The sequence below is a fragment of the Equus przewalskii genome, chromosome 13 (assembly GCF_037783145.1).
Source record: "Equus przewalskii isolate Varuska chromosome 13, EquPr2, whole genome shotgun sequence".
Classification (NCBI taxonomy): Eukaryota; Metazoa; Chordata; class Mammalia; order Perissodactyla; family Equidae; genus Equus; species Equus przewalskii.
This window is the reverse complement of record NC_091843.1, coordinates 78,808,465-79,085,272: the sequence shown is the minus strand read 5'-3', so window position 1 is coordinate 79,085,272 and position 276,808 is coordinate 78,808,465. Positions and strand designations below refer to the sequence as shown.

The following is a 276,808-nucleotide window of genomic DNA, read 5'->3' as shown; positions in this document are numbered from 1 at the left end:
TGATGGCTTCAAAGTGGAAGGCCTAAAGAAATGAATTCTGATACAATAGATAACACAAGATGTAAACATTTGTTGAAATTTCAAGCAAGAAGAGGAGCTCCTGTCCCTTGTCCTCTTTAAGAAACAAAGAAAAAGAAAAGGAAAGATTCTCAATGCCTTGAGTTTCAGGAAAAATGGTCTATTAGTGAGTCAGACTTTCAAAATAATGTTAGCAAAGGAAGTGACTGCCAATGCGTGGGCGAGACTTTTTTTAGAAGTCACATAAAAAAATAGCTCTATGTGCACAGTTCTGAAACATTCTTCCTGCACTCTTCACGGCTTCCTCATATGTCCAGGCTGCCATGGATTAATTTAGATTTATTTTGCTTTCTCACCTCTTGCTTCATGTAACCCAAGATTCAGCCCAAGAACACTATTATTTTCTTCCAATAGTCCATGTACCTTAACACTTACGTGATTTTGCTGTCGCTCATTTCCCTCCTTCTTCTCTACTTGTCAAAATCTTAATCGTCCTTCAACATCTGTTTAATACCACCTCCTTGAAGCCTTTGCCAATTTGCAAATTTCCGATTAGTGACTATTTCCCATCGCACTTTTGTTGCACCTCTTAGAGAAACCCAGTCTACCTCGTTCTGTGAAGTACATGGCTGTCTCCCCTGCTAGATTCAGCTCTACTTGAGACCTAGGAAAATATCTCCTTTTGATATGTGCCAGGGACATGTAAAGTAAGTATCAGGGATTCCGCAGTAAACACAAAAAAGCTCTTAGCTTCAAGAAACTATCTAAAATGTAGCATGCAAATATAGCGTAGGTTCCAGTCCCCTGACAGAAAGCAGACCTGCCACAGGATCTGGATGCAAGTAATTTATTTGAGAAGTGAGGGGTGAAGAAATGAGATAGTAAAGGAAAGGAAGCCAAAAGGGGGCATATTAATAATAAGCAGGTTTCCATGGAAACAAAGAGTCGAGTGGTGATTGCCAAGGGCTGGGGTTGGGAAAATGGAGAGATGTTGGTCAAAGGGTACCAACTTTCAATTACAAGGTGAATAAGGTCTGAGGATCTAATGTACAGCATGCTAACTATAGTAAATAATATCGTATTGTACACTTGAAAACTTTTAAGAGAGTAATATTAAGCATTCTCACCACACGCACAAAAAATGGTACCTATGTGAGGTGAAGAATCTGTTAATTAACCATTGTGGTAATCATTTCACAATGTATACGTATATCAAATCATCATGTTACATACTTGAAATATACACAATTTTATATGTCAATTATAATTTTATATATATATTGAAATATATACAATTTTATATGTCAATAAACCCGGAAAAAAATAATAAGTAGGTTTCTACTGTGGGGCCCAGTCCTGCCAAGGACTCTCTGAGAAACCACGCAGAATGCGCCTCAGAGTGTCCTAAAGGGAGACATAGGCGTATAAATGCCTCCATTCTGCCCTCCTTGTTTGAGCGCCGCTCCTGGGGGATTGACTCAGTCACTGCTGGCCAGCCCTATTCTGAGGCCGAGCCCTCCTCAGAGTAGCCGGAGGAGGCCCTGAGGCAGAGACGCCAGTGCCCGAGGCAGGAAGCTGTTGGCAGGTCCTGCAGCTGTCCACCACAGCTGCAGGTGACCTTCAGAGCAGACCAGGAAGACACAGGAGAGCAGCAACAGTATCGGCTACAGGGCCTTCAACAGCAACTGCTGAGTTTACCTAAACTGTCGAGATTAAATAAATCTAGTTGCTACCCTTAATGAAATGTAAATAATGAGAAAGTACTGACTTTACTCTTTTCTAAAGAAACTAGGGGGACTTTTTAAGTATAATTTCCCTACCAACCAAAATACATATCATATTTGATTTTCTGTGAATTACTGAGTTACACAAAAATTTTACTTTCATGAATAAATTCGATCGTTCCTGATAGAGGCTACTCTCCAAGAGTACGTTTGGAAAGGGCTTCTTGTCAGAGGTATACGCTTTATTTTCCTTGAGATTTCATCTTCCTCGTTTTTAAGAGTAATACATACTAATTATAGAAATGTTATAAAATACAAAGAAAAAAGGAGAAAAAGAAAATAATTCATTGGTGCCACCAAATACTTGCACAGAAAAATAAGATGAAATTATCCTGACTGCAGGGCCCAAGCACTTCCCATAATGAGATTGTCCACTAAACATGGCGTCGCCTATGCTAGATTATTGATAAACTTATTGTATTGTCAAAAGATACACTTATTACCATTTTTTGAAGAGTTAAATTCCTTAAGCAGAATCAGCAGCCTAGAGAGAATATTGCTGCTTATATTACAGACACGTAGAAGTTTTAAAGCTATTCATTTATTATTGATTTCTAATTATCCCACACTTTGGTAAGAAAGTATAGTCAGGCCGATGTTAATATTTGGAATGTGTAGAAGTTTCATCCCCAGCCTAGCACGTGACAATTTTTGTGACTATTCTGTGGATTCTCAAAAAGGTTTTGTAGGGCCTGGCCCAGTGGCATAATGGTTAATTTTGCACACTTTGCCCAGGGTTTGCTGGTTTGGACCCTGGGCACGGACCTATGCACCACTTATCAAGCCACGCTGTGGCAGCATCCTGCATATAAAGTAGAGGAAGATGAGCACCTGAGTTAGCTCAGGGCCAATCTTCCTCAGCAAAAAGAGGAGGATGGCAGCAGATGTTAGCTCAGGGCTAATCTTCCTCAATAAATAAATAAATAAATAAAATAAGTAAATAAACAAAAAGGTTTTGCAGTCTCGGCTTTTTGAAGGATATGCTTGCTCTCCCTGCTTCACACTGAAATCCTGAGGATTCCTTAGGTGGCAGTATTGCTTATCATCAACTGCATTCTTCCTGAGAGAGGAAGTGTTAAATTGAACACTTTAAAATTACTTATATTTTATTATCTTTCTGAAGAAAATTCATGCTGTTATAATGTATTTCAGGTAGATAAAGTCATATTTTAAGAATATTCACTTTCTATCACAAAGGTACATTCTTATTCAATGACTTTTAGGAGGTAGTATCAAATTCACATATTATGTTGGTATGGCTTTTAAGACACACAAGATAAATACAAAACGTAAGAGAATGGCCTGTGAACATCATAATAAGTCTAAGCTCAGTTATTCAACAAATTTTTATTCAATGCTCATTCTGTTCCTGGAATTGTTTTAAGCTCTAGGAAAACAGGAGTTAACAAAACAGAGTTCCCTGGCCTCATGGAGCTTAGATGGCACTGCCATGCAATGCAGAGGAATCCGTCTTGCAGTTTTCCTATTATCTTTGTCATAAGCTCTTAGAACTTTGATTATCACATCTTGCAATCAGACCATACCCCATCCTCCATGGGCTGTTAATAAATATTAATCAAAGAGACTAATAAGTCCTAAATAGAGAAAGCCTTCAATTCTGTTTTTGGTTAACTTTACGCAGTAATGCAGATTGACAACTGTGAGTCAGATGCGCTATTAGAAGTTGTTAGTTGGTTTTTACAGAAATGAAATTACATTATGAACCTCAAAAGTAGAAGAATCAAGCACCAGTGTAAGAAAATGGGTATCAAAGGTATTTCTATATGGTCGATTTATTTTATTTATTTTACAAATAGATTTGTAATCTTTATAAACCCATTACTAATCGTTCCACTTGCGTAACATAGAATGAAAAGGAAGGTTTAAGGCTCCAACACTATTACAGTAGCAGAAAAGAATGTCCAGCCATAGGGCTAGGAACTGGGAATTGGCTTTGATTGAAGCAATGATAATCATGCTACCAACATCTAGAAATAATACGGACCAAACGTGGCCTATTCTTACTTAAAACGAATCATTATAACTAATAACATTTTTTAAACACTAATGTAATCATGCACTGTGCATTTCATTTACATCATATTTAATCTTCCCAGTAAGTCTCCCTACAATGAGGGATTCTCCCACTTTACTGATGAGGGAATTGAGGCTGAGGGAGGCGAAGTGACCTGTCCAAGAGTAAAGTCGGCGTTCATGATGCACATTTGAATCACTGTATCGTTTGACCCCAAAAGTACCAAACTCACTGGTCCCCAGTTAGCCTTCCTGGGCTTATCAAATCAGGCACAGAGGTCAAAGTAGAAAGTCTCTAGTTTAGCATTTAATTCAGCGAACTGGAGCAATGCAAATAATTTGAAAAAGAAATGTAAGTATGTCAGGGTCAGACCTTTAGATAGAGTCTAGCTATTTCCTTGGATTCTACTTTATGTAACTCTTCTTCACATTCATCCAAAAAAGGAGTGAAACTGAAAATACAGATAATCACAACTAATCTTTAGTCGTGTTCATTTTATGACGAATGTACTTGGAGAAAACCTTCTCTTGAATTCTCTGAGTTAGCTAAAAAGTCCCAGAAAATCCTATACTGTGACCAAAGGGCTGAAATTTTAAAATAATAATAATAATAAAATAATAATAATAACCATAAACCAAACTTTTAGTATCTTAAACTACAACTGAGTGTAACTGAATAATTGGGTGTAACAACTGTTTCCCAAATTGCCCCTCTGCCCTCCCCTACAGTATCACACTTGCTGCCCTAGTCAGCTGTACATGGAGAATAATTTACCCATGACGAAGTCAAAGTTTAGCATGACAGGATACATAAAAGGGAAATAGGCTACTTTTTCCATTGCCAGTGACTTTTGGAGGTGATCCTAATACAAAACGTATATTTGGGGTGGTTTATATTGCAATGTTTTTCTTAATTATGAACAAAAATACTCATATGGACAAATAGAGTATGCAGAAGTAGTTCCCACTGAAGTCTCATATTCTAGATTTTGGTAATTAAATGGTGAGAAAGAGCTGGAATTTAGACTTGACAAATAGTCAGACACTTAAGGCTATGAAAAATTTGGCAGTAGACTTTGCCATGGTATACATTCAAGACAGCCATTTCTAAATCCATCTGCCATATTTTGTAAGCAGCCTTCGATAGAGCTGTTTCAAAATGGGTGAGATCTATTTAAATCATTTCCTCCACCCAAAGAATCTGAACTTGACAGACACGGACTAAACGAATCTAACCTGTTTTTCAATATCAGGATCTACTGGGAAGCCAGCCAACCAAGAAGAAATAACAACTGTCTAGTGTAGGAGAAACAAAATCACATACAGCAGAGCCAAGTGAAAACTGAGTTAGGGGAGACCACACTGATTTCAGACAAAAGCCGGCTGCGTTTGGAGGAAGACTCAGTCCCAAAACCAACCTTTGACTAAAGGTGCCGTGGAGAAGATGACAGCGAAATGTTTATCCAGAAAGAAAAGAAAATTGTTCTTTCTTTACACTGTTTAGTGAGTCCTTCAGAGGTGTGGTCTGGCTGAATGCCCAAAGCAACAAGGAGAATTTCCGGCAAATGTTTTGCCATCCCATACCTGAAGGCTGGTATACCTGTGTGATGGGACTGTGTTGGTATTAGCCTCGGGGCAGAGGGGGTACCTTTAAAAAAAAATAGGTTTGAGGCAGAAGTAGCGCCAGTACTGGAAATTCTGGACTAAAATTAAGGCAAGAGGAGAAGTAATACTTTATTTCCATTTTCTGATAAATACTAACATATGGATCTTGACAATATACTTAGATGGAATCTTTCAATAAGATTGCAAGGAAACTGAGTCACTGGAAAAATGAAGATATCTTTATATAAACTCTAAAACCATAAGAATGTAAGAGTTAACAAAACATATTCTCTGTCTTCATTTAGGAAAAGAACAGGCATTGTCTGAAAGAAGGGAGGGTATATATTCTAACTACTCAGAACTCAAAATCTTTCTTCTATTTGGACCCCAAGATCTTTTTAACTCTAGAATTCGTTTTCTCTTTGCCTTGCAGTAAGATGCATTTGGATTTGTTATGTGTAAATGACATGGAGAGTTGTGTAAATGATGTTATTTAAGGAACATTAGAAAAGCCTCTCAAAATTTCTCCCACAGTCCTGATATTCCGTCATTACACAGTCATCTCTTGGTCCATTGGATTGTCATTCCTAAGAGTACACAGTTAAAATACTAATATTTCTGAGTGGGATAACACATTAAGCTGTTGTGTAGCATAACCTTTCATTGACCATGTGTACACCAGTTTGCATTCCATAGTAGCAGCTATCTGAGAGGAAATCCAGTTGGTGACAAGGTACAGGTAAACTTTGATTAGAAGGAAATGAAGACAGAAGATGGACTTCAGTGACTTGATCCCTGGAGAGGCTCACTCCACAATCAGGAATGAAAATATATATGCACAAAGTCTAATAGGCCTGAAAATGTATTTCCAGCCAACAGAATTTATCTTAACCTCACCCTGAGCTTTGCTAATATTTTAATTATATTCCAGATTTTATTGCTAAAAAAAGACTTCAGAGATTATCTAGCTCAAACTGTTCAATTAGAGAATATGGAAATTGAGATCCAGAAATGTTAAGTGATGTGCTCAAGGTTACCAGCAGAATCCCCTCCAGATACCTAGGTCAGCTTTCTTCCAATTATTCTATGCCAGTGTTTGCCAATCGTCAGTCATTTCTATTTCCTCTTCACTTTTTTTAATATTTTTTTCTGAAAGTTATTCACTGTTTTTTACTTAATACACTTATATAAAGAAGAAACTTTATATCATGACCACAAATAGAAAACCAGGACCATTTGCCGTAAATAGAAAGTAACAGTGAATATTAATACAATAGAGTAAAAATGATTAAACATGGTAATATATTTTAGCCAGTATCTTACTTGCTGAAAAATCTTAGAGGCCTGTGCTGCCTAGTTAAAATAGGCGATCTGAGAAATTTAGACACAGATTAACACCAAATTATGACTTCCTCCTGAATGCAATCACAGGGATTGAAAGGCGGTTGCAGAGAAAGTAGCATAGTCTTTATGAGATTCAATGCTAAATAATGCCGTATCAATGAACCGCGTGTCTCATCTGCTGCCTCAACATATCATCTTGGATATTATCAGTGGTAAGTGTCCCACACTTCCAGAAAACACCGTTTAGTGGTATTTTGGATTGATAAACTGAGTTATATAATACTTAAATTTCATAGGATAATGCTAATTGAATTTTAGGTCCAAAAAACAGATTAACTGCCTGATTTGAATGATTTGGTGCTGACTTAAAAGCTTCTTAATTACCACCTGAGAAGGATTTACGAATCACAGCACCCAGTATGAGGGGGTCTGGTCCAGGGGCCTCATCCTGGTGGGGTCACGGCTACTGACCAGGCCACGGTCTGGTACAGAAACATGTCCACACACCCTGCTCTCAGGACTGGACTCTCCTGGGCTCCATTTTCCACACCTGGGAGCAGCACAAGCTGCTAGATGATGAGATAGAGTAAAAGTACCCAAGAAGGATTTCATTGGAAAATAATCATTTAATATACAGGACATTTTATTCAGTGACTTGCATGAGACCAAACTGCTTGAGATTATGGACTAACCCCCATTATGCTAATTCTCGACTGATTACTTCATTCTGGAAATCAGCTCTTGGTTCAGCATCATCACCTGCCAACTCCAGGGTAAACCCTGGCCAGTCTTTCCCCACTCAGAGTCCGCCTTCTACCCTTGTGGATTAGTAGTACTCACTCAGTTAAAAATAAAGTGAAGCTTTGTCTCCCCACCAAATAACAATAATCACAATAATTAGCATAGTAAAAAAAGTAAATAGAGTTTGATTATACTCTTAAGAGCATTTACCTCGGAATTAGAGACCCATATTTGAACAGTTACTTAGCTCTACCACTCAGTAGCTATGAGAGCGAGGGGAAAACACCCAACACAGCATGTTTCCTCATTAAGAAGTGATAAATAATTATACTTTACTCATGGATTATGATGAGAATAAACTGAGTTAACATTTCAGGTTAGTTGGATTTGACTAAATATTAGTTTAATTAATTTGTATATTCATTTATTAAAACAATAGTTCTCTAAGGTTCTTCTCCATTCTCCCACAATAATACTGTGAATAGCCTTTCCAGGCTTCAGCTCTAAAAAGTACTTTACTTTAGAAAAATTGAGCATATAAGTAGATTTAAATATTTTGTATTTTGAAGAACAGGACAACTAGACTGATGAAACCCACTCTTCAAAAATATTATGCTTATTATTAACATTCCTCTCTTACTAAATCTCATGACTGCTTCTCCAAACAGAGTTTTTTAACGTAATTTTTCTCGAGCTTTGATAGAATGTGACTTGTGGGCAATAGGCCAATAGACAGGCTATGTAAAAGTAGATGATGATTCAAAATACTATTAAACTAGAATAAACTATACAATGAAACAGCTGGATTCGTCCTTATAAATAATATAACTCTCAGCAAACTCAATCTTTTCAATAATGTATATTAAGGGATTAGAAACTATTCCTAGCATAGTTACAGGTTTGAAGAGATAGAAAAGAGTACTTCAGTATGTCCTGTGAATGCCATACATATCTGGGGCGGGTGGAGTATAAATGATATATATATGGAAATAATACTGACCAAAGAATAAAGAACATTTAGCCAAGTGCAGTATTACGACTGAGTAAAGATTTTATGTTCACATCTTACATTATATTCTAGTTGTCTTTCCTGATGTTTGGTATTTAGGCTGTAAAATATTTCTTAAATTTAATTGTAAAACTATATTTCCACCCTGTATCACCTTGGAAATAAATCCCTACAAAAATCAAGAAATCTACCAATACCTCTTTTTCCTGAATGAGTAGCTCTTTCTAGATAACTTTGCTTATTGGAGTCTGAATTTAATTTTCTCTTTGCATCAACTCTGCTAATTTAAACGAACTCTATTGCATTCATTTGAATTCCAAAGTTGAACAAATATCTCTGTTATACTTAAATATCTAGAAGAGTCTTTCTCAAAATGTTGCCTTGACTGTTTTTATTAGAATCAGCTGGAATAATTGTTAAAAGGCCAGTCTCAAGGGCTCCACCACCCCAATCCCACTGTGGTAGGCAGAATAATAACCTCCTAAAGACGTCTACATCCTAACCCCAGAATCAGTGACTATGTTATGTTACATGGCAAAGGAGAATTAAACTTGTGGATGGAATTAAGCTTGTCAACTGACCTTAAAATAGGGAGATTATCCCAGATTTTCCACAGGGGTCCAATGTAATCACAGGGCCCTTAAAAGGGGATTAGAAGGGGGCTGGCCCCGTGGCCGAGTGGTTAAGTTCGCGTGCTCCGCTGCAGGTGGCCCAGTGTTTCGTTGGTTCGAATCCTGGGCGCGGACATGGCACTGCTCATCAGACCACGCTGAGGCAGCGTCCCACATGCCACAACTAGAAGGACCCACAACGAAGAATATATAACTATGTACCGGGGGGCTTTGGGGAGAAAAAGGAAAAAAATAAAATCTTTAAAAAAAAAAAAAAGGGGGATTAGGAGGCAGAAGAGGAGAATTGATGTGAGGAAAATGTGACTACAAAAGAAAGAGAGGTGTAATGTTGCCAGCTTTGAAGATGGAGGGTGGGGCCACGAGCCAAAGAATCTAGGCAGCCCTTAGAAGCTGGAAAGGGCAAGAAAATGGATTCTCCTCCAGAGACTCCAGAAGGAACATAACCCTCAGACACCTTGACTTTAAGCTAGTGAGACCGGAGTTGGACTTCTAACCTACAGAATTATAAGATACATGTGTGTCGTTTAAGCCACTAAGTTTGTGGTAATTTATTACAATAGTGATAGGAAAGTAATATACATACCAAATCAAGATCTCTGGATATGAGGTCCAGGAATTTGCCTTTTTATCAGCCTGCCAGGTGATTCTTTTTTACTCTAACATTTGAAAACTTAACACTAGTTTTGAGTTCTAACACTAGTCTTGGCTTCCTTTTTTAAAATCTGAAGATATTTTTTTAAAAAGGCTAATTTTCTACCTTAATCTAATAGGCAAAAAAGAAGGGAAAGAGTAATCAGACTTTTATTTGAAAGACATATAAACTTGAAGAAGTTAAGAAATAACAAGTTAACGTTCAGTGATATAGACTGAACATTTTTTTAAGAGGATAGGACATTACAGATTCTCTATTCAAGTGCTATAGGATTTAAAGAACAGAAAGATTAATGTTGGTTGGATTACATGGGAAAGATTAAATGGGTTTTCAATGATAAGGGAATTGAATATTTATGAAGTGTTAGGGATGAAAGTATTTAGAAAAGCAAGGATATGTTAAGAACTGAGGTGGTGCTTTTTTTTATTGCAGTAACACTGGATTATAACGTTATACAGCTTTCAGGTGTACATCGTAATATATTTCGAATTCTGTGTAGATTACATCCTGCTCACCACTCAAAAACTAATTATAGTCCATTACCACACACATGTACCTAATCCCCACTTTTCCTTTCTCCCCTCCCCCCTTCCTCTACGGTAACCACCAATCCAATCTCTGTTGCTATGTGTTTATTTTTCATTGTTTGTGTCTTCTACTTATGAGTAACATCATACGGTCTTTGACTTTCTCCCTCTGACTTATTTCACTTAGCGTAATACCCTCAAGGTCCATCCATATTTTCACAAATGGCTGGATTTAATCATTTCTTATGGCCCAGTAGTATTCCATTATGTATATATACCACATCTCCTCTATCCATTCGTCCCTTGATGGGCACCTAGGTTGCTTCCAAGTCTTGGCTATTGTGAACAATGCTGCAATGAACATAGGGATACATGTATCTTTATGCATTTGTGTTTTCCAGTTCCTTGGATAAATACCCAGCTGTGGAATGGCTGGACAACATGGTAGATCTATTCTTAATTTTTTGAGGAGTCTCCATACTGCTTTCCATAGCGGCTGCACGAGCTTGCACTCCCACCAGCAGTGTACAAGTGTTCTTTTCTCTCCACATCCTCTCCAACATTTGTTGTTACCTGTCTTGTTAATTATAGCCATTCTGACTGGAGTGAGGTGATAGCTTGTTGTAGTTTTGATTTGCATTTCCCTGATAGCTAATGATGTTGAACATCTTTTCATGTGCCTGTTGCCATCCTTATATCTTCTTTGGAGAAATCTCTGTTCAGATCTTTCGCCCATTTTTTAATTGGGTTGTTGGTTTTTTGTTGTTGAGATGCATGAGTTCTTTGTATATTTCGTGAGGTGGTACATTTTGAGGGACCATGAAACTAATGTGACTAACATGTGGGAGGGAAGCTGGTGGAGCTATGAGAAGACAGTGGCTATAGTAGGGAATTCTGGGAAATTAAGTCAGAGGGTTAGTGTGGATGCTCATTATACACAGTTCTGTAAGTCAAAGATTTTTGACTAAACTGTGGACAAATTGTTGTTGAATGGAATACTCTTGAGCGTTTCTAAGCATGGTTACCTGATAAAAGTGGTCTTTGAGGGAAATTGATCTGCTAGTGCTATATACAATAAGTAAGGGAAAGAGCTAAGGCCACCACTCAGTCAGGAGGCTTTTAAGTATCTTATGTTTACAGTGCCCAAGGTTGGGTTTAAAAAAGAATGGCAGATACTAGACTAGAGTTGGAGACATTAGTATGAACTCATGTTTAGCTTTATGTAGATGCAGATGGATGCATACAGAAATGTATAGGTATGTGAATATACACGTCCTAATATACATACATATATTTCCTTGCTCTGTCAGTTGAAAGGGCTAAAAGCAACATACCCCAGCAGCAATGGGCATATCAAGTGCCCAAATCTTGGTTTCTAGTACCATTCTCCAATAAAAGGAACAAGGAATCATTGGAGAAATGGTTGATTCTATGGCTGTGACAGTATAATAGGAAGAATAATGGCTCCCCAAAGATGTCCACATCTTAATTCCTGGAACCTGTGAATATATTATATGGTCATAAGAGAGTAAATGAGGAACATGAAAAGGAGAGTGGTAAGAAGAAAACCAAGATAAGGTAGCCAAAGAAAAAGAAGACTTCATTTATTTCTTCACAAATATTTATTGAGAATTTATCTTGTGCCAGACACAGTATTAGACCCCAAGGATACACAATAAACAAGACACAACTCCTATCTACATAAAAATTACATTCTGTAACAAATCACAGGCAAGAAATAAAAGACCAACAAGCCAGATAGAGATCGTGATAAGAACTACGAAGGGAGATGCAATAAAGAGTAACTACGTACAGTGAAGTCAAGAAAGAACTCTCTAGGACTATGTCTTTTAAGCTGAGACTTAAAAATGAAAACGAGCTAGCTGTGCAAAATGCTGAACTTGGTAGGCAAAGAGAACAGGAAATGCAAAGGCCATGGTGTCAGGAAGCACTTGGGGAATTTGAGAAACAGGAGAGAGGGCAATGAGATTGATGGAGGTGACTTTGTAGAGGTAGGTAGAAGCCATGTCCTGCAGAGTCTTGTAGGGCAGCCTAAGAAGTATGGATCCACTCCCAAGACAGTGAGAAGCCATTGAATGAGTCTAAGGAACAAGTGACATGGCCAGATTCCTGTTTTTAAATAATTCCAATTGCTACGTGAAAAACTATTTTTGAATAAGAACAAGAAAGGAAGCAAAGAGACCAGTTGGAGAACTATTTCAAACAGTACAGAAAAGAGATTACGGTGGCTTAATTTGGGATGGTGGTGTACAGAAGGGGGAAAGTGACAAAATCAGATATTTTTTGTTGGTAGAAACAAAAGAACTGAATGAGTGATTGGATGTAGGGAATTGCAGAAAGAGAAAATTTCAAGCTGATATCTAAGTTTTATTTCAGGAAAAGGATGAATGGTCGTGCCAAATATTGAGATGAAGAAGAGTAGTGGAAGACTAGATTTGTGAAGAAAATCTAAAGCTTGGCTTTGGACAATGAGCTAGAAATTTAATTTTGAAATCCACTAGTATGTACAAGGTACTTAAATCTATGAGACCAAATGAGATGACCTGAGGAGAAAGTTCTGATAGAATTGAAAAGAGGGCTAGCTCTGAGCCTTGGCAAAGAGAAGGGGAAAGAGTGAGGTAAGAGGAAAACCAGGAGACCGTGGTATTACAGTGGCAAGGGAAGATGTTCCAAGGAGGGGGTATTTGGCTGTGTCAAACGCTGTCAAGGCACCCAGTGAGAGAGGGACAGAGTTAGGTGTAGCAATGCAGAAACTGTGGGAGACCTTGACAAAAGGCGTTTCAATGAAGAGGTGGAAATGGAAGCTAGATTAGAATGAGGGGAAGAATTAATCGGAAGTAGTAAAGAGGTGACAGTGAGCATTAATAACGTGCTCAACCTGTTTAACAGAAAGATGCAGAGAAATTGGGCAATAGCTGCAAAAGAATGTAGGATTATCAGAAGTGTGTTTACTACTTTTTTAACACAGAACACATTAGCTATGTTAATTGATATGATCCAGTAGAAAGGGTGAGAGGAGAGGAGACACAGAGGCCAGTCCATGAGGAAGCCCAAGGGTATTAAATCCAGAGAAGAGTAGAAGGATTTGCATTTGATAGGGGCAGGGCTAATTCCTTCACTGTGACCAACCGGACACAGGTTCTGTTTGGGTAGATTTAGGGTGGGAAGATGAGGCACTTTACCTTTGGCGCCTTCTCTTTTCTCAGTTAAGCTCAGGGAAGAGGTGTTAAGGGTGAAGAGAAAGTTTGAAATAGTCATCTGAGAAAGTGAAAAGCAAATTAACTAGGAAAACATACAGGAGTCCTAGGCAGTACTGAATGGACATTTGAAGTTTTACTCATGAATGTCAAGCATTATCAGTCAGCCTAGTTTGCCCCACCAGTGTTCAGCTACTGAAGTGCAGACAAGGAGAGGAGATGTGGACTGGAGTTACAGTGCATGTGGATAAAGAGCTGCGGCAATGGGAGACCAGAGTGAATAAAATAGAATAGGAGGCGATAGTCCTAAAGAAGGATGCCTTAAATAAAGACTTAGAAGGGAGTTTCTTTACTGCTGATGACAGATTTCAGTGTAGGTGGCAAAGGTAGAGTTGAGGAAGAGAGTGAAGGAGGAGAGGTCAAGGAACAGAGAAGCTAAAGTTTAGGGTATTTCATTCACACAGTTCATGCAATCACTAAGAACAATGATAGGAATTAGGATGTACAGGAAGGCAGTGAATCAGGAATTGAAGTTTTAAGCGAAGAAGGAGAAATGATTAGGAAGGTAGCTAGGAATTACCACCAAGAAGATGTCATAGATGTTAAAACTAGATAGGAACGCACAGAGTACCTGTTCAGCTAAGTTTATAAGGATATTGTCCTAAAGACATTGCAGCATATAAAGGAAAATATATGTACTGCTACTTAACTAACAATGCTTTCTAAAATAAATGTCTTCATTTTTTAATCACACACTCCTACCAATCAAGAATTTTCAGCATATACTGTTGAGGGGCACTGGTATTGGCCACGCCAAGATATATCTCTCTGGCATAAGGATTATTTGGGGCTTGTTGCTTTTGATAAAGTGAGACAGCAAAGGAGGCTCTGAGGAGTGGAGCTTGCTTGCCTTTTGTTAAGAGACATTTACATTGTAAAGGAAATCTTCATCTGTAAAGATACCTCCCTCTCTGTACCGGGAAGAAGAGGGGGATGACTTTATCTCCAGAAACTCTTAATCAATACCAAAGGCAAGGACTTAAATCTGCATAATAATCTTACTCCCATTTCTGGTAACCTCCTGTAACTGACTCCCCCCCACCCCCAACATCCGCCTTTGTCGTCAGCTGAGATGATACTTAAGGTGGGGGCTTCAGCCATTTTGGCAAGTTGCTCAGCTTGCCTGGGCCTCCCACATATACATGTTATAAAGCTTTGTTTAATTTTCTCCTGCTATTCTGTCTCATGTGAATTTAATTCGTTTTCCGGCCAGACGATCCCAGAGAGGGTAGAGGCAATGTCTTCCTCCCCTACACTACAATATTTATTTACTTATGAATTACATATACGCTACTCTAAAAATATTTATGGAAGAAATTTTAAAGGATGAAAATTTATGTGAAATAAACTATATTTAAACCTATTATTTCATTTTATTATGGTAACACCTTTTTGCCCTCACTAGAAAATTATTTATCACTTTACAATGAAAAATATTTCATTTTTTTAAATCCTGATTTAGACTTTTTAAATACATGTTTTAAAGTTCTGGGACTAAGTTTAGTTTATATCACTACTTGATTTTAATGACTTTCCTAACTGACAAAGAAACCTCATAAAAGCATTCATACCCAAACGAAAGAAGTGTATCATTGACTATGGTTGCCAAATTCTGATACTCATTTTCCAATCCCATCTACCAAATATACAAAGGTTTTTGATAACTTTTATATAGTAAATTTCAATTTAACCTGGTCTCAATCAGCTTTCCTATAAGCCAATCTAAAGGTATAACATTTTTATGTTTGTAACAAATGAATTTAAAACTCACTGAAATTTATTATTTGGATGGTTTAAAAAAGTTGGAAAATTCTCTTTTAAGCGTACAGATAAGGGATTTTTATAGGTGCTTACTTAATCATTTTCAGCTATGAGATCACATAAAGACAGAAAATTTGCAAAGGTTTATATTCAAAATGTTTTCCCCGTAACACAAATATCTCTCAAAAACAACTCACTTTCTCACCAATTGCTAAAATACTATTTTTAACTTCAAGCAACAGATTAAATATAAGAATTTTTTTTTTTCTAAAAAGCTGTTAGGTAAAATACGTATTTGGAACAATTGTTTTCACAATGGAAAATGATTTACTCTCTTGGCCTCACCAGTCTCTGGGGCCTCTGCACACTTACTCCAGCAGCCATTGCAGCGACATACTCTGTGGATGTCAACCAAATCCATGCGAGTACAACCCAAGAGTGCCTCTCCTCCAGCCCCTGGGTTCTCTTTTGATGCTGAGACATAAAGATGCCATGAGACTGCTTTGTAGTCACACATGCACAAGCCAGAAGGGCAGGGAAATTAAAGCCCCACAGGGTGAACTTTCGTATTAGTCAGGGGTCTCCAGAGAAACAGAATCAGTAGGGTATATATATATATATGTATATATATGTATAATGAGATTTACTCTGAGTATTGGCTTATGTACTGGTGGAGGCTAGAAAGTCCCATAATCTGCCATCTGCAAGCTGGAGACCCAGGAAAGCCTATGGTGCGGTTTGAAAGTCTGAGAGCTGGAGAGACAATGTTACAGATTCCGGGCCAGGTCTGAAGGCCTGAGAGCCAGGAGCTCCGAGAGCAGTAGAAGGTCAATGTCCCACCATTCAGTTGGGCAGACAGTTCAACTTGTTCTATTCAGGCCCTCCATGGATTGAATAATGCCCACTCACACTGGGGAGGACAGTCTGTTTTAATCAGTCCGCTAATTCAAATGCTAATCTCTTCCAGAAACACCTTCACAGACACACCTAGAAATAATGTTTAACCAGATAACCGGGCATCCGTTGCCCATTCAAGTTACTAGATAAAATTAACCACGATAATCTTAGATTAGTAGAAGGGAGCCAGAAGATTATTACTTCCCCATTTCTCCTCCTAAGGGACAATGAAGGGAAGATGAAGTCACTTCTACATTCTCGTGGAAGATGATCACATGAGACTGCGCTGTGGCATTTGATACTGACAGTGGGAAACTCGATAATGCAACTTTGTATTACCTGTCTCTCATTCGCTGCCTCACTCCCCTTTTCTACCATTCCTGGGCACAAAGGCTTGCATTGCTAGGTGGGGATGTAGCACATAAGACTTCCCTTCAGGCTCTGGACCCAAGCTAATATAAATACTTATCCCTGAGATAAGGTATGAACCTCTTATTGTAGAAAATATGTTCGGGGTAACACCTCCTCTAATTATACAATACTTCAGATAATATGGGAAATATGATCATCTGATCTATTTAACCAAGAACATATAAACTGCATCATGTGGTAATATGATTTTACACAAATGTGAGTGCCAGTGTAAAATCGTCCACACTGTGGGACTTTTTTCTCGGTCATACCTCATGTACTGTATGTGAAGTGTGATTATCGTCAGACCCATATGGAACTCCAGTCAATCAGTATATTAAATGTAAGTAAAGTTTAATATCTCTAGCTAGCTAGCTATCTACCTATCTATCTATAGATTTGACTATGCATCCCTTAGGAGCATACATCTCGCTATGGAGCCAAGCCTTCTAGAAGTTACCGTTAATGTCTATTTTGCAACAATTCCCTCCGTGGTGGTAGTGAAGTCATCAGACATCTATGTTCCACAAAAAAGGAGAGAATTATAGCCCAGGAGATGGGAAAATAATATTCATAAATTGTGAAAGTTAAATTTAATCACCTCCTAAAAGATAAAAGGCAATACTTTTTATTGTGGGGAATCCTTTTCTCAAACAATATTTGCTCATTTCTTATTCTGTATTTAATTATAAATTAATTTTCATTTTAAGATAAATTGCTGTATAGAATATTTTGTGTATCATCGATCACTAATTTCATCTTTTAAGTATAGTATTAATTCTGAGCCTCAATTCAAAATATTTGTCATTACATGTGTATATATCAGCGATTTATTTACATTATATTTCCTCTAACAGATATGAGGCATCTCCTGTCCAACGTCATGTACATTTTAACATTTAAACTGATATTTTTCTATTCTATAAAAAGTAGTATTTTATCCCACAAATTTTAACTTTCAGAATTATATATACAAATATATTATTTTGTAAAACAGTAGAATTAATATGTATTTAATTCATAATAAGTCCTACAAACATTTGGGGAACGTTTAGCTCAGAAAACAGCAAAATTCTAACAGCTGCATTCTGGTTCAAGGTCAAAAATCACAGATTAAGTAAATACTGTTGTTTGAAATTATAATTTAAATACCAGTTATAATTAAGTGTATTAAAAAGTTCAGTGTCTAACTTGAAAATAATTGTATATTGACAGATGACATTTTAATCATAGCATCCAATTAGAAGGAATATGTGTAGTTCGTTAAAAAATCTCATTTGTTCACTTTACATCCTTCCAGTCTAATATGACTCCCCTTTGCAGCCAGTTATAGTATTGTTTTTACTAGTAATATACTATTAACTATAGTGTTTATAAAACAAAGTTTTTTCAGATTAACTCTTCAGAGAAGATGGGTCATAGTTAGGCCACTCTCTTAGCTTGGGTTCCCCAGAAAGCATGGCCTGGCAACATCTTACATGCTATTACTTTATCATAGATTCCCATCCCAGGGAAGCAAGAGCGAGAAAAAAGGGCTGTGAGGCAGAGGGCATTCAGAAGAGCGCGTTACCCAGTCACCGCTGTTTGGTATCGCGAACAACTGATTGTCATAGGACTGTCTTCCAAGTGGCCTTATAAATTACTGCTTCACCAGACATTCCATAAGAAAAGAAGAGAGAAGAATTTACATTCCAGCTCTTATTTCCCACTGGAAAAAGTTCTCTGTGCAGGAAATTACTCTCTTGCACCTCCAAGTTGGGCATGCCCAGGTTAGGAGCAGGTCCTACACCATCTTATGACTCAGAGGCAACAGGGAAGTCCTGGAGTGGAAGGTGAGAGGCAAGAGACACCGGCAGGAGAATAGTGCTGCTGCCTTGCAGCCCTGAGAAACTGGTTAGGTAGACGCAGCGGAACACAGCCTATCCAGGGTTAGTTCCAACAGGGGTGGCTGGGGTAAAACAGGAAGGTCTGAGGAAGTACCTATGTTGTCTGATATAGGCACCAACTGTATATTTTTTCCCCTCACTTAAAAAAATTAATTACAAAATTAACACAGTCATCATAGAAAAGTTTAATATTTTACAACGAGAAATACAACCAAAAAATTACTATTTACATTTTGTTTAATTCTCTTCCAAAATTGTAGTTTCTTTTTATTACCGACATAATGGATATTTGACTTTTTCTAAAATTGTTTACTTAAGTAAATAAACAATCACATTGTAAAATTTCAAAAATGCAGTAATATATAGAGTTACAAGTGAAAAAGTTGCTTTCATACCTCAAGCCTTCCTGCCCCAAACTCTCACCCCTGTCAGAAGGAATCGTTTGGTAGAAGATTCTGCCAGACCGTTTTCTGTACACATTACACTTACATACATGTACATATATCTGTATAAATATCCACATACACAGCATATAAATTATGTATTTTTATTTTTATGTAAGTAGGATTGTGTGTATAAATATTGTTCTGTGACCCATATTATTCACTTAATTACATCTTGGATATATTTCCATGTTAGAATATATTAAAATGCCAATCTTTTTAATATTCATTCAAAGAGAGAAAGAGAGATTCAGAGCCTCATCTATGTCCTTCAAAAGAGCTTTATAATTTTCTTCTTGGAAATTACTGACATTCTCTTCTTTACCCTTTTCATTTTCAAATCATAAATATTTCAAACATATAGTGAAGTACACAGGTTAAAATAAATTTGTACTTGAATTCATACATAAACAATATAAATGGATATTTTTATTTAAATAAAACATTCAAATACACTTGATACTCTTTTGGAATTCTCCCCGAATTCCATTTCTTTTGCAATTCATCTAACATAACCATTAGCCTGAAGTTCGTATTTCTTCTTGCCCATATTTTTATGCTTTCTAGATAAATATGGGACCCTAAACAATATAAAAATTAGCCTATGTGTACTAAAATTTATATAAATGATATATTATCCTTGCATAACTTGTTTTTAATTCAAAAATACATTTTTGAGAAATATCTGTGTAGATACATGTAGATCTAATTCACTCATTTAACCTGATCCAGCTCATTCTACTATACAAACGTACAAAAATTTATTATTCATTTACCCACTAAGGGACTTAGATTGTTTTCAGTGTTTTACTCTTACGATCAATGTTGTAGTGTGGGCTTGCACATATCTCCTTGTGTACATGTGCAATATTTCCTATAGGATATACAAATAGACACGGAATTCCCAGTTTTTAGGATAAGACATGTTCGACTTTACTACATATTGACAAATTGCTTACCAATGTAGTTTTGTTAAGTAGGATTCCATTTGGCTGCAAGTGTAAAAGAACTAACTACAGCAACTGCTATGTTTGCAATTCTCTTTGTCTTTTGCTCATGGTGACAGGCTAGTTGCCATGGCTCCAGCCATCATTTTGAGTATAAATCAGAAGGGTGAACAGGGATAGAGACAACAGAAGTTTTCACAGAAACACCCCCAGAATATTTCTCCTTATATCTCATTGGCCAGAAACGTTTCATATGGAGCCCTTATCTTCAAGGATGACTGAGAGACAGGAGACAAGATTGATATGACTGGGTTAGACTCATCATGAGTCATCATTCGGAACTCACCTCTTTTCGTCCTGGACAAAATTGTTCTTCTGTTCTTTACGAAGAAAGGGGAATGGATATCGGATAGGCAGCTATCCATGTAGTGTCTGCTACGGTGGTTGTACAAATTCATGCTGCTATTAGGTGTCTTTTTGCTTTTGTTTTGAGGCTTTTTATTTTTTCAGTCATTTCAATTTTTAGGTGTCTGTTGTGTGTTATATGTAAACTCAATAGTTCACATTGGCATTTTCCTGATGCTAAAGTAGTTCAGCTCTTGTTCACATGTTAACTAGCCATCTGGATCTCCTCTTCTGTGAATGGCGTTTGTATTTTTGTCCTCTTTTGCTCTTGTTCTTCATCTATTTGAGGAGCTCGTTATATATTCTACATGTGAAGTATTTTATAAGTTGCATACATTGTAAATATTTTCTCCCAATCTGTAACTTGTCTTTTAATTTTATTTTCATGTCTATTATGAAACATAGATTGTTCATTTTAATGTTGTCAAATTATCAATATTTTCCTTTTTGTGTCTGTTTTAAGAAAGCCTTTCCTATCCTGAAGTCACAAATTCTCCTATATTGTTCTAAAAGTTTTAAAGTTTTGTTCTTTATATTTAAATTTCATTCATCTGGAATACATTCTTATAGATAGTGTGAGGCAGAGATTTTATTTTTTTCCCATGTGGCTAACAGTTGTCCCAGCATCATTTATTGAGTAATCTTTTCTTTTAGCCCTGAATTGTAATGCCCTGGCTGACATACACCAAATTCTCACGTGTGTCGGTTCCTGTCTCCAGGTTTTATTTTTGTTGGTCAATTTATTTCTGAAACAATAACACAGTTTTATTAATATAATTTTAGGATAGCAACATCTAGTACAGAAATATCACTGACATTGATTTATTCATTGCATGCAAAAATGTTAAGTTGCCCTGTATGTCATTAGCAGCTGCCATACAGATTTCCTATTGATTTTGGTACCTTGCTCTTGTATGCAGAAAATTTGCTTAACTTTCCTATTAGTTCTAGTTGTTTGGCTGTAGATACTATTGGATTTTCTATGCAAATAATCTTTAAATAGTAAATATTTGATTCTTCCTAACCCATACAACTGTTATTTCTTTCTGATTTTATTTCATTGTGTAGAAACTTCAGAGCAATGATAATTACTTGTGAGATAATAAGCATTATTTGCTCATTCCTAATATTAACAGGAATTTTATAATGCTCAAACATTCTTCCTGGGATAAACCATATCTGAACATAATGTATTTTTTAAAATATTTGTTTGATCCAGTTTGTCAATACTGTAAAATATTGCATGTGTACTCATTAGGGAGGTTAACCTACAATTTCCTTTCCTTTATTTGTTTTTCTAGTTTTGGTATCTCAAGTACATTCAACTCATAAAAGCTGCTGGAGAATTTCTCTCTTTTTCTATGTTTTTGTAATGTTTTTACAAAAGAGGAATTTTTTTGTGCTTTGAAGTATTGGTAAAACTTGCCTATAAAACTGTCTGGACTTGATGCCTTTATTTTGGTTAGATTTTTGCCTGTTGATTCCATTTTTCTGATGGCTGTCTCCTCAGCCACAGATTTAGGTAATTTAAATTTTTATAGAAATTTTCCCATTTGCGATATGTTCAAGATTTATTTTTGTAAAGTTTTAGTATATAATTTTCTTACGATTTTTGGTATTTTAATTTGTACTGTATCTGTAATTACTTTATCTTTATTCCTAATATTATTTATTTGTGCCCTCTCTTTGCATCATTGATCAATATTTCTGAGGATTATCTATTTTATTACTCTTTGGGAAGAACCAGCTTTTGGTTTAGTGATCAATGCAGTTAATCAAGGACCCAGTCATCTTTCTTCTTGTGGCACACAGTCTTCATTGTGCAGTAACCAAGGTCATCCCAGAATGGGAATAGAAAATGGAGGATGGGCATGTAAATGATTTTTGTGTACCAGGAGACTCGAAGTGGCATAGATCACTTCTGTCCACATGATCCCAACCCAACTGTAAGAGATCTGAGAAATATATTTGAACTATATTGTCCAGGAAGAAAAGGAGGAAAGGAATATTCTGTGTTCATTTCACTCTTACTTCTACATGAAGAATATATTCATCTCCTCCCCAGAGAAGACGACCCAAAGTCCCTTCCAGTCAGTGCATTCAGCTCTAAGTCCAAAATATCTGAGGAATGTGCAGTCTTCTCCCATATGTGAATATTTGGTTTCTCCTGAAATGGATGGTATGAACTAAAGACACAATGGGTCTTCACCACCACTCCCAAACATACATACATACAAATCTACTATCACGGATGGAATAATTATAACAACTCTTATCGGTGATGGGAAAAATGGAAAGCACACAGCAGAACCTAGTGCATATCCATCTCAACAGATCTCCAAAGTCGCTGCAGAATTGGAAGACAGTCTGAAAGGTCACACATCAAGAGTTAATGTGCCAGTCCTAGAAGTGACTAAAAATCAGCTACATGGTCCCAATAAAATTCTAAGAAGCTTATGAAAGTATTTTAGTTAGATGCCCCCCAAAAAGAGGAGAAAATGGATGTCAATGAACTCCAGCAGTCCTTGTCATCATGGTGAATTGATCCTTTTATCATTAAGTAATCAACTTCTTTAACCCTAACAATGATGTTGCTGTAAAGATTTTTTTCTAGAATCAATGCCAGATTTATTTTGGTTCGATTCTTTGTATGACTTTTTTTTATCCCATTTCTTTCAATCCCTTGAGATCGTTATATTTTAAGTGTGATTCTTGAATAAAAAACATAGCTTAAACTTAGATGTTTTTTAACCCAATGTGAGAATCTCTATTTTTCAGGTGAACTTAATCCATTTTTGTTTTCACAAGTTTGATGCTAGGGAACAAATATTTTCAAAGGATAAAACTTTCATTCAACATTTATTGAATAAATCTTGTTTATTCAATGGAAGCAAAATAAAGAAGAAAAGAGTTTACCACTTGCAGACCCTCCAAGTACTTGGATCTGGGGGTAAGTGAATAGAAACATTCGTGGAAGGTATGGACTACAGGAATATGTCTGGGAACTACTGATAAAGAAAGAAGAAAATCACAGGACTGTTTTCGGATGAAGCACTTTTTCTAGTAGCGCACTGAATCTACCTAATTCCAGGTAATATAACAAGGTAGGCTAATAGCTCTAATGAAAGGACTCAAAGTGTCCTTGGGCTCACTTTGGCTCAAACACAATAAAAACTCATTTTCCTCACACATAAACAGACCAAGACAGCTGCAAGTTAGTGGGAGGAGCTGGAAAGGATTCCGTCCCATGCAATCTTTTAGGGACCCAGGCTGAAGAAGGTTTTTCCATATCTTCCCCAAATAACATCCATGGTCACCCGGAGCACCAACATCTAGCCAGTGAAGAGGAAAGGAGCTTGTTTGAGCATGTGCCCATCTCTGTGCATCAGAGCAGGAGGCAACATGATGCTGATAGGTCTCAGAGTTAACATCATCAGTAAGGAGACATATCAACATCATATGCCTCCTGCTCTGATCACTGAGAAGGGCACAACATCACTTCTGTGGTAATCTTGCCAAAATGCCTAACCCAGATGCAATCATGAGGAAACATCAGACAAACACAAAATGAGGCACATTCTTCAAAATACCTCACCAGCACTCTTCAAAAGTGCCAAGGTCATGAAAGACAAAGAAAGACTGAGGAACTCACAGATTGGAGCAGACCAAGGAGATATGACAATGTGTGATCTCTATGCAATTGAATAACATCTATAGATTAGTTAATAGTATTTTCTCAATATTAATTTCCTGCTCTGTAATTGTCCTGTGGTAAGTTGTTAACGTTTGAGCTAACTAGGTGAAATAAATACAGAAATTCTCTGTAATATTTAATAACTTTTTGTAATCCTAAATTTTTTCAAAATTAAAAATTAAAAAAAGAAATGAATAAGCAACTTCCCATCACGCTCCCACACAGATGGACAGTTGTTGCCAGAGAGAAAAAGGATCATAGACACCACTCAGGTGCCACTGCCCTTTCTGTTTTTCATCCTTTACCTAAAGTATCATTAGATTAGCTACATCTGTGTAAATGTATTTATAATTAGGGTGCCCACCACCCTTTTTGGAGCCTAGCTAACACACACAGTTATCTCAGAGTGTAAATGTTTAATCCCCCACCTTCCTGCACAAATCTAACTCCTTTGGAAGTTTCCACACTTTCCCAGTTATGCCTCCAGTGTTCCCCTTAGGCTCACTAGTGTCTGGAGAGACAGGGATGTCCAGTCCGGCTCTAAGCATTAACCGTAACCGAGTGGCAGCATGGAAGGTGGGTGATACCTGGGGTCTCTAACGCCTCGGATACCAATGTGATGTTGTCTCCAACAGTCTTGGCTGCTCCTAATCCAGGATTATTATATTCAGTAGACAGAAATTTTAACTGAATTGACCAGGGCCCTTTGAGTTAAAGGACATGAAACAGTTGAGATTAGGGCTAGAAAGGGCCAGTGCTGTTGAGCACAAGATGCACAGGAACACATTGTTTTCTCTGGAAATGATACAAGAAGCTCAAAGATGAGGCAACAGTGAAGAGTCCCAGGTGGAGAGAGTGGGCCACCGGGAAAGAGTTGGCAACTGTTCTGGTTTATAAAGAGAGAAGAAAACCATGAGTATATTCGCTAGTGGATCACTTTGTCCAGGGCACTGGATTAGTTAAGGTGGGCTAACTGACTCAGAGCGATGAAAGGTGACCCAAAATGTATAATGGTTCAAACAAAATGGAAATTTATTTCTCTCATACATAAACAGCTCAAGGCAGCTGAATATTTTCAGGTGGCGCTGGGGTCTTTTTGCCCCACCACAGTCATTCAGTGGTTCAGACTAAAGGAGACTTTACAAGCTTCCCTACATGCTTTCAACATCATCCCGGACGTTGACATTCAGCAAGAGAAAGGGGAAGGAGCATGTAGGATTACGTAGACCTAGTATAAAAGTGACACGCCACACTTTCTCTTAGAATCCACTGGCTACATAGAATTTAGTCCTATAGATATGCTTGACTGCAAAGAATGCTGGGTAATGTTTAGTAGTTCGTCCAAATGGCGTGGGGAACAGTAGTTAGCCTGTGCCAAAGACCTCCATATACACATGCTTTGTAAACAATTAAATTTTTAGCATTTCTATCTAGGGTAAAGGAGAACTTTTAAAATATATATACATCAGAGTCTTTGTTCTCTAGAAAACTATAGGGATTATAGATGTTGGGTTATTGGAAGTATTCTATTTACTCCTACTCTTCCTAAGGTATGACCTTTCTTTTGTGATAGATGGAGGAGGAGGTCAGATGCAAAGTACAAACAACTGGGCTCCTTAAGAGAGTTGTTCTCTCTTAAGAGAAGAGCAGACCGCCAGAGGGTATCGGTGAGGGCATCAGATTGCGGGTCCCCCAAAAGTTGTTTCCTCTTCACCACCTTTTTCACATTCATATCCCTCTCCAATTAACTTGGATGTTTGTAGGAAGTATCTTAAGCATCATGAAATCACTGAAGGATTCACCAGGCCCATCAGATTCCCTCTGTTCTGTGGTTGCTTCTGATTTCTTTCAGTTGATGCTAAGAGATAAAGCAAAGAGATTCACACAAGGAGATTTCCATGAAACAATGCAAACCCGTCACACCTTTCGGAAAGAAACTGAGGAAACTTTTTTTTTTTTTTTAATAATGTTAACCTCAAGGCATTATTTTTATAAACTAAACACAGCATACTATAGTAAGAATCAGCCAAACTGTGGGCTGCTTATATATTAAAAGGCTAAATGGAAACAAATTCATTTCTTATGCTGATAGCTATTCTCTCTCCTGACTCTTCCACTTTTCAATCCAAAGGTGGTGGATTCAGAATTAGAAGACTCAGTCCTAGTTCCTGCTCTGCCACTTAGTAACTATGAATTTTGGCAAACTAATTTCTCTATCCGTATTTATTCATCTATAAAACAGGGATAACAAGAACTGCTTTGCCTCGCCAGGGTGGTATGAGGCAGGAAGGAGATGCAACAGATGACAACTTTATAAATCACTGTACAGATTACATTTGTACATGATCACTAACAGCCTTGGGATCAGAGTGACAAGGATCTGACCCAGGGTATTTTCTTTTTCTTTTTTTTTTTTTTTTTTTGAGGAAGATTAGCCCTGAGCTAACTACTGCTAGTCCTCCTCTTTTTTGCTGAGGAAGCCTGGCCCTGAGCTAACATCCATGCCCATCTTCCTCTACTTTATATGTGGGATGCCTACCACAGCATGGTGTGCCAAGCAGTGCCATGTCCGCACCTGGGATCCGAACCAGCGAACCCCGGGCCATGGAGAAACGGAACGTGTGCACTTAACCGCTGCACCACCGGGCCGGCCCCCCAGGGTATTTTCTTAGTGCTGACATTACCTCACACTCTTGGCTATATTTGTTGACCTTCGGGGCACTGTGCCAGAGATACCTTTCTGTGTTTTTATTCCGTTTCTGGTTTCCTGATAGGATATGTGTTTTACTTCTGCTTTTCATGCAAAATTTCATTCTTCAGCAAATGCTTTTCAGTTGATTGCAATTTTTATTTTTTACAGAACCAGAGTTTGGTCCCATATAAATCTGTTTTATTAAATTTAAAATCAATTCATTTAAAAACAATGAAATAATTTTAAAAACAAACAAATGTTCAAAAGGTTTTGCAAAAAAAAGGAAATCTATTGCTAAATGAATTATTAAAATGTTATTTTTGACAAAATTTTGTTCATATGAAGAGAAAACATTACAGCGAAGGAAAAAATTAAATTTCATCATATGATCAATGGTAACAAAAAGTGTGTTTGTAAATCTAATGATTTATTACAATGTAATGAAAAAACATTGTTTTCTATGCCCACAAATGTTCCTTTATTTTCAGATCGCTGCTGCAGAGTTACTGCTTTACTCAGACTTTCCCTCGGAAATGGTCACCATCTGCCTGATTAGTCTGTTTCCTTGGTATCCTGCCCATTCTAGCTATTTAAGTTTCTGCTCTATTTCAAGAAATGCACTCATTAGGAATGGTCACATCTGCTATCACTTGAAAAGAAGTACACATATTCAAAAATCATATAACAGAACCTTGATATTTTATTAACTATAAACAGGAAAAGTCTCCTTTCAACTTCTTTACCCTTAAATGCTAACAAAGGATGGCAAGATCTTTAAGGTCCCTCCTCAAAATTCCAGGAATCTGAAATAAAAAAGGAGTGCTCAAATAGTAAAATTACAACTGACATTTTGCTTACGTACACATTTATCAGCACATACAGAAAAAACATGCCATCTGTTTAAGATAGTTAACTGAATACCAACAGAGAATAACAATTATAAAAACAGGTATATTAGCCTATTCTGATGACTGTTTATATCTGGCCATCTCCTAAAGCTCCTAAAATAATAAGATACTACATCTTATATATAGGTGTGTGTGTGTGTGTATATATATATATATGTAATTTTTCCCCTAAACTTTCTAGAATGTATGCTCCACATGGACTGGTATTTTTATATTTCTTCTCACTAATGTGTTCCAAGTAATGGAATACATAGTACATATCTGACTCTTAGGTAGAATTCTAAGATGGTCTTCCAAGATTCCTGGTCTCTGATGTACATATATCTTCTTCCACTTATTCAATCAAACACCAATCTATGTATTGCTGTGAAGGGATTTTACAGGTGTAATTAACGTCTCGAGTCAGTTGACCTTAAGATAGGGGGACCATCCTGGTGGGCCCGACCTGATCACAAGAGTCGTTTTTAAAATGGAGAGTTTTCTCTGCTGATCACAGAAGAGGAAGATAGAGAGACACATTCTGACTGGTCTAGAAAAACACAACAGCAGGTTGCAGATAAGGCCAGGTGGTAGGGAATAGTGGCAGCCTCTAGGAGCTAAGAGCAGACTCCAGCTCAAGGCCAGCAAGAAAGCAGGGATCTAAGTCCTGCAACCACAAGGAATTGAATTCCGCCCACTCGAATGAGCTTGAATTAGAACCTGAAGCCAGATGAGAAGTGCAGTCCCAGCCAACACCTTGATTTAAGCTCGATGGGACTTGAGCAGAGAATCCAGTCACGTTGTGCCTGGACTTCTGACCTACAGAACTGTGAGTCAACAACTTTGTGTTGCTTTAAGCTGCCAAGTTTGTGATAATTTATGACACAGCAATAGAAAACTAATACACTGCCCTGTAGTAGGCATTCATTAAATATTTGTGGAATGAATGAATGAAATTTTGCTATGCTACATGGTAAAGGTTAGATAGTTTTATGAAAAGAGCAAAGTGTGAGATTATATAGATAAATAAAGTAGTGAGTAAAGCCATCTGGGGACTATGGAACAGTTTAGGAGCCCTATCAGCTTTCACACTGCATCCTCTCTATGCTACCCTTACCCCTCCAGGTCAATGTGCTGTGACAGATATTAACTCCAACTAGTAACCATGCTGGAGTCTGGGGAGATTATAAGTGGAGCCGCAGCCAGGCAAGGCAGAATACTCTCTACAAAGTTCTTGCAATTTTATAACTAAGTTTCTGATTTTTTTTTTTTTTTTTGAGAAAGATTAGCCCTGAGCTAACTACTGCCAGTCCTCCTCTTTTTTACTGAAGAAGCGTGGCCCTGAGCTAATATCCGTGCCCATCTTCCTCTACTTTATATGTGGGATGCCTACCACAGCATGGCGTGCCAAGCGGTGTCATGTCCGAACCTGAGATCCAAACTGGCCAACCCCAGGCCGCCGAGAAGCAGAACGTGCGAACTTAACCGCTGAGCCACCAGGCGGGCCCCAGTTCCTGATATTTTTAATAACCACACACCTGCATTATTCATTACATTTATGTGACATTAATATGTCATCTTGAAATAGAAAACAGATACTAAAACATTAATTACAATGCAAGGAAAAGGTACATGTAAAAATAAGTATATCTCCATTCATGTTTTACACTTAAATGAAAGTAAGTCCATAAACTCATCTCAAATCTATGTTGAGTATAGGTGAGCTATAATTTATATATACATTTTTAGTACATGAAATAGAATTTATCTCATTTAGAATAACTGTACTATTAAATTTAAGGTTGAATTTGCCACCAACATTTTGAAATTTTACCCTATCTTCTTTTCAAATATGGCATATATAATTAGAAAAGATTCAAATAAATATACAATCCATGCTCTCAGAAATCAATACTGTAAAGTTTCAGAAAGCCATCAAGGAAAGTTTGACCATAAATGGTTAGAAAGAAACTAAGTTGGTGTTGGGTGTCTTGACGTTACATAGAAAGCAAGGTTATAGGATTCAGGGAGAAATTGTAAAAGATGATGCAGGGGCTAGCCCGGTGGCGCAGCGGTTAGGTGTGCACGTTCTTCTTCTCCGCGGGCCGGGGTTCGCTGGTTCAGATCCTGGGTGCGGACATGGTGCTGTGGCAGGCGTCCCACATATAACGTGGAGGAAGATGGGCATGGATGTTAGCTCAGGGCCAGTCTTCCTCAGTAAAAAGAGGAGGATTGGCAGTAGTCAGCTCAGGTCTAATCTTCCTAAAAAAAATAAATACATAAAATAAATAAAAAGATGATGCATATTATTCACAATAGCCAAAACTTGGAAGCAGCCCAAGTGTCCATCAATAGATAATGGATAAAGAACATGTGGTATATACATACAATGGAATACTACTCGGCCATAGAAAAAGACAAAATCACGCCATTTGCAACAACATGGATGGACCTTGAAGGTATTATGCCAAGTGAAATAAGCCAGAGAAAGACAAACACCATATGATTTCACTCATATATGGAAGATAAATAAATACATAGATAAAGAGAACAGATTAGTGGTTAGCAAAGGGGAAGGGGTGAGTGGAGGGTGAAACGGTAAAGGGGCACATATCTATGGTGACAGATGAAAACTAGACTATTGGTGGTGAACACAATGCATTCTATACAGAAACTGACATATAATAATATACACCTGAAATTACACAATGTTGTAAGCCAATCTGACCTCACTAAAATAATTACATATAAAAAAAGATGATGCATAGCACTTTTTAAATGCATTGGCTTCTGTAGTATTATAGAAAATTGATACCTGTTGGTCTTAAAGGTATTTATTTATACACCACTACTTTTCAACAAGGATTTGAGGGGAAAAGATAAGTCATTCATAAAGTCTAATAAACATAAATGAAAAAATTGAAATGATGAAAAGGAGAAGCCAAAGTGTTCATTTCAAGGTCTAATATAGTTGTTATAACTGAGCATTAAATTTGGCTGTGGCTACATCTGTTGTAAGAAAGGAGATATACTATTAAAACAATATTAAAGGAAAAAATATAAAAGTGATCTTACAAGTTTCCCTTGATCTGGCCACTCTCATGATTTCTTTTCTTTTAACCAAGAAAGAGGTTGATATATTGCCCTTGGCAAATATATTTTGGACAACTTTATACATAGCCATTAGGAAAAGAAGTCAAAGAACATGTTATGAAAGTGACAAAATGGTACAATAAAAAGTGTTAACAAAAAACCAAGGCAGAGGCCAGCCCCTTGGTGTAGTGATTGAGTTTGGCACGCTCTGTTTCAGTGGCCTAGGTTCACAGGTTTGGATCCCGGGTGTAGAACTACACCACTCATCATGCTATGGCAGCAATCCACATACAAAATAGAGGAAGATTGGCACACTTGTTAGCTCAGGGTTAATCTTCCTCAAGAAAAAAAAAAACAAGGCAGAAAGAAGAATTGTTAAACAACATTCTCATGGGAGTATGGTTCACCTAGTCTTGCCCACTCTGAGCACAATTATCTTAAATGAATTATTTAACTATAACAATACATGGCTGAGTTATTTAACTGTAATTTTTATAAAGGCAAAAGGATTTTGTAAGGATTTTGAAGCTATATAGAACAACAATTATATTCCATTAAGTAGTTAATATAAGTATATATATATTTAACATATGATATATTTATGTGTGTGTGTGTGTATATATATATATATATATATATATATATATATATAAGGACTATAAAGGCTAGTCACAGGAATCCTCTTTAATAAAAAATACTGAAAACCCCCCATCAAGGAGGTGAAGAATAACTTCTGTTCTAGTCTTCTCTGAATTTTTCTTTTTATACCATCAAACTTCCATTGATTCACTTTTAGTTAATTCCCTATCTTGATCTTATCTTTCAGTATGCAGATATTCAAACTACTCTGATTTTATTAGAATAAGCTTGATAACTGTAGAAAGAGGGCTTTGGGTGTAACCTGAGTTATTCATTCTCTATCTACCATTATGCCCTATTTAACAATATCTGTTCTGCTTGGTTGTTACTGACGCATCATTAGTAGTAAAATATATTGACTATAGGCACTTGTGTATTAATATCTTCAAATAAGCCTGGCCTAGAAAGGTAGGTTATGAAAATAATATGACATATATGAAACTACTTTGAAAAAAGTTAAAAGCATCATGTAAAACAAGATTATTAGCATTTCATTTAAATGTATTATGTTGTCCGATAATACCAGAAACCCTTCTTACCTTTCACATTGAGATAATCCAGGATTAAAACAGCCTAGATCTGGAGCTGGCCTGGAGGTGTAGTGGTTAAGTTCATGCACTCTGCTTCGGCAACCCAGGGTTCATGGGTTTGGATCCTGGGCACAGACCTACACTCCAGTCATCAAGCCATGCTGTGGTAGAATCCCACAAACAAAAAGTATGGGGCAGGCCTGGTTGTGCAGTGGTTAAGTGCACATGTTCCCCTTTGGTGGTCCAGGGTCCACCAGTTCGGATCCTGGGTGTCGACATGGCACCACTTGGCAAACCATGCTGTGGTAGGAGTCCCACATATAAAGTAGAGGAAGACGGGCATGGATGTTAGCTCAGGGCCAGTCTTCCTCAGCAAAAAGAGGAAGATTTGCACAAGTGTTAGCTCAGGGTGAATCTTGCTCAAGCAAAAAAAGGGAGATTGGCAACAGATGTTAGCTCAGGACCAATATTCCTCACCAAAAAAACAAAAGTAAAAACAAAAAACAGCCTAGATCAAAGAGATCTTGGAATGAAACTAAAACACCCTTATAATAACAAGAGAACAAAGTAGACATAAAGGCAAGAAGCATTGCTAGAGAAAAAGAGGGAAATTTTGTAACACTGAAGGGATTAATCCACTAGGAAAATATCATAATTCTAAATCTGTATGCACCTAATAACATAGCTTTAAAATACATAAAGCAAAGTTTGACAAATCTCAAAGGACAAATATATAAACCCACAAGCTTTACAAGACACTTAAACCTCTCTCAAGAGTCAATAAAAAGAGCAGACAAAATATCACTATGGGTATAGAAAATTTAAACAACACAATTAGCAAACTTGAATTAGCCAGCAAAAATAGAACACTGCATCCAACAACATCAGAATACAAATTCTTTCCAAGTGCTTGTGCAATAAAAAATAAATAAAAGATGCATTTTAGAACTAAATGTAAAAGGTAAATTATAAAGCTTCTGGGAGAAGATATGGAAGAATATCTTCATGTCTTTGAAGTAGGCAAATGTTTCTCAAATGGGACACAAAAGATGATAAACTAAAAGGGAAAGAAAACATTGGCTTAGCTTAAAGTTTAAAATTTGTATTTGTCGGGGCTGGCCCTGTGGCTGAGTGGTTAAGTTCATGCACTCCGCTGCAGGCAGCCCAGTGTTTCATTGGTTCGAATCCTGGGCGCAGACACGGCACTGCTCATCAGACCATGCTGAGGCAGCGTCCCACATGCCACAACTAGAAGGACCCACCACGAAGAATATACAACTATGTACTGGGGGCTTTGGGGAGAAAAAGGAAAAAAATAAAATCTTTAAAAAAAAATTTGTATTTATCAAAAGACACCCTTAAGAAAGTAAAAAGCCAAGCTATAGGGTGGAAAACTATATTTTATTTTGATATATTTAACAAATAACTCATGTCCAGAATGATTTAACATGAAGAACTCATACAGGGGCTGGCTTGGTGGCGCAGTGGTTAAGGTCCGCATCGCTTCGGCAGCCCAAGGTTCACCAGTTCAGATCCCCTTTGCACCACTTATCAAGCCATGCTGTGGCAGGTGTCCCACATATAAAGTAGAGGAAGATGGGCACAGATGTTAGCTCAGGGCCAATCTTCCTCAAAAAAAAGAAAAAAAGAATTCACACAAATAAAAAAGAAAATGATAATAATCCAATAGATAAATGAACAAAAGACTTCATAGAACACTTTCCAAATAGCCAATAAAATATGAAGGTGAGCATCTTATTTATCAGGCTAATCAAATTAAAAACATAAAGAGACACCACTTTATATCACCAACATTATTAAAATTACAAAGTGGCAATATCAAGTGCTGGTGAAGAGGTAGAACAAGCGGACCACATATATGCCTCTGCGAGTGTAAATTAGGACAACTACTTTAGAAACTGTTTGGCAGCATCTCCTAAAGCTGGATATACGCATATCACATGTTCAAGGAATTTTACCCCTAGGCATAAACCCAACAGAAACGTATACATGTGTTCAACAAAGACATGGGTAAAAATATTTATAGCAGGACTATTTGTAATAGCCAGAAACTGGAAACAAGGCAACTGTCCATCTACAGCGGAACAAATTATTGTGTATTCATACCATGAAATACTACTATATGGCAATAAAAACGAACGGACTACAACCACAACAACACAAATGAATCTCACAAACACCTACACATAGTGCTGAGTGAAGGAATCCAGGTACAAAAGAGAAGATGCTGTGTGAGTCCACTGATGCGAGTTCAAAACAGGCAAAGCGAAGCTGTAGTGTTGGACGTCAGATCAGGGGTTTCTGTTGGGCAAGGGAGTTAGGAAGTGGAAACGGGTTTCTGAGATTCTGTTATTGTTCTGGTTGCTGATTACTTGGGAGTGAAAATCAACTGAGTTACGATTTGTACGTTGCTGTGCATGTTACATGTCAGTAATATCTTATTAAGAAGCAGAACTAATGCACCATCCACCTCATCATCCCAAAACCTCAGTGGAATAGCGCTTCACTGACATGTCCCTATGTACCTGAGTATGTTGACTGACTAAAAGTTAACACTTGAAAGATTGTTAAGCCTATTGCTAAAACTTCAGATAAAACTATATGAGCACTAAATATTTATTTGAAATCAAAAAGCTTGCTAATAACCTATGGATATTCCACCTACACGTGGTTTATTTCTTTGTCTGTAGTGCCACAGATGACTATGTATAATTAACTAAAACCTGAACATCAATTTGTATTTTAAACCTGACTAGGGGCCGGCCCAGCAGCGCAGTGCTTAAATTCGCACGTTCTGCTTCGGCGGCCCGGGGTTTGCCGGTTCGGATCCCAGGTGCAGACATGGCACTGCTTCGTAAGCCATGCTGTGGCAGGCGTCCCACATATGAAGTAGAGGAAGATGGGCACGGATGTTAGCTTAGGGCCAGTCTTCCTCAGCAAAAAGAGAGGATTGGCAGCAGTTAGCTCAGGGCTAATCTTCCTCAAAAAACAAACAAACAATAAACATGACTAAAAATATTATCAATTGAATTATATGATTAACAAAGATTGAGAAGAAGGTTATGGTTTGTCAGTAATAATTAGTCTTCTAAGCTGTCCTAAAAAATTAAAATGATAATAATCTAGAAGCAATTTAGCTACTAATCCATGACAGAGGCCATTAAAGTTTAAGATTTCAATAATTAAGGACAAAGAAATGTATAAACTAGGGTCATTGGTGTCTAAAAACTAAAAAAAAGAATATGATACAAACATTTAATATGTAAGATAAAGAAGCCCAGTGGATTATAATAAAGTTATAGGTGCCATGTTAGTTTTCTATGGCTGCATAACAAATTATCACAAATTTAGCAGCTTGAAGACAGCACAAATTTATTAGGTCATAATAAATTTGGGTCAGGAGTCCAGGTACAAGTTAACTGAGTCCTCAACTCAGGCTCTCATCAGGCTGAAACCAAGGTGTCGACTGGAGCTACAATCGCATCTGAAGCTCTGGGGTCCTCTTCCTGGCTCACTGGTTGTTGGCAAAATTCATTTTCTTGCCACTGCAGGCCTGAGTTCCCTGTTTTCTTGCTGGCTATCAGCTGAGGGCTTTTCTCAGCTTCTAGATGCTGCCTACCATTCCCTGCCACGTGGTCTTTTCCTCAAAATGGCAAGTCTTTAAGGCCAGAAGGAAAATCTGTCCCTTCAGTCTGCTTAAATGGAGTCTAATATAAACTAATCTAGGAAGCGACTGTTCCATCATATTCATAGGCCCTACCCCGTCTCAGGGGGAGGGGATTCTCTGCGGTCTGTATACCGAGGAGTGGGGATTTGGGGGTCATCATAGAATCCTGCTTACCACAGGTTCATATTAGTCGTATATAAATTCCCAGCATAAGAAGCATATTTGATGAATTTAAAAATCCACTTTATTGTGACATGAAGATTAGAAAGAAATGTGATAGATATATTTAAAGGAGGAGGAGAAACTGTGATGACTCAGTGTTAAAAATTACAGAGATAATACATAAATATATTATAAAACTATATAAATTTAACATTATCATGCTAAAGTGCAGTACACAATTTAAAAATAGAAACCCATTTGGATTGCCAGTATTTTTGCTTTTTATCCTAAAATAGTTAATTTTAAGAGAAATACCCCATGCAAGGATGTTATTGAGTTTTTCTAGTATTTTACAAAAAGAATAACTCTAGAAATCATTTGCAACAAGATATAAAAAATTATTTTGTAGCTAATCTACCTGTGAAATATAAGCTGTCATTGAATTTGTTTAATGACTGCAGGCATTTACATATATCATAGAGCTTAAATTGTTTTCAACATTTCTAAAATAAAATGCAGCACTTTCTTCCCTGAAACTACTGTTCTTTCCTAATTTGTCACTTTCTATTCATGGCATCACCATCCTCCCAGTCACTAAAATTAGAAACTTGAAAGTCATCTTCCATGACTTTCCCCACCTTATCCCCATCACAAATAGAGTCACTAGGTTATATCATTCCCCTCCTTCATTAAGAAAACATTTACCGAGGGTCTGCTGCCTTTAGGCACCATGCCAGGCTCCCAAACTGGCACAGTGAGTTAAGTCATGACTCCTGCTTCAAGGACCTCAGCATCCAGTGTGGTCGTTTTACAATGTTTCCCTCAATTTCCATTCTCACTGCGCCTGTTTTGTGTTGAAAGCCCCCCGCCTAGTTGTCTTCCCTCTAAACAATCCTTACGTCTAGTTCATTCTGTGTACTGCTGCCAGATGAATTATTGATTCATTCACTCATTCATTCTTTGACACCTCTGTTAGGCACTTGTCTAAATGCTAAGACTACAGCACTGAACAAGACAGCCGAAAGCCCCTGCCCTCAGGAAGTATATGTTCTAGAGCAAGAAGGAAGATACATTTATAAAGAATATTTCATATAACATCTGGGAGTGACAATTATCCTATAGAGCCTCTTTCACTATGTCACTCCGTCTCAATCTTCATTTGCTCTTCGATGTTGAAAATATAAGTTCTTGACATTCAGGACCTTCCTCAGTGTGCTCTTTCTTCCTTTTCACTGCTCCTTTTTACACATTGTCTCCCTTCTAAAGGCTAGCCTTCTCAGTTCTTCATTCTACTGCTTCCATGCCCATGCTTACCTTTTTTTCCTCTCTTCTGGCTACCTTCTTCCCCTACCCAATTCTACCTAATCATCCTCAAATTTGCTGTAGTCTTTCCTGACTATTTCAACCCAAAATGCTTTCTCTCTTCCGACCTTCCTGTAGTATTATTATCTATAACTATTTTTTTTAAAGCCCATATTTTCTGGTAATATAATCCGTTGCTTTTTTGCAAGTATGTATGCATTTCATATTTCCACCAGATCCCCAGCTCCTTTAGGACAAAAACTATATCTGTCTCAGTATCTTTTTTTTTTTTTTTTTGCTGGGAAAGATTTGCCCTGTACTAATATCTGTTGCTAATCTTCCCCTTTCTCTGTTTTTTTTTCCTCTCCCCAAAGCCCCAGCACATAGTTGTATATTGTAGTTATAAGTCCTTCTAGTTCTTCAGTGTGAGCCACTGCCACAGCATGGCTACTGACAGATGAGTGGAGTGGTTCCATGCCTGGGAATGGAACTCACGCTGCTAAAGCAGAATGTGTGGAACTTCATCCGCTAGGCCATCAGGGCTGGCTCTCAGTATCTTTAATACTAATTTTCACGAAGATACAGATGAATTTTTCCTTCTTTCAGAATTAGATTAGTCTTCTATCCGATAAATAGTCCCTTTACACAGTAGTCATTCTCAGATAATTAAACCATTTTGTATACAATTTTTCCTCACAAAAACAGAAGAGTACTCACATAAAGAAAAAAATTACTATCACTAATACAAAAACAGGAAGTTTTTGAAAAAATGTCTTGATAAATTCCTATAGAAAGTCTACAAAAATAGCAAGACCTCTATGTCCAACCTGTTTTTGTCTTCTCCAGTGTACATTCTTCCCAGGATTTTGTAACCTCCAGAGCATCATGGCTTTGACACTGTAGTCACTCACCTCACAATAATGATCTATACTGAGCACTGATTGTGCTCCCAGCACTGTGCTGAGCACTTTATGAATGTTATCTTCAAGTCTTTAGCCTCATCCTACAGTAGATACTATTACTCTCATTTCACTTAGAGGAAGACAGACTTCCATGACCAGCAATATGGCAATCTATATCTGAAAAACCTCCAAAAAACACACAAAACAATGCTGGATAAAATATAACAAATATCTTTGTAAATGGATAGCTGAGTTTGCAAGAAAGTAAAGGAAATCCTCAGAGGTTAAACATGAAGAGAAAACTAAAAACTAGAGCTAAAAGTGTGAAGTGATGGTGGGTTGTCTTGGGGCAGGCACGGGAGTCATTCTCATTCACTCTAAGTGTAGATATATGAGGAGGTAAGCCTTGGATCAGGCAAGGTGTGGCATTAGAACTGAGACCTTCTGCAAAAAGATGGGCTCATTGGGATCCAATGAAAGGATGAAGTAGAAAAAAGTAACACAGCGACACTGGGAGACACAATAGCTTGTCATCTCATTGCATTCTGGGTCAGAAAACAAAGTTTCCTCTTAGAATTTGCCTCAGAACAGCATTCAGATTTGATTTTAGAATTTATACTCTCTGTAGGGCCTGGAAACCTTTAAGCCAAGAAATTCCCAGCCTCAGTGCCAACTCCTTGCCTCTGATTTGTCTAAGGCCTACTCTCCTCTCCCTGTCTGTCCATTAATATGAAAGCTGATAATACTCACGGGGAGACTTACAGAAGCAAAGACCAAATCAGTCTCTGAAAAGATTCTCTTTATCCTTGGTAGTATTCTTTGCTTTGGAATCTATCTTGTCTGTTATTGATATAGCCACCCCAACTTTCCTTTGAGTAGTGTTGGCATGGTCTATCTTTTTCTATCCTTTTACCTTTAAACTGTATCTTATTATTTAAAGCAGATTTCTTGCAGATAGTGCATAGTTAGGACTTGGGTTTTCATCTAATCTGTCAATATCTGCCTTTTAATTAGACTTGAGGAGACCCTCTACAGATCTCGGGAACTCTCTCTCTCTCTGTACTTCTCTCCTCCTTGATATTCTGATTTGTAGACCCTAACCTCCTTGGCCTTTCCACATTCCCAGTTCTATCTCCTCACCTCAGAAAATCTGCCAGGCTCCTCCTGTGCATACTTTCCCTGGAAACCCTCTTTTTTTAATTGAAGTATGTTGAAACCCTTTTAATCATGGAGCTCATCTCATTTGTTTCTTGTCTCTTTGGGATCATTGTCTTTGTTGCTTAATGTTTGTTGTCTTTAAAAACTGTTGTTTCATATATTTTGCCTGGATTTTTAAGTGTTTCAGGCATAAAAGTAAATACAGTCCTTGTTACTCCATCTTGCCTAGATGTGGAAGTACAAACCACTCTAGAAGGACATTCCATACAGGATTCCCACAAATAAAGCTCTGATTAAAATGCACCACCCATCTAAATTACAAAACACATGAGGAAATAATCCATCATGAGTTAAAGTCAATAAACACAAAAAACAGCATGCTTAGACCCCAAGAACTTTAGAAAGTAGAATTATTAGATATTGATCATAGCATAGTCAATCATGTTTCAAATGATTCAAGCTATTTTAAAAAAATAGAAACGAAATGACTTTCTCCAAGAGTACCAGGCACTTTTGAAAAAATACCAAAGAGAACTTCTAGAACTGAAAAATATAGTCATTGAAATTACATATATAGAAACAGAAGTTCATTAAGTTTGATTTGCCTAAAATTACCCAACTTGTATGTGGTAGATCTGGAACACAAGCTGTTCTATGTAAAACCAATGCTTGTGATCTTTTTATTACACTGTATCCTGAATTTAGTGGAAAAATGAATGAGCAATGAGGCCTTTCCACATATAATGTCTCCTCCCAGTCTTTTCATTTAACATTAACTAATATTTGAGTCATTGATGATGAAATTAACACAACATGCATATAATAGTGACCTTAAGGATCATCATTAACACACATGCTTTAGGTCAACATAAATGAAGGTCATTTTATTGAACCCAAACTTGAATAAAACTGGGCGTACTTTGTTTCAGCTTCAGATCCATGTCGCTTTGGAAATACATCCAAAATTAATACATATATGACTCTAAAAGCAAATTATGCATATTCCAATCACTCTTCAAAACTTCATGAAAACCTTCTTTGCACATCTTGTTTTACCCAAAGTTCCTTTCTGCCTACCAAAATAAAACAAACAATAACAAAACATAACTCCCCTCTTCAGTTTCGTATTGTTTTTTTTCTCCTATCTCTTCCTTCCTTCTGTTGCCACTTCTTTATTATATAAAAAAGTCAGTCTTATTCCAGTTCCTCTCTTATACATCTCTGTGATGTACTTGAAAACAATTTTGATTCTTGATTTTTCTTGGTCCCTTCCATCCCATTGTCTCCTTTATTTTTTTGGAGATGGAGATCAGAATAAACGTGATTTAACTTTTGGCTTGAATCACCCACAAGAGGGATCTGGATTGGGAACAAACCACACCACATTCACCAACCCTTTCCTCTTGTTGTTTTAATTAACATTTTTGCAGAAGTGAATCCTGATAAAAATGAAGTTGTATGATTAGAAAAATTTGAGTGAGAATTCAGTACAAATGTGGCTTTAATGAACATCAAGCTATTTAAGTCTTAGCTCATTTTAAATCAAAGAATATTTGAATCTTAGCACTGAAATGGAAATCGGAGGTCTCATATATACATATACATATGTATACAGACACACATATATACATATATTTTTGTTAATTTAATTTATTTATTTTGGTCCTTACTAATCTAACTGCAATATTGTTTTTATTTTAGATTCTAAATTTGCCTTAACAGTTTAAAACTATAGTAAACAGAAAGACCCTTTGTTCACAAAAGAAGTAATAGCTACAAAACTCTGACATAATGTCCTAAAAGGTGAGGTGTGATTGACTCATAACAACTAGTCAGCTACATGAGTGGAGTGTTGTAATGCAACTTCAGTGTAATGGAAAAACAATGAGTTTTCAAGAATGTTTGGTAGGGCCAGCCCAGTGGCTCAGCGGTTAAGTTCACACGTTCCACTTTGGCGGCCAAGGGTTCACTGGTTCGGATCCTGGGTGTGGACCTATGCACTGCTTGTCAAGCCATGCTGTGACAGGTGTCCCACATAAAATAGAGGAAGATGGGCATGGATGTTAGCTCAGGGCCAGTCTTCTCCAGTAAAAAGAGGAGGATGGGTGGCAGATGTTAGCTCAGGGCTAATCTTCCTCAAAAAAAAAAAAAAAAAAAAGAACAAAGAATGCTTGGTGGATAGCTTCAGAACCATTTTGTACAATTCTCCTTTCAAGTTTTTCCTTCCTTTTGGTTGGACAAAGGTATTGCCAAATACTTGGGAAATGATAACTTTTTATTCCCAGTGATTGGTTGATATGAACGCACCTCTCTGAGGTAAGCCCTCATCTCTTGCTGGAAACTCCTCCCCCATTGTTCTAAGGATCTTTATACAAAGTAAGGTATAAATGACTAACAGAAGTTTAAAATATCACTCTTTTCATTATGGAACTTTTCAAACATATATAAAATAGAATGAATAGGATGGTAAACTTCCAAGTACCATTATCACCCAGCTTCAAAAGTATTCATGTTTTGCCAGTTCTATAAAAAATTACCTTTTCTTGTCTATTAATAAGGATGGATATTATTTTAAAGGAGATCTTCCTGTAAATCTTTGTTCCTAACCTAGATCATAACTGTAAATGGTTATTCTGTTTCTATCTGTAAAGAGAATCAGGATCAATTCAGAGGAGAAAGATACATGAAGCTTATCTCCACTGCAGAAAGCAGGAAGTGATTCCTTCCTTTGGTAAAAATACAGTGTTTGACTACAAAAGGCCTCTGTTCAACTTTTGAAAAGTGTGGTGCCGGAAATCTCTTTGACTCTCAAAAGGATTTTCCACACAATTTTGGATAAATCATCATATTTCACTATATTTATAGAGGTTTCTCTTTTCCTTCTTGGTGTTTTCATTCTAGAGTGGATGTTTGTATGAGGTGGAAGAAGAGGATTTCAAGCAGGTTTTTCTTGATCTCCCATTATCCAAACTTTTGAATATAATAGAAGCTTGCCCTGAATACCACAGATAATTAAAATATGAGAGTCCTAATGTTACTTCCTCCTTTAATGATACTTCAGGGACTGGACTGGTGGTGTAGCGGTTAAGTTTGCACACTCTGCTTCAGTGGCCCAGGGTTCACAGGTTCGGATCCTGGGCACAGAGCTACACACTCTTCATCAAGTCACACTGTGGTGGTGTGCCACATATAAAATAGAGGAAAATGGGCACAGGTGTTAGCTCAGCAACAACCTTCCTCACAAAAAAAAGAGAGAGAAAAAATAATATTTCACTCTGACAGTCAAAGACTATTTTTTTTTTTTAAGATTTTATTTTTTCCTTTTTCTCCCCAAAGCCCCCGGGTACATAGTTGTATATTCTTCATTGTGGGTCCTTCTAGTTGTGGCATGTGGGACGCTGCCTCAGCGTTGTTTGACGAGCAGTGCCATGTCCGCGCCCAGGATTCGAACCAACAAAACACTGGGCCGCCTGCAGCGGAGCACGGGAACTTAACCACTCGGCCATGGGGTCAGCCCCTCAAAGGCTATTTTAAAGCAGGGCAAGTGTGTAATGGTAGAAAAAACAAAGTAAAGACAATAACTAAGTCCATGAAAGACAGATGTTATATTTAGAGAGAGGAAAAAAAGGCAGATGACTACTTCATTTCTTATACCAAAATAAATTTCAGGTGAATTAAAGATTTAAACAACATAAAAATTGAAACCACAAAAGTACCAGAAGATAACTTGGGAGAATTCCTAAACACAGTCTTATAATGGAGAAGGTCTTTTACACTATGACACAAATCCAGAAGCCATGAAGGAACCCAACTGGATCAATGGGCCATGTTTAGTTGCAAGGGTGGCTGGGAAGTTAAGTGTCTGCCAAAGGGACCAGGACTGTTAAAAATTGACTTGGAGCAGTTAGTATTCATTGCTCAGGCTGGACACATTGCCACCCTGAACAAAATCAAGATTCAGTCAGGAGGTAAGGAGGTGGGAGGACATTTATAGATAAACAACTAACAGGATCTGCCATAATTACTGTGTCCTTTCCTTGCAGAATCCTTAAATCTTGTCATAGCATTGCCTGATCTTTATCTTTTCCTAACATTTTACTTTAATTACATTGGCCAAATAAGTGCTATGTCAAAAAATTATCAAAAATATAAATTATAAAATATTTGCTACTATAGAAAATAACTAGTATGTTTTAGAAATAAATACTATTATTATAACATGGAACAATAGATAGTCTCAGTTAAAGAAAACATATTTACCTAGTCTACATAAAAAGAAAGAAAATGTTAATACTTTATCGACTTATCAAAAAAGAAAATTTCAAATCAATTTAAAAATAAAAATAATCACTATAAGGGAGAGCAAATTATTTTAGATGAAAATGAATCACAGATTTTTCTTCATTTAAAACATCTTAGAACTGTTATTCACATCAGATTAACAATATAATATGCAGCCTTTATAGTTGCAAAATACAGAAAAGAAAATAATAAGTAGAAGTACATAATCTTGGGCCAGACCAGTGGCGCAGCAGTTAAGTTCACACATTCTGCTTTGGCGGCCCAGGGTTTGCCAGTTTGGATCCCGGGTGTGGACATGGCACTGCTCAGTAAGCCATGCTGTGGCAGGTGTCCCACATATAAAGTAGAGGAAGATGGGCATGGATGTTAGCTCAGGGCCGGTCTTCCTCAGCAAAAAGAAGAGGATTGGCAGCAGATGTTAGCTCAGGGCTGATCTTCCTCAAAAAAAAAAAAAGAAGTACACAATCTTCCAATAATTATTTAGTTAGGTGAATTTAGTCCTGGGATGTTATGATGACTGGTTTAGTAGAATGGTTTAAAAAGGAAACATACTTATACCATCTAAGAACGAAGATTATATAAGCGGCATATTGCCCATGACCTCAGCCAGAAAGCTCAGGAAATAAGAACATCAATACATAATGCATTTAAGAAACTTCAGGCCAAAATCATCTCATGCTTTGGTTAATGCCTAGTCTTAAAAGACTGATTATTTTACCTGATGAAAGCACAATTTTGAACAAGCCAGGCTGTGTGCTTAATTGATAAATTTTTAGCTGACTGGGAAAATAATATGGCACTATATTTTTCAACCTACTGTATTTGTTTTGATTTTTCAAACAAAAAAATCCTTGACATGCTTTTCTAGCTGGTCAAGAATCCCCAAAAGTATGGAAATTTAATGGATATCCTTTTTATTAGCTAAGACATAAAAAATATTTATATCAAATAGCAAAATACAAATTCAGAAATCCTCATCAACTTTAGGATTTATTAATAAACAAAGCCTATGGAGAAATGGCAAAACTGAAAATATAAAATCTATTTCTATATCTCAGTCCAAAAGAACAAAGAATCTCTATTCCAAACAAAAACGTAATTATCTATGCTACCTATCATGATTACTCAAACACTGCAGCTAAATCAATGCATTTTGACCTAGCTATGGCTGTGTAGACAGGTATCTAGATAACTCAGATTTTAAAGCCTTTTCATTCAGCAATACTCTTCATAATCTTATGGAAGATATTTTTGGTTATTTCCAAATGGTAGCAAAAGCTTATTTATAATTTAGATTTTAGGTTATATAAACTTTCAGCATTCTCCAATCTATTAGCATAATTCTAAATCACCACTACTTTTCATTACATTTCATTCTATTTGTTATAGACCCATTGCCTTTATTAGTCAACTTTGCTTCGGTTACAAATGGTCCCAGAAATCTGTTACTTAAAATAACATGGCTTATTCCTTGCTCACATTACATGCTGGCCGACAAGTTTGCCTGTGGTTTTGCTCCATCGATCTTTTCCTGGGACCCTACTGAAGGAATAGTTTCTGTGTAGAACATCCTATTCTTATGGCAATGAGAAAGAAAAAGATTGTTGGCAGAAAAATCCAATGGCCTATGTCACTTTTGTTTACGTATCATTGACCAAAGCAAATCACATGGCCAAATTTGACATTGAGGCAGGAAAGTACACTCCATTGACCGGGAGGCACTGCTAGCCACGTGGCAACGGATGGGGACATATAATCCTCTTACAGATAAGCAGGGAGCAATTTGTGAGGAATACAATCTACCAGTCCTATATTCTTAGGTTAAATATATTGGAGTCATTAAAAAACAAAACAAAAACCTGTCTTCTTTCCTCCTCCCATCCAATCAGTTACAAACTCCCTTCAATTCTTTCCCCCAATGTACTCTGAGTATTGCTTGATTGGAGATTGTCCTAAGAAGGAACTGCCATCCAAGAGAAGTTAGAGAATACAGAATGGGATCATGGTTGTTTTAAAGGGGCTCTAACAATCAGCTTCATAAAAACTACATCCCAGTCTGCTGAAAGAACTTACAGATGTGATGAGGGATTCCCTGATAAGTTAGATGAGTTGTAATGATTATAAGAGAAACCAGAAGATAGATGTTGGATACATATTCTGATTACAAAAGTGCTACGGTATAGCGTGACTTTGGCAAGTAGTTTAAACTTGAGAGCTTTGGTTTTCTTATTTACTCAATGGGAATAGTAATATCTAGTCCGTAATGTCATTGAGAAGCTTAAATGAAATGAGATGACAATAACACAGGGTTGAATTTTAAAATATTAGCTCTTTTCTCTATTAAAAAAAGTTTCCAGAGGGGCTGGCCCCATGGCCGAGTGGTTTAGTTTGCGCGCTCCGCTGCAGGTGGCCCAGTGTTTCATCAGTTCGAATCCTGGGCACGGACATGGCACTGCTCATCAAGCCACGCTGAGGCAGCCTCCCACATGCCACAACTAGAAGGACCCACAACTAAGGATATACAACTATGTTCCGGGGGCGGTTTGGGGAGAAAAAGGAAAAAAATTTTTAAAAAAAGTATTAAAAAAATAAATAAATAAATAAACAAAAAATAATAAAAACAGTTTCCAGAAATGCATAACAAATACACCAGTGCCTAACAAAACTTTAGAAAAGATTATTAACCAATTATTTTGAGTGTAGAATGGGAAACAATGATTAGCTATGTTCACCATGAAGCAATTCAGAACAAGACATACCAAGCTTTCTTTTATTTTATTTTGTTTTGTCCTTGGATAAGGTTGTTAAATTGATAGGTGGAAAAATGCTGCAGGCATTCTTTTTGAAATAGCAAGGTATTTTTCAAAATCACTTATAATACAGATGAAAATAAGATAAAGAAAGGGTAAGAGGATTTATTGCTTGTTGAACAAATACACCTAAACAGTATCTAATAATGGATTTTTGTCCACACAGAGATTGGTGGCTTTGTACTTGTTCTTCATTGTATTATTGATTTGGATTTGAGTATACTATACATGATTTGCTTTTCACATAATTGGACACTGTTTAGTCAGGGTTCTCCAGCAAAACAGAACCAAGAGGTGATAGATACATGGAGATAGTAATCTATCTACCTATAATCTATATCTCTCTCTCTAAAGAGATCTCTCTCTATATATATCTATACGTATCTCTCTATATATATCTAAGAGAGAGACGGAGAGATTTTATTTAATGAACTCACTTACACAATTGTGGAGTGGGCAAGTTTGAAATCTGCAGGGCAGGCCAGCAAGCTGGAAACTTTGTAGGAGTTGACACTGCAGTCTTGAGGCAGAATTTCTTCTTCTGTGGGAACTCTCAGTTCTTGCTCTTAGGGCCTTCAACTAATTGGATGAGGCCCACTCACGTTATTGAAGGTAATCTCCTTTACTTATAGTGAACTGTTACCCACATTTTCAAAATACCTTCAAAGTAATATCTAGATAGTATTTAATTAAATAACCAGGTAGCAGAGCCTAGCCAAATTGACACATAAAACTAACCATCACAGATACCCAAAAGGTGGAAGAAATAGTCAATATACTGTATTACACAATGTGGAATTAAAAAAAAATCCTTAAGCCTGAAATATTAAATTCAAACTAAAATAATGCACTAGATTAAATACTATGAGTTGCACAAATACAGCACCGGGGAAACTTGACTTGATGAACATTCACAGGGAAAATGTTTCAATAGTAATTGCTGTAAACAATGTTTTTCAACAGCAGGATGTGACCTGCCAAGAATTCCAATTTCTTCTTTCCCTCCTTTTTCTTTCATTTTTTTCTCTTCTTCTTTCCTTCCACAGAGATTTACTGAGCACTTACTATGTGGCAGACACTGTCCTAGGCAAATGGAATATAGCAGTTAATAATATAGGCAGAAGTCCTGCACTCATGAATCTTAGAATCTATTTGTGGAGGTAGAGAATAAACAAGTAAACAAATAAAAATATGCCATAACTTCAGGCACTGAAAAGAAAGAAGAAAAATCGAACAGTGTTAAGTGGAGGCTCTTTGTGGTTAGAGCAGCTGGTGAAGAACTTTATGAGGATATGACATTTGAGCAGACTTCAGTGAAGGAAGGAAGGAAGGCATGCACAGCTCTGTTGAAGAGTATTTCATGCAGAGTACGGTAAATCTAAAGGCTCGGAGACAGTACAATTCTTGATATATTCAGGAAACAACAAGACACTCAGTGTGATAGGATTATAGTAGAGGGATAGAAGTGTGTGGGAGGGGCTGAGATTTATGAGAGAGGCAGAGGCCGTGTCATGTATGGCCTTACAGAGGGCGGGAAGAAGTTTGCCTTTTATTATGTGTGATGGGAGGATTTTAAAAAGGGATGTGAGGTCATTTGATTTACATTTTAAAAAGGTCATTCTAGCTAATGTCTGTAGAATAAACAAGAGGAGTAAAAGTGGAAGCAGGAAGACTGCTAGAATAGTCTATTGTAGAAGTCGAAGCAAGAGCTGATGATGGCTTAGCTTGGAGTGCTAGCAATTAAGATTGAAATGCAATCAAATATAGGATGCATTTTGAAGACAGAGCTACAGAATGTACTATGAATTAAACGTGGAATACCAGAGAAAGAGGGGAATCAATGTTATCTAAGTTTTCGGCCACTAGGGGAGTGGTGATACCATTTACTACATGCGGATTCTGTGGGAGGGGTTTTTATGTGTGGTAAATTCAAGAGTTCTATTTTGGACATGAGATATTCAAATGGAGATGCCATGGGACAGTTTGGGCTAAGACGGGAGGTTGGGGTTGGAGGTATTAATTTGGGAGTCATCTGCTTATCTATGATATTTAAAGTCATGGATTTTGATTAAATTATTTAGGAAGAACAGTGGATGGTGAAGAAAGCCAAGGGTACTCCCAACATTTAGAACTTAAGAGGGAAACCATCTGCAAAGGGGTTGAGGCCAGTGACTTAAGATAGAGTGATGTTTTGGAAGCCAGGTAAAGAAAATGTTTCAAGGAGGAGGAAGGGACCAACTTTTAGATGCTGCTGAACAGTTAAGATGAGGATACATGCCATCTTAAGCTGTATTAATAGAAGCTTAGAATAAGGGATATAAAATTTATATTCCATACTAGATTGGCCAAAATATATCTTTACCTGCCATGTAGGGTACCATGATCAAGTGATAGTGACAATGGGAGTGTATCCAGATTAGGAGCAAGATGGTGAGGGGTCAATATCTGGCCATTTGAAATATCACAAAAGCAACTGAATTTTTTTATGTGAGGAAGAGACATCTTTCAGGACTTATTAGTTATCTTCGAGTATTTTAAAGGCTCTATGTTTAATATAAATTTAGAAACATGAACTAGGACCAATTTGAGGAAGTCACCAGGAGCACATTTCTGCTCAATAAAGGGAACTATTTTCTAACACTTACAGCTAATGCCACATCTTAAGAACATCGAATCACTGAAAATTTCACATTTTCACCAAGTCACAGACTTTCTAGAAAGGCCTTTTGTGTTGAGTAGGACTAATATTAGCTGAACTCCAATATCCTTTTCAAGCCCTAAGTCTCGTTGTTCATCCTCAGATTTTTGTTTCCACGATAGTCTTCCTCATTCAACAATCTTCAGCAGCTGCCTATTTGCCTCAAGACAAAATTCAAACGCCTCTGCCTAGCTTTAAAAAACTTCCATAACTTTGCCCTAACTTACAACTTCCTCTTCATCTTCCTTTCTGATTATGAACTCTCTGCTCTAGTATGGCTTGCTTCTTCCTTCTCTACCACAGAATTTGCTCCTCATGTCATCTCACCTTTTCTTATCTCCTTACCTGGGACGTCTAGTTCCTCTTCTTTCACTTCTTTTTTTTTTTTTTTCATTAAAAGAATTAGTGAAAGTTAATAGAAGCTCAAGGAAAACTTTGCCCTTTTGCTTCAGGACACAAACCATCTGATTCTTCTCAACTGCCATTGCAGTAATCTAACACTTTACCTCATGTAAACAATTATACATTGGATTTTACATTGTAGTGTAGTATTATGTCACCATTTCAAAAGTGCAAATCTCATCCTCTCGACAAGATTTTTATCCACTACAATAGATACAATTCATTGAGCTCCTACTTTGTTCCATTATCTCGTTATATTAAATTCTCATGCAAACCTCCTAAAGGTAGGTGTAGAAGCTGTCAGCAGCCCCCTCATATTCCCTGGTCACCATTCTAGCGCCTGTCCATGCAGTCTACCTGGTGACTGTCTGGGAGCTTTCTCTTGCCTGTGAACATGGGACATCTCAGAAGCGCAGGGAGTTAAGGAATCGAAGAGGATTCTTCACCAAAGATAGAAGGGAGTTGGAGGATAAGTACCTCGAGCTTCCTCACTCCTCTAAGACATGTTTAACATGGTTTCCCATAGTTCCCCAATGGAATCAAGCCCTCATCCCTTGCCCACAGTGATTACCTATCTGATGACACACCCTTCATTGGCTTCCTTTCCGTCCCTGTCTCACTTCCCCTGTGCAATGAGGCTTCCTGGGATCAGCTCCCAAATAATTTACAACCCAGTTCTAGTCTCGGGGTCTGCTTCTGGGGGAACCCAACCTACGCCAACAGGTATTGCTATCCACACATATAACAGATGTGAAAATTGAGACTCAGAGAGGTTAAGTAACTTGGCCAGAGTTATAGAGCTCTGCCACAGAGTGGCAGAGGAGGGATTCAAACAGTCTGTCTGCCCCAGCATCCCAGGTTTGGGACTGGTTTACTGTCTGCATCATTACACTGTAACACTCTGTGAACACTCACCAAAGACTTCGTCAAGTGACTATAAAAACCATAAAGATTTCAAGTCAGTTTAGTTTTTCTCTTCCTAATACAATTTATCTTAGTGTTAAATGCTGGACTTATTTACGTGGCTAGTTGATTAAATGTCTACCTCTCTCTCTAAACTGTATGCTCCATGAGAGCAAAGACCATGTCTATTTTGGCTCCCCATTGTTTCCCTGGTACTTAATAAAGATTTATAAGTGGGAGCAAAGAAGTACTGGAAGCCACGGGTAAGCAGGAATCATGAGGTGGAGCGGGGTGGTTGGTACTGAGGGTGGAGTCCGAACCAGCGGTGGCTATGTTAGGCGGAGAAACAGAATGAAGTAGTGACAGCACTTGAGTCATGGGGATGGTGTCGCCCCTGAAAGAGATAATAACACAGTCCCCATTCTTCAGACATGACCACAAGCATGCCTGTTAGTTCCCTAGAGCTGCTTCTGGATCCTGAACAACACAAGACATTATAGTTCCCTATGAGACTAGACATTTTACTGTGGGACAGTTTTCTTGTCCTACCTGACTTCCACAGGAATCTTTATAATAAACTTTCATCACCTGCGGTGAACTGATCACACTTTTGAACTCAACAGCTTACATATCTGTCAATTAAGGATAATAACATTGTCATACTTTTCCAGACTTGTGAAAGAGACACTGCACAAGAAAGCATGTTGACAAATTTAAAATTTTCTTTGAATACAAGACATGAATTTTGGACCACTTTTAATAAAATAAACATGCTATCAAATTATTTCTTCAAAAACGCTGTTGTAATATTCATGATAGTTTTTCTTGAATCTTTCCCATTTGGCTATCAATAAGCTATTTTATGTCCAATGCATAATCACCGTTGCTCCTATTATATTATCTAGCTCAAAATACATGTTAAAAAAAGAAGACAGGAAATATGTTTGGAATCCAGCAATACATAGATAGTCTTAGAAAATCACTCCCTCTGGTCAGCATTGCTCCAGGGATATTTGCATTGCTGGGAAATGATGAGTTCTCATCCCAGTGACATTATGATTAATGCTGAATAACTTAGCCATTCGTGCTAAATAGCCTTAGTAGGTCATAGAGTAGGATAAATTAAATATTAAAATAGTCAAGCATAACAAAAATAACATTCCAAAGTACCTATAATTAATTGAACTAAGTTCTTCATCACGTTCTCAAACCCTGGTGTAGAAGGTGGTGTCAGTGTGAAGCCCATACCTCCTTAGCACTCACCTGTTCTGGGCATGCAACGGCCTCTCACTGCAAATATTAGTAACTCTCTACCTGAGGGCTTTCTCTAGCCAGGGGAGACCCTCAGCCTGCACACAAGGCAATCTGGAGCCGTTGGAGAGGAGATGCTTCCAGGAGCAGCCCTCAACCAACGACAAATGGGAACTGATGAATACAAACCACAGTTTCTTTGTCCCTCAGGTGTGACAACCCTCGGGCTGGGGCTGTGTTGTCTCCCAGAGCTGTGCAGTGGCAGTGAGCCCCAATGCTCTTAGCAGTATCCTGCTCATTAAGACATCCTGAATGGCTTCCTTCCCATCCCTACTCGCCTACTGAAATTTCCTGGGATCACCTCCCAAATAAGCAACTTCATAGTCAAGTCCTAGTTTCAGAATCTGCTTCTGGGGAAACCCAAACTAAGCTACCTGGTCTGCAAACCAATGCCAACTTTTAATAAATTCATGAAAAAGTGAAAAAGAAAGACGTACTATACGATGCACATTTCATGAAGCTAAATTTATGTAACTCAAAAGACTTCTTTTTTTCTGGAATTCTTTCCTTCTCTTTTCTTGTCTTTTTTCTCCCTTCCTTCCTCTCTCTCCCTCCCCCTCCCCCTCCTCCTCTTCCTTCTTCCTCTCTCTTTCTGCCTTGAAGCGTCCTTTTCTTTCATGAAATAGAGTGGTTGAAAATGATAGTTAATAACAACAAAATATTTCTCACTTCACAAAATTTAAAGTTGGCAAACTCGTAACAATTCAATAGTTTCTCAATTTTTGTGGAAGCTTTACTAGTCTGTAAAGTCCAGAAATCTGGAAATTACTGCTGAGCTACATGTTATATTTCATTGTTATTTTAATGATTAGATAAAGAATGAGTAGAAAGTTAAAAAATGAAAAAGTTGTGTTAAGATAACAGGTGAAGTTGAAAAGTTCTGCAAAGGAACATGCGAATTGAGAAATAAGTATAGTTAGAAATACCTTAGAAAGGTAGTTACCAGGAAACTCCCAGGTAGACCAAAGAACACAGCCTGAATTAGAGATTTTGCAGGACTCCTAAGGTGAAGAGGTCAAAGGTTAGCTGGATTCCGTGACCGTGCTTCAGGTGGCCTTTAAATTGTTGCTGACATACACAAAGAACAGGAGTGTAATTATGAGGGAAATATGGACTCCCCTATTTTCTATCCCCTGAAACCATTCCACTTCCTTTTTTCTTTCATTTTTACCATGGAGCACTGTCATGGAAAGGAACCAAGGCACAGAAAGGAAATATATAAATGTTCCTGGTCAGAGGAAAATAATAGGCAAAGAAAAACACACTAGACATAATGGAGGGGAAATTTCTGATAAAGAATAATGAAAAATCAGTAAATAAAGACAGACGAATAAGGACAAACTAAATAAAAAGTAGAGACATTTTTCTCCCCTTCTTTCAAGAAAAGAGGTATTTAGATCCAACTGCTCTAGGCTCTTTTAACCATATATAAGTTTAAATGTTTCAAGAGGGCTCCTGATAATTTCCTTTGAAGTTTCATAGCCTCAGAGATGATAATATCCTTTAATTTCTCCAAGGTGTTTATACTTTTCATAAATCTCATTTAGTTATTATACCACATACTGTAATCGCTGCAGAGCTATTTATTTTATCATCAAAATAATCTCCTTTAACCTGTAACTGCTCAACATTACTTTCTCAAAATATCTCCCTAATGAGGAAATTTGTGCTCTTGAGGATTTTTGAGATGAGGTCAGCAAATGCAGTAGGGCTATTAGAGGTTAGGAGTAAAGGCTTCCTTTCAAAATTTTTGGGTCATTGAAATCTTCTGATGCTATTTAGATAAATCTGGAAGCCTACTTGTATGGCTGAGCATCTACTGGGGCTTGAAACACAATTTGGGATTCTTCAAACACAGCTGTAAGCTTTTCATCACTTCTTATCTAGTCTTCCTCTCAGTAACTCCTAATATATTTGCTCTGAACCCCTTGAGGCTCTCTAAAATTGTATTAACTCAGAATTACCTTTTCACTTACTGGGGTATCAACACTGCAAAATATTTCAGAATGTATTACACGCATATTTGAGTGGCCAATAAAATCAGAATGAGCCAAATTCATTTTTTTAATTAAACATTCATATTCTTCTCACTCACAAGTCTTTGTCCAGCATTTTTGATTGTTTATTCTTCATTAAATACTATATTTAATTCAATATCTGGAGTAACTTTCCTAAAGTTATAGGTTGTTTTACTAAAAGTAAAAGCTACTTTGAATTTTCCTCTTTTCTTTTGTATATTGTTCTGTTTTTCAGTACCTCCCTGTTTAGTATTATCTGTGAATTTAATTAACAGACTGTTTACTTCCCTTTGTTAACTGATGTTACGTAACACCACACCTAACACCAATTCTGTGCTGCAATGTCTCTCTCCAAATAGATTTTTCATAGTTTTTGTTTTAAAAATAGTTCTTGGTTTTTGACTCATGAAACTTTAAGGAGTATATTTATGTCAGAAAATTCAAGGGCTTGGAAGAAAAGAACAGGAAGACCTAGAAGCAGAAATTGAGGGAGAAATCAGCAGAAAAAAAGAGAACATGAGACTCTAAATGAGAGCAGGGCAGAAGATCAAGGTGAGTAGAAAAAGAAAAAAGGAAACACAAAAATAAAGAAAGTAGAAACATTTAACCCTTTTGGAAAAAATAAAGTCACTGAAGATAGAAGATGGATTTGAGATGAAGGAAATACACAAGGAATAGTAAAGATCAAAGCCTAGATCTGTCCAATAAAAGGAGTATACAAAATATTTGAAAATAACTCATCTAAAATATGTGGTAATTTCTTTGGATGAACAGGACAGCACCACTCTAAGATTGAATATAAGGTAAGATATCACTATTAGGTTGATAAACTAATAGACATAGTATGTCTTTCCTACTAGTTGAGCAATTGATGTCCAAAGATGTGAACTGACCTAATCCAGGGTTTGTTAAAAGCATGGAGATCTGTTAAAGCATTTGGCCAGGATACCTAGTACCGGGCTAGGCAGTAGGATAGACCACAGGTACTAATTGCAGTATAGTTTTGTGGATACACACACCTAAAAGTAACTAGAAAACAGTATAACAGTATATAATTGGCGTTGGACTGCATTAAATATTGGCCTTTAAGTGCTATAGAATTTTCAACAAAGGGGAAGGAGATAATTCTGCAAATTAGAGTGGTGAGCCTGACCTGGAATCTCACGCAGCATATAGATGGTGTGTGGGCACTGAGGGAAGATCAGTGATAACCAAGAGCTGGGGTAACCTGTCAGAATAATGTCCTATAGTCAGAGGCTGACGGTAGTAACTGGGGTGGGAGTGTTGGAGGACTGGGATGCTAACATACCGTAGGCTCTCAAGCACAGGCTACATGAAAATTTGCTGGCAGTGAGTGGAACAGGTACTTTGATGGTCTAACTCTGAGAGTCTAAGTTTAAAAGAAAAACTGATTTCAGCGAGGTGACTGTAAGAAGCAGTACTTCATTATTGTCTTAAGGATTACGGCTTTACTTCATTATGCACTTTCTCATTTTCTAACCTCCTTTCTAGAATAGCACAGAGTTTAGCAATCCAATACCAACATCTCTTATCCATCTACCTAATGAATGACATTGAGCCGGCTTTCTCATCTACTCTTCTTTCTTTCATTCAGGACCACTGCACACCTCCTTCTTGATTAGCATATTATACTCTAGCATAGTGGTTCTTAAACTTAAATGTGTAAACTTGGAGGGCTCATTAAAACATAGATTGCTGCACAGTTTCTGATTCAGAAGGTCTGGGCTGGGGTTCCCAAATTTGTATTTTTGCCAGTTCCTAGGATAATACTGGTCAGAGACTACTCTTGTGACTAGTCCATCTTACTCTCCCAAGTGGTACAATGCATAACAGCACCATGAAGGAGTCCTCAAGATTACTGTTTAATCAAGTTTGTCATGGATTTGGCAAATAGACTCATGCAAACTTCTAAAGGAAAGGAAAATGTCTTGTGTGCACCTTGCCCCCTTTCAGTGGTCGATTCCTTTTCTCCTGGGCCTCTATTACAACCCTTTCCCAACCCCCATGTGGTCCTATATTGATTTGATCATCTTTAGCAGAGAAAATATTGATCTCAAAGATCAATATTTAATGGTATTTAATGTGGGATTCCTCCTGGGAGAATTTAAACGATAAGAAAAATATATATGAATCCAAAAGGGCAAATTACTAGTACTGTAATTTCAAACAATGGGAATGATTCCTCCACCTACATGAACGCACAGAATAGTTTATTATAGAAGACAAAACAAAACCAACCAACCTTTAGCCATATTAAGGGTGAGACTTCAGTTTACTGCTAATTTTTGAAACTATACATAATTATAACTGGCACTTGGGGCCTTCTTGACATTTGCGTTGTTGAAGGTGCTCCGTACGTTCGCATGTGCATCGTGGAGCATGCCCTGCCGTCTTTTGCACACAAACAAGGACAAAGTGCGTTGACGAGTGTTGTCTATGGCATCGCTCCTCTCCACACCTCGTTAGTACTCAACAGACTTGCACTGGCACAGGTAAATGTGTGTGTGTGAGACAGGGAGAGAGAGGGATGGTCGGTGGAGAAAATAAAACGTGTACGGTCTTGCTTCACAACCACTATCTCCACCAAAATTCTTAGCCCTTCCCACATGGACCTCTTTAGCCATTTCGTTTTCTTGTCTTGAATTTCAGAACCTAATTTTTTATTGCATTTTAGTTTTCAGTTTGTAGTAGTCGTATAGTGATTTAAATTATGCAACGAAAATGAAAACATAAATATCACTGCCTCGACCTTCGAAGCAATACCCACCCTCCCCCGGGGCCTCGGCTGTCTGGTTTCTGCGCCGCCGGCTAAGGGTGTTTTTTCCACCGGCCCGGAAGCGAAGCAGTGGCTCCGAGGCATCTTCCTTTCCCTTTCCCCATCCTTCCTCCCACCGCCTCCCTGCCCCTCCCGCCTCGCCTAGTCTTCAGCGCGCAGGGCGGCCGCGTGCTCAGGTACTCACTCCTCCCCTCCTCCGCCCCACCGGCCCATCAAACAAAGCCCAGGCAGACAGGCGCGCGCCGCCGGCAACACCGACGGGAGAAGCCGCCCCGCAGCCACGCGCTCGCACCGGAGCGGGACGGGGAGCGCGTCCGCGCCCCGCGCGTGCCCGCCGCTTCCTTCCCTCCCGACTCTTCCTTTTCCTCTCTCCAGGCCTGGCCCCCCCACCCCCGCGCCGGGAACGCGCCTGCGCAGAAGCGCCGTCGCCCTCCTCCCCCGCCCTTCCTTCCCTCCGCTCCTCCTCCTGTGCCCCGCCTTCCTTTCTCTCTTGTCGATTTCACTGAGAGCTCCAGGTTAGGAGCAGTTCAGTCCATTTCCCCACTACCCCGCCCCCCTTCCTCTTTTCTCCCCACCCCTCCCATCCCCAGCCCGGTGGAGGATGAAGCGGCTGCAGCGGCCCCAGCCCCAGCAGCGGCACCGGCGGTGGCTGCGGTGGGGGTGGCCGGAACTGGGGTGGTGAAGAAGCGGTGGCGGCGGCGGCGGTGGCTGAGGGAGCGGCAGCCGCCCCAGCCGCTTCCCCTGTGCTTCCCTTCCTCTTTAGGGCAGCCAGGAAGTTTTTCGCTTCTGTGTATGTGTGTGTGCGTGAGTGTGGGTGTGTAAGGTGAAGGTTTGGGCGGCGTTTGTGCCGGCGTTGGGTTTTTTGCCCACTTCGCTTCCCGTAACCCGGGCAGCTCCGGAGCCTGGGCTGTGGCCCGAGGAGGGGGCGCGGCGGCGGGCTCTCTCCTTTTGTTGTTGTTTCCTCCGCCCGGGGAGCTGAAGGGGGGACGCGCCTGGGTGGGGCGGCTCGGAGCCCGGGCCTGGTGGCCCCCGGGGCTCCCGGGCGGGCAGGGTAGGGCAGAGGAGAGCGGGCTTCAACATGATGGCGGCCGAGGGCGGCAGTGAGGAGGGCGGCCCGGTGACCGCCGGGGCAGCAGGCGGCGGCGCGGCCGCAGGCTCCAGCGCCTATCCGGCAGTGTGTCGGGTGAAGATCCCCGCGGCTCTGCCTGTGGCAGCCGCCCCCTATCCTGGGCTGGCGGAGCCCGGAGTGGCCGGGACTCTGGGTGGCGGAGCCGCTGTGGGGTCAGGGTTCTTAGGGACCGGGTCTGTGGCGGGGACACTGGGGGGAGCCGGACTGTCAGGGGGAGGTGCTGCTGCTGGCGTGGCTGGTGCCGCCGCCGCCGCCGGCCCTGGCGGGGAGATGGCTCTCACCAAGGGGACCACTTCGTTGCCTGCCGAGACCTTCGGGGCGGGCGGCGGATTCCCTCCTCTGCCGCCCCCTCCCCTGCTGCCCCCTTTGGGCGCGGGCCTGGGAACAGTGGACGAAGGTGATTCTCTGGATGGACCAGAATACGAGGAGGAAGAGGTGGCCATCCCGCTGACCGCTCCTCCAACTAACCAGTAAGTCAAGACCGCTGTTCTGGGACTGGGGAAGCTAGCTCCTGGAAAGGAGTCGGGGAACATACCTCCTTCTTTCAGCTATGATTTGTTCTGAAAAGTTTTGAAGCTTCAGGTTCCCTGCGTAGGGATTTAAGATGATCTCTCATCTTCCCTACAGGCATACTCCCTGGCGTCTTTGTATATTTATTGCTCCTCTGGGAAGACGTAAAGTTTTTAAGATGGGAAGCATGGGAAAATGTGTCTCCAGTGAGAACCGGATATGGTTCTGCCCCTTCCAAATTGAGGTGGCGGTCTGGGATTCAGCTGAGCTTGCAGCTCCCGAGGCAGGCAGAGTCTGTATCAACGTGTGTGTGTTCCCTGTTGAAGCTAGACGATTAGTGGGAAGCTTTGAATATTTGAATGAGTATTGTACTGATAGCATTTGAAACATGCGTTGGTCAGAATGCTTTGTTTTTGTTGCACTGCAAATCCCAACTTCTGCCTATTGAAAGCATAGAGATGCAGAAAAGTCTGGATGACTGACGAAACTGTGGGTCAGTGAGAAACGAAAGGAGTTCCGCGAATTACAGGTGTGATTAAGGGCCCATGCTCCAGCAATCTCTAACTTGTGCCATAGAATTCCCATTTATTAATATTAGTGTAATTCTTTTTATAGCTGCGACTTTGTAAATAGAATATTGAAGTAAAACATAATAGTGTGCTTCCCTTCACCACTTTTTGTTGGTGGCCAATACAATATTTTATTTGAAAATTTGACAGTCTACTGCACAATATATAGAGCAAATGACTTTTCTGTATGAAGTTAACACCTCCCCCTTACTTCTTCTCTTCCTAAGTGAACTTAGGTATGCGTTTATAAAGGTGGACCTTGAGGAGAGGGAAATGATGATGGGAAGTGGTAATAGGCAAAACTTGTTTTACAGATCCCTCACCTCTGTCTTCATTGACCTTTAGAATTTCGACAACCTTTAATGAGTATCAGAGGAAAAAAGATTTGGTTCATATGTTGACAGTCACTCCGGACAATTGAAAGGTTTTTTTTTTGGATAAGCTGTTTTGGAGGATTTAGAAAGGACTCATAAAAAGACTTAGGAAAAGATTCTGTAATAATCCATTTTTGACTTAAGGCTGCATCTTCTGATATTTAAGGTGGAAAATGAAAGCTAGTCGTATTTATGTCAGCCATGGTATAGGAGTGTTGTATTCCTTTTATATTCAACATGAGTTCAATTTTTTTGTGTAATTTTACTCCAACTTACTATGTTAAGTCTATGTATTGCAGACTTTTCTGAAGGTGTTCTGAGAGTGTTAAACATTCGAATTTTCAGCACTGTTTGCACACTTTCAAGCCATTTTGAAAAATTCAGTCAGGTTTGAATTTTAAGTGCCCACTACCTTTTCAGCACTGTCCTTATAGTAAACAAAGTGCAGCTTTTCATACTGAAAGAATGCTGTCTTATTCCAGTTCATCCCTGGATTGAGTTAGGCATATTTAGTGTATTGTAGTTCTAAGTATTTTTAAGTAGAATTTATTTTGTAGAGCAATTTTAGGTTCACAGCAAAATTGAGCAGAAAATACAGAGCATTGCCATTAAATTTTTAATAATAAACATGAGTGGGTACATAGGAAAAATTGTGTTTGTGAGAAGTCCATTGTGTAAGATTTTCATCATTACCTCATCTGTATTTGGGAATAAAAATAATATCTGTATGACTATGTGTATGAGAATTGTTCATGTTCTAAAAAGTATCCTCCGTTTCTGGTGTGTTTTTTAAATTTGCCACTGAGAAGTACAAATTTCCCTCTTTTCTTTATCTTAGATATCAACCCAGTCACTGGAGGCAATACAGTGTAGTGGTTAAGCGTGCAAATTCTGAAGTTAGACAAGATTTGGGTTGGAATCCTGACTCTGCCACTTACTAGCTGTGTGATCTTGGAAAGGTCAGTTTCCCCATCTGTAAAATGGGGATAATAATGGTACCTCCCTCATATGGTCATTTTTAAAGTTTAATGAAAACCCTGAACATATTCAGCACAGTGCCTGACACATAGTAGGTGTTCAATAAGTAAATAATCTCCCCAAATAACAATAATATAATTTTATTGTGATTAAATTGCCTACTAATTCTATTGGTATAGGCACTCCCTTACTAATATCTATTTTAAAGAGTGTTTTGAGCTCCAAAGGCCTGCCTACCATGATTAATTGTATTAAAAATTTTACTTTTACTTCATAAAGTCTTCCAGCAAATTAAGCAGGTTTAGAGATGAAATTCAAGTACTTTCTATAGATTCCTATTTTTAAATGAAAGGAGGAAAAAGCCTTAGTGACTTGGTTGAATAATGTCAAATCTGTCATAAAAGTATTGAAGAAACGTTTTTGGCCTAAATTAATATTTGAGTACTAGTGACTGTTCACCTTAGTTCTTGATAGGATGGTATTAGGGAGGTTGGGGTCACAGGATTGAATCCACAGTGGTTTGTTACACTAGGGTTCCCTGGTCACAGACTTCAACCTTGTATCCAGCTAGTGCGGTGTGTTGGTCACAAGAGAGTCAAGTGACAATATGTAGATAGACCAGTGCAAATATATTAATGCTGTTAGTATTTCGTACATTGTTTTTTTGTGTGCATGGTGAATCATTAGTCTCATGTTTATTAGTGAGCATTTTCATCAGATTCGTTAAGGCTGGAAAAGTTTGTATAATTTTAACTGTTACACTTATTTGAGTATTTTCTTCTGGGGGAATTTTAGATCTAGTTGGAAATCAAGTAAACCAATTAGTATGATTCAGCCTGGCTTAAGATAAATATCATGAGTGAAGTATGTGCAAAGGGTCATGAAGGTTAAAAGAATAAGAAGTTTATATAGTTAGGATCAATAAAGTCTTTGAGGAAAAGTAGCAGGTATGTTTTCCCTGCTGCTTCATTTATTTTCTGAACGAGAAGTTATTGGGTCCCATGCCCTTTGCCTAATGATTCTATCAGAAGAGAAAGAGTTATGAGTTAAATGAGTATAAACTTTTGACCCTTAGTGGAGTCTGTCCTACTGAACTCTTAATTATTTACCTGTGGTCTGGAGGGAGGTTGAAGGGGGCGCCTGTAGTTACTGAAAAGACAGATCCCCAGCTAAAGGCTAGACTTGGTCTGGATCATTCATTAGCCACTCTGGGGAAACCAGGCAAACATTATTGACAGAGACAAAAAGAAAAAGGACAGCCTTAAATTAGGAAGAAGAAAGAGAAGATGCAGAGTAGGCCTTGCTTTGCTCCTGTCTCTTTACTGGCCATTAGGAGAGTGAGAGAATGCCTTTAAGAGCAGCTCGAAGACCCAAAACAGTGGTACCTTGGAGGGGGGTGCTTATAATGATTATTAACAATAACAATTATTACTGCTGACATTTCTTGGTTGCTTACTACCTAACAGGAATGTTCTAATTGGTTTACATGTGTTGTTTTAGTTAGGTATTGCTTTACTCCAAAACTTAATTGCTAAAACGTTTATTTGCTCTTGATTCTGAAACTTGGGCAGGACCTGATGGGGACTGCTCCATGTGTCATTTCTTGGCCAAAATGTTCCAGGTGACTTCTTAGCTCATAAGTGTGGCGCATCAGCTGGGATGGCTAGAACAGCTGGTGGATAGCTAGGCATCTCTCCCTCTCCCCACCCCCCCTCCCTGTCCCTCCCTCTATCTCCCCTCCCCCCCCCCACCCACTCCTGTAGTCTCTACTTCATTAGCTTGAGCTTCTTCACAGCATGGGCGGCTGGGTTTAGCGAGGGAGCTATCCCAGAGGACAAGCCTCACTGTGCCAACACTTAGCAAGACTGTGTGTTCTTCATGTTAATGTTCTGCTGGCCAGTGCTAATCACATGACCCGCTCCAGATTTAATATGGGAAGGGACTGTACAAAGGCATCACTGCTGGGAGGTGAGATTTCTTGGGGGCACCAAAGTACAGCCGGACTGCGTGTATTTACGTGTAGTATCAGATAATACTGGAAGACTAGAGGTGAGGGAGGAGGTGGGAGAAAGGGCAAGTACTGAAGAGTCCTTCCCTTAGGCTCAATGTGGTAGATTGTCTTTTATTAAATGATTCAGATATCCCTACAATATTTTGCTTCTGACCACCATTATATTAATTTTAAACCAAAGATACTGAGTGTAGATGTTGGTTATGGGTAATTATTGGAATATGCATATATATATATATATATGGTAGGTGTGTTATCTTGAAATTACCTGCAGTACATTTCAGTTGTGGGCTAAGTTAAAAGTAGTTGTTATCAGATATAATTTACTGATAACTTCTTCATATGTCTAATCATTATCTCAGCAGGATTTGGGGTATAATTTTAGGTGTTTCAATGATTACATGAATAAAACAATGAACGTTATGGGGGACAAAAAGAAATATAAAAGAATATACAATTAGTGGAAGATGAGGCATTAGTGATAGAAAAATAAGATGATTAAATTGGAGACACATTATATGGATACGTTTTTCAAATTAGAGGATACTTATGGAAAAGTTGGAAGAATGGAAGTGTATGAAAGAATGATTGAAATTTCGTACTGTAATCCTCTTTCACTGAAGTTTTCTAGAAAGTTTGACTAACTTTTGTAGCATTGGTGTTTGATATTATATTAGTAAGAGTGATATGTAAAGATACATAGTATTTTAGTGATAGAGGAAACTCTCAGTGCCCAGGCGCAGAAGCAGACTTAGGTAGAGTGGTTGCTTAGGGTCACATAGCTAGATAGTGGGAGAACTGAGACAGAATCCAGTCCCCATAATTTTTCAGTTAGGTTTAGATTTGAGTAATATTTATAATTAATTTTGGGGTGGAGGGGATGGAAAGGCAGATGCCCAGTATTGACTGAACATTTACCATATTCTGGGCACTTTACATAGATTATCTCATTTAAGTCTCACAACTATACAGTGAGAATAGCTATTCACACTTTTATTGTTAAGAAGACTGAATGATAGAACTGGAATTCTAATGCACATACTTTACTTTTTCCTTTGTCTTGCCCTCTTCTAATACATATAATACACATGTATGTCCATGTACCCATACAAAACTTAGTATGCTTCAGGGCTGGCCAGTCACTGGGTGTTAGGACTGAATTGTGCCCCCTAGATTCATAATTTGAAGCCTTAACCCCTGATGTGGCTGTTTATGGAGATAGGACCTTTAAGGAGGTAATTAAGGTTAAATGAGGTCATAAGGGTGACCATAATCCAATAGGACTGGTCTTATAAGAAGAGAAAGAGGCACCAGGAGTACATGTGCGCAGAGAAGAGGCTGTGTGAGTTCGTGGCCATCTGCAAGCCAAGAGGAGAGGCCTCACTAGAAACCAGCTCTGCTAGTACCTTAATTTTGGACTCGGCCTCCAGAACCGTGAGGAAATAATTTCTGCTGTTTGAGCCATCCAGTCTGTGATATTTTGTTATAGTAGCCTGAGGTGACTGATATACTGGTAACCCTGCGTCTTTAAAAATGGCTTTGGATGATTTTGGAGCAGATTAAATACACATCTACTACTTGAGAAACAGGATCCTCATTCTTTTATTTCCTGTCGTTCATTGTAGGAAAGAACAACTTTGTGCTTTACTTTCTTTCTTTGTGAGTTAGTGTCTTCTATCTCCTCTTTTGGCTCTCTACCTGTGTTGAAAGATGGAAAACATGTTTAAATGCATGTCTGGTTATTATAGTGTGAAAAGATCCTACATATGACCATGGATGGTAGCCATGGAAAATCCTATAGGTGAGACATTACTCCAGCAAATTTTCTGTATTCACTCTGTATTCATTGTTGTGATGTTCAATATAGCTTTTAAAATTCCTTTTATATATCTGTCTCAAGCTAAGGGAAAGACCTAGAGATCCCCCTCGACTCTTTTTTTTTTTTCAGATTTTTTTATTCTTTTCCTTTTTCTCCCCAAAGCCCCCTGGTACATAGTTGTATATTCTTCGTTGTGGGTCCCTCTAGTTGCGGCTTGTGGGACGCTGCCTCAGTGTGGTTTGATGAGCAGTGCCATGTCCACGCCCAGGATTCCAACCAACGAAACACTGGGCTGCCTGCAGCGAAGCTCACGAACTTAACCACTCGGCCACGGGGCCAGCCCCTTTCCCCCCCTCCCCCCCCGACTCTTTTAAGCCTTCTTTGTAGGTGTAATCCATTAGACTGGGTTCACAGTTAAGATGCTTATATAATAGAACCATCTCTGTCTCTCTCTTGCATCCATGTCTGTCTACCTAAATATTGATTCGTCTCTCAGATTTTTAAGTTAAACTTATTTTGAGGTTATTGTAGATTCGCATTCAGTTGTAAGAAATAATATAGAGATGTGTTCTTCATTGAATTTTCCTCAGTGGCAACATCTGGTATCACAACCAGGAAATTGACATTGATATATTTCACCCGTTGTACATACACTTGTGTGTGTGTGTGTGAAGCATTTAGTTCTATATAGTTTTATCATGTGTAGATTTGTGTAATCATCACCATAGTAAAGATAAAGAACAGTTTCATCACCACCAGGATCCCTTGTGCTGCCCTTTTTATAACAAAACTCACCTCCTTTCTCCCCTCCTTCCATTTGTAACCCCTGGCAAGCACTAATCTCTCTTCATTTGGTTATTTCAAAAAGCTTATGACAATTCCCTCAAGATTCATCCAAGTTGTTGCATGTATAATATTTTGTTCCTTTTCATTGCTGAGTAGTATTCCATGGTATGGATGTACTACAGTTTGTTCAACTGTTAGAAAACACCCATTAGAGAAGACTCATTAGGAAACGTTTGGTTTGTTTCCAGTTTTGTCTCTTATAAGAAAAACTGCTGTGAACATTTGTGTTTATATTTTTGTGTGAACATGTGATTTTATTTCTGTCAGATAATGCCAAAGAGTGCAATTGCTGAATTATAAGGTAGTTGCATGTTCAGTCTTACAAGAAGCTGCCAATCTGTTTTCTAAAGTGGTTGTATCCTTTTACATTCTCCCCAGCAATGTATGAGTGATCTTGATTCTCTGTGTCCTAACCAGCATTTGATGTCGTCATTTTTATTTTAGCTATTCTCATAGATATCTAGTGATATCTCACTGTGGTTTTGATTTGCATTTCCCTAATGGCTGTTGACATTGATATGTGCTAATTTGCTCTCTGTATATCCTCTTTGGTGAAGTGTCTGTTCATCTCGTTTGCCCATTTTCCTATAGGATTGTTTGGGTCTTTTTATTGCTGGATTTTGAGAGCTCTTTAAGTATTCTGTTGGTCCTTTGTCTAATATGTGGTTTGCAAATATTTTCTCCCATTTTGTAGCTTGTCTTTTTCTCCTTTTAATGGTCTGCTTTTGCAGAGCAAAAGTTTTTAATTTTGACGAGACTTAATTTATTGATGTTTCCTTTTGTAGGCTGTGCTTTTGAAGGCAAGTCTAAGAACTCTTTGCCTAGCCTAGGTCTCAGAGATTTTCTCCTAATTTTCCCTAAAAGTTTAATAATTTTATGTTTTAGAGTTAAGTCCATGATCCATTTTTAAAATTTCATTTTAATAAAAGATATGAAGTTCAAGTTGAGGTTCAGATTTTTCCTGTGGATATTTAATTGCTTCAGCGCCATTTGTTGGAAAGGCAAATATCCTTCTTCCATTGAATTGCTTTTGTGCTTTTGTCGTAAATCAGTTGGGCACATATGTATGGGTTTACTCCTGAGTTTTCTGTTGTGTTCCATTGATCTGTATGTCTCTATCTGCTAATGTCATACTCTTGATTACTGTAGGTATGTAGTAATCCTTAATATTGGGTAGAGTGATTTGTTTCACTTTTCAATATGGTTTTAGCTATTCTGAGGCTTGTGTCGTACAAATTTTAGAATAAGCTTGTCCATGTCTACAAAAACTTTTCTGAGATTTTCATAGGAATTGCATTAAGTCTGTAGATCAGTTTGGGGAGAATTGACATCTTAACTATGTTGACATAGTATGTACCTTCATTTATTTAGGTCTTCTTTGATTTCTTTAATTAGCATTTTGTAATTTTAAGAGTATCAGTTCTGTATACTTGTTGTTAAATTTATACTTAAGTTTCCCTTCTTTGGAGCAATTTTGTAAATGTTATTATGTTTTCAATTTCAGTTTTCACATGTTCATTGTTAGTAGATAGAAATGTGATTCATTTTTGTATGTTGGTCTTGTGTCCTGCAACCTTGCTAAACTTACCTTTCAGTTCTAAGAGGTTCTTACAGATTCCTTGGGATTTTCTACATAGATAATCATGTCAAGTGCAAATAGGGGCAGTTTTTACTTCTTTATTTGCAATCTGTATCCTTTTATTTCTTTTTCTTGTCTTGTTACAGTGGCTAGTACTATATTGAATGAGGATAGTGAGAGCAGACATTCTTGCTTTTTGTTCCTTGTCTTAGGTTGAAAGCATTTAGCATTAAGCATGATAGTAACTAGAGGCTTTTTTTGTTGGGGTAGGATAGATACTCTTTATCAAGTCGAGGTGGATCACCTCTCCTCCTAGTTTACTCAGAGTTTTTGTTATGAATGGTTGCTGGATTTTGTCAAATGCTTTTTCTGGGTTCGTTTATATGATTGTATGATTTTTTTCTTTAGCTTGTGATATGGTAGATTATACTGATTTTTTTAAATGTTGAACCAGCCTTGCATACCTGGAATAAATCCCACTTGGTTATGGTGTATAATGCATTACAAACATTGCTGAATTTGGGTTGTTGATATTTTCAGGATTTTTGTGTCTAAGTTCATGAGAGATATTGGTCTGTAGCTTTCCTGTGACATTTTTGTTTCATTTCAGTATTTGGGTAGTACTGGCCTCATGGTATGAGGTAGGACATGTTCCCTCCTCTTCCATTCTTTGAAAGGGTTTGTGACATATTGGTATTAATTCTTCTTTAAATATTTGGTAGAATTCTTTTGTTAAAACATCTCAGATTGGGATTTCCTTTTTTGGAGATTTTAAATTATGAATTCATTTCTTTTTTTTTTTGGAAGATTAGCCCTGAGCTAACATCTATTGCCAATCCTCCTCTTTTTGCTGAGGAAGACTGGCCCTGAGCTAACATCCATGCGCATCTTCCTATACTTTATATGTGGGACGCCTACCACAGCATAGCTTGCCAAGCAGTGTCATGTCTGCACCCAGGATCTGAACTGGCGAACCCCAGGCCGCTGAAGCAGAACACGTGCACTTAACCGCTGTGCCACTGGGCTGGCCCCTGCATTCATTTTTTTAATGGTTATTGGATTATGTTTATTAGTTTATTTTGGTAGCATGTAGTTTTGAGGAATTAATTAATTTCTTTTAATTTGTCTTATTTATGAGCATAAACTTATTTGTATTGTTCCTAATTATCCTTTTAATGGCTGTAGGATATTATTCTTGATATTGGTAGATTGTATCTTCTTTTTGTTTTCTTAGTCTTGCTAAAGACTTACCAGTTTTATTAACTTTTTCAAAGAATTAGCTTTATGTGTCGTTGATTTTCCTCTATGATTTTCTTGTTTTCACTTTGATTGATTTTTGCCCTTATTTTTATTGTACCCCTTCTTCTGATTGCTTTGGGTTTATTTTGCTCCTATTTTCCTAGTTTCTTGAGGTAGGAATTTTAGATTATTGACTTGAGACCATTCCTGTTTCCTAATGTAAGCATTTAATGCTGTACCTCTTCCTCTTAGCACTGCTGTAGCTATATCCCACATCTTTTGACGTGTCTTTTCATTTTCATTCAATTCCATGTTTCTTTTTTTAATTTTTACTAACCCATGGATTATTTAGAAGTATGTTGTTTAATTTCCAGGTGTTTTGAGATTTACCAGTTGTCTTTCTGTGACTGATTTCTAGTTAGAATCCATTATTGGTCAGAGAACATACTGTTATGATTTCAGTACTTAAAAATTTTTCAGGTTTGTTTTATGGACCAGGATATGGTCTGTTTTGGTGAATGTTCCATGGACACTTGAAAAAAATGTGCGTTTGTCCTTTTTTTGGTGGAGTGTTCTATATATGTCAGATTCTCTTGGTTGATTGTGTTGTTTAGAACTTTTAAATCTTTGCTGATTTTCTGTTTAATATTTCTGTGAGTTTTGGAGAGGGGAGTCTTGAAGCACCCAACTCTAATCATGAATTTGTCTATTTCTCCTTTCAGCTCTATCAGTTTTTGCGTGATGCATTTTGAAGCTCTGTTGTTTGGTGTGTACATATTTAGGACTGCCACATATTCCTGGTGGATTGACATTTTTATCATTATATAATGTCCTTCTTTTGTCTCTAGCAATTGTCTTTGCTTTAAAGTCTATCTAATATTAATATAGCCACTCTTGCTTTTCTTTTGTTTACATGCATCTTTTTCCATACTTTGCTTTTCACACGCCTTATTTTAAGTAAGTTAATTGTAGACAGCCTATAGTTGGGTCATTTTTTTTTAAGTCCACACTGCCAATCTCTGCCTTTATTTGGTGTACAGTAGTCCCCTCTTATCACAAGAGATACGTTCCAAAACCCCCAGTGCTTGCCTGAAACTGCAGATAAACCAAACCCTATATATACTATGTTTTTTCCTATATATCTGTACCTATGGTAAAGTTTGTTTTATAAGTTAGGCACAGTGAGAGATTAACAACAAAAATAGACCAGTTGTAACAATATGCTGTAATAAAAGTTTTGTGAATGTGGTCTCTCACTCTCAAAATATGTTATTGTACTGTATTCACTCTTCTTGTGATGATGTGAGATGATAACAGTGCCTAAGTGATGACATAGGTGAATGACGTAGTGTTAGGCTACTGTTAAGCTTGATACCTCAGAAGAAGGAGGATCAAGCCATGACAATGGCAGTGGTTGGATGTCAGGAGCAGATGATGTTGATAGTTGGTTGACCACAAGCACTGTGGTACTCTGACAGTTGATCTGATAATCAAGATGGCTACTAAGTGACTAACGGGTGTGTAGTGTATACTGCGTGGATTTGCTGGACAAAAGGATGCTTCATGTCTTGAGTGGGATGGAGCAGAGGATACAAGATTTCATCACACTACTCAGAGTGGCATGCAATTGAAAACTTATGAGTTTATTTCTGGAAGTTTCCATTTAATATTTTTGGGCTGAGATTGACCAGGGGTACCTGACACCACCGAACGTGAAACCTTGGATAAGGGAGGACTACTATGTTTTAACTATTTACATTTACAGTAATTATTGATAAGTTAGTACTTAAGTCTGGCATTTTACTTTTTTGTTTTCTGTTTGTCCTCTCTGTTTCTCATTTCTGTTTCTCTTTTCTTCCCTTCCTATGGGTTATTGAACATTTGTTAGGATTTTATCCTGATTTATTCGTAATGTTTTTTGAATTTATCACTTTGTAGAATTTTCTTAGTGATTGTCTTGGATATTAAAGTATACATATGTAATTTGCTGCAGTCTGTTGGTCTAAACATTTTATCAGTTTGAACGAAGTGTGGAAACTGTTCTTCCATTTAGATGCTTTTACCCTCCCACTTTGTAAATATCATTGTCTTGAATATTTCTTCTGCATACATTGAGTAACCTCATCAGATGGTATTAATATTTTTTTATTGGGGTAAAATATTCATGACATAAAATTTTACCATTTTAACCATTTTTCAGTGTACAGCTCTGTGATGTAAAGTACATTCACATTGTTGTTGCACATTACCACCATCTGTTTCCAGAACTTTTCTGTCTTCTTCAACTGAAACTATGCACCCATTAAACACTAACTCCCCATTCCCCTCTCCGCTAGCCCATGGCAACCATCATTTTACTTTCTGTTTCGATGAATTTGATACTGCAGGTACCTCATATAAGTGGAATTGTATAATTTGTCCTTTTGTGACTGACTTATTTCACCTTAGCATAGTGTCTTCAAGGCTCATCTGTGTTGTAGCATTTATTGGAGTTTTCTTTTTAAGGCTAAGTGCTGTTCTAGCCTTATCCCACGTTTTGTTTATCCACTTATCCAGCAATGGATACTTGTGTTGCTTCCACCTTTTGGCTATTGTGAATAATGCTGCTTGAACATGATGTACAAATGTCTGTTCAAGTCACTGCTTTCATTTTGGAAATATACTGGGAATTGAAATTGCTGGACCACATGGTAATTCTGTGTTTAAGTTTTTGAGGGATTGCCATGCTATTTTCTGTAATGGCTATACCATTTGACATTTCCATTAGCAGTGCACAAGGGTTCCAATTGCTCCACATCCTTACCACCACTTGTTGTTTTCTGTTTTGTTTTGATAATAGCTATCCTAATGGGTGTGAAATGGTATTTCATTGTTGTTTGACTTGTATTTCCCTAATAAATAGTGATATTGAGCATCTTTTCATGTGTTTATTGGTCATTTGTTTATCTTCTTTGGAGAAATGTCTGTTCAAGTCCTTTGCCCATTTTTAATCAGGTTGTTTGTTCTTTTGTTGAGTTTTAGGAGTTCTTTGTATATTCTGGGTATCTCTCCCTTTTCAGATAAATGGTTTGCAAATATTTCTCCCATTCCATGGATTGCCTTTTAACTCTGTGTCAGAGGTTTTTAATTTTGATGAACTCTAACTTACCTATTTTTTTTGCCTGTATAATTTTTATTTCATCCATTAACTATGATTTTAAAACCTCTTGAGTAGAAGAGTAGTGTACTGAGTCTATTGTTTTTATTCGTATTTCTGCTTTTCCCATTGTTCTTTCTTCTTTCCTGATGTTCCAGGATTCCTTCTTATCATTTGAAGAACTTTCTTAGCCATTCTTGAAGGATATATCTACTAGTGACAAATTCTTTTAGTTTTCCTTTTCCTATTTATGTCTTTATTCCCCCTCATTCCTGAAAGATAATTTTGTCAGATATAGAATTCATGGTTGGCAATTCTTTTCTTTCAGCACTTGAAAAATTTTTTGTCACTTTTTTCTGAACTTTGTGGTTTCAGATGAGAAACGTACTGTTGTTCGAATTGGTGTTCCCCTATACATAATTCATTCTTTGTTTGCGGTTGCTTTCAAGATTTTTCCTTTGTCATTGTTTTCAGACGCTTAGTGATGATATGTCAAGGTATGGTTTCTGGTGGGTTTACCTTTCTGTGGTCTGCTTACTTGAATCTATGGGTTCATGTCTTTCTCTGAATTTGGAAGTTTTCAGCCATTATTTTTTTGAATACTCTTTCAACTCCGCCATCTTTCTCTTCTCTTTATGGGACTCCAGTGGTAGGGACTTAGATCTTCTGTTATTGTCCCATGGATCTTTGAGACTTTGTTAGTTTCTTTTCAGTAATTTTTCTCTCTTTTGTTCAGACTGGGTAAATTCTATTGCTCTGTCCTCAAGTTCACTGATTCTGTCCTGTGTAGTGCCTATTATTGAGCTCATCCAATAAGTTTTTCTTTTCTTATTGCAGTTTTCAGTTCTATAATTTCCATTTGATTTTTTCTAATTTCTTTTTCTTGGCTTGGATTTGTATTTTTTTGTCTGTTTCAAGAGAATTTGTAATTGATTGATGATGAATTTTTATGATGGCTGCTTTGAAATCTTTGTTGGATAACTCCAATATCTAATGTCATATCAGTGTTGGTGTCTGTTGATTGTCTTTGTCTCATTCAAGTAGTGATTTTGTTGGTTCTTGGTATGATGAGTGATGTTTTTGTTGGGTGTTTTGTTTTCTATATAATTTTTTTCTTTTAGTTTTTAAATTTTTATTTATTTATTTTTGAGGAAGATTAGCCCTGAGCTAACATCTGCTGCCAATTCTTCTCTTTTTGCTGAGGAAGACTGGTCCTGAGCTAACATCTATGCCCATCTTCCTCTACTTTATATGTGGGACGCCTGCCACAGCATGGCCTGAGAAGTGGTGCGTAGGTCTGCACCTGGGATCCGAACTGGCAAACCCCAGGCTGCCGAAGGGGAACATGTGAACTTAACCTCTGTGCCACCAGGCTGGCCCCTATATAATTTTTCAAAACTACTTTTTCTTTTAAGTATGGTTAATAGATGTTGACTGTAGAAAATTTGGAGACTGTTGGAAAATACAAACAAAAAAATTGCTCTTACACTACCAAATATAGCTACTGTTAAATTTTTTGCATATTATTTATATATGAAAGAAAATATGTATATAGTCCCATCCATCCAAATATAATTATAGCTAATGTTTTTACACATGAGGAAACTGAGATAAGGAGAATTTAGGTAACTTTGCTAGGTCACAAAACTACCAAATTATTTAAACCCAAGCTTTTGACTCCTCGGTTCTATACTTTTTTTTTTTTTTTTTTAAATATTTTATTTTTCTCCTTTTTCTCCCCAAAGCCCCCCGGTACATAGTTGTATATTTCGTTGTGGGTCCTTCTAGTTGTGGCATGTGGGACGCTGCCTCAGCGTGGTCTGATGAGCAGTGCCATGTCCGCGCCCAGGATTCGAAACAACGAAACACTGGGCCGCCTGCAGCGGAGCGCGCGAACTTAACCACTCTCCCACCGGGCCAGCCCCTCGGTTCTATACTTTTAACCACTGTGGTACACTTTCTCTTGTTCTGTTTTTTTTCCTTACCACTTCAGAAAAACTGTTTCAATAGGAGAAAGAACTTTTTTGAGGAGGAATAATCAATAGCTTAATAACCCTCTTCAGGCATTTTGCATAGTGTTTAAGTAGTTCAATATGTGTTTATAGATATTTGAATATGTTTAGATACATAAACAGTCATCTTTTGGTATCCAAGGGTATTGGTTCCAGGACCCCTCCCTCCCCAGGATAGCAAAATCTGCAGATGCTCAAATCTCTTAGTCAGGCCCTCCATATCCACAGGTTCCCCATCCACAGATACAGAGGGCCAACTGTATATACATGCATTTTGGAAGATTATCTTAGGTAGCAGAGAAAGGAGCTTTGATACCTCTTGTTAACGTATTCACTAAGGGATATTTAAATAAATACAGTCATGTCTCGCTTAATGACGGGGGTATATTCTGAGAAATGCATCGTGAGGCAATTTTGTCATTGTATGAACATCACAGAGTGTAATTACACAGACCTGGATGGTGTAGCCTACTACACACCTAGGCTACATGGTAGTAATCGTAGGTGACCATCTTTGTTTGTATACATGGTCTATTGTTGACCAAACATTGTTATGCTGCGCATGACTGCAAATACTTCCTTAAATTTGAATGGGAAGTGGTAATAGGTCTTTTTTTCTTTTACAAGTTTTTGTCTCCTATCAAGAGAATAGTCTTGTTTTTTTTTAAGCTAATCATTGCTAGCTTCTTTACTTATTTATTGAGCAATGAATGTGTGGAAATTCCGCACGTTATCTCACTTAAGTGACTGTAACGTTGCTCATCATATCTGTGTAGTAAGCTTGGTTGTTGACCCCCATCAAGTGAATTTTAGTGTAGCTGCCTGAGCATGGATTTAGGGGAAATTCCTAATCACTGGGTTAAATGGTGACTATATGAGGACTTAGGGATATTTTACTGCCTTTTAGTTCCTACTTGACTAAGAAAACTAATCCAGGCGCTGGCCTGGTGGCGCAGTGGTTAAGTTCACACGCTCTGCTACTCAGCGGCCCGGGGTTCGCCGGTTCGGATCTCGGGTGTGGACATGGCACTGCTTGGCATGCCATGCTGTGTGGTAGGCGTCCCACATAGAAAGTAGAGAAAGATGGGCACGGATGTTAGCTCAGGGCCAGGCTTCCTCAGCAAAAAGAGGAGGACTGGCAGTAGTTAGCTCAGGGCTAATCTTCCTCAAAAAAAAAAAAAAAGGAAAGAAAACTAATCCAGGTATCTAGAGTGGAATTGCTGCTGCACTTATTTACTTATCAGACACAGCACTGCTTATGGCTGGTGATAAGAGAAATAAAACTTAAATTAGTTTTCAGTACTTCCTTGGAACCCTCTAAGAATTTCTCTACATTTGTCATTGCTGGCAATTAAAGATGAGTTAACTTTGTGGTTTGATGTTTGCTTTTAGTCATTGCATAAATTTAATTTTTCGTGGAATTCAGAAGAAAGGAATGTACATCTCACACTGACAGGAGATTACATCCTGTAATTAATACTAGAATTCCTGAATATCATCCTCAGAATGTTTTCATCGTGAATTCATTTTTGAAATAACTATAGAAGTGAATAAAAAATACCTAATATTTTTTTATTTTGACACTTTTTTTAGGGACCTGTTCTATGTAATGTGATAAAAGAACATTAAACACTAAAGTAGTGTCAGAAATCCTACAAAGTCTTAGAGTGCTGTGGAGAAACAGTGTCTTTTAATAAATTAGTGTTAATTTTTATGGAAATGGTCTTCTTTGCCTCGTGCACAGAGCCTCTGAGTGAGTACAACAAAAGAACAGTTGAAATATAATAGCTAGCAGCCATATGGTGGTATGCTTTAAATGCCACAGAAAGGAGCTGGTGCGTTGTAGTGTAAGTATGTGGAATCCATAGAATGTGATCCTCTGCTACTTAACTTTTCAAAACAGTTTTTTTCTTAAAGTTTTCAGTCAATCTGTCTTTTTCTCCTCCCCCCACTCCAATCTAATCATTTATTAGGATTGTTCTTTTCTATCTCCTAAATTGCCCTAGAATCTTTTTTTTTAATCTCCCCCTATGGCTTCAAACTCTTGTTTTCTCTTTCCTCCTGTTGGAGTGGTCTGTTAATTTTCTCTCTGTCACTGATCTCTTTCCCTGACAATTACTACCTCTCTTTGTCAATGGCTTTCAAAATTTTTTTATTTTATGTAAGTAAAAATTAAGAAATTCATTGTGCATTGTGACACACTTTATGTGTCTGTAAATACAAAAAAATGAAACTAAAATTGCATGAAACATACCCTTTTTAAAGATTATTACTGGTGATGCATACTATTTTCTTTTTACCTTTGTTCTAGTCTACTTAAAAAAAATACTGGTGGAGAGGCACTAAATTGAATTTGAGACTCCCAGCAGTTTGAAAAACTGCTTGATATTACTGCCAGCATGATTTTGTAAAGACAAATCTTATCATACTCTTTCTTGAAACCTTTCCACAAGTCTGCATTGTCTAGAGTAGTGGCTTTCAAATCTCATTTTGACCACGACTCACCAAAAGAAGTAGATTTTACATCTGTGACCCAGCAGACATATATAAACAGCTATATATAACAGAAACAAAAGTTTCATGAAACAGTACTTACCCTGGCTACTGTGATGCACTCTATTTACAGTTTTGTTCTTTTCTATTTCACTTCATTAAAAAGAATGCTGACTGTGAGTTATTAAATTGATTTCTTGACCCAGTGGCTTGAGACCTGCAAGTTGAGACCAAAAAATTAAAGCGTACTTAATGCTGTTTATTCCTTAAACTTTCCATGCTATTTTCTGTCATTTACTATTTCTTCTGTCTGGGGTACCCTTCTCCCTACCTTGATTGTGTGGCAACCTCTCATTCATTCTTGTAAACATAGCTGAGACGTTACTGAAGGTGATGTATAATGACAAAAATAAAGGTTTCTTCTCAAACGGTGGCAACAGAGCTCTCATTAAACAGACTCGGAAACAAGTGTTTCCTCAGAGCATTAAACCACAATATCTCAATTAAATTAACAATAGCAATGAAATTAAATGCCTTCTAGTTAGAAAGACCTGACAGTAACCTGGTTGGTAGTATTGACGTATTCAGATAATGGGGATTGTAGCAGTGACCTGGGCATAGTGGACTCACAGAAGATGGAGACTTCGGCGGGGCTTGGCAGTGATCATCTAAGCTCCAGGGAGTGGGCTTTTTTATCTGGTGCAGTTATTTTTTTTATTACATAATTGTTTTCATTAAATATATAAATTACCTATGTCCTTTGGTCCAGATTTCAAGCTCAATAAGCAACCTTTCTCAAGTTTTTATGTTGAAAAATCTGCAGAAAAGTTGTAAGAATAGGGTACTGAGAAACCATATATCCTTTACCTTTTGCCACACTTTGTTTATCCTTTTGTCTTTATGTGTATGTATCTATTACTTTTACTGAACTGTTCGTGAGTTACTTACAGAGATTCTGTCCCTTCCCCCTTCAATACTTCATCATGTATTTCCTGGGAATAAGGACAATAGCCTACATAGCCAAATAGAATGAATTAAACAGTAATATAATTCATATTCACACATCCTCAGTTGCTCCTATAATGTCCTTTATATCTGTTTATTTTTTTAATGAATTGCATTTAATTGTTATGTGTCTAGTTTCCTGTAATCTAGAACTGTTCCCTTAACTTCCTTTTTTCTTTTAGGATACTGACATTTTTGAAGAGTGCAGGACAGTTGTTTTGTAGTATGTATCTCAGTTTGTATTTGTCTGATTGTTTCCCCTTCATTAGATTTAGGTTAACCGTTCTTGGCAGAAATACTCCGCAGGTCATGAGTTTTTGGTACATCGCAACCAGGGTCACATGATGTCAGTTGTCCTATTGATGACATACATAAGTTTGAACTTGGTTTAGGTGGATTCCACCAGATTTTGCCATTAACAAAAGGTAATAAGCAATAAGTACCCAGTGGTTTAAGTATTTATTGATTTTTACCTGAATTGATTACTCTGTTGTAATGGTATTGTAAAATGGTCATTTTTTTTTTCCTATTTATCATTCCTTTGAAATTTATTAGTTGGCATTCTTCATCACACAACCTTCTCTTTATAGTTTGGCTTCCCACTTAACAGGCCTGCAGGGGGAGAGTAAGCTAGGAAGAGATGTATGCAGGCATTTATTTTTTGTCGTTAATAGAAGCATTGTGGCGGTTTCTTTATTAGCCACTTGTAAGCTTTGTTAGAGTGGACCAGCGGTCTTGAGTCCAGTCACACCTTCAACTTGACTGACTTGAATTTGAGTTACAGACCCTGGAGAAGTCACCTTGGTTATTGATTCTTTATGAAGTCTCTTGGCAGCCAGCGAGTTAATTCTGCCTGGCACCTTACCCTTTTGTTTCACATGTTTTTACAGTGACCTTTTCAAAATAATTAGGGCTAGGAGGATGCTTATCAGAAAAGGCATTGGATTTTGGTTAAATGTGGTTAAAAGTGATGGATAATTAACAGCAATGCTGTTTGAGTAAAATAGTGAATGCTTGTAGGTAGGCTTAAAGGAGTGTTGCATTTTTCCAATTCAATTTCTTTTTTTCTGAGGAAGAGGAGCCCTGAGCTAACATCTGTTGCCAATCTTCCTCTTTTTTTGCATGAGAAAGATTAGCCCTGAGTTAAAATCTGTGCCAGTCTTCCTCCAGTTTATATGTAGGTAACTACCACAGCGTGGCTGACACGTGATGTAGGTCCGCACCCCAGATCTGGATGTAGATTAAGTTGGGGAGAAATGACATCTTGACAGTATTGAGTCCTGTTATCCACAGTCGTGTAATATTTCTCATTTTATTTAGTTCTTCTTTGATTTTGTTCACCAGAGTTTTATAGTTTTCCTCATATAGCTCTTGTACATGTTTTGTTAGATTTATACCTGAGTCTTTAAGTTTTTGGGATGCTGATAAAAATGGTAATGTGTTTTAAATTTCACATGCCACTAGTTCATAGCTGGTATGTAGGAAAGCTATTGGCTTTTGTATGTTAACCTTGTATCCTGCAGCCTTGCTATAATCTATTATTAGTTCCAGGAGTTTTTTTATTGATGCTTTTAGATTTTGTATGTAGACAATCTTGTCATCTGCAAAGAAAAACAGGTTTATTTTTTCCTTCCCAAGTTTTTTGTCTTGTATTTCTTTTTCTTGTCTAACATGTTAGTTAAAACTTCTAGTGTGATGATGAAAAGGACTGGTGGGAGAGGACATTCTTGCCTTGTTCCCAATCTTAGTGGGGAAACTTCAAGTTTCTCACTGTTAAGTGTAATGTCAGTTGTAGGTTTTTCGTCAAGTTCTTTAAAGTTGTAAGATTTTTCTGAAGTTAAGGAAGTTCCCTTGTGTTTCTAGATTTGAGAGGTTTTGTCTTATCTTTTTTTCCTGCTGAGGAGGGTTCACCTTGAGCTAACATCAGCTGCCAATCTTCCTCTTTTTGTATGGGAGCTGCTGCCACAGCATGGCCACTGATAGATGAGTGTTATAGGTCCATGCCCAGGAACCGAACCTGGGCTGGCTGCTGAAGTGGAGTGTGCTGAACTTAACCACCAGGCCACCGGGGCTGGCCCTGTCTTATTTAATGAGTGTTGAATTTTTGTCAAATGTTTTTTCTGCATCTGTTTTACGATCGTGAGATATTTCCTTAACTTGTTGATGTGATGAATTACAATAATTGATTTTCAGATATTGAACCAGCCTTGCATACCTGGGAATCTCACTTGGTCATGGTGTATAATTATTTTTGTACATTGTTGGATTTGATTTGCTAATATTTTGTTGAGGATTTTGCATCTATGTTGATGAGAGATACTGTTCTGCAGTTTTCTTTTCTTATAATTTCTTTGTCTGGTTTTGGTGTTAGGATATTGCTGACCTTATAGAATCAGTTAGGAAGTATTCCTTCTACTTCTGTCTTCTGGAAGAGATTGTGGAGAATTGGTATAATTTCTTCCTAAAGTGTTTGGTGGAATTCACAGTGAACCCATCTGGGCCTGGTGCTTTCTATTTTGGAAGGTTATTACTTATTGATTCAATTTCTTTAATAGACATAGGCCACTCAGATCATCAGTTTTTTCTTGTGTGAGTTTTGACAAATTGTTTTATTCAAGGAGTTGGTCTCTTTCATCTAGGTTATCAAATTTGTGGGCATAGAGTTGTTCGTAGCATATGCTTTGTTTTGGTGAGGAAAACTGACCCTGAGCTAACATCTGTTGCCAATCTTCCTCTTTTTTTTTCTCCCTAAAACCCCAGTACATAGTGGTATATCTGCGTTGTAGGTCATCCTAGGTCTTCTATGTGGGGTGCTGCCACAGCATGGCCTGATGAGCGGTACTAGGTCTGCACCCAGGATCTGAACCAGTCAACCCCGGGCCGCTGAAGTGGAGCACATGAACTTAACCACTTGGCTATGGGGCCGGCCCCTTTAATTTCTGATATTAGTAATTTGTGTCTTCTTTTTCGTCTTAGCCTAGCTAGAGGCTTATTGAGTTTATTGATCTTTTCAAAGGCCACCTTTGGTTTCATTGATTTTTTTTCTCTATTGATTTCCTGTTTTCAATTTCAATTTTAATTTCAAAATACTGAGCTTTGCTCTAGTTTTTATTTCTTTTCTTCTGCTTACTTTGGGTTTAATTTGCTCTTCTTTTTCTAGTTTCCTAAGGTAGATACTTAAATTATTGATTTTAGATCTTTTTTTCTAATTTATGTGTTCAGTACTATGAATTTCTCACTAAGGACTATTTTTGCTACATCTCACAGATTTTAATGTTATGTTTTCATTTTCATTTAGTTCAAAATGTTTTTAAATTTCTCTTGAGATTTCTTTGCTGCATGTGTCATTTAGAAGTTTGTTGTTTAGTTTCCTAGTATTTTGGGATTTTCAAGCTATCTTTCTGTTATTGATGTCTATTTTAATTCCATTGTTGTCCGAGACCAGACATTGTATGATGTCTGTCTCAAATTTGTTAAGGTGTTTTTTATGGCTCATAATGTGGTCTGTCCTGGTGAATGTTCCATGTGAGCTTTTAAGAGAATGTGTTATGTCCTGTTGTTGCATGAACTAGTCTACAGATGTCAATTATATCCGGATGATTGATGGTGCTGTTGAGTTCAGCTGTGTCCTTGCTGATTTTCTGCCTGCTGGGTCTGTCCATTTGTGAGAGAAGATTGTTAAAGTCTCCAACTATAATTGTGAATTCATATATTTCATCTTGCATTTCTATCAGTTTTTGCCACACATATTCTGACCTCTGTCGTTAGACATATGCACACTAAGGACGGTTACGTCTTCCTGGAGTATTGACCTCTATATCATCATGTAATGACCCTCTTTATCCCTGATAACTTTCCTTGCTTTGAAGTCTGCTCTGTCTGAAATTAATATAGCTACTCCAGCTTTATCTTTTTGATTGGTGTTAGCATGATATATCTTTCTCTGTCTCTTTACTTTTATTTTTCACAGTTAAAAAATTTTTTTTTCTTGTGATGAGAACTTTTAAGATCTCTGTCTTTTTACTTTTAATCTTTATGTGTCTTTATATTTAAAGTTGATTTCTTGTAGACAACATATAGTTGGGTCTTGTTTTTTGATCCATTCTGACAATTCTGCCTTTTAATTGGTACATTAGACCATAGCCCTTTATGGGCCCGGCACACTTCTGCTGTGCCACTCTGCTATTTTAGACCATTGCCCTTTAAAATGATTATTGATATAATTGGATTAATATCATATTAATGTCTTCTATTTGTTCCCCTTGTTCTTTGCTCTTATTTTTGTCGAACACACTTTTTCTGCCTTTTGTGGTTTTAATGGAGCATTTTATATAATTCCATATTCTCTCTTTTCTGAGCATATCAATTGTACTTCTTGTTTTACTTTTTCTCAGTTTTTGCCCTAGAATTTACAATATACATTTATATCTAAGTCCACTTTCAAATAATACTATATTGCTTCACAGGTAGTGCGTTTATTTTATAATGAAATATTCCTAATTTCTCCCTCCCATCCCTTGTATCATTACTGTCATTCATTTCACTTATATATGAGCATATGTATATGATATATATATAATCAAATATATTGTTGCTATTATTATTTGGTTAATTTTCTTTTTTTGAAGGTAGATTAACCCTGAGCTAACATCTGCTACTAATCCTCCTCTTTTTTGCTGATGAAGACTGGCCCTGAGCTAACATCCGTGCCTGTCTTCCTCCACTTTATATGTGGGATGCCTACCACAGCACGGCTTGCCAAGCGGTGCCATGTCTGCACCTGGGATCTGAACTGGTGAACCCCGGGTTGCCGAAGCGGAATGTGGGAACCTAACCGCTGTGCCACCGGGCTGGTCCCTATTTGGTTCATTTTTAACTGTTAGATCAATTAAGGATAAAAAAAAATAAAACTTTACTTTCACTTATTTATTCTTTGGTGCTCTTCCTTTCTTTATGTAGATCTGAGTTTTTGACCTATATAATTTTTCTTCTTTGAAAAACTTCTTTTAACATTTTTTGCAGAGCATGTGTACTGCCAACAAATTCCCTCAATTTCTCCGTCTGAGAAAGTATTTTTCCTGCACTTTTGAAGGATAATTCTGCAGGGTACAGAGTTCTAGGTTGGTGACATCTCTCAACATTCCAAATATTTCAGTCCACTCTCTTATTGCTTGCATGGTTTCTGGGGCGAAGTTGGATTTAATTTTTATTGTTGCTCCTGTATGGGTAAGATGTTTTTTCCCTTGCGGCTTCTTTTAGACTTTATCTTTGATGTTCTGAAGTTTGAATAGGATGTGCCTAGGTGTAGTTGTTTTGGCATTTATTTTGCTTGGTGTTCTCTGAGTTTCCTGGATCGGTGGTTTGTTGTCTGACGTTAATTTGGGGATATTCTCGGTCATTATTGCTTAAATAGTTTTCTTCCCCTCCTGGCATTCCTTCCCGTTACATATATATCTTTTGTAGTTGTCCTGCAGTTCTTGGATATTCTGTTCTTTTTCAGTCTCTTTTCTCTCTTTGCTTTTCAGTTTTCTACTGTCATATCTTCAAGTTCAGAGATTCTTTCCTCAGTTGTTTCCAGTCTGCTAATGAGCCCATAAAAAGCAGTCTTCATTTCTGTTACAGAATTTTTGATCTCATAAAATTTCTTTTTGATTCTTTTTTAGAATTTGCATTTCTCTGCTTACATTATCCTTCTGTTCTTTCATGTTGTCTTCTTTTTCCATTAAAAGATTCCTGGTCTGATAACTCCAACATTCCTGCCATCTCTGACTCTGGTTCTGATTCTAGTTCTATCTCTCCAATTTGTTTTTTTTTGCCTTTTGGTATGCCTTGTAATTTTTTTTTGAAAAGTGGGCACGTGTACTGGGTAGAAGTAACTGCACTAGGTAGGCCTTTAGTAATGTCATGCTAAGGTGTAAGGGAAGGAAGTGTTCTATAGTGCTATCATTAGGACTTGGTCTTTTGGCGGGCCTCTGCCCCTGGACTGTGAACTTAAGTGCTTCTGTTGTTTTCTCTACCCGCTTAGGTGGGAGAGGATGTCTGTAGAGGCCTGGTGTTGAGTATTTCCCTTCGCCTACATGGAAGGCTAGAGCTGGCTGGAGTTGGGCATTTCCTTTCCCTCAGGTGGATTGGACTCTTGATGAAACCCTAGCAGGTTAGGCTCTGGTAAATTAATTTCCCCTGGGGACAGGTCTTGTTACGAACAGAATGGTTTATTTCTGGTTTATTTCAGAATGGTTTCTTTCCTTCCCCCTGTTAGAAGCATGAGGTGATTTTTCTCAGATGTTCACTCCAAGGACCTCGTAGAACTCCTGAAAATAAAACTCACAAAAGCGTTGGGGGTCCACTCTGTGACTGGGTCACCCTGGAGTTGTTAACTCTCAGAGTTGTCTACACTGAGCCTCCAATAATTCATCAGTTACAGTTCAGGTTTCCCTACTCTGGTGCTGGTTCCTAGGGAGGTTTCTGCTCAGATAAGTTATGATTCTCTTCATCTGCCTGTCTCTCTCTCAGTTTTGGGGGCAGCAGTTTGCCCTGTGACCTCACTTCTCTCATGGATCTAAGAAGAATTGTTGATTTTTCAGTTTCTTCAGCTTTTTACTTGTTAAGACAGAGTAGCAACTTCTAAGTTCCTTATACACCTAACTGGAACCTGGAAGTGGCTTAAAGGAATTTTAAGTTAAAAGTTTTAAAGAGGTTAAAAAGAATTTTGTGTGTGGGAATTTGGAGGCTAAATCCTTCAGGAGAATGGTAGCCAGAGGGGATGGCAGAGTAAGGGGAGCAGCTTTTTCAAAATAGCATAGAGAAGTAATTTGAATGAAAATATTTTTACTCCTAATAGTAAATATTTAGGTGTCTTTTTTTTTTTTAAGATTTTATTTTTCATTTTTCTTCCCAAAGCCCCCTGGTACATAGTTGTGTATTTTTAGTTGTAGGTCCTTCTAGTTGTGGCATGTGGGATGCCGCCTCAGCATGGCTTGTTGAGCAGTGCCATGCTCATGCCCAGGATTCAAACTGGTGAAACCCTGGGCTGCTGAAGCAGTGTGCGCGAACTTAACCACTGGGTCACGGGGCCAGCCCCCTAGGTGTCTTTTTAAACAATCATTTAGCTTGGATTTCTTATTTTTACTCCGGCATATTCAAAAGCAAGTTATGCTTTATTTTTCAACATATGTTAATGTATTTAGTCAAAATCTAAAGAATTAAGGTAGAGATTTTATCATTAGAAGAAAGCAATTTTGAACAAAAAGAAGGAATTATTAGCCAGTCAGCAGGTGTCCACTGTTTCTTAAGTGATTCATAGCATTTTGTAAATTGTGCACTGCATTGTTCAGTTATAGGATTGGTATTCTGTGACTTTTTTGACAGTCCGTGTTCTTAGAAATCTAGAATGCACATAATACAAGATTCCTGGCTCTTTAATGTACTAAACAAACTTTTTTGTTAACTCGGCTTTTCCTCAACTTAATTATATGCTTGATGAACTTTGAGAAACGTGGTAATAGCAAGTAGCTAGGTTTCTATCCACCTGGTGCTGACAGGGTTAGTAGTATAGAGGAAGGAACCCATAGTTTAGGCTTTGGAAAACCTGCGTTTCTGTTTTTAATGCTTTTACTGAATCACTGTATTGGAAAATTTATTTAATTTCCTCATGATTCAGTTTTCCTTTTGTGAAACACAGTGACTTTTCTCCATTTCTTATTCATAGTGATGTTGATGTTTTATAATTATCAAAAAGCTTTAGCAGAGCACTTATATACAAAATTTACATATGATTCTTTTAGAAGAAGGTGGACTTTTGATTCCTACACTTTCTAGGGGCAGGTGACATTGATGTGAATTGTCACAGAAATCTCTATAAATATTGAAATAGTAACTGAATCAAGAAAAAAGTCAATAGCTTGTTAACTTTAGAGGCAGCAGTGCTAAGAACTTAGGTTTTCATGTAATCTTTTTCTTTGCACACACTATAATATGTGGCCAGGACAAGATGACAATAAAGCAAGAATAAATACACATTTTAGTGTTACTTATTAAGATTTACAGAGATAAGAGGAAGTATCCCTAGCAGGGAAGCTTATCCTGCTTATTAATGACAGAAATGTAATAGAAAACATGATGGAAAATGTTGGCATAAAATCATATGCAGTTGTTTTTGAGATAACACCTACATTTCTAATTGCTTTATTCTAGGGAAGTTAAAACTGTATGAGTTTTAGACTAATGCCTACAATAATTGGGGATAGAAGAGCTTTTTGTATGAAGAGAGACTAAAGTATTCAGATTTTTTATTATTGAAAAAGATTAAAAATGATGGATATGATTAAAGTTTGCATAACTACTTAATGAGTAGAGAAAGTGAAAAATGGTGACAAAATCCTGAGAGGTATAAAAATACACGTGCCAAAGAGGCAGAACGATGTAGTCCCATCGTTGCTCTGACCTCAGTGATCATGAGTTGTTAGTCATAGGGAGGCAGAACAGGTGAGACAGGGCTAGGGCCTGGCGCTTTCTGCTATTGCTAGATGTGGCACTTAGGTTGTGTCCAGTTCTGTCTGTTACAAATAGTATACTGTGAATTTTCTTGTAATGTTTTTTGATCAACATATATGTGCCGTTATGTTAGTTGCATACCTAGGATTAGAATTGCCAGGTCATAGGATGTTCATACAATAAGCTTGGTAGATGTTATATATGTAACTACAAGGGTGGATAGCCCTTGTGGTTTTAATTTGTATTTTCCCGATGTGATGAATAATGAAGGTGTGTATCTTTTCATATTTATTGACTTACTTGGATAAATAACCTCTTCCATAATTATTTGTTAAAGTCTTTGCCATTTTTCTGTTGGCTTTTTTCTTATTGATGTCTAGTTGTTTTTTCTGTCTATGAGTTCTTTGTTGGATGTCTTAGAGATACCAATTCTTGTCTTTTCAGTCTCTTAATGCTGTCTTTAATGAAGAGAAGGTCTTAATTTTAATATATCAGTTTTTCCCTTTATGATTGGTGCTTTTTTGGGTCATGTTTAACAAATCTTTGCCTGCTCTAAGGGCATGAAAATATTTGCCTATGTTTTTTCTAGAAGCTTTATAGGTTTTGAGCTTTTACTTAGAGATGTAAGATATGTATGGAATTGACTTTTGTGTATGGAGCAAGGAAGGGGTCGCCTTTTTCTGATGTGGATATCCAGTTGACCCAGCAACATTAATGAAAAGACGCTCTCTTTCAGGTTTATCATTGTCGTAAGTCAATGGCAGTCTGTGTGTGAGTCTCTTGCATCTCAGTTGTATTCCTTTGGTTAACTTGTCTGTCTTTGCAATAAGTCTTGATAAATGATAGCATGACTAATTGTTCTGTAGGACCAATAAGATTTCCCCCTTTTTGTTACTGAAATTGACAATTTGTGACTTTTTTCCTGTTTTGATTAGTCTTGCTAGAATCATCAATTTTATTAATCTTTCCAAAAGCCAACTTATGTTTTTTTCTGCAGTTTTATGTTACGCTTTTGCTTTTATTAATTCTATTATTTTCTACTTTCTTTTTGCCTTTTTCAGGTTTAACTTTTTGTTCTTTCACTAATTTCTTGAGATAGATACTTAAATAATTATTGTCATTCTTTTCTTTTTTTTTTTTGCTGAGGAAAATTTGCCCTGAGCTAAGATCTGTTGCCAGTCTTCCTCTTTTTTTCTTCCATGTGAGCTGCTGCCACAGCATGGCTACTAAAACACATTGGTGTAGGTCTACACCTGGGAACTGAACCCGGGCTGCTGAAGCAGAGTGCACTGACCTTAACCACTAGTCCACTGGAGCTGGCCCTGTCATTCTTCTTTTTTGATATAAGCATTTAAGGCAACAGATTTTACTCTATAGCTTCAACTGCATGTCGCAATTTTTTATATGTCCTTGCTTTATTATCATTCATTTAAGTACTTTCTATTTTCCATTGTGATTTCTCCTTTGACTCAAGAGTTAGGAAGTATATTGTGTAATTTCCAAATATTTTTAAGTAGGTTTTTTGTTGAGTTTTGTTGTTGGTGGTGTTTTTTGGTGATTTCTTGATTCATTTCATTAAGGCCAGAGAACATACTCTGAAATGATTTCAGTCCTTTGAAATGAGGCTTCCTTTTTGATTCAGCATATGGCAGTTTTGATAAATGTTCCGTGTTCACTTGACAGGAATATATATTCTTTTGTTATTGGATGCAGTTTCTATATAGATCATTACATTATATTTATGAATCTTTTTATGTTTACTGATTTTTTTTTTTTCTTTTCTTAGCTTATTCTGTTAAGAGAATTATGTTAAAGTTTCCCGACTGACTATGGTTTATATTTTGATGCCACATTACTGGGTATGTGCACTGTTAGCTTAGCATAAATTCCTGGTAAATTGGTCCCTTTATTATGATGAAATGCCCCATATTATCTCTAATAATACTTCTTGTCTTAAAATCTAATTTTTCTAACATCATTTTTCTTTTGATTAGTGTTAGCATGGTATAAGTTTTTCCATCCTTTTACTTTCTTTTTTTTTTTGAGGAAGATTAGCCCTGAGCTAACATCTGCTGTCAGTCCTCCTCTTTTTTTGCTGAGGAATACTGGCCCTGAGCTAACATCCGTGCCCGTCTTTCTCTACTTATATGTCATGCCTACCATAACATGGCTTGCCAAGCACTGCCATGGCTGCACCGGGATCCGAACTGGCGAACCCCGGGCCACTGCAGCAGAACATGCACACACTTAACTGCTGTGCCACCGGGCCTGCCCTCCAGCCTTTTACTTTCAACCTTTCTGTGTTCTTTTATTTAAGATGTATCTCTTATAAGTGTTTTATTTTTTATCCGTTCTGGCAATCTTGATCTTTTAGTGGTTGCCCTAGAAATTACAACACTTATCATTGACTTATTGCAGTCTATCAAAAATACTTTTACCACTTCCTTAACAATGCTAAGAACCTAGAACACTTGAACTCTACTTACACTTCTGCTTTTTACATTGTTATCTTGAATTTTCATTGTGCATGTGCTTTAATACTCACTAGATACTATTGCTTTACACAGTCACTGTTTATTTAGATTTACCCATGTATATTTACCCTTTTTACTTTATACGGCATTTCCGTGGGAACCTTTTTTCTTTTTGCCTATAGAACTTCTTTTAATATTTCTTTTGGTAAACATCTAATGTCCTTTACTTTCTGTTTATCTGAAAACATACTTCTTTTTGTTTTTAAAGGATATTGTTGCTGGGCATAAAAGTCTAGGTTTGAAGTTATTTTCTTTCAGAAATGTGATGATATTCCATTCTCTCAGTCTTCCAGTATTTCTATTGCAAAGTCAGCAAAGATTTTTTTGTTATTTCTTTGAAGTTAGCATCTTTTTGTTCTGACTCTCCTTAAAATTTAGTCTTGTCTGGTTTTTAGTATCTTTACTATGGTGTGCCTAGATGTGGCTTTCTTTTTTTATCTTGCATGGGGTATACCAAGTTTCTTGAATCTTTGGGTTGATATCTTTCATTGGGTTTGGGAAATTCTTGACCATTTTCTCTTAAGATTATGCTTTTGTTCCGTTGTCTTTCTCTCCTCCTGTGAGACTGCACATATGTTAACCACTTTTTCTTTATTATGTCCCATTCATCTTTTATGCTTTCTTTTGTATATTTTGTCCCTGTTTTCTTTTTGTGCTGTAGTAAAAATATTTTCTATGAGTGTTGCTCATTCATTAACTTTTTAAAAATGTGCTTGATCCACTGTCAATCTCATATATGTAGCTCTTAATTTTGTAAATTTGATTACTTTTTAATCATTCCAATTTTATGGTTAAAGTCCATTTTTATATCTATTTTATCTTTTTCTATAGTTCTGTGAATTGTTAAAGTCTCTATTAATTTTAAGTTTATTCACCTCTGGGTCTAAAATTGATAATTTGTGACATTTTTCTCCTTTTGATCAGTCTTACTAGAATCTGTTGATTTTATTAGTCTCTCCAAGAACTAACTTTTGAATTTTTTCTTAAGTTTATTATTATATCTTTGTTTTATTTTTTTGCTTGTTTGTTTTCTTTTATTGGATCCTGTCTCTTGGCATGCTGTTAATTTTTAACTAAATGCCAGACATTGTGTTTGACAATTTGTAGACGATCTGAATGATAATTTGCTGCAGAGGATGACCTACCCTTTCCTCTGCTAAGTGGATAGAGTGCAGTGAAATCACTTTAGTTAGAAAGTTTTCCAACACTCCATTTTGCTCTGCAGAGTCTTTGCTGGACTTCTTATCCCTCCAGCTCCAGAATTCAGTAAATGTCTCTAGAGGGTAACTAGTTCAGCCTGTGGTTCAGTTCGGTCTCCTTTGTGACTGGAATCCTGGCCCTTCAAGTCTCTTAATATGTGTTTGAGCAGCTTTGTGAGACTACCAGAAGCTCTCCTGGATTCGTTTCCTCCTAATAGGACCCACGCAGAACGCCTGGGTCTTTTGCATGGATCCTCAGACTCTTGCTTTGTGACCACAATTGGCAAATACTCTGAGGGAAAAAGTGGCAAAGTGGCTGCTGAATGGCACTCTACTTTCACTGAAGTTTTGTCTCCTCATGTTCTGATTATCTCAGGAGCTCTTGGATGACTTGAGATAGAGAAACTTCTTCTTTTTCTTGTATTTTATTTGCTTTTGCTAGTTATTCTTGGTGGGAGGATCAATCTTCTGCAAATAATGTTACAAGTATTACATGAATACCTCCTGTGGAAAAAACAAAACCAAAAATGAACAATATGAGAAAATGTCTCCACTACTTCATACCTCCCTCATCTGTTTCTTAGTAGTAACTGTTGCTATTATGTGTGTGTATGTTTGTTCATGCATATATATGTGTAACATATATATGATTGTTGTGTGTTAAGATTATTAAGTTTTCCAGTAGTCTATATATATTTGCACACAGGAAAAAAAGGCAATGTGTATAAAATGGTATAAAAAGTTATTCTGTGATTAAAAAAATCCCCTTCTACCACTCGCTCTCAGTTCTCCAGTTATACTTTCTAAGGTCAACTATTTACCACTCTTTTGTATATTTATTTATGTAACAGCTAAATTTTTCAGAACCCGGTTATACCAGGCACTGTTCTAGATGCTTCGGATAAATGAATAAACACATGAAGATATCTGCTCCTTTGGTGGTTACGTTTTGCTGGAAAGAGAAAGACAATAAACATTAATAAATAAATAAGTTGTACAAAATGCTAGAGGTAATAAGTGCTATGACAAAAAGAGAGGAAAAAATTGGACAGGATAAAGGGGGTCATTGGTAGTGCCAGGAGGGAGGGTGCAATTTTAAACAGGGTGGCGGGAATAGGACTCATTGAGGAGATTTTTGTGTAAAGGTACCTTAAGTACCTTCAAGTCTTTACATTTGTCTACTTATGTATGTTTGAATTACCGTATTCTTTTAAGTAGCTACATAGTTTTCTATTGGATGTACAAAGTTTATTTACTCAGATCTCCAATTGTTAAATAATTGTTCTACCTAATCTTATGATGTTGTAAACAGCTACAGTGACCCTTCTTGTGTGTGTTGTATGAGCACGTGTGTGCATTTAATATTTTGCTTACTTTTACTTTGACATAGTTTTTGTGCTGTCAAATCTCAGTCTTTGTGTAATTTTTTCTTTTTTCGCTTTTAAGTGTAGATTGGCATATATCAAAGCTTATGTATAAACTTATAGATTTTATAGTTTGATTTTTTAAAAAGTTGTTTAATTTCTCTGGCATTTATTTTGTTATTGCTTGGGAATCTGAGCTGATTACTTTCCAAACATCTAACTGATTGTTGCAGGACTGTTTATTGAATATGTTTTTTGATATGCATCCCAGTGTATATTAAATTTTTATGTGTGATATGGTCCTTTTCTGTGTACATGGTGATTGAAATTGTGTTGCTGTTTGGGTGATCTGCAGGGATGGCTTTAGAGAGGAAGCAGCGGAAGCAGATATATGTAATGTTTTTGCTAGAGGAAAGACTTAATGTTATTGGCTATGGCAAGTAATGTCAAGGAGCTTATTGATTTTGAAGATCAATTAGGTGATAATTGGCTGCTGTGAAGTTCATTGCTTTGTGCATAAATTTGTGATCCATAAGTAAGGCAATCCTAAAAAATTGCTGAAAATATGTTAAAAGTAAGGAACATAGCAAACTATCAAGTAGAAACTAAGGAATTTTCAAAGAATTTTAAGGAATTCCCTAAGCCAGTGATTCAGCTAAAGAAAAATTAGTAATCTAAAAAGAGTGGAATGGTCATCAAAATATTAGTAAGCAGAAGAAAGACGCCAAAGCTAGGAAGTTAAAAAAAAATCTGAAACATATCAGTAAAATAAAATAATGTTTGAATTAATAAAGTATTGGGAAATTAGGTCCTTTATAACAGAGTAGGTTTTATTTAAAAAGGGTGACAACCAAAAATTCATAACTAATGGAGGCTGTCTGGGCTTGGCATAAAGAAATAGAGAGGAAAGAATTAACATTTTCGTTAAGATATTGGTGATGGCCTTGTCTTCCATATGAAAGTTGACAGGCTTAGCTGAGACTCTTCAGCTAAGAGGTTGGATTGCTTCCAGGGGGTTGATAGACTCTTGTCTGCTTTGACTAGGATATTGGTTCCAAATCCTGAGGTTCCTTGAGACCCTTTCAGGAGGTCTGTAAAGTCAAAATGGTTTTCATAATACTAAGCTATTATTTGCCATTTTGCTTTGTTGACGTTTGCAGTGATGGTGCAAAGCAATAGGAGGTAAAACTTCTGGTACTTGTGTATAAATTGATGCCGTGGCACCCAACTGTACTAGTAGTTATTGTAGTCATCACTTGCAGAGAAAAAAGAAGCCAGTTTCAATTAAGAATGTCTTTGATGGAGCAGTAAAAATTGTTAATTTTATTGTTACAATCCCAGTGTATGTCTTTTTAATATTCTGTGTGGCGAAATGGAAAATACACATAATACTACATCCTTAAGTACATTGTCTTGAGGAAAAGCAGTTGTGTGATTATTTGATTAGAGAGCTGAACTAGCTGCCACTTTTAATGCACACTATTTTTACTATAAAGAATGACTGACAGACAAACTATGATTAGTCAGTCTTGAGTATATGACAGATATTTTCTTGAAAAAGAACGAAGTGAGATCTGTCACTTTAAGGAAGATAACTGACAGTATTTGGTGTTTCAAGCAAAATTTGAGCTTTCAAGTAAAAAATAGAATTTTGGAAGCCTTGTGTCTGCAGCTGTGACTTTGAGAGCTTCTTAATGACTTTTCTAGTGATATTGATGGTTGTTGTTGGAGGTCCTTACAACCACCCTGAGGTTCAGTGATTTTCTAGAAAGACTAACAGAACTCAGCAAAGCTGTTAAATTCACGGTAACAGTTTATTATAGCAAAAGGATACAGATTAAAATCAGCAACGGAAGAAAGTGCATAGGGCAGAGTCCAGGAAAGACTAGACACAAGCTTCTAGTTGTCCTCTCCCAGTGGAGTCATCTAAACAGTCCTTGGTTCTCCCAGCAACAATGTGTGACAATATGTATGAAGTATTACCCATCAGGAAAGCTCACGTAAGCTTTAGTGTCTAGAATTTTTACTGGGAGTTGGTCATGTAGACCTGGAGCCCCCGTGTGGCTGACCTTAGTTACTCCATCAGTTTGACTCTAGAGATCAAACGCACGTTATCTGGACCAAGGGCACCCCCCCCCCCCCATAAATCATGGTGTTAGCGTAAACAATCTGGCAAGGCCCAAGGTTCTCAGTAAATAAAGACACTCTTATTTGGCAGGATATTTTAAGGGCTCAGAGTTGTCTCCCAGGAGCTGGGCAAGAGTCGAATGTGCAGTTTGGACAACCTAGGCCTACTTTACTGCATAGTGGTAATGTAAAGGATGTGACATCTTGATATTATAAAACAAAATGTGTTAACACTTAGAAGATCTTCATAGCTCAGTGAACCAATATTGCTAAATGACTATGGCATGGTACTACAAAATATGCATGAATAAATGATTGACCAATGGATTTTAATAGATCAGAGTTTAGAATGTTTTATAGGCATGGTCGGATTCTACATTTCATCTCCCTTTTGTTTTTAATTTTTTTCCTGCTTTTTCTCCCCAAATCCCCCCAGCACATAGTTGTATATTGTAGTTGTGGTCCTTCTAGTTGTGGACATCTACCTTTTAAGTATTAAGGTTAAATAACAGTTTTCATATACTATGAACCAAAACAATATGCAGCAAATGATTGAATGCAGAAATAGATATGAGAATCCACCTATCTTCTGTTAAGTTAGCTGTTAAAGAACTCTATAAAAATGCTCTCTTCTCACTAAATGTGTTTTGGAAAATATAGTTATTTTACATAAGAATATATTTTCTGTATTAACAATAACTCCATTATTTGTTAATTTAAAATTAATAGTAAACATATTTTAAATGTTTTAATTTCTAAAACTGTTAATATTGATAGATATAACCAACACAAACAACTTCCTTTGGGGGTCCAGTAGTTTTTTAAACATGTGAAAGGACCTAGAGTCCAAAAAGCTGGTCTAGAGGTAATAAAAGGGTGAAATGAACAACTAACCTAAGGGAAGGGTAGGCTTGTAACTGGGATCTCAGAGGTAACTGGAACCAGGGATTTTAATGATACCATAAATCTCCATTTCCATCTCTTTATCTGTTTGGCCCCATTAGCTTCACTTTGTTATTATACACTGGCTCTTCCAAGTAGTGGAAAACCTAGCAAATAAATAAATAAACAAAAACCCTTTCTTTGACTTGGCATCCTATAGCTTTTGCCATCAGAGAAAGACTGACTCTTTCTCAGTTCCAGGGTGCAAAAAATACTTGAAAAGAAACTTTGACTCTGCTTAGTTCAGGTGCTCCTCATGGAATGATCAATTTTGACTGGGTCAGGTTCTTCAAAGAAAATGAAAGCTTCCTCAGAAGCCATGTTTTTGGAATTGGGGGAGAAAGAGGTCCCAGAGAAGGAGGTATGAGTGTATATGGGATGAATGATGAACAGGCAACTCCCAAATCAGCATCTTTGAGTATCAGCACGTTGTATAGATTGCAAATATGATGAGAGTTTGAGTAGGGGAGGTTGGGGGTCCAGGTGAGGGAACCAACAGGTCTGCTTCAGTCTTTCTACTGAGAAAATGGATGTAATCACAAGGCATTATATGCTAGGTGGTTTTTAGATTTAAAACATCACTTTGGGCAAGAGTGGTCTTGAGATGATTCCTTGGAGGAGGTGGAATTTTGGCTCTGCCTGAGGCATGGGTGTTCCTTGGAGGGAAGAGTGATAAAAGAATCTCTAGAATGGGGGTGGGAGGACAATGCAGGTTGAGGAAATAGCTTGAATGGGAGAATGCAAGGCATTCTCCAGTTTGGCTAGATAAGTGGATTCCAGTAAGGGATTATGACTTTAGAATTTCAGCGTAGGCAGGCATTTTTGACAAATTTGTTTTTCTCAGCTTCCCACCTGTCAATGCCTACTATGTTCAAAGCGTTGTGCCAGGTGCTAGACTAGAGGATTGTGAAGATGGTGTAAGTGTCCCCAATATCCTCAAGTACCTTTCAACTAAATGGAGAAAATAGATGTGAAAATGACTGACTATATTACAGATGAGATAAAGTGTAAAAAAAAAAAAAAGTATGAAAAATAAGCTGGGAGCATGGTAGAAGCAGATTAATTATGACCAGTGGATCAAGGAGATGGCACTTGAGCTAGGCATTGAAGGATGGTGTGGATTTCCATAGGCAAAGGGCTGGCAATAAGGGCATTTCAAATGAAAGGAATGGCACGATCAAATGGATGGAGTCTTGAAAGTAGTGTGTGCTTAATATGTTTAGGAGGTGACAAGTAGTGCTGTGGGGACTGGAAAAGTCATAAAAATTACTGAATGCCGTGCCAGTAGTTTGGGTTTTGTTCTCTAAGCAGTGGGACCATTTCAGTGTCTGAGTTGTGATTCAGGTGTAGCTGTTTCTGGAGGTGTTAATACAGATGTATAAGGAAATGGAGGAGCAGCGAAGCTGGAAGACCTATTGCAGGAACTGCTACAGGACGTGATGAGGAAGGACATTGACAGTGGGAAAGGGAAAAATGAGATAGCTAAAAGGGCATTGAGAATTTGGAATTGTCAAGACTTCGTGACTGGTTGGATAGGAGGGAAACAGCATAGAGTAAGTCATAGGTACTGATGAGAGGTTTCCACCAGGTGGAACCATCTGTAATTGCTTTTTTGACCTTAAAAAAACAGCACTGTATTGTTCTACCTAATAGCTTGGGTGAATGGACTGATGTATGACATAAGTAAAGATGAGAAGCAGGAGAGAAAGAAGAGGTTAGGAGAGGGATGTGGGAAGAATGATGATTAGGTCACTGTTTTAATGTGTTGGGTTTGAGTTGTCTGTTGAGACCTCCAGATTGAAAGGTCCAGCAGCTGTTGGAAATGCAGGTCTGCATTAAGGCCGACTGGAGAGTTAGGAATGATTACATTGGTAAATACTCTATATCGTGACACTAGATGAGTATGACAGATATGTGATCTAGTTTATATAAGTGGCACTCCCCTTTTTGATTTGGAGATCCTAAACAAAATCTTGAATATTATACCTGTTTTTGAGGACATTATATTTGGATTTAGGCAAAATAAGGTTTCCAAATTAGTTAAAATGTAAGGGGTTTTATATTAAAATATATTCTGATTTTCATATTCATTGTGTTCATAAATAAGTACAGAATTATGTTGCAGCTCTTATTGATGGCTAACAGGCAAATACTTCCTTTTAAAAAATCTTGTGTTTTTAAAGAAGCACACTGTCTTCTGGGGTTTTTACAGAACATCTCAGTCTCGAGTAGGTTTAGAGTACTGTTTGATATCTTTTGTTAGAATACCTGATATGGGAGAGGGTTGAACAACAACTGTTGGTGTTATTATATTTTATATGCTACTAAACAGGAAGTAGCTTGAGAATAACAGTCTTCTTTTCCTTTGTTTTTCTATATTAATTAAGCAAATTAAATACTTCCTAGCAATTGTAGTTATTGTTTTGCTTAAGAAACAATGTTGATATAGAATAGAGCACACTACGGGTAAAAATAAACCTAATTTTAAAAATGAATATGCAGGCTGATGCTTTGATTTGTGTTACAGAAAGTTCAAAATTTTAATCAAAATTTTCTGTGGCTTCTTAGAAAATTTATTTGTAATTCAATTTATTTGTAATTGTATTAAAATTTAGAAAAAAATTAAGACAGATGTTCAAATCTATCAAAGTAATATAGTTTAAACTGAAATTTTTGTGAATAAATTTCAGAGAACTATTAATGTTAAATTTCTTTGTGCTAGAATGCCTTGAGAGCAGATCTGTTTATTTGAAAAGAAGCTAGAAGCGTATAAATTTAGAGCACATACTATGAGTAATAATTATCACCTGTGCCTTAGCTCTCGTGCCTTTAACAATGCCCTCTAAGGTATCATTGTTTTGGCCATGGTACCTGGGGAACAATTCTTTCTTTGAACGGTTACTATGGTTGTCTTACTGAGGGCCTCTTGGTTTCCTAATGCACTTGAAGAAATGTAAAAAACAGTTGTGGAAAAAATAACCAGCTTTTCAAAAGTCAATGAATAGCTTATTCTGATTTCCAGATCATCAGTAGACAGACAGTTAAATTTGACAATCACAAACATACTTCAAAACCTAACCCTCTTTTTCTCTTTCATCTTTCTCTTCTCTAAATTCTGCACCCCTCACCCTGATAGGTAGGTGGAGCCTTTTGTAGTGGCCTTTGAATGCCAGGTTGACTAGTTTGTACTTCGTTTGGTAATGGGTAGCCATTTGTAGACTTTGGAGTTATTAGAGTGAGATGATTAAGCCTATGGTTTAGGAAGATTAATCTTTCCACAGTTGTAGGAAGGGTTAAAACAGGCTGAGAGGAAAAGAGGGCCTGAACTAGAGTAATCGATGAGGGAATGGAAAACTGGAGAATAACTTGTATAATACAACTCCAGTGATGTTGGAGATGCAGTATACAAGTTGATGGTTTTATAGCGAGAGAGGAAGGAATCAGAGTAGTTTTTGAAGTTTTGGGTTTGAACACTAGGAAGGATGCTGGTGCCATTAACAGTAGAGGAGTAAAGAGGTAGAGGAGTGTGTGTGTGTTTATGTTTGTAGGGGTAGTTGCTGATTTTTTAGATTTAGACATATTCACCTTAAGGTGAAGATTCTTAGCAGCTGCTTGTTACCTTAGGCCTGAACTTAGGAGGAAAGCCAGGTTTAGAGAGAAGGATTTGGGAATTGTCTTCATAGAGGTTATAGTCTGAGCTGAGGAGGTCCTGTTATTTCCCTAAGTAAGAACAAATAGAGAAATAGAAAATTGTGACGGAGAAAACCCATAGGAGGGGCTGGCCCCGTGGCCGAGTGGTTAAGTTCGCGCGCTCCACTGCAGGCGGCCCAGTGTTTCGTCAGTTCGAATCCTGGGCGCGGACATGGCACTGCTCATCAAACCACGCTGAGGCAGCGTCCCACATGCCACAACTAGAAGGACCCACAACTAAGAATATGCAACTATGTACCTGGGGGCTTTGGGGAGAAAAAGGAAAAAAATAAAATCTTTAAAAACAAACAAAAAAAACCCATAGGAAACAGCTTAATTTTAGGATGACCTTTGGCTAAATCGCATAATCTTTTCACCCTCATTTTAAAAAAATGTTATATAGGAGGAAATAACTCGAGAAGGCACAGAGGGAGAAAACCAATGTCTAAAACAGGCCTAAAACCTATAGGTGCTTAAAAATATTTGTTGAGGAATAAATGTAATTTGGTTAGGATGTAGGGGACTTGTAACGGGCGCATAGTGGAGAACTTTGAGTGCTGTGGTATAATATGCATCCCCACCCCCACTCCCATGCTGGGACCAGATGAGAGGATAGATCTGAGAATATTTTGAACTTTTAAAATGTTTTTTGAGATATATTTGTGTTTGAGGAACTGATTCAGCAAGTAAGGTTATAAGTCTAGCCTAATTCAGAAGCTTATATTCTTTTCATTTCATCTGATAAGAATTAGACTTGTAAAGTAATTTTTGGAAGTTTAAAGTATTCTCATGTTCCTATATGTATATATAAACTTTTTTTGCCTGTGCTGTTCCCTCTGCCTGTGACATCTTTCTCACCTTCCCAGTCCCTTGCTTTCTCTGAATCACTTGCTACTTTTAGGTTTCCATGTGGCCATCAGTTTTTTCAAGAAGTGTGCACTAAAACCCAATGACTGATGTTTTTCTGTGTGCCCCCACGTGCCAGTACTTACTGCAGCAGACTGCAACTGCCTGTCTGTCTCTATTCTCCACTAGATCGTTAACGTCCGTCGTGGTGTTCTGTGGTGCTAACTTGTTTTTCTACCATGTAGCATGATGCTCGGCATGTAGTCGTCGGAGATGGACTAAATAAAAGGCAGTGTTAGAGTAAAGTTTGCTTTTAGCCTTCAGAGTCAGTGTTTTAAAGGTCCATCTTAAAATACAGCTTAAGAAATGTTTTGGTTTCAATAGGTAGCCGCTGAATCACCATACTCTCCAAATTTTACATTGAGCATTGTGAAATTAAAAAAAAAAAAAAAGTTTGTTTTTAAGTAAAGGATTGCTTCCGGGTAGCTTACACCTGTTGCAGCAGTGCTTTGGACCAGATGGCTGCAAGTCATTTTCTTGCCCTGGTTTCATCACTTAGTTGCAGGTGTAACACTGCAATTGATGAAGTTCTTAGAAAAACTCAATTGTGAGAATTGGTAGTTTTTGAGGAGTGAAATTACAGAGATATAAGTAATTGAAGATGTTAGGTAGGAATTGATGTTAGCCTCCTACTAGTAGGTATTGTGCTTTTTCTTGTTTTTTTTTTGTTTTTCTTTTTAACATGTTTGATTAATGCCTAACATTTTTGGAGAAGGTATGGCCTTTTCTACCCATCATTATCTGTTTTCTAGTGTGATGGGTGTTAAGGGTAGTGAGAATGAGACTGTCTTGGTGGATAGCAATTCACTATAAGCATTGTTATAAGCATTGTATTGGGTCCCACCTTTTGTATATTAGTCTTTCAGTGGATTGAATTTTTGGGTGGATAGAATATGTGATGATGCTGTTTCTTTACTTCCACAGAACTACAGACTCTGTAATTATGTTCCCTGTGGCAAAAGGAGATAGAATTTCTGCTCTTGCTATGTACTAATTTGATCTGAGATTTATAACTAAATATTTACACAAACACACACACATACTGATATTTGCCTGAACACACAAATGAACTCAAGATCTCTAACATATACACATGAGTGTTCTTCTCAAGTTTCAGTGATGTAGTTGGTCTAAGGGGTATGGGTATTACACCTATAATGCTTAGTTTAGTGTTTGTTCAAGTGAGTTTACTAGTGACCAAGTTTTAATCTCTGCATAGTGATAAGAAAGAAAAGACTGAGTAAAATCACTTAGTATAAGGTATATTGTCTTTACTTTTCCCTTCACTTTACAGAGTAAACTTCTTTTTCTTAACCATCAGCTCAGACGGTATGACTGTAGAAACATGTTTGTTAAAAGGAAATATGGGGGCTTTAGGAAATGTATAGTAGTTTTAGCAAATTTATAGGTCTATGTCTTATCAGCCTGAAGTAACCAATTTAATTTCAGAAAGGACAAGCATTGTAGGGAAATCCAAATCATTGAGAGTTAAAGAAGAACTTTAGAAGTTTGTGGTGTGATCAGGCACAGAGTCGTAAGTGATTCAGGTGACAAAAGAGATTTCTTGGCAATTGGATTTCTGCATATGTGTTTCTCTGTAAGGACTTTGGTACCTTCACTGGCATCACTAAGAGGAAGAGCATAGTGGAAAGTAAAAGTGATCTGCTGGGAACTTCAATTTAGTTTCCTTTTCAGAAGAAGGAAGTCTGTTGAGGATAGCACTATTTTAATGTTTTTCTGCTGTAGTAGGCAGTTTCCATTTAGAATTGTCAAGTTAGTTTTAAATAATCAGGTAGTTTGAATGAAGTGTCTGTCTATGTTCACACCAGGTTATTTTCTTATCGCCTGGAGTTCTGTATTATTCTTCCTGATCAGGAGAGACAGACCAAAAAGTACGAAGGCCCCTGCACGGCTCCTCAAAAGTGCTCCAGCAATATACAGCATATGTTTATAGAAAACATTCATGTCATTCCAGACTTAAAAATAAAAATGACTCCTGTAGCTTGTCCAACTTGTCTCTTTCATTGACTTATTTGATATGTAGTTTCATCTTGGAATGATATTTTAGATAAACTGTGTAGTTTCTAAGAAAATGAAATCAAGGGACTCCATATCTGCTTGTAAGATTTCTCAACAAAAATTGCAAAACTAGGTGAGAAAAATGTATTTACTTCTTAAATATCCTGCCTTTTCCCCCATCTTCCTTAAATGAGAGAAAAAGAGATGTTTTACTTTTAAATAGGAGAATATTAGATATTTTATTATTAAAGTGTTATGTTAGGCAAATTTAAGTCAGAATATCTCATGCATCCCGTCTTGCTATCCCTCCAAAGAAGATATCCACATTGGGGAAAGAGTGGGTCTATTCGTTCTAGAGTTGCCAAGAGAAATGGAAGACTTTCTAGTTTATGCATAGCATGGTGCCTCTAGCCCCAATCATTATGTATGATCTGTAATGTGTAAAAAAGGAGTTTTGGGAAAAGAAATTTCCTCTTAAAATCAGTGCTTTCGCAGAAACAGATTGGTTTCTCTTGCTTCCCAAAACTTGATGAAAGATAATCAAGACTGGAAAATAGGAAGATAATTGAGGCTTGGGTCACCACAAATTAGTTATCCATTATGCAAGTCATGAAATTTGAGATTTTCAGTGATGAAGTTGTATTAATCAGTCCTATTGTCTTTTGTATGTATCTATATAATTTATATGTATATAGTTTAATATTATTCATTTAATAATAATATCAAGGCACCCATCTATGAGGTAGGTACTGTTATTATATGCCTTTTATAGATGAGGAAACTGAGGCTCAGAAATTAAGTAATTTGCCCACATTTGTACAGCCAGGTAGCAGAGCTAGGATCAAACACAAGCTGTGGCTCCAAGGTCTTTCCTCTTAACCGTTATACTATGTAGCCTGTGTAGTACGTTTTCATTTTTATATATTTTTTGAAGGAGTTTAGGATAAATATTTATTCTGAGTTTGAGATGGAGATTATTTACTTATTTTACAAGTGATGGTAATGAGGTCCAAATGTAGCAACTTGACTATAGTTATGGAGGTTTCTGGTAAGTCAGCTTAGTCTCTTTTTAGTAAGTTTAGGAGGTGTCAGTGTAGCCATCCTTCTTCGAGCTCTGTCACCCTAAATTGTTTTCATGTTCTTTTCAGACATAGCAGTCTTCAAAGATCAGAACTTGCTTAGTGTGGACATTGAAGACATTTTTTTTTTTATATTAGCAAGGAAGTTGAACTAGCCTTCTAAAGTCTTTTCCAACATTATGTTTTGTGATTCAACAATTCTTTCATTCAACAAATACTTTTCAAATTAATATTACTATGTGCCAGGTACAGTCTGTGAGTTATAATTGCCACAAATATAAACAGAGTAAAAAGTTTACCTTAGTTGATAGAGCCCATAGATATTTGGTAATTTCATGTTACACTCAGAATATCCTCATACCCCTAATATGACACTTTGGTTATTCTGTGTTCCTTTGAAGTATTCTAGATTCCAGTTGCATTTCTTGTTTTATTTACTTATTTGAAAACAATCACCAGCAAAACTCCCCTTAAAGAGATACAATAAGGCTTTGACTGTAACGTCTTAAGAGAATAGAGGAGATGATTGAATGTGTTTTCTTTCATGTCCTTGTAATGATGCTACTGTAACTATTTGTACAGTCAGAAAGTTTAGCATTTTTGTTAAACTGAAACTTTTAGACAAATATCTACTAAGGAAGTGTCTTTTCTAGGAGAGTGTCATATCTTTGGTCTGGGGGTATGTTTTGACAAGGCATATGCCACGAGATTTTTTGTATAAAAATGAATTATGTTACAAATTTCAGAAAATCAAGGTAGGCAGCATTTTCTTGGCTGCTGGGGTTAAACAGAATAGATAATTATTCTCTATGAGAAATTGCCACCTTAGGGACTCTGAATCTCCTGTGAGGTGAAATTTTTTATGTTCATCAAAAAGATCATAGGTTAAAAAGGGGTTGAGAGAGATGGTTTGAGAGTAAACCCAAGGACTAGTGCTCAATGGATATAGAGCTTTGCTTAGGTTCTAAAGATCGATGAAGTATTTGAATAAAATCATTGGGTTTATGATTTATTTATAAAATATTTGTTATAGTTGCATATCATGATGCTATATGCAATTTTAATAAAATGATTACTTTTATCTAATATGATACTGATTTTTTTGATTTCCAAGTTTTTAAATGGGCTAAAGATTGCATATGGTAACAGTTTAATTTAAGTGCTTTTTATGCCTCAGTAGTAACTTTAAAATATCTGTGCAGGCTCATTTAAAATATTCTTGTTACTATGATTCACCTTGATAATTTGAAGTTAAACAATAAGATAATTCAAGAAACTGAGTTTTTTTTTGTTTTTTTTTAAGATTTTATTTGTTTCCTTTTTCTTCCCAAACCCCCCCAGTACATAGTTGTATATTCTTCGTTGTGGGTCCTTCTAGTTGTGGCTTGCGGGACGCTGCCTCAGCGTGGTTTGATGAGCAGTGCCATGTCCGTGCCCAGGATTCGAACCAACGAAACACTGGGCCGCCTGCAGCAGAGCGCGAACTTAACCACTCGGCCACTGAGTTTTGATGAATACCATTCAATTTTTTTCCTAGAACAGCCAGAGACTTATAACAAGGAAATGTTTTAACACTTTTTGAGGATCAGCCTCAACAGCATGTGTGCTTATAAGCCTATTGTTGGATAATTTAATTTCAGTTTATAGTCATAAGCAAGAATTGACATATTTTGCTCTTTGTCTTTGAAGCTTATGAGCTTTGCCATAAAGGGAATGAGCTAATACTGAAGAAACAAAGTTGTTTATTTAAGTTAATGTGTCTGTCTTGAACTGAGTACCTATTTTAATGCCAGGATCTTACAGAAAGTACATAGATGTAAAAAATAAAAGTCGCAAATATATCTTTAACGTATCAGTAAAGGTCTTTAGGTGGGTACTTATTATTAGTAATTGTGTAATGCTTCAGGCACCTTCGTGTGTCATCTCATGGTGAGTTCACAAGATGAAGAAGATTAAATAAAATCTTTTAATCCTGACATTTTGCATAAGACACAATAGAAATTAAACAAATATCAAGTACAGAAAAATAGGGACTTTGCTTAAAATTGTTCTTAATTTTGTCTTTGTTCAGTGTGTAAGTCTGCTTTGTGGGATAGCTCCACTGCTGTCCCAGGTAATAAAGAATGTGCCAGTTTCATGTTCTAAGGGTGTCTCATATACTTTCACAACTAAATAAGCTTTTAGCCTGGAATTTCAAAATTTTGTCCTGATCATGTATCATTAAATTTTAGCTCTTCAAGGGACTTTTAATGATTATTAGTCTAAACTTTTCCTTTTGGTCTAAACTGTTTCCTCTTGGAAGCTAAATTTACTGGTCAGTAGCCTCAAAGATAGTGGTTGAACTGAGAGTAGAATTTTAGAGAAATTACAGTTTACAATTATGTTTTTCCTATTAAGTTATAATGAAGCTCCACGACTAAGTTTCTCATTATTTGATTTCAGTTTTAAGGACAGACTTCCAAAGAAGTGGGTTGGTTTTTAGAAGAAAACTGAAAATAATTCTTTTGAGAAGTTTTAAGTTTTTTTTTTTTTTTTAAATAAACTAAGGAGTCAAGAATAGTAAGCTTTCATTACAGCAGGCTTAGGAAAATAGTCATAGTAGTATAATAGTTCAGACTATTGAGTTAAGGCTGGATACTAAATGTCGGTGTAAGATGAAAGTTTATTGTTTTCTGAATGTTTCAAGATAGACTACAAGTACCAAAGGATAAGTTTGGATGACTAACATATTAAAAGTGTAAAAAAATTTCATAACAATTACTTTGCAAATTTAAATTCCAATCTGTTTTTAAGTATGCTTCTGTTTATATCAATCCATGAGACTTTTATAGACGTAGTTTGGTAGCATGGGTTATGCTCATTATAGCCACTCATTGAAGCAGATCATGGGGTAGCATGGTGGGTAGAATATAGTTAAGTTGAGAGCAGGAAAGTTAAAGGGACAAAGGTATTATTTATTTCCCATGTGTTTGTTAAGTAAATTTGAGGAGTCGAGTTCAACTGTGTGGTTATGGAGTAGATCATCCTAAAACCAAAGAAAATAATCTGCTTCATGTTGAAAGAGGAAATTAGAATAGTAGCCTTTAGACAGTGTCCTTCTCTTTCCTGGTTCCAGGGCACAAACGCTACATGGAATAAAGTTGTATTTTCTCACATGTACCATGTGCCATGTTATGTCAAGTCTTGGTTCCTTCGTATACAGAGAGGCAGTAAATTAATCATTCGTTTGAATTTGTCCATCTTACTCTTATTTTTCTAAGTAAGGATTTGATTGTAAGAAGTGTTCGTATTTGAACAGATAGATGATGCTGGAGGGAGGTAGATGGGCAGAAATGGAACATGTTCATATGTGAGGTGATTAGGCCTGAGGTTATAGAACAAATTTGAAACTGAGTAAATTAATTTTTTTAACACACTGAAAAGTTAAAAATAATTGAGTTAAAATTGGGGGAACTGGTTCAGAGTAAAATGTCAATGTTTAAGTTACATGTAGGTATTTTAACCTCTAGCAGTATATTTTTCTACCAATAGTAATTTTACGATTGCCGTTTTGATTCTAATCCGTTAATTTTTTCCCTTAGGTGGTATCATGGAAAACTTGATAGAACTATCGCAGAAGAACGCCTCAGGCAGGCAGGGAAGTCTGGAAGCTACCTTATAAGAGAGAGTGATCGGAGGCCAGGGTCCTTTGTTCTTTCATTTCTTAGCCAGACAAATGTTGTCAACCATTTTAGGTAAGTCTTTATTCCTATTATGAGGCTATATAATATAGCTATTTTGCTGTAATAGTCATAAGTATACCTGCTTTAATAAAGGTGAATGACTCAGTGACATTTACATAATGGAGAAGGAAATTTGTTTTCAATTAAGCGATTTAAGTTTTAGAGTAGATATTATTGAATGTTTACATTTTGGTTTAAAAACAATATTATTACTAGTGTCACTGTGCTAATCCCACATATAATCATCACTTTTAAAGTATAAAGAATTGCAAAGAGACTTTGAATGGTAAAATAGAAATAAAGGAAATGTATACTTTTAGACTAGGGAGTAACAAAATACAAGAAACAGTATTTAAGAGTCAAGCTGTGTGCCTTTAATTCATTTTATTTCACTCTTCTGAAACTCTTTGCAAACAGTCATTTCAATTAAACAGGCATGTAGATTTTCAAGTACAGGTATCAAAGTCTGCATGTGCACGTATATTTACGTATATTGTATTCAATTTCATTTTTATGAGAGACAGTGAAAAAAATCATCTAGTGTCTATAACATTAACTGATAAAAATGTTTGTATATTTTTGATCTTTAGATTTGAAAATAAGCTTTAAGAATGCTATTATACCACATGTAGAATGTGAAATTATTATTACACTCTGTAAATATTTCAAGAGATCTGTAAGGTACTTTTAGCCAGAGAAAATTTGTTAAAATAGTATTTAGTCTTAAATATGGAAAGTGGGAAGAGATATCCGAGCCTACAAACATTTTAATGAATTATGTAATTCAAGTTTATAAGTCAGATATGTATTTCATATCAAATGCATACATATGTATTTTTAAAAGAAATCTCAAGTAACTTACATATGCTGATGGTATTAATAAGCGGTATTTTAATACAGGGATGCAGTTAAAGGAAAAGAGTATGAAAATTATGGTTTATAATTCCTATGGAAATTGGTCTTCAAAACTGACTCTAAAGGTGTTTGTTAATTCTGTATTTTTTTTTCCTGTACCAATAGGATTATTGCTATGTGTGGAGATTACTACATTGGTGGAAGACGTTTTTCTTCACTGTCAGACCTAATAGGTTATTACAGTCATGTTTCCTGTTTGCTTAAAGGAGAAAAATTGCTTTATCCAGTTGCACCACCAGAGGTAAGTAAAACTTGAATAAAATATCTTTCAAAACTTCATTGTTTCGCTCTACTGATGGGGTTAGCTCTTGTTCAATTTCCTGTGATGTTTATTCTGGTATAATTCAAGAGGTATATGTTGTATTAAATTTTAATTCTGATTGTAGTGTCAGAGCAAAACTGACCACTTCTTTAAAAAACAATAAAAAGTAATTTTTATTTTGTATTTAAGTTATTTTATATAGTACTGTATGGTGATAGCCTAAAACATATTGTTGAATGAATGAGGAGTAATTACTGATACCATAGTGCTACTGCTGAAGCTGCTGCAAGGTTCTGAAAAGCCTTCTACATCATCAGAGAAAGGTTAATTTGTATGTTCTGTGTAGTTTATTTAAGATTAAATGATAACTCACATTACTTGGAAAAAGTATATTGGGTACTACTGTTAAAAGAATTTGTATAAAAAGACAAACATTTCTAGGCTTCGGATGTTTAGAGTCTCACTAAAAAATAGTTTGAATGATCCTGTGGAGTTTATAATTTGGATTTTTATTGGCTTTAACTTTGTGTGGACATACCTGATTTTATTTTGACATAAAAAGGTTATTTATATTTAGTAAATCAATTTTTTATGGTTTCTAGCCAGTAGAAGATAGAAGACGTGTTCGAGCCATTCTCCCTTACACAAAAGTACCAGACACTGATGAAATAAGGTATTTTATAATATATTTTCATTTATAGGCATTTGAGACAGGCATGTGAAAGACTTTGAAAATTTATTGCTTTTGGACTAAGAGGGTTTTGGAGTTGAGGAAATAGCAGGCAGCAAGGCAAAAGTGCTTTTCATGTTGAGTCCATTGTTCCTGTACTCCTGTGTTGGCTTGTCAGTCCACGCTGGATTTGGATGAGTGGCCACAGTGAAGATGATAGGAGAAATATCTTAGCTTTTATTAGGCTATCTCTAACAAAGTAAGGAGAGTTCTGCTATATTCTATACTCTTTTTAAATTTTTCTTGCTACGTGATATTTATGTCCTAACGGTAAATGGTACTCAAATGATAATTAAACTTCTATTTTACATCCCGGGTGAATAATTTTAAGTGTTATTAATGGTATAGAACTATAGAACATGATAATATTTTGTTTTTATTTTTATATAGTTTGATTTATATATAATTTGTTTTTAGTGATTAATGCATAATGTTACAAAATTATGCACGGGTAAAGGATCCAGTCAAAGTGCAAGATAGACCAGTAGATCTTACTGGAATGTGCACAGAAAATTCATTGATACATAGCTTTAGATTCTACGTTACAACTAACCTTCAAGAAAGTACTACTTGCTGAGTTTTTGGTGTAATATCATTGAATATCTCTATCTGAAAGGCTGTTAAAATACTCATATCTTTTTCACAACTGCATATTTGTGTGAAGTCAGATTTTCTTCATTTGCTTTTAAGCAAAAAAAATAGCAACACATTGAATGCAGATACAGATAGGAGAATCCAGCAGTTTTTAGTTAAGCCAGACACTGAGATTTGCAAAAATGTACGACAATATTCTCACTGAACTTGTAACAATTTTAATTATTTTCATATTCTTTGTTATTATGTAATGGGGTATATAATTATTTTTAAAGGGATTAGTAAATATTTAAAAACATTTATATTTTAAATTCTAATATGGTAAATATAAATAAATGTAATCCATATAAATAAAGGCCTTTTAGGATATCAGTTTTTTTTTTTTTTTTTTAAAGATTTTATTTTTTCCTTTTTCTCCCCAAAGCCCCCCGGTACATAGTTGTGTATTCTTCGTTGTGGGTCCTTCTAGTTGTGGCATGTGGGACGCTGCCTCAGCGTGGTTTGATGAGCAGTGCCATGTCCGCGCCCAGGATTCGAACTAACGAAACACTGGGCCGCCTGCAGTGGAGTGCGCGAACTTAACCACTGGGCCACGGGGCCAGCCCCCTAGGATATCGGTTTTTAAGAGTATAAAGGGGTCCTGAGAGACACCCCCAAAACTGAGAACTACTGATCTAGTTTTAAGATAAATTTAAGATGAAAATTTAAACAAGAATTAAAATGTATAAATTTTGATTTGATGATATAAATGTGTTTGAAGTTATTAGTCTTTTTGAAATTTGTATATACCTGTGAAGTTTTTTCTTTCAGGTAAAAACATCTGAACGTTAATGAGATTTAATAAAGCACTTTAACTTCTTTTTGGGAAAAATGCAAAATAATACAGAATGAATCTTATGATTATGTTGTTTGTTCTAGTAAGCTTTTTATTTTGAATTTTTTTGTTTTTTATGCCCTAAAAAATTAGCAGTAGAGCAACAGAAATGTGCACAGAAGATAATAACAGCATAACAGAAGTCGAAATTAAAAAAAAAACCTCTTACAACTGCTTTTGATCAAGAAATGAAATTTAGTTGAAATGAAACATTTCCCATTTCTTTTTTACTTATTGTCCATACGTACTCCCTTTTTACTCATTCATGATTGTTTTCTTTACTTATTTAGGTAGTTGGTTCTAGAAAGGAATAATTTATTTGGTTAAGTGGTAAGTCTCTTGCCATTTAGCTAGTGAAATATTGGTCATTCTTATCAAGGGTTGTAGAATAAAGATAGAATGCAGTATTCTGTGTTTATTCAAATAGAGTGCAGCTAAAGTGTTGGGTACAAGTTTTCTATTCTTGAACTTGTCCAAGAAACAGTGAGACTTGAGATATTTTAGAGAAAAACAAAGTTTTCAAAGGTATGAGAAGAGGTTTACTTAATAAAACGTTGGTCTGTGAATATTAAGACTGAAAGGAAAATTGATAAAAAAATGTAATAGATATGGATATAGATGTAGGGTCAATGGTAGCAGTCAGTCATTCTTGAAAGCTTGAGGCGTTTCTTCAAACCTAAAAGGAAAAGTTCAAGGAATTGCTGATGGTTTCATATTGGTGACATACATCAACAACTTATTATCAACAGCTTATTTCTCCTGTGATTATGTGGAGGTTGAAAACATCTGCATTCCAATAAAAAGAACCTAGGTCGTGTGTGCATCCCTCTACTAAGAAACTGATAACAGAAAAGCATGCATGTGTTCTCATAATATATTCCTGTTGCCGCTTTCAGAGAAAGAATGTTATGTGTTGAATCATGGATGTCGGAGTAAATTAAATAAACTCTAATGAGAAAAAATGTTAATTCTCATAAGCATCTGCCTGAGAAGGCTAATTGTGCTTATTTAAAATAAACTTTTTCTAAAGTAACTGTATCTTGTATATGCATAATGAATTAATTATACTTATTTTATGTTTACAATTTTATATCTAACCCACATCTGAGAGAGTAATAACACTGAAACTGAAATTTTTAAGTTCAGTTTTCTTGGAGTTATACCCCAAAACCTGTAATACATGTACAATTACTGTTTACGAAACTCCCAATTTGAATCTAACAATAATACAGTGATATAGATAGTGCATCTATCATTATTAAGCCTATTTTGCATATAAGGAAATTAAGATTCAGATTTTTAAGTGTCTTCAAAATTTTACATGTAGATAATGCCAGAAACAAGACAAAAATCTAGGATATTTGACTTTAATCCTTTGCATTTTACAGTATCATATTATCTGTGTGGTACATGATTACTTAAATTTCTGTGTTTAAAATTTTTATTTAATTTTAGTAACTTCATAATTGCTATTTTCAGTTTCTTAAAAGGAGATATGTTCATTGTTCATAACGAATTAGAAGATGGATGGATGTGGGTTACAAATCTAAGAACAGATGAACAAGGCCTTATTGTTGAAGACCTAGTGGAAGAGGTGGTAAGTTTTTTTTCTTTCTTCTCACTCTCAGAATTCTAAATATTGTGTAAAATTTTGGAACTTGTCCGTAATCAGAGAAATTAGCTATGAATATATTTCTTTTATGAAAAACCTCAGTTCATAAGTATAAAGAATTTTCACCAAAATGCATTTACTGTTAGTAAATACTATTTATTTGTAAAGAGCATAACCAAACTAGCCTGTTTTAATTTGTAGCTGCCAATTTTCAGATTTCATGAGTTTCTAAGAATTAAAAATGTATTAGCAGGGGAGCCACCCTGGTGGTGCAGTGGTTAAGTTTGCACGCTGTAATGTGGCAGCCTAGCGTTCACCAGTTTGGATCCCAAGTGTGGACCTATGAACTGCTGGTCAAGTCATGCTGTGGCAGGCGTCCCACATGTACAGTGGAGGAAGATGGGCACAGATGTTAGCTCAGGGCCAATCTTCCTCAGCAAAAAGCAGAAGATTGGCAGCAGATGTTAGCTCATGGCTAATCTTCCTCAAAAAAAAAAAAGTATTAGCAGGACTAGCCCCGTGGTGTAGTGGTTAAGTTTGAATGCTTTGGCAGCCTGGGTTCACAGGTTTGGATCCCAGGTGCAGACCTAACCATTCGACAGCCATGCTGTGCCAGCAACCCGCATAGAAAGTAGAGGAAGATTGGCCACAGATGTTAGCTCAGGGCTGATTAATCCCATTCAGCAGAAAAAAAAAAATTATTTTTAAATGTATTAGCATCTGTGCTTATCTGTATCCCTTTTTGTTTTCTTACTCTTCCTCATAAATGATGTTATGTTGAACTGATCATGGAATCTCAAATGGTTGCACATATTTGTTTCAAATTCCTTGTCTCCCAAATATATGTATAATTTTCTAGTAACATTGGGAAAACTTAGTTATATTACACGTATATTATCACATGGTTTTACGTTTTGAGTATTCCCCTTGTTTTCATTGTCGTCACATATTACGTTATCAGTCATCTTATCACACAGTATAAATTATGGCGTTTTTAGATAGTGGGTCAGCCTTTAAGCAACATTTGCATCGCAGAGACAATAGTCAGCATCACTGAAACATTATCGAACATTATATTACAATCTTGGAATTCACCCTTCCCTTTCAGATTTGTTCAGCAGGATGGAATGGTTTTCTGTATTTTTTACAATCCTCAGAGCTATTGTCTTTAATATGCCACGAACCTGCCAATATGCTGACACCTGTGCTCTGATGATTGCTCCAGGAAGATGGCAGTGGAGAATAGTTTTCTCTGCTATTAATTCTCTTGTCTGCCTATTCTGGCAGCCAGATCTTGATATATAGAAGTAAAACACACTGAAGAAAAGTGGGTGGAGTTGAGGAAATGGTATGATACATTGCATACTTATAGTCACATAGTTACTTAGTGCAAGAACTGGGGTTAGAACTCCTAATTCCTGGATTAGTATTCTGTATTGTATAGTAGGAGAGAGATTTATTCCATATAAGCAAGAAGTATTCAAACTGAAGAATCTGACTATCTGTGTTGGTTGTACTACAAAATTTCTTAGTTAAAACTTTTATGTTGAATTTTCTTCTCCCTGCTGTAAACCCCTCCCTCCATTATTCTAAGTATTTAAAGGAATTATGGTATAAGTTGAACTTTTCTTGAGCTCTTGGAATTCTGTGTCAAATTTAACAAGGCAAACTTTAGTAAGGAAAACCAAAAGTTATCCAATGAATGCAGAAAAAAAATATCCCAATTTAAGATAAGGAGACATGACCTAACATCAATAAAAGGAAAAAAAAAGAAAAAAGAGCACAAGTTAGCAGCTCAGAATGAGAGAACAAAGTGATGTGGCTGCTGGAAATAAATACAGTCATCCTTTGTATTAGTAGTGGAATGGTTCCAAGTTAGAGTTATAAGCAGTTTTTACCTCAATATTTAGAATAATTTTTCATAATGATCTTCATTGGCACCTAGTGATTCCGTGTAGCTTGAAAAGCCATTTTGAGATTGTCTAGATTTCAGGCATTTGGATGGTGGTTGGATTTAAGGAATTTCCCACTCTGAAATTCTACTTACTGCTCTCTGAGCACATTTATACTTTTATGTCATAACTCTAGCTGTTAGCTCTGTGAGGATCTTTGTCTCTGATTCAAGGACGTGTCACTGTTGCCTAGAATAGTGTCTGACATTCATAGACATTCAGTAAATGTTTGTTGAATGAATGAATGTCTCGTGCCTATACTTCTTCCTCTTCCTTGACACTCCTGTCCTGCTGGACTACCTTGTAAAATGTGATTTATCTTTGTTGGTTCAGCTCAGATGTCGCCCCTTCTTTCACAGAGGTTTTCTGTCTGTCTTAGGCTAGGTTGTTTCCTCTTGTGTTTCTATAGCACCTTGTTAATTCTACATTCCATTACATTGTATGAAATGAATTTATTGTGTAAACCTCTTTTATAGAGATTAACTCCTTTTGTGTCAGGATAATGCGTTTTGTTTTTATGTAATTTTTTTAGCATACTGCTTTGTAATATAGTAGGCATTCAGTGAATGTTTGATTTTAGTTTGGTTAGGTATTTGGTGAGTGAGGACCAAGTTGAGAGAAGTAAATCCATGCGTAGTTAGACAATTTTTCTATTTTTTCCTTCATTATTCAATGAAAACTTGGTGCCAGGTACTGTGCTGGGTACTAGGACTATAGTTCAACAGATGTTCAGTGAAAATTATATGCCCAGCATTGTGCTAGTGGTTGTGGTGGTGGTGGGTGTTAACAAAGAACGGCTAAGATCTTAAGATGCTTACAGCCTCTGTAATGGAATGAATAACACTAGTGTGTCTTAAACGATAGAAATATTGAATAGAGTAAGGTATAGTTTAAAAGATGATGAAAGAAGGATGATGCCTTTTTCTATTCAAAATAAAGTTTGTATTTACCTTTTAGGAACTCAGTCTCCCTGAGGAGGTAGTTATTTGAGGGAAATCCTGCCTACATGGTTTAGGTTTTAACTAATAGGTCAGAAGCAGTGAGTGGAAAGGACATTTTGAGTCAAAAAAAGAACAAGCTACAGTGGTGGGAGAATGTAGATTAGGAAGTAGGTAGTTTTGTGTGACCATGGTATAGATACCCAAAGAGAATTGGTTGTATGAGTCAGTAAACTTAGACCTGAGTCGTATGGTAAAGGATTTTGATTTTAAACTGAAGAGTTTCTAGACAGTAGAGAAGTACTGTTAGGTTTTTAAAATTTGTTTGTTTTTGTTTGGTTTGATGTTTCTTAATGCAGGGCAAAGTTGCACTTGAAACCCATGAAGATACCCAGATTGGAGTGGTGGGGTGGGATGGGCCACAGAGGGCTGTCCTAGCTGGGCTACTGTAATCGTTTAAGAAAAGGGAGGCAAAGGGCCTGAATGAGAGTAATGGCAACGAGGGGAGAAAAGTAGTAAGGGAGAGGGTTTGGAAAGACATTTCTTGAACAGAAACACCTTTTCTTGTATACTCATAAATAAATATGAAGGGCAGGGTGGAAACATGGTAGAAGATGTTTTTGATTAATTTTAATAAAGATCAATAGTTAATTATATAAAATATTGTCTTAATGTCTTCTCCTTTAGGGCCGGGAAGAAGATCCTCATGAAGGCAAAATGTGAGTTTGTGTTAATTATTAAAAGCAAAAAATATATATTGTAAACCTGCTAATTGGAAAACTTTGGCCAAACAATATTTCAAAGAAAATTGATACTTTTGGGGCTGACTTAAATTTTTTTTTTATTTGGCTCAGGAGTTGCTATCTAAATATTTTCTTAAGGACCTAGTGATAAAGTCTTTCTTTTAAACAATGAAGGAGGCTCATACCTATAGATACAACTCTTATATCACCAAACTGAAGACTTTCTGATAAACATTACATTAATAACATTATGAATGCACAATTCCTCGCATTTTTCTCTACTTCCTTGTTGATTTATTCATCATCTTTCTTGTTTACATCACCACATCTTCTATATATTTTATGGTTCAGTTTTTTGGTTTTTTTAGTCAGAGAACTTTTCCCTAAGATCATAGTTGTAATATTAATAAGATTCTGCAAGTACTTTGTTTTCATAATCTTTTCAGGCTGATTTTAAGTATCTTATGAGAGCTCATTCAAAGACCAGGTGTTACTGCACTTACCGCTTGCCGCATTCTTCTCTTAGACTCCAGAAGTTATCAGCTGTACCCAGTAATTCTTCTGGGAAATCACTCCATCTGATATTTCAGCCTTGCTCTCATTTTATTATGGTTCTTGAAGATCTGTTTTGCTGTCCTTCTCATCCCTCGTGACATTTATTTGTATATAAGTTTTCTTTTAAAGACCTTAACTCTTAATCCCAATTCTGTTGTACTCATAGTATTTTAATAGACTGTTCATCTTCTAATATCTTTTCAGTCGCACATTTTTCCCTTACCATCCTGTCAGCATTTATGGATGGAATTTGTCTTACCTCTCAAGTGTTTTCTTATTCTTTGTTCTAACCATTAGAACATAGAACCATAAACTGAGTACTCCACTTTCTGTCACCTTATTTAGTTTCCCACCCTTCCTTAAGTGGAACGCATGAGTTATTTTCTGAGTTCATTTTCCTTGTTGTTCTATGTAGCTGCAAAATAGGCTCGGTGAGTGAGACTGTACCTTGTTGACTGTGTTAGTTTGAAGCCTCCCCACTACCTGTGTCGGGAGTTACGAATTCTACTTCGTGCTTGGAGGAGGCATACAGATAACGTAAGCAAGTGAAGTGGGTCAGGTGTGTCTGTTCCTGTTTTTCTCAAATTACAATAATCTTGATCTTTCTTATTTTCCTTCTTGGATAGAGACCGAGGTACATGGAACTATTTCCTTACTGTAAGAAAACAACCCTGCAAGCGTGGGGATTAAATGGCAGCTAGCATTAACTCTTTGTATTAGGGAAGACTGCAGGAAGTTGAAAACTAGAAAGTAATTGCCTCCAGGAAGGTGACTGCCCTGTCCAACTGATGTGTGCAAGAATGGGAGTCTAGTGTTTGTGAAATCTTGATTTTCCAGAGAAGCTAGAAATTTATATTTTTCTCCCTATTTAAAATAATACCATAGATTTAAAAAGAAAAGAAAAAAATGTACCAGTAAATATTTAAAGCTACATCCACTTTTCTCATAGTGTAAAGTATAAATCCCACTTTCACTGTGAAATCTTTAATATCATTGTGATCGTTCCATTTTCTGAACTTATAATTTTCTACTCATTTGGTATTTAGCATAAGCTAAATTTGCATCGTTGGTTTCTTTTCTGTATTTGTCAGCTCCCTCTCATTTCCTAAGATGGAAACTGGCAGTAAAGTGTCGTCTGTGACATCCACAAGTACCCTTTGAGGCTAAACAGTCAGTGTAACTTCAGTTGTGTTTCTTTCTGGCTCCCTATTTCCATGACACGGGTACCAAGTCCTGATCATTTTATCTTCTAAAATGTTTCTCGAATGTATGGCTACTTCTCAATCTTAAGCAGCCGTATTCTAGTTCAGGCCCTTTTCATCTCTCACCAGGGCTGGGTGTAGCAGTAAGCTCCATGTTGGTCTCCCTTGATGCCTTAGTCTCCTCAAATCCTTTTGTCCAGTAGCCAGAATCATCTACCTAAAATGCATTATCTAACTATCACTTTTTCATTTAAAATTCTTCGGTGGTCCTCTGCCATCTTTGTCTTCGCAGAGCCTCGAACGGTCATCTCATCTAGCTCTTGTGTCTTCCCTTAGTCCTGTCTCTTGTCACTTCCAGTTCTGTGCTCTACTCGCCAGTTTGCAGACCTTCACATGCTGCGATAGTGCTGTTTTTCTCCTTTGCTCAAGCTACTTCCTAGGCCAGAACTCCCCTCCATTGTGTTTCGTTAATTCCTATTCTTACTTAAAGACTTAACTCATTTATCATTCTTTCCAAGAAATCTCCCTTTATGTTTTCCCTGACACACACTACCGAATTCGTGCCCTTGTCTGTTATTCCAGAAATGCCCTCAGTGTATACTTATCACTGCATTTTATCATATTTTCTACATTGCTTTTATATTTATACAATATTTGTGTCCCTTTTTCTTATTAGAATGGGGACTTCCTAAGAGAAGAGACTCATTTCTATCATTGGTGGAAACCCTGTGCTTGAAATATATACATTTTACACATAGGTAATAAATGTCTGAATGAGAAAACTCAGATCTAATCCTTTCAGAAACGATATTGTCAGTTTGTTCTCTAAACCCCATTTGTTGCCACCCCCTTTGAATTCCCCTTTTTTCTTTTATTCTAGCTGTAAAAATACACAATTGGCCTTCTAAGTCATCTAATCAACTCTCCCCCAGAATACAGAAATCCTGTTGTAGCATTTATAGTAAATGGTCGTAATTTAGACTATTAAAATGCAACATGGAACCTCACCACCTTTTAAGGCAGCCTGTATTGCTCCAGTTACTGTATACTTGCTTTATATTATTCGTAATTTGCATTGGGAGCCCCAGGAAATCTGAATTAGGGAGTTAATGGTTAGAATAGAGTTAAGGAGAGAATTTAAAAGTTTAAGATTTCATTCATTTGAAAAGGTAAAACAGTTATATTTTATACTTTGACCAGTGGTAATGTGGATGATTTAAAACCGTGTGAACAGCCTTTAAACTTGGAACATTGGGCTTTAGAGCACTTGTAGGTTTAGTCTTGTAGTATTTTTACTTTCCAACTTGTTCTTTAAGCCACTATTAAAAATAGTTGTAGGGGCTGGCCCGGTGGCATAACGGTTAAGTTCACATACTCAGCTTCAGTGGCCCGGGGTTCACGGGTTCAGATCTCAGGTGTGGACCTAGCACACTGCTCATCAAGCCATGCTGTGGCAGTGTCCCACATACAAAGTAGAGTAAGACTGGCACATATGTTAGCTCAGGGCCAATCTTCCTCACCAAAAAAATAAAATAAAGTAATTGTAGGCCCTAAAAATAGATGGCAAAGTGGTAGAGAGGTGATCTGGGGTTGTCAGCTTGGCATTAACATGTGTCAATCAGCAAGATAGATAATAGTCCTTTAGGTCAATGAAAGGAGGTTTTATGTAATTTAATTACTAGTAATTAATTTTTAAATCAGCTATGTCATTTTATTTTAGGGTAAAATTTAAATCATTATTATATGCAGTGGATCTTGACTGTAATGGCATTTATAATAATTTATAAAGGCTTATTTTAAGTATACAGAATATGAAGTACTCTAGCAATCTCATTTGCTAGGCCATAAGCTCAAGTAGAGATAGGAATACTAAGTCATTCTTTTCTTTCAGTTCTTGATGTTGGTTTCTACTCTTTCTCATCACTCAATCATATTTTCTGACTTTCAGTAAAGTATGTATCAGCCATGTTGATTTTATTTGAAGAGAGAACTTATCACATATTATAGGAAAATTTACTTTGAGAGAAATATGAGAAAAATTAATTCACTATATTTTTTCTGGGCAGTTCTATAGTGGGCTGTACTTGTACCACTCTTCCCTCTCAATAAAAAGAAAAGAGAATGCTAGCTATGATGTGGGTATATAACAGTATGTCATTATCAGAATTAAAATCATTGCTGTTTTTGTACTGGTAATTAATATGGAAATTATAGTTCATACTAGATAGTTGTTAATTTTTCTATATTTTGTTGAAATTATACGTTGAGAAAGTGTTGTAACAAATGTAAAAGGAATGAGATAATTTGATCAGTTGCATTACATTTATCTCATTATGTCAGCTTGAATTAAACTTATATTTTGTTGGTTGTTTAGTTTTGATCCTATAACAGCAAAAAATACTTTTGATTTACATATTTAATTTGTTCTCTTTTTAAGATGGTTCCATGGGAAAATTTCCAAACAAGAAGCTTATAATTTACTAATGACAGGTACTTGTATATTTACTTGCCTTTTCTAATGTCTTTATTTAAAAAGAACAATAAAAGAACCAATCATTTATCATATATTTTCCCTTTAGCGTTCATTTGATATTTATGCGTATTGTAATTTCTTGCCCAGTGCAGAGACACTGGTGTTTTTTTGTTTTTTCATATTTTTAGTAGAAAACATAAGTGTAAAATTCATCGAAGTGTGTTTTGCTTCTGCCCCAGACCCCTGTCCTCTTCACTAGATGAGAGTTTTTTCTCTGTTTCTAGAAGTTTTCTTTGTGTGTATCTCACTTCCTCACCTCTGAACACATGCACTCCCAGGAACATGCAACACACCTTTTTCATGTTAGGATATATTTTGGGAGATCATTCCATATCTGCATATATGAATTTTCATTATTCTTAATGACCTAAGCCTTCCCTTGTATAAATACCATAATTTGTTATCAGCCTCCTATAGAGGAACGTTTTCATTTTTTTGCTGTTCAGCTGCAGCAGATGTTCTTGCATTTATCTTTGTGCACTTGTGGAATTATAAAGTTGGACCGTATTTAAAATATATTAATTTTGACATTTCCCAGAACTTTGTGGTTATAGTATATGCAAAGTAAAACCTGATTTTTGTATGATGGGTTTATTATTTAAAAGAAAAACCATCCTGTCATCATGTATCCTAACTAAATATTTAAGACTGAATTAACTTAACTGCCAAATATCTCTTCAGTAAACCATGCCTTATGAGGATCTGAGACAAGTTTAAGCCGTAATTTGTAATTTAGAAGTCTTAGTTCTTTAAAAAGAACCGGAGTTCAACAGTTTCTGTATATGGTGAATAAACTACTGCTTATTAAAGATGGTATCTCAGATACTGTCTTAAGCCCCAAGGCATTGCATTTTAATGTAATTAATACTTTGCTCTTTTGAAAGATTTGAGGTAGTTTTAAAAATGTTCAGTTTTATTGTGAAGATGTAGGTTGAGTAGGTTAAACATAAATTAAAGAACATGAGAATGCTATATGGTAATAATAGTGACCAAATGCTCAACCAAAATGACATGCTATCGGCTTTCAAAGTGGGACTAAAATATGTATTTTAGTGGATTTGCTGAATTTTGAATGTAAGTTTATATTTTCGAACTTGTACCACCAAATACTTGAGGCACTCACTCTGGTTTTAGGCAAGTAAAGCTGAAAAGGAACTAAACTTAATTTCCTTACATTAGTTTTTATTTTCTTTGGGTCATGTGCACTTTGAAGAATCTGGTGATTTTCTTCCCTGAGAAGTACACATAGGTACTTGCATGCACCATTTTACAGTAATTCCTACTCTTTGTACTGAACATGAAATTACTTGGTACTAAGTGCCTTGGCTAGATGATTGGAACTATTAGTAATTTACATAAAAATTACATCTAATACTCAACGTGTTCATTGTACTTTCCTAAAAGCAATCAAGTTCTGATCTTTTCTGTGTCATTAGGACGTAAACAGAGAAAAGGCAAAGTATCTTAGTGTTAAGAGTCACTGCCAATTGAAGATAGCAAAAAGACTTCTCTAAAATCAATATGAAAATATTTAATATATGATAATTTGCTTCTACGTGACTTTTCAGGATCATACCTATTGAATGAAGTATAGTGCATGCGTACTGATTTTGATAAGATACACAAATATTTCAGTTGTTTTCACTCTACCTTTGTAAGTTTTTGGTACTATTTTATTACAGTTACTACTTTTTACTGTGTAATCAGAAGCATTAAGTACAGAGTATTTCTAAGCAAAATTCTCTTTAACTTTTTTAGACTCTTCTTATTAAGGGGATTTGCAAACAGAATATAGCAGTGTGAGCCAGTATCCCATGGCTGTGGTTAGAGTAATCTAACCTGTGGTTAGATTATTCTTTCCAAGTTATGACAGGTATAGACATTATTAACCAGAAGTCACTGCTACAAACGTCTGCCCAGTATTTTATATAATAAAGACAAGCAACATCATAGGTGGTTGTGGCTCATAAACCAGAAAATACAAAAGAAAAAAACCCTGTCTTAAAATTGTCTTTATTGTAACACGAGTTCCTGGTGAAAATTTACCTATGTTTATGACTTTTGAATGTACTTTGTAATTATACTACTTAACACTTTTTCTTTTTTATTTGATAATTAGGGAATAAAACTAACAGCTTAATTTTTACAGTTGGCCAAGTCTGCAGTTTTCTTGTGAGGCCCTCAGATAATACTCCTGGTGACTATTCACTTTATTTTCGGACCAATGAAAATATTCAGCGATTTAAAATATGTCCAACACCAAACAATCAGTTTATGATGGGAGGCCGATATTATAACAGGTAAGTTGTGAGAAATTTTTATCTTTTACTTTTGGCAAAAGTAGTTGAAATCTTGATATATTAGTATATCAGATCCAAAATTATATAAAATACTTTTAATGTAATTTAGTAGTAGTCATGTCCAAGAATTCTTTGATAATGTCAAACATGAATATAAATTGATAACTTGTAACTTTTCCTTCCAAAATAATTTATGTTAATTTTTTTTGATTATGCACAAGCTATTCGCTAAATCCATATATTATCTTCAAGGGCAGCAAAACATCTAATCTAAGAAAAAGAAAATACATTACATTCTTTTATCAGTGAGACATTTTAATAGCAAGAAAAGGTTCTTGGAGTAACCTGACACTTACTACAAATGTCACCATTTAATTGGGTTGTTCTCAAGTTGATATTTCTTATTTGTAATTATTGGTTCCTACTACTCACCTTTAAAATTCTGAGTAAACTCTTTGCTTGTACCAAAACCCAGAATGGACTTGAGCCACTTGATTTAGGAAGATAAGTTAATTAGAAAAACGATATGATATAATGTCAGCTATTTCTTTCTGTATAATAGAAAGTAATCTTTCGTTTTATTTCTGAATGTAAAGGTTTTCCTGTACCGGATAACTCTAGGCTAGCATTGTTTTCCTCTTTTGGAAGCTTGCATAAATGAAAATGCTGGCATTTGCCTCATTTAATCCCCTAATACCACAGCAGCATTCTCCATCCCATTTAGAAGTTCTCTCAGTTCCAGCTTGACCTTTGGGTGTATAGAGATCCAGCAGCTGGTTAATCTGGAAGACAGAAAACCAAAACCAAGTTCTAACTGCTTGCCAGAAGTTCAGTGGACACTTATAAGACGTGAGATGGAAGATATGAGTCTAGACAGTTGGATCCTTTTGCGCACGTCATATATAAGCTGCTTGAGTAGTTTGTGCATTACAGTCTGGTCTAAGCATCCTCACTGAAAATCTAGCTAGCTGCAATTTGAGCTCTTTGTCAAGGTAAATTAATTTTTCCCATTGTTTAGTTTTCCAGGGACTTGGAATATATAAAACTATAAATTGAAAACATCATATTCTTAATTGAATTGATAAATGTCTACCGGGAGACTTTGTTTAAAAGATAAAATAATTAGCAGTCATACACCACATAATGATGTTTTCAGTCTATGATGGACCGCATATATGATGGTGGTTCCATAAGGTTAGTACCATATATGGCCTAGGTGGGTAGTAGGCTATACCATCTAGGGTTGTCTAAGTGCCCTGTATGATGTTCACACAACGATGAAATTGCCCCATGATGCATTTCTCAGAATGTATCTCCGTTAAGTGGTGGGGAAAGTTTGTTTTATTGACTTAAACTTCCGTATGATACACATTCTGCAAAGATGAAAGTTCTTCCTACATAATGGAGGCAGTCTGTAAAACATAAAAAGGTAGTCTTTTTTGTTGATGAAGACCAGAATGAAATAGGAAGAAGTATTTGATGTATATTTCTTTCCAAATTATTGCAAAATTATTAGTCTGACTTTAAAAAAATTTAAGCATGTTAATTTAGTGTTCATGTTCGTTCCCACAAATCTTTGACTTTTTGACTTTTTATTCCCTATGGGTATGTTTATCTTATAAAATTCAGGAGTATTGTTGTTTCTAGTTTTAATACTAAAAAAAATGTTTTTAAGGAAAGCCAGAATTATGTGAATCTGATGCCTGGATAGTGGCAGTTTTTATAATTGTTTTGGAAGTATATGTTCCATTTCAGCATTAGTGTCAGTAATGAAGTAATTCCCAGGAAGATACACCTTTATGATTATCATTTATTGTGTAGATATGTTAGTATTAAGTTGGATTATCCAAGAAATCTAAGTAACAGAGCCATACTCCGCTGTTGCATCTCCCCATTAGCCCTACGTTAGTCTTCATTAGAGTGGTAGCAGTTATTTCTGTTTCATTTAGAAACTGCTTTGTTGAGACATAACTTTAAACTTCCTATGTTCAAAAGTTTGGAAAAGTAGGAGAGGCGTTTAACAGTGGGTATAATTCAGCAAACGTTTATTGACTAATCTACTTTGTGAAATTTATTATACTGATCCTGCACCTATACATTGAAGAAAAAGATACTGTTCCTACATTAGGAGTGTTCAGGTCTGTTAGGAAAGATGGTTGGCTGGCTGTCATAAATTTAGGGATGTACCAAATACACATAGGAGAATCGGTGGGAAGAGTGTTGTTCAGATGGCGGTGAAAAGGGAGAGGGAGGATTTTGGTCAGACCTCGAAGATTACTAACATTTATCTAGGGTTCAAGAAGGGAAAGACTTGGTTTTATTTATTAAGTAAATTACTGAAATGAAAGTATAGGACACAGTATCTCTGGAAACTCACATTTATTTTACAAACAAATCTATAGTGGACTTAGTTTAGTTTTCTGAAACATAGGTCTCTGATTTCATGGCTAGAACGTTTATGGAATGTGTAGGAAATTTTGGTCTGTTGTGTCTTCCTTGACCGTTCCTGTAGGTGTGTCTGGGTAGACTATAAATTAAAGAGTAATTTTTTAAAAACCTTAAAAGTCCAGCTCCTTGGTAAAAATATATCTGATTGGTTGCCACACACTTTCAAGTTTTCTCCTGGGCAATCTGAACTGCACTCCACAACAGTATACTGTTCTTTCAGCTCATGGACAAGAATTACATTGAGGCGCTACCACACGATTGATTGCATTTTGCAGTTACTGAGCCAGAAACCTTCAATATTTACTGTTTTTTCATAGATTTGATGCTTTTTGCTTTGAAAAACATCGTTATCTCTGTGGTGGTATCTAGCTATCTTCAAATATATTCTTTTCTGATTTTCATTTTTCTTTTTACATTTTTAGATTTATGTGTGGTATTACATTTTTCCTTTAAAAACTGGCAATCTTCCTTGTCCTTTTACGATAATACCTTTTTACTTGTCTCAACCACCATCTATCTCCTCCTTGTGTTAAATGCTGCCTCTGGTATTTAGTTCCTCTTCATTCATATTCATTTTTTAATTATCTTTTCAAGTCTTTATTTTGCTTTTTAACATTATTTATATTTGGTTTAAATTAATTTTCTGGTATAGCAAAGATACTTTATCTTTCGAGAGAGAGAGATGTGTGTGTATATATATATACACACACACGTATATATATGTGTATACATATACACACGTATATATATGTATATATACGCATATATCTCCAAAGATAAAAGATATATATCTGTTCTGATTATTCTATCAAGTAGGAAGAGCTGTGAAAAAAACAAGTGACATCTATATTCAATTATCTATCTCTATATATTCTAATTATTATATCAATAGGAAGAACATGGAAAAATCAAGTGGTTTAGGTTAAATAAGATCTGTATTGAGAAATGTTTCTGAGCTGTCCCTAAAATATCCATTCCTTCAGTGTATTAAAGTTTAAAATTCTAGGGTTTAAATATTTAAGACAATAAAATGGCCTACTGATTATAGAGAAACACTTTTATGTTAAAAAAACTCATTATGTCATGCAAAAATTTGTGTTAAAATACATTATATAGTCATTTTATTTTCAGTTTTGTTTTATTTATAATGTTTCCCAAATGTTAAAAATATTTTTAGCACTTTTTACCAAAATCATCAATAAGCCTTTCCTGCTATAGCAGTAATCCTGCATGTAAGATTAGCTCCTGATCTGTCTATCTGGTTTTTTTTTAATTTGCTTTTGCTTTTGCCTGCTGTTTTTATGTTTTATGACTGAACTCCATCTGATTATTATAAAAGCAGAATATGTAGACATTTTGATGATAAAAATTTTTAAGTTTACTTGAACTCACCACTTGTTAATAAATGCCATTTCTCTTTAAGTTCTTCTTTCTCAGTCTCTCAGAAATACTCTTGTAAAAAAAGTGAACTTTTAATCCTTTCCTCACTTACAGTGACTTTTTGACTATGTCTATGGAAAATTGGAATCTCTGACTCAGGTATTCTGACCTGTAAATGAATATTGGAAACATTCTTGTTTTTGTATATTTGGGTTATATGCTTTGGAAAAAACTTGTAAATAGATAATTCTTTCTAACAGGGTTTGCATGTATTTTCAAGATTTGCAATTTTTAATGAGATAAATTATGTCAATGTTGGTAATTTTTATTTTAACAGCATTGGGGACATCATAGATCACTATCGAAAAGAACAAATTGTTGAAGGGTATTATCTTAAGGAAGCTGTACCATTGCAGGTTAGTGTTGTTTTTCCTTCTGCAATAATTAAATTTTATTTTAAATGCATTTTTCGTGGTATGTTTCTGCACACATTCATGTATTTAAAATCGGGTAAAATTTAAAACTGCAGATTATTCAGATTATTTCAGGAAATGAATTGTAAGAGATTGCTTATTTTTTATTTATGTTGGGTCTGGATAATTAGGAAGTTCTTGGTGGCTTTTTGAGAATACATGCAGTGGTGGGGGCAGAAGCCAAGTTGTACTGGGTCAAGGAGTGAGTTTGAGGCAAAAGTGGAGACAGCAAGGATAAATCACAGTCAGGCTTATCTAGGTGAGCTTGGGGAGTAAAGAAAAGGGAAAAAATGGTAGCTAGAAGATGATGTTGGGCCAAGAGGGGTTTAAACTTTTTATTTGCCTATAGTTTAATGTTGAGAGAGTTTTGAGCGTGTCTGTAGACTCTGGGAAAAGCCAGTAGTAAAGAGGAGGGTGACAGTAGTGGGTGAGGGATGCGGTGTTGGCAGTACTTGATGAACAAAGCCCTAGAGAAGGCAAGAATGACTAAAATCTAGAACATAGGAGGAAAGATGGGTCTTGAATGATGGGTGTTGAATTTAGTTGCTTAGTGCATGAGGTGATTGATTAGCCTGTTTCTTTCTTCTCATACTTTCTGAAGTGTGCTGGGGAAGGTTATAGCAGGGCTTAGAAAAAGATACTTGAAACGAGTGATTAAGAGTTTTCCTAGGTGGAAAATGGAGGTAGTGACATTCCAGGGACGTAAAGAAGGACTGAGGGGTTTTGGGTTACCCACCTAAACTTGGGTAGCAATTTATAGCATCTCTGGCTTCTCAAGTTTTCCTCCTCCTAACAAGTTAGTTACAGATGGTTGTACCTACTACTCAGTCATTACAGCTGTGGGGGCGGTGTGTGTGGGGATCATTATTCTGATGCCTAATATAAACTAAAGAATCATCATCTGATCATATTTTAATCTATCTTGCTTCATTTCCTCATGCTTTTCTGGTCAAATGTGAGGGCAGTGAAAGAGGGGTTTTGTGTTATATTCCCACTGCCTAGAATAGTGCCTGGCGTTAGGTATTCAGTCAGTATTAATTGAATGAATGGTTGTCTGCTTTCCACTAGGAAAGCATTTCAACCTCTCTGTATTATCAGTAGTATGGCCTAATCCCATTGTGCTTGCTGTTATCTCCGTGTCAGTCTCTTCCTCTCTATCTAAATACCGCTAATTTAAGATCCATTTCAAGTTTCATGTCCTGCTTGACACCTTCCTAATAAACTAGGCAGCCTTGATGTACCACTTTTGTTGACAGTTCTGGCAGACCTTGGCTGTTCACTATTCTGATTACTGTATATATAAAACTAACCCTTTTTTTCCCCTAACCGCATGGTGTGGTAGGTGCTTTCTTAGAAACCACTGCTCGGGGTCTTTTTCTTAGGACTCAGAGGTGCCTTTATCTCTGGACGGCAGATCCTGCCACTCAGTCCCCTTGTATACCTTGAAGTCTGATTCACATTGGCTGTTTGAATTAATGATAGTTTTAATTTGTTTCATAAGTCCACAAATTTTATTTTGTCTACAATTAAGCCATACATTTTTCCCATCCTGAATTTGTGCTTAGAATTTTCTAATTTAATTTTTTGTTATTTAAAAAGTGAATAGCATATGACGTCTAGTAAACTTTTGTACTTAAGTTTTAAGGTTTCAAGAACACTTCCGGGGCTGGCCCTGTGGCCGAGTGGTTAAGTTCACGCACTCTGCTTCGGCGGCTCAGGGTTTTGCTGGTTTGGATCCTGGGTGCGGACACGGCACCGCTAGTCAGGCCACGTTGAGGTGGTATCCTACATGCCACAACTAGAAGGACCCACAACTAAAATATACAACTATGTACTGGGGGGATTTGGGGAGAAAAAGCAGGAGAAAAAAAAAGATTGGCAACAGTTGTTAGCTCAGGTGCCAATCTTAAAAGAAAAAAAAAAAAAGAATTACTTCCAGTATACAGCGTGGCCCACTCGTGTTACTGTGTCATAACTGAACAAACCTCAAATTGTTGTCATTTGCAGAAGTGCCTATAATGCGTTGAATACTTCAGAAATAACTGATGCTGATTACAAAGCAACTTGATTATTACATAAAAACCATTAAATGCTTTGTGAAGTCTATTATTTTGGGGCTGTAGTAAAAGTAGGTTACAGTAGAAGTTTGGGAATCGTAACGCTTACCTATCCTTCCCAGCAGGATTCTACCTAGTAAAGAACACAAAGGCTGGTAACCTCCTTCTGTTAATTGAAAAACTGATTAGCTAGCAGAAATAGTTCACTTCCCCTGAGGTGACCATGCATACCTCGACTCGGGGTGAGGTACTGGAACAGAAGGAGCAGAGTCCCAGCTAGCTCTGCTTACTTTGTGGAGCTAACACTGCTTAAGACAGATATTAGAAGAGAAAGAGGAGCCTTTTGAGACAGTGCACCCACAATAAAAATAGCCAACATTTTTTGAGCACTATGTTTCGGGTACTGTTTCTTATATGCATTAATTAATTAAAATTTTCATCAATTTGATGAGGTTGATACTGTCATTATGCCCATTTTACAGATAGGGAAGCGGAGACCAGAGAAGTTAAATAAACTACTTAAGGCATCAAGTCAGCCTTGACTCTTCTCTTTCTCTCCTCTGCTCTATATCCAAACTGTCTGAAACGTCTTGCAGACTCTGCCTTCAAAATGGATCTAGAATATGACCATCACCAGAATCTGACTTCATCTCCCTGTTTCTACCTTTGCCCCCTTAATACCGCATAACAGTCAGAGGGATCCGTTTAAAATGTGAGTCAGATCACGTCACTCCTCTGTTTAGTGCTTGCAGATGTTCTTCATTTCATTCAGAGTAAAAACCAAAGTCCTTATAGTGGCACAAGGCCCCTAGAAGGGCATCACATTGGTCCTCTGAACTCATTTCTTTATGCCATCCTTCTCTCTCACTTGTCTCCACTCATACTGGCTTCTTTGCATATTTTTAAAAATATGCCAGGATCTTTCCAGCATCAGGATCTTTGCTCTAGCTGTTCATTCTGCTCAAAATGATTTTCCCGCAAATAGCCACTTGCCTCACTCTCTTCTTTCAAGTTTTGCTCAAAAATTAGTTTCACAATGTGACTTACCCATGCACCTTATCTTTAATACTGTTACTTGCCCTACTTTTAAAGCACTTACCATCTGTTAACGTACAATACGGTTTACTTACTTGTTATGTGTGTTATCTCTTTCCCTCATTAGAATATAAGTTCCTTGACAGTAAGGATCTTTGATTTGTTCACTGAAGTATCTCAGGAGCTAGAACAGTGCCTTGCACTCAACAAACATTTATTGAGTTAATCTGGAGTTTTCCTAGCAGTTAAGTGACAGGCAGAATTTGCAACTGAAGTCTGGCTTCAGGAGCCTGCATACCTAACTTCTCTGCAAAAGCTTGCTTCCGTGGCTGTCAGACTCTCACCATCAGATTATCTACTTCCCTTGAGGAGGAGTATATAAGAATCCCCTCTCCAAAACTGTGTAAAGAATAGATCAACAAGCCTTCCCTCCTATCATGCAGTGATTTTCTAGAACTTGGAGGGTGACCTGTGCCCTTGCTCATAGTGTCTTGTAATACATTGGAATCCTTTAGGAGTTGTAGATCAGTACATCAGCCCCTACCTTAATATAAGTTAGAAGAGACCTATATAGATGATCTTGAAATCAGATATTTAAGTCCAAATATTAGTGTAGTATTATGTTTTAAATAACAGTCTACAAATAGGCCTCATTTTACCGCTAATACTAAATAGTATCACTATTGAAATAAAGACTAAGTACAAATCTATGTAACCAGGAAGGTAGTCATCAGTATCATCTGGGCCCAATGTGTCCTTTTTAAATTTTTATATTCTTAAGTCATTTTAAGAATAATTTGTAGAAGTAGGAATAAAGAGATAGTCCAAAAACAACTTTGTTAGAAAATGTAATAAGAATTTCAAGGTAGCAAACCCAAATTTTTGTTCCATATTGCCTTGGTTATGAAGAGTTACTACATACCTGAAATGGGCAGTGTCTTTTGAATGCAACTAACTGGTCGGTCATCCACTGGCTTGCATGGACCTGGAACATGGCCATTTTGTAAATCCTAATACCAGATTTCAGATCAATCTCTAGTAAGTTCTTTCTTTTACTATTTTTATTTTTACTATTATTTACTATTATTACTAGAATATATAATTTACTCTGATTCTTCTTCTCACACTTTCACTGTCAAAATGCAATACTGATTCCAGATTTTAAATATATCTCTACTGGGTTCTAGTTTATGATTCTTTCTTGTTGTTCTCCTACTTGCATTATCAAATGCAATAGTTTTGAAAATTTTGATGGTTCATAATTGTGTTGGAAAGTATAGTCTTCTTTGGTCCGTAAGTATAAAATACATTTATGTTTAGATTGATAAACATCAATTAGAATGATCAATATGGTGAATTTTTTTATTTCTACATTATATGTTTCCTCTCAGTAACCTTTGGATACAAAGTTCCTTTTGTCCACTTAGAAATCATATTAAGTAAATCTTGGTGCATAAACATACATAAAATTTAAAGAACCCTCTTTCCTTTTAGCAAAACAAGATAATCTAGATTCTTGTCACAAAATATTGCATGATGTCCTTCCTACTGAATTACTAACTAGATGAGAATACCATATTTCGTTTTTTTCCTCTAGAAATATATCATTCACTCAGCAATTCTTGAGTTTGAGAAAATTTATCAAGGATCTTCGAAGAATTGTCATCTGAGATTTTGCTTATCGAAATCACTTTTATCATCACAGTGGAGCTTAGAGCGCTGCTGTTTCTTTGCCTTCATCTTCTGATTCTTTTCATGCTTGTCAAACATCTTCCTGTGTCAGTTTTTCTCTTTGCTATTATGAGCAGAAAATTCAGAGTTCTGAATTTTCAGCTGTCTTCAATGGAAGCTAGTAAAAAGACAACAAAGATGGTGTTTCATACTTTTTTGGAAAATGCTGTGATAGTTGGCAGCACGGTAAAAAAGGCAAAGGGTGGCGCAGTAGAGGTACTTTATTTCACTGCTGCATCGTCCTCTAGGCTGAGGGTTAGCAAACTTTTCTGTAAAGAGCTAGATAATAGATATTTTAGGTTTTGTGGGCCATTCAGTCTCTGTCGCAACTACTAAACCCTGCCTTTGTAGGTGAAAGCAACCACAGACAATATGTAAAGGAATGAGCGTGGCTATGTTCCAGTAAAACTTTATATCCAAAAACAGGCAGTGGGCTGGATTTGGCACGTGTGCCATGGTTTGCCAACTGCTGTGCTTTAGCGTACTTGGGAATAATTGTTGAGTGATGATGAAATGCTTCCTAGGATGATAAAGCAGCAGAGTGTTTCAGGATATAGGAAAAATAAGATTCACGAAAATCCCATATCGTAGATTTTATAAAAGGAGCAGCTAGCCCTATGAAATCTCTAAAGAAACAAAGTGATAAAATATTAATCCTCGCGAATAATAAGAACTGCTCAGAAAAGAAACTGAAAAACTAAAACTGAGTCCGTTGGAGCCCGATGGCAATACTGAAGATTGCTTTATTTTGGAAAGGTCATTCTAAAGGCTCTCTTCTCTTTATGTTCTTCCTGATGTCATAATTCCTTTTGTTATTTGTGGGGATTTAGCAGTTAAGACACATTCCTTCCTAAAAGTCAAGATGTTGCATAAAATCATGCAATAAAAACCACAGGGTTTCAGAAAAGTGGGGTTAGGGGCACAACACTAAAAACTTCATCAGTGACACGTAAAGACAAGAACCTAATAAAAATGTAGCGTAGTTTTTATACATGCTAAATGGTTAAGAAGTATTTAAATACTGCAATAAATATGGCACTTTACCTTGAAAAAGACTTGAAGTTTACCTGTGAAAGAGGCCATCAGAAGGATTGTGAATATTATGAAGTGGTGGAAGATGGATTATCTGAAATCAGTCAGAGTTGTAACACCAGCTGTGGATAGCGGGGTATGGCACATAACACATGGAGAACTGAAGGGGCTCGTAGGTAGTCGAGTTGGTGTTTGTGTGTTCCCACGCATCTCACTTGAGCTGGGTGCGGTTTTCTGCATTCACCTAGTCTTTCTCGTGGATGTAATTGGGCGTAAGCAAATGTGAATTTCCTTTCTGCTTAAATTGGCTCCCTCATTTATCAGTTATGTTGGGACAAATTCATGTTTTCAAAACAATGTTATTTGCTGTAAACACAACAAAACTGACTGTATTTTTGAAAACAGCTGATTAGTTGCCCATGTTCTTGAGAAATGGTAAGGGAACCTTTCTGAGGATTTCTCTGGGAAGCAAAAGATCTCTTAATATATGTGTTGCACGGTTTTAGATTTTTTAGTATTAAAAGCATTTTTTTAATGTCTAGATAGACATACCATCTGGTTTTTAATTGGTAGTTTACTAGATTTTACTTCATTTCCATCAAGAATTCATGAAATAATTTTAATATTTTTAAAATTCAGGATCAAGAACAAGTACTCAATGATACAGTGGATGGCAAGGAAATCTATAATACAATTCGTCGTAAAACAAAGGATGCCTTTTATAAAAATATTGTTAAAAAAGGTTATCTTCTAAAAAAGGGTAAGTGTAAACTTTTAAGACTGAAGATCAATTTCAGTATTTTACCATTAACATTTCCTGGATGCGTTGTAGATATTGGATACAAAGCTTGTCGTTGAGGTGTGTATTCAGTAAGCTGTTGTGATGTGAATTATTAGTAGCTGACCCTTGTTTAGAGCTTTTGTGTAGGCATCCGTTACGGTCTAGAGCCCGGGTGTGTTAAGTGTCTATTTCCACACAGAGGTTTAGGAGATAAGCTACATACTTCCCAGTAAGTCTTGACCCCCTCTCTGCCTTATACTTTTTTTTTTTTAAGTTACTGCTTATGGCACTTGGCACATTCACGGTATTGATGTTTCTATTTTATAGATTTGCCTCAATTTGACGTTAAGAAATGTTAAGGGATTGGAGGGGGCATGTGGTTAGTGGAAGAGTTTTTTTTCTTATGATTGGAAAAGAATTACTCTTAAGCAAGAATTTTAAAGATTAATCATAATGAAATCTCCGAAGATGTAGTTAAGGTGCCCTTGTCATTTACTCTGTGATTCATTAAAACAAGCAGTGTAACAAAAGTCATTTTTCTACAGATAAATCAGGCATATTCTCATTTTGTAAGGAGTGGTGTGTTATTTAAACTTTGGAATAAAAGTTAAAATATTTATTTTCAGCAATGATAATTTTTATGATTTTAATATATGTTACTTCACAGTTCATTATCTGGCTAAGGGAAAACAATTTTGTTTTTAACAGGCAAAGGAAAACGGTGGAAAAATTTATATTTTATCTTAGAGGGCAGTGATGCCCAACTTATTTATTTTGAAAGTGAAAAACGAGCTACAAAACCAAAGGGATTAATAGATCTTAGTGTATGCTCTGTCTATGTTGTTCACGATAGTCTCTTTGGCAGGTAAGAAATTGTTTTCCTATTTTTTTTGAATTCTTTTAATACTAAATAGTGATCATTTCAAAGCATAGCAAACTAATTTTGACAGCCCTAAAATCATCTGAAAATGTCAGATTTGATTTTAGACTAACCTATGCATAAAATTCTACTACACTGTATTACATAGAAGTCTTTGGGATGACATTTCCAGCAGTAAGACTTGATCTGTGTGTAGCATGTTTCCTCCCTGCCCTGTACCTGACAGTATTGGGTACACTCAGTTGTACTATTAACTTGATAGGCATGTTCCTAAGAAATTTGAAATTCAGAAACAATCATAATATAAAAACAATTATTTCAGTAGGAAAGAGGAGAATATTTCGGAACTGAAATGAAAACATTTTTTCTTACATTAATTTCATAGTTTTTTGAAAAATAAATAAATAGAAATGTATAAGCTAAATCCTGAATCTCACAAGGCAAATCCCGCTCTTAATTGCATCTAGTTTTTTGCTCAAGAAGAATGGCCTTTCTTTACCTTTCACCATTGGTTTTATCAGTAAGGCACTTTAGAGTCTTTTTAGATATACTTACCACTTTATTACCTATAGTTATGATTTACAAAACACAAAGCAATTAAAACAAATGTTTTTAACAACTGGTTTTTCTGCTGCAGGGTGGCTTTCTACCAGGCAAATCTAGTTTTATCCTATTTAAGTTGGGAAAACTTCAAGAGAAATACCTGTAGAGCATACAGCCCTGTCATTTCTTTTTTCCAAACTGTGTTTAGGAGATCACATTAGTGTCATTTGTAATTTTAATAGATAATTAGTTTTTTTTAAATGATCAAATAGGTTTGGGAAATGCTGAACTGAACAAATAGTTTTCCTTACAGGAGGGCTTTTTGGAGTCTCATCCAGTGGTTTGCATTGTGAATCACTAAGAGGGGAGTATAATACAAAGTATTTTGTGAATTCATTTGACCTTGATACTCTTTTTTTTTTTTGAGCACTTTAATATCTGATAAAAGCAGCTATTTAAAAAAACAAGCAAAAAAAGTTTGGCTAAGATAGGATTTCTTAAGACTTTTTTTCCCACCATATTTCCATATTTCCCACAATATGGGAATCTTGGCCTGCAGGCGTGGTTGGATCAGATCTCTAGCTCCTTTTCCTCTTTCTGTTCTGCCTTCCTTTGTGTGTGCTGGATTCGTACTCACAAACCAGCTTCCTTCATGGTAGCACGGTGGCATACAGTTTCAGAGAAAGGAGAAGTAAGCATTCCCCCAGTCACTATTGAAAGTCCTGAGAATATGCTGTAGAGCCACCTCTGAATGAGTCTCTGGTCTTGACTTACCTGAAGTAGCAAAGGAATGAGATTATTTTCATAAAGTGAGGCCACTGGGTGCCCAGCCCTGCTGCTGGAGATGATCCCAGCCAAATAGTGAGGCTTCTATACTCTGGGGGTGGGTGACATGGATGCTGGGGAGACAACCACACTATTCACTGCCAAATGTAATTTATTAGTGCTATGAGCAGTTGCAAGAGGGAAGAGATTTGGGGGATAAGCTTATTGAGATAAGTAATATGAAATAGGTGGTTCTTTAGCTGAGTCTTAGAGAATGGGTCTGAATTCATTTAGATAGAGCAGCTTCCGAACCAGTGTGCCATAAATATGTGATAGGTGTCTCTTGAGATATTGGTTGTTGTAAAGTGTTATCAGAATAAAAATATTAAAACAAATGTTTCACATTTCAAATATTATACAACTTGAAATTATATGATTCCTTCTGTTAACTGTTCTAATTCATTATTATGGCAAAAGAATTGGTACATAACACTTGTAGACAGAAAGCTCCCTATAGTGGCCATACCTCAGTACTTCCCTCTGACTTTCTCCTTAAATCACCCAGTTCCTCTGAATATTACTTTATTCACAGTTTTTTGTTGATCATCAATGAAGTTACTTTTTGTGTTCATATGTAAAACTGTTTCATTTTGCTTTTTACATTTTTTAATTAAGAAAAGTTAAAATTGTTTTCATTATTGTAAAATATATGAGAGTTCTTGAAGTAAATATAATTAACTTAGTTATTTCTTTCATTGTTTCTTCTTTCGGAGCAGCTTCAATGTACAGATATTTACTTTTTCCACCAGAAAGGATAATTTAATGATTAAAGCTAGAAAGTCATTAAATTCAGAAGATAAAAACAGTAGCAGTAATTTAAAAAGTTCAACCTATTAACTAGGCGGCTTAATAAGAAATGTATTGAATTTAGATAGCTAAATCCAGTAATTCTTCTCTTCCTCAGCAAAAATATTTTATTTGCATAAAAAGTTATTGAGTAAATCATTGGTGTCAAGCACATTGTGCTGGCACCATACCACTAAAGAACTGTAAAGCTGCAAATAAAACAGTTTCTTCCCCCTCTCCCCCAGCCCTCTTCTCATAGATCTGTTCCTACAGTATCAGTTACACTTGGGAAGCTTGTTGGGAGAACGTGCAGTTAACAGCTAAAGCTAAAGCCAGAATGTTTCACATAAAGTTGCAGAATTGCTTGTTCTACCGGTCTGCATGGAAATTGTCCACTCTATGTTTGAGGCCAAAAAATCAAAAGAGATAGAAGAGATACCACTTTCAAATAGTATGAGACAGTTTGTCTAGACCTGAATTCTACATTAAATAATATTATAAAATGGAGACTAATAAAATGCAAGCTATTTCAGCTGCATGTGTTTCCGGTTTTATGGGAGGAAATGGGATCAGAACGCCACCTGCTGTTTGATACCGAAGTACATAAGCTGTCCAAAAGAAGAGTTTTGTTAAAGTTCGTTATCTACAAGAAAAAACTTTTTGGTGAATGATTCTCACTTTGCAGATTTATTGAAGAATGAGTGAACTTCCTTAAAATTACAAGTACAACACAAAAAGATATTAATGTGTTCTGACAGTTTATGGATTCAAAGCAGAAATTCAACTTTGGAAAAGTGAGGTTAAAAATGATTCACTAGTAATACTTATTATAACTTGAATAAGATGAATCTGAAAGAATTATTAAGAGTAATAAAGCAGGATCTGTGTAAGTTTAGGGAAAAGCTTTTACCATTATTTTGACATACTGTATATGAACAGGTGCAACTGGATTGAAAACCTGTTTGCACTGTCAAAAGAGAGGTGAACATTACACTTGCCAATTAAAGAAAAGAACTGCTAGAGTTAAAGATCAGATTTTTGAAGTACAATTTAAAGAGACTGAATTATTCCTCTTCTGGTTAATATCAAGAAAGGAGTTTGTCAGGTAGTGAGAAAACAGTAAATACACATTGACCATTTACTACAAGATCACAGCTTGCTTCTTATGTAGAGTTTCTTGTTGAAGGTGACTTTCAGGAATTTGAAGGTATTTTAAAAGTCTTGGTCATGAATTGTATTTAATAATACCCAGTGTAAACCTGATATGAAAAAGTTATGTCCATGGGAAGCAAGCACAAGTCTTTTATTTTAAAAAACTGAGTTTTTCCCAAAGTATGCCTGTTTACCATCACCTATATTTTTGTGTGCCTTACTGTGAAATAGTTGGGAAGCACTGAGAAAGACTGAATGCCAAGGAAAACAGCATCGGCAAAGTATATTTTAAGGAAGTGAAAAGACATCACTGCCAGATAATAGAACTGGTAGAAAATAGGTCGATGTCAAATTATGTGTCATAGAATGCAAAATATCAGAGCACAAAAGGGGAAACTGGATGAATGCTGTTATCTTCTTTGTTGTGTTATCAACTATATATAAGGCATTGAGCATTTCTTGCTTTGTTGTAAGCCTACAACCCAACACACTGACTGACTTTGGCGTGCGGATGAAGTCTCATGTGGAAGTTACCAGCAGCCTTCTACAGTGGGGTGCTGGCGGCGTGCTTAGCCCGTGGGGCAGGAATGCTGGACAGCACTGCTCATTTGCCTCTTTTCCTGCACCGCTTTGGTTGCACAGCTGTACAATTTTTTCAGATTATTTTCAGTATATGTAAGAGATCTCTAAGCACTCAATTTCTTTACATTAAACTTCTTGCTTTTAATACTGCTTTAAGTGTTAACCATTTGAGAAGCACAAATTGAAAGCCATTTCAGTGATACAGACTTGTCGTTGTAGTGAACATTTATGTGGGATTTCTACGCCTCTGTCTTTTCATAGGCTGAATCTTTCACTTTGGCAGGATTTATTGTTGTGTCTTCACTTATGAAGGATGTTTTTGCTGGATATTAAATTTTAGGCTGGCAGTTTTTCTTTCAGCATTTTAAAGATTGTTTTCTGCCTTCCAACATTTTGTCATTCTGATTGTTTCTCTTTTAGAGATAATGTATCTTTCTTTCTCTTCAAGGTATACTATATTTCATCTTTCTCTGGAAGTTTTGAGACTTTTTCCTTATCTTAGATTTTCAGCAGTTAAACCATAATGTTCCTACTGTGAAATTAAAAAAACGTTATCGTAATATTTGTAGAGCTGCTTCAATCTGGGACATGAGGTCTTTTGTCAATTTTGAAAAATTCTTGGTTGATGTCCCTTTAAACAGTTCTTTTGCCATATTCTCTTCCATCTTCTAGGATTCATGTTACATGTTATACCTTTTACCATGTCCCATGTGTCTATTATATAGTTTTCTATGTTTTTCATAATTTTTTCCTCCCTGTGCCTCAGGCTAGATATTTTCTTTTGGTTTGTCCTTCAGTTCACTAATCTACTCTTCTGCAGTTAAATGCATTTGTTGAGGTCTTAATTTTATTTATTACAGTTTTCAATTTAAAATTTCCATTTGATTCTGCTTTTATAGATGTAGTTTTGTGGCAAAATTCTCTATTTTGTTATCTGTTTCCTTAAACATTTTTATTGCAGTAATTTGCAAGTTGTATCTCAACTCAATATCTGGACTATATGTAGGTCTTTCTCCTTTGTCTGTTTTTTCCTTTTGGCTTTTCAGTCATTTGATGTTGATTCCTGTTAACGTCTGCTTAAGTTTACTGAATGGTGGGCACTGTGTATAAAAACCTGTGGAAGCTGTGGGTAATGTTATTCCCTCCAGAAAGGGTTGTTCTTCTGCCGGATAAGTTAGAGTAGGGGTGCTTCATCTTGAGCCCCTGTGGCTCAGGTGTTGGTCAAGGCTGTTTTGTTTCTGCTTGGCCCTTATTCTGAAGGCATAGCCTTTCAGGGGTCTCAACTGCAAGCTTTCTCTTTTAAAGGCCCTGAACTCATTGGTCTTTCCCAGCATGCTGAAACTGCTGAATGTGCTGGTTATCTTTGCAGCCTCTTAGATGCTGCTTTCTGCCTTCACTTCTCAGCTTCTCAACTTCCTGCCCTGCGCAGTTTAGGACTTGGCAAATGCCTTGAAAGGAAAAGCCATGGGGAATTTCAGGCTCACTTCACTATCATCTTGGCCCCTCAAGTCTTAGCTGCTTTGGTTGTTATCCAGTGACTTCAAACAGTTGTTTTTTGTTTTGTTTCGTTTATATTTTATCCAGCCAGGAGGGTTAGTCTGATATAAGCCACTTTCAGAATCAGTTTTCAGTTTACATTTTCCATTATTTTATGGCATTTGTAAAGCGTGAAAAGGTTTTTTTTTTATCTTTAATAAATGTTAAGCTTATACTCTGGGTGTTCTGCTATGGCCTTCTAACACTAAAGTATAAGATAGAATCTTTGGTTAAAGTAAGAAATAGAAACATTTATTGAGTTTCAAATACATGAAGGCCCTTATTAAACATTTTATAAGCATTTTCAAGTCTAGGAGGAAAGACAGCACCATCAAATCTTCAAAAAAAACCTGCTATCTAATACTGTACTTACGTGTCAAATGAATTATAGTACAGCGCATACTATAGGAGGGCAAAAAACTGATATTTACTATATACCCCTGGTAGGTCATTTAATCCTCAGAATAAGCATATGTATGAGTAGATGTTGTTTCCATTTTAACAGATGAGGAAAAATGGTCACTTGTAAAAAATTTGAAAATACACAAAATTATAAAGAAGAAAATTAAAATCACCCACAGTCTACTGAGAGATAAGCACTAAGAACATTTTTGGTCTAAGAACATGTCTAGTTTGTTTCCAGTGTGTATGAATGTATGTTATGTATCATCTTGAGGCAATGAGCTCAGAACATTTTATTTGCTTTAAAAAGTGTTTAGTGGCCAGCCCAGTGGCACAGCGGTTAAGTGCACACGTTCCACTTCAGCGGCCTGGGCTTTGCCGGTTCGGATCCCAGGTGCAGACGTGGCACCGCTTGGCAAGCCATGCTGTGGCAGGCGTCCCACATATAAAGTAGAGGAAGATGGGCATGGATGTTAGCTCAGGGCCAGTCTTCCTCAGCAAAAAGAGGAGGGTTGGCAGTAGCTAGCTCAGGGCTAGTCTTCCTCAAAAAAAAAAAAAGTGTTTAGATTGGCTGTGTGCCCTTCTAGCATTTCTCCTTCACTTTCTTTGTAACTTTTCTATTTGTAATGTCTTTTAAAATTAATTTACACAGTACTTAAAAACCTTTTTAACTTTGAAAGATTGATAACATTTCAAGTAGTGCAGACAAAAATGTTTTCAGCTGATATTTTCTTTCTAGTAATGGACTGGTACAATGGAGTATTATTTCTCTGAGAATTAATGTTAATTTTATATAAATTATAGAATTATGTATTGTGATTTGTTAAAAAGTTGGTATTAGTGTTTTAATATCATTTGTTAAGCCTCCTAATAACTTTTTTGTTTGTATTTTAAAGGCCAAACTGTTTTCAGATAGTCGTTCAGCACTTCAGTGAAGAACATTACATCTTTTACTTTGCAGGAGAAACCCCTGAACAAGCAGAGGTGAGTTAATTGTTTCTTTAACTACTGTAAACCTTGATAACCTTTATTTAGCCATGTTTTGTGTTTAACTAGAATAGAACACTGTTGCATTTAAGACAAAGCAATAAAAAGGATACCTGAAATCTAATCATCTTTTTATTTTAAGGAATGAGAACTTGTATGTGTAAAAAAAATTTTTGAAAGAAATGCAGAAAAACGCAGTGAAGGGTCATTAGGAATGAAAACTCCGTTTTAAATTGACCTTTAAAATCCTCTATGGTGTTGAGTCCAACTGAGAATGCTCATTTAGACTCCTCTCTGCAGGAGGGTGAGGGGCATTCTCAGTGCAATCAAAAGGTAAGCCAGTTAGTTTTGCTAACAAGCGTTGTTACTCTTCGCTGGTTGAACTACGTGTCTAAAAACAGAAGTTCAGTCATCAAAAGGGAAAATATTTTAGGAATTTCTGTTTTTCTCTTAAGTTTAGAGAAAATGTCTACTTTCAGCAGTGGCCATTTATCATGTACAATGTTCTTCTTAAAACTTTTATTAAATTGTAAGTAACGCTGTGAAGAAATAATGTTTTTAAAAATCTCCTTTTAAAAATATTTTGATTTCTTTGACCCATAATGCTTCTGGTATTTAGTGTTTAGTGGTATTTTGTAGAAATAAGGCGGTGTTTCTTCTGTCTGTACTATATGGAAGGAACCTGAAGGTGGTTAAGAGGTCAAAGAATGCGAGTTTGTTGAAATAGAAGATAATTTGCCAACCCTGGATATGACGCAGATGCTTTTAAAACTAGATCCTGATTTGGGCCCCTGACTCATAAATTAGGAAAATATCTTAGACTCTAGAATAAACTTGATGAATGAGCCACTATGTTTGATGGCTCATAATTGAATGTCAAGTTTTAAATGTTTGCAGAATATCTCAAATACTCATTATTAACATATAACACACATAAAACTTTGTTCTGTGGGTATGTATCCTAATTTTTAGATGCAAAAAGTAGGGCTGAAAACATTTCAGTAACAGACATTTTTGTAAAATGTTATAAATTCAGAAGAAATTTAAACTTCAGTATGATATCTTCCAGCTATTTTACCATGTTCCCTCTTTCTAAATAAAGGTATGTTACATACCTTGATGACATTTCAGTATGTTTTGCATGCCTTAGCTGTATAAATAGAACATTTTTTAATTGTATTTTTATATACTCTTTCCATATTCTCCATTTCCATATACTACTTAAAGTCCAAAAATACCACTGGTATTTCTAGTTTTTGTTACTTTGATGGCCTGTGGGATCTCTGGTTACTCTCTTCTATTTCCAAAAGCTTATAGTAATTGCTTTGGTCTTAATTTGCTCTATTATAAAGATGTTTTCTAAACACTGACAGAGTTCAGATTCATTGAAATAGCCAACAAACTAAAGACATGATAGAGTACAGCAGTAGTACAGAGTTTTCTAGAAACACATAAGCCAAAGTGAAATATTTAGATTTATTTTTGATAACCTAAAACTATTCTCTCCTTTCTCCAGAGCACTAGATAGATAAACATTTTGAAATATAGCTGCAATTTAATTGAAATATTAGGCTGAAATATTTTTTTAAATCTAATATTATATTTGAAAGGCTTACAAATAACCCAGATCCCTTTCTACATTTCTGCCTATATGATGATCTGAGGTGAGGATTAGAATGAAATCAATCATCACATTATCAGTTGGTTTTGCAGTCAGCCGTCCTTTGACAAAATGCATCAAGTTAAATTCTGCTTTAGAGCACCCAGCGTGACAGCTTAACTGTACAGAAATTTTACTTTTTGGCTAATTAATGGCCACTCATTGGTGTACTTAACATTAATTTAGAGTTTCAACAGAAATACAATTTTTTACAGAATTATTATAATTGTTTTGGGCATTGTTTTACTTTATTGTGGCACAGATATATCAACGTGCAGCATACTCTATAGAAGTGGCAGTCAAGGGAAGGAAAGAACTATTGAATTTAAAAAACATTGATGATTGGAAACTGAATGGACTATCGCATAGTATATTTCTTTGAAATGGTGTTTTTTTTTTTGTAGGATTGGATGAAAGGTCTACAGGCATTTTGCAATTTACGGAAAAGTAGTCCAGGGACATCTAATAAACGCCTGCGTCAGGTGAAAGTTAATTTTTTTTGATTTGTTATTGTCACATTTTGCTTTATCACTTTGCTGTATTTTTATTTCTGTGGGAACGATTTTAGGCAACATTTCAAACACTGTAGAGTTCTTGAGAGGTTAATCTTTTCAGGCATTTTATAGCCTTGCTTCCACTTCTTCAATAGCAGGAGAAATGGTTATTTCTTTATGAAAGAGAATGTTCTTTATATACCTGCTGGGGTATTTAGTCCATAATGCCATCTTTTGAATATATACCAATGATTGTTTTTTTTCTTCCACTTAAAATAACAATACCGAACCAATAACAATAGAAACTATTCTGTTGGGCACTTTTTTTTTCTTCAAAAAATTATTTTGGCCTATTTCAAAAAAGTGGAACCTAAAGGTACTTAGTAAAAAGATCATTTGACTTCAGAGTGTACTAATTCCAATAAACTTTTTGGTTTTTCATTTTATAGTAACTGCTTTTGAAACCTGTTGCGTAACTCTGAGGTCATCTCCTATCTTATTTAAAACCTTAACATGTCCTACATGTTGATTTATGGAAAGTTAAGCTAGACAGTCTCTCTTTCTAGGTATGTAAAGTCGACTTTACACCCTCTATTTCTTTGCTTTTTTTCTTTATAGTTCTCTCCAGGTAATTGTAAAAAGGTAATTTTAACATTCTTGGAGGGTTTTTTTGTGGAGGATTCGCCCTGAGCCAACATCTGTTGTCAATCTTCCTCTTTTTTTGCTTGAGGAAGATTAGCCCTGAGCTAACATCTGTGCCAGTCTTCCTCTGTTTTGTATGTGGGTCCCTGCCTCACAATGGCTGACGAGTGGTGCAGGTCCCTGCCTGGGATCTGGACCCACAAGCCTGGGCCGCCAAAGTGGAGTGCACTGAACTTAACGACTACGCCATGGGGCTGGCCCCGGCATTCTTGGAGTTTTAAGGAAAGTTTAGTACAATATTTATTTACCAGAGTGACTCTTGCTTTATTTATGGGAATTTCCAGTCAGCTTAGTGAATTTAATATATTGTTCTGTTGGAAGTAGATAAATTGTTAATATTTAGGTGACTACAAATTATATTCCCTGCAGCTGAAAGTCTGATCCTTTCCCCAGGGACATTTAATTATGCACATAATCATTATGTGTTCTCAAAACAGTTTACAATTTTTTAAGCTATGGAAAATCAGATTGAATTTTTATAAATTGTGTCTTGTGTGAAACTGTAGCCATGAAGTTATCCTTTGTAGGTATAAAATGATATAATCATAGCTAGCATCTCGAGCCCTTTCTATGTGTCAGGTATTTTGCTGTGTGCTTTACACATATTATTTCTAATCTTTACAACAACTTGCAGTGGAGACTTTATCCTAATTTTATATTTGAGGAATGCAAGGCTCAGAGAGGCTGACTTGTTCACAGCCCACTAGCAGGGGTGGCAAGGGAGAAAGAGGCCCTGATGCTAGAAGGTACATGGTCTTAGTTTTGGCATCAAAACTGACAGATAACTTCTTTGGATCTGTATCCTTTTCCCTAAAGTGAGAATGTAGAATGAGTGTTTTAAAAATATTTTCTAGCTGTGAAACTTTTTATAGAAATAAAATCTTCCAGATGAGCATTATGTAACATACGGGATTTTGATTTGGGTGGATGATAGTTGTTTACTTATATTAATAAGTAAATCCTCTTCTCAGCTTCACTTCCTCTGAACCATTGTTTTATAATAGAAAAAGCGTATTTCATTATTTCTGTAAAAATATAATTGGAGGAATAAGTTGTAAAACAAAATTGCATTTTTTTTTTTAAGATTTTATTTTTTCCTTTTTCTCCCCAAAGCCCCCCGGTACATAGTTGTATGTTCTTCGTTGTGGGTCCTTCTAGTTGTGGCATGTGGGTCGCTGCCTCAGTGTGGTTTGATGAGCAGTGCCATGTCCGTGCCCAGGATTTGAACCAACGGAACACTGGGCCGCCTGCAGCGGAGTGCGCGAACCTAACCACTCGGCCACGGGGCCAGCCCCAAAATTGCATTTTTTTAAGTAGGAAGAATTAAGTATGTGAATGTTGTATTTTATATGTCACATAAAAGGGAAAATATAATTGAAGGTCATATTTTTGCCAAAAAGGAAAAATAAGTCACTATTTTGGGTTTTTATTTTATGGTAATTGCCTCTGAAACCTAATGCATAATTCTTGAACTCTGGGGTAACGATTTTTGTGTTTCCTTCAGGTCAGCAGTCTTGTGTTACATATTGAAGAAGCCCACAAACTCCCAGTAAAACACTTTACTAATCCATATTGTAACATCTACCTGAATAGTGTCCAGGTAGCCAAAACTCATGCGCGGGAAGGACAAAACCCTGTGTGGTCAGAAGAGTTTGTCTTCGAGTAAGTCTTCTTTTATCATTACATGAAATCGTTTTTCTTTACCATATTGCATTCTCTTTCCACTTTTTTGGTCTCTGTATCTAAAATGTCAGAACAAGGTACCAAGTTCAGGCATTTTAATAGTACATACATTTTTTTCTCTATTGTATTTATTCACTTTTATTAGTAAAGTGCTATGTCCTTGGTTTTTCACCTAGTTATTAACATGAATTCGTATTACTAGAAAGTCCAAAAACATTTACTAACACACATAACGAAAATGTTTCCAGGATTTACTCGAGGAGGTTAAAGATGGTAGGGAAAGTATAATTTTGCTTGTCTGTATTCTTGTATACCAAATAATAAAAGGTGTTTTGAGTCTAGTTTTAAATCCAGCCTATTCCAGGTGTTTAGCAGCAGAAATAGGGGCTTATTTGATACTAGAAGTAAAGGAATGAGACAGCTGGATGCCAGGACGTTGTTAATTCCTTTTCTCCTTGCTCCTTTAGTGATCTTCCTCCTGACATCAACAGATTTGAAATAACTCTTAGTAATAAAACAAAGAAAAGCAAAGATCCTGATATCTGTAAGTTAATACAGAAATTTCTTTCTAAAATAAAAAAGCATGTTTTATATAGTTTTTAAATTCATAATGAAATGTAGTCTAAAATGAAAATTAAAAAATACATAGAAGTGCAAGTAGTATAATTTGAGAGTTTCTTTTTGTACCTCTAAAAGTATTGATTGTTGTGAAAGAAATGTCTAAGAAAGAAAAAAAGGCCAGAATTGCTAAATGGTACAAACTGTAAGCTCAGGCCCTTAAGATGAAATTACATGTCTGTTCACCCTCTGCTCCTCAGTGAACGGGCTGAAAAAAACAGCAGCAGTGGTCATCTTTTCGTGGTGCTTCCCCTATATCTCCTTTCTCCCTTTTACGTTTTTCCTACTTTCCTATATTTTGCTTGTAAGTGAAAAAAAGCGCTCAATTAAAAAAAAAGTCTTTAAACCACAGTACACTAGTTATTCTTTTCTGGTAGTCAGACCCTCCCAGTTCTTGTTCTCAGCGGCGCGTCTCTTCCCAGCCTCTCACTGAAACAGGTGGTGGTGGGATCCAGCGGCTCATATCAGAGTGAAGTAGGTTAATACCGTCTTAAAAGTCAGGCTCAGGGGAGGAAGTGGTAACAGTGTTAACGGACAGATCAAAGCCTAAGTTTTCCTCTATGTTTATTCTGTAATTTCTGTACTGTTTAAGTGCTTAACATTTTTTAGTGGTTCCCCATTACTTTTAAGATAAAATCCAAACCCCCTAGTAATGACACAGAAGAAAGGCCCTTTCCTCATCCACTCCGCCCCCACTTGCTCTCACTGTGTCATCTTTTGTATATCCTTCTCTTCAGCTATACCAGCTGTCTTATGGCTCTTAAATTATCCATGGATTTTAAAAGCATCCACAATCCCTTCTATTTGGACTGCTCTCCCCTCCGCCCCCTTCTTTTCTACTTAGCTATACTTCCAGAACCTGTTACAAGTCAGCTTAAGGGTTACCTGTTTGGAATGGATTTTTTTTTTTTTGGAGGAAGATTAGCCCTGAGCTAACACCTGCCGCCAATCCTCCTCTTTTTGCTGAGGAAGATTGGCCCTGAGCTAACATCTGTGCCCATCTTCCTCTACTTTACATGTGGGACACCTGCCACAGCACCGCTTGATAAGCGGTGCATAGGTCCACACCCAGGATCCGAACCGGCAAACCCAGGCCGCCTAAGTGAAATATCCAAACTTAACCACTGTGCCAGCCCCTGGAATGGATTTTTAACCTCCAAAGGCTGAATTACATATTATTTCTCTGTTCTCCAGTAGTGTTAACCATTCTTAACAGCACTTATCACACTGAATAATTGATTTCTTGCCTAGACCGTGACCATCATGCAAGTCAGAGACCATGTCCTAATCACATCTGTATTTCATATCCCTGTCTGTCACAGAGTGTGGCACATAGTAGGCATTCAGTGAATTAATGAAGCAAAGCATTAAGTATTGAATTTGTGATATCACTGAAAACTCCTTTAATAAAAAGCATTTAACACTATAGAGAAGACAGAACATCAGGAAAATTTGCTTGTGACTAATTATACTGTCGTCTTTTTAGACAGTAATCATTTGATGTTTTTCTATCAAAGTATTTATGCGCTGCCAGTTGAGCCGGTTGCAGAAAGGGCATGCCACAGATGAATGGTTTTTGCTCAGCTCCCATATACCATTAAAAGGTATTGAACCAGGATCCCTGCGTGTCCGAGCACGGTATTCTATGGAAAAAATCATGCCAGAAGAAGAATACAGTGAATTTAAAGAGGTATTAAGTTATTTTCCCGTCTAATTAGTTTTGATGGCACTAACAGAAATATTTAATATTTAATAAAAGATCCACTAAGTTAAATATAGTAATTTCATCGCCTAGTGGCTCACTGACAGGCAGAGGTTGAAAAGCTTTGTGGTAGTATGATGTTGGTCTTAAGAGATTATAAATACATAGGCTACAAACTCATTCTATTTTTAATAAATTTATTCCATAGAATATATTCCTAAATATAAGAACATATTTCCTGTCAATCTCACTGAGAATGCCAAATGCTGTGTACTTTCAATAATCTGTCTTGATGTCATTTTTAGCTTATGCTGCAAAAGGAGCTTCATGTAGTCTATGCTTTATCACACGTATGTGGACAGGACCGAACACTACTGGCTAGCATCCTACTGAGGATTTTTCTTCATGAAAAGCTTGAATCATTGTTGTTATGTACACTAAATGACAGAGAAATAAGCATGGAAGGTATAGTATGGATGTGTTAGTGTGATACTTCTAAAAACTGGGTTAACAATTAGGTTTTATATATCAAGTACGTATGGACTCTTTCTTAGACTATATTAAATAGTTAAATAATTTTGCACAATAAGTTATTCTGTTTTTCCTTCATTAAAAATTACAGTTGGAATGTCAGTTTTGATTTTTATGCTGGCTAATATGGGGGGGCGGTTAGAACTTCCGATACAGGTTTTTGTCGTGGCAAATTAGTTTAGAAGCCATAAGAAAGTGACTTCTATGTCCAGAGCAATGGCTCACAGTGCTTGATTGTTAAGAATAGTTTGTATACTTAGCATGTTCTCATTACTAATTCGTTGCATAAAAGTTGGTGTCAGCTGCGTGTTATTTCCAGCTTCTATAATAGGTAGTTCTCAGGCAGGATGGCTGGGCACATATAGTGCTTTTTAAGGGCTTACAAATATATCAGAATGACCCATTTCCAGGACTTCGACTTAGTAACAGGGCTTGCTTCTGTTCCCCAAATAAACTGTAAAATCTGGAACTATTTACTCCTAAACATAGAAAATGTAAAAATATATAGATTTGTCAGGAAAGATAAAGTCATGGTGCATATTTTACACTGAAATTGTCTTTTCTGATAATATTTGTATTTCTTAGGATTTTATTAAAGAGTCATTAATTAGCCATATTTTAGGCTAATAATTTATACTGGGATTTTATGTTATATTCTTATTTGGAAATTAATTCAGATCTTTCAAAGCATGGGCTCAGCGGAGAGCAAAGCTGGATTCTGGTCCTAGTTTTGTCACTAACTGGCTGTAAGGCCTTAAATCATATAACCATTCGAAGCCTTTGTTTTTTCATATGAACATGACAGTGTTAATCTCTAATCATGATGATGATCTAATGAAGTAATAAAGTCTTTTGAAGAGTTAAGTCTGCAGAAATATAGATGTCATTATAATCAGTACTTCAATGCTGCATGCAAATAAGCATACTTAAATGGCTGTAATTGTTAAGGAAAAAATGAATTCATTTAATTTCCAGTTTGGTTCACATTAGTACAGTCCTTTAAAAATAATCTTTTAATATTTATGTAGATGAAGCCACTACCCTATTTCGAGCCACAACGCTCGCAAGCACCTTGATGGAGCAGTATATGAAAGCCACTGCTACACAGTTTGTTCATCATGCTTTGAAAGACTCTATCTTAAAGATAATGGAAAGCAAGCAGTCTTGTGAGGTAAGAATTGAATGTTTTTAAGTATTTCAGCGAAGAGCACATTTTAATAGGTAATACTTTATAGCTAATTACATTTTAAGGAAAATATATTAGCTTTCTAAAATTATTCGTCAGAGCAGTTATATCTTTTGTAATAGCTTTAGAAAAATGTTATGCAAAACAGACTCTTTAAAAAAGATGTACTTTATTTGGGGATTAAAAACTTCAAATTGCACCAGAAATTCATGAAGGTATTTTATTATTTCTCCTACTGTACTAATGATAAAAAGTATATGCTACTTTCAGAAGGTGTGCATAACATAAATTGAAGTTTTTGCTAGAGACTTCTGTTGTATAACCTAGGTAAGTTCTATGTGGCATTTCATAATAACTTCTAGGTTTGTCCTTGAAGGTTTTTGGTGGGGGGCAGGGGCAGGGATATGAGATAATCCCCTCAAAAGCAAATAAAAACATCCTCTTAGGATTCATTATTAAGGCTTTAGTATAAATTCATAATAAACCATTAAGATAAAGAATGGAATCTCATTTATATGGCTGCTGTCGCATTTTATTTGGAAGGTAGAGCAACTACAGAAGGAAGATACTAAATATATTTTTTAGATCTGATACAAAATTAATAAAATAAGGAATTGCTTTTGATAATGTACACTGGGGGAGCTGTTAAATGTTAATTCTGCACCAAGTTGTCAATTTTTACTAATTAAAGGGTAGAAATCGATGATTTAGTGTTGAAAACCTGAGGTGGCCCCATAGTGGACGGACCTGTAAAGGACCCAGCAGAGGAGCAGGTCTGCAGAGTCTCTGGATGTGGGATCGAGGCTGGGGAACTGAGACTTCCTGGATAAATCTCCTCCACTGATTCTAGATCAGAACGCTCAGATTTTAAGGATTGCTGGAAAAGTTTTGAGAAAGGTTCATGATTCTGCTTAAGGCATTTGGTATTTTATTAGTCATTAAATAAATCTTATTCAGAAAAGCTTTTCAATATCAGTTTTTTCCCTGAAATAAATAGAATTAACATAGCTTTTATTATAATAATATGGTGATCTTTCTTCACATTTAAATACTCCAGGTATATTTGTGAATTTGTGGTCACTGAAACTGGGTTTTTTGTCTTCTAGTTGAGAATACTATATCTAAAATAAAGTCTAATCCAATTTTGTGTGCCTGTAAAAATCTATGGTAAAGTGTGGTAAATGAATAGAACTTTACATACTGGTATTAATCCCAAAGCAACTGAAAATTGTTGAATAGTCACTTCTTGCTCTTCAGTTGAGTACTTGCGAATTGATGGTAACAAACCCATTAGGAGGAGTTCCATAGAGCAAACTACTTAAAAATTCCCATTTACACCCACCCCCTAGAAAGGCTAATGCAGAATGAAAAATAGAAAACCTTAAAAACTAGAACTGTTTGATTACCTTGCATTTGCATTTATCATTGCCAAGGTGCATTTATATTGATTTATTCCTTCTCTTAGTTAAGTCCATCAAAGTTAGAAAAAAATGAAGATGTGAACACTAATTTAGCACACCTATTGAACATACTTTCAGAGCTTGTGGAGAAAATATTCATGGCTTCAGAAATACTTCCACCGTAAGTGGTGAAATTTTAATTTGACAAGAAATTGTATATCTGCATTTTGAAAAATCTGTATTTCTAAAACGTGTAAGCTTTTTCACTGTCCTGATGTAATATTCTGAAAAAGTTAATCTTTATAAGATGAATTGTGTTTAAGGAGAATGACTTGAAGAAACCATAGTGAAATAGTTACGTTAAAATAAAACAAATCATGTTTTTAATACAGGCCAGTGTCTGCTTTACATAGTAACTTGGGGAATGAATAGAGACTCACAGTCCAGATTTGAGGAGATCAGATAAAACATGTATCTGTCCAGTCTCTACTTGACTGTCTTCCTTAAAATGTCCACTGGATAAGTACTCAATATCTGCTTAGTGGCTCCCAGAGTTCGTAAACTCACTTATTCACATAGAAGTTGTTAAGTCAAAATCTGTCTCTAAGCAGTCTCAAAATGGTAAGATTGTTTAATGTGAAGGATTGGCTAAATGAATTGCTGATGAAAATTTATTTAAGTTTTCCTTATCCCTTGCTAAATGTGTCTCTCATTACTTTTAGCAAAGTACTTTTTGGGGGGAAAAGGCCAGTTGCATTAAAATGTTGTGTATTTGGTGAATTAAGCTTTTGGCTGCACTGAGATCAGTAGTGTCCCTTCTTTCTCGATTGAGATGATTGTGTTATTTTGGCAGGACACTGAGATATATTTATGGGTGTTTACAGAAATCTGTTCAGCACAAGTGGCCTACAAATACTACCATGAGAACAAGAGTTGTTAGGTAAGGCTCATCAGTTCATTTGTTACATCATTGTATACAGCATGTACTGACAATCAAAGGGGTAAAAATATGTGAAAATTTGAGACTAACAGTACTAATTCAAGACCTTTCTCTTTTATTTTTATGTCAGAGCCCTGTTGAATATTTTCTGGGTTCAGATGGCTCCCAAACTTTCACTTACTATGTTTGTTGTTTGGAAGGCACTATGCATTTCCTAAAAACCTGAACATTCATTTACAGTCTATTTACTATTTGGGATTTTTTATCCTACAGAATGAAGTTAAAAGTTATATAACCAATAAAATCTGTAGGTAACTTGATATAGTACTCTTGATACACACATACGTGCTATATACATACATATAGGAAGAGAAGAAGAGGGAAAGAGATTGATTTGGTGCTAAGAAAGAAGAGCAATAATTGAACCGTTTACATATTGATTAATTGGTTTCTAATACAGTCTGTCCCTCTGGGCTAATCTCCAAGCAGAGGCTCTGGTTCTGAAGCTGTTTCAGTGTGCGCATTGTGCAATAATTAGGAGGAATAGCTTTGGCAAGTCACAGAATTTTGTAGCTTATATAAGGGGACTTCATTATTATTATTTTAACTGATTTTTCCAAGGAGGAAGCAAATCCGTAGAGGTTAAATAGTTTGCTTAAGGTTGTCTAGAAAGTTGGTGGTTAAGGCAGAACTAAAGGCAAACCTTCTAGGACCCAATCTAATATCCTTACCAGTACTACAGGCTTTTGTTAAACACACCCCAACTCCTTCAAGACAATTGGAAATTTAGTGCAAAAACACCAGAGAATATGGGAGTGTAATAATAAAATAATTTATTATGTAGGATATATACTGCCAGTCATATTATATCCCATGGAAAAAAATTAGGCAACCAATAAAGACACCAATATCATAAAATTAGTTTTGAAAACATGTTAATCCTGCCTCCAACCTAAATTTTGTAAAAAAGCTTCTACTCTTTTTAAAGGTAAAATCTCTCTTGGTTAGTAATGATATGACAAACATTTAAGAATTGTAGATTCTGTATTTCTTGGCTTTAGTAGTGATTGAGAGGAATAGAAAATTACAAGCATATAATGTTTTATCACAGTTATCGGTGTAATGTAAATTAAAACTATTCTATAAACTGTAGGTTTCAAACAAGTATAATTGTTAAGCAAATACAGCAGGAAATTCTGCTATGTGGATTGTTTGATACTACAGTGTTTTACTGGGTAGCTATGCCCAAGTTGATGATTTTTGTCCCTAGAGCTTTTAAATATATGTGTAGGTACCTAGTATCCCTCTTAAATTTAAAAAGACCTCTCAAAACTCTCAAAGAGTAGATGTGCACACCGACATTCTTGTATGTTTGAATGTTGCCAGGTTATATTTCAGATTCAAAGGTCTATTTAAGCATCTAAATGTTTTCAAGCAAGATTCTTCATAAATTAATTTAAAAGATTGAAATTTAGACTGAATAATTGTTGTATATTATAATTGCAATAAATGCTGTTGGAGAAATAACATATTCATTTTCTGAGAGTCCAAAAGTTAGCACACTGTCATGTTGGAAGGTAAACGCTGAGAAGTTGGGTCATCCACTCTAGCAGACAACAGAGACTGCACGATTAGTTTAATCTCTAGAAAGAATTTGATCAACTATTTTGGGAATAATGCTCATCTTTACAAGGAGCAAGTGAGAGGTCAATTATTAGTATGGATTCCTCTTAAAAAGAAATTAGAGAATAATGTACATGATGACACATACTCTCTACCAGTAACTTAAGGAGGCAGACTAGGAATTGCCATAGAAGCTCGCAGTTTTACATTATAACTGTTCCCTGAGTAACATTAGCAGGTATTTATCATATATGACAACGTTGTTAAGCCATGTGTTTTTATACTGATTTTTGTTTTTGCTATTATCACTTTATAATTTGAAAACGTTTTCTAACTTTAGAAAGCCTAGCGTCTTTCTTTATTGCCATGAAAGCTTTCAGCTTTCTCTTGTATATGTTTTCATTTATCAAGAAGTCACTTTTTCCCTAGTACAGTGGATTCTTATTTTTATATGAGTCATCAACAAAATTAATATAATTGATTTATAACTGCCTTTACTGGGTGTTCTGTTTAAAGAAAGAAAGAGAAGTGAGAGCAGGGAAGTCTCAGACCTTATGGGACTGTGCGTCTGTAGGAAGCTTTATCTGTAGTCCTCTAGAATTTCAGAACTTCTTAGTGTTCCTAAGCACACTACATCCTCAAAGTAAGCAGAAAAGGCGCTACTAGCTTAGAATAAATAAATAATAGACAAGACAGTAAACTATACAGATATAACTTAAATCCTGCCAAGGTAAATCTAAAATTCCACCTTTGGGAAAAGTGAATAATATATTTTAATGCAAATAAGTATGTTCTTAAAGTATGATACTTTAGCTTATTATTTTCTTAAAGCCATATTTGGGCTTCCCTACCTTAGTTTAAAGTTCATGGTTCTACGAGTATAAAAATTTTGTTTATATTTATTATTTTAATGTCACACTTATGTAGTAGTTTTCTAAAGAAAAATTTCCCTCCCATTCAGTGGTTTTGTTTTTCTTCGACTTATCTGTCCTGCCATCCTGAATCCACGGATGTTTAATATCATCTCAGGTAATCAGCTTTTGATATATTTTGAAATTTAAAAAATTAGAATGAAGTTTCATACTATTTTGGTAAGGTTACTCATTTTTCCTTTTTTTTTTTATTATCAATTCTAAGACTTGGCATAAAACATTCCAAAGCACCTTTTTCTTCTTTCTTCTTTTTGCTACTTTACCTTTTCTTTCCATTTTGTTTCTTACCCTCTTTCCATCTGATACCTGAAGTCTAAGATGGCATGATTAGGCACACGTTACTTTTTTCCATTCCTACTGTGTCTCAAACTCTTTTATGATGACTTTTTCCAGTTTGCAACTTGGCTTTTGCAGGTTGGGAAGAAGAGCTTTGTGTCCGTTTTAAGCCCTCTCTAGACCCTGTCACTGCCCCTGCTAGTTGAATTTTAAGATCAAATTAAAATTATAGCTACAGTTGCAGTAATGCTCTGTGAATACTTATGAAAATTGCCTCTTTAGAGCTTAGAGATTTCTTGTCACCAGTTGTGTTAATTGGCCATTTTAAACTCCAATAAACCAGATGTGGTTTTACTTATCACCCATGTATGTCCATTATGGAATGACTTTCCAGTGTTGTAGGCTTTTTTCAAAGAAAGGTAAGAGTGATATTTGTGACTATGAATGTAATAATGAGCCATCAGTAACAGAATGTTAACGCGGAACACTTTTTCTTAATTTGAAGCTCAAAGTTGTATAAATAAATATTTTGGAATACTTAAGTTTTCCCTTTATAGCCATCACATCTCTGTAATTATCTTCTATTGCTGCTAAGACAGTTAAACCTATGGGGCTATGGTTTAGAATTCTTCTGGAGAGATTTATTCATCTAAATGTTGGCCTCCGAACCACTAGGCAATACTATTTATAGTTTACCAGCTTAAGATACAAAGTAAAATCTAAACCAGTCAGTCAGGCAGACTACCCACAGATTTTTACTGTTAAATAATTATCTTAAGTTTCAGCGCTTATATTTAATAGCCATAAATACTCTTCATTTATGTTCTAGTATCTGTATTTTATAGGGAAATGTTTCCTGACTAATCTTTAAAATATTTTAAAAGTTTATTAAATTGTATGTTTTTCTTCTCAAAATAAAGCAGAGGTCTCAAACTTTATCTTTGTTGTTGAGCTTTAAATGAAGTATTTGTAGTCACTGAAGGTTGGGAGCAGGGAATTGCTCAGATTGCAAATTGCCAACCTGAGTGGGTTGAAATTAGCTTTGTGCATTGTCTCGAAGTGTGTGCAGTGTAACAGTCTTTTTAGCAATAAAGATAAAGCTTTGAGGTATTTTGAAATATTATCAACCGGTTGGGAATTGCTGAGTCTTATAGAACCCTTTCCACAAACCTAGAAGCACTGATAAGTATATTCAATTTTTACCCCTTTAACTCAAGTTCTTTTGAATTATACAGGTCATACATTTTCCAAAAAACATTATGAGTTCTGAATAGAAGAATGTTAGTACTTTTAACAGTAAAGAAATATTAAAGTGCTAAATTTATCATGGCTTACTTGGAAGTATCTTTGGAGTTGGTGTCATTAGCTGTGCCCAATTCTCTTATAGATTCCCCGTCTCCTATTGCTGCAAGAACTCTGATATTAGTGGCTAAATCTGTGCAGAACTTAGCGAATCTTGTGGAATTTGGAGCTAAGGTAAAAACATTTTGATACTTTAAAATGTCACAAGGAATGAAACATCGACATGATAAAGCCGTAAAACATAGCTTAAGTAAATTTTTAACAGTGGATATTTCATAAACAGAATTTAGGTTTTTGTTGGTATGTTCACATTTTTAAAATGTTTAGATTTTACAGTTTAATAAAATGGTATTTTTAAAACCACCATTGTAGGTATTATGGAAAAGTATTTTTTCAATTTCCAGTATACTCAAATTCTACCACTTTTAAATATAAAAAATCAATGAGCGTATTTTTAAATGCACCCCAACCATTTTAATATTTATTTCACAATAAACTATTCACTGTAAATATTAAAACTTGGACTAGTTTTTAAACACCTGTATGTGATCCCACTACCTAAGGATGATGACTCTTAATATCCTGGTAGGGATCATACTATCACACACCTGCTTTTGTCAACATGTGACAAACTTCTTGCCGTACCTGGAAATATATAACTATTTTATTATTCTGAATGATTATGTAGTATGCCATCATGTAGATGTTAAGTAGTCCTCTGTTGGATATTTAGATGGCTTCCAGTTTGTCACTGTTATAAATATTGCTGTAACAAATATCAAACTCATCCATTTATTTCCTTTAACTTTGGAGTAAAATTACTAAGACTCTTTGCTCCCTACAGCCTTGCGAAAACTCAATGAATATTATTCTTTTTAATTTTTGCTGATCTGAAAGGCGTAATATTACTTTCTAGTTCTTATTTCATTCCTCTTGGAGAGACTGAACGACTTTTCACTTGTATTTTGTTGGAATTGACTATTTAGGTCTTTATCTCATCTTACTCAGTTTCTCACTGATTTTGAGAGAGCTTGTGTTAATACTGACCCTTTACTCTATTACAACACAGCATATTTTTAAACAGGGTTAAGATTTTCATATGAAGAGCAGTTTATATGTATGGCTTAACTTTTGAATTTACCTGAATCCTGAGGCAGGTTATGAGGGATGTATTTTCGTATTGCAGTCCTCATCACACTGGATTTCAGTTCCCTATCTTCTCTGTGAGATTCTAACCTCTGGGTTGGCCTCATGTTTGTCTTGGTGCGTGGCAAATAAGTTTCCCAGTAATAATTTTTGAATGAATTACATATAGCAATTTGTGTCTGCTAGGCTATGTGTTTTGATTTGTTTTCATCCAGAATTTATTTTTTCATTAAAATTACTCCAATTCCTTAGTAGAGCTGCTTGTTTATATTAGAAGGAAAATACTGTTATTGTATGCTTAATTCTTGTAAACATGTTTTGCTGTTGACAGACATAATTAGATTTGTAAGAATTCTTGCTACATGTATGGTTTTTTAATAGATTAGACAATAATGTTTGTTCTTGATGTATATAGTAAACTTTTCATTTTTACATTTTTAGGAGCCCTATATGGAAGGTGTCAATCCATTCATCAAAAGTAACAAACATCGTATGATCATGTTTTTAGATGAACTTGGGGTATGTATATAATCTTTCAAGTACTTTGAGAACTATATTTAGTATAACTGAGTAAGCTCATTTAAGCAACAACCTTTAGAAAGATTTTCTATCTAGAATTTAAAAAAAAAAAAAGAAAAAGCTACATATTTTTGTCTACCTTCCTAAACAAATTATTATAACCATTTACTCTTACGCTAAATAGTTGGCACCAAGCATACACTATTGTGGCTTTTGGACTTGTGTCGGTTTTTAGTTTCTGTCTCATCTTTCATTATCCTCTCAGCTGTTCATCTCACAACTGTGACATTCTTTTGCCACTTTAGCTACTTTTACTTTGCTGCTACTTTCTGGAATGTCAAACAAGATGGATGATCTACAGTTCTGACCAGGTTAAATAAGTAAATGGGTTAGAGAACGAGTGTTCTTGTGGCTTTTCTAGGAATAACATACTTCGTTGAGTGGGATTACCTATGCCTTATTTGGGCCTTTATAAATAAAATAGTGATTATAAAATTTAAAATAGGCAATTTTTAAATAATTTCTAAGACTGGATTTCTTAGTAAAGTTAAGTTTTCTTGATTGTTATAGATTTTCAGATATTGAATCGATATAAAACTAAATAAATAAATTAGTAGTTTGGTTCATATATATAGAGACCAGAAAGGGAGCATACATCTGTGAATTTAGCTGGGTGTATGCTGGCTATAGAACTCTGTTGCTATAACCTGTGTCGTCTCTACTAGACTGTGAGCTGTCTGAAGGCAAGTACTGTAGTGTCTTCCATCTCTGTGCTCCTTCATTCTCGGAATGAACAAGTGAATAACTGCAGCAATTAATGAATTAACAATGAATCATATTTCTTTATACCATAGAAAACTATGTCTTTTCCAGTTTTTAGGAATGTGCAGTTTTTAGGAAGGTATTGGCACCACTAGGGAGAGGAATAGATTTATTCAAAACTACTGGTGATCTGAGCACATGTTAATGCTCTAAATAACATCACTGGGTGCTAATAAAGTATATCAACTTATTATAGTGACTACGTTACTTTATGAAACCTATCTGAAGATATCATATTGAATACCGATCATTTCCACACGTTAGCAGGTGTTTTGGGCACAGTCCACAGATAATTAGAGGCCTGACAGAGTCTCATCACACTTTCATAAAGTAGCTCTTACTTGTACATGCTGGTCCATTTGGACAAACTATAGTAGGTTAATAATGAAATTCAGTCTGAAGGAGTGGAGGAATTTTAAATTTAGGTTACATTTAATCCAGATTAGCAGTTAATGCTTACATTGTTTATTTGCCATATGTTCCAGATCTAGAAAAAAAAACACTCTTTATCAAGTTTAGGAAACCCATTTATTTAGAATAGCAGTAATACTGCACAATATCCTGCCATGCTATGGAAGAAAATGGAACCTGGTTTTGATGTGAATGCTGAGGTCACAAAATCTATGTTTCATCAGAATTAGCACTGCATATTACATTTCAGTGTGTCCTTAGAATTTCAAGAGACGTTTAAGAGAATATTATATGTTAAAAAGTCTATCTACTATAACTAATTAGGATATTTTCAGAAGAGACTATAAAGATTTGTATTTCTAAATGCAGTTTTTTGATTCCCTTAAAGAATGTGCCCGAACTTCCCGACACTACAGAGCATTCTAGAACTGACCTGTCCCGTGATTTAGCAGCACTGCATGAGATTTGCGTGGCCCACTCAGATGAACTGCGAACGCTCAGTAATGAGCGTGGTGCACAGCAGGTAGGTTTTCGGCAGCCTTCGTTAACAGCGTTTCATTAGCACTTAAGCAGAATGTCAGCATGAGACTCTGAGAAATAATAAATAGCTGAATTATCGTCATTTTTATTTTATCAGTTACATTAAATTTTTAAGAATCTGAATCATAATCCAAAAAGATTGTGACAAACAGGGATAACAGGCACAGACTAAGATATGTATTTTTGATACTGCAAAATGTCAAATCTTGGTGTTGAGACTAAATTAATGTTAATGTTTTGCTAAGAAATGGTGGTGTTCATACACTCTAGTGGCATGTGTGAAGATGGCAGATGAGCTAATGATAAGTCACTAGTGATGTGGCTTTTTCTTTCTGTTTCTCTCTCTCTCCCCGACACAGAGAGTCTGTGGCCAGATGATTTGCAAGCTGTCAAACACATGAGAATTATTCAGGAATTTTAATAAAAATATTTCAAGCTCCAGATCCAGAGATTCTGGAGTGTGGCCTTGGAAGTTGACATTTTTAATAAGCTCTTCCTGACTACTGTCACTACACTGGCCAACCGTTTGGCAGGGAACCTTGTAGAAGAGATTAAAGCATTGAGTTTGGCGATTCTGAGTTCTTTTCAACAGGAGATACTAAAATCAAGTTTAGATTGTCTGGCTCATTAAGGTTTCCATCACTTTAGAAAACTTAAGCAAATATGCACCATGGGCCTACTTAATGTGCTCAAGGCATGTATAATGTCTTCTTGCTACACTGAGGCTGGGTTTATTATATGACTTGCTTTAAATATTAAACTAAAAATAAAATTGTTATCGGAGAATTTGGCCCAAATAAGACTTTTAAAGAAAGGTAAAGGAGCTGTTTGGTTTAATTTTAGGCCCAAGGTAGTCACATTTCTTCCCTGATTCTTTAAAGCATTCACTTGGCTGCAAGTTAATTGCGCTTTTGTGATCTTATAGGGCCTAAGATGTGTCATTTATAATGATAAATCTGTCTTCTGGCAAGATGTTCCATCCTGGATTGTTCTAGCATAAGTAGATCTGAGAACGCCAAACAAGTGAATTTCTATTCACTTCAGGGTACAAAAATTCTATTATGACCAAAGATATTCAGTCAAGGGCTGAATAGGAACTTTCATAATTTTATGCTTTGAGTAGAATGGTAATGTTATTTTATGAATTCCTTTGAGTAGACAGGGCATTTATCAAATACAAGTTCCCATCCCTGAAATTTCTGACTGAGCTTTCATTTACTTACTAATTATTTTCATACTGTTTTTCCTTATCTAGCATGTATTGAAAAAGCTTCTGGCTATAACAGAACTGCTTCAACAAAAACAAAACCAGTATACAAAAACCAATGATGTCAGGTAGCAGCCTTTGCCCAAGTGTTCTGCATGGATTCAACATGGCAATTCACATCAGTATAATGTCTCCTTTGCTCTTGCCAAAAAATAGCACACCTTTCCACATTCCAGTGATGTGTGAGCTATGCAAACAGAACTCAAGATTCTGCTGGTGAATAACTGCCAGCAGCTTTGTAAGCTATCTGTGCAGGATATTTGCACTTTTTCCACAAATGGAATCAATCTTTACCAACCTCTGAGCCTTGGTGTACAGATCACCTTTCACACAAAATGCTATGACTGTATCTTGAACTTTGAAAATATATTTTCAATACATCCAATTGCCAAAGTTTTGCTGTCTCTTGGAAAAAGAACTATGAAATCAACTGACAAGAAAAAGCATTCTCTGTTGACAATTGAGTATAACTGGATTCCAGACTGTTCTTACTGTAACTTCTTCCTGATTAGGAATATGACCATTTGACTGTTCAATGACTTTATTTGTATTTACAGTTTCCAGAGTTTGCCATTATAATAGGAACAATCTTTGCTGTATACTTTTTTAAAATACTGTGTGCTATTTCTTGCTGGAACTGTTGAAAGAAAATATATAGAATGGATCTATTGCTCATCAGCTTTATTTTTTAAACATACACTTATTTTGTTGGAATTGTCAAAGACTGTATTTAGATCTCATAATGCTTTTGTTAAATGTTTACAACAGTAAATAGTTTGAATTCAATAAATATTATTGGTCATTGTATTGATCAATGCATGTTACCCATTCAGCCATTTTCTAGATTACCAATTTCTTTATGTGTTAAAAAATACCCTACAATGCTTTTGTTGAAAGTATTCGTTCATTAATTCCAAGTTGATTTTGCAAACCAGTCATTTAACAGCTATCCATCTTTGAACTTCTGACTACTTGTTTATCTGCTGGATATTTAGTTTGACTGTATAGTTTTATTTGCTTCTATATGTGTATTTTTGTGAAGTATTCACAAGGGTTAAGTTAAAATAAAACCAAGGGATATCTTGAATAACTGATTACTTTTGTCTAAATACAGCTAAGCATTTAAGTTCAGTATTTTCTTCCCCTTTTAGGGGCAGTTCAAATTTAGAACCAGACAGAGCAAGGCCCAGGGAGAGGCTGAAACTTCAGATTTTTTTTTTTTTTTTTGGCCAATTGTCTCTTTTGAAGGATTCCATTAATGTATTCATTATATATTAAGCAACAATTCCTTCCTTCTCATAAGGGGAGAGAAGGCACACAAAAAATGTGGCAGAATATCATCCGTAGTCAAAGTGAGCAAGACAGGAGCTAAAGGAGGTAATGGGAAAACTATTTCCACAGTAAAGAAAAATTTTCTAAAGGTCTGGATTCCAAGAGCAACAGTTTATTCTATCCCTCTGACGTTCAAAATATAGGAAAAAACAAAACGTTACCTAGTCGAGGGTTTAAAAGCTATCTGCATAGTATAATTGTAAGCTGTAAAAGGCTGTGATTTCTGTGAAGGCAGCTAGCTCTGATGCAGCTGCAGTCACAGCTGAACAGTGACAGCAAAACACTCACCACACCCTGTGCTCCTTTTCCTTGATGTCAGCTCACTTCCATTTCTTCCCTTCTTGTCTGTGAATCACACTCCTTTCCTCTCTTCCATCTCTCCTGCTTTTCAGCTAGACTACCACAGTGGTATCCCACTTGGTCTTGCTTTACAGGATAGACCAGCAGGGATATAGACTGTCACATCTTTGAAAACATTTCAATAATATGCAAAAAGGTCCAACTTCTAGAGTGAGGCCATTTGGTTCTCTCCCAGTAATCACACTTCATTCAGTCTTCAGCCGTACTGACCTATCTGCCATTCCTCAATCTGAAATGCTGCTCCCTCTTCTGCCTTTCGTTTTTAAAACAACACAAACCTAAAGACACCCTACTTGGTCTATTTTAATGGCGTATCTGTCTCTTAAGCTGGAATAGGTAACTTGTCATTTACCTTTGTAGGCCTTGTAGTAACTAGCTGGTCAATGATGAAATAAAACTAAAATGCTTTTTAATGGGGCTGGGTAAGAAAATTTTCAAAGATAAATATGGACCTTGCTCTGATGCCAAAGTTTATTGACCTAAAAGAGAAAGCAGCTCAACTGTGAACAGCTTGCAGTTCTGTCCAGAGCCTAACAGCACGGCTCCCTAACCTGGACCGCACTGGAGGAGGACTGTCGGCTTTGGCTTCGTCTACTCTGCTTCCGTAAACTTGCACTCCAAGAATTTTATTCCTCTCGTTCCACAACGAGCAGACTCAAACCAAAAAACTCAAACATAAACTGTAAAGAATTATTAGAGAGAATATGCCTATAGCAAATGTTGCCCTCAAATACTAAGATATAATTAAAATGGTACCTACTCTCTTCTGGAAAGGACAGCCTGGGATGCACTGATACTGAGGAGAGGTGTGTATCCATAAAACTTAGTTAGATTCAGAGCAGTTGAGTTTCTCAGAATTTCTTCAACACAGTTTGCCAGAACAAATTTGACAGACATCCACAGTTTGGTTCCAACTTCGAAACTGAATAAGATCACAGTTAAATAACTGAACAAATGCTATAAACCCAAGAAATCCGGTGCCATCATTTGTGCTTTTATATTTTTATATCTGGATTCACTTAGGTGAATGAACAAGTTAATTATAAAACTGAATATACAATTTGCTACTACCTACTTACCTATTGCAACTTAAGATTTTTATCTAGACAACTACTCAAGACTGTACATTTGATAATTTGATTTCTTCTTTTTGTTAAAAACCCCTTTGGAAACGCTAGATAACTCACTGAGGAAAACAAAGATTCCTTACCGTGGGTGACTAGCTTTCAGTACCACCTAACAGGTGAAGTACACTCTAGTTCAGTAGTAACACGCAAATAGCTAGGTTTATCAGGATGGAAGTTGAGGAGCCATTTATAAAGATTTCCAGAGGGCAAAAAACATTCCTCAGCACATTTAAAGCTGACTACTAACCGTGTTTAAAGCTGTTTTTTGTGGTGCATTTTTAAAAGAAGGATAGGTTTGCTTATCCCATTTTTTTAAAACAATATAGGCAATAAACAACAATATAGATAAATTACACCTTTAATTTGGCTATACAGAAAAACTAATTTATATTAGTCACAATGGCGCAAGATTATCCAAACCAGGTGCTATTCTGGCTTCTTTGGAAACGTTTTATTTCACAAAAAGCTACCCCGAAAGGAAAAATATTTACATAACATAAATAGAAAAATTTAATATATTTAGATGATTTTACATTATTTCATTTTACAAAGCCAGATATGCTTCCGCCTGCTGTTGATGAGTTAGCATTGACAAGTCAATTTGAGACGGTTAGAGAGAATCTACCAGGTCATCATCGGTCCATTCTTCCTAAGAAGGAAAGAAAATGTAGTTAAGGACAACATTACACGGAAACATGACCTATACTGCTCACCTCCTTGCCTCCCCTTAGGAAAATGTTCTTTTACTATGCTGGTTGATCACAGACGGAAAATAAACCAGGAGAATTTGTAATAGCTTGATCTTATAGTAATATGGCTTGATATTACCAGATTACTTCAATGACAGAAATAAAGGCTACAGAGTTGTGACCCTCTGCCTCTGATTATTTAGTTATATCCGGATTGCCAGGTACAATTTTTTTTGAAAGGGTAGAACAATCCGTGGAGAGTAAAAAATGGAGCAAAAATTTAGCATGTATGTATATTCCTGCTGCCTTCTATGACCAGAGGAAGGATTCTTCATCAATTAACTATTATACTGCTTCAGAACAGGCTGAGACAGAAAGGAGAAAAATCCCCGTAATAATGAACAATGTACATAAAGAAGGATGTAAAAAAAAATGAAGGCTTTTAAAAACCCACACCTCTCTATCTACAATGCTTCGATTCTGGAATAAAATCTTAAGAGTATGGTCACACCAGAACGTACAACAAGAGTAACTTAGAATTTCTTTAGAGAACATACCTCCTCATGTTTGGATTTCTTTGAGATGTAATCATCATCTTCATAGCCTTTCCTCTTCTTCCTATAATTGAGCAACCATCAATAAGAATCTAATACTGGCAACAGAAACTACAAAATAAACTAGCAAGACTATATGAAATATATCTACTGAAGAACAAAGCCTGGATAAATGGAAAGAAGAATAATCTTTCGAGTTAATCTTTAAATTTAATGCAATTCTAATTAAAATCCTTTGACCTGGGAAAGGTTATGTGAAGACAGCAAAAAGAACCTGAAAAAGAACAGTGTGGGAACCTTGTCCCAATTATCATCAAAACACACTATGTAGGGGCTGGCCCCGTGGCCGACTGGTTAAGTTCGCACGCTCCGCTGCAGGCGGCCCAGTGTTTCGTTGGTTCGAATCCTGGGCGCAGACATGGCACTGCTCATCAAACCACGCTGAGGCAGCATCCCACATGCCACAACTAGAAGGACCCACAATGAAGAATATACAACTATGTACTGGGGGTCTTTGGGGAGAAAAAGGAAAAAAATTTATTTAAAAAAACACACTATATATAAGAGCTATGGTAATTAAAAGTGTGGCATTAGCAAAGAACAGAGCAATGATGAGAGCAAATAGGCAAAAAACAACTATGTATATATAGGAATTTAATCTGTAAAGAATGAATATTTAAAATAACTAGGGAATTATGAAATACTAAAAAATGGCTGGTACAACAGGTTATTTATTTGAAAAAAAATACTATTAGATTTCTACCTCAGCATTCACAAACAATTCTAAATAGTTTAACAGCTGAAGAAAAGGAAAATAAAATACAGATTAATTTAGGGCAAGAAAAATGTATTCAGATATAAAAGCATAAAGCAAAAGACAAATTTTCTATATATACAAAGAGAAAGAAACAGAAGAAAATAGCTATATGATATATAAAAAGATGAGTATATAAAATATATGAAGGGGCTGGCCCCGTGGCCGAGTGGTTAGGTTCGCACGCTCCGCTGCAGGCGGCCCAGTGTTTCGTTGGTTCGAGTCCTGGTCGCGGACATGGCACTGCTCATCGGGCCACGCTGGGGCGGCGTCCCACATGCTACAACTAGAAGGACCCACAACGAAGAATATATAACTATGTACTGGGGGGCTTTGGGGAGAAAAAGGAAAAAATAAAAAAATCTAAAAAAAAAAAAATATATCAAGAACTAAAATCAGGAAAATAACACCAGAAAATTGGGCAAGGATTCTAAGCAAGCAGTACAGAAGAATACAAATGACTATTCAACACAGAAACATCAGTGCCTCAGAGTAACGAAATGCAAAGTAAAATAGCAACGGAATAGTATTTTTTCACCTTGACTGGCAAAAGTTAAAGAATGATACTAGTAAATGTACAATATGAAAACATTAATGAAAAGAAAAAAACAGTTCACACACACACACACATTCATATGCAGAGAAAAGGCTGGCAGAGGTAAACAGCAAAACTAAGTTCCCTCTGAGATCACAACTGGGGTTTGGGTTTTGGTCAAAGAGGACTTTGGTTTACCTGACTGACTGACTTTAATAATGACAATATAGTTATTACTTGTGATGAAAAAGCAAGATAAAAGAATTACAAAGACCAAGGAAAACAAATATTTTATCCTAAAGTAGTGCTTATAAAAGTGTGGTCTATGAACCATTTCCAGGATGCAGTCAGAGAAGTACAGAAATTGAGTATGTGTTTAGAAACCTTTACAGCAATTTTATAATTAATTTTATGACTTCAATCTAATACAATTCAAGCTTTTATGTCTTAATTTCATTTTTCTAGTAATTTGTTTTTATTGTTTTGAAAAAGTATAGGTCTGTAATGAATTTAAAAAAAACAGCAGCCCCTTACAGAGAGTTTGAGAAGCACCCTCAAGTACTCATGTAGAATTTGGTTGGCACAGTACAAAACAGATGGGAACTTGGAGTAAGATACAAACTCTGGCAATTAGGAATTTTGGATTATGGTCTATTCAATTACCCAGCTTGAAGGGCAGGATTAATAGTTCAATTGTCTGATCTAGAGATTGCTGAACTTTTTCTTTAAAGGGCCAGATAGTAAATATTTTAGGCCTTATAGGCCATACAGTTTGTCACAACTACCCAACTCTTCTGCTGTAGTGTGAAATAACCATAGATAATATGCAGACTAATGGGCGTGGCTATGTTCCTATAAAACTATTTCTAAAAACAGGTAGTAGCCTAGATTTGGCTCATGGGCCATAGTTGGCCAAGCCCTGGTCTAAGTCCATTTCAAAGTCAAAGTGAAAAGAACATAATCAGTGCTATTAATACTTTTATTCATTAAAGTCAGTATTTCTTTACTCCTCTGTAACTACTCCTTCATTCCGGTTGGTTACTATTGAAACCCAGGAGTGAAATCTACCAATTTTAAGTTCTATGCTACGCCATGCTTTGCAGTTACAGCTATGAATATAACAGTCCCATCTTTGCACACTTAAGTCCTTGGATATTCTCCTACTATAACTGTATAGTTAAAGAATTTGAGTCATGTGTACCTGCTCTGAAGGCCTTGGAATGTTGTTCTGGCTTCTCAGACATTATCCAGTAGCATATATTCACCAATTATAGGGATCAAAAACATCTAAAAGGCACCTTAACTGTAAGACGATAGAGCTCACTCCCACTAAATTTTAATAAATAAGGTAGAACAACTTTTAAATCAGAACGCATTCCACAGAAAATAATAGTTTTACCATTCCTGTTACTTGCCTAGGTCCCCAAATGTTTAAACACTTAAAAGATTAGGTGTAAGCAGATCCTTCAATTTGCAAAGCATAAAGAGCCTGCATATGATGATTTCCACATTAAGCCTACAAATCAGTGAGACATTATGGGTGCTCCTTACGGCAGCAAGAGGATTTCTTAACAGCACATTTTCCTACTAGTTCTGTCTTCAATATAACGTTTACCACTGAAAGACAGTATGTCAAGTTTCTGTACTCTAGCTAAAAGAAAAAAGCCTGGAACAGTATACTTGTTCCTCAGAGGAGCTATCAGACCCAGAAAGAACCCAAAGATTAAAAGGGCAAGAAGAGGTTCAGAGATCCCCTAGGAAGACTCTGCCCCATGGGATCCTATGAGGAGTAACAGGACAGGGCCTGTGAGCCAAAGAACACATTAGTCACAGCACCAGCAGACCCGTACTATGAAAACCAAACTATTTATCTCATTTAATCCTGTAAGAAATATCCACTCAATAAAAAAACCTGATTTAATGGGTAAGTCCATTTTTACCAGATATGCAAACATTTACCAATTAAATGATTTATTTTAAGGACCAGCCGGATGGGATAAAAATTACATCTATTTTTGAATAACACTGTCACATCTACTTACGTAATTACATTAAGCGCAAGCTCAGCAGAGTGACATCTCTCTAACTTCTGTTTTAGAATAGCAACTTCTTCAGGTCTGGGTGGTTCATATTTTTTTACCAAGTTTCTCATGCCTATATGGAGATTAAAAAAAGGATTGATACTAGATAATAAAAAGCCTTGTTCTCATAAGCTGAATAATATTTTAACATCTTGTTATGGGGAAAAAAAACAGTCTTGAATTGATGTGATGATTATTATCAGAATTATATTGTTTTGCATAAAAATCCAATGAACACCATACTTCTAGTCCAAGTAATTATAGCTATATGCTGCTTAGCCCATGTCATGTACAGCATAAAGATAAGCATGCCCTACAATTTAGTCACTATTTTTTTCAAATCCTCCCATGGTCACTTTTTGCTCAGTTTTAAGGCTTTTTTTAAATCTCTACATGATTTAGTGAACATGCTTTGTTCCCCGCCACCAACCATATTCACAACATTCCACCTTAGAACTTGTGGACCAAAAGTGTACTTCTCGTTTACAAAGGAAACCATTATTACATAAGATGATAAAGGGAAGATGCCTAGTAAAAATGTGTCCATGATCCTTTGCTTTAACAAAATGCAGAACCTATACAATGAAGCATCACCAAGAAAACAAAAATGTCCTCTTTAGGCTAAAAGCAAACTAATACAGCAGTGACTTTCTAACTGCAGAAACATCCTCTACCTGGTCTGCTATTCACCCACAAGAAATCAAGAATATAAATCCCAAGGTTTATTAGGAGAATGATAAGAGATCCAGGGCTTATTGTTAGCCAGCCACGTGCTCCAAATGGGTGACTATGCTGCTGACTTATTTCATAATGCAAATAAAGCAGTGTTTTCAACTGAATTTATACTTGTGACTCAAGACCCTTAGGATATCTTTTGTTCCAAAATAAGGAACCTTAATAAGATACCTCATAAGATAACCTAAATAAGATACCTTAATATTGGTAAAGGTCTGAGTATTTTATCAAGGGCTGTTCTTACTTCATATTAAAATAAAGGTACTAAGAAGAAATCAGTAATAAAACTGTCACCTATAAAATGAGCATAGTGGGTTATCTTTAGGGCCCCTTCTACTTACTAAATTCCATGATCATAAATCTATGGCCGAATCACTGTTAGCTTTGGAAGTGAACCCTCTAGTGGTATAACTGAAGACATACGGTTTTATGATTCATCAATTACAAACCCACCGTTCTCAACTAAAGAGGGAAGCCCTCTGGGGCTGCCCCATGGCCGAGTGGTTAAGTTCTCGTGCTCCGCTTCAGTGGCCCAGGGTTTTGCCGGTTCGAATCCTGGGCACGGACATGGCACCACTCATCAAGCTATGCTGAGGCGGCCATATGCTGTGGGCCATGCCACAACTAGAAGGACCCACAACTAAAAAGACACAACTATTGGGGGGGGGGCTTTGGGGAGAAAAAGAAAAGTAAAATCTTAAAAAAAAAAAAAAGACGGAAGCCCTCAAGACCATTTCATGCAGAGAATCCAGAAATTTACCCATATGCCCTGAAGCATCTTAACTTTTAAACTATAAAACATACAGAAAGTATACCCATTTACTATTATCTTCTAAGATCAAGATTTTCAATCTCATATTTTATTGGTTTATTCAGTATTGACTTAAACTACAAACTTAATTAACAAGGACAATTGGCAAAACAGTTTTGGGGACAAGCACAATTGACTTTTAACCCTCAAGGGTAGTCTAGTAGCCATGAGGATTCAATGTGACATGGGCAAGAACGAAGAAAGCAGAGGGCCTGGGGCCAGCCCAGTGGTGTAGTGTTTAAGTTCATGTGCTGGGCTTCAGTGGCCCAGGGTTGTGGGTTCAGATCCTGGGTGTGGACCTAGGATCGCTTGTCAAGCCACACTGTGGCAGCATGCCACATAAAACAGAGGAAGATGGGCACAGATGTTAGCTCAGCAACAATCTTCCTCAGGATAATAAAAGGAGGATTGGCAACAGATGTTAGCTCAGGGTCAATCTTCCTCAAAAAAAAAAAAAAAAGAATGGAGAGAGCTGGCAAATATAGCCAATCAACTAAGTGGGGGGTCTATTGAACTCTTAACGCAGGGTTTCTTGACATGGGCACTAGTGACAGTTTGAGCTTGGTTGTGAGGGGCTATTAGTTTCCTGATATCTTTTGGGGAGCCATTTTTCAGTCAACCAAGGGGCTAAACTATGAATTGTACGATGTTTAGCAGCATTTTTACCTCCATTCACTAGATGCCAGCAGAAGCCACCCCCTCCCCCGCCAAGTTGTGACAGCTGACAATTCTCCAGACTTTGCAAAAAATCACACCCAGGTGAGAACCACTGCTTTGGTAATATAAGTTAACAAAATGACTAGCAAATAACATGTATTAACTAGTTAAAGCTGATTTATTTACAAAACAGAAGTTCCAAATTTAGGTGTTATCTTTAGTTTAGTTCCCTGTGGATGTTTTTCAGTGCTTGGCATACATTTGTGTATACTTTAAAAGGGTCCCAGTTTGATTCTTTGACTTTCCTGATTCTGATGGTATGTTCACCTTCCTAATACATTGTGTGAAAACTACTTCCTTCCACGTACCTTGTGTTTGTTCTCCACCAAGTCTCCATGATATAATAATTTAACGAAAGTAAATCTAAACAATAATCTATGTTATCTCAAGTTAAATACCAAAATGATATTCACTTAGAAAGTAGCTTTGTAATAAAATATTTTGTAAAGTGTTTTGTTTTACTTACTTTTCATTATATCTAGTAACTGTGACAAGCAAGTTCTATTCTCTTTCAGCATCAGACTTTCTGATAAATAACTGGAAAAAAAGGAAAAGAGTTTTAATTCACTGAACACACACACAGCATGTTAAGAAAACATGACATCATAAGTTATTTTCCTCCATGTTCATTTCATTATCAAGGTCACTTTTAAAATTATTTTAAAAGTATTAAATAACAATACTTTGAACTCCACAAAATATAATCTCTAACTCTAATTTACTACAACTTAGATTAAAAGATGTTTATGGGGCCGGTACCACGGCATAGCAGTTAAGGTTCAGTGCACTCCATGTCAGCAGCCTGGGTTCTCGAATTTGGATCCTGGATGTGGACCTACACCATTTGTCAGCCATGCTGTGGCGGTGACCCACATACAAAATAGAGGGAGACTGGCACAGATGTTGGCTCAGGGCTAATCTTCCTCAGGGGGGAGAAGAAAAAAAGTTAATTAAATTCTGTAACATAAAGCTTTCAGGGGGAAAATGGCATGAAAATAACAGTAATAGTCAAGACTTTTTTTTTTTTTTTTTAAAGATTTTATTTTTTCCTTTTTCTCCCCAAAGCCCCTCCGGTACATAGTTGTATATTCTTCGTTGTGGGTCCTTCCAGTTGTGGTATGTGGGACGCTGCCTCAGCGTGGTTTGATGAGCTGTGCCATGTCCGCGTCCCCAGGATTCGAACCAATGAAACACTGGGACGCCTGCAGCGGAGTGCGCGAACTTAACCACTCGACCACGGGGCCAGCCCCAATGGTCAAGACTTTTAATATTAAGTGTATAATATATAAACCCTATTGAGTCTAACCTCATTTTACAGATGAGGAATCTGAGTCACAGGGAGAGACAAGTCATGAACTTGTAATCTGCCCTACATCATAAAGCTAGGAAGTAGGAGAGCTGGAACCTGGCACTGGAAAGGATTCTCTCTCCCCTTAATATCAAGTCCACGTTAACTATAGTTGTTCTTAGGTCTAACAGGTATTCAAACCAGTAAGAATATCACTCCATTCTTTACAAATCTATTATATCTTACTTGCATCCAGTCCAAATCAAAGGTGTTAATACTTTTCCATAAATGTGATATAAAGCCCAATTACCTGTTTTTCTCAGAACCAGTAATACTAGTATGAAAAAAATAATTTCTATATTTAAATTTTTAGTTATTCTGAGGTTTTATGTACCTGAACTTGATCTGTAATTAATAAAAGCCCAAGTGAATAGATTGTCTTTCTTTCAAACATGAATGCAAAAAAATGTTAATTTTTCTCTTTCAACAAGTACTTGTAAATAGTTACAAAAACAGAAGGATGTCTTTAAACTATCCAGGTTATTTAAATCACATTAAAAAGTTCTGAGAAGTTTGATAGTACATCTTGATTATCTATTGTAGGAATTATTTTAGATATGGAAATCAATAACTCCCTTAACAACTAATGCATTTCTGGTTAACCATAATTCAAAATAACGATTAGTTTTTTCCTTTCCCTTTTCTCCCTAAAATTCCTCACACTTTTGGCATTTTTTGCTTTATACTTCTTTTTCTTTCCACTTAAGCATAAGAGTGATAGATACATTTGATTCTAAAAGTTAGCTGACCAGACTCTCTACCTCCACGAAACTTTTAAGTTAGCAACTCTCAATCTCAATCCTGAATTAGAAATTTAATATTTTGATTTTTTTTAAAAAAATCCATAGGCAAGCAAGAATATCTAGGAAGTCAAACTAGAAGATGAGAAAGAAAGCTCTTAATCCAATGAAAAAGAAGAAAACCTGGAACTAACAACAACAGAACATCCTATGAGTAATCCAAAGGATCACCCAGAATGTAACAACAGTACAAGGGCTTTCCCTTTTTTATTTCAGGAATAAACGTAATTTCCATGTATTCCAAAAGTCTGCAAAGTAAATCAAAACTTAAAAATGATTTAAAAGCACTTCCCCAAAGGAAAAAAACCCACCCAAATGTCTACAGTTCCTGGGAATGCTACAAAAGATTATTTAATTTGCAGTGAGCTCAAGGTACCACAATTTCAATTTCACCTATCTGAAATTATAACTAAACTTCTAAAATGAAATAAACCCTAATTTGGACTGTAGGATGCTTCATCCCTATTTACTTAAGAAAAATCTCACCACTGGAGAATTTGTATACACACTGTACATAAGATACAACACTTAACCAGATTAATCAAACATTTGGTTATTTGAATTGTAGAAGAGAGGCTTTCTTCCCTTAGAGAATGGAGGCTCCACACCTAAACTCCATTGATATCAATTACTAGCAGGGCTATCTTTCCTAACTAGAGCCAGGATTTATAGTTTGTTCATTCTTATATGCCTAAAGTGTAGTACAGTAAATAATGCTTAGTAAATAAATGGAGGTATAGATCACTGTGGTATTAATGTATATATTTATATACAGTTGGTGAGCTGTGATTGTAGAGAAGAGGAATACCATAAATTAAAATACAAGCCCACAAATCCCTTCTCTTGGATTTGTTTTGAAATTTGGAATTGTACATGTCTTAGAAAGGTAATTTGGTACATATACCATGAAACATGAAACACTCCAGTGATGTCTGGGGCAGTATCCTGTAATCAGTAATATCAATATTTTTGCAAGGAAACATAAATATTCCCATTAAGTCAAATAAAGACTAAATTACATCTGTTCCTGTTTGCTGCCACCCTATCAACAGATTCTGAAATTATGGATGAGGGATTACAAACATATAGAAGAGTTTAAGTTTAGAAAATTTTATCATCTTTCTTCCTCAGCTATTTCTAAGAATGAAATCAAGCAGAACTTCAAAGGTAATAGAGAAATTAAATGTAAAGTCTTAAAAAGTCTAATTTGCTGCTAGCCTGTGCTTGAGTTAGTTATAAATGACTATGAGGATATTTAACTAATCTGTGCACAAGATATTGTTGTAAGAATCAAGTGAATTTAATTCACGTGAAGTGAATTCTTTCAGAGCCTGGTTCTCACTGTGCATTTATTTATCAGCTATTACTATTTACAGCTCAATTCCAGCTCATTTGGACATTTCCTAAAGCATTATTTGTTCCACAAATATTTACTGAATTCCATGCGCCACACATGCTCCCCAGGAGGAGAATAAAGATATAACAAGGCGGACACATTTGCTGCACTCATGTTGCTTACGAGTTCATAAAACTTCCAAATTTGCCATATACTGATAGCTATATCAGTCTTTCAAGGAGCAACTAATTTACTGCCACTTTAGTCATAAAAGCATCCTCTTAGCTCAAAGATATCTTACTCAATTGTTAAAGATTCCCTTAAAAGGTGATTTCATTTCTTCCCTCAGTTGCCCTGACCAACCCTCCCAACCAGAGGAGACATAAAGGACTATAGCCACAAAGTGAACCTTACTGAAAAACTCGACACTAGGACTCTGATCCAAGTTAAAACACAAATTAATACCTTTCCATAGAAATTCCTGCTCTGGATGCACTAGATAGAACGGCAGTCAGGGCAATCTGGGAAGGTGTGTACAAAAGGTAAGCATCCGTCAATGCAACTCTATTAAGAAAGTCATCAGCTGTTTTCCTCAGCATCTCTGGATTCTCCAACATGGGATAGCGAGTCTAGAAAGTAAGTTTGTAAATGTTATCACTTCTGAGGGTTTAGTGGAGTAATAACAGTTCAAAAATATTTATATAACCAGAAAGTGCTTAACACAGGATGCTATAAAAGTAACTCCTTTTCTACACTCCAGCAACAACAAACAATCTTTCCATGTAAGATTGTTTTGTACTCAGAATTACAACATACCAAAAGTGCAGTCATTAAATTCTGCATGTTTTAGGAATCTGTCTTTTACTCAGTGGCTTTCAAACTTTTTTGAACACAACCCATAGTAAGAAATATATGCGTCAAGGTAATACATCTAACGTTCCAAGTATAGTTACTTGGCACTATTCCCATCAAGTTAATTGCTCTCCTCGTCCTTTTCCACCTGAGGAGGAAAGAGAAAGGAGGCTCTCAGAGATTTGATCGGGTCTGAAGTCGACCTAAGAAATACATATTCCCAGGTAAACGCTTCCCAGGCAATCCAGCGGATTCAGATGTGTAAGGCCACATTTAGGAACAAAGCACCATCTCATTTTGATTTGAAATTTAAAGTTTACTTTTGTGAAGAAGTGGAAATGAATCTTGGTTTGATTACAGAATTATTTTTAGAATACGCCCAAGAAATATAGAAGATCCCACATTTTCTGACAATTCTTCTTATCCTTTAAGATGAACCCTAAATCCTAAACCCTGATTTACTTCAGATATCCAAATTCAAGTCCCAGTGCAGTTAGAAATCTTTTGTATACTCTGAAAAAACTATCCAGAATCAACTGTACAGTCACACCCAGGTCTTGTCATTATCCAAAATGCCTGACCTCTGAAATGACAAATTCAGACATTCCACTCTGACCACAGTGCTCCTTTTCCTAATACATTTGTTCAATTACTTCACAGCTGTTCTTTGACTTCCTCCTCGGAGCCTTTAGTCTCTTATCCCTCTACTTGGTCCTACTCACCAGTGTCCACTGGTCCACATTTCCCTCCTGAACTCCCTGCCCTGAAATGCTACTAACACATTTCTGCCAAACTTCAAGAGTGGGTGAATTCAACCAACCTTCTGCTTTGCAACTATACCCAGATTTCTGGGTGCTGCTAGAGAAAACAATACAACCAAGAAGTCTGGTAACATTACTAAAAATTCAAGTTCACTGACCTCAGCAGGGCTCTCAACACTGCCTAGCTATGATAATGTTCCGCAGAATATTTGTTCTCCCATTTTTCAGTGACTATGTTAAACACTGCCACCTGTCTCAATGTCTGCTAATTCTCAGGAATTCCATCACTCTCCAAAAATTATCTCTGCTCTTGACAAAGAAAGACACTCTATTTCCTGCCACCACCAAATCCCCAGGCACAACACTACCATCACCCATGCTTTCCTCTTTCCCCATTAAAAGGAGCTATTATTATTCTAAGGCCAATTCTTCTATCTTGCTTCAAATCTCACACCTGCCCCTTCTACTTCACTCCAAAGAGAAAGCTGAGCTACCTGTTTTCCATTTTTTCCTTTAAGCTTTCTCCCACTGCCAGCTCCCTGCATTAGTTTCTGCCAAAAACAAAAAACCATCCCTTCATTTCCAGCAGTTCCTCTGTCTTCTCAATCATCCTATCTTTTTTCACTTCAGAGACAAGCTGCTGAATCCAAGTTATATATATTCGTTTTCTCATCCTTCTATTTATTGTTCCTCAACCGACTCCAATCTGCTTTCTTCCTCCACATTCCAAGGAGACTAATTTCACCAAAATCACAAATGACCTTTCTGGCACCAAATCCAGCAAACATTACCCATCTACTTCTACTATGCCTGAATTCTGAGCAGGATTAGAGAGTTGCCTGTGCTCATTTTCTAAAAGTATTCTACTTTGTTTTACTTCTCCAAAAAGTCCTACCTCTCTAGAGATTCTTCAATCTCCTTACTAGCTTTCTGGATCTCTCTAACTACTCTTTTAATTGACCTCATGGCCAAATGGTCCTTTAAATTTTCCTGAGGCAATGGCACCCAAATCTCTCCCTCCACCCTAGCCATGTTCTCAGACTTCCACCCACAGATGACTACCCACCCTGGATGTCTTGCAGGCAAGGGAAATTCATGATGTCTCAAAACAAATTCATCAACTCCCCACTCCTCCACCACAAACAAATCTCTCCTGTGCCAGCGTTTCCTGTATCAGTAAGTGTACCATCGACCTATGTGTTCAAGCTAGAAACCTGAGGGTTTCTCCTGTCTTCATTCTCTATATGCAATCAATGCTCAAGCTCTACTGATTCTGCCTACTATCTCTGAAGTCCAGGAAACCCTCTGTACCCACTGCCACTACATGAGTCAAACCAGCCACCATCTTTTGCCTAGACTACTTTAACAGCATCTTAACTGGTATCCCTTCATTCATTCTCATCCATTCTCCACGTTATGCCTCACACATACAGATGTGCAATAAACATCTGATGCAGACTGATGCATGGGCTCACCAACATGATTTTTTTAAGCTACAAACCTAATTATGCCACTTTCCAGACATAAACCCTTCACTGGCTTCCCATTGCTCTATTCAAAGGCCTTAATATCACCTCCACAGTCTAGACTTTGACTTCCACTCAGGCAGCACTCCGTGGCAGGCTCCCCCCTCTATCTCTAAGCTCTGTTTAGGTTCTTTAGTGCACCACGGTATCTTGAATCTGAGCCTTTGGCCAAAGAAGTCTCTCTGACTCAGATGCTCTTCCACTAACTAATTCCTACTCTTGCTCTGAATTTCACTCTAAATGACACCTTCCTAGAACTGTCTTCTATTCCTCTCAACCTGCTATCTCCTTCTAACGTACCCTCTGTTTCCTCCTCTGTAATACTTAATGCCCTGAATATATGATGATTGTCTTTCCCATCAGATTGTAAGGCCTATGAAAGTTGAGGCTGTTCCTGGCTAAATCTTCAAGCACGACATTTGGCATATAGAAGGTACCCAAATTTTGCTGCTCAATTGAGATAAATCAACCAGTTTCTGACTTCTGTTTGATTTTACTCATACTATCCAAATCCTCTTTCAGGACCAAAACAACTTAAGTCACTTTTGTTAATGTTTATTTACTTATATTTTTGATGCCTACATATTGATTCAAGTTCACAATGCATAAAAAACACAAGTCACTTAGCAATCTTCTATTTAAAATTAAGAATTTTTTATGGTTTTTAAAATCAGATCCATGATAGTATACTTCAAAGTGAGAAGAGTTCTCTTAAGTCTTTAAAAGCATTGCTGTAAACTCACAATGACTCTCATTATAGTCCCTGGAGCCGTATTTACAGATGTGCTAGCTCAGAAGCTCTGCAGCCCAAGAGTCCGAGCTAACAGGCCCTCCGGGTGACTGACGCACACTGAAGGTGGAGAACCACTGCGCTCGAGGTTCAAGCCAAACAATATTTTAATTTAGCCCATGTTCTAACAATTAGGATGATGACAGGTTAGAATAAAATTCTTGACTCTTTTGGTTAAAGAACAATAGCAAATGAGTATACTCTACTAGTTTACTTTATACCAACAAGATTACCTTTATATCAATGAGGAAGCCCTCAAACGGCCTATAAGGATTGTGGACAATAAGGTGGAAATTAAGCTGCTGTATAAGAAGTAGTTCGTATTCCAGAATCTGTTCAAGTGCCTTCTCCTGTCCAAGAGGACTCTCCCTCAGATTTCCAACAAACTGTGGACTAGAGACATTGAATTCATCTACTTTGCAGGCTAAAAATGCACAAGTAAGCCTAGAGGAGAAAATAAGGGGAGGGGAGAGGGATATGCATTTACTTTGAGAAATAGCTAAATATTTTATTACTAAAAGTACTTTCTAAAATTGCCTAATATTCACAAGTGATTAAGCTAAACATCACAGGAAAATTATTTTTTAAAAAAAGAGTTTCCTGTTCAGACTTTTTATCCATTAGGAGACTATAAAATTAGGTTGAACCATATAATATTGCTACAACATTCAACCACTATTGACTTAATGGCAGTTTCATATAGTTCAACCTAAATATATGGAAAAACAAAATAACTGAGGAATAAGAGTACTTTGTATCATGAAATGTAGATGGAAGAGGAAAAATACAACAGCACATGCATATGTAGCTTACGAGCACGGGAAGAAAGCTAGGTTAAAGGAACACTTTGTGGAAGGCCACCAGTGGAAGTCTCCAAGGGCGTTTGAATAGAGAATTATTACCTCAGAAACAGACCTATGAAACTCTCATGGCTACTACATACATTTCACAGTGAGAAACTAGTAATAAAATCACCACAAAAATCAAGACTGGAAGTAACGAGGGCCTGACCTAGATTGGTAGAAATGGGAATGAAAAAGAGAAACTAAATAGGGACAATGTGATTAGCAGCAAGCTCTTTGATGAGTCTCTCACTAATTTCATCTTTATCTTTAATAAGCACAGTGCTCAGCAGAGAGCAGAAACACAAGAGACCTTTGTTCAACAGAAATGAATATGGAGCTACAGGACTTGTAAAGTGACTGGACGTAGAGGGAGAGAGAGGAGGTACCACAAATGCTTCTCAGAACAACTGGGAGAGGAAACGTGCCACTGACAGAAAAGAGACATTAGGGAAGCTAGTTTGAGAAAAACAGAATTTGAATTTGGACAAGTTGAAGTTCAGATGCCATGACTATTATAGGGAGGGAAGTATTATGAATATACAAGGAGTACAAAGAGGGATTTTAAGTTCAGAACACAACGCACATCTAAATGACCCTTTATTAGTAAGTCATTTTTACACACACACGTGCACACAAATAGTATGCAGGTCTTCTTAAATGAAAATCAATAAATTAGACAGGCTTATACTCACATTATTATCCGGGGGTGATACTCCATTACTGAGTTATTAAGGTAAAAACGCTTGAAATACATACAAGCTGTACCCTAAAGTTAAAAATACACATATTATCAGAATTTTTCACACATAAATTACACGGTAAATTTTGAAGGGAAAAAAACATACTTATGCAAAAGTTTCACTGAAAAAGTTACCAGAACTTACAAAATACCAAAACTTGTTAATTTTTCCTTAAACAAAATAAATTGTGATAAATTACTACAGAAACACCACAGCCAAAACACCCTTTGTTGTCTTTCCCCACCCACCCTGGGTTATCCTTTCTATGTTCACTGACTTAGTTAAAAGTGTGTGTGTGTGTTTACTTTAGAATTCAGGGTAACAAAAGTAGCCCACATTATAAAAGTTAAAAGAGAAAGAAATACAAACGTTCACAACTTAACCAATCAATCTGATCAAAATACTGACAGAATAACACAGTTGGGGCAATAAGCCTTCTTTCAAAATCCACTCCAGATTTGTAATATACTGCTCCACACCAAACAGCAGAACACCACCTACCATTTACTGACCATGTCCCATGTACCAGAGTCTGTGCCAAGCACAGAACTATCATCTTAGTGTAATCCTTACAGCAGCCTGGTGAAGTACTGCTATGTCCACTGTACAGAGGAGGAAACTAAGTGTCAACGAGGCTAAGTGACTTGTTCAAGGTCACACACATAATCAGGGACAGGACTGATTCCACTAAGACTTGACTACTTTTAAGCACTATGTCGTCTGACTAGAACTAATGAAGTGAACATCTATTTTATGATAGAAAAAAAAAAGAGTATTTCCTTTTAAATATTTCAAAAGTTTAGTTTGACATTTTATGTGAAGCAAAAACCAAAACTCTTCATCAATTATAAATAAACATGTTGTATAACGACAAATCCCACAAAGAAGTTCATTCAAGGATTCAATTTCTTCACCTGAAAAGATCACTGAAACCTACTACCTCATGTTATAGTTCTTTTATCAGAAAAGAATAGAACTAAATCTGGAGATAGAAACTTATCAAGTGTATCTAAAATTCTTTATGAATCTTTGATCTCTCAGATGAAGGTCGAGTAAACTAAGAAAACACTATGAATAATAGTTTTGGATTTAATATTTTCAATAAACTTCAATTTTTTCAACTATAAAAATGGAGATTTCCTAGAGGGTTATTCTCTATTGGGTTGTAAGTTATTCACTCTGTATAACTTTAAAACTTCAGACAGACTTTCATATTTGATCTTCACATCAAACCTGTGAGATACTAAGGAAAAAATATTTTATACTCTTTTATTTCAGCTTTTTAATCTCATCTTATCTTCCATAAACAAGAACACACACAATAGGAACAATACAGACAGTGTATGTGAAGCCATATAGCCAAAAAGTTCTAACTACCTGTTTCTCACCGCTGCCCCACCACAGTAAACACACAGACACAAATACACCAATAGAGTCCTCAGAACCACATGTGAAACTACCACTAGACAATTTTTTACCTAAAGATAAATCATCAGCCTCTACTAATCAAAGTTTAAAAATTTCTTATGGCATGAGCTTCAGCTGGGGCATGAGTTCAAATGACGAATGTGTGTGCTAAGAGTTGAAAAGCACCAGTTTATGTTCTGGTCCCAGTTCTACTGCTCACTAGTTGAAAACCTGGAGAGAAAGTAATTTAATTTAATTTTTTCTTTCTCTATAAAATGAGGATGTAATGACCTGTCTAGCAGACCTCAAAATTCTTTTGACTATGAAATGAGACTTCAAACACTTCATAAGATATGGTATAGGAATTCATAATTTAAGGCATTTATTGAAAAATATATGGGACAAAAACTTAAATACATAAATATTTATTTAACTAACATGCATTTTTGAGTAAAATGGATGGAGAAAATGATTTACAAATTCAGAAGAGGTAAGATTTCAGAAGTCAGCTAAAAGATATCCATAACTTACCACAACAGACCTTGGCATTGCTGGCTTAAACACGGAACAGAATTCCAATAATCTTTTCTCATAATATTTGCAGAGTGTCATTTCTTCATGAGGTTCAAGAAAGACTGGATCATTTGGAAGAAGCTTTATATCAAAAGTTACAACAAAAGATCAGTGAGTTAAATAATCAACATATTTTTCTCTGTCCGGATTAAATTTAGTTTATATCTCCAACCAAAGGGAAATATACTACACCTCATTTTCTCTTCACAGAATTGCTAATTATTACACAAAATAGCTTTAGGAAAATATTTAATAAACCAAAACCGTACCATCATTTCACAACTTCTCAGAAAGTCAGCTGGACATTCGCTTCATTATGATATAAGCAATCATGATGGAGTTTGTGCACATGCTTACAGGTTTGATGTCATCAATTATAAACCACAAAGAAGATACACATCGTCAATGGTTGGAAAGCTTTCAATAGCCCTTTCTCAGTCACTCATTAAGTCACACAGGTTGAAGTAAAAATCAACAAATGTCTCAAAGATCATTTTGACACCTAAAACATTACCTCTTATCCATCTTTGTAAACTGTTTACAGAATACACTAGATGGTTAATAAATATTACAATTTTACAATAAATATCCATTAGGTGCTGTTACTGGTTTAACTACGACTACCAAAAAAGGGTATGTTTAAGTCCTAATCCCCAGTACCTCAGAATGTGACCTTTTTGGAATAGGGTCTCTGTAGATATAATTAGTTAAGATGAGGTCAAAGTGGAGGAGAGTGGGCTCCTAATCCAACAAGCCCCGTACCCTTACACGAAGAACACATGAAGATAAGAGAGACACAGGGAGCAGATCATGTAAAACCTGCAGGTAGAGACTGGAGCTACAGTTCAAATGCTGGCTGTGCCACTTACTAGCAATGTTGCCTTAAGAAGTTATTCTACCTGTCTGTACCTCAGTTTCCTCAGCTGTAAAGCACGATAATAACAGTATCCTCCTCACGGCGGAGTTGTGAGGATTAAACGAGCTAACACTTGCTAAATGCTTACAACAGTGCCTGGCACACAGCACAACATGTACTGTTTTATGCAGCACAAAAATAAAGTGCCATGAAACAGACGTGACTTAAAGGTCAAAGTACCTCCTGACCAATAGGTCTAAGACGGAGACTACTTGCCGGAGGGAAGCTTGAGCTACAAGATTCAACTGCAGAGGTGGGAGCTGTAACAGGAAGACCTGGCTGGCAGGCTGTAGTCCAAACCATTTTTAGTCAACTTTGTTTAGACCGATTTTGTGCCATTGGTCTCCTGTCCCCCTGCCTCCACCCTGCCCCATCCAATCCATTCACCACCACGTTGCCGAACCCTCTTTCTACAACCGAATCTGAAAAGGTGAATTTCCCATTAAAAATCTTCCAAAGATTTCCCAACCCTTCATGGTAACTTCCAACTCCTTACTTCCGCTGACAAGTTCCCTGCCTACCTTCTCCAGCCCTTCAGGCACAGGTACTCAGCTTCCGCCACACCCGATCGTGAGCCTTCTACGGACCCGCCCTGAAACTTCTGACCCCCCACTTCGGACCTGGGGCTCCGTCCGCCTGGACTGTCCTTCCCCCCCTTCTTCGCACCAGCTACCAGGAAAAGCCTTCCCCGACATTCCCTCTTGACAAGTGAGCGGCGCTCGGCCCGCACCACGTTAGCATCCTACAAGTTTCCTCTTCGCCAGGTTACTGGTTGTCTGCCTGCCCCTCGACTACGGGGGTGGCGGTGTCCGTCTCTGTACCCACAGCAGACGGCAAGCTGCCCGCCTGTTATTAAACAGATACACGCGCTCGGCGCCGCGGAGGCAGCGGTAGCAGGGGAGGAGGAGTGCGGGGGACCCCACCACCGGGGGCCCCAGGAGGGGGACGGGGCGGGCCGCGGCTGCTCCAGAGTGCGGAGGCTGGGGCAGGGGCGGCCGCCGGAGTCCTCACCTTCCCGTTCGCCACCGCTTTGCATTTGAACTTGCGGTTGGCGTCGGCTCGCAGCCGTGCCAGCTGCTCCTCATTGGCAAAAGTCCAGTGCCGCTTCTGGCTGCTGTTGTGGTACATGGTGCAGGCCGAGACCAGGCCCCGGGCGTCTGGAGAAAACCACCACCACACCCGGCCGTAAAGCGTCCAAGCCGACCCCGGGGACCCGCGGAAGCCCAAGGCGGCAGGCCTGCCAGTGCGGGCGCGCTGATGTCACCATCACGTGGGAATTCCGTCCGCAGTCGCGTTTCCGGAGCGGACTAGGAGGAGAACCTCTCGCGCGTTCGGCGGGCCGTCGCCCGCAACGCAAGAGGGCGGAGCCTACGGAACGCTCCTCCATTCTGCGAGCCTCAGCCCTAGCTCCGCCTCTTCCCGAGAAGATTTAAAGGGGAAGCGACAGTCGGGGGCGTCCGAAAGGGACGTAAATTGAGGCTGTGTTTGGGCGAGTGTAAACAATTCACATAGGCAATCGGAAGTGGGCAAGGCACTTAGGGTGTCAACTTTTAAAAAGGGTGTCAGAGTAGGCCTCACTGAGAAAGTGACATTTGAGCCAAGACTTGAAAGAATTGATGGACTAGGCCTGTTAGCCAGGTGGAGGTGATTTTGCGGCCGATGAAACAGCCGAGGTCCTAAAGCAGAAGCATCCCTGGCTCTTTTGAGAAAGAGCGTGCGTGGAGCGCTACTAAAAATCTCGGCCTCAGAGAGAAGGGAACGTGGTTGGGAAACTAGAAGCAGTGCACGCGTATTGTCCTTTACTATTCTGCCGCTAATGTGACCCTGTCTGTTCTTTCTCTGTGCCTTTTTCTCCCCTCCTGTTGATCACTAGCCAGTCCTCTCCTATTTCCGTCTCTGAAGCCACAACCTATGGTAGTTTTAGGATTTTTTTGAGATTCCCATCTTCAGTATTGCGCCAAGGGAACCTTACAATAAGCTATCATTAATACTTAAGAGATTACAATTGTTTTCACTACAAGTACTTTCAAAGTTGCATTTGAGACACAAAATTTACATTGATTCCAAAAGCTTTTACCAGTTTTGATATTTGTCCGATTTAGACATACCTTATTCTCTGTGTATCATACATCCAGTTAGAAAGATGGATTTCCTACAGCAAGTAGTTTTTCTAAAAACAAACAAATGAAAGGCAGGTAAAGATGATAGTAAGCAGAGTTTAGGTCTTCAAAAGGTCACACAGGAAAAAAGAGATGGCAGGATATCTCTAACTCTGTTTTCTATGAAAATGTTTTTAGCAGCTTAAGAAAGGGAGAGCTTTTTCTTTTTTGTTTCATTTGGTGGGTGCAGTTTGAGGGTAGAGCTTGCCACAGCTATTTGAATTCCTCAAACTTGTACCAATTGTAGTTTATAATTTTGGAGATCCAGACACTCCTTGAACATACGGTGGTAGTTTGGACTAGTAAATTGGCTAAGGAAAGAAAAAGAGAAGAAAATGTGATTATGTTAACGAAGGATATGGCAAGTTAAGACCCTCATGGATTGTGGGTACCCTAAAAGATTGTATAAGGGGGGAGAATAATTTAAAAGGAAAAACAGAAAGGTACAAAAGGTAGGCAAGAAAAGAAGTGATTCAGATAAATGAGTGTATGTGTAAAATCTTAGACCCATGACAGTTATATATATCATGTCAATTCTTTTTATTTTGTTGTTCTGAAAGACATTTGGCAATTTCTTTAGTTTTATGTAAAGGGAAATAAAAATGGGCATTTGGGAGAGATGGCAGAATATGATTTCCACAGGGATAAAAGTAAAATTGCTAAGTGTCATAGTTCATTTAGGAAGACAAATATGAAAAACCTGGTGTTGCTGGCATAACTATTTTTTTAAACCTTTAACAAATCTTAGTCTATGAAAATTAACACTGACCATATTTTTGGGATGTAGAAAGAATTGTACATAAATTAACTACCTGCAGAATAAAGCTGTTGCTGATGCCCTCATATATGATTTCTTCTTATTAAGGTGAGCAGGTTGGATGCTGCGTTAGTCTATCTGCCTGAGTGACATTGCCCTGTTCAGCATGTTAAGCACAAGTTTATTTCCTGGGCTGTTTCTACAGTGGAAGGCAGACTGTGGACTTAGAACTTGGTGCCTTTACTTATTTCCATTGCTAGTTCCAAATAAAAAGTAGCAACTGTTTCTCTCAACTCTTATTTTTTTATGGAAAAGTTCAAACATAAAGAATAGAGAAAAATGTATTTCAACAATGATCAATACATGGTCAATTCCCCTCCACTCCCACCGCACTCTCATTACTTTTAAGTCACAATTTCCCTGCTATGAGATGGAGATGTTTCAAACAAACGAATAAACAAACAAAAACCAAAACAAACAGAATCTTATTAGAAGAGTAATAGAAAAATCCAAAACTTAAAACAAAGATATTACTATTTCATTAGGCACTACCCAGAAGTGAATGTTAACAGGAAAGATGACAAGTAATTTTTTAAAGTAAACACAATCTCTTTCATTGTGCTGCAGTTGTTAAATTGTGTTACAGTGTGTTATTTGTAGACAAACTCTAATTTTGACTGCTGGCCTTACCTCTAAATCAATCAGAGATGGGTTTGCCAATCAGAGATCAGGTGATGCAGAGCAGATGTCATCTGTTGGTCACCTCCCAAGGGCTTTGGACTTACCACGTGCGATGCCAGTGTCCCATGAGAGCATTAGGAATTCTCTCTCTCGCTTTAGGACAATCTTCCCTCTTCTTCAGGCTCTGCTCTAGTGATCTTAACATTTTGGGAAAAATAAAGAAGATCAGACTGTCTGATCTTAGCAGTAAAGGAAGAAAAGGGGAGTGAGAATGGTGAGGGAGTGACCAATAAATGTATGGAACTTGGAATAATTTTGCAATGATTTGTTAAACTCCCTGATTAATTTATAGTTCTTATTTCCCAAACATGTCAGTATACTCATATCCACATAGTTTCTGATTTCAGGACCACAAAGTAGAAAAGGGAGGGGGGAAAATAAATTACATCTATGCTCACAAAAACACGTAAATGTCTTTCTTACTTTAAAATCTGACATGAAACTCTACCCCTTCAGTTACTGACATGAGTTTCTGACATTCAAAATATAGCTTTGCAGTGATATCCAAAAACAGTTAAGCCCTTTGCAACTCTATTTGATATATACAATTAGCATTGGCTCTAAAATCCTTTGCTACTATTTTCCTGGTTGTCAAGTTATGACTAAGAGAAGAAGAGGAGTTACCTGCAGCAAATACCTAGTTTCTCCAAAAGAGAGTACTACTAAAGGAAAAGAAAGAAAAAGAAGAGACAGCACTTAAAAAAATCCTTGATCTAAATGTAAGCCTCAAAAATTGAAACACTTTTTTGTTTGTTTGTTTTAGGACTATTTAAAATGAAGGTGTAAAGAGGCTTGACAACATATTGAGGAGAAAACTCTATAAATCCGTGTCCAGTTCAGTATATCTTACTAAGTCACCACTGTACTCAAGGCCTGGTACTAACTGATAGGTAGTGGTGATGATGGTGACGGGACATAAAAATGGCTATTTCACAGTTCCTACCTCAGGGTCCTTAGAGTGTAGGAGAATGATTCTGACATGCACAAATCCCGTCACCTCTCAATGACAGTAGCTTTGGGTAGGTTCCAGTAGGGGACTGAGTAATACAATTTCTTGCCCCTGAGTGCTGATGCCTGGTACTAATGTAGATAAGACCCTTATGTGGTTTGAAACCAATGAAAGACCCAGAGTCTAGTTCATTCAGCTTCAACTAGCCTTAGTTCAGTCAAAGGCTGTCTCTTCTGCCAGCCAGGGATAGGTGGTCAACATGAAGGAAACTCCTATGCATACTTTTTTAAAATCACTGTTAATCCAAAAAACAGGGTTGGCCTTGGTTCTGTTACAATCATGATTGAGAGTGATGTTATCACCTTATCCTTTTTTAATGCCAATTAATCAAGAGTGAATACCTCTATTATATAAAGTACCACATGATCGTTTCCAACACAGTTTTATAGCAATTTAACAGTGTGGAAAGATTTCATCTGTAACTCAGGAGACCTAGTATTTCAGAGCTCAGGATCTGAAAGCAGAATCGCAACTTTACCACTTGCTACCGTGTATTCTTGGAAAAGTCATTTCAATCTGTTTTCTTCTGAGTTTCACCCTTTGAACAGTGAGGAAAATAGTTGTATTACTTCATAAGGTGGTTGTGAGGATTAAATTAGTTAATGGATGTGAAGATATGGCAGAGTGACTGGCTCCTACAAATTGTTCAATAAATGTTAGTTATTGCTTAATTGACACACAGAATAGATTAATTGGAGGATATGTTTGTGGGAATATGAACTTGTTATTCATATTGAGGGAGAGGGCATTCCAGATGGATGGGACCAGAAAAGAGCATAGCTTGGTTGCTTGGAGAATAAGGTGAATTAACTGAGATATGAATTAGTAAGAAGAGTAGCAGAGGGTCTTGAATGTCAAGCTGAATGATTTGTATGTAATAGTCAAAAATTTTGAGTGAGAGAGTAAAATGATCAGAATTGCATTACTTTAATCTGGAAATTATTTGTGATTGTTTTGATAATGAGGACTTTATAATGTCCACATTAAAGTAAATTAAAATGGAACAAAGGGGTCAATTCTAACCATGAGACCCAAATGTCTACTCTTGGAGTTGCTACATCAGAATCAAGATTATGCAGGTGAATTCCTCATCCTCTTCCCAGATAGAGAGATAGATAGCATATCATATATACCATATATCATATATGCCATATGAGATGTAATATATTCATATAATAGGTTTGTGTAATTCTGGAGCAGGGCCTGGGAATCCGTGTTTATAAAAATCTTCGGTTTTTCTGATGATTAGCATTAGGTTTGGAACTTTTTGCAAATATAAAATTTATAGGACTTGGCAAAGTCCTATAGGTTGTATGGGGTGGTGGGATGAAAGAGAAGCAGCAACTCTAAAGTAGTGACTTTCAAATAGGAATGAGCATAACAGTCATCTGGGAGCTTGTTAAAATGCAAACCAGAGATTCCCATACAGTAGCTCTAGAGTGCAGCCCCAGGAATCTGGGTTCTTAACAAGAATTCTCTCAAGGTCAGTGGTTTTCAAACTTTAAGGTTCAACATACCCACTTGCAGAGCTTGTTAAAACACAGATTCCTGGGCCCCAGCCCCAGTCTTGGGGAGGCCCAAGAATTAGCATTTCTAACTAGTTCCCAGGTGATGCTGGGAACTTGGATCACACTTTGAGACCCACTATTCCATGTCTGTCAATGGAGTTGACTTTTCAAGCCCAGGTGGTGGAGAGAATGACAGTGCCCTTATTATGGAGAGCCTTTATATTTTCTGTTAGGTTGATCGAAGGAAACCATACTTTTATTCCAGGTTACCTTTGTGAGAAAAAATAATCGAAGATGCTTAATCATTTGTTGGTCTTACATTATACACACGCAACATGGTGAAATTTAATATCCATTTGAAAAAAACTTAATAAACAAATTCCCACTGGCTAAAAAAGGTGAAGAAAAAATTCATTCTCCTGCAATGGGATTGAAATATCATTTAGTTACAGAGGAATAAAAATTACCAGCCTCTTTAGTTATTACTCTTCTACTTTTGTAGACTCTAGAATTTAGATAATAAAAATAATTGAAGGGCTAACTTGTTTTCAGGATCTCTTTTGACTGCTCAAAGACAGGAACTGGCGAACTATACCTTACAGACCAAATCTAGTCAATGTATGTTTTTGTATGGCCTGCGAGCTAAGAATGGTTTTTAAAATTTTAAATGGTGGAAAAAAGTCAAAAGAAGAATAGTATTTTATGACACATGAAAATTATAGGAAATTCAAATTTTTTTTTTAAAGATTTTATTTTTTCCTTTTTCTCCCCAAAGCCCCCGGTACATAGTTGTATATTCTTCGTTGTGGATCCTTCCAGTTGTGGCATGTGGGATGCTGCCTCAGCGTGGTTTGATGAGCAGTGCCATGTCCGCGCCCAGGATTCGAACCAACGAAACACTGGGCCGCCTGCAGCGGAGTGCAAGAACTTAACCACTCGGCCACGGGGCCAGCCCCAGGAAATTCAAATTTTGATGTCCATAACCGTATTAGTCAGGGTTCTCCAGAGAAACAGAAGCAATAGGAGACATTTGCATATATATATATAAATCTTATAACTTATTGTAAGGAATTGGCTCATACAGTTATGGAGACTGAGAAGTCCCATAATGAGCTATCTGCGAACTGGAGACCCAGGAGAACCAATGGTCTAAGTTCCAGTCCCAGTGCAGGAGAAGATCAACACCCCAGCTTGGAAACAGACAGGCAGAGTCAGGCAGAGAGAGTCAGGCAGAGAGAGCAAATTCACCTGTACCCCTCCTTGTGTTCTGTCCAGGCCTGAACAGATTGGATGAAGCCCACCCACACTGGGGAGGACCATCTGCTTCACTCTGTCTACCAATTCAAATGTTATCTCATTCAGAAACATTCTCACAGACACACCCAGAACAATGTTCAACCCAATACCTGGGCACCCCTTGTCCTAGTCGAGTTCATAAAATTAACCATCACAATAATAAAGTTTTATTGGAACCTAGCCATGCTTGTTCATTACATATTTTCATCTATGACTGCTTTCCTGCTAAACAGCAGAGGTGAGTAGTTGAGACAGAGACAATATGGCCTACAAAGCTAAAAACAGTTATTATCTGACCCTTTACAGAAGAAAGTTTGCGGACTGATACTCTGAGTGCTTTAAAAATTTTAATGTTAAGTGCAAATTGCCTAGGGTTCTTGTTAAAATGCAGAATTGGATTCAGTAGGTCAAAACCAAGATCCTCCATTTCTAACATGCTCCTGGGTGAGGCCAATGCTGCTGGTCTACAAACTGAGTTCTATTGCTCAGTTTTTGCTCTTGTCACCGTTCCTGACTGCAATACTCCAAACTCGCTCTGCCTAAACAAATTTCTTTTAGGCGCATCCAGCTTAAATCCTCTTACTTCTGCTAACTCTTCCAGCTCACTGTGATCGCTTCCTCCTCATTGCTCTCACTTTGCTTCACTCTTTTGGCCTTTAAATGTAACCTGTGTTGCCTTGTTATTTAACTTTTTAATATATGACTGCCTTAACTCCTCGCAAAGATTTAAACTCCTTCAAAGTAGCCGTCCTGTTTTTGGACATCTATCAGCTATGATGCTCACATAGTACCTTAGATCTGGCAGACACTCTAAAAATATCCATTAAGTTAATTACTGTCCCACATCTAAAGACATTTTTTGTCAACAAGACGTCATTATAGCAAATGAGGCAATATTATCCATTCACATTTTTAGAACTAATTAATTTTTTCTTTAATAGAGTTCGATACATTTCAGTGGTGAGAATTACGTTTCTTTCAGAACAAAAACAGTTTTGAAGTAAAATGTGATTCTTTGGGATGATAGGTTAAATCATATTATAGACTTGAAATTTAAACTTGGTTCAAACCTTTGGATGAAAAGTACAGCTTAATTATGAACTGAAAAAGTGCTTATTGAGCAAATTGTCTGGAGGCTGGAGAATTAGAAATGCAATGTTAATTTCACTAGTTTAATAATCTCATTTTCAGAATTTGCTTGAAGAGATATTGATAAATTACAATAGCCAATCATGTATGAAAGTTTACAGACTATGAAGCTGCGTTATTTTGCCATTAAGAATCACACATTCCAAGCTTTTAAAGAGAATTATGTGAGTAGTTAAATAGGATGAGAAACTTCTGCAGTCATAAAAAATTAATCAATTTATTTTGCTCTTCTTCTAATCAATTTAAAATTTCTACCTGAATTATTTCAGTATATCCCAAGAATACAAGTGGTATGATTATGAAGTCACTTTCAAGGAATCCTATAGAGATAAAAAGCAATTATAAATGTTTGGCATTTCATGTCCTCGAAGCAACACTCTTTATATCTTTTACCCAAAACCAAATGTGATAATTTCACTATTTAATAGATTTTAGACTTAATAAATGCGAATAAATACTTTTTCCATAAATGCGTGCCCAAGGAAAAATTATAAAGAAATTTCATATGTAAAGCGTGATAGCAGATTTGAATAAAGTATTTGAGTTCTAAATCTTTTCAGGTATAAGTACATATTTTTCTTCTAAACAACACACTATGTTCAGCTTTTTAATTTATTTCTAATATTCTTATCTTAACAGCAAGCACGATCAGAGGGAAAAAAGCTGTCAGCTGACTTGATGCATCACAGTTTATCCACATGGTGGAGCCATGTGGCTAGATGCTGGAGACACCAGTTTTACTATACTCACCGTTTTGAAATAACTCCTGATAAATCCAGCCAACCAAATTTCTTGTTCCTGCGTGCAGTTTTCTCTGGTACTATTAGTTTAGTTCCTATTATCTCTCACTTAGCGTAGTGCAGTCTCGAGCCACTCCAGTCTTCTGTAGCAGCGCTTCTGGCTGCACGTTAGAATCGCCCAGGCGGTTTTGATACACCCTTATGCCTGGGGCCCTACGGGGCTAATTGAACAGGAATCTTTGCAGGGTGGAGTCTGGACATTGGCATGTTTAAAGGTTCCACAGGTGATTCTATCCTGAAAGCAAGGTTGCAAACCAACGCTTCGTTAACACCACTATGGACATCTTTCTAAATTATACATTTAATCACACCATTCCTCCAGTTAAAATCGTTCGTTGGCTCCTCATCAACTTTAGGGTAAAATCAACCTCCTTAACAAGGACAACAATCCCCTTCAAAATCTGACCGTTGTCTTGCTAATGTCATCACCACATCCCACCCTCCCACCCCGCCCCCAACACACACCAAGACTCAGCCAACAGAATTGCTTGCAGGCTTCTAAAGTCACCAGGGTTTTTTCACACTTCCGGGCTTGGCCTCATATCCCTAGCAACTAATACAGGAGGCACTAATTGATGTTTATTGACTAAATGTATAACGTAAAATGGCTTTGCCTTATTTAGGACAGGGATGTTTATTTCTGTCAAACAACTCCCAAGTGTTTGCTTGTCCTTCGGAGGCTTGGAGTGCAGAGGGTGGCATCCGATTAACCGAGTGTTAAATATATTCTAACTCAGACACTGTGTCCTGCCAATTTATTCCATTCAAAGGGAACATTTGAAAGCTTCCTTAGTAACAGCTGCTTTACATTGTACGTGTTTTTGATCTAAATTTTCAACTCTAACATTTGTGTTTAAGTCAACAGAGAACGGACTGTTTGCCTGTGGGGGACGATGCTCTGCAGTTATTCTTTTTAAATTAGTGGATCCTCGGACTCACTGGTTAGTCATTTAGAATCTTTGGTCTTCTAATAGTTCTCACCCTGGAAGTGCCAAGAACCTAACTGAACTAGATTTTCAAGGCTGGAATCCATGCCCACTAGAAGGCATAAATGCTGATAGTGGTTGCCAAGGTATCTTGGTCTTTCTTTTCAGGGCATCAATATCTATCCCAGGACAATTTTTTTTTTTTTTTTTTCAGGAGAGGCGGACGTAGTTGCTGGTACTCGTATGTCAAACAACTATAGAATGTTCCTCTAATCATCCCCTTAACCTACTTTTTCATGATGACATGTACCTTTCTTATATCCAAGTGAGTCACTTGGTATATAAAAGCCACTATTTTTGAACAGACACATCTTGATGTTGCTCTAATAAAAAGGCACCAATATTCGAAATGGGGGCAGTCATAAAAATAATACAATCCTATGGTGTATGCTCAACCTTCAGAAGCAGTCTTCTAAAATGCCCTCTAGTGAAAGAGGTTGCCAAAGTTTTTAGGTTGGTAAGAATAAAGGTTTTTGAAAGTGTTAATCATTGTAAAGAGCTCACATTCAGCTGAGCACCTTTGACGTCAAAATCCATGATTAGAATATGGGTGGTATTTATGTGCAATACTAAACAAGTGGTTTGCTTTTCTCATGTAAATTCAAACGTGCTACTGAATTAATTAACTAGTGTTTCTATTAAAGACAAATAATAAACTCTGCTGCTTTTATTGGCCTTACCAGGCAATCCCTTTGTGGTGATAGGAATATTTTAGGGTTGATAATCCTTGATAACTACAATGTGTGTAGAATACATTTCTTGACTACAGAGAGCATCTTTTTTTTCTTTCTCAGTGCCATGCTCATAAACAGTAGGAGGCTCTTAGCTATGTGGGTTCTGGCTCCCTAGATGGCTTTCAAGCTGCACAGTTGAATAGCAATTGATCTTCTTTCTTTGCAAAAAGCACACCAATGATATTGATAAGGTGCGTTTATAATTTTAAAGCAAGGATGGACTCATAATTGTCTAATCTATTGTTGTGGATATTTCTTTGCTTGGTTTGCTGAGCATCTTTCCCTTCTCCTGGGATTAAAACTCAACATTTAGTATAGGTTGCTACTGTAAGCACACCGTGGCCAGAGTGATTAATCCAAGGAGTGAGCACATGATATATGTTGTGCCAATCAGACTCTTTCCTAGGAGTTTAAACTTCAGTTAGAAGGATGAGCCCTTTCATCTCAAGTGGTGAAGATGAGAGGATGAGTCCAGGAGTTTCCTGTGGTGGTGATTCAGCCGTGGACTGTGAGTTCCCAGAAGACAGACAGAATAAAAGAGAAGAGGGAACCAAGAAAAGAAGACAAGAAACAGAGTCCTGAGGAGGCATTCGCATCTCTAGTTTCAACTCCTAATTTCCTTGAAAAACAGTCTTTGTGGTTCTTGGTCTCCGTTGTTCTTTTCTGATTGGAGAGCTAATCCAATGTCCTTTGTATATATCTGCAGATATGTCCACTCTCTTCTTTAACACTATCCTTATCCTAGGCTTAAATCTATCCATAGCTTTAAGTAGAATATTTTAGAATACTAACAAAGGATGAAACTTCAGACATGTTATTAATTGGCTGAAAAAAATTGAGGATGATAGGATTTTAGGATTAAATGAGATATATCAAACATTTGATCAGTGCCTGGAATATGATAATTCAATAAGACACTGTTTTTAAAATTATTATCTTTCTTGGTTACTTGTACAACACATCTTTTGAGACCTATAATAAATATATATATTATATTATTTTAGAACTCTTAGTTTCACAAGACAAAATGCCAACTTGGGTACATTCTCTGCTTACAAGCATAAGTAGCTATTCAAATAATGGAAGTCTACTTAGGGCCATCCCTAGAGTGTACAGCAGCCAGGGCAAATGTTTTTTGTCAGGCCCCTGTCTCTGTGGCTAATTTGATTTTAAAATGTACTATGAAATTCACAGGCCTGTGTGACTTATAGTGATATATTGGTGAAAATTTAGAGTACAGTCACGTGTTGCATAACAATGTTTTGGTCAATGATGGACTGCGTATACAATGGCGGTACAGCAAGATTAGTACCATATAGGTTAGGTGTGTAGTAGGCTATACCATCTAGGTTTGTAAGTACACTCTATGATATTTGCACAATGACAAAATCACCTAATGATGCATTTCTTAGAATGTATCCCTCTTGTTAAGCAACACATGACTGCAATGAATAGAGAATTTTATGTATTTGTGCATTGTCCAGCCTGAAAAGTCTTTGTAGTATCTGCCAAGAACTGTGAAGGCTGTGAGAGTTTACCCTTCTTGCAATCTAAGAAGTTAGTTTGTTCCTATTTCAAGGATGCTAGCAAAAAACAGGAGACTCCTGGGTCCGAGACAAAGGACTTATTTGTTCACAGCACAGCAAACAGCATGATCATCAGCATATTTGCATTTCTTCATCTTGCCAGGTCACATGAGGTGATGCAATGGGTCCAGATGACACCTGCACATGCAGTGGGTTGCGTTACAGGAGAGGACCCATGGGCCAAGAGTGCAGAATTTTTGAAAAAGTTGCAAAACATTGTAGCAAGCAGCCCTACCTCCCGCCCTCAAGTCTTGCTGCAGTCACCATGACCTACTTAGTATCTATGTGACTAGTTACAGAACCTGGGATCAGTATCAGGAGATGGATAAACCTTGTAATCTGGCACACAGAGCAACAATGTGCAGGATTGCTCAGGGCCCACAGCAGAAGGCCTTTCCCAATAGTATCCAAGCATTGTCTCTTCCTGCTCCGGTTCAGGAACCATCTCTTCATGTTCTGTACTGTCAAATGCATCGCTCCTGGCTAATTTCATATCTCTCTCTAAGAAAAAAGGCATTAACATTGTTATTACTCACAAGGTTGTCACTCTTTGCAACCTGCTTATATTGAAAAATATAGATCTTGCCTCTACAGTTCTCTAATACTATTTATTTAATTCTGGTTACATGATTACTCATAACTGTATCATCCATAGTGCCTCCTATGATTGTTGGTTTCCGACTATCTCAAATGATATCACTGTGCTTCTATGATGATGGCCACAAACGTGAGCCTTAGTTAGACTATGCAGGAAAATGTGAACAACAATTCAGTTTCCCCTAATGTTAAATTTACCATTTAGAATTTTATAGCATGCACATAGAACAATATGTCTTCCAACCATGTCGTCTCTTAAACCCTTTATGTCACAATAACTGTATTCTTAGAATGTGATCTCATTCGGTGTTGGCTGCCTGTCTTCCACACACCACCACACTGAGAGAATAGGTGAGAGGCTTGGGGAGAGAGGAGAGCAGAAGAACAGTCCAATTTGTTCAAGGAAGTCATCTCAGAAGAGCATGACATTACCACAATGATCAAAGGCTCAAGCAAATATTGGTCCAAAGCCCTTGGATAGATAAATACAGCCACAGCCAGAGGCTGCCAGACATGTAGCATGGATGGAGCTTACAGAATGGATGAGTGACTGTGCGAGGGGCCAGTAGCCAGAGGTACATAGGGTAAAGCACACCCTTGGATGCTAGATCAGAGGTGGCACTGTGGTCAGAACAGAGATGAGTGAAAGCTCACACACAAGCCCACACACATGGAACATTGGTAGCCCAGTCTTGAACTTGTCTTACGTCTAATGATAGAGTCAACCAACATCTGCTGCTTGTAGGTGCCATTATGGCAGTCCAATCTCACATGATCCTGAAAAAAGACATGCTGTGCTGAGTATCAGGAGTTTTCCACTCATCCGGCTGTCCTTCTGGAATGGGGAACATATCTGGGTACAGGACAACTCCATTAGCATGAGTCCCAGAGCTCCTCAGGCATTTTGTTGACTTCACATCCTGGGAAAAGGATCGGCGTGTACCCCAAAGAGGAGAAATGAGGACTGAAGCCCCTCTGGTTCATGATTTGGGCTCAGAGATCACTGTGTGGATGGCACCACCAGCCCTGGCTGGTACCAGGGACCAGAGGAGGCTTTAGAAAATATGAGAAAGGCATGTGAAAGTGTTAGGCCTTTCTAGAACTGGAAATGTGCAAACTTATGTGTATTCTACAGCCTACTATTTTACTGTTTCAAATCTGGCTTTTTAAATTTTTAAGCTTTTAGACTTGAAAATCAATTTATTTGCTCCTTGTACTAGCTCCTCTTTAAAAACGTTGCACCATGCAGAATTTAATGTTAATTGAAAACATTTCTTTTAAAATATCAATACTTTTCCACGAGTTTGATATACTTTATCCGTGAAAACAACAGGTATTCCATGTCATTGGGATGAAAGCTGATTCAGCACATGAAGCTGCTCTCCATAAATGCTGCTTCACTGTTTCTCTCACTTCTGTTTAAATACTCATGTTTAATATTTGCATTTTCCAATTTTACATGGATGGCTCAGCTGATCTGTAGTTGCAAATCAACATAATGTTGTGGTTGAGTAGAATTTGCCTAGAATAAGGTGTATTATCTCATTAAACCATTAGACTAACTTGTATTTTTATGATAGTTTTCTATGATCATTCCCATTATTTTGTTTGCTCCTCATAATAACTATAGGCCACATGATTAGCTGCCTTTGACAGATGAAGAAACTAAGCGAGTGACATAAGGTTGTCCAAAGTTATCTATTTGGTGTCACAGCCATGAACAGAACTGGGCTTGCTGGCTTTCTCATCTGATGCTCTCGTCCTTCTGGTAACTACCATGTGCTTTCCCCTGGCACACCTGTCATGATTGAGTTAGTATTTATTCTGAGTCTTTTTCAATGTTCACTACGGCAAAAAAGATAACATGTCATTTTTCTTTCTTTCTTGATGCCTCTATTGCTTCAAGGGAATATAGTTTTAATATTCAATAGTGACTATTAAATACATCTATTAAACATGATATATGACAAGAAATCTATATCCTGCATTCAGAATTTTACTGTTAGCCAACATTCTAATACGTGTGTCAATGTGGTGAGCTCACTGGATCCTCCTGCCAGTCACCTTTTAACTACGTAACTCTCACAGTTTCTCAGGGCTGCAGGCAGGAGGAACTTGCTGCATGTCAGATTTGATGCTCCTGTGTCCCTTTCTTGATTCTGAACAAAGAACAGAAAGTATTGGTATCCTTATATGGTTGGTAACTGATAAGCAGAACTCTGCTCCACATTTTCAAAAGAAGTGATGTTGTCATGACCTGCCCTCAGGGTTCCAGCAGGGCTTCTTGTCACTCTACAAGATCCCAGGGAACTGATAAGTTCATTACGATCTCTTAGGTGTGCAGGCTGCCTTTATGCACTTAGGGGGTGGTTCAGCATAGTGGGGTCCAGCAGGAGTTCTGGAGTTGACAAAACTGAGCAGATTCTTACTTTCTTGTTTACTAGTTGTGGGTTATGGTCAAGCGACGTGTTTAATGCCCATTTGTGCTCACATCAACATGTATTTTTTCAACAGAATTTCTCAAATGAAAATCATTTCACATTCTTCTCAGAGTGAGTTGAAACCATGGCTTCTTTGGCGTTACACTTTTATTATAAAAGTCTCCAAGGTTCTAACAATGAGTTTATGACAGCCCACGTTCATCTGTAGAAGGTTGGGGGGAGAAGGAAGTTCAGTGAGTTCTGGGAACAGAAGTTCAACATTCTACACTATTCCTTTCTAGTTCTTTTTTCCTTCCCCTTTTTGAGGATAAACGTTCAGTTTTAAAAACATTTTTTTTCACAATACCTAATATAGTATATAGGAAGAGGAGACAAGGAAGGCAATGGCATACCTTAGAAAAAATAAATACAAGACTTTACTATGACTTTTTAGAATGATGTTCACGCACTTCAGGTCCCCTCAGGAAAATGGTGCTATTTGCCAAAGTCCTCTGCAGAAGACGTATGTCAAAGTGATGCAGGCCCACTCCACCTTTATGGACCTGTTCCTTACTTATTTCTACATCGCAACCACCACAAACAGTTATTAAGTTGTATCTGAATTTATTAAAGGGTTGAAGACAACTAAAAGTAATGAAGGAAAAATTGTAAACGAGTATGTTAGATATGGCTTTCGCATAGTTCAAGGGAAAGCAGCCGAGAGTTTCCACCTTTCCTGTGGGCCTCTTGGAAGGTGTCCCAGTTCCCAACCTCATTCTATCCCCAGATTTTTAAGAATTTCTCCTTGGCAATCTCTCCAACTACTGTTAGGAACTCTATACCTTATCCATAAGAGTTAGTTTTACTCCAGAATCTATTTCCTTCCTTCCCAGAACTATATTCTTCCAAGTGTGAGTTAGAATAATCCCGTGGGGGCTCAAGAAGGACAGTTCAGATTTGGCATTCATACTCCCAATCTCGTAGAAAGGTCTAGAGTGGGCCTGGCCTTTCCAAGCTTAGTCTCTAAACATCTCCCAAATGGTGTGAGCTGAAAATGGGCATCTTTATTCTTAATGTTCAGTGAGTAGCTGTTGAACCACACACAGACAGACACACACATGCACACACACCCCCTCCCCTCCCAGGGCAAATATTAATGTTCAGGGACAGGAAAGACTAAACCCATAAGGAAGAAGAGAATTAATTCCCTTCCCTATAATTTTTGAGGCCACCATTATCCAAAATTTTGCCTAGTATTACTTCTTTTCACTTAACTCCAATTTTCATTTAACCCCCATTTCCAAACTGTATCTCCTAAATCTACTAGGTATAAATAAATAACTAATTCATGTTTCTAATGGCTGCTTCCTTAGCCGTATAGACCAAACCAAACAAGGACATTCTTGCTCTTAAATAACGCACCATTCTCTCTGGTCTTCAGGGGCAGATGGTAGTGAAGAAGCAAGGAATGGGAGAAGAGATTTTATTTTTTCTAGTTAACAATTGTAGAACTGAATTGCTTTGGCTAATGTACATATGGGGATAATGTTTGAAGTAATAGCCAAATAAAATTTATTTTGGGGGAATATTGGAAGATAAAGACTCTTTCTGTGCTTAACAGTATAGGGTAAGCACTAAACTTGATACTGAATTTTAACTGTGCAGCTAGAACTCACTTAGCAAAAATGTAGTAAAAGGGTAGATCCCATTATTTGCATTTTGTTAAAGGATAAACTTCTGTTTAATGATAAATTTAATTATTGAAATAACAATAAAGAAGTAATATTGTTTGAGACAACAAAGACCCAAAGATTGTGAATCTGTTCTATGGAAGAGTATTTTCTATTCTTCGTGTGAACTTCCCTTTTGTAGAAATATTACTGTTTATTTAATTTTTGACGCACAAAAACATGGAAAGAGCAAAGACATTGATTAGGCAAAAGAAAAGATGTAATTATAGCTCCAGATGATGTCTAATTTTCCCATAGCAAGTAACACAAAACCCTGAAATCACGGCCAAATGAAGCCTAAATTTTATACTTAGCCAGAGAGATACAAAGTCCTTTTGCTATTATATCATCCATTAAACCTTTTTTGAAAATATAACATAAAATAATAACTGAACTTGAGGTTTTCACCTTAACTCTTTTATTTTGGGTGAAGATTAGAAATATAGTTTGATATTTTACTAAGCTATTGATTTTAGAAATTTATGTTTCTGTCACTCTCTCAGTGTTGGGGATAACTGTTTACATATTTTATCATCCGTTTTCTTACATTAATATATTTTCGTGTGGAAAAACTCTTGCGCTTTCCTTGATATATATCATGATCGCATATAATTTTGAGTGTTTTTCACATAAGGTTCTCAAATTTTAACTCTCTGGCCTGGTAGTTTACACATTCTAGGCAGAGGCTCTTTTAAGTGGTTTGACCGTATTTATGGGATGGAACGGTTTGGGTTTCTGGTGCAAAGTAAATCACTCATGGGTATATCTTGTAAAAATGAATAGCAGACTAAAATCAAACATCTATTCAACCTACACCCTGTGCTATCTATTAATGTGGCCAATTAATACACATTAAGCACCTTTAAAGTGTCTGGCATGTAGTCAGAGCTCAAGAACTGCTAGGCTCAAGGAGTTGTGATTTTTCCGCCCCACAAAATTGTAAAATAATAATTTTGAACTACGGCAGTGGTTTTCAACTTAAGCATCATCTGAGGAGCTTCGAAAAGTCACCATGTTTAGGCTCCACCCCCAACCAATTAAATCAGAAATTTAGAGGATGGGACTCAGACATCCATTTTTTCCTAATACTTTATTTTGAGAAACTGTCAAGCCCACAGAATATCCACTGGCATAGTTAATCAACATCTATATACCCTTGCAACATTTGTTTTAGCTCTCTATTTATGTCAATATTAATTTTTTTTTTATTCTTGAAACATTTGAGAGTAACTTACTCTCAAATAATGAAGTTTTACCTCCAAATATTTCTGCATGTAACTTGAAGAACACGGACATTTTTCTTTATGAGCACAACATAATGCTCACACTCAGGAAATTCAACAATGATATACTAGCATCCATATTCCATATTCCAAATTCTCAACTCATCCTAATTATGTCCTTTATAGCTTATTTTTTTCTTTTTAAATCAGGATCCAGTCAAAGATCTCACATTATATTAATTTGCCTTGTCTCTTTTTTCTTTTTTAATCTGAACAATTCTCCAACCTGTCACTGACCTTCATGAAATTTGGTTTGTCCTTCAACTTGGATTTGTATGGTTCTTCTTCATGATTAGATTAGGTTAAATATTTTGGCAGGAAGATTATTTCCATATCTGAGGGCACATGATGTCATTTGTCCCATTGTTGGTGATGTTAGCTCTGATCGCTTGATTGATGATTTTTACAATAAAAATGTACCCTTTTTACTTTGTGATTAAAAATGTGATAAGTGGGGTGACACTTTGAGACTGGGTCAACATCCTGTTTCCCAACAACCTTTCACATGATGGTTTTAGCATCTATTGTTAATTCTTGCCTGAATCAATTGTTACAATGGTGTTTGTAAAATGATGGGTTTTTTCTTTTTTGGTGAGGAAGATTGGCCCTGAGCTAACATCTGTTACCAATCTTACTCTTTTTGCTTGAGGAAGATTGTCACTGAGCTAACGTCTCTGCCAATCTTCCTCTATTTTGTATGTAGGATGCTGCCATAGCATGGTTTGATGAGCAGTGTGTAGATCCATGCCCAGGATCTGAACCTGTGAACCCTGGGCTGTCAAAGCAGAAGGCACCAACTTAACCACTATGCCACCAGGCTGGCCCCTAAAATGACGATTTTTAAAATTATTATCACGCCTTCTACATTTATAAGTTTGAATCCTAAAGAAATCTAAAGAAGACCTCTTCTTTCTCTTCTCCCTTTTCTTTAATTTTCACATACCTATGCATTTTTAAATTCAGAGTCATATTCAATATCTGTCATTATTCCTTGTAATGCTCAGATTATCACAAACTTGACCCATGGGAAGTTTCAATGGCTTTCAGATGGCTTTCTGTCCTCTTGACATTTCCCCATTCAATTTTGGGGGCACTTGTTTCTTTTCTGGAGCAACAGGGTGTTCTAAGCTCTTGTTGCACTCTTACTGCCCCAGACCGGAATCAGTCATTTTTCCGAATCCTTGGTTCCTTTTAATGGGAAATGGCATCTTGATCTGAGAGCTTGGTGTGCTCATGTGCTATTGGGATCATTGTTTCTAGGGCCATTTAGTGGAGAGAGGTAGGAATTTTATGTATGTTTAAAAGTTCATATGAATGTTTCTATTATTTTTTTCCTCTTTGTCTTCTATTCAGAATCTATCTTGTCCCACAGCATGAAGACTGGTTCCCAACCGCATCAAATGTTTACGCATTTCTCAGACCTATAAGACACAATAAAATAGTTTGAAATTGCCCCACCGATGCTACTACCACCACCAACAAACCTACTGAGTAAAGTTCAATGTTTCTTTGCAGTTCCTCTGGTCCTTAGAATATATTTCATTGAGCACGTACTGTCAGAATATTGCATTCAAGAGTTAGTTGAATTAATTTAGTTTTTCCTTCTGTGTGATTATCAATTTGATATATAGATGGGTCCGTTTGTTTGCCTTTTTGTTCAATTTTTTTTCTATTTGGTTGATTTTTTGGAAGACATTAACAATTTACAAAATCAAAATTATATGAAGAGATAATACCATAAAAGACATGCAAGAATGTTCAAAGTAATATTATTCATAAGAGCCAAAAATTGGTTATAACACAAGTGGCCATCTAAAGAAGGAAGAGTAAATCAATTGTGGTATAGTCATGCAATGTGTCACTAAACCATAAAGAAAATGAACCAATCTGACACCGTGGGTGAATTCACCCATGGAGTTATAAGAGGAAGAAGCCAGACACGATTCCATTTATACAGAGTAGTCAAAACCAGGCAAAACTAATTGAAATATACACTTATGAATTGTGCGCTGTTCTGTGTGTTAAAAAATTGAGTTTATTTTTAAAAACTTAAACAGAATCATGCTTAACAAGTTAAAAAAAAAAAGAGAGATTATCAGAGAAGTTTCATTTGCTTCCCTCCCCCTTCTCGCCCACTCCTTGTAGGCAATCATTTCATTATTTTCTGGTATATTGCTCTTGTGTTTTGCTTTGCAAAAATAAGCATATATAGAATATAAAAATACATTCCTATTTTCACTTCTTTCTTACACAAAATGTTATATATATATAACTTTATATACATAATGTAGATATCCTATATAGCATTGCTTATTTCCCTTACCAATAATCCTGGATAGTCTTGGAAATCACTCCGCATATATCAGTACTTAGAGATCTTCCACCTTTTTTATGGCTATTTACTCATAGTTCTTCATGGTGTAGACATATAGTTTACTCAACCAATGTGATATGTATAGTAATTTAGGTTTTTCCAATATTTTGCTATTACAAATAATGCTTCAGTGAATAACTTTGTGCATATATATATGTATCTTTGCAAATGTTGCAGGTGTATCTTTAAGGTTAATTCCTTGACTTGATAGAATTGCTGTGTTAAAGGTAAAATGCATATGTAGTTTTGTTAGACGTTGTCAACTCCTCTCCTTAAATGTGCCAAATGACAAAAATAAAATAATTTAGTAAGGAGTCTGATGTCCTTTATTCAAGGGAACACAACCCATGGATTAGGGGAGTACAGTGCCTCACAAACAGTGGGAGCACTGTTCCCAAGGGTTGTCGGGCAAGAGGAGTTTCACAGTGTTAGAAGCCGTTCTGCGGAGACAGTTCGTGATTGGCTGGGGTTGCATATCTGACCTAATCTAGAAGGATCAAAGGAACAGGAAATGAGTATAGAGCCCACATTGAGCTTGGCGGTTGGGAATTGGCTGACTGGACATGCTGCATGTCTGATCAAGCGGACCATTTCAGAGAACACGAAAGTTCTGTTTGGTTTGTTGAGGTGGCACCCCAGCGGGAGTGGCTCCATCTTGGGCTTAGAAATTTATTTCAAAAGACGTTATGTCATTTTGCCCTTCCACGAGCAAAGTATAAGAGTGCCTGGGGGCCAGCCCGGTGGCACAGCGGTTAAGTGCGCACGTTCTGATTTGGCGGCTCGGGGCTCGCTGGTTCAGATCCCAGGTGCGGACATGGCACCGCTTGGCACACCATGCTGTAGTAGGCGTCCCACATAGAAAGTAGAGAAAGATGGGCACAGATGTTAGCTCAGGGCCAGTCTTCCTCAGCAAAAAGAGGAGGATTGGCAGCCGTTAGCTCAGGGCTAGTCTTCTTAAAAAAAAAAAAAAAAAAGAAGAGTGCCTGTTTTCCCATAGCCTCTGCATCAGGGTATATGACTTTAAGTTTCAGAATTTTTCAAATGTTATCTCCCCATAATTTCATTTGTATTAATCTTTCTATAAATGAAATTGATTGAAATTGAGCATCTTTTCACCTATTTAAAGGCTATATCGATATCTTGTTACGAATGTCTATTGACGTCTTTTGCCCATTTTTCTGAATTTTGTTCTTTTTTTTATTTGTATAGTTCTTTATATGCTAGTATTACAGATATTTTCTTCTTGTTTGTCATTTGTCTTTTAACTTACCTATGGTGTGAACGTATGTGGTGGGTTTTTTTAAGTTTCTCTCTCTGACTTACAAAAGTTTTTAACATTCTTTAAGTGATTCCAAAGTGCGGCCACACTTGAGACCACAAATAACATCAAGATATGAAATTCCCGTCTCCTCTCACCCACAAAAAATTGCTTAGATTATCAAATCTGAGTAATGACCAAAAATATCATTGACGTTTTATATTGTAATGCTAAATTCTTTTAAAAAGTTCTTGATCTATATATTAGTCAATAAAAGATTACAGAAATGCTATGATATTTTAGGAAATGTCACAGCGAAAGGAAGATGACTGGGAAGGAGTGGATGACTAGGAAGTGCTTTCCTTAAGAAACAGGCAAGGCTCTCAAGACTGGACATGGAAGCCAAGGAGGTCTGTGATTTTTTTCCTCTAACGTTTTTTTAAGTTTCTCATCTCACCACAGTTTTTGTCTTTTCTTCAAATCTCACTTTTGAATGTTTTAGAGAAATTTTTTTCTAAGAGAATCTTTGCTAGAAAGAGCACTTTTCAAACTTCTTGCATCGAAAGGCACAAGAATACAAACTTCCTCTGGCATTATTACTGTGTTATGTTTTTAAGTAGAAACCTGATCATGTGCCTATCCTGGTCCTGTGTCCTGGGCCTCTATTACCTTTAAGGTATGGGAGCAACTCCTCGGCATGGGATATTAGGCTTTGCCTCTTTTCCCTTAGTTTCCAGACCCTGCTATGTGGCACCCCACTCTCCAGCCATTTGGGGTTACTTCTTGTCATAGATTCCTCTCTAGCTTCACAAAGACTAGTGCCTTCCCCTGGAATGATGCGACCTCGCCTGTTTGACGGGGGAACAAGTGCAGCTCCTGTATTAAAGCCCCTCTTTTGACCTCTCTCCCCATTCACCAAACACAGCTAATCATTCCTACCTTTTTTCCCGTCATAATTGACCCTTCAATAGATGTCCTTCTGTTCGGGCACTTAGACTGGGCTTATTTTTTTCATGGTGCCTTCCCCTTGGGGTTATGAGCTCCATGGGGGAAGAAACTTTCTTAATCATTTGATTTCTCCAGTGTTGAGCTCAGTACTTTACATATACAGGCAGTGCTCCGTAAATATCTGACCAATGAATGAAAGCTAGCAGACTAATTATTGATTTAATAGTGATTAGAACCTAGGTTTCAATAACGGGTTAGACTAACCTTTCAGTTTTCTAAAATGTTTCTCAAGCTTCAGTCATGGTTTTGGCCATATTTGATAGCACTTATTATTTTAATATTTTAATTTAAAATTATTATTTTTTAAACTGAAATGCCTGTTTTTTTAACCTAATCCAAAGCAATATTAGCTATGACACTATGGTTTTGATGTGGTAGTTTATTTTTTCTAATGTACATTAATATATATTCATAACAATTAAAGATTTTTAAATAGCCTGTCTTTATAGCACCTAAAATCAACTTTTCTGTTGCCAATGGTACACATATTATTCTTTTGGAAGATTTCTCTAATCTCAAGCTTAGGCAATTCTTAAAGACATGCAGCCACTGCACATTTTGTAGCTGTAAAGTAGATTTTATGACATTTGAGTTTAGAAGACCAACAAAAATTTATAGGCCAAATGAGTCTCCTTTTCTTGCTACTTAAAGTTAGACTCTAGAGATATACTGCCTAACCAACATTTTTACTGGGTCATCACATTTTTATTAGCCTTATCCACTCTTTCTAATATTACCACAGTTGCTCTAGTGGCAGGAAAAATCATCCAGATGTTGCCAGATCAGTCAATCAAATCATTCAATCGAGTAAAGCACATATACACGTATGTGTATGTTAGGTGATGTGCAGAATACTTAAAAGCATAAACTCAACACGTGCCTTCAAGGAATGTTGACTTTAATTGGGTGTATTGGTTATGTTAGATTACATATTAAGTATAGCATACAGGAAGAATATAGGATTTTGTAATAGGGTACATAACCATTTTCATTTAGATAAGTCAAGGAAGGCTTCTTGATGGAGTTGATATTTGAGCTGATAATTAAAGGATGGATAGGCAATTCTGAGATAAAGTACCACAATAGAAAGCACAAAGTATGTCCAGTGGATTGTGAATAGATTCATTCAATAGATTCATTTATTTACTTAATAATTTAATTATGTATTAAACACCAAATATTGAGCACACTTAGTGTGTGCCAGGTGGTCAAGCAGACTCTGGGATAAAATGGGCACAGTCCCTGCCATCATGGAGTCACGATATGGTGGAGTGAGTGGAATGGGAAATGAAGCTGGAGTTCACCAGGAGGATTGCTGTGTTAAAAACTTTTGTCTTTATTGTAAGAGCAATGGGAGACAACCGAAGGATTTTAAGCCAGATGGGGACATTATCAGATTTGTGTTTTGAAAATAATTCTGGCTGTAGCATGGAGAATGATAGATCAGTTGGTGATTATAGTGGATAAAGGTCTTTGGAGGCAAGTATAGAATAAAATCAAGAGAGGATGGTACTCTAGACTAAGACTATGGTGGTGGAACTGGAGAGGAACAGAAGGAGGAATATGTTTAGGAGGTGCAACCACCATGACTTGAGATGTGAGATGGGCAAGAAGAAATGTAATGATGACTTCCAGGTTTCTGGCTTGCACAACCAAATGGATGCTAGGCCTAGCCACTGATATAGAAAATCAGAATAGATAAAAAATTAGGAGACAATTATAAGTTCAGTTTGGCTGAATTCCATCTAAGGTGTCTTTGAGACAACCAGGACATGACTTTAAATGGATGTATATATTTTAGGTTTGGAACTGCAAGGAGCTATAAACTTGTAAGTTATCTGGTATGTGATTTTGGGCTCTCTGAGAACTAGATGCTGATTTGAAGCTAGAAGTGCAAGAAGTTTATTGATCAGAGATATGGAGGATTGCTAATGCCAATAGAGGTAAAGAATTGAGAAAAAGATTGGTCACAGAACCATGATGTGGATCTGACACCTGACAGGAAAAAGACAGAACTGGGGAGTGAGAGCGCCGGCCTGTGATGCAGATATGGCAAAGTCCTAGACAACTCAATGATGAGCCCCAGGCCAAAGGCTGACCATTAGAGGAGTCCCTCATTGGGCAGAAGTGGCCAGGCCCTAGCTCATCTACTGATCACAGTCACTGGCTGGGTGCTTCCCAGGAAAAGAGTAACCTTGGCTTAAATATTGTAGTGAGTTTTGAAAGAACTACAGCTAGACGGTGTCACCTAACATCCCTCCTCAGTACTGAATGACGAGTTCTTTCCTGAAGGAAGATCTGAGTGGCACACCTTCCTGGTTGTCACATCTAGTTTAGGTGCTAGCTGAAGACATGCATGTGTATGAGATACCTTAGCAAGAAAATTAACTGTGAGAAAATGTTTGAAGAGGGATTTATTAAAGAATGATTATATTTAAGTGAAAAGTGGCAAAGTTAGGTGAAAACCATGTTCTGCAGTGTCGGAATGACAAGAGGTTTGATTGGTACATCTATATATTTATGTATTTTCCAAATTGTTCTCAAGAATAATTAAGTCTGTTTATATAAATATGTTCAATATAATAATAAAGTAAAATTTAAAATGTGATGAAGGAAACGGACAAAGAGAAGAATGAAAATAGGTGGAAAATGATGTAGCAGGAGTAAGTTGTTTCAAAAATCATATGTCGTAAAATTAGATACACTGAATACATGGTTCTGAACTTTCTAGTTGCCAAGGAAAGAGAGGAAAATGTAATCAGCTATATGATTCACAGTGTCCGTAAGACAAAAATAAATCAATTGCTTAAGAGAAATTCATTTTTTTTATACTGAGATGAGGAAGGATCTTTGGGTCTTGACGAAGAACGCTCCACGTAAAGTAATGGGCAACATCTTCACTATTATCCTTACAGCAAACACAGGAAGGAGCTACATAACTGATTCTTAAATTTCCCTCCAAGATGACTAGCACACTTCTACGTGGAGGTCTAACTAATAATTCAGTCAGAGATTTAAGAAAATTCGGAAGGAAAAAATAGATTGAATGTGCTGTAGACAACTCAAAAAGGTTTAGGACTGAAATCATCTCATACAATCTGAGGACCCTGGTACAGCAACAGACTCAGAAGTATAAGCCACCCCACTTCCCATAGGATTAAGGGGCTATCAGTAAACCAAATCAATAATCTAATCAAGAAGTAGATTTTGTTTCCTTGAGTACACAAACAAGACCTTCTTGCCTTAAACATTCTCTGCCTTTGAGTATGGCTGCAAAAATTTTGGCATGGAAAAGATTTAAAACAGATAGTGAACTGAATATTTATCTCTTTTTAAAAGAAAATATTTGAAAAGAAAACCCCTAATCTCAATAAAATGTTCATAGGGCATCTAACCTATGGTATTTCTAGCTTCACTTCATGAAATCTTCGTATAAAATCTTCTACATTTAAGATTTTCTGTTGATTAAATTTTTCTTTGTGTGCTGGTTTTAAATTATGTCGACAAATTCTTCGATTTTCCCTTCCAGCAGTGGAGCTTAATTCCCTTCCTTCTTGGCTCTAGTGACGCTCTTCTCATGAACTGAATGAAGCTTAAGTGATAGCGTGTTTTAGGAATATTCTCCTTAAACATATTTAGTAAGTATAAATCTGTTCTCCCTAAATTTCAGTCGAGGAAGATATCCTCCTTAGCAGTAGTTTAAGAAATATTCAAACTTTTGAAAGCAAAGAGTCACAACTGATCTAATATCCTTATTTTTGGTATATTGAATACATTCTTAAATAAACTCAGTAATATAATTTCTGCGAATGTCATTTTCTGAGGCAGTATGGTACAGTGGGCCATATTCTGCAGCTTATTTGCTGTGTAACCTTGGGCAAATCACTCAACTGGACTGTGCCTGTTTCCTTCCCTAAAAATGAAGATAATGGAATATACCTCAGGATTGTTGTGAAGAGTAAATAAATTAATTTGCATAAAGTACTTAAAATAGTAGCTGACGCATCTTGAGTCCTCCATCAATGTTAGGGACAAAAAGACTAGATTCAGCAGATATATTTAAAAGATTTATTTTTATTAAATATATTCTAGAAGAATATTTGTTAAAAACAAGTTTTTGGTAAATTTGATCAGTCAATTTGGCCATTCAGGAATTGGTTATTAAGTAAGCCAATTTTAACAGATTAATTTTCTGTTAATTTCTATGCTTTTTGTTGATGCTGATTCTCTATTTATGTATTTATTGTTTGTTATTGTACTTTAAAATTTTGTTTCTCCAAAAATCACGCTCTAGATGCCGTATGTGATAAGTATGCAATTACTATTTTCAAGGCAGTAATTAGCATAAAAAGTCCTTGAAGATTTCAAGAACTGATATCAGAGCACATATGATTAGAAATCTGATTTCATCAACCCACCAGAGAAAATTTCTCTATTTTACATCTTCAACTGAAAAATGAAATATTAAGAACATCTTGTGTTATTTTCAAACTTATTGTTTGAAAATAAAGTTTGTATAAAGTTACAGAAATAGATGTGGATGGCATGCGTTACAAGTAAAGTGCAGGAGTTTGTTGTAGAAAAAAACACAAACCCTGAATCTGCTAAATGACAATTGATCGAGAGTCACAAGAAAATATCTTTGGCTTTGCAGTACTGTACGATGTTTTCCATTGGAATTTAATGGAAAAATTTTATCAGATCATTCTTTAAGGTGGGAGAATGAGAGTCCAGATCTCTGTCTTGTTTGGTTTTGTTTCTAGCATTGTGAAGACTGGACATTAATTAATAGTTAATAGCTGAACAATTCAAGCAGCCTTTTTTGGATCCAAAAATATTCTTAAAGATGGGAAAGCCATATTAACTGCAGTAAGCTGAAATATGCAGCTGGTTCTGCTGATCCCAAATCATAGGATTTTTGCTTTGCAAGGGGCTCTGTAAATCATCCAGCCCAAACCTTCAATTGAGGCTATTTAAGGGAAGTTTTTAGAGACTTCAAAGGCTTCATAAGACCGTATATTTGCTAGGACTACTTATTACAGCTAAATCCTCCGAGGCTTTTGAATGTACCCATGTACTCAAGAAATTATTCAGCTTGTTGAAGGTCACTTATTAAAATGGGGCTCTGGGCTACTTGGAGAGAAAGAAAAACGTAAGAGGCAAGGGGAGGCTAGAGGAAGGGCTCGTGTTTGGTAGCCTCTGCTGCTGCCCAGGCCGTGGCTTAGGTGTGCAAAGATGATTTTATACATAATAAGTAAGCTGCCAGTCTACCAGGAGATCAGGCACACTTGGTTGTCACACATGACATGATACTGCTATATTCATCCAAGTTATGGAATTGTTTTGTGATTTTCTTTAGCTTTTTTTTTCCCCCTAGAGGGATCATTGGGTTTGAAGAAGTTCATCTAAAGAAATTTCTGACCTGAATATCACAGATATTTACTATTATGTGTAGTGCTTACAAAAACTTACTATTATGTGTAGTGCAAAGGGTCTAGTCTTGCATGGGGCTAACATTTCAAGAACACTCCAAAGAGGGATTCCAAAATTCTCACATATCTTTTCCTTCCTTTAGCCTCTTACGCTCTCTGAATCCATTCTCCGTCATACTGTGCCTGCCCACGTGGAGCCTGCAGACACTGCACCAGCTGCCCCCACAGTCAGCCTCTAGTGAAAGGTAGTCTGTCTTTGGCTTTTGCTCTTTCCCTCAAGACTTGTTTGAATGGCTTTCAGCCTCTCTCTCTCTCTCAGAGTTGTAGGGAGCAGGAGAAGCTAAATGGGACATGTCCAAACACACTTTCACTGGGAGTGTGGTGGGGAAGCATGAGATGGTGAAGGAAAGGGTACAAATTTCACACATAAATTCTTGTTCCATTGGAAGATATGTAAGATATCAAACATTCTTTCACGATATATGCAGTCTCCTCAAATAGCTCTGTTGTTTCTATGCATCAGTGACCAACATCTGAACCAATCAAACAAACCACAAAGTTAATTCAACCATTTGCAACTCATAAAGGACCTGATTAGCAAACACAGAGATGATGGCTATCAGAACTAAGTTACTGAATTGTATTTGTGGTTCATGCCTAAAAATAAAATGATAAGATTATACTAATATTAGAAATGTTAATGGTAGAAGGAAACAACATCACAAAGGGCTGTACTCGCATCAGATTGTGGAGTAAAATAAAAGCAGGCGACTTTGGAAGACTGCGACTTGTCTTGTGTATGACTCCGACTTTCATGCTGTGATGCTGAAGCTGCATTTTGGGGAGCAGAAATGGGTCACATTTAGGCAGATAGTCTTGAAGTTTCCCTGCCTCTTTTTCTGTCTCTCTCTATTGCCGGAATAACTAAGTAGCTCCTACCTTGCATGGGCATAAGGTATTCATTACATTTGCAACTAACTTCTCAAAATCTCAGGAAGGGAATCCTATATTTCACGTTAGGTCACTGAGAAGAGAGTCTTTATCCAGAAAAAACATAAGGAGAATTGAAATTCTTACAATCAATAGCAATTTGTTATTTTCCTCTCCATACTCTTTTAACAATGAATTTGGATTTCTCTCCCAGAGGTCTCAGACCTGTCTCAGAATCTCAAAGGTAATGACATAAACATGTAAAAAGGGAGTTCCAGAAGACAATTTAGATATGTTTACAGGAGGAAAATTTGAAGGGCTCTGTCTGTTTTGTGAGACTATATGAGCGATCAAGAAACTGATGGATGAGTTTTGGTTCTGTCTGGGCTGACAGAGATTTTGAGACGACGTGCCTCTATTTTTGTATATTTGATAGAGAGGTTGCTACAACATTGTGCGGTGGTGATCTGGTGAATGCACTGTGGGTTTGCACAGAATGTCACTCTTGAGAGCCTGAGGGAAACAACCTTTTCGATTGGTATGGTTATGGGAGGAGGTCTTCGTAGGAGCTCTGCACAGCAGCAGTGTTCAGGGACGGTTCTCTATCACCGTTCTAGAAGACGCAGCATGTATGTTGGAAGGCGGTGAGTCAAGCGTAAGGTGAGAGGTCCCACGCTTACACAGACATAAAGGAAGCTGGCTGACTCTGAACAGACTCTTTGAACGTGGTCCCAAGCTGTACCCATTAGTATACCTGGTTCACAGTAAGCAATTTTCAATTAATGGTTCTTTCAGATTAGTTTAGTTTTTTTTGGCAGTCTTGTAGCTGAGTTAGTATCTACTATGGCTACAGCTTTTTTATGTCACTCATTGACTTCAGAATTTAGCAGACATTGTTTACCTTTTGGTATACTAAGTCTTGTACATTCAATTCAATTTAACAGATGCTTATGCAACACACATGCACTAACACTAGAAAACCAGAGTAAAACAAAATGTTAACAGTAGAGGAACAGATTATTCGACGTGTTGTAGATGCACAGAAGAACTGTGCTTTTAACTGTATTCATTCAAATTAATTACTGCGTACTAACACTTTTCAGAGTTTTGGTTTTCTGTTTGTTTTTTAGAGCCAGTTTGGGTCTTTAAGTTGCGAAGATGCCCAGGAGGAAGCCAATATTGGATTTATTAGAATAGCTGCCTCTATGGCCTATGGTTCTTTTACCAGCACACGTCCACTTTCTTTTTACCTACTCATAATGATGCTCTTATTTGGCTACCTGGCCTGTTTCATACCTCAGCCTGACCCCAGGACCTAAGGGGTCTCAATCCTTCTTGTACTGGTTCTCAGAATCTACTCCCACAAAGTCACTTCACTGATCACACTGCCTGCCAGTGGCTCTGCCTCTCAGAGAGATCACAGGGCTGCCTACTGACCCAGCAAGCCCTGGCACTCTGATCTGCCAAGCCCTGTCCTGTCCAGGCCTGACACATTATATTTTCTTCTGCAATCACAAGTGTGACTTGGAAATTGGTGTTTTTGCATACTTGTATGTGTGAATGCGGTCTCTTGTAGCCACTAGCACACGTGCTTATAGCAGTTTTAGGAGACTGGTTTTGCTTTTTGTTTCCCAGAAGTCACTACCATGTAGATTTTCTGAGAAACATTTGCGTGTAGCAGGATAATGGACTGGTTTTTTGTCCTTTTTGTTTCCTGCTCTTCTGCCATGCTGTGATGTTGCCCTTCTTGAGAGGCAATGATGCCAGATAGTGGGATGGACAGGCTGAATGCAAGGATTAGAAGGAAGTGGTTTCCCTAGCAACAATAACCATGCAAGGGGACCCATACTACTTATCCACTACTCAGGTCTCTTTTCCTCTGGTTTAAATAACACAGAGGATCTGAATGCTAAGTATGTGATTCTGAATCATTTCTAGGGGATGGAATTACAGCAAACCAGCACTGTCTAGAAAGAATTGGAAAATTTGACGAGTGTGCAATATACTTTTATATGTTAATAGATACCTCCAAAAGGATCTCTTTCCTATTAGTGTGTTACTGCTTTTGCACTTTTCATGACATGAAGCTGAAAATAGTTTCCTCTCTCAAAGACAAAGCAGGTAAAGAATTTGCAACAACCAGATTTTTAGAAAATTATTTTAAAACTCCCGTTACACCTTTATTATTTAAAAATTATCCTTTCTACACCAGTGGCCAAAAAACAATCTGTAGATTAAGTGATAGGAAAGGCAAAAACATCACTCTAACTTAGTAACTTCATTTAATTTTTTATAGTACTTTTATTTTAAAGTCTTTATTCTTTTCTGAACTGTGCACTTACTTTATTGGTATTTTGACATTAGAAAATTAACATTTTGATGTGATTATTAGTCATTGTTTATTAAAAATTTATTAGATAGGAAGTGGCATGCTGAACATGGCTCTCCATACTTGCCCATCATCACTTTACATTTTATATATGTATATCTCATACCACACAACCAGACGTAACTTTGGTATCTGAGTATTGCACACAGCCTAAGTCAAAAAACTATTATGATATCTGAAAACAACCATTGATGAAAGAAAAGATCACTTGTCAAACTATTACCTTTCAAACACTGACCCATCTTTGAAAAATCAGTTATCCTTTATTTTCTTAAATTTTCGGACTTACTAACAATTGGTAAAATCTAGAATAATGAAGAGACTGCTATATATTCCTGAAAAAATATTTCTAATTTGAGCAAAACTGGGTTAAGGTATAGAGCAATGCTGTCTGATAGAAACATAATGTGAGACAGAAATACAAACCACATATGTACTTTTAAATTTTTCTAATAGCTGTTTTTATAAAAAGGAAAAAGAAACAGGTGAAATTAATTATATATCATTTAAAGAAATGTCTAAAATATTATTTCCACATATAATCAATATAAATACTATTAATTACATTTTTATATCATATTTTTGATCCTCAGTCTTCAACATTTGACTTGTATTTTATGTTTAAGTACATCTCAATTTGGACTAGTCATTTGTCTAGTGCGTAATAGCCACATGTGGTTCATGGTTACCATATTGGATAACACAGGGCTAGAACATGAAATATCACCAAAGGCATTTTGAAGTTCAGTTTCTTAAAAGTTACCATACTGACCCTAAAGAAATATGATTTTTCTTAGTAAGATAAAAAAGTCTACCTTTAGAGGTGTTTGGAAAGTTTAGTAGATTGGCAGTGTTTTCCGGATTCAATATTAGGTACTCCCGAAAAAAATGTTTAAATGATCATGAGAACTTTTCCAAGGTTCTTCCCAGAGACTGTAATTAAGTTGATGACAATATGCTTATGCAGATTAGAAACCAGTGGCAAACTTAGCTACTTCTGTTCATCCTGTAAAATATTCTTGGAAAAAAATTCTTTGCAGATTTAGTATATCAGATTGTTGTATTAGCATAATAGAATTGAAAATATCTTGCAGAAACTAGCTCTTTGCTGAATTTCTTTATAAGTACTATTTTTGGAATGTAAACGTACTCTGTGGATTGAGTGACTAAACTGAGGAAACTATAAGTTTTTCTGAAGAAAGTCTCATTCCAGCCTCCTTGATTACAGGGAGCGACTTGCCTTCTCTGAATGACATTACAGAGAAGAAACAGAGAAAGAAAGGACACGAGTGGGTTATCTCTGCCAACTGGCTGAGTCAAGCAAAATTTCTTTTTCTCCCATTTCCTGTAATATTTAGAAATCATTTTTAGAAAGACTGACTAGCAAGAATAACAACTAAGTTTTTAATTTTGCGTAGATGAAGATACCATAATTACAAAGATATCTAGAATAAATAAGGAACTATTATGTGAGCTCACAAACTCATTTATAAGCTCTCTATTTTCAAAAAAATTTGAGACAAGTGTTTCATTTGGCAGTTCTGTCCCTTATCATTTGCTAATTCTATCAATGGCTTGACTAGATTTCTGAGAATCTATTCTCAGAAAACTTGAACAAGTCCAAATTGGCAGAGATTGACAATAAACAATTTGTGAATTAAAGTGAAAAGTCATCTATTATAAAATTGATCAGACTAATGAAAGAACTAGATTTCTACAAGTACAGGGATGAAAGTGACTTGTATGATACAGAAGCAAGCAGCAACAATAATGTGGCACATTACCAATATGTAACCATTTAACTTACTGAGCCAATAAATATTTTTGGAACTCCTACTATACGCAAATTGATTGTCTTTGATGCAGTAGAAACTCAAAGACACATCAGATGTGAATTATATGTGTACATATAAGGATTTATAATTTAGTGGGTGGAAAAAGATCATAAATGGCTAGAATGGAGGCCCAACAAGTTTGAGATCTGAAAAAGGGAGATTGGTTTCAAGAGTAGGGGCTGGTATTGTCTGGAAAAGAGACAGAGCAACCTCCCAGAGGAAGAAGATTTGAGTTGGTCTTGATGAATGGGAAGAATGCAGTCTTAGAAAAAAGGAGAGGGCATTTAAGTAGAGAAAATCCTAACAAAGACCAGGCTCTAGCAGCAACATGGGAAAAATTTGATCCAGAAGTGGTGACGTATGTCTATGCATTTCTCAGATTATGTTCTGCATGGAAAGAAGTTTTACTATATTAAAAATGGTGATTCTATGTCATTTTTCAGCATCAGTTCAGACTTGACTCATTAACTAAGGAGTCTTTTTTGATCATAGCTCCCAGTAAAATAAATGTGATTTGCAAATCACAAGCATGTGCCTGTTCCTCAAATTTTGCCCTATGCCAGGGAGTCAGATTCATTAATTCATTCATTGTTTTTGTCAATATTGATACTAGTGGCATTAAGGTTTAGCCAGCAAAAAGGAAGATTATTCATATCAAATGAGAAAGAGGGGTTAGTTAAGATAATATGAATTATAATTTGATGTTACTATCAGTAAAATATATAAGCAATATTTTATCCAGTGACTTTTTGCTTTATATGTAGTATCTGATATTTTATTTAAACCAGATCTATAGACACTTTTCTTAATGATTTCTTATACTATTTATAAGTTTAACTTGAACTCCCTCTACCATTTATATTTGCTAAGTACTCAATTGGTTTTATTTGAATTGTTCTATGGCTTGATTAGATCTAATTCATAACATGTAAGATGTAAGACTTCTTCACCTTTACTGTATTGAGGCTCGACAGCAGGCGCGTAGGTACTGATTTCTTTTTAATTCATCTTCCTTGCTGATATCATAGCCCTCATGTTTGAGATTCTTTTTCCCTCCTCCAGTAATGTCATTTCCCCTGCAATAGGCTAAGACGCTCCTTGCTGCTGTGAACAGCACAGACACTGTTTTTAGATTGATGAAATACATATTGGTAGCAGATGCCCTTTGTGCCCCATGTCACATCCCCTCAGCCTACCTCTGTCCTGAGCAACAAGCTATGGTGGACAGTTTCCACGCATAATACCACAGCCCCGCCTCAAGTGCCTGCTGGGTCTCTCTGCATTTATATTTTAGGCTTTTTGCAAGCACAGGACATTCAGCCAGGAGCTGGGCAGTGCGGAATTGCAGGGGAGTTAATGCCTCTGGGAGCAACCCTCAAAGAGTGGAGGACAGGAGCTGATGAATAAGCTCCAGCCTCTATCTGTGGAGGGACAGTTCTAAGGTCATGGCTGCTTAGATGGTCCCCAGCTGTATGGAGCCTCAGTTGTCCACAGCATTAACCAGCTCCATAACACACCCTTGATTGGCTTTCTCTTTTTTCCTGCCTCACTCACCACTCCCTCACTCCTGCTTCTGGGTATCACCTCCCAAATAAACTGCCTGCCACCCAAGTCCTCGTCTCAGGCTCTGCTTTAAAAGAATCATATACAGGTTTCCCTTGCTATAGGAAAGTTTGCTTTATGCCACTTCACTTTTATGAAGACCTACATTAGTACTTGGTTTTGCTAACCAAAGGAAATTCAAAGGGGATTTTTGCTTTTACAAAAACAAAGCGAAAATAGCACTCGGCTTTTGCTTTACCACTAGCCGTTTTAGAGGCTAAGCAGTCAAGCACACATCAAGTCAAGCCTGCCACATCAGCCACAACAGATGACGAACCTCAACCTATGACGTCGAGGCAGGGAGACATGGAAGGTGTAGACGTTAGTGACCTGCCTACCCTGACGGATTCAGATAACGATGAGAGGACAGTAGCCGACTCTCTTCCTCTCTCTTCTACAGCCCAGTCTCCCGTACCTCCCACCGCCCCAACCTCCAACGACTCCGCCTGACACGGCATCACCGCCACCTCTCAGCCTTCCAGTGTGCTTGCTGTCTTCCCTATTCTGGTAAGTGAAGCTACACTGTACATGCATTATTTCTACTTTATATAGGCTCTGTATTTATCATATCATTTCTACTTTTACAATATATTTGTGTTGTTTTAGGTTTTATGTGTTATTTGCTATGATTTGGCAGGTTATTTTTTATTTTCTGGAAAATTTTATTTTCTGGGAACACTCAAAAGTTTTTCTCATATAAATCGATGGTAACTGCCTCTTTGCTTTGCACCATTTTGGCTTACAAAAGGTTTTGTAGGAATGCTCTGCTTCCAGATAGTAGGGGAAACCTGTATCACCATTCCTGAAAAGAATGATGTACTTTTTAAGAAAATCAAAGTTGAGTAACAAAATGCCTAAAGAACTTACATCAGGGCCTCTCAATAGAGCTGAGACGAGAAAATCTGAGCCCCGCATATGTGAATGGATTGTAATCAAAATGCTAATTTATAAGTCAGTTGTTTGAAACGTGGAATGTATTTCCTAATGGAAATGACGTCATAAACGATGGCTAGGTTCCCAGTTAACAGAAACAAATTAACCTTGCAAATAACTAAAAAATTAAGTAATTAATGTAATTTATCCTGTTTTATAGAGTCATATCTAGGTCTGCCATAATGAAATGCCACAGACCTGGTGGCTTAAACAGAAATTTATTGTCTCACAGTTTTGGGGGCCAGGAGTCTGAGGTCAGGGTGTCGATGTGGTTAGTGTCTTCCGAGGCCTCTCTCATGGCTGGCAGAGGGCCGTCTTCTCGATGCGTCTTCCCATGTTCTTCCCTCTGTACATGTCTGCGTCCAAATCTCCTCTTCTTATAAGAACACCGGTCATATCAGATTAGGTCCCTCCCTGATGACCTCATTTTAACTTAATTACTTCCTTAAAGCCTCTGTCTCCAAATATATTCACATTTTGAGGTGCTTGGGGTTAGGACTTCAACATATGAATTTGGTGAGGGATGGGGGGGACACAATTCAGCCCATAACACACATTTATCTTTACATTTTTAGTTACAAAATATCTGACACATGTAAATAAATTATAAAATAAACACCAATGAAATCACAATTCAACTTAGGAAGAACATTATAGATAAATACTTTGCAACTACTTGTGTGCACCTACCGTCCCCATGCCCCTCCATCTCTCCAAGAAGTAAACACTAGCCTGAATTTTTTTAATCAGTTACTTACCTTTTTATAGATTAATCGTATATCAATGTACACTTAAGTAATGCATTGTTTTTTAAAGCTTTATAAAAATAGCATCAGTTCGTATATAGTTTTATGTGACTTGCTTTTCCCTCTCAATATTATGTGTCTAAGATTTGTCTATTCTATGTGCAATATTATGTGTCTAAGATTCAAAGCAGGTAAGTATGGTTCATTCATTTCACTATTGTATAATGTTCTATCAGGTGACGACACCCATACGTACCTATCCATTCTCCTATTGATAGACTTTAGCTTATTTCTAGGTTTTTTGTTCTTATTAACTATGCTGCTCTTGTCATATGTGTCTCTTTCATATATGTAAGAAAGACGCTCTGTACCCAGGAGTGGAATTTCTGGGTTGTACAGAATGTGATTTTTCACCTTTACAAGACATACCAAGCTTTTTCCCCAAAGTGATAGTGCTAATTTGTGTTTCCACCAGTAGTGTTTAAGATTACTGAATGATTTGTATTGTGGCCAATACATGATATTGTCAGGTTTGTAAATTTATGCCAATGTGGTAGACATCAAATGATTATCAAATTGTGTTTCTAATTTACATTTTCCTGACAACTAATAATTGTTATGAGCCTCTTTTCTTAAGTTTATGAGCTGTTTGTGTTTTCTCTTCTATGAAATGCTTGTTTTCTTTCTTTTTATTTTTTTTCTGGCCTATTTTTCTGAATCCTCTTTTGATTTATAAGAGTTTTTCCTGGCCTAGATACTAATCCTTTTCTGCCTATGTCTGTTGCAAATATTTTCTTGCAGTTTGCAGTATATTTTTGTTTTCTTTATGTGTATTTTCATGAACAGAAATTCTTAATTTTACTGTAGTTGAATTTAGAAGTCTCTTCCGTTATAATTATTATTTTGGTGTGTTGTTCAAAAACTCTTCCCTGTCCTGAGGTTGTACTTTTCTCCTAAACCTTTTACCTTATGAATATTGCTTTCTATGTCTTGTTTAAGAAAGCCTTTCCTATCCTGATGTCATAAATATACTTTCTCTATAACGTTTATGGTTTATCCTTCACATTTATATTTTTATTCCTTTGGTAATGAACTTTTGGGTATGATATGAGGTAGAGACTTGATTCCATTTTATGTCTACGAGGATAATCAATTGCCCTATCAATGTTAGATTAAAGTCACCACTATGCTTTTGTATGTATTGTGAAGTATTCCGATTGGAACTGAAACTTTAGAAAGAAGGGCAAATAAATAAACAGTCATAAGAATATAAGTATATAAGCAGTCGGTAACCATTCAGCCATTTTGCTGTCTGAACACGTAGTGGAGGCTATGAAGGAGACGGAAAAGTGATTTCCACTGGGGCTGGCCCCGTGGCCAAGTGGTTAAGTTCGCGCGCTCCGCTGCAGGCGGCCCAGTGTTTCGTTGGTTCGAATCCTGGGCGCGGACATGGCACTGCTCATCAAACCACGCTGAGGCAGCATCCCACATGCCACAACTAGGTGGACCCACAACGAAGAATATACAACTATGTAACGGCGGGGGGCTTTGGGGAGAAAAAGGAAAAAAAATAAAATCTTAAAAAAAAAAAAAAAAGTGACTTCCACTGCAGAGACAAGCACCTTTCAATACTGTGTTGAAACAAAGAAGGTAGAAGGAAGGGAAAAACAAAAAGTAAAGGCGTGTCCAGTTGGGGTGAAGACAATGAGATGTAGCCTAAATTGGAACCATTTATAATCTACGGGACATTCACAAGCATGAATGCAGAATTGGAAATCGTCTGACCTTAACTTTAAAATCCATATGTTTTCAAGAAAGCCCTTCTCTATTGTCTGCTTTAATTCATCTTATCAGAGACACGTGTAAAACCCGGAGAAATGAAGTGACTCCCCAAGACACGAGGTGAGTTGGGGCAAAGCTGTAATTATAGTTTGGTTAGACTTGTGAGGATGGTGGACCTATAATCAAATAAAAATGACAGGGACATATGTTTTTGGTTTTTATCCATTAACAGCTGGAAGACTTTTTGGGGCTATTCTTTATTTGCTAAATGTATAGAAATGTAAACTGCTAGCCTGATGCAAAAAAATGCAGTTTGAAAATTTCATTCTTTATGCTTATGCCAAGAAGGAAAGTTAAGCCTAAAGATAATTTCTTCGATCATATTCCTAGCATGAGCGGATTTCTTCTTTTAAAGCTTATCAGTTTGCTTCAGTGTGGAAAACATAAGCAATAAAATATCTCTCTCTTGATAAACAAGTTGAACTTTCTCACTTCCAGCTAGCATGAACAGTTTTGTTTGGCTACTGACAGATAATAGTTTGAGGATAGCATAAAACAGTAACCAAAAAACGTACGTGTTTAGCTTCACTAGACTTCTTTTATAGTTGATAAAATGTTACAAAACTCACAAGCTATGATCCATGTATTTATGACTTGAGATTCTATAACTTTATTTTCACTTGTGAAAAAAAGACAATAGCTATAACAATTTGTCTTATAGATAGAATTTTCATTCTTTTACAAAGACGTTCTGTCTAGTATGTGGGTTACTGCACTTGGCTGCCAGCAAATGATGTCTCAGACTATCTGGAATGGCAACTTTTCCTTTATAGATATGCACTGGGGGCTTTGAACTCTGGAGGGGGTTTCTTCCTCTCTTCTTTAAAACAAAATTATTCTCCAAATGGCTAGTGAGCCATTGACTTCTTAGGTTTATGAAGTAGTGTTCAAACTGTTTCTTATTTTTTTGCATACCTAAAACTCAACACGATCTTAACATTGTTTTATCAGAAGATGGACCAAAACCATAAAGTGAGAACAGATGTTTTAATGGGGAAGTGAAGAACAGGGTGAAGAAAAAGGGAATGTTATTGGTAAGAATTTATCTTTAACTAAAAATTATAATAAGAGCATTAAATTGAAACTTGAAATAGTCTTATAATCCCACTTAAAAAATTTCTTTTTTCTCACTAATTAAAAAAAGTCTCCAACTTTATTGAAGAGTAATTTACATACAATAAATGCACTCATCTTAAGAGAGCAGTTCTATGAGTTTTGACAAATATATACACCCAGGTGACTACCACAATCAAGATATAGAACACTTGCAACATTGCAGAAGATTCTGCGTGCTCCTCTCTAGCTAGTCCCTCTGCTGTCCTCTGACTCCAGGCAACCAGTGATTTGTCTATCGCTGTAGATTCAATTTGCCTTTCTTCGAGTTTCAAATAAATGAATCAAAAGGTACATAGTCTTTTGTATCTAAAGTCTTTCACTCAGCATAAAGTTTTTGATATTTATTCAGGTTGTTGAATGCATCAGAAGTTCATTCCTTTTTATTGTGAAGTAGTGTTCCCTTGTATGGATATTGTAATTTGCTTATCCATTTACCTATTGATGGACAGTGGGTTGTTCTGACTTGGGGCTATTATGAATACATCTATGAAATTTCATAAACAAGTCTTTGTCTGGACCTGTTTTCATTGCTCTTGGGTAAGTATTTAAGAATGGAATTGCTGAGTTCAATGATAAGTAGACATTTAACTTTATAAGAAACTGCCCAACCATTTCCCAGTGATTGTACCCTTGTACATCTGCACCAGCAATATATGAGAATTCTTACTCCATATCCTTGCTTACACTTAGTAGTATTAGTTTTCAAATATTTTACCCATTCTATTGGGTTTGTGGTTGTATTTCATTGTGGTTTTAATTTGCGTTTCACTAATGACTGAGATACTGACCATCTTTTTGTTTCCTTATTTGTCATCTATTTTCTTTTCTGAAAGTTCTGTTAAAATCTTTGCCTAATTTTGACTAGATTGTTCGTGTTCTTATTATTGAGTTTGTATATTCTGGATAAGTCCTTAGTGAGACATACTTTTTACAAATATTTTCTCTCAGTTTGTGGTATTTTCCTTTTTTAATGATGTTTCTCATCAAGTAGAGGTTTTAAATTTTGATAATGTCCAATACATCACTTTTTTGGTCTTTTACAGTTTGTACTTTTTTTGTCCTAAAAAAATTTCACCAACCTCAAGGCTGCAAGGATTTTCTCTTATGTTTTATTCCAGGAATGTTATAATTTTAGAGTTTGCATTTAGTTCTATGGTCCATTTCAAATTACTGTTGTGTGTCGCATGGGACAAGGATCAGGGTTCATTTTTTTCTCCATGTAGCTGTCTAGTTATTCTAACACCATCTGTTGAAAAGACCATCCTTTCCTCATTGCATTACTTTCATGCCTTGTAAATAATTAATTGAGGATCTATATGTGGGTCAATTTTTGGACTCTGCTCTGTTCCATTGATTTGTTTGCCTATTCTTATGCCAAATACATTGTCTTGATTACTGTAGCTTTATAACTAGTCTTGATTCCAGAGAGTAAAAATCCTTCAACACTGTTCTACTTTTGAAAATTCTTTTGGGTGTTTTGGTTCTTCACATTTTAATATAAATTTTATGATCACTTTGTCAATTTTTAGCAAAAACCTGTGGGGATTCTGATTGGAATTGCATTAAATCTATAGATCAATGCTGAGCAATGGGAATATAAAGTGTCTAAGTCCATTCAGGCTGCTACAACAAAACACCACAGACTGAATGGCTTAGAAACATCAGCAATCTATTTCTCACAGTGCTGAAGGCTGGAACTCCAGGCGTAGGGTGTCTGCATGGTCAGGTTCCGTGTTTGGTGAGCGCTTGCATTTGATTCCTAAGCAGCAGTCTTCTAGCTGTAACTTCACCTGGCAGAAAGGGCAAGGGGGCTTTCTCAGGCTGCTTTTATAAGGGTGCTAATCCCTAGGCACCTCCTACTACAACCATGGACATTAGGTTTCAACACATGAATTTGAGGCGGGGGGAGGGCACAAATATTCAGACAGTGGTACAATCCAAGCCAAAATATGCGAGGCACATATATAATTAAAATATTTCTGGCAGCCACATAGAAAAAGTAAAAATTAAAGCCTGTGAAGTTAATGTTAATATGTTTTATTTAACTCAATATATCAAAATATTATCATTTCAACATATAATCAATATAAAAGTACTGATGTGATATTTTACATTCTTTTTTGATACTCAGTTGTCAAAATCTGGTGTGGTTTTGCACGTACAGCGCATCTTAATTCAGACCAGCCACATATCAAGTATTCAATAATCTGGTGTGACTAATGGCTGCCACTCTGAGCAATGTAACTATACATCAATGTGGGGAGAATTGGTAAATTAATAGCATTTAGCTGTTAATATTTATTATAACATAATATATTGTTTTTATTTTCATTAAGTTCAAAATATTTTATTTCTAGTCATTTCTATATCTAGTCATTTCTTCTTTAGTCCATTAGTTATATAAAAGTATGTTAGTTTCCAAATATTTGGGGATTTTTTGGGTGTCTTTCTGTTATTGATTTCTTTCTTTTTTTGGAGAGTATCAGTGAATTTTATTTTTTTTATTGCTGTAAAATTTGTATAACACACTATATATTTCAGGTGTATGACATAATAATTCAGTTTTTGCGTACACTGCGTAGTGATCATCTCTGTAAGTCTAGTTACCATCTGTCACCATACAATCGATCCCCTTCACCCATTTCGTTCTCCCTTAACCCCCTTCCCCTCTGGTAACTACCAATCTGTTCTCTGTGTCTATGTGCTTTTTTGTTTTGTTTTATTTGTTCTTTTCTTTTCATTTCAAGATTCCATGTATAAGTGAAATCATACAGTGCTTGTCTTTCTCCATCTGACTTATTTTGATTAGCATTATACCCTCAAGATCCATCTATGTTGTTGCAAATGGTAAATGTTCCTTCTTTTTTATGGCTGAGTAGTATTCTATTATATAGATACCACATTTTCTTTATCCATTCATCTATCATTGGACACTTAGGTCATTTCCACATCTTGGCTATTGTAAATAATGCTGCAGTGAACATAGGTATGCATATATCTTTTCAAATTAGTATTTTCATATTCTTCAGATAAGTAACCAGAAGTGAATAGCTGGACTATGTGGCAGTTCTATTCTTAATTTTTTGAGGAATCTCCATACTGTTTTCCATAGTGCCTGCACCAGTTTACATTTCCAACAACAATGTATGAGGGTTCCCTTTTCTTCACATCCTCTCCAACACTTGTTATTTCTTGTCTTTTTGGTAATAGCCACTGTAACAGGCGTGGGGTGATATCTCATTGTGGTTTTGATTTGCATTTAGCTGATAATTAGTGATGTTGAACATTTTTTCATGTGCCTGTTTGCCATCTATATGTCTTTGGAAAAATGTCTATTCAGATCCTCTGCTCATTTTTTAATCAGATTTGTTTTTTGTTGTTATTGAGCTGTGTGAGTTCTTTATATATTTCAGATAGTAACCCCTTATTGGATATATGATTTGCAAATATCTTCTCCCATTCAGGAGGTTGCCGTTTCATTTTGTTGATTTCCTTTGCTGTGCAGAAGCTTTTAAGTTTGATGCAGTCCCAATTGTTTATTTTTGCTTTTGTTTCCCTTGCCTTTGAAGTCATATCCAAAAAAACCTTGCAAAAACTGGTGTCAAGGAGCTCATCGTCTGTTTTTTTCTAGGAATTTTATGGTTTCAGATCTCCCATTCAAATCTTTAATCCATTTTGAGTTAATTTTTGTGTATGGTATAAGATAGTGGTCTAGTTTCATTCTTTTGCATGTGGCTGTCTAGTTTTTCCACCATCAGTTATTGAAGAGATGGTCCTTTCCCTATTGTATGTTCTTAGCTCTTTTGTTGTAAATTAATTGTCCACATATGTGCAGGTTTATTGCTGGGCTTTCAATTCTGTTCCATTGATCTGTGTGTTTATTTTTATGCCAAACCCATGCTCTTTTGATTACTTTAGCTTTGTAGTATAGTCCGAAATCAGGAGGCTTGATACTTCCAGTTTTGTTCTTCTTTCTCAAGATACCTCTACCTATTTGAAATCTTTTGTGGTTCCATACAAATTTCAGAATTATTTGGTCTATTTCTGTGAAAAAATACCATTGGAATTTTGACGGGGGTTATGCTGAATCTATATATTGCTTTGGATAGCATAGACATTTTAACGATAGTAATTATTCCAATCCATGAACATGGAATATCTTTCCACTTATTTGTTTCTTCTTCAGTTTCTTTCTTCAATGTCTTACAATTTTCAGTGTGCAAGTCTTTCACCTCCTTGATGAAATTTATGCCTAGATATTTTATTCTTTTTTTGATGTAATTGTAAATGGGTTGCTTTCTTAATTTCTTTTTCTGATATTTCATCACTGGTGCGTAGAAATGCCACGGATTTCTGTGTATTGATTTTGTATCCTGAAACTTTACTGAACTCATTTGCTAGTTCTAATAATTTTTTGGTGGAGTCTTTTCTGTGTATAGTACTATGTCATCTGCAAATAGTGACTGTTTTACTTCTACTTTTCCAGTTTGGATGCATTTTATTTCTTTTTCTTGCCTAATTGCTGTGGCTAGGACTTGCAATAATATGTTGAATAAAAGTGGCAAGAGTGGACATCCTTGTCTTGTTCCTGATCTTAGAGGAAAAGCTTTCAGCTTTTCACTGTTGAGTATGATGTTAGCTGTGGGTTTGTTATATATGACTTTTATAATGTTGAGGTACACTCTTTCTATACCCACTTTGTTGAGAGTTTTTATCATAAACAGATGTTGGATTTTGTCAAATGCTTTTTCTGCATCTTTCGAGATGATCATACAATTTTTATCTTTCATTTTGTTAATGTAGTGTATTACATTTATTGATTTGTGGATATTACATCATCCTTGCATCCATGGAATAAATCCAGCTTGGTCGTGTGTATGATCCTTTTAATGTATAGTTGAATTCAGTTTTCTAACATTTTGTTGAAGATTTTCGCATCCATGATCATCAGGTATATTGGCCTGTAATTTTCTTTTTTCATGGCATCCTTGTCTAGTTTTGGTATCACGGTAATGCTGGCCTCATAAATTGAGTTTGGAAGCCTTCCCTCTTCTTCAGTTTTTGGAAGATTTTGGGAAGGATAGGTATTAAATCTTTGAATGTTTGGTAGAATTCCCCAGTGAAACCATCTGGTCCTGTACTTTTGTGTGCTGGGAGGTTTCTTTTTACTGAGTCAATCTCCTTACTAGTAAATGGTCTATTCAGATTTTGTATTTCTTCCTGATTCAGTTTTGGAAGATTGTATATTTCTAGGAATTTATCCATTTCTTCCAGGTTCTCCAATTTATAATTGTATAAATGTTGGCATATAATTTCTCATAGCAGTCTCTTATGATCTTTTGTATTTTTGTGGTATCAGTTGTGGCTTCTCCTTTCATCTCATATTCTATTTATTTCAGCCCTGTGTCTTTTTCTCTTGGGGACTTTAGCTAAAGGTTTGTCAACTTTGTCTATCTTTTCATAGAACTACCTCTTAGTTTCATTGATCTTTTCCATTGCTTTTTAAATCTCCATTTTATTTATTTCCACTCTGATATTTATTATTTCTTTCCTTCTACTAACTTTAGGCTTCATTTGTTTGTCTTTTTCCAGTTCCTTTAAGTGTAATGTTAAATTATTTATTTGAGATTTTTCTTGTTTTTTGAGGTAGACCTGTATTCCTATGAAATTCCCTCTTATAACTGCTGCCCATAGATTTTGGAGTGTTGTATTTCCATTTTCATTTGTCTCTAGATATATTTTAATTTCCTCTTTGGTTTTTTCATTGACCCATTGGGTGTTCAATAGCATGCTGTTTAATCTCCACATATTTGTGATTATTCCAGTTCTTGTTTTGTGATTGATTTCTAGTTTCATACCATTGTGATCCAAGATTTCAATCTTCTTAAATTTATTGAAACTTGTTTTGTGTCCTAACATATAATCTGTCCTGGAGAACGTTCCATGTACACTTGAGAAGAATGTGCATTCTGCTACTTTTGGATGGAATGTTCTGTATGTATCATTAAGTCCATGTGGCCTAATGTGTCATTTAAAGCTAATGTTTCTTTATTGATTTTCTGCCTGGATGATCTCTTCATTGATGTACATGGAGTATTAGAGTCTCTTATTATTGTTTTATTGCTGTTGATTTCTCACTTTAGGTTGGTTAATATTTGTTTTGTATATTTTGGTGTTCCTATGTTGAGTGCATATATATTTATAAATGTTATATCTTCTTGGATATATCATTATCATTATGTAATGTCCATATTTGTCTTTTATTACATTCTTTGAAGTCTATTTTGTGTGATATAAGTATAGCTACTCCACCTTTGTTTCAGTTTCTATTTGCATAAAACATCTTTTTCCATCCCTGCACTTTCAGTCTGTGTGTATCCTTATATCTGAAGTAAACCTCCTGTAGGCAACATATATGGTTCTTGTTTTTCTATTCATTCAACCACTCTATATCTTTTGATTGGAGAATTTAGTCCATTTACATTTAAAGTAATTATAGATAGGTATGTACTTATTGCCATTTTGTTAATTTTTTCTGGCTGTTTTGTAGTTCCTTTCTTCTTCTCTTATTATCTTTCTTTGTGATTTGATGGCTTTGGTTTAGTGTTATGTTTAGATTCCATTCTTACTATCTTTTATGTATCTACTGTAGGTTTTGCCTTGTGGTTACTATGAGGCTCACATACAGCCTATATACATTCTGGTATATTTTATGTTGAAAGCAAGATAAGCTTTAACTCATTCTAGAACTCTACATTTTTACTCTCCTCTCCCACGTTTTATGTTTTTGACGTCACACTTAATTTCTTTTATTTTGTGTATTTCTTTACTAATTGTTGTAGTTATAGTTATTTTTCACTACTTTTGTCTTTTAACCTTCATATTAGCTTTATAACTAATTAGTCCTCTTTACCTTTACCAGTGAGATTTTTACTTTCTTATGTCTTCTTCTTATTAATTAGTACCATTTCTTTTCAGTTTAAGGAAATCCCTTTAACATTTTTGTAAGGCTGATTTAATGGTGATGAACTCTCTTAGTTTTTGCTTGTCTGGAAAACACTTTCTCTCTCTCTCATTCTGGTTGATAACCTTGCTGGGCAGAGTATTCTTGGTTGGAAATCTTTTGCTTTCAGCATTTTGGATATATCATTCCATTCCCTTCCAGGCTGCAAGATTTCTGCTGAAAAATCTGCTAATAGTCTTATGGGGGTTCCCTTGTTTGTAACATGTTGTTTTTCTCTTGCTACTTTTAAGATTCTTTCATTATCTTTAACTTTTGACATTTGATTATAATGTGTCTTGGTGTGGACCTCTTTGGGTTCATCTTATTTGGAACTTTCTGAGCTTCCTGGATCTGGATGTATATTTCTTCTTCAGGTTAGGGAAGTGTTCAGACATTATTTTTTGTAATAAGTTTTCTGTCCCTTTCTCTCTTTCTTCTCCTGGAACCCCTATAATGTTAATATTGTTCTGTTTGATGTTGTTCCATTAGTGTCTTAAGATATCTTCACTTTTTAAAATTCCTTTTTCTGTTCTATTTGGACAATTTCCACTGCTCTGTCTTTCAGGTCACTGGTCCTTTCTTTTGCTTCATCTAGCCTACTGTTGAACCCTTCTAGTATATTTTTTAGTTTAGTTCTTGCATTCGTCAGCTCTGTGACTTCTCTTTGGTACTTTCTTATATTTTCTCTGTTTGTTGAAGTTCTCTGTGTGTTCATCCATTCTTCTTCTGAGATCAGTGAAAATCTTTGTGACCATTACTTTGAACTTTTCATCAGGTAGATTATTTATCTCTGTTTCATTAGGATTTTTCCCTGGGATTTTATCTTGCTCTTTCATTTGCAACATATTCCTCTGTTTCCTCATTTTGCTTGACTTTCCGTATTTGTTTCTATGTATTAGCCAAAACAGCTATCTCTCCCAGTATTGAAGGAGTGATCACTGGAAGACTGGGGGTATGCACTTGTCTGTGCAGTGCCTAGGGAGTGGTAGCCAGTCAAGAATGGTCTCTTTGATTGTTTCAGTCCTGTGGGGCCTAGAAATGCAAGCCCTCCCCATCTACCAGGGCTAGGTGTTCAAGAGGCATCCTTTGTGTGGAGTGCACACACCCTCTGCTTCTGGCAGAGCAGGGGCCGTGGTGGAAGGGTGCCAGGCTGGTTACCATGGTGGAGGAGCACCAGGCCTCGGTGGCCAGGTTGGGTGGGGTGGGGTCACAGGTGAATGTAGGGGCAGGGCAAGTGGTGCTAGTAAGTAGATGGAGAATGCCAAAAATGGTGCCTTTCAGCACTGAGCTAGCAAGGTAGAAGAAAAGTAAAATAAATGGCAACTGCCAGAACTCCCATTCCCCGATAAAGTTCAAACAGACCCTGCCCCTTCAGTATATGCCCTAAGATTAGTCAGTGAATCTTCTTCATTTATGACTTCAGGTACTTTTCAAACTGCTGCCTCTGTGTTGGGACTCAAAGCGAGGGAGTCTGTATGTGAGCCCTTTTAGAGCTGAATCTCAGTTTCCTATAGCCTGTTGGTTCTTCTGGACATAAGCCCCACTAGTTTTCAAAGCCAGACATTATGGGGGCTCATCTTCCTGGTGTAGTCCAAAGGGCTAGGGTACCTGATGTGGGGCTCAAATCTCTCACTCTTCAGTGAGGAACTTCACATTTGTGATATTCTTCTAGCTTGCTGGTTGCTGCACCAGGGGTGTGGGTCCTGATGAGACTGTGTCTCTGCCCCTCCTACCTGTCTTGATGTGGCTTTTTCTTTATGTTCTTAGTTGTGGAAGAGCTGTTCTGCTGGTCTTTAGGTCATTTTCAAAGACAGTTATCCTATATATAGTTGTATCCTGTATATAGTTGGTGTGTTCATGGGAGGAGGTGGGTACAGGATATTCCTGCACTGCCATCTTGAACCACCCCATTATTGATTTCTAATTTGAGTCAATTGTAGTCAGAGAACATATTCTATCAGACTTCAATCCCTTTAAATTGGCCCACAATGTGCCCTCCCTCAACAAATGTTCCATGTGCATTTGACAAGAATGTGTGGTCTACAATTGGTGAGTATTACTGTTATATTTATGTTAATTAAATGAAGTTAGTTGATGATGCTATTTAAATCTTCTATATTCTGACTAATATTCTATCTGCTTGTTTTTATCAATTACTGGGAAAGGAGTGGTAAAATCAGCAAGTACAATTGTGGATTTGTCTGTTTCTCCTTTTAGATCTATTAGTTTTTGCTTCATGTGATTTGACATCTGTTTTTAGGTATATATGCATTGAGGATTGTTATGTCATCTTGGTTAGTGACTTACTTCATTGCAAAATGTTCTTTCTTATCACTAGTAAAATTTCTTGTTCTAAAGTTTCCTTTGTCTTATATTAATGTAGTCACTCAAGCTTTCTTATGCTTAGTATTTTATGGTATATTTTCATACCATTTTAATTATTTCTATCTTTATATTTAAAATAATTTTCTTGTAGACAGTTGGATCTTGACTTTTTATTCAGTATGGCAATCTTGCCTTTTAATTTGTGGGTTTATACCATTAACACTTAATGAAATTACTAGTATGCTTGAGTTTAAGTCTACCACCTTGTTTGTTGTATATTGTCCCGTTTGTTCTTGGTTTGTTTTCCTTCCTTTTGTATCTTTTTTAATTAAATACTTTTTAGTATTTTATATTGTCTCTATCATTGGCTTATGAGCCATATGACTTTTTTTTGGTGGTTGCATTAGGGTTTATGATATCCAACTTTTACATATCACCATATTTCTTCAAATTATATCATACCCCTTATTTATAATACACAAACTTTAAAGCACTATACTTCTTTTCTCTGCTTCTGCCCTGGTGCTTTTTTTTTTTTTTTTTTTTTTTGAGGAAGATTACCCCTGAGCTAACATCTGCTGCCAATCCTCCTCTTTTTACTGAGGAAGACTGGCCCTGAGCTAACATCCGTGCCCATCTTCCTCTACTTTATATGTGGGAAGCCTACCACAGCATAGCTTGCCAAGTGGTGCCACGTCCTCACGCGGGATCTGAACCTGTGAACCCCGGGCCGCTGAAGCAGAACGTGCACACTTAACCACTGCACCCCTAGGCCGGCCCCCCGGTGCCTATTTTTGTCATATGTTTTATTTTTAAACATGTCAAAAAACCCCACAATACACTTCAAACAGTAAATCATCCTTTAAGAAAACAAAATAAGAAAGAGGTCTTTTATATTTACCCAACGTTTACTATTTCTTGTGCTCTCTATTTTTTTGTGTAAGTTTATGTTTTCTATCTGGTGTTATTTTCCTTTTGCCTGAAGAACTTTCTTTAACATTTCAAGCCATGCCAATCTTCTAATGACAAATTTCTCAGCTCTTGTCTATGTTATTTTCACTGACTAGATAATTCTAGATTGACCTTTTTTTCTTTCCCTGTACTTTAAAGACATAATTCTTTTCTCTCCAGCTTTTATAGTTTTTAATGAGAAGTTTGTCTTATAAACCTAGCCCAGAGAGAACTCACACGCTCTGGCAAGGTGAATTTCCAGACACAATAATTTTATATTGTGTGTTGTTCCCCAGTACAACAATAACAAGATGTGTGTATTTATACTCTCTCCTGTAAGACTGCAATCTCTATGAGGGAAGACTATAGGCCTTATTTATCTTTGTAGAAAAAAAGTCCCCAATAATTATTTTAAATTAATAAGTTTCTTTACACTCATTGTGCTACATAAGATATTTGGTCAGGACATCTTAGTTCTAACTGCTATAAGTGCTAAAATGGTGGAGCTGAGATATATAGTGATTGTATTTCAACATGTTATAATAATAGATACCATTTTGAATACTTCGTATGTGCCAGACACTGAAAGAATCCTATGAGATTTGTATTATTATCTCTTTTTACATTTGAGAACACTGAGTCTCAGGAGTTTATGTAAATTGCCCAAAGTAACACAGCTAAGCTCTAGCAGAACCAGGATTCAGATTATGTGAGCAAACCTCATGATCTGAACATCTTCATAAATGCCACTTCTTCTGTGAAACAGATCATTAGGAGCAGCGATTATATTATAACACTATGTATCTTGTATGTATTGCATATCATATATGCTTAGAGGCAAATATGCCTTTCCTTTAAAAATTCTTTTAAGCTGATCAGAGGCTACTAGGTTTCCTGAAAAATATTATTAAGACTTCCAGGTATTCCAGGGTTCAGAACTCTTATTTGGTTATTTAAAACACTTATAATTGGGGGCTGGCCCCGTGGCCGAGTGGTTAAGTTCGTGCGCTCCGCTGCAGGCGGCCCAGTGTTTCGTTGGTTCGAATCCTGGGCGCGGACATGGCACTGCTCATCAGACCACGCTGAGGCAGCGTCCCACATGTCACAACTAGAAGGATCCACAACGAAGAATATACAACTATGTACTGGGGGGCTTTGGGGAGAAAGAGGAAAAAATAAAATCTTTAAAAAAAATAAATAAATAAAAAAAAATAAAACACTTATAATTGCAAGTGACAAAAACTCAGTCAACTTAAGCAAATATGAAGAATTTATTGTCTCATGTAACCAATCCACAGCAAATGAAAGAGTGGAATTGGACTCAGAGATGAAAGGATTCATGGACTTAACCCAATCAAATTTCTTCCTCTCACTGACTCTTGTCTTTAATGCTTTCTGTATATCAGACTTTTTTTTCCTATTCCAGATTAATTTTTTTCCATGATTGAGAACATGGCTCTAGACTACTCCAGACTAAAAACCTTTCATCTATACAACTCAAAAAGCAATAGGGAGATCCTGACAATGTTCTATTAGATTCTACTAAGAAGTCCTCTGGTCCAGCTTGAGTCACCCATTTGGTGTTGGAACAATCAGCATAACCTCAGGGATGGAACAGTACCTTTGGTTCAGTATGAGTCAGGGATGCACCCAACTTTTAGCTAGGGTCATGGTGTAAAAACACATGGATGGGTGGATTGGAGAAGGAGAAATTCCATAAAAGAATGGGCTATTGCTATTGGGATAATGTAATGTGGCACAGGGTGCTAGTTTAACAAAACAGCTGCTGTACACTATATCATGCAAACATTTCTAGATACTAGGATTTTGCTGGGCTCCTCTTTCTTTTTTTTTTTTTTTTTTTTTTTGCTGAGAAAGACTTGCCCTGAGTTAACATCCACTGCCCATCCTTCTCTATTTCTTTGTATGTGGGACACCTCCACGGTGTGGCTGGTGAGTGGAGGAGGTCCCTGCCCAGGATCCAAACCCCTGAACCCCAGCAGCCGAAGTAGAACAGCAGAACTCTAACCATTCAGCCGTGGGGGCAGGCCCTGGGCTCCTCTTTTTTAAAAAAGGAAAGTTTAAGGGATTGAATGGTTATCCACTTTCCCTTTAGACTTATAAATCTGGCTTCATCAACTAAGCAAGATGTGGAATTAGAAGCACTTTGAGTTCTGTTGCCAAACTCCACTACTCCCATAGAGGGAGAAGATCTGGTTCAGATTGTCAATAGAGAGATAATTGAGACAAAGACTGCTTAAATAACAATAATCATATTTCAGATAAACCACACGAACCATATGTTTATAAGCTAACCCTTTCTAGAAATAATTCTCAATCTCATGTCAAGAATTGACATTTTAAAAATGCCACCAGACCTTATAATGTTTCAAGAGGGTTTAGTTCTTCATAGAAACTCTTATCACCCAAAGGATGCCAACCTACAGGTCAAAGAATGTATGACTTTGAAGACTGAACTCTCAGTTTTAAATTCCTCTTTAATTCATGTTAGGCTACACCATAATATAAGAAAAGAGAGAGGCTGCATATGTTGTCAAACTCAATGGCAAAAGTTACATAGAATTGGCTAATTAAATAATAAGTGGATTCTGACTTATATTGAGGTGAATGTCACACTTCATCAGTGTGAGTGTTATTTGACAGGGGTGATAAATCTTGTTCTCTAGGGTTGATATTTTTCAAAACTCTGGTGCATCCTAGGGCATTTCAAATACACAATGAGGGCTAGATTAGTAGCAGCCTGACTTACTGATAACTTTAGGGTGGCCAATCTAATTAGTGTGTATCTGGGATCTTTAAAGAGCTTAAGCTGGATTCATGCAAAGTGAAAGAAGATGGAGAAGATAATAGTATGTGACTATATGTATAAAGATGCTTCATATAATAGGAGGAGATGCCGGTGGAGGTGGGAATGGGTAAGGAAACAAAATTGCTGTACTGAGAGGCTTTCTGAGAATGAAGAGGATGGAAATGAACTATTTTCAGGGGTTACGCTTCACTGTCAAAACCTCAATGAAGTGAATTTCAATTAGTCAATGTAAATATTTTACAGTAAATCATTGATTTGGATCTTAAATGGTGCAAGTAAGTGAACACACAGAAATATTTCATACTGATCACTCTTCATTCCCCTTTCCCTCCTCTATAACATTTTCCTTCTGTCATCACCTCCACTTTGTTCTAGACCCCACTGCCTGACTCTGTTGTAAGAAGTGATAGACCACACCCTAGCCTGTGGGAAATGTTATAAGTTCATTTATTCTTAATACAAAAATATAAAAATTTCAGATAAGAGGAGAAATACAGTGTTATTAGTATTGGGACCCCTCCACCCATGTAGCCTTGGCCTCTAAGAAGTCACAGGGATAATCTAGTAAAGACTAACCAGTCTAATTTTCAGAATTCAAGGAAACCTACTAACCTCATCATGTACAATGGAATCATGGTGAATATGATGCAATATATCAAGCTAAGCTCTCAGAAGTTTCACAAAACTTTGTATATGCTCTTTCCCCATTGAAGCAGTTTTCACTTTGCCAGTTCTTGTAGCCTTCTTCCCATTATTAGCAAGGATGGAGGAGGAAACCTGCAAGTGAGAAATCCCCTTTCGATTTGGAGGTGACTGTCTTTGGCAGCCCCTACCCCTGAGGACTTGCAGATGGTGACCTGATAGTTCCAGCCAATCCACAGTTAAAAGCTGAAGGACTCCAGTACCTGGGGTCCAAGGATACTATTCAGGTCATATGCTTTTTCCATAATACCAAGCACAAGTAAGTAAGTTGAACACCAAGAATATATTGGTACTCCAATACAGATATAGTGAATCATAAATAATATAGGTTGTTAATGAGAATGCAAGATGTTTAAAGACCAGTAGTAATTGTCATAAATGAAATTATCTATGAAGCAAAGGGCAAAGGACTGAAGGCATTTTTTAAAGTATAAGAATGGAGAGAAATTCAGGCCAGAGTAATAAGGCGATGTGAATTATTCACTGTAAGATCTTTGCCTGTGGGCTGGGCACACAAGATTGCTCACCCCAATTCAATTTGTATAGCCCCAGTTTTACAGTCCTTTCAATAACTCCATCAGCAGCTAGGGCTTAGATTTTTTATTATTCAATATTTGTTGAACTCTGTTTTGGAGATCACTCAAATACACGTTAACTTTCCTAAGTTATTGAGGGGCAATAGAGTGAAGCAGAAAGCGAGATGATTTTTTTTATCAATTTTATCAACAACAGAGGAAGCAGCAGTGTCAGCAACAAACAAACAAAAATGTTTTGTGTTGGGCACTGAGGATGAAGAGAAGCATGCAGCTCAGGCCCTTAATGGGCTTATAGTTAATTTCTAAATATCCTTTATAAAAGGAGGTGTTTGTGTAAATCAGACGCAAAACAAAAAAATTATCTACTTCTTAATGGTACTTTTTAGCTTTTATATGTTACTGAGGCCTTCAATACTTTTCATCATTTAGAATTACATTCCTAAGTGCGCCTTTAAAAATAAAACAAAACGAGCTTCCATATATAGTAGCTCAACTCAGCTTGTTCATGGCCTCTTAACTTTCTCAGAATTGGAGTCTAATAATTAAAAAACAACAACTAAGAGCCTTTCACCTTTTAAAGGTCACATCTATGCTGAATTTAAGTAACTAGTGTGCTAATTCTTATCAATTACTTAAAAGAAGAAATAGATCCTTAAACATACCTCAGCAAAATTCAAGGAGCAATCTGGATATCTGTAAGAAACAGATTTATTACTCTGGGCATGGAAGGCTGATATACTTACTATGACACTTATGTAGAAGTCAATGTAAAGATCTACCAAGCACCAGTGTATTTCAAAGTTTTGTGAGATGTGTGTAGTCTGGAAACTAGCCTTAAAAATAAGATGTGTAAGACGACCTTGATATTGGTGGGCTGAATGTATAGATTTATGAAGTGATACACATTGAAATGTAAAGTTAGTGGTAGCCTTACAGATGGACTTTATAAATTCTTTATAATTTTCTTTGTTTTCCAAAATTCCCACAATAAGCAAATATTATCTTTATGTTATAAATTATTAAAAATAAAATGTTCACGTGTTATCAGTATGTGTGGGATGATTAGCTGATACATAATTCAGGGAAGTTGTGAGTGGTCTGAACTCTGCGCAGTGAGCTATCTTACCGTCATTCGGGTGGCGCTAGTGGTACACTGGAATTTTCAGCCACAGTTGCACTTCCAAATCATAATATAATGTCTACTGGTGTCATAAATAAAGAAAAATAGCAAGTAGATTTCTAGAGAAATATCATTAAGATTATAAGTTTTGGCAAGCAATTCAATAGGAAGTAAAGCTGATTTTTTAAAAAAGCTATTAAGTATATATGTAGGTGATAACAGACAGATTTGGTTATAACTGTTAGGGTCTTTTCATTTTAAAGTTTAGAATCAGATAATTTGAGCATCATATAACTATTCAAGCAAAATTTCCCATTTATTTCTCGTCATGCACTACCTGTGTAATTACGGAATGGTTTTATTTCTTCTTTGTCAAAAGATGAACATCCTAAGAAAATAAAAACATGTATTTAAAAACTCTTAAAACAGATCACCAAAGTACAAATGAAAAATCTACTACTATCTGTAGGATCTTCCTAAATTGCTGCAACCCACTTATCTTTAGCTGGTGAAAAATTTTGCTAGGTGAATGGTGACAAATGACCGGCTCCTGAGACTACTGTAAGCAAAAGGGTGAAACTGTTATGAGTTTAACACATATTTGCAAGCATGATTTGAGATAATTCCAAAATTATTGCTCTTCGGAAGTATATGAGTTATGAGGAATAGATCTTTATATATTGATGTGGTTGGGTGATCAATAAAATGTTGTAGGTTGCGAGAGAGAGAGTTGGAACACTAACTCATTGTTCATAATTTTGAAAACTAGAGGAAATACTTCTAGAGAAAAATATCCTTTGCAATAGATTTTTTTGAAGTATGTTCAGTATCTTTTCTAACAGTTTTAAAAATAGCTCTGAGGGACTTCCAACAAACTATTTATCGTTACTTACTAAAAAATAAATGACATTAGAACCATTGACTTATAAAGGTTATTAAGATTGAAAGATAGTATATGTTCAAATTACAGTAACTTGTTCTGATGAGTTTGGGTACATTCCTCTGACTAATAAATTTATTCTGAAGTTTCATTTGAATTATTTTCTAGGACTTTTTTTATTTTCAGAAAATAAATAAGTGAAGCTTTGCCTTTTGCATGAAGAAAATATTCCAAAGATATTTTGTACTTCCTAAGTCTGTGCTTGGAATTGGTCTTCCTAGGTGTAGTATGCTTGTTTACTCATTGGTTGCAAGAAATAACTTGACTATAGCAAATTGTTTTCCTGGAACGAATGGTACTAATACCCATTTATTTATAGAGCGTGGTGATTATATTATTCATATAAGGTAGAGACGAATATATGAAGTTTTTGTATATTGATCCTATTTCCCATTTAAAACTCTGAGATGCATTTCAGTGTGAAAAGGATGGTTGTATGATGTAACAGAACTGTCCATTAAGGTTGAGAAAAATTTTACCAATATATACTTTTTCTTTTAATGACTGGGAAAATAGCAGCTAAAACACACAATCATTGCCCGTGTTCTTAACTTCAGTTCAGACAGCTACCTTTTTTGAGTCAGCAGCTGTTAGGCTGGTAGGCAGAGGAGTGGGGAGATGGGGCCCTAGAAGCCTAGAGCTCTTCCAGGTCTGGATGGAGAGGGCTGTACTGAACTTTTCCTCCCTGGAATGGACAATAGCTTGTGGACCAGTAGAAAGAGCCCTGAAGCATCAATCAGAGAGAACATTTAGACTAATTTTGGCTCATGGACATCCATGTGACTATTTCTAGAGGGTATATTGATTTATAAGTACTTGAGAAGCTACAGGGGAATCTGATCAGGTAGGTTGGCCGAGTTCTCTCTACTCTGTGTATAAGATGCCTAGAAGACTTTGCAGCTGAGGGGTCTAGAAGCAGAGAGACCTCCTTCCATTGTCAGGCAGGGCCCTGGTGACTTGCTGGCTGCTCTGCAGCTAGCCCACAGAGGTAGAGACCACTCGGATTACCACCACTTTTGGTACTGCCACTGCCTAAGGTACCCTGGTGGCAGTCTGAACTCCAGTGAGTAGTCAAAGAAAAATATCAACTCACTTAAGAGGATCCAACAGCCATAGAGAGAAAGAACTAGAAGAAAAATGGAACTGTTAGAAGAAACAAATGAAAGCTTAAATTTAAAATGTAAGCAAAGATCAATAACCTAACTTTACACCTTAAGGAACTATAAAAAGAAGAGCAAACTAAACCAAAAGCTGGAAGGGTACTTTCTCATAATGATGAAGGGCATTTATGGAAAATCCATGGCTGACGTCATACTCAATGGTGAAAGAATGAAAGCTTGTCTTCTAAGACGAGGAACAAGACAAGCGTGCTGGCTTTTCTCCCTGCTGTTCAACATTGTACTGGAAGTTCTAGCCAGAACAATTAGGCAAGAAAAAGAACTAAAAGGCATCCAAATTGAAAACGAAGGACTAAAACTATCTTTATTTCCAGATGATATGATCTCATATATAGAAAATACCCAAAATCTGCACGTACAAAAAGGTTAGTAGAGCTAGTAAACAAATTGAGCAAAGTTTCTGGGTACAAGATCAAAACACAAAAATCAATTTTGTTTCTATACACCAGAACAAACCAAACAATCTGAAAAAGAAGTTAAGCAAATGAGTAAATTAAGTAAACAAGTAAATTAAGTAAACAATTAAGTAAACAATTCCGTTTACAATAGCATCCAAAGAAATAAATACCTTGGAAAAAATTAGCCACGGAGGTGAAAGATTTATACGCTGAAAGTTACAAAGCATTGCTGAAAGAAATTAAAGAAGACCTAAATGCGCAGAAAGACATCTGTGTTCATGAATTGGAAGACTTAGTATTGTTATGATGTCATTACTACCCAAAGCAATCTATATATTCAATGCAGTTTCTATCAAAATTCCAACTGGTCACTTTTTAAGAAATGGAAAAGGCAATTCTCAAATTCATATGGAATTATGGGGGGTTGCTAATAGTTAAAACAATCTTGAAAAAACCAACAAAGTTGGAGGACTCATACTTCCCAATTTCATAACTTCCTACAAAGCTATAGTAAAAACACTGCTTTGAATGGCATTGATATAAGAATAGACATATAGACCCATGGAATAGAATTGAGAGTCTAGAAATAGACTCATACAACTATGGCCAATTGATTTGCAATAATTGTGCCAAGACCATTTAACGAGGAAAGAATAGTCTCTTCAACATGTACTGCTGGGACTACATGGCTGGGGAACCTGGCAGCAGGTGAGTGTCCCTTCGGGCCAAATCACAGTCCAGTCCTTTGGTGGCTATGAGAGCCTGTGCTTGCCCAGGAGTATTGCGATGCCCCAGGGAACATGCATTTAAATAGCAAATAGAAAACTCCATGACAGGTCAAGAAAGAGACTGTGGGATAAAGGAAAACTTTCTATATTTTAGTGCCTTTCATGGCACACTTTTCTTGCTTTTTGAACAAGGGACCTCATGTTTTCATTTTGCACTGTTTTGCACAAATTATATAGCTGATCCTGGTGTCGGGAAACACAATATAAGGATCTGTAATTTATGATTTCAAATAGAGCATAGTCAAATTTCATCTTATTCGGGATCTTTGTTTTAGTCTGATTAGTCAGGTAATGCTTTATTTTCAAGTTTATGGACTTGTAAATATTTTCTATCTTCCTTTTCAGGATAGTGAAAAGCTATTTATAGCAAAGTTTCTGAATAAACAAAAGTATCTTTAGGTTTATGAGATTGTTTCTCCCTTGTGCAAGACTCCTGGTCCATATCAAATTGTGATTTAGAGTTCCCTGCTATAAGACTGCACAAGAATCTCAACGAAGATTTTTTAATCAGAAAAATGTAGGAACTATACTTAACTGTGGAAGATTATTTGTGCAAAATTAATAGCAAATATCGCTCTAAATGGTGAAGAGCAAAAATTAAAATTAGTAATAATGTACACGTTTATTATAATTGAACTTGTTTTGGGGGTCGTAATGAGTGGAGTAAATCAGGAAAGTGAGTTAGAATAGAGATCCTGGTACACATGAAATCGGTACATATGGCACTTTAATATATGAAAGATGGTTTATCAATTCTTTGGAGAAAGGGTACATTTTTAATAAGTGGCACAATAGGCTAACCATTTGGAACAAAATAGAATCATCTCTTACCTTTTGTAAAATGCAGAACATAATTCCAGATGGAGTAAAACTTGGAAGTAAAAGCAATATAAATTTTAAAAGAAAATTTAGGAGTAAATGCTGAGGTGCTAAAGATAATGTTTTAATCAAGACAAGAACCCCCAAAACATTAAAGACAAGAAATGCATACTTAACCATATAAAATGTTTAAAAATAGCAAGATACCAAAACTAAAGTAAATAGACAAAAGAGAAAATGTGGAAAAATATTTGCAAATTAAGGCTTTATCTATAATATACAGAGAACTCATAAATTATTAACAAAATGATTAAAAATGGGAAAATGAACAAAGGCTATGAAGGCAATTCACAGAAAAGTAAATTCAAAATTGCTAATAAATGAACATATTCTCAACCACTTTTACAAAAGGAAATGCGAAATAATGTAAAAATAGGATATTAGTTTGTATCTGGCAAAATGTACAAAGAGAGATGACACCTACTGGTGGCTGGGATTCAAGGAAGAGTGTATTCTCAAACACTTCTGGTAGAAATATGAATTATTTTGAGGAAAATCTTGTCAATATCTATTAAAATCGGGACTAGCCCATGCCTTTTGGTCCCCAAGTCCCATACCTGTCAATCCATGCCATAGAAAACAAAAAGCACTAAAATGAAAGTATGCACATATAAGGAAATATATTTGGTAGCCAAAATATACATAAAATATACAATCTATAGTGGTCAAAAAAGTACATAAAACAAATGTCTATGAATAGGAGAATGGATGAATAATTTCTGAGCATCTTTATTATGGAATGTTATGTAGGTATTGTAAATACTGAGTCAGGCCTACAGCAGTTGACTTAGAGGATTTCTGTGATGTATATAAAAAAGTAGATGCAGAGAAATGTGTATATATCCCCCCTCAACATACATAATCCACGTGCACGCACATTATATATGTGATTATATGGCACTTGTTTATTGGGAAGCCAATTTTTAAAAATTATAGTCATTTCTAAAAATTACAAAACCTTGTAAAAATTAAAACAATACAGCTGTGTTTAAGTTTAAATATGAAAAAATTTGTTTTACCCTATGTCACTAAGATTTTGATGAGCATTCCTCCAGAACTTTCTCTACACACATACACATTTGTTTTTCTTTAAACATAGAACCGTATCCTAGTCTTTGCAATTTTATTTAACTTGCTTGCCCTTTCCTGCAACGTAACAGCACGTCTTAGAGACTTTTCCCCCATTCCAATAATCATGCATCTAACTTACTCTTCAAGAGTTATTTCATAAAATGGATGTGTCATAACTTACTGAATCATTTTTGCATTTCTGAACAAATAGGTTGGCTCCAATTTTTTGCTATTACAAATATTGCTGTAAACATTATTCTTCCTCTAAGAACTTTTCTTGCCCTCCCACCAAGGATCACCAAAAAATAAGTTGGGCTTATTGTTTGTTACAATAAGGGAGATGTACACCATAGAGAACCATAGGGGAATCTCAGCAAGATGGTGTCAGAAGGCACTTACAGATTTGGGTTTTGGTTAGGTAATTTTGGTAAGATTCCAGGAAACTGTCTTTTGCTTTGTTCTGTTTGTTTGTTTTGCTTTGGTCTCGCTTCACCAGTCACAATGTGATCTTGTCCAATGTTGACGCTCTATGAAATTATGTCCAATGGAAGAACACCTCCATCTAGCTGTGGGTACCAGGTGGGCAACCAGCACCATGAAGTCCTCACCGTGAGTGTTAGGCCAGTTCCCGGATGTCAGGGGCTGCTTTTCTCTTTCTCAAAATAAATCCTCCGGAAATATTCATACAAGTGTCAGGATCAAGGAGTGTGTGTTTTTTAAATTTTAAAGATATTCTCAAAAGGCTATACCAACATATATCTCACCAACAAGGGAGGGGTGAGGAAAGGAGAGATGGGAAGCCCCGGTGGGAAATGTCTTCTAATGAATAACTGCTCAGAGCTGATGCATATAGCCGTGATGCTTTCATTTGTTATCTCTGTGAAGGGAAAGTGAGAAGGAGGAAAACCAGGGAAAGTCTTTATTGTCTAGAACCTTAATCAAAGCTTTTTATCTCTGTCTTTGGACCCGGGTCAGCATGTCACTGAAATGCAAAACAAGAGCAAAGCCTCATGACTTTTTCATATCTTTGTCTATTTTCTACAAAATGGAGAAGAAAATATTTTGTTATAAATAATCCTTTAGACATATATCATTCTATTCAAAGTGGAGCCTCTGTCTGCCATTTTTTTTCTAAGGAAACAGATCTGCTGCTTTTACAACTGGCAGTCAGTAGTTTCTTATCACATTCAGGTTTTAATTGATGAGGTCTGCTTGATATTTGACAGAAACCAAGCAAGAAAGAGGACAGGGTTGTTTGTGGCAGAGAACAATGAATGGCAAAAGGGAGAGGATGAGCATGGCTTTGCAGAACAGCAGAGAGAGGTATCACAGGCCCGTTAAATAGTCCATAAATGTGACTTTAGCTGAATTAATTCCCTCCTGCGTACATTTTTTGGTAGAGAAATTTAACACGTTGGCTTGCACTGTGCAAAGGATAACTGAGTTCTCACAGCATTGGATGGTCAACCAAAAGGGAAAAAAAAGGAAATATTTTATTAAATATAGTTCTGATGCTATCTGGTCTCTTGAAAAATGCCATTCTCTATAGGGGTAAGGAGATCTTAGTTTATCTGAGATTCATCCTGCCCATGGTTATAACATATAAGCAGGGATTATTTCGCTTGATTTCTTGATGTGCCAACAACTTTTTTTTTTCTTTCTTTCTTTCTTTTTTTTTTTGAACAAATCAATAGTCCCCATATCCTTGCAGTCATAGCAAAGCAATCACTACACTAAGGGCTTCTGAATGTTTAAAAATTAATTTTTTCCGCTCTTAATTATCACCTGTCTCCTCTTCTTTGTACCTGGTCATTTGTTTTATCTTTCCTCATGGTGGTAATAAAGACCTTAAAAATAAAGACGGGTTGAGGACAGAGCTTGTTTTCTTTGAAATGCGCTCCCAGGGTAACACTAACCCATTCTCAAGGCCTGCCTTACTCTGGCCCTATCCTACCTATTTGTTTTAGAAAACCCAGATCAGGGATGTCTTCTTTCTCCATTCAGGTCCCAATTAATTAGTTAGTTATTTTCACAATCAGTTGACTCGAAAACTCAGAATTTGAAGAGGCAGAACGAAGTCAAAGGAGTTCTCCTTTTTTTAAACAAAACCTTTTTTTATTTTTAACTTGCTAATTTTTAAATTACAGTACATAGCATAAAATTTACCATTTTGACCATTATAAGTGTACGATTTGGTGGCATTAAGTACTAATGAGTTAATTTTAGGTAATAATTAGATAGTATGCATTTTGGGTCTTGGCTGTTTGCTGTTTTTTTATTTGGTTGCTTCAAAATTCATCCTCAGTGTTATGAGGGGCTACCAAAAAGAATCTTTTGTCCACAGCCCAAATTCTGGGAAAGTGATCGGTTGACTACTTTCAAAGAAGGTGAGGTGATGGGATTCCCTCTTTATGAATATGATGATGAAAGTGATGCCATCCAAATGTAACTATTCTTATTTAGGGCACCAAAAAGTGGTTTTCTTTAATATCCAATAGAAATATTATAAAGTATAAAGATACAATTTCCCCAAACAGACAGCAAGACTTGCAGAATATTCCATGCCTCTGTTTCCTCCCACTGTTATATCTCATGTAAATTATCTTGCGGGAGGAAAGGCCAAGGCCATGTGGTCACCTATTCTCAACTTAGTGAAAGTTTTCAAATCAAGGGTAGACAAAATTCTTTTTATGATAAATAGTCTCAAAGCTAGATTTCCCAAGTCTCTTGGCATAGTATTTAAACCTATTTCCTGTTAATTTCAACATACAACTTCTACTCTGTACTCAAGACAATTTCTCTGTCCTACACTTTATTCATACATTTAATTCATCACATTTTTCCAAATAGATTTCTTTTTTAGTTGAAAAGACAAAGCAGGAGAGCTCTAAGGCATATTAATTAAAGGGGATTGGTGGTTAGAGTGGATGTCTGGAGCTGGAACCAGTGCTGGGCCTGCAAGGTGGTCTGGAAACACACCTAAGGCCTGGTCAGTCTGTCCGGCTTATGTCAAATCTTTTCTTTGCTCTGCATTTCTACATCATTCTCCAGTCTACAGATTGGAGTCCTTTACTTGAAAAAGTCAGTGCTCTTTCACAACCTTGCTTGGCTCTTAGGCTAATTCACGGCACCTTCTCTTGGTCTGTAGGCTGCCAAGTAGTTCTGTTTTAATTTCAGCTTCCCAAGAATGAGTTGCTGGTTAGGCTTATCTTTTCACAGGCCCAAAGAATTGAAAAAATTATGGTGCAAAACCTCAGACTTACATGTATGCACTGTGTTCACAATCTCTAGGCAGATGGATATGCTCTGAATGACCCTGAGATCATTTCTGCTTGGGATGAGACTATAATGGAAATAAACCTATACTGCAATTTTTGCAGTTTAAATTCTTTTTTATAGGCTTGTTTGGGGTTAGGACTAACTTTAGAGTTCTTTTCTTCGACTGAGGTTCTTTCCACAACCCTAACAGATGGTGGAAAACTCGCCCAGTACCAGAGGCTCTCTTCCTCACCAACTTGTTCCAGAATGTCCATGAGTCTCAGTATTGAATGGGTTTAAGAATTAATAAGCAGTTAATGTTATTTTTAAAAAGTTAAAAATTATTAAAAGGTCTTCAACAACCATCAGAGCAAGATATTTTCTTCTTTATATGTAAAAAAAAATCAAAAGAAATTGGCTTTACTAAATAAGAGGAGTAAGGCTTTAAGTGATGTGGTCTGACAGTAATTTGTATTAGAGTCTAGAAGAGCACATTTGTAATGTCTTGTGGTAGTACATTTATCTCTTGGTGACAGAAGGAATAATTGCTTTAGAGAGCATATCAGTGGCTGTTTAAAAATTTAACTCTTTATTTCCTCCCACCTAAGGTTACAAAATTAAGAGGAGAAAAACATGAGAAATATAATCCAGGTAGAACAGTTACGAAATACTGGTGACCAGAAAAACATAGACATTGTCCATTTTCAAGGAGTGATTAAAAGACTGGAAAAGTCATGATAATACTTTTCACTATATCTAGGTATATATTATTTATTTTTGGGTATTACTATCATGTACTATTATCATTTCTGCTTGTTTGGTCTCTGGAACATGGTTTTCAAGTTAAACATACCTATCTAAAGCAGTTTTTCTCAAAGATGAAACTGCATCTGGTAAGTTAATGAAGTTTTGCTGTACTATGTTCTCAGATTTAACAGCTTTAATGGCTTCTTGAGTACCAGCTCCTTTTTATCTATATCTCCATGTGAAGTTTGTTCATCCTTCAGGTCCTTGATTTCCCCTGAAAAAATCTGTTGATATTTCTGTCTCCCCCAGTGTCCAGCCAATTTCCCAAGGGCGGGAATGGCCTATTTGACCCCATCAAAAGGTACAGTGCTGGCTGCAGGTGAAGAGACACCTCAAGGTAGCGGGAATCACATAATTTATTGTTTAAATTGATTACTCTTGAGAGTGAAAGAGATTAAGTATGCTGGGAAAGCAGCTGTAAACCGTCCCAATCAAAGAAGGATACGTGATACTCTTCTTCAAGGCAGCCAGGATGGAAACAAAGGCAGGGCACTACTGGAATCAAATTTTTAAAAGAGAATTGAGCATTCCTGAATTTCAGCAGACCAAGATTGACCCAGTAAAATGTCTTTTTAATTACTTTTATTATAACCTTATGGTAACTCCAAATTAAGCATTAAATATGACTTATTATGTCTCCCCAAAGTGACTCACCTTTAAAATGAAGGAAGATTGTGTATGTGTGTGTCTATCTATATATCTATACATAGATATATCTATATGTAAGATATGTGCCTATCTATGTATAGATATATACAGATATATATCAGTATGATGCTGGTATTTCTTGATCTTCTCGTATTTTTTTCTTCTTAAGTTTATTGGTTTTGCACAATGTAGCAACATACAATTTTGAAAGAGATTGATTTCCTAAAAGGGGCCAGTCAGGCATTGAAGGAGGGCGCAGATTTCCAAACTAAAAATGCATTTGCGTTAAATGATATTCAGCTCGTGACTGGCACATAGTAGGCATTCAATAAATATTTGATGAATGAGTAAATAAATGAGTGATGAATTCTAGCTTAGATTTTTTTTTTCTTCCCTGTAGGACCTGTGGCTAGCCAGTATTTTCATCTGGCTCATGCTGTTTCTTCAATTTATCGAGGTCACTTTGAATTCTGATCTTTTCTTCTGAAGTGTTAGCAACTCCTTCTAACTTGGTGTCATCTGGAAAATACTACCTGTATGAAATGTGTGACTGAGTTAAGCTAGGAGTGTCATGTTGGACATTTTCTTAAACTAGAGCACAGCTGGAAATTATTACACAACCAAAGCATACTCCATTTCAGTTTTATCAGACCAGCCTTGTCCACATTTGACTGATTTTTTTTCTCTTATCATCCATTACCAATCACTCAGCGTCTTCAGTAAATAGAAAATAAGATGCATGATGGAGCCTCATGACAATTAGAGGACAAGGAAGGTAAGAGGTGAGGGCGTTATAGAAGTACCTTGTAAGCATATTTTATAAATTATACTCTAGAGCATATCTGTTATATATGCCTCGATAGGCAAGTCTTGACATGTAATGTATGGAAACAATCTACAATAGCTAGTCCCATAGGGCAGATGTAAATTCTCTAATACTTTCACATGCCCTCTTTCAAACATTTGATAGAAATATATGTTACTGCTAAGAGCTTAAGTCTCTTCAATTTCCAGAGCCAAATCACTATTTTCTTATCAAGAATCTTTTATTTACATCAAGAAGTAATAATAATCTTCATTATGTTAAATTCAAAATACTTAGCTTTCTAAAAGACACAGAGCAAAATTTTTAGTTTTTTTAAGAGTTAGGATGAATTGTAGGAGATAAGCTAATTGGTGATTATGTATGCAACGTAAAGGAGACAACTGAGGGGATCATCCAGGTAAGTTAAAACAAAATTCTGTTTTGCCTTTTTATTTATTTACGTATTTGATAAATGAGGTAAAAGTTGCCCCACTTAAGTTTATATTTGTGGACTCATGTCACTATGGAAACTAAAAAGCCATTGCTCAAAAATTAGTGGATTGTATCTACATTTTGATCTTTTTCTTTCTTGTGCTTAAATTTAAAGAAGATATTTTAATTTTCTTACTGTTAGGAAATGTACAGTGCTGTTTACTAACATATCAAATAATTAAAAATTTTTATTTTTGTACTATATGCCTTTCTGATTTGGGGAAAATATGACAATGTAGGTATAAGATAAATATTTTCATAGGATAAGTTTATAAGAGAATTCTTTTTGTTTACATAACAAAGGAAAAAACATCCTTTTGGTGATAAAGACCCCACTTCTAAAACGTGTTTAGAATTCCGGTAGCGTGATGTGTTTTATTAGCTCAGGACTGCAGTGGCAACAGTCCCTTTGATCCATAAGTGGCAGTGTGTATTTGTACGAGGAGGTACACTTGGCAGTGTGAATTCCCAACGTTGATGATGATCCGTATGTCACAGGCTTCATTTCCAACAATGCTATATGCAAATTAGTTACAGCTTCATGCCAGGGTGGAACGCCATTCACAGAGTAATTGCCAGCATTTTCCCCGGTCATTCTATACATGGAATGAAAATAATAACCATTTAGGGACCTATTTCTATAAATTAGCAGAATAAAAGCATTATGTTGTACACATTCTTCACATTATTTTTATCACAATTAGAGATGTTCATTTTTTGTTACATATTCAATATTCTATAAAAATGGAATTTTACTACACCTTCAATATTTAATCTACTCTCAGCATTTTTTAAACACCTAGTGATTTTACATAGTTTGGTGTATGAGAACTATTTAAAATAAAATAAATTTTGTTGCAAATTATTTGAAAGATTTTAAATGCCATGAATAAAATACATGATGATTAGATATGTGATAAATTGCTCTCAGTTTCTCTGGTAATACATAGAGAACAAATGTTTAAATTAATTTTTGCCTAACCTAAAAGCGTTTGCTGTTTCTGAGGTTTTCTTTTGATTTCTAAGAGCAACAGCGCAGGTGGACTTAAGCACGAATAATGGAAGGGATAATTGTTTCTAATGACAAGAGCTTAAAATTCTTAGGGAGGGAAATTCAGCACCAGATTTTGAAAGTCTGTGAAGTGAGAAAAAGGTACTAATAGGTGAATTCAAAACAGAAAATCTCTATTATAGCATCGGTGGGCTTTCCTCATTCTAAATTTTCTCTCATTTTGGAAATGCAGTGATATGCACTCCTTTTCAATGTCACATATACAGAAGTGAAGGCAGTGCTTCACTTACGCAAAATGATTTGTAAATGCATTCCGTGAATAAAACACATTAAACGCCATTTGCATATAGTACGTTAACACACGTGAAAAATGGTTCACACAGTACATTAAGAAGGGAGTAAACAGAAATGACTTTAAAATGCCTGCTATATTTATAACAATTGAAAAGATAACAGAGCAATGAATTTCAGGTGCATTGGACTTAATTCATTGACAATGTTTTCTTTGGAAGCCCTTACTTATTAATTGTTTTTTCGAAACACTCCTTTGCCAATTGCGGTGCTAAGCTGCCAAGATTTTCAGAGCTGACCAGGAGGTGGAGGGCTCATGCAAATGAGCTCTTCTTTTCCGCTGGCAGCCCACAATGACTGATTCAAAAGAACACTTTAACCCAGAAGATGAGTCTGAGCTGAATAACACCAGCCAGAAACCACTACAGTGTTCCACGTTAGGTGGGAGGTTGCCTTCCGAATAGTATTTTACCTTCCAAAATTCACTGGCACGGTGTTCAATGATGGAAGACTTCTTTTCCTCCTTTTTTTTAGTGGAAATCCCCATACATTAAAAGCCTTGCTATCTTTAAATTAAATTTCTAGGCATTATTTCGATTTCTCTCGACTTACATAACACCCATTAACAGGAATATATATGTACATCTTTATTCCCAGGCTGTCTGAATTATATATGGCTAAGTTTCAGTGTTTAATAATATATTGAATTTGAAAGAAATGTTGAAAAATATACAATGTGTGTAAGCCTCAAAGTTTTATTTGGTTTCCTAGTGTGAACTGGCACGATGTAATTTTCAAGAGTAGTATAACGGGGGTATGTTGAATTGGCGAGATGCAAGTCCAGCAGTATATTACAACATCGTCATTTTACCTCAGATTCTGGTTTCGTATACACTTCCGCCTTTGGTAATTTACATAAACATGCATAGTCTATGAATTATGCATAAACCTTATTTTAAATGCAGAGCTTTCAACTCTCACAGTGCACTAGTATACACACCCATTTGATTGGCTCTGCCCTGTTTTCATTACTCGCAATTTCTTGGAACACAAAAGAGGTTGAAAAGGCTGACAGGAATGGACAGTATTTTTTCTTGTGTGTATGGGAAATATTTGTTTCCTTTTCAAGGCAATTGGTGTTGCAAAGTTTTGCCTGTGATTATTGTTCCTAGTTGTTGTTATTTTTTCCAAGGAAGAATGCATTAAAATGTCTGAACCTACAAAACAGCAATCACAATCAGATACTTTATTTTTTATTCTTAAAAGATGATGCAGAAATTGTTCTCTATTTGAATAAATCTGAGCACATGGCTTTAATGAGAAAGTAACCATTAGATTTTTTGGGATATCCCAATTATATTTGAAAGAAGTGGGTAATCCTACAGCATTGATGGAATAGTTAGACACCCAGAAAATATCAAAATTTTAGCATCATATTTGAGTTTATTCAAGTAGAATTGAACATTGTGATTAATGTACACACAAAATGAGTCCTCTGCATTTGAGATATTGTGCGAGTACTCTGTTTTCATATGAACTTATCTATGTGAAATAATCCACCCAATGATATAAGAATGGGATAAAGATATTTTTACTAAAATGGCAGTATATTAAATAAAACACAATACAGTGGCATGTCAACAATTTAATAAGAAAATATTTTATCTCTGTTTACTAATTACTCTGTGATTTGATTTTTTAATATTATTATTAAAATAATAATGCTATGCTTTCAAAAACGGTGGGAAATTTCCATTCTCTCTTTTTTCAATTATTTCTCATTGTTTTCTTTCATTCCTTTCTTCACTTGGTATCTACCTCTAGGACTTTGTTCCTTTTCCTCTTCTCTGCTCTTTTTCCTATTTGCATAACTTTTACTCTGTATTTTAACAAATTGGTGACATTATTCATCAAATTATGCTTGATATTATCTTCCCTCTTATTAATTCTTTCTTTTAGCTTATATCTCTTAACATCTAATTAAGCTTTTATGAGAATTTTTCTCTCCTGATAAATTCTCTATTAATGCTACAGGAAAATGGATATTTGGTTTAAGTGAAAAAGGAGGAGTTTGTGCTGCTAGATTTATTTTCGGGAGTACTAACTTTGAGGACCATAAAATCTTGATTTCATTCTGTTACGAGGAGTTACCGAGTTCTTCCTTTGTAGGTTTGCATTAGAGAGGGACTCTTGGAGATTAGTGACCAAAAGAAGGCTGTGGGGTCATTTTGTCATGATTTTATGCATCGATATAATGTAGTGAGCATCCATTCCACAGCAAGCCAGTCTTAAGTACCAGTGAAAGAGGTGTGAAGCTGAAAGCTTAGGTTCACACTTAGTGACTGGAGCTTAAAGGGCCCAGCAGCAAACTCAAAGTAGTGCACTTCACGTCAGAGAAGGCGAGGCAATTAGCTTCAGCATTCACTCTGAAAGTGAAAATTGTACCTGGCAGACTTAGCTCTGCTGATTGAGAAAAAAAGACACAGAAAACTTGGAGAAGCATAAGCAGAACTAGTCAATTATTTTACTTTGCTTCAAGAGAGTTATTCAACTTGAATTTAAAATTAAAACTAAGGTTTATCTATCTATCTGCTATCTATCTATCTATCTATCTATCTATCTATCTAATCTTTATTATTATATTTGGTAGTAAACAATACACTTCTATTTAAATAATACATCTTTGCATCTTTATATCTGATTTTCTTTGGTTTTTCTAACTGACTGAGTGCTTTTAACCCAGACTATTTAACAGAAAAAACCCTCAGATGGCATTTGATGGTCGGATCACAGCCCAAACTTCTTTCATAAAGTTTGGACTCCCTAGAACTATGTAATTGAGTAAAATGTTCACATCCACTCTGAAACGAACCTTGTGAAAAGAGGATTCTGTAAGTTGGGGGCAGCTTTCCTACATCAGGCCTCTCAATCTTGTCTATAGTCAGTTGGCACACCCTAGAACAGAAATCTCCAGCTAAAAACCCCTGGAAGAGAATCCTTTAACCTAGGATTTTATGATAATGACAAAAAAAGTTAAATGAAGATGGTTAAATCTATATCATGAAATGAAACCATCTGTAGCTCAAGATACATTAAGCAAAGACATCGACTATTAATTGAGTTCAATATAGTTATATTTCATTATGTTATGTTCAACATTAAAAATCTTAAGCGCCCATATCCCACTTTCTAACAACTCTTTCCTGTCCTCCCTCTCAACCTCATTCCTACTAAATCTGCTCTTCCAACTCTTAGACACATCACGTTTCTTGATTCCTAAGTTTCCTCATTACTTATCCTTCTTTTGGATTTGTTTACTTTTCCTTGCCTGGAGCCACATGGCTGAGTATCTTATGCACTCTTTTTTATCAATATCTCAGTTATTTGATATTCCTGTTGTTCATTGCCCTGCTCAGCAAAATCACAACCCTGAATCAATTCTTCAGTCAGGCTTCTATGCTGTTACTGACATAGAAGCATTGCTAAGTGGATCAATCGTATGTCATTCCATATTTAGGTCAGTCTGAATTCATAGTGTCTCAGCTCATCTGGGTCCTTCATGAAGCTCAACGGTCTTTACCTTTCATGCTTGTTTGTTTCTTTTTATACTTTTCTGACCAGTTCTTTCTTGGATTTCGTAAGTTCACACATCTCTTTCTATCCCTGACATATTAGTATCCCGCAGAGTTCCATCACGGTCCATGTTTTATTGTTATTCTCACATGCTTTCCTTGGAAGTTGCCACCAACCTTCAGGGTTTGAACTTCTGCCTCCGTACTAAAGATTTTCATTTCTACATTTCCACCCTACATCTACTTATGCAGAGCTTCAGGTTCATTTACTTTCACTGCAAAGCAAGAATCATCCTTTTAAAATGCAGGTCGGATCATGACACAACTCTGTCAATATGACCCAGATGTCCCATGTTTATCAAAATTAAATCCAGAATCATTATCTGGATCTACAGGGCCCTACACATTCTGTGTCATATCTCCTTGGCCCCATCATCTCTCTGAATTCATCTCCTGTTTTCTCTGCTCACTCTGTGCCAGCCATTCTGGCCTTGTTAATCCTCAAACATGCCAGGTAAGATTCTGCCTCTAGGAATTTGCCTGCTGCCTTTTCCCTCTGCTTTGAATACTTATGCCAAAGCATGAATATTCCTTTACTTTATTCACTCCTTTACTTTGTATGGTGTTCAACTAGCACTTTTCAGTGAGAATTTTCCTGACTACTTATTTAAAACTACACGTTTTCCCTGGCCTCCACAAGCACACTCTCTACTCACATTCCCTGCTTTGTTTTTCTCCATAACACTTATTACTGTCTCTACATTTTACTTTTTAATTTTATTATCTACCTCTCTTCCATTTTTGTTTTATTATCTACCTCTCTTCCATGACCTGCCCCCACCTTCCCATAGTAGAGTATTAGCTCCACGAGAGCAGGGAGATTTGTCTATTTTGTTGACTGTTGTATCTCCAGAGCCTATTATAATGTCTGGGAGATAGTTGATTGTTCACTAAATAGTTGAATGAATGGGAGCATCATGAGCTTGGAATTGTAGAGAGTTCACTATGACGTTCAGGAGGTTGGGCTCAAAGGAAGGGACAATTGGCTTTCCTAAACCTCAGAGAGACTTGTAAGAAGATATCTGACTAAGGGAAGCTTATGTGAGCCTCTTATCTTCAGTAATTGCTGACATGGGAGGAGGAATAAAAAGGAAAACATTGTGATTCACATTACATGGAGGACTATGCATTAAGAAACACTAGTAATAAGGAGGGGAAAATAAAAAGCTTTTGTTATTTCATTAGCAAAACTTGATTTATCTCTGTTTTGGTCCAGAACCACTCTGTGGCTCCAGCCATGTTATCACCTCTAAACCTTTTCTCGTTCTTCCTTTCTCCCTTCCAGTTCTCACTTCACTCCTTCTTTTCTCTCTATCATTTTTCTCCCCTTTTCCTTCTCTTCCACTAACACTGTTATACAAATATATAGTCATGCTGTACGTAACGATGTTTCAGGCATATATGACAACAGTCCCATAAGATTAGTACCAGATAGTGTAGGGGTGTAGTAGGCTGTGACATCTAGGTTTGTGTAAGTACATTCTACGATGTTCACACAATGACAAGATCACCTAATGACGCATTTCTCAGATCATTCCCATCATTAAGCGAGACATGACTGTATTTGTGTTACCATAAAGATTACTAGTTTTGCATATCATCCAGTTTTTGCAGATTGATTTGATTACACTGATAATCTACTGGTGTAATCGATTCAAAGATAGCCAAGAAAACATTTTGGCCAATCTATAACCTCCATGCTATTTGAAATAAACCCAGCAGTCAAATAAAATAATTAAGTAAATGAAGACTCCAAATCTTCATTTGGTAAAAACGATATTTTTACTTTAGCAAATTCCCTAATTATCCAGGAATTTTTACTAATCTTGAAAGTTGGCTGGAGTCTCCTTTGACTCAAAAACAAAGCATGTAAATTGATAGTTCATGTAGCCTCATAGCCACAAATATTTTTTCCCCGCGCTATGAATGTGTAATTCTTTCTTGAAGTTTGCTGAGGTATTTGGCTCGCTAAAATCCTGAGGAAATGAGTGCTGTAGATTTATTAGGCACTCCATAGAAATGTATTTCCTTTGTGTTTTAAATTAGTTGCATTTTAATGTCATTGAACATGCCCTTGTTCTTGTTTCCATTTGTGGTCTTGCATCCAGTGGGAATTTATAGGGCTCAGATTTATTTAAATTATGCTGATGTATTTGATCTTTCAACATACAGTGCATGGTAAAAATGGGTGTCTGTCCATATCCATAAATGAAATATGAGGGACAAGGCATGCTGATAAATTCTCCACTAAATCAGGTTTAATTAGATATCAAAAAGGGATAAAGCCTGGCAAAGTTTCCATTCTAGTGTTACAAAGATCTAAGATCAGAAAAAGAAAATAGATGTTCAAACATCTATTATAAAACATTTTCTTGAATTTTATAGATGACAAGGCAAGAACATTCTTCTAATTCAGCTAATCCACTTGTTGAGCAAAAACTTCCTCTTCATTAATTCTTCCAATTTCATTTTACAAATAGCTTAGGAAAACCTCTCTACTCGTCAGAAAGGTTAGTAGGCTTGAAAATATCATCATGCTTGCCTACGTTAGACCTAAGCACTGTAGAAATATTATTACTGACCCAAATTTGGTATAGTTATGCTTCTGCTGTTGGAATTTGGGCCGAATTTGGTACATTGCTAAAGTATTGTATGTAAATCAAGTCTTATGTTTTACGCCCTGGGGTTGACTGCTAATTAAAAGAAACTTAAGAGAGAACATTCATGAAATGAAATAGTCTTTTCTAAACTATTTTCTAAAGTATTTAGAAAAGTATTATTTTTTCTTGATTTGTGTTTTGCACATATTAAATATTATTTTTATATATTGAGTTTACTTAAAGTGAGATAGAGTTTTACACATTTCAAGGATCCACGTACATTTGCACAAAAGTACTTTTCCTTGTCACAAAGCCATATATTGTCTCTTTTCACTTTTTCCATGTGTCTGTCCACCCTTTCATCTGTCTTCTTCCAAAACACTTGCCAAAGAAGAGAGAAGTCCCACTAGAATAGCTATAGGCATGGGAAAGTCATGTCAGAACATGTGGAGGAATAGATGTCACGTGTCCCTCTCATCGCGTTTGTTCCCCAGGCTCACTCTCCACCCTAGTCTCACCTTTCCTTATACGTCACCTTTTGCCAAAGGATTTAGAACATGACAGACATGAGTACAGTCACTGGTAATCAAGGTTGCTGAAATTATGCTTGTGGCTCTTCTCCATGTCTCTTTTCTAATTATAAAAACAAATATAGATTGAAATTTAGGGGTCAACAAATATGTTGTGTCTTAACTTTATTAAAAAACATAGTAACAAATGCAGCGTCTTATGATTGAATGCACTTTAGTACAAATTAAGCACATGGTATTCAAAATGTTACCCAAATGCTAATGGAAATGATCAGACCAAACATATAATGTCTACATCCCTTAGAGATTTATGTAGACAGTTCCTTTTACCAGTTCCATTATTTCCTGTGCTGGAGAAGAGTTTGAAAATCTCAGTAAAACTTCAGAGTTTCTTGCAACTGACTGATTTAGCACACCCCTCCTTAAGCTTCCACATCCAGATTTCACTTTCCCTCATTTCTCCACAATTCTTTTAAACGTTCATCAACAGTCCTGAGGCTCTGCAATTTCCTCCTGTCCTTCTAATGCCCTAATTTGTCATTCAGTATGATAGCCATACTCATCTCCTCAACCACCATGGCAACTGCTCCTTCCTCTTATATCAACTATGTGAATATGCTCAGTACAAAGCAGATTTCAAACTCCAGAGTTATAATTCTGTTAGTTTTACTTTTTTTGGAATATTGGATCCATGCTTCAAATCTTATTTGGAAATAACCATTTGCTACCACCTCGTTCTGTGCTACGGATTCCAAGTCTTTCTGTCCCCTTTGGGAGCATTTCCCATCATTCACCCTCACCTCTCAACGTCCCCTCAGTCTCTTGTCCACTGATTCCTTTTTTCCATTGCTATAAACAGACCGAACACTTTATTCTAAAAACATTTCCCTCAAGCCTGCCCCCACAAATTAATCCACATTGTCATCATGCCTTTCTTTTCTGGTATATGGGTTTAAGGATCAGCATTTTTGGTGCTCCCACTTTTTACTTCTTATTAACCTGAGGACTCAACACTCAACTATTCCTTTGGTTCAGTCCTCTCAAATGTGAAAATAACATCTCAGTTGTTTCCCTTCATTTCTCATCCGTTCCCAATTTGAGAATATCAAATCTTCCTTCTAGGAAAACACTCCTCCCTTGACTTTAATAAGAAGAGCCAACACTTTTTGTATATATGCTTGGAGTGCTTTATATATGCTAGACACTTGTCTAAGGATTTTACACATAGTTGCTTGGATAATGCTCCATTAACTACCCCTATTTCACAGATGACAAAACTGAGACAAAGAGGTGAATTACCTTCCTAAAATCACATAGTGGCAGAGGACTAACTCAGGCAGGCTGGTTCCAGAGACCAATCTCCAACTATCCTGTCTTTGATGTTAGCTTCTGGGCTGTCTTTCACTGACCATTCTTGTGCTGTCCTTCATATATATTTTAAAAGATATATATTTTATATATCTACATATTTCACAATTACAAATTATTCATTAATGTATTCTTGTAAGAATTTCAGATAATACAGAAATATATGGAATGAAAAATGAAAATCCTCTATTATCTCCCTACCCCAATTCTAACACCACTCCAAGAAGAAACAGTTTGTTGTGGGTTCTTCCAGAACACTTTCCACGCATTTACCTAAAAAGATGCGTATGCAAGGGCTGGCCAGTGGCATAGCAGTTAAGTTTGCGCCCTCTGCTTCAGCAGCCTGGGGCTCACAGGTTCAGATCCCGGGCACGGACCTACCATGGCTCATCAAGCCATGCTGTGGCTGGCATCCCACATATAAAATAGAGGAAGATGGGCACAGAGGTTAGCTCAGGGCCAATCTTCCTCAGCAAAAAGGGGAGGATTGGCAATGGATGTTAGCTCAAGGCTAATCTTCCTCAAAAAAAAAAAAAAAAAAGATGGGTATGCATTTTTACTTCAGTTTAAAAAAATTTCAAAAAATGAGATCATACTATATTTTTTACATGAGTCAGCTTTCTTATACAATAAAATGCTTGGAAATTAAGGGGATTGAGGTTTTTATTTTAGCACATGTAGATCTGCATCATTCTATTTAATGATAGCATAATATTCCATAAAATGGAAATGCCGTGTTGACTTTCAAGTTGTTTCCTATTTTTTGTTGTTATAAAGAATGATGCAATGAATATTTTTGTACAAATATCTTTTGAACATGTGAAAAAAGCTTTCTGTAAAACAAATTCCTACAGATTGAATTGTCAGGTCAAAAGAGTATGGTCACTTGTAATGTTGATAAGTACTGACAAATTTTCTTCCCCAAATCCTTCTGGTTTGCCCTTCTAATGAGAAAATTCTTTTATTTTCTTATTTTCGGTCGCAATTCCTTGAATGCAAATGACTTTAAGCATATTGCTATGTTTCTTGCCTTTTCATGTTATTATTCTATTTAAATAATTATTTCTTTTGTCATTTCCTTATTAATTTACAGGAGGTAAAGATTATGATTAATTCTTGGTATGTTTATTATATTTATTACAACTATTTTATCCTATTTTATTAATTTTTGTCATTTTCTTTTCCTCTTTGTTTATATAGAGTTAATATTCCCATGAGCTCCTTGTATTAAAAGTTTATTTGTTATTAACAAGCTTGTTTTCTAATAAAGACATTAAAGCTTCTAAATTTTTCTTTCAATTCTATCTTGTCCATGTTTCACAGATTTGTTATGTAGCCCTTGTCATTGCTACTCACTTCCTTTTTTTTTTTAAATAATGATGAATTTTTGTGTTTTTTTTGTGAGGAAGATTGACCCTGAGCTAACATCTGTGCCAATCTTCCTCTGTTTTCTATGTGGGATGCTGCCACAGCATGGCTTGATGAGCAGTGTGTAGATCCGTGCCCAGGATCTGAACCCTTGATCCCTGGGCAACTGAAGCAGAGTCACAAACTTAACTACTATGCCACTGGGCCGGCCCCTTTACTCACTTCTGAATGTTGTGTATTTTCAGTTTTAACTTCCTCTTTCACCTAACAGTTATTTAGAAGGGTGTTTAAATGTTTTCCAAGATACATAAAATAACATGCATATAAATATATACATATGTCTGTGTGTTTTACATATACACACACACATTTATTTGTTTATTTATGGCTTACTTTGAGTTGGTTATAATTCTTTTCAGAGGGGATTCTAAATTAGTTTTATTACTTAAGTTAAATGTTAATTTGGTGCTTTGTCTTAGTAACAATAATCAGATTCTGGATATGTTTCTCCTCAGAATATCTACTGGTCAAAGTCTGCATTATGTTACACGTACTGATGGAAAGAGGCGTAGCATGGAAGGAGGGTAGTAGTGGGCAGTGGCATACCTAGTTATTTGACCCCAGAGCAGATGGTTTTAAAATATCTTCCCTCCTTTATTTAGGAAAACCATCTTCATAATAACTGTAAAATGAAATCATATATTTCATGCATATTCATGTATATTTTCCCCATCTAAAAAATTTGTACTTACAAAAAAAAGTTACACCTCTTCATTTGCACCCTGTTTCCGTTTTAAACATTTTAAGCACAAACAAAAACCCCATGTGATCACACAGAATGACAGAATCTAGGTAACTCAAGTTCTGGTCCTTTGTCTTTACAGTCATTGCACTCTCATAGTTTATTTGGTGTCTACTGTTTGAAGGCAGGAGTGTGTGGTGCCTCGGGGGATGAAGACACCAGCAGCGCTGGAAGCAAGTCAAAGACCTTGAACCTTAGGAAATTACCCTCCAAACGTCCATGCAGCTGAATCCACATCTATAGGGGAGGCAACTGTAGAACCAAGTTCTCTGAACGAACGTCTAAGGAGAACACAGTATTTGTTTAGAGGAGAAGTAATGCAATGGTGCTAATTCAAAGCTTACCTATAAGTCATAAAAAGTCAGCCTTAAATGCAACAGTTATTTAGAATATACACAAAATATTTTCGGGACATAAATTTTATTACTATCACTGTTTAGATTTGGGGGAGTATGGTGATAATGAAAGCAGATCCACTCTGAGCAGGTTTTATTACTGTTTGGAATTCTCCATAGTCACCATCCTCCTTATTTCCTACACCTGCAGAGGTTCCTCCCACCAGCTTGCCGTGCTGCCAAAGGGAAGGGGAAAAACAAACACACAAACACAAATAACAACAAGGGACTGAAGACTGAGGTAGGCTTTTCAATATAGGCTCCTATACTAGTCTGCTTTGAAAGCAGATAAGAGGGGCGAAAATCTGTGCTATGCTCTGTACGAGATTTCACAGCACATTTCAGAAAAATTTGACAGGACAACTATTACAATAAATACAATCAACCATACCTACCTCAACCTTCAAGTTAAACAACCATTTAGTTGTCAATATCAACATATAATTTGGTTTAAGAAATTATATGAAAAAGGAAGTATGTTACCATGTATTCCTTACAAAGATACAGTTCTCTTCTAGATTGTTAGGTGACTGAGGAGGTTTAATGGTTTTTGAATAGAATATCTATTTCTAACATTTCTCATTGGTGAGGAGATAACTTAGAAACCTCGAAAAAGGCTGACTTAGTGTCTTAAAGAGCCTTAAAATGAGGATTAAAAAAGTATACCAAAGTTTACTCTTTGCTTTCAAGACGCTTGAAAAAAAATTGAAAACAAATGAGAGAAAAAAAGCCTACAGGACAGAACTTACGTTCTGTACCCAAAAGTAGAAATAAGAGTTGGTTTTTCTTAGTGACTGTGGGGATTTTGGAAGCGTGGGAATGAGCAGGGGTCTGGGAGTGACAGGGGTCTGCTCCTTTGGCTTTGATGACTCATTGGTTTCTATCCGTCTATCCTATAATATTTATGTATTCTGTCCTTTGGTGTCATCCTGGGTGGCTGAAGTCCATAATATGAGTTTTTCATGTAGAAATTGCATGATGATTGTAGTCATTAGACCTTTCTTTACTCATTATTCCCCATTCTGCAATTTCACCATCCAAAGGTTCTTGGGAAATTACTGCAGCCTCCATTAGAGGAACTGAGTACTTTATACAGTAGAATATGGGGAAATTAGGAGACGTAAGCTTAAGGAGTTGCACTGAGGGACGTTTCTGCCATTGCACTGTCACTAGCAACTTTACAAACCCCGATGAGCTTCATGAAGTCACCATCCTGTCTTCTTGAGGCAAATTTAGCTAGATGCTTATCGTAGGTTCCTTCCTTTGTGTATCAGAAAGACTTACCTGTCCAGTGTCAGCTTGCTGAAATAAGATATTTGCCAGTGTGTCCAGAATGTCATAACTGATTTTAGACTAATTTTATTTGGTCTTAACCATTTGACATTTTCCAAAATTATTTCCAGTTTGTCTTCTTATCCCTCAATTTTTCCCCTGTTCAGTGCATCTGCAGATGGCTCTCAACTTCCAATCATATATTTATATGCACCTGCAAATAGGCATCTCACTGCCAACTCCATATTGATTCTTGCTCTTTTCTTTCTTCATTCCACGATATCTTTGTATAACTAAGCCCGTTGGGCCTACTTCACCGGTATATCAGCTACTTCTAATTGTCCACAGTAGCCACAAATCTGACAGAATCTTTGGGGCTTCCTATCTGACTAATTTTTATAAATGATCTATGTTAAAAAACTGTATTCTTTTTTCTTTAACAGTAATACACAAAATACATATTTCATCAAATCTAAGATGCCATTGATTATATAAAGTATTATTTTGTGTTCTACTAAGAAAGAAAACTCATTTCCAATAAAAATGACATGCCATTGATTATAAAATGCAAAAGATTTCAAAGATGTCCAAAGGGGAAAAAAAACTGAGACGATTAAAAAGGTACATACTTGACATGCTTGTTCATTTTGTTATTCAAATATCCCAAATGATTCCAGTTTTTCTTTTTTTTTTTTTTTTGAGGGAGATTAGCCCTGAGCTAACATCATGCCCATCTTCCTCTACTTTATACGTGGGACGCCTACCACAGCGTGGCTTGATAAGCGGTGGTAAGTCTGCACCTGGGATCTGAACCAGCGAACCCCTGGGGCTGCCAAAGCCGAGCGTGCAAACAACCGCTATACCACCAGGCCAGCCCCCAGTTTTCCTTTTTAAAATTAGTAATTTTTATCAATTGCTAACAAGTCAATTTGTGTTAACAGCCTTATGACAATAAAGTGTATTGTCCCACCACGTACCACCCTGTTTCTCAATCCACCTCCTCAGGGATCATGTTGAGTCCTTTTAACTGGTCTATATTTCTAAGTGATATAATTATAGCATTTCTTAATTTATCAACTTTAAATGTATTCTATTAACTTCCTATTTTGATAGTTGAGGATTTAGCTTTTACATGATTTCTATGCTACCTGCTCCTTCTTCCATCCCCTCAATATAATTTTTGTCAAGTCAATGTCTCCATCATTATGAGTACGCAAATATTTTTTGTTTTGCCAATTTGTTTACTACGGTTATGTTTCTTTTCTAGTAGAACATTTCTTCTTTCCTTTGGGGGAGGGCAGTAATAGTTACTTCATTTCACTTTTGCTTTCCTTATTTCTACCTGTCTATCATTTTCTTTTTTTGAAAACATTTATCAAATCATCATGTTGTACACCTTAAATTGATCATAGCTGCATGGTTTTGCTTCTGGAAGCTTAGTCCTAGTCTATTGATCTCTATGCCTATTCTTATGCCAGGGTGACTGGTACTACACTAGTTTTACTACAGTAATTACTCTAGTTTTATAGTGAATTTTGAAATTGGGAAGTATAAGTCCTCCAACTTTGTTCTTCTTTTTAAAGATTGTTTCAGCTGTTCTGGACCCCTCACATTTCCATATAAATCTTAGGACCAGCTTGTCAATTTCTGCAAAGAAAGGCTCCTGGAATTTTGATGGAGACTGCACTGAACCTGTAGACCAATTTAGAGATTATTGCTATCTTACCAATATTAAGTTTTCCAGTCCATGAACATGAGAGGTCTTTCCATTTAAATCTCCCTTAATTTGTTCCATAACATTTTGTGGTTTTCAGTGTACAAGTCGTGAACTTCTTTTGTCCAATTTATTTCTAAGTATTTTTTTGATGCTATCGTAGAGGGAATTGTTTTCTTAATTTCATTTTCAGGCTGTTCTATTTGTCCACAAGTTATTTTCTTGACTAACCAGCCTTTTAAAGTTTTCTTTATATAGCTCTTGCTCATTTCATGTTGTAGCTTCAACCTGTATAATATGGTTCTTTTTGTATAATAAAAGCCAATGATTTCTGTTTACTAATTATGTATCTATCTATTTCCCTGAAATCTCTTGTTAATAATACAAGTAATTCCACTACATTTCCAGACATACAATTTTATGATCTACAAATAATGACACTCGAACATTTATGATTTTTATACTGATAATTTCTTCCCCTTTTATAATTATGAAAACTAGCTTCTGCAGAGAAATGTTAAGTACTTGTTATCCTGGTGGCCATCCTTGCCTTGATCCTGACTTGTATAGGCATGCTTTAGTGTTTTTCATCAAGCACGATGTGCTCAGATATACACTTAGCTCCCCCTTTAAATTCTGCCTGCAGAGCCAGGGGACCTTCTCACTGGACTCGCCCAAGGCTTTTCATCAGAAGTACCAGCCTTCACTATCTTTCTTTGACTTATTTACTTTATCAGACGCAGGGCTCGCTGGCCCCCTTGGATTCCCTCTTTCTGAGGGAAAAAGATGCCGTTTTCCTTCTGAAGATGCAGCACCATCACTGCTGAGGTCAACTGGTCATGTGCCTTGAGAGTGCTGCTTCCTCACCCCAGCTGCACACAGGGAATTTCTGCATTCTCCCGCCACTGGCACACTTAGTGTGGGGTCTGGCCTCTGGAGAAGCGGCTGAAAGGGGCCAATAATGAAACCAGAATGCGTAGGGGCATTAGCATTCTATATTGAACTTTGATCATTGGGAAACAAGATGGGAGGGGCCAGGCAGGTAATTTCCCTTTATCCCCTGTCCCACAGAGGCCTTCAAGGCACAGCTTCTCCTGGCAGCCTCTTTAGGAAGGCCCCATGGATTGAGCTAATGCCTTGGCCATGTGACTTGCCAGTTTCTTCTCACTCCTTTGAAGCAGTATTCAGCAGCAGAGTGCTTCACTTTATAGTGTTTCTCATCTTTCCTTACTGCATTCCCCTTTCTTTTCATCCTTGCAGTCCTGGGCTGGCACTTTCCCTCCTTGTCTCAGACTTTGCTTTCTCAGGAACCCAGAAAAACACTTCTCTTAATGTATAGTTACTCCTAAGTGACCCTTAAAGACATAAAGGTCTGTCTATTACTATCTCAAATTCTCTCTTTTACCTAGGGAGACAAGATTTAGTAATTCTAGGAATCAAAATATTTTTTCCTTCCAGGTCATGAGTGGCAAAATTATCTCTTCTATCAGCCAGGGTCCTATCAGAGAGGCAGAATCACTGGGAATGATATAGAATAAGGGATTTAACTTTAAAGAATAGCGCGAACTGGTAAAAACAGTCTTTATTTGGCTGTTTCTTCCCTATCTGGTACTGAGCCTGAGGACACATGGCAGGCTTTGGGAAGAATGGAGGGGGTGAAGTGACAGGGAGTGTGAACAACTGGCAACCCTGAGGAACAAGCTGAAACCTGCGTCCATCGCTTGCAGAGCTCCCCCTGGCCTCTCTCCATCTCAATGCCTTTGACCTTGCTTTCATGGATGACCTGCTGGGGAAGCTGTGTTTTGTTGAGGAGCCACATTTGTACGTGGCCCAGAACTTTGAGGAGCTGAAAGAAAAGATTTAGCAGCAGCTGGAGGAGCTGTCGGCCCTGCTGCTGCCAGTGCCAACGAAGTGAGGCACTAGCTCAGTGAACACTTACGTTAACGCCACACAGGCCTGAGGTGCGTTGAGCTTCAGACAGTAAACCATAGCTATCCCTTCACTTCTGCCTTCTACATCTCATGCAAGTTTCTGTTGTGGTAAGTCTAAGTGAAAACGTTCAGGGAATTGGGTCCTGGCCAATGTAGTTTAGCTTAGCCAAGTTTACACGTCACAAAACCAACAAACATGATGAAGCACCTATCTCGCGTATAAATGAAGCATGCTAACCTTCTCCCCTCAAAAGGATACAGTGTCACGTTATCTGTCTTTGGGTGATGTTCATTCTTTATCTAGCTAAATCACACATCCACTTGGATAACCTTTAGCTTAAATATGGAGGTATAAAGTTAACTACTATTGACATATGTTAGATGATAGTAGGATGAGAGGAGGAAAGAAAAAACTGGGTAATATACTTACAAATATATTCGTATAACAATAAGGGAAGGAATATTCATAACTATTACAGTTGTCATTCTTGCACTGGTTACATCATTGTACTTGTTATTTACAACACCCTTTGCTCACTACCTATTCCGTATTCCCTTTGCCCTCAGCAAGCATTTCAGCTGGTTGTGGCTTTTTACCTGGTGGGACGATCCAAATCTTCATCGCTGAATAGTCTGGACCATTAGTAGTCCTTCCTATTGTGTTGTTTCAGATTTCCACTGACATTAATTACAGGTTATGAGAGTGTTAAGACGTGCCCTGAGGGCTCGCCCGTATTCTAGACATTCTCCGCCTCACTCTCATTGTATAGTAGTAACTCAGTGTCCCTTTGGTCATCACGATAGATAAGTCATCCCAGCCAATACTGTAGTCCGCTTCTTTACCTGTTAATTTTTTAGCATGGAAGCCTAAAGTGACCATGTTGTAGTCTCAACCTCCATTTTAATGAAACTATTGCATGTCCCATGGTGGAAGCATTCCTCCATTGAAAGCTAAGATTTCTAGACGAGCAGAGTCCAAATTTGTGAAGATGAGAAACAGAAAGTTTTCTAATTTATTACTAAAAGTAAAGTGATAGAAGTTAACTCCCATCCTTCTTTGTTCCTGGACCCATGAATCCTGGCTCTTAGAAAAATAGCATCCTATACTGGTCATGGCTTGAGAGCATATGCTCTATCCTTGAAGACATTGCCCCAGCACTGCAATGTGTTGCCACTCAACTGGCTCTTAACTGTCTTCAAAAGGTCATTCCATTGTTCTGTCAAGCCAGCTGCTTTAGAGATGTGGTAAAACAAGTGACTACCATGAGCATGGACACACAGCTGTACTTTTTTTGCTGTAAAATGAGTTCCTTGGACAGAAATGATGATGTGAAAAATTCTTTGATGGTGGATGAGGCATTCTGTAAGTCCACAGATGGTAGTTTTGGCAGACGCTTTGCAGGCAGAGAAGGCCCATCCATTGTCACAGCGTCTATTCTGGTAGGAACAAAACACTACTCTTTCCACAATGGAAGAAATCCACTTTGATCAACCTGCTACCAAGTAGCTGGCTGGTACTTTTGCAGAATGGTGCCATATCAGGTTTGTGCTTTTGGAAGATCGAGTACTCAGCTGTTGGCTGTAGCCAGATGGGCCTTAGTGAATAGAAGTCATATTGCTTCACCCACGTATAACCTCCCTACCTGCTGCCGTGGCCACTTTCTTCACGAGCCTATTGGGAAATAAATTAAGTGCCTAGAGAAGAATGTTGATTGCTGTCCTCAGATCAGGTAATCTTCCACCTAATTATTAAAATCTTCCTCTGACAAGGTCACCATTTGGTGAGCACTCACATGAGATACAAATATTTTCACACTCTGTGCTCATTCAGAGAGATTTTTCAATTGTTTTCCTGCCAAGTCTCTAGCTACTTAAAATGTTAGTTACAGCTCATGTATTGGTATAGATCTGTATAACTTGCTATCCCTTTTTCCAGGCAAAAAACACCTTGAGACAAATGAAAATGGAAACACAATGTTCCAAAGTCTGTGGGACACAGCAAAAGCACTTCTAACAGAAGTTTATAGCAATACAGGCCTACTTCAGAAAACAAGAAAATTCTCAAATAAACAATCTAACCTTTTACCCAAAGGAACTAGAAAAAGAACAAGAAACAAAACCCAAAGTTAGTAGAAGGAAGGAAATAATAAAGATCAGAATAGAAATAAATGAAATAGAGGCTAAAAAACAATAGAAAAGGAGGGCTGGTCCCGTGGCTGAGTGGTTAAGTTCGCACACTCCACTGCAGGCGGCCCAGTGTTTTCGTTGGTTCGAATCCTGGGCGCGGACATGGCACTGCTCATCAAACCACGCTGAGGCAGCGTCCCACATACCACAACTAGAAGGACCCACAATGAAGAATATACAACTATGTACCAGGGGGCTTTGGGGAGAAAAAGGATAAAATAAAATCTTAAAAAAAAAATAGAAAAGATCAATGAAACTAAGAGTTGGTTCTTTGAAAAGATAAGCAAAATTGATAAAGTTTTAGCCAGCCTCATCAAGAAAAAAAGATAAGGCCTAAATAAAATCAGAAATGAAAGAGGAGAGGTTACAACTGACACTACAGAAGTACAAAGAGATTCCTATAAATAATCACACACCAACAAATTGGACAACCTAGAAGAAATGGATAAATGCCTAGAAACGTATACTCTTACAAGATTGAATCAGGAAGAAATAGAAAATCTGAATAGGCTGGTTACTAGTAAGGAAATTGAATCAATAATCGAAAAATTCCCAGCAGACAAAAGTCCAGGACCAGATGGCCTCACAGGTAAATTCTATCAGACATTTAAAGAAGAGTTACTACCTATCCTTCTCAAACTATTCCAAAAAATTGAAGAGGAAGGAATGCTTCCAAACTAATTCTATGAGACCAGCATTACCCTGATACCAAAGCCAGACAAAGATACCACAAAAAAAGAAAATTATAGGCCAATATCCCTGATGAACATAGATGCAAAAATCCTCAACAAAATATTAGCAAGTTGAATTCAACAATACATTAAAATGATCATACACCATGATCAAGTGGGATTTCTCCCAGGGATGCAAGTATGGTTCAATATCCACGTATCAACCAATGTGATACACTACATTAACAAAGTGAAGAATAAAAATCACATTATCATCTCAATATAGAGATACAGAAAAAGCTTTTGACAAACTTCAACATCTATTTATGATAAAAACTCTCAACAAAGTGGGTCTAGAGGAAACATACCTCAACATTATTGAAGCCATTTATGACAAGCCCTCGGTATCATATTCAACAGTGAAAAGCTGAAATTATTTCCTCCAAGGTCAGGAATAAGACAAGGATGCCGACTCTCACCATTCTTATTCCTAGCCACAGCAATCAAACAAGAAAAAGAAATAAGAGGCATCCAAATTGGAAAAGAAGAAGTAAAACTGTCACTGTTTGCAGGTGGCATGACACTATACATAGAAACTATACAGACTCTACCAAAAAACTATTAGAACTAATAAATAAATTCAGTAAAGTTGCAGGATACAGAATTAATATACACAAATCTGCTGTGCTTCTATACACTAATAATGATCTATCAGAAAGAGAAATTAAGAAAACAATCCCATTTACAATTACATCAAAAAGATAAAATACCTAGGAATAAATTGAACCAAGGAAGTGAAATACCTATAATCTGAAAACTATAAGACCTTGATGAAAGAAATGGAAGATGACACAAATAAATTAAATAAATAAATAAATAAATAAATAAGAGGCCTCCTGGAAGAAGTTGCCTTCATCAGTGTCCTCAGAGCCACTCGGGGTGGGTTTCTAACGCTGCAGGTGTATACTTCCAGAGGATGCCTGCAAATTATGCAGAACCATCTGCATACCAAGACTGAGGTTTTTTCTTCTCCAATTTGACTGTCTGTTTACATCTTTATTAGCAATTCTAGTTTCCTCTCTTTTGATTGGCTATTTACATCCATTGTCCATTTTTCTATTGGTGACCTCTAAAGAGTGGTTTTTTCACACGTTCATCTTGATCTTCCTTTCTCTTGCTAATGGTTTTTAAAAAATGTTTGATACTTTGGTTTGGTTGTCAGAGTCTTTATGAATGAAAGATTAGTATAGGTTTCCTTTGCGCTTAAGTAAGTTTTTTTCTTCAATGGTCATTCAGTGTGGGTGTGGAGTGGACGGAAGCAGGCCTAACTGCTTGTTCTGTGTTGCCAGGTGAGATTTCCTATGAAGGTGTGTGCAGCAGGCAGCCTAGCGGTCTTCTTAACTGCAGAAGTAAATGGGACTTTATTCCGGTGTGAGCAGCTTTAGAGTATTTGACCTCTGAATAGATCTTTCTTTCTCTCTCTTTTTTTTTTTTTTTTAAAGATTTTAGTTTTCCTTTTTCTCCCCAAAGCCCCCCGCTACATAGTTGTGTATTTTTAGTTGTGGGTCCTTCTAGTTGTGTCATGTGGGACGCCACCGCAGCATGGCCCGAAGAGCGGTGCCATGTCCACGCCCAGGATCCCAACCGGCGAAACCCTGGGCTCCCAAAGCGGAGCGCAGGAGCTTAAGCACTTGGCCACGGGGCCAACCCCCTGACATTCTTTTTCTCTTTTTTATTTCAGTATGTCCTTGAGGGTCTTAGATACTTTTTATTATCGCTGTCCCCAGTACCCATGTGAGTCTCTCGCCATGAAGATTGTCCACTCTCTTGAGAGAATAGCTCTTAGGTTTTATCCTACGCCTAAGCTCTACCCCTGCTGCCAATTCTGATCATCCTCTGTACCCATGGAAAGCAGAAAGGGGAACAGGGACTTTACTGAGTCAGCTGTGCTGAAACCAGCTCTCCAATCAATCATGCTGCGGTTGCTCCTGCTGTGTGCATTTGTTGACTCTGAGCAGGCAGCTTTTCTGCGACTCCCTTTGGAAGGACCCATCTTAACCCTGGACAAACATCATATATCTAAAGCTTGATGTAATAGTTTGTATAGATCAAGAGAGTTTTATCTGAGTAAAGGTAGTATTAAAGCAAAACCCAGAAAAAAATTACTCCGGACCAATTACATTCCTATATGGTTAGAGAGGATATAAATATTTTATATCAATGTAATAACTACTTTGCCACCTACTTTTGATATAACTTTGGGCAAGTTATGTAACCTCCATGTGCCTCAGGTTTGCCTTTTTTAATGCTCATAGTGTTGCTGTGAAATTAAATTGGTTGTATGTAAAAAGTGATTACAATCATGCCTAGCACAGATGTGCTTTAAATTTTTTTTCCATTTTTCTTCATATCACACAATTTTAGGTTACACAAATAGCTGCGGATTGTCACTGTTTATATAGACGCAACATTAACATTTTTAAAATAATGTCTTTTTTTGTTTTGAAACAACCTTGAACTTACAGAGAAGTTGCGAATACAGTAAAAATAACTTTTCCTCTGAGCTATTTTAGAATTATTTGCCACCTGGTCCCCCCAATACTTTAGTGCGCATTTCCTGCAAACAAGCACATTCTCTAACATGACCACAGGACTACCGTCAACATTAAGAAATTAACACTGATGCTTGGTGTGTAATCCTCAGACTCCAAGTTTCACCAATTATTATCCCAATAATTTTATCTCACGCATCTTTCAGTCTGGACCATTTTGTCAGTCTTTCCTTGGCTTTCGTGGCTTTAACACTTTTGAAGATTATAGGAGTGTTATCTTGGAGAATGTCACTCAGTTTGGTTTTGTTGGATGTTTCCTCATGATTAGATTCAGGTTATCCATTTTTGGCAAAAGTATCACAAAAGGATGTATGCTCTTGTCGTTACATCCTATAAGGTTGGGCACAAATTGTGATTTATCTTGTTACTGCTGATGTTCCCTTGATCCCTTGATTAAGATGATATTTGCCAGAATCTCCACTTTTAAACTTTATGATTAATAAGTATTTAGGGGGAGGTTCCTTGTGAAGCTAGATAAATATATTTTTTTCTTAAAAGCTTTCAATTTATCCATTCGTCAGAATGGACTCTGATTTCCTATTTTATTTAGCAGGCTATAATCCATTAGTATTATTTATTTAGTGCTCATATTGTCCAAGATTCGACCATTGGGATCTCCTTGAAGCTGACTCCTGTGCCTTTTTTGACATGACCATCACTCTTTGAACACTTCGATGCCTTCTAGCACAACAAAATCTTTCAGGCACATCTGTACTTTTCCTGCCTTAGCCCTGGAATCAGACACTTCTATTAGGAGGCCTGGGGCTCCTTTAAGTGGATAATGATATTTAAAACCAAGATCTGATGCTAGCTATGCTCATTGCTTTGGAAGATTTTCACTGGTACCAGGCCTTCTAAGGGGAGAGAGCCAAGGAATATGTATATTATCCACATATACACACATGTAAATCTATATTTCTATTTCTATTTTAAAATATTGAAAAGCAGTAGTTCACTGATACTCCTGATTGCAGACCAACAGCACAGGGTTCAATAAAATTTTCTTCCTTTTCATATTTGTGATTCCAAATGTGGGAAATTTGGTTATATGTGTTTATTTCAGCATTCTCCTTGTGTGTAACCTGTGCACATGCCCACCTCATCCCACCAGCTCTGACGTCCTGTTTGCATGCCCTGCTTTCTCTTTCCTCCTTTCCTGTTTCAATTCCCTGTGCTGCTCTGCATCACTGCACAGGAGCCCTCCTCACCCTTCCTGGGCCCCGAAGCTCACTCTGGGCCAATTTCTCACCCCATGCAAATTCCCTTCTCATCTCATTTGGGCTTTGTTTCTCCACATTGGGCCTCTGTCCCCACTCCCATCACATGTAGACCCATCTGATGGCTTTAGTATTGAATTGTCCTGGGTGGGAAAAACTAAGAGAAGGGAGATTCCTGAGAGAGCTTTTGCCAGAAGAAATACATGTGGGAGTTGTCAGCAAATAGTGTTTCTGAATGAAGTCATTCACATGTTATAGCTTGTGGTCGCATATTTGCCCCCACGTGATCACTGGCACCCTGGTCCTCACGTCCCAGGGCCTATAACTGGCTAGAAACATCCTGCAAATTCTCAGCTCTAGTTTTATTTCTGTCTTCTTCCTGATATGTGGAGGTTTCCCTCGTTTTCATTTTGAACTCGACTATGCATTTAACATTTTTGTTTATAATGTATCCAGCTGATCTATGAGTTTGTAATGAGAAAAATGTTTATTTCTATCAGTTTAGCCCACTATGTTGCCAGACATCCCTTTGATACAATTTTTAAACATTTTTCTGTCAGATTTATACCATCACTTTCTGAATGATATCCATCAAAGAACAGAAATAAAAGATGACAGATGTTTCTATTTAGTATTTATCAAAAACGTCTCCAGCAGGTACTATATTTAGTACAGTTATCATAAAAGTAATTTAGCTTGAAGCGTTCTTTTAAATGGAACAACCTGGTGTACTATTTTAATGGCACACCTCTTCTTATAGCTTGTGAATCAATAGGGAATAATATTGTGAAATATTCAAATAACAGGAGGGTCTCCACCTCCAAGTCCAGGCTCTTATCCAGGCAGAGTTGCCATGGGCAAGAGGAATGGGAAAGCAGAAGGAAGCACTGCATTCTTGATGTTTAAGTTTCAAAATCTTTGATGTCAACTTAATGGAGAAAGTGATGTAATTAGATTCTATGACAGCTGCTTACCTCTCCTGACGGAATGGAGAGAAGTCTCTCTATGACTGCATTTTTGAAAGGCGATGGCCACTGAAAGTGCTTCTTGAGTCAGAAGTGAGAATCCATCCTCTGCCTGAGCAAGCACCACCCTGCACCAGGGGAAGCCACATGGTGGTCATGTCAGACCCTGGAGACCCTCCAGCCTCCATTCACGTGAAGGCTGTACCTCATCTGTGCTAATGAGGTCTGCAACTGTCCTTGATACTGTGCCATGAGGACAGCATCAATTCCTCTTTCAATGGTCCAAGACCACTTAAGGACCAGCCTTCATCCTCAGATCAAAGGATTGGAGTCAAACTCCTGTGGATGTTTGTTTAGGTGGTACACCACACAAGGAGCCATATGCAAGGCTGCACTGGGCACCTGGTAGATGGTAGATTGGTTGGAAAATGTTTGTACTTTTATTGTAACTCTCTTGTCTCCACATATAAGTGATTTATATATTTGTTATGACAATCTTGCAGCAGATGGCAGTAGAGTATATTATTCTAACAAATTCAGTGTATTACAATAATTTACTGACAAATGAAAGTAAAGTGTCTTATTCTAACAGAATTTATATTTGCTTTTTTATAGAGGAAAGACCTGTAATTGAGAGGGCTTTTTGATACAACAACATTTCAAGAAGGAGCTTCTGCTACTTTTCACACTGATCTTCTGACTGGTACCTTAACACAAAAGAAAAATTTAAGAAACCCTTTTAGTATAAGTGTATTGGCTAATTTGACATTTTGTATATTAGTTGATATAATCTGCAATTTTTTACTTAAGTCCCCATTTAAAGTGGGAAAGTCCCTCCATTGTGACATGTCACTATGTAATAATCAATATACACTTGCCATTAATAATTCACAAAGTAGGTATAAGATAGATATAAATTAAGGATTACGAAATAATGCTTAGCTAATTATATTATGGAAATTGTTTATTTTTAATATGGAAATTTCATTAGCATAAAAATTAACTTTGTTGAAATTTAGCAGCTTAAAATATACATTTTATTTTATTTTATTTTTGAGTAAGATTAGCCCTGAGCTAACATCTGTGCCAATCTTCCTGTACTTGATATGTGGGATGCCTGCCACAGCATGGCTTGACAAGCCGTGCGTAAGTCCACACCCAGGATCTGAACTGGCGAGCACCAGGCCTCCAAAGCGGAACATGTGAACTTAACTGCTGTGCCACTGGACTGGCCCCTACATTTTATTTTTAAAAGCTACAAGTTCTAAGTCAAAATACTAACTCTTCGTTAAAGAATGCTTTACAATATTGACAAAATATCATGGCCTTTGTGTGTGGTCCACAGACCAACAAGACTGGCATGCCGGGAGTTTGTCAGGAATACAGAATGTCAGGCCCTGAGACATAGACCACATTTTAACAGGATCCCCTGTGATTTACATGCATATGAATGTTTGAGAAGCCCTGCTCTAGATGATTTAAATAATTTGAAGAATTACTTGAAAATGAAATATTACAACTAGGTAAAAATTCACATTTGACATTTAAAAAGGAACATAATAAAGGAGTGTGATGTTGGTGAGATATTGATATATAAGAAATTTTATAAACTGCGATTGTTTTCTAGAATGTGGTATGACTCCAATTGAACTATTGCAATATATTTGCAGTAATCATTTAAAAGACAGATTTCTCAATACTTTTGTAGTTTTGTATCTCTGACTTTTCCAATATCATTTCTCATTGGAGAACGTTGCATCTCAAAACTACAAATCATTAAAAACTTAAAGTCACTAATGTCTAAGAAAAGTTTTCTGTGTATACTGGAACAAGTCAGCATCACAACTGCCACAAAGAATTCTGTTTCCATGAAAGTACGACAAATAACTATTTTATAACAAATTATTATATTCTAATAACTTGACTCTCAATTCCCAATTTTCTTTTCCCTTAAATTCAATTATTTGATTTGTATAATTTATATGAAATGTGTTTATTGTTATTATTGTGAAATTAATAATACACTCCCCTAAAAATTTTTTACTGAGGAAGGAATACATTTTGTTTTATCTTCACGTGGAGACACCATAAGCATTAGTAGTGGCCCAAAAGAACCAGTTGGTCATAGTCAAGAAAAGAAAATTCCCTGACACAGCCAAGGAGAGTCTAGAGGGACTCAGCCTGCTGTCTCTCTCTGGCTGTGAGGGTCGTGGCCCCCACCCCACTCAACAGCATTAATGCCATTCTCTAGTTTACACTATGATTACTACGTTTTACTGCTTTGGGACAGTAAATGCAACAGTTTCTGGAAGAGTTTGTATTTATTTAGTTAATTCTTTTGCAATAGTTTCTGAGAGTCACTTTGTTTCTCTATAATGTCTTTCTTCCTTGATTATTCTCACTTTGAAAAATCAGTTTTTCTGAAATCAATTTCATAAGATAACATTCTAATTCATTTCTGGCATCACTTAACTCTCTTTAATATGGGGTGTGTGTGTTTGCTTTGTTTCTTAGTTTTATTTTAAGAACTTGGTTCCTGGGATACTGGGTCATTTTTTCTCCAGGTGCTTTTGAAAAGCACACGGGGCATATTAATGTCAGCTTGCGCATTTTTTTTTAAAGTGTGCATATAGCCTTTCTTAGGCTCACTAAGAAAAATGAATAAAATGAGAAAGGGCTTTTAAAAAACCTTAATAAGTAGAGTGCAAATCTATCACATGGGGAGCCTGCTTCACTGGAATGCAGCGAGATGTGCCCGTTGGTCAGTCTGGTTCACACGAGGCAAACTCCATTACTTGCTGCGAGCAAGAAAAAGGTTACTTGGTCCAGCTGGAGGGCGTTCGCTTTCTGGTTCAGCTATGAAAAAATTGCTTTGCCACTTAGGTCAGCATCATGATGTAAATCTTAATGAAAGTTTCTGAGATGTGAGAGTAAATCAAGCTGTTTGGCCACCTTGATGCTCTCTTAATCTGCCTTTTTCTTGCTTTATTTCCTTCAGTCGGGTTTAGGGAGCACAGATCTCAATGCAGACCCATTTGCAGAGCAATTGTCACTCCACCCAACATCTTGGCCGTTTCGGTACCCAAGGCTGAGGATCCTGGAGATTCGTGCACTAATTCTCTTTCTTTGTGGAATGAAAGGAAAAAAAAATTCAAGTTTTCCTTTCATTTCACTTGATATTTTTTAAAAAACTGTCTTTTATTTGGGATCCTATGTCTCTATTGCACAATGAATAATTGAATGAGATCATTATTATGAAACAGAAGTTATGTGGATTATTTTAATGGATTAGTAGGGGACACAAGATACTAAACAAACTAATTAGATTGTTTGCCAGATTCCTATGATCTTTATAGGCATAGCTATTGAAGTAGACTCTGCTTTTTTATAAAAATGAATCATTTTAAAACATAATAAGGCACTCAAATAATCTAGATGAAATTCAAGTAAGCTTGGAAAGAATGCAATGTAATTGTTTAGAATCATTTATTCATTCATTCAATCATATACCGGGTAACTTACTTACTGGATGCCCATGCAGTTAGTATCAATATGCCAAGTCCTTTCCTTGGTAATGGGGACACTGTGATGAGGAAGACATATAAAGTCCTTACTATCATGAAAATTATATGATAATGGGGAGGGGAGAGAAAACAAATAAATAGATCATTTTAAGTAGTAGTAAATGCCATGAAAAAAATAAAACAGGCTTATGTGCAGGGATGACTTATGGAGAGACATTCAAAAATTTAATTGGATGGTCAGAGAAAGGCACATTTAGGATGTGACATTTTTGATTGAGGCATGAATGATAAAAAGCAAACCACCCTAGGACTGTCCTGGGGTAAAGAATTTCAGGCAGAGGGTACGGCAAGTGCAAAGCCTTTAAGGTGAAAATGAGCTTGAAGGAAAACCAAGGGGACTGGATCCCAACAGACAAGAATGGAAGTTCTAGGAGATGAAGCTGGATAGTGAGGCAGGTATTTAGGGTCTTCCAGGCTCCATGAGAAGAGGTTTGATTTTTTCCCGAGAGCAATGGGAAGATACCAATGCACAGATTTATGTAGGTGTGTGACATGGTCTACTTCGTATTTTAAAAAGATCATTTTGGATGGATTCTAAGAATAAAAGAGCGTGAAACAAGAAATCAGGAGAACACTGGGGTAACCCAGGTGAGAAATGATAATGGCTCTATCTAACAAACAGTGGAGATGAAGGAAGTGGACTGTTTGGGGATATATTTTGAATTGAGCCAAGAGGATGTGATGATACATTGGATGTGAGGGATGAAGAAAAAGAATGAATAAAATTTGTCGGCTTGAACAACTAGGTGTATCTGACATTATGTATCGATCTTGCAGAGACTGAGAAGAAAGAGTGTTCTGAAGAAATTTTAGAATTTTGTTAAGTGTGAGAGGTCAATTATATATCAAGTGAGGATTTCAAGAGACAAATTGATATACAAGCTCAGAGATTAGGGCCAGAGATATATATTTTGGAATTATCTGCATATTGATCATGTCTTAACTCTTACTTGTGAACAATTTATTGGCAATCCAGAAAAGCTGGAATAAGCAGAAAGGAGAGAGAGGCAGAGACACAGAGAGCAAATACGAGGGGGTGCATTACAGAGCCAGTAAGCTGTTTCCTTGATCATATGAGATGTCTTCAGTGAGGATGTATGAAACCACCAGGTCTCTAAATGGTCTTTCCAGTGGAGAGGAAAGGAGAAAAATTTATCTCCTGGCTCACTCTTGTTCCATGTTTCCCTTCGTCACAGTCTACTCCATGGGGCATTAACTCTCCTCCATGAGGTGTTAACTCCCCTGCCAGGCAGCCACTGGGGAAGCCAGAGTCCCAATGGCCCAGTTCAACCAGAGGGTAGAAGTAGGTTAGCCTCCTGTGTGGAGCTTCTTGGTCTGTAGTGACAGCAGCAGCAGTGGCAGTGACCTGTCTCTATAATCATGAGATCAATGCAAACTATTTCTAAGGCTACTCTAGTCAGAATGCAAGGCAAGTAGCTAAGGTGAGAATGGAGAGCACTGCATAGACTGAGTCAGGTAGATGCTATTGGACTAGCAACAGACCAGGTAAGAGCTTGTGTAAATAGAAAGAAGGTTGTGTAAATAGAGAAAAGAAGGCCGAGTCCTAGAATAATCGATATCTAGAGGTATGGAAGAAAATTTGGAGCCAGAAAACAAATTTGCAGAGGATCATTTAGAGGAGTAGGAGAAAATCTAGAGAGTGTGATTCTATAAAATCCAGAGAGTTTCAGGTAGGAAGAAGTAGTTTACTGTGTGGAAGGTGGGTGAAGGGTTGTCTTAGGTAAGAACTTGGAAGCCATTTATGATGTGACTATAATGGAATCAATGGAACAATGACAACAGATGCCCAAGTTGAGCAGATTAATGAAAGAACATTTTATTAGGAAGAGCAGGAATGACTATTTGCAATTTCTTTAAGAATTGTTATGAAGGGAATCAGAGAATTAGAAGGAATCAGAAGAGGAATAGGAGGCAAAGAAGAATTTCCTTTTAAAGATGGAGAAACTGACAAATGTTTGTATGCTGATGTTAGAAATTGATGATCAGGAGAAGGAAGGGGAGTGAGAGAGGAGATGGAGTCCAGAGCACAAGGGAAAGCCCAGACCTTGGATAGGAGATGGGTTACCTCTTCATCAATTTCCTTAGTAGGGAAAGCAGATAATATTGGTCCAGATGCCGGGAAGTTTAGATTTGGTGGAGAGAAGATAAACTAGTTCCCATGTGATGGATTCTGTTTTCTTAGCGAAATATGAAGCAAGATAATATGCTGAGAGTCAAGAGGCAAAGGAAGGGGGTTGGATATTTGGAGAGGGGAAAAGTGGAAAGTTATTTTAGAGAGAGGGGGAGTACATATACAACAGAAGTA

The 276,808-nt window shown here is 36.7% G+C and overlaps 2 protein-coding genes across 3 annotated transcripts; one reads left to right on the top strand and one right to left on the bottom strand.

Annotated features, from left to right (window-relative positions):
• Positions 1–56,854: 56,854 nt before the first annotated feature.
• Positions 56,855–158,825, top strand: RASA1 (RAS p21 protein activator 1). The gene is made up of 25 exons (XM_070569758.1): positions 56,855–57,961; positions 103,997–104,149; positions 105,158–105,293; positions 105,917–105,987; positions 108,992–109,109; positions 112,702–112,733; positions 116,952–117,004; positions 119,197–119,347; positions 123,513–123,591; positions 130,143–130,263; positions 130,993–131,149; positions 137,887–137,974; positions 140,042–140,119; positions 142,338–142,495; positions 142,984–143,060; positions 144,652–144,824; positions 145,142–145,301; positions 146,396–146,538; positions 148,019–148,134; positions 148,807–148,893; positions 151,478–151,545; positions 153,112–153,200; positions 154,614–154,691; positions 156,313–156,447; positions 157,720–158,825. The coding sequence occupies exons 1-25, from the start codon at positions 57,441–57,443 to the stop codon at positions 157,801–157,803; spliced, it is 3,126 nt and encodes a 1,041-aa protein (XP_070425859.1). The 5' UTR covers positions 56,855–57,440; the 3' UTR covers positions 157,804–158,825.
• Positions 158,826–160,892: 2,067 nt separating this feature from the next.
• CCNH (cyclin H) lies at positions 160,893–180,770 on the bottom strand. 2 transcript variants are annotated; one of them, XM_008512986.2, is made up of 9 exons: positions 180,392–180,770; positions 178,423–178,545; positions 176,437–176,510; positions 175,133–175,343; positions 171,436–171,599; positions 167,953–168,023; positions 165,185–165,296; positions 161,797–161,857; positions 160,893–161,199 (listed from the first exon to the last, which is right to left on the bottom strand). In XM_008512986.2, the coding sequence occupies exons 1-9, from the start codon at positions 180,506–180,508 to the stop codon at positions 161,161–161,163; spliced, it is 972 nt and encodes a 323-aa protein (XP_008511208.1). In that variant the 5' UTR covers positions 180,509–180,770; the 3' UTR covers positions 160,893–161,160. The 2 variants fall into 2 exon arrangements, with proteins under 2 accessions (XP_008511208.1, XP_070425860.1); XM_070569759.1 differs by having other exon boundaries at positions 160,893–161,195; positions 180,392–180,743.
• Positions 180,771–276,808: the final 96,038 nt, after the last annotated feature.

Excerpts from the sequence above, each read along its gene's own strand:
- RASA1 (XM_070569758.1), top strand. The coding sequence starts at position 57,441 with ATGATGGCGGCCGAGGGCGGCAGTGAGGAGGGCGGCCCGGTGACCGCC. Across the intron at positions 123,592-130,142 it reads AGGAAGCTGTACCATTGCAG|GATCAAGAACAAGTACTCAA; the intron begins GTTAGTGTTGTT and ends TTTAAAATTCAG. Across the intron at positions 146,539-148,018 it reads AAAGCAAGCAGTCTTGTGAG|TTAAGTCCATCAAAGTTAGA; the intron begins GTAAGAATTGAA and ends TCCTTCTCTTAG.
- CCNH (XM_008512986.2), bottom strand. The coding sequence starts at position 180,508 with ATGTACCACAACAGCAGCCAGAAGCGGCACTGGACTTTTGCCAATGAG. Across the intron at positions 168,024-171,435 it reads GCAGGAATTTCTATGGAAAG|TTATTTATCAGAAAGTCTGA; the intron begins GTATTAATTTGT and ends CTTTTTTTCCAG. Across the intron at positions 165,297-167,952 it reads GTTACTAGATATAATGAAAA|GCATGAGAAACTTGGTAAAA; the intron begins GTAAGTAAAACA and ends ATCTCCATATAG.